The sequence below is a fragment of the Brassica napus genome, chromosome C8 (assembly GCF_020379485.1).
Source record: "Brassica napus cultivar Da-Ae chromosome C8, Da-Ae, whole genome shotgun sequence".
NCBI lineage: Eukaryota > Viridiplantae > Streptophyta > Magnoliopsida > Brassicales > Brassicaceae > Brassica > Brassica napus.
In genome coordinates this window covers 39,791,624-40,061,870 of record NC_063451.1, presented here as the reverse complement: position 1 = coordinate 40,061,870, position 270,247 = coordinate 39,791,624, and the positions used below count along the sequence as shown (strand labels likewise).

Sequence of the window (270,247 nt, the reverse complement as noted above, 5' to 3'; positions counted from 1 at the left end):
CTTCTCTATTATAAATCACACATTGGTTCAAAATGCATTTATATTTTAAAATTCTTCGTTTCTGAAAAATATATAAAAATAGATTTGAAATCATATCTAACAAAGTAAAGACACCAAACCATAATATATAGGGCTTTTTGCAAAAGTGACTCAAAACTTGGAGTCAAACAGAAAACTAACCTTTTCTTTTGACTCTTTTTTTTTTTGAGATTTTAACCCCACACCTGCAGTTTATCTACGAAAATGCCATTAACATTTTTTTTTTTTTTTTCGAAAATGGCTTCTTTACTGTCTCAACCTCATCTTCTTCAAGTATTTACAATATTGTCACTGCAATGAATAGTGGCAACAACCTTGTACGAACTGTTTGGAGCTTTTAATGCCCTTTAATGCACGTAAATCTCTTTACACTCTCTCTGTTTCAATTGTTATGAACTAAAAACAACATTTCTTTCACTTTCTCTCTATATTCATCCAAAAAACTCAAGCTTTTGACAGAGCCATATTTCTTTCGTTTTGACTTACGGTTGCTTTCGTTTGAGGTTCTGGGTGGTTGGAGAAGACCCTGTGTGCAAACGAAGTCATCTCACCTAGTTTAAGGTACGAATTTGAATTTTTTTCAAGATCTGTTCGCGTAGAAGACTTACTAGTAAGTCATCTGTATGTAGAAGACTTACTGATGAGTCTTCTGGTCAAACGGACGACTTAAATTAAGTCGTCCAGCTTTGTTTGTTAAAAAAAAACACTCCAGACGACTTATATATACGTCGTCTACGAGAAACGGGCTAGTTTTGCATTTGACCGAATCGTGTCAGATCTTTGACTATTTCTGGACGACTTATAATTCAGTCGTCTCTGGGAAAGTTAAAATTTCAATATTTTATGAAAACTTGACGATTTACGTGTAAGTCGTCCTAGGTTAGTTTTGTAATTGAAAAATAAAACTTCATAATTTAACTTTAACCAGACGACTTAATATAAAGTCGTCCCTCCAGAAGACTTAATTTAAAGTCGTCCGGTGAAAGCAAAGTCGTCCAGAATTTTTCCCAATTTTCTGGTCAAACCTTGCTTATCCCGGACGACCTTAAATTAAGTCGTTTAGCTGGACGACTTTCATATAAGTCGTCTGGAGAAAGTTAAATTTCAAGTTTTATTTTTCAATTACAAAACTAACCTAGGACGACTTACACGTAAGTCGTCAAGTTTTCATAAAATATTGAAATTTTAACTTTCCCAGAGACGACTGAATTATAAGTCGTCCAGAAATAGTCAAAGATCTGACACGATTCGATCAAATGCAAAACTAGCCCGTTTCTCGTAGACGACTTATATATAAGTCGTCTGAAGTTTTTTTTTTAACAAACAAAGCCGGACGACTTAGAATTAAGTCGTCCCTTTTAATTTTCAATTGCAAAAGTGACCTCTTTAGACGACTTACCTTTAAGTCTTCTGGACGACTTAATGCTAAGTCGTCTGCGGCAATGTTTATTGAACTTCTTCATTTTCTCTATGTTTACTAATGTGTTTTATTTTGAATATTTGCAGATGATTTTTCAGTTACATGCAGTGTATGGAGAATGGTTGTTGAGAGATTTCCGTTGGGATTTTGTGGTTGATGATCTCAAAGGAGCAAGATTGTTTTTATTGAATGAAGATTCAACACATGCTGAACTTGTTGCAATGGCTCAAGAAGATTATAACCTGGACATGAGAACAGTGAGTGTGGAGATTAGCTACTCATTACCAGCAGAAATGATGATGGCTCCAGGCAGTCTTCCCATTAATGTTACAAGTGATAGACAAGTTCGAAACTTGCTGGAGATACTCAAAACCCATAGAGTATGTCTTTGTGTATCAAGCCGCAGCAAGGTCGAAACGGTTTCAGAGAAAAGGGATATTGATGAAGCTGGTGAATGGGAAAAAGATGTTGGTGATAATGATGAAGCTGGTGAATGGGAAGAAGATGTTGGTGATGATGATGAAGCTGATGAATGTTTTGAAGATGTTGGTGATAATGAGTTTGTTGAAGATGAAAATCAAGATGGGGAGGAGGAAAATGGGGAGGAGGAAAATGGGGAGGAGGATGCTGATAATTCTATTGTTGGTGAAACGGATCAGAATGGTGGGGATTACAGTCTTTATGGAAAGGTTCCAGATGAGGACGAGGAAGATGATGATAATATTTGTTTTGAAGAAATCCAAAAGACATATGCTAAGACAAATGCTATTGAAGGAGGAAAATCGAATGGTACCAGTATCTATGTCAACCAGAGTTTTGTTAGCAAGGGTGCACTGCTTTCAGAGCTGCGGTTGGCAGCAGTGAGGGGTAAGTTTTCTTTCAGATTATACAAATCAACGAAAACTCTCGTTGTGGCAACATGTCCGGTTAGCTATTGTGGATGGAAGGTCAGAGCGAGTGTCAAACATGGGACAAACACGTTTTGGGTAACAAAGTATGTGGAAAAACATTTATGCTCAGCGGGAGACCGAATCGCTCAGCGGAGACACTGTACTCCGAAGTATGTAGGTAGTCTTTTCATTGATCGTGTTGGAATCATTGATGGGATAACTCCGCAGCATATCACTGATGCAATGAGGAACATGTTTGGCATGGCGCTTGATTACACCACTTCATACAGAGCACTGTTATATGCACAAAGATTGGTGAGAGGATCAGCAGAAGAAGGGTATTCGCGTCTGGCATCATATCTCGAGCAAATCTCCATTGCAAATCCTGATTCTATCACGGCGATAGAACTTGATTCTATGAAAAGATTTAAGTATCTATTTCTCTCTTTTGGAGCTTCTATCAAAGGTTTTAAGTATCAGAGAAGGGTCATTGTGGTGGATGGAACTCACCTAAGTGGAAAGTATGGAGGAACTATGTTAGTTGCAGCCGCACAAGATGGCAATTTTCAGATATTCCCATTGGCTTTTGGGATCGTGGATGAGGAAGATATACCTTCTTGGGAATGGTTTTTCACAAAATTGGCTAGTTGTATATCTCATGACAAGCCTCTGGTGATAGTCTCCGACCGGCACAAGGCCATTAAAAGTGCGTGTGATAAGGTGTTTCCTTGGGCAACCCGAGGAATATGTTATTATCACCTTCAAGATAACATTGTCAAAAAGTTTAAAGGGAAACATCTCATGTACTTGGTGAAAGGGGCTGCTTATGCTCACACGGTTTACGATTTTGACCGGTACATGGCTGAGATACGGAGTGCAAACCCGGAACTTGCAACGTATTTGGAGAAAGCCGACGTCAGGCTATGGTCAAGGGTTTATTGTAAGGGGAACAGGTTCAACATAAAAATAAGCAACATTGCTGAATCTATTAATTCCGCACTGAAGCGAGCAAGAGGATTTCCGATTACGTTCCTGCTGGAGTTCATAAGGCAGAAGTTAGGAAAATGGTATTGGAAAAGGAGACAAGATGCTTTGAGTCTCACAACTGAACATAGCGGGGGTGTTGAATACTTGCTTGCTGTTCGAGAAGAGATAGCGGGTACGATGACGGTCGAACCAATTGATGGATGACATTTCTTTGTCAAAGGTGGCAAAATGGACTGTGTGGTTGATTTGGAACATGCAAAGTGTGATTGTGGTGTATATGGAGTGGAGAAAATACCTTGCTCTCATGCTATAGCTGCTGGAATACATGCTGGTTTGCATATCTCCACACTTGTATGTCCACTGTACTCAAAGAATTATCTGTATGCAGGATACTCAGAGAATATATATCCTATCGTGTCACAACATATTGAGGAACGAGAATGCTTTCCTCCAGAACTAAAGTGTGGTCGAGGGAGACCGAAGAAATCAAGATGGCAATCTTGGTTGGAGCTATCTAGGATGAGAGGACACAAACCCAGGAAGAAACACAGGGCACGGAGATGCTCAAACTGCAAGGAAACTGGCCATACAAAACCACAATGTACACAACCAGTTGACTAGTTGTCCAGACGACCTAAATTTAAGTCGTCCAGTCTTGATTACCCGTCCAGACGACTAAAGTTTTAGTCGTCCAGTGTATTTTATTGTTAGACGACCTTCTACTAAGTCGTCCAGTGTATTTTATTTTTAAACGACCTTCTACTATCCCTTCAAGTGTATTTTATTTTTAGACTACCTTCTACTATCCCTTCAAGTCGTCCAAACCTTCTAGACGACTTATTTGTAAGTCGTCCAGTTGGAAAACCTTCCAGACGACTTATAATAAGTCGTCCAAACCTTCTAGACGACTTATTTGTAAGTCGTCCAGTTGGAAAACCTTCCAGACGACTTATAATAAGTCGTCCAAACCTTCTAGACGACTTATTTGTAAGTCGTCCAGTTGGAAAACCTTCCAGACGACTTATTTCTTCCAGACAACTTATATATTTACAAATCTATACAAAGACAAGCTGAAATACAAATACTTCGCTTGTTAAAAAATCATGTTCAAATGCTATACAAAGACAAGCTGAAATACAAATACTTCGCTTGTTAAAAAATCATGTTCAAATGCTATACAAAGACAAGCTGAAATACAAATACTTCGCTTGTTAAAAAATCATGTTCAAATGCTAATCATACATGCCCACGAACTTATCACCATCCACATTTTCTTTCAGATGCTGATCAACAAGCTCCTTCCATATATCCACCGCCATATTATCCCTCATTTTCTTCGCGTTGCACCTAGCAAAGTCTTTAGGGTCAAAGGGGACGCCAAGAGCATGACATTCAATGTACTTTACAGCGTACACGCCACAATCACCATTGTTGGCCGTGGGTACACCTTTCAGCGGTCTCTCATATGTGTATGGCTCCAACCCGTATTTGACCCGTATTTCGTCGGTGGCTGCGCACTCAACAAGCAGATAAGGGACCATCTGGAGAAAAGGCTCCATTATCGCATCCCATGCGTCTGGTACACTAGATGAAGGTATGCTGTCCCAGACGACTATGTGCCTCTTAGGGATCGATATCCAAATAGCAACCCAATGCTTGTCGTCCAAGTTCACTGGCGCATAGATATCATCAATGTCCTCCCCCCACTTCTTGTTTGATTGGCAAAATGAAGGTATTGATCCGTCATAAAAATTCAACGCCCCACCAGGTAGAAGTCTTCCTAAACCTTTGTGATCAGGTTCCGATGTTTTGAAGAGCTGATACTGCTCTCTCCAAGACTGGGAAAAGTTGTGATCCAGGAAGCACATTCGCTCGCTCCTGAAAGCTTGTGGGTTCTCCTGATACCTCTGCCTTAGCACATTAATCCAAGCATCTATATGCTGCATATTAAATATAACAAGTTAGAAGTTACCAGACGACTTAAATATAAGTCGTCTACGTGGTCGTCCAAGTAGACGACTTTCCAGACGATTTATCTTTAAGTCGTCTGGAAAGTAGTCTACTTGGACGACTTTGTAGACGACTTAAATCGTGTGCAGAAGACTTACGCAGTCTTCCAGCCATCCTCTGGCTGTCCGGAGGAAGTGGTACCACCTTGTTGGTGATGTACGTGGTTTGTCCTCGGTCTTAGTTAAATAATGACTGCAAACAAAAAAGCAATCAGTTTTGGACGACTAAATCAAGCTATTATGGGTAAAGCAATCACTTACGGATCAGTTTTCAACCAATCAGCGAGTTCCTTCAACTTATCTTTGTTTACTGGCGGAAATGGATTATAGGCTGCCACTTTATCTTTTTTTTTTCTCTGCCGTATAAGGAGATCTCACAGTGAGAGCAGGTTTCTTCGCTCGTTTACTCTTTGCACGCTTCTCCAATACAACCAGGCTCGGTTCTGAAACTGGATCGCTTGGCTCGGTGGAAGCTTTATCCTCCGGCAAGATCTTATTTACCGAGTTCGCCTCGGTTGCTGTATCCTCCGGCAACCATCTCTGCAATAAAAGTTGCACACAAGTTAACTCTGGACGACTTAAATAAAAGTTGTCTGGACGACTAGTTGACCCTGGACGACTTAAAATTAAGTCTTCCGTGGTCAACTACTAGTCCAGACAACTTACGTTTAAGTCGTCCAGGGTCAACTAGTCGTCCAGATAACTTTTACAGTCGTCTGGACAACTAGTTAACCCTGGATTTGATACTAACCTCTTTGATTTGAGGAGGCTGTTTCTTTTGAGGAGGAGGAGGCTGCTGCTGTTTCTTTTGTGGAGGAGGAGGCTGCTGTTTGGTTTGATGAGGAGGAGGCTGGTTACTAACCACAGTTTCATTGGCATGAGGGGTAGCCTGTTTGTTTCTACCCCCGGTTTCTTTGGCAAGAGGGGTAGGCTGTTTATCTTGAGGGGTAGCCTGATTGGTTAGAGGTGGAGGGGTAGCCTGATTGGTGACACCAACCTTCTTCTCCACAGCTTCCGTTCTAAATCCATCACTAGCCTTGCCAGAGTAGATCGTGTAGCGGTTGAAAACTTTCTCCCTTCAATGAATCCAGTGAAGATAGAGAGGTACGCGAGCCGCTTGCGATCTTCCCTGGACCAATCCCCGCATCTCTTCAGTGCTGCTATTATCTGATCAGTAGTTGGCCCAGCTTCCAGATGAACTCCCAGCATCCCCCAGAAAGAAACCATCTCTGGGGTAACGTCACATTTTGGTGTCTCAAGGTCCTCGATGTACTCGCAGTTTAGACCAGTGAGGTTTTCAAACTCTAACAGTGAAAACCTCAAAGGTTCTGGACCAACGAGAGACCACATCTCATACTTCTTCTTAATGTCCAGCTTGAAACTGAGCATGTAGTGAACCAGCCTTGAAGCCCAACCAAATCCCTGCTCCTTGAACTTGATGAAAACTCCCAAACTCGACTCCTTGAGCTCTTCAAATTCGTCATCAGTAAGAGCTTTCCTAAGAGCAGTATGCAACTTGCTGTTATCCGTATGATACGAAATGCTATTGTGGGCTTCTGGCTCTTCCCCTGATGTGTATAACCTACGGGGGAGTTCTGGAATATCCATCCTTTTTGTCTGCAAAATAATCAAAGACAACAATATAAGTCCAGACGACTTAGTAGACGACTTATCATTAAGTCGTCTGGAAAGTCTTCCAAATGGACGACTTATATTTAAGTCATCTACTAAGTCGTCCAGTTGGATGACTTTCCAGACGACTTAAATTACTTACAAGTCTTCCAGTCGCAGAAGAAGTTGGAGTACTCGTCATTGCGGTTATAGATCTGAAAAAATAAACGTGAAACGGTGAGAATGAGTAAATTGATAGAGACAACGTTTTATGTTCATCTTTTCCTCGAGATTGATGACTTAGCGGCGTTAGGGTTTACAGAGAAACGGCGCTAAGGTTTACAGAGAAGAAGCGGCGGCGCTAGGGTTTAGAAGAAGCGGCGGCGCTAGTGTTTAGAGGAAGCGGCGGTGAGAACGTTGGTGACCACGGTGGCGAGGGCGACGGTTTGTTCGGAAATAGTGGAAGCGGCGGCGCTAGGGTTTAGAGGAATCGGCGGCGCTAGGGTTTAGAGGAATCGGCGGCGCTAGGGTTAGAAGAAGCTGCGGCGACAACGGTGAGATAGATAGCCGACGTTGAGAACGATGGTTTGTTCGGAAATCGTGGGAATTCGAAATCGCCTTTGAGAGAGAACTGTTAGGGTTTCTGAATTTCGCGAAAAATGAAACAAAAAAAATAAAAATCACCTTATATATTGGGTAAATAATCCGGTTAGCTTTAAAAGTACATTGGTAAACTTTAAGGTTTGGTCCGGTTTAGACGACTTAATATTTAGTCGTCTGTTTTCAGACGACAAAATATTAAGTCGTCCTAGACCCTAAAATGAACCCCTAAACTAAAATGACTAGATTAACTAACTAACCACGTTATAAAATCAAATTATACTTAAATAGTGTTTACTATACACAGAAATGAACACGCATAAGTAATTTTAAAAATTTTCAAAAACGGTTTTAATGCTTTCCAAAATCTAACCCTAAGAACACATACAATACTACAACATATGTTGATGAAACATAAACTTAAGAATATCATGACTCACTACTTTCACTCATCTATGCTGAAAACAATTGAAATTTGTTATATCTTAATTTATACCTCCTAAGACATATGTTAATTACATAATTCCCATTTTTCACTTATCAAAATATTTTTTACAAAATTTTTAAATTATGTTTAAGACTAACTGTCCAGACGACTTTCAGTTAAGTCGTCTGGACGACTTATTTTCAAGTCGTCTAAACAGACGACTTGCGAGGGGTAGAAACGTAAAAAAAATTTTGTTTTATTGTTTGGTCACAAGGGGATAGTTGTAATTTCAATAGCCTTTTAGGTTACTTTTGCCTTTGACCCAAGTTGGGGTATTGTTTTGGGTTTGACTCCAAGTTTTGAGTCACAATTGGCAATTCTCCCTGTATATCTATATTTTAAACAAAAAACATCTACTTCTACAACTTGTTTGAAGCCAAAATGCAATATTTATAAGGTTATATACATCTTTAACTCCACTGCACACATCTTTTATCTTTCTACTTGATTCTGGCTTGTCTTTTCAAAGGGCGTATATATATTTTTGTTTTACATTTTTGAGAAATTTAATTTTTATATTTGTGTTATTTTTGCAATCATATTTGTGTTTAATATTAATTTAATACTATAATATTTGGTAACTCTATTAAATAAGTCAAGTTGAATAACTATACACTTGTGCCATATGCATATCAAAAATTATTTTTAAATTTTATTTCTAAAGTTTGCAACATATTATATTTTCTTATTAGTTACCTAATATAAGTAATCAAGAATATTTCGTACCAAAAAAAAATCCGACTCGGAATTGACTCGAAAATCAAAGTCTCATATTCTATTAGACATGACATATATATTCGAACGGTTCTTAAAGTGTTATATCCAAAAACCAATATCAAATTCAACCCGCACCAAAAACCGAAGATTTTTTTTGAATAAATGTTTGATAAAAATAAATTTTTATATATTCTGTTAATATATATATATATATATAGGTAAATATGTTCTTCACTAACTTTAAGTAAAATCACATTTAATAATTTTTTAATCGAATAACCTATTTAAAACTCGTCATTCTCACCGCTAGAGTAACAATTAAGCGAAGAACACCATGCATGGATGGATGGTGAGGTCCCATATTAACTATCATAAGATCTTTTCATGTAACTGGTTTCTTCGTAAGTATATTTTTTTTATAAACAATACTTCAATAATAATATCAACTTAAATAGTTTTAGTTATCTTAAATTTAGCCCTGGGACGGATCCGGATATCCGGGAAATTTAGGGTATCCGGATCCGTCGGATCCGTGGATTTAATATCCGGATCCGGATTCGTGGTTTCCGGGTATCCGGGTTTCGGATATCCGTCTCGATATTATATTATCCGCGGATATCCGGATCCGTCAAAATAATTAAAAATAATTTTTTTAACAAAAAATACTAATTTTTTTTAATATAATACATAAATTAAATATTTATAAATATATTTATATATGTTTATAATATTGTAAAAGCTAAATTATAATATTATAAGATTAATTCATGTATAAATATTAATATATCAAATATAAATATTAATAAAATTTAAAATTTTAATGTATTTTAAAAATACGGATCCGGATCCGGATATCCGGACCTAAAAATTAAGATATCCGGATCCGGATTCGGTTTGCACGGATCCAAGATTTTACTATCCGGATTCGGATCCGGGCATCCCGGATATCCTATTTTCGGAGCGGATCCGGAGCGGATCTCGGATCGAATCCGGATCTCGGATAATAAGTCCCAGGCCTACTTAAATTTACTTCCAAAAATATACTTGTAGATCATAAATTTAAATTTAGTATATTAGCCATATAATTAGGTACCAAATTGGAGTTTGATATTTGTTGTTTTTTGCCATATACGTAGCCCATAAAATATGAGTTTAAGTGGTTATGGAAAGTGGTTACATTCTTTTTTTTAGCAAGAAGGTGGTTATGTTTTTTTAGATGCAGTTATATTTTATGCTATGCGGTTATATTTTAGATGCATTTATATTTTTAAGTTGGAGTAAAACCTATATCAAATGGTAATATTCCTAATTTAATAGAATAGATAACAATAAATAAATTTGATTTGTGCTAATCTAGATCTTAAGGAAACTTTTACTATATCATTAGAGAGAATTATGATATAGAGAACCAAAATTATTTCATGTGGTTTAGATTAATATTAATTTATTTTCATTATTGATAATTTCATAAATTTGTTATGTACAATCTTAATATTTTGGTTTTAGTTTTACATTATAATAATTTTATTTAATTATTTATTATCTTAATTTTTAATTTTTTTTTTAAATTAGTCAGATAAGAAATTAAAATTGAAACTAAAATCTAAAATTAAATTATTTAATTACTTTTATGTGAATTAATATTCAGTGCACGTGTTTGGAATGAATAGATAGGGGCACCGGCCGCACGGCGATTAAAATCGTCTTCTCAACTGTCACCGTTTTGATCTGACGACAACTTCCAATTTCAACTTTCAATCACCTTCACAAAGCTTATAAACTTAAGCTTTCTCTGTTAAGATTCATACTTTTAACGGTTTAACCCTTTCTTCAACGAAACTCAACATCACCTTATCCCAAACTAATCCACTTCTTGTTAATCAAAACCAAATGAATCTCCCAATAAGAGTGTAAATGCTCCAAGTCCGATAATCTTAGATCACAAAGTCAAGGAAAAGGAACCAAAAATTTCTGATTTTGATTGGTAAAAGAAAAACTGATGAAAATCAGAACACTTTAGTATTTGAATCAAGATAGCATCATAGCAAAGAGTTACTACTAAAACAGAAACAAAAAGTAAAACTATAATTTACAGACGGATTGAAAGAGGAAGAAGCAACTTTCTCTCATATTTCAGAAAGAAGAAGTGGGTCCCGCGAATTTTGGGTTTAGTTAACGTAGAGGTTATAAAATATGTTGATTGGAGTATTTATTAAGATAATCATTTACATGCATTATAAAATATGTTGGACTAAACCTATATATATCAACTAGTTATGTTTCTAATTTAATAAAATATATATGAGTAACTAATGCCAGACCAAACTGAACATTAGATAATTTGTTTTGTATATATGAAAGTGGTTATGATATAGGTTGGATCTTGTTTTATATATATCCCACGCCACAGTGTCTACTGCTTGCAATGCAAGAGGTTGGATATTGCCATCCCGTCGTTCTGATATAAAGTTAGTTCTACACACTTTTTATCGACGATCCCCTTGCCAGGAAATCATTTGTATAGGATGCAACTCTGTAACCTTTCATGTTCATTTATGATATTAACATTTTTAGCCCAAAAAACAAGTGGTTATGATACATATATGATATATATATTAGACCTGCTCCGGGGTACCCATATGTTATCACGGACCAAAAATTTCAGCGTATTTTTTCTCATGCCGTTTAATATATCTCTAAGCATTCATGGAGATCAGAATTTGTGACTAACATCACCCGTTCTTCTTCATCATCCAAGTATATATTTCAACTGAAATGCACACTCTTGCAGCTTGAAACGTTTAGCAACTGTTTTTTGTAGAGCTGATAACACCCAACAACAACATATAGATCAAGCTTAAAACGTATAGTGTCGTCTATATAAGTGGCTTTTACAGTCAATTATAATGATCCGCCTCCGCTCTCGCCACTATTGCTATGAGTTCTGAACGTTTGGTTCGGATCTTGTTCCATGGAAGTAAATTTCCAACCACAGTCGCTCATGAACCATTTGATGAATCTGACATGCTGCTGGAAATTGATGGCTTCGGCCAGCAATAGCATTAATACATTCGGTTCTTGTATTTTTCCCATCATTTGCAAGTGCTAGAGAGCTCAAGAACCTACAGACACAAAGGTCTTTATCCTTCTTACCTTCAGGTCGTGCTTGGTTTGTTTCAATACCCTCCTCCAACTTGATCTGGCAACCTTCATAAGACTTAACTTTCAATGCATCTTCATCCATATTACACTGGCTTCTTACAAATGCATCTTCATGATATAAGAAGGCAGACTCTTTTGAGTACCAAACTGTTGTATAAAAGGACCAAACTGCTACGAACTCCCATGTACCGAGTCAAACAATTCAGTCCTCCTTCTACACCTTGAACAGAGTCCAGCGCCGTCTGTATTTTCTTAGTGACCTATTCACTTTAATTAATTTTGTGAGATGGCCACCTCGTGATTCCATGAAAAAAGAAAAAATTGCGACATAGCCACCTCGTGATTCCATGTTATCTGCATATCCGTTTTTTGTGTAGTCCGAAAAAAGCATCTAAAGTAATATATAGTTTGCAAGGGAAACAAGCAGTGAACACTAATTCTCACCACCAAGGCTCTTTGCAGTATCCTTTAAGCTCCCAGAGATGTATTGATGGAGAACATTTAAGCTTACATTCTTCTTCGTACCGCTTTTCTTCTTCTCTGATCTTCTTACTCCGCAAATTTCCTACAAAAGATGTAAGAGCACCGAGCCCGTGGGTTTATTCCATATTTTAGAGCGTAGTGTTTCACTTCTTCACGCATAGATGGTTGTTCGCATTAATATTTTCAACAATGGAAAAAGAACTCGAAATGTCAATCAAAATGTAGATATAGGGAAAATGAATGCATCTCTGCTTTGCAACCTCTAGACAAAAAAACATCACCAAATACATGGTAGATCAATGGTTCATGAAGTTGCTTGTTATTATTTGATATACCAAATACATATTTTTTTTTGTTTCAAATGTCAAATTTCATTTCAACAAAAAAATAATAATTGTTCACATTTGAAATACCACTCAGACGAAGAACTGAAATATTTTTTTCCAAAACAAAAGTCTACTGAATCTTACGCAGGCTAGACTTGCATTTGCATTTAGGGTTTTTGTTTTCTTTTTTTTTTGTAAAAGAAAAAAACCCCTAAAAGCAAATATCTTTTCTTTTCTTTTTTTTTGTTTTCTCATGCATGAAATATCTTTTGCACTAACTTTTTGTATTTTCATTATACAATCATATTTAATTTACTAGGTTTGTACCAAACTACCAACTGAGGAAAAGATTTAGGGTTCCACATTTCACTTGACAGCACTTGACAGCAAAAAGAAAATATATTTTCTAATGAGTTGTACGCATGCCTTTGTTTGTCAAATATACATCAACATTAATTAATATACACTTTGAAGGCTTAAACCAATACATACTCCTAAACACATAAAAAACATATGAAGAAAACAGACACACGCGAAACACAAAGTTGACAATATTATTATTTAAAAATAGGATCTGCTTAACAACTAAGACCATGTTTACAGGGGGAGTTTAGGAGTTTCTTAGAGGAGAGGGGGACCTACAAACACACACAAAAACCGGTGACAGAAGTCACCAAACAATAGTCTACTTTATTTGGGTTCTTGTAGTGTTCGCAGATTCCACTGACACGTGGCGTTCTGCGAATATTTTTTTTTTTAATCAGACAAAAAGAAAAAAAGATTAAGAAACCCAAAACCTAAATTACCGATAATCATACTCTAATGGTTGTACACATCTTGAATGTGTGTCCACGTTTCAGTTAGTGGCCATCATTTAGTATATCATCATCCATCAAACCTAATAAAAAGTAAGGCTTTTCAGTATAAATAGAACCTAGTATTGTCATGTAAATGTGGAGACTAAGTAGAAAATAAGTCAAATTTAAAGTAGCAGAACAAAAGAAAAGAGAAATTAAAGAAACAAGATGGCGATACTCTTTTGATGATCTTTCTATTGATCTCCACAGGTAATATAAAGGGAAATATGTCTGTATAACCAAGAAAAAAAAGCATAATTTATGAAGTAGCCAATTTCCCTAATATAACCATCCATAGTGTGTTTTTTCTATAATATTGTCATCCTACCCTTTCATTCAACCGGAAAAACCTGCAAAAAATTATAATCTAAATTAAGAACTAGTGATTCTAAAAAAAGACGTGATCTTTATTTACTCTCACATAGCTAACAAAGCAAATGGTAAAATATGGAAAGATCAATAGATTCATCTTCATATTTGAGCGATTAAGACGCCACCGATTACATTCTTGGTGAGTTTGTGGAGAAGAAGACCATTATCGAAGGCTCGGTAGGTGACAAAAAGCGTGAGTAAGACGGCACCGTAACGACGGTAAAACAAAATCACATTGCCTATTATGTAAGTTGTTTTACTACTCTTAAATTCTCTGAATTTCCATTCATTGTACGTCGGAATCTAATATTGTAAAGTAAAAAAACCTAAAGTTTGGGATTTTCTATTTATAAGAAAATGGTGTTTGTATTCCATTTGCATGACAATATAGTTGACTGTCTATATACATGGAATAGACCCGATGAAGATAACTATGTCAACCTCTATTACTTTGTTTGTGTGAATTTGTAAATAAAATATACTATATATAAGTAAATAAAGTATGTCTATTTCCATAATATATAAACTATATTGTAATGGGTGACTGTGTTGTATATAAATGGAGTAGTACATATATCTGCCTACATAGTATAGTAATTATTATGTTAATAGTATAGTATATGTTATAGAAGTGGTTTTCAGTTTAAAAATAATGTATGTTGACATCACCACATAATTAATAATCATAATTTAATGTGATGTTCTGTGATTTATGGAATTGTTGATGAAATTGTCTCTGTTGATGGTGAAAGATTGTGGCGAATAATAGAGTTTTGAAGACTCTTGTGGCGAATGACATGACTTTTTCAGTGGCGATCACCTCCATCTATGCAATTGAAACTACTGTATTCGTTTATACCGCAATTGTCCCTCTTCTCATAATTCTATGACCGTATGTTCTTCTCTTCTATCTAGTGAATCAACAACAAAATTATTTTCTCCGATGCGGTTGCATGTACTATCTCCACTGATGTCGTCATATACACTTATTTTTTATTTTTGTGAATGACAAACAATATTGAATGTATTGACCTTTCCATATTTTATATTGATGTGTATATGATTTTGTAAAGATAAAATAGTATATTAAACGCAAATGAAATAGAATTTATTATGGCATCAGATAAAACAGAATACAATGTGATATTGAGTCGAATGATATTCATATGATGTTTCTTTAATATTACATAAATAATTTAATATGACACAATTTTAAGTACTTTTTAAATTTTGATATTTGGGTGGTTTATCTTTGGATCAGGGTTTAGTGATTTAAGTTTATGGTTTACTATTTAGAAAGTGAGGGAGTATGGTTTTGGGTCGGCATTAACTTCTTCCTTGCAGTCATATATATTTCATAATCTCACCGATAGGTACTATGTTATTTATTTTATTCCATTCTATTTAGGTTAAATGATTTATATTTAGGTTTAGGGTTTATATTTGAGTTAGAGTTTAGGGTTTAGTATTTAGAAGGTGGAGAAGTATGGTTATGGTCGACGTTAACTTCTTTCATGCAATCATATACATTTCATAATTTTACCAATATGTACTATGCTATTTATTTTGTTCCATTCTATATGGGTTTTGGGTTTATATTTGAGTTTATGGTTTATATTTGTTTTTAGGGTTTACTGATTAGATTTTAGGGTTTAGTATTTAGGGGTTGGGTGAGATTGAGATAATGTTTAGTATCTAGGAATTGTGGTTAGGGTATGTTTAGTATTTAGGGATTATAAGTAGAGTTATAATCCTATACTACCTAGGTGATATGGAACAGAACACTCGTGCATATGTATGTAAGATATACGTGGATGGTTCCTCTTTTTTTTATTTGGAATAGTTTTCGGGTGTTCTTGACCTTTTATTTGGAATAGTTTAAATTGTATTAAGGTTTACATTTCTATGTATGATTTAGTTCTTATTTGATAGGGTTCAGTTTATTTCGTGATATATACTATTTTACCATATAGAATAGTAATTCATATAATTTCTTTGTCTGTTAAGTTAACAGAAGTTATGTAACGCGTACAGTTATTATCCACTCATGTCGCATCATATGCGTTAATTATGTACCACAAAAGACATCTACGTCGTTTACTTTAGAAATTGTAACTGACAACTTGTTACGTGAAGGGGTAGGACCGGAGAGAATATAACCAAAAAATCTTAACATTTAATTATGTCAAAATCAGTGTTACCCACTTAATTTTATACTGAAATATAGCTATTCAGCCGATAAGCCCTAATATAAACTAATAATTTTTACCAAAAAAAAATATAAACTAATAATATATGAAGCAAACAAAATAATTCAATTTTCAAAACTTTGCAAAATATGCTTTATCAATACATGATTTAAAAATATATTTAACTAACTAAAGATTGATTGAACTAACTAATTGTATAGTTGTAGCTATAGACGGGCTTCATTTCTTTTGTGCGAGTAGCAAGTAAGAACATAAAAATGATAAAATGATAGATGTGTTTGCTTCTATATTTCTCTCATCTATGACATCAGAAGACATAACCATCAACACAAAAAGAAGAGTTGGTACTTAGAAAAAGAAAGAAAGAAAGAAGAAAGAATGATCAACTAATAGTGGCAAGATCTACTTTCTTCAACTAAAAGTTGATCTAAAACTCTTTCATGACCGAGAATTCCAAGCTTTGCGCATTTTCTGTGAAAGATACACAGTTGCATTAATAGCACCAGCAGCCAAGAAGCCAGACACAGCCTGTCTTGCGCTTGAAACCATTACCCTTCGCTTCATTACCTTCTCCATACATTTCGCAGCTTCTTCTCTTGAACCTATACAAACTTCCCTTGAAACTCTACCTGTACCATTTCAACCATCAATTACTATCCCTCCATTTCGTTTTATATAACTAGAGAGAGCAGAGTTGATACCGGTCTCACTCAAGATTTTCTTTTCCCCAAGTAACTTCCTCATTTGGCTTCTTACTGATGCAGGAAGAGAAGAGACCAGTGAGCGTGATGATGAAAGGCTAGAGTCCTGTCCACAAGTTGGTATCAGAACAATGACTGACAGAATCTCAAGACTGAGCCAACCATATATGTATATAGCTCTGAACTGTGTGTACCTGAACTAAATTAGTTTCAGCAGATGAGAATCTCAGTAAGTTTTTGGTCTCGCACTCTTCAAGCAAAGGCTTATACATTGACTGGAAAAGATCAAACTGCCCCTTTACAATCTTGTTCACCTAAAAGACACGAGATTGATTGAACTAATGGATCAGAAATCTGTTCATCCGAACAAGTTATATTAACACATGTTATGACAAATGTGAACAGGACAAGGTTTTCTCTCACTTTATTAGTGTCCTCTGCAAAAAGCATTCGCAAGTCTCCCATGTAAGAAAGGCTGCATATTTTGGCGTATAGATCTTCCTGCATAAGAGTTGTGTTAGTGTAGAGCCTCATAAAACTTGATTTGAGCGCTGAACAAAAACTCTTTAACCTCGGTGAATTTTGAAGGCAAGAGAAGAAGGGCTGCAGATACTGCGGCTCTCTTATTAACAGAGTTCACGTCTTCTTGTATGTCCAGATTATCAACAAGCAAATGAACCTGCAACCAAGAGGCAATACTTGCCTATTACATACATCTCACAATCCTTGCACGGTGAGAAGACCAAGCAAATGACATACGGGTTTTTGTAAACGGCCACTCAAGTAGAATCTGTTCCAGTCCAGTATGTCCTGTACCAGGTCATTCATCCGAACAACCCCATACTTGAGCTTCTGCAAGTAAAAAAATGGCTTCAAATGAAATAGACAACAAAACTAGAATGCTACAGGAGGTTCTTTACCCTGTCGTTCCAACTGACAAAAGGGTTGAAGTGAACTCCAACACCTACTTTATCTGCAACTTGCGTAATCTGTGAAAAGAGTGTGTGTTCATTCATTGTTTACTTAAAAAGCAACGGAAGAGTATGTGTGAGAAAGCATACCAGCCTAGCTCCACCAAGGTGAACCATCCATGAAGCATAGTGATCTGAATTCATTTTCAGATTCTTGATTCACAAACAATAGTTAAAAATCCGCCAGCCTATAATCTATCTACTGAAAGTGTTTCTTGAGTAGAGAGAGAGAGACTCACTCACCTGAGAGTGCCATTGCATGGGATCAGAAACGCCAAGGATGTAGTCCACCATTTTAGACTGCATGTCAATCAATCAGAAAGTGGAAATGCTCACAGGATATGAAATAAAAATACCTTATCTTGGTTATTTGGGTGCAGCGTTGAACCGTAAACACAACAGAAATCCACAGGGGGAAGAACCGTTAAGAGGCTAGCTAGCTCTTCTCTTTCACTAGTTTCCATTTCCAAACTAAATTCACCACAGATGGTAAACTAATCTGTTTCGTTGACCAACCTTGGCGAACTGCAGGTCCACGCTCAAATAATCGGATTTAAAAAAAAAAAAAAAAAAAAACTAAATATTTTGCTTATTTCAATCCGTAAATCGAATAATCTACTTAAAGATCTATCAAGTTTGGGGCCAAAAAAACATCAAGAAAAACGAAGAAAATTGCTCTCAAGGCCATCAAAATCAGTCAGCTGTCGCGTATTATATATAGTTGCAGAGAAACCAAAAAACCAAAAAAAACCTAAGGAAGAAGAGGAACCGTAAATGACGATTCTACCCCCACATTAAGAAAATAACAAAATAAAGTTTAATAAAACAATCTGAGCTTCGAAGCCAGGTTCCTGAATTAGGTGAGAATCACTTTAACCACTAGACCAAGCCATCCTTCTTTTATCAATTTTCAAATATGTCACATATAACCAAACACAAATCGCCGATTAATCTAGTATAATCCCCGATTAATTGATTCGGCGCTAGGTCCTATCCGACCGCACGCGTTACGCCTAGCGAGTTTCCCAACAGGGATATATTCTTCCCAATTCGATGAACCGGTCATTACTTGTACAATCATTCTACAATTTTTAACTACTAATTTGGCTCACACAACAAACAAAAAAAGGGTAAGATGTGAGAAAGCAAATTAAGCTATTTTCACAAGTGGTTCTAGACATTCGAGATCATGATTTCAATTAAGCAAAGGTGGTTCTGTAGCATACGAAACTATAGGTTTATCAATAAATTGTGCTCTGAGATCAAAACCCTTAGGAAAAAGAGATATAAAATCAAACAAGAGGAAGACGAACGCGAAACTGATTGTTGATCTGAGACGACAAGTGAAGAAACTATACCTGCAAGCGACTGAAGGAAGGCGGCGTAGAGCGAATACGAACAACTAACTAACGCCATTCAAAGCTTGAAGCTCTCTTAAACCCAAAGACAAAAAAAGCTTTCTTCTTTGCCCCCAAGCGAAGTCTTTTTTTTCTTTAGTTCGGGCCCAAAAGATCGTTTTTTTTTAAATACAAAATGTGTATAATTCCTAATTTCTTTTGACAACTCAAATTAATTAATCTTTACAAGATTATTGGAAGATGAATTTGTGTAGAGTTTGTGAATTTTAAGAATTGATAGATTTTCAAAAGTTATGTAGATTGTGAAAATTTATATACATCGACTTATAAAATTTGATCATAATTTTTTTAAACTAGTATAAATTTTCATGATTCTGTATTACCTCTTTTCTATCATTCTTTTTGTAAACTAAATATTATAATTGATTTATTTTCTAAATCATATAGCATGATTATTTATTTTTCTTTTAAATTAAAATGAAAATAATAGTGATATATACAGTGATATATACAAAATTGGACAATTTTCTGAAATGTCAATTTTTAAGTTCTTGTCACAAAAAACATTGAAAGAGAAAAATGACCAAAAATGTTATTAAAAGGGCAAAAGACTATTTTATTCTTTTCTCTATAGATATATAAGTAAAAAAAAAATTCTTTATAATTTCGGATTATATGTTTTCAAATTCGAACTTTTTATATTAAAAACTGTTAATATTTATAGATGTAATTATTAATATTTATATTTAAAAATGATAATAATTATAAAAATAATTATATATTTAAAAATGTAAAAGTATATTAATGTAATGAATTATTGTTTTAGACATATAAGTTGGATTTAAAGTGCAATAGATATTTGGTAAGAATAATTATTTTATTTTCTAGTTTTTTTATCACATGGATTTTGAAAATCACATGCATACATATGATATTTTGAAAGTTGAGTCTTAAGAGTAAAAATAAATATAATTCATCTTTCAATAATAGTAGGTTTAGTTAGAATTAAAGAATCAATAATAACTAAAAAATTTGAATAACAAGAGGTTTGAATAGATTTTGAATATTCTTAAACCAATAACAATGGATTCTAAGACTTTTGAAATCCAAGAACAAATAACAATGGGATCTCAAAATTTTCAAAGTTCATGAGAATTCACTTACCAATAACCCCCTAAGGGCATATCCGATCTCACTCTATTTTCTACACTAAACTCTATTACAGAGTAAAATCTTCTCCAACCATACTCTATATTTTACTCTAAAATAGTGTAACTCTATTTCTTACTCTATATTTAGAGTAACTCTATTTTTTACTAGATTATAAAGTGAAACTTTTTTATTTATACTTTTATTCTTTAATCTTTAATCTTTTTATTTTGAAATTGTTAGTGTAATTTACTTATGCAAACAACACATTATGTTCAACACAATATATACACAGGTTTGGAACTTATTTTATTATCCAAAGAAAACAAGTACTATAATTAAAAATAAGCAGCATAACATAAAATTAAAATTATAGATAATAATGACTTTATGTTCTGGTAAATTTCTTCTAGATCCACCAAAATTGTTAAAATATTATCCAAATGATAATATTACGATTGGATAGTTTCTTGTTCGATTTATAAAAATTAAAGATAAAGAATCTCATTACGCATTCGAAATTTGTTAATTGATCATTTGTGGAAAATATACACTAATGGTGATGTTTAAGTTAAAATGTATTACGTTTTTAATATAAGTAATGTAAATTTTAATATAATAAATGTTTGATATAAATATATAATTTATTAAAACTTCATTAAAAACAAAATATATGAGATCAATTTGTAAATTTTGTAAGTAAAATGTATTAGTCATAAAATAAAATAAAGAATATATTTAATAATATTCTTTTTTAAAGTCAAATATAGAGTAAATCATTGGAGAGAAATTCTACTCTATTTTAGAGTTGATTTTAGAGTGAAAACTATTTTTTTTTAGAGTGAAAACTATTCTAAAATAGAATAAATCATCGGAGATGGTCTAAACAGAAACTTCAGTTTTCTTTAAGAAAGTAATTTGTCACTATAATTTATCTAAAAATGAACCCACATGAAGAATGCCACAAATTTTTCATTTTTGACGTATGAGCCACATCATGGAGCATGTCTATTCGTTATTTTTTAAGACCATGTGGCCGGGCTGAGAGTTGATTATATTGGCCTTTTATCATAAGGTTAGTTTTTTTTTTTGTCAACTGAATTTCTATTAAAGGAAACATGAGTCCAACAGGCTTGCAAGAGATAAAGGGCTAAGGGCTATTACAACAGTCGAAGTCCAAACAGAGATACAGATAATTAAAATTTTACAGCCCATATGAAAGCCGACTCAGATACCCTAACAAGACACATGTTTTTCATTAAGTTTATTGAAGAGACACGTATGTAGGACACGCGTGTATCATGCGGAGCACACCGGAGACGCCTCTCTGCCACCGCTCACGGTTGTCGGACTTCATCTCTTATCCTTCAGTCTAACCTCCTTCTGATGTGTACCCTTCACCAAGACCTCCTCCGCCTTTTGCCGTCGCATGTAGATTGGAATATCCTCCATCTCCAGATGTTAATCCGGGAAGTGCTCGATCAGACCAAAAGTAGACCCTATGTTGGACCGTTCAGTGACACCAACCTCTGCTGAATCACCTTTGAAGCGATCGAGATTAATCCATCATTCTTCTCATCCTTTCCGTAAAAAAAGCTTCACCCATTTCCGATTTCCGGCGAGCTTGAAGCCGATGAAGACTGATTTCTGCGGGAAAGAAATCAAAGCATAACCTTCGAGAGATAAATTCCATCACAAACAAACAGGATTTTGATTTAATAAATACGAAAGAGGAATAAGAAACCGGATTAGATCCGAAATTTATTTTTCAATCTCAATAAGACATGAGAATCCATAACCCGTTGATTGAAATTGAAAACCCACACCAAAAAACTCGCCAAGCGAAACAAAGATTATTCTAAAGGAAAACGTAAATCGCCAAAGCGAAGAACAAAATCCGATAATCGGAACTAAAGATTCGATCAAGATGATCGAAATATTTTACAAACCAAAAAATCTTTCATCCCTTCATCTCTCTGTGAAATATCCAGAGAGTGAGAACATAGAGAAGAGAGAGAAAGTTTTTTATTCCGATGTACTAAGAGCATCTTTATAGGTGAAACCCACTTAGGGTTGCTTAGTGATTTTTTAAATATTAAAGTGTAGTTAAAGGGTATTGTTAAGGGACCTTTAATTTAAGTGGTTTATTGGTAGTTGCTTAATTAGAGGTTGTTAAAAAAAAATATTGAACATGATTTTTTTTAAGATATTTTTTTTATTTTTAAACAAAGTTAAACATAACATTTTAAACATAGATTTGAAAATTAAAAAATAACAACAAAGATTACTAAAATAAACGTTAATAATTTCAAAGATGCATCGAAACTCAGTTGTTGTCTTGATCACGTCCAAATTTACGCCATATGTGTTCAACCAAATCACCTTTCAGTTGTTGATGCGCTTGTCTATCACGAATTCTTGTTCAAACACCCATCTGATTGGCGAGATTTGTAGGGATTTCTGTAGAATATGTGAAATCGACATGTGAGCTTTTGCTGCCTTCTCCTTGTTGGAAATTTGAAACATCATATTGAGTGTCTTCATCTCATTCGTTTTCCACTATCATATTATGGAGTATGATATATGCTCTCATAATCTTTCCAATCTTGACTTTATCCCAACAAAGTGCTGGATTTTTAACAATGGCAAATCGAGCTTGCAAGACTCCGAAAGCACGCTCGACATCTTTTCGGGCAGCTTCTTGACGCTGAGCAAATAACACTGCTTTCGGCTCTTGTGGAATTGGAATATCTTGGATAAAAGTTGCCCATTTCGGATAAATACCATCGGTGAGATAGTAAGCCATATCATACTCTCTTCCGTTGACGGAGAAATTCACTTGCGGAGCTCGACCATTTATTATGTCATCAAAAACATGTGAGCGATCAAGAACATTGATATAATTTAAAGTACCTGGAGGTCCAAAAAACGCATGCCATATTTAGAGATCATATGAAGCAACCGCCTCTAAAACGATTGTCGGTTTTCCCGAACCACGAGAATATTGTCCTTTCCAGGCGGTAGGACGCGGTAGGACAATTCTTCCACTCCCAATGCATACAATCGATGCTTCCTATCATCCAGGGAAATCCACGAAGCTCTCCAATATGAAGTAGATGTTGAAGATCATTCGGTGTTGGTCTTCTTAGGTACTCATCGCCGAACAAATATATTATTGCTTCCACGAAATTTTCCACACATAACCGAGTAGTGGTTGCACCGAGCCTGAGGTATTCGTCGACCGCATCTAGCGCAGAACCATATACCAACACACGAATAGCTGCTGTACACTTTTGAAGTGGGGAGAGACCAAGCCTTCCGGTAACGTCTTCCTTTTGATGAAAAAAACGAACTTCATTGGAGAGGCGATGAACAATATGCATGAACAATGACTTGTTCATTCTAAATCGTCGTCGGAATAGGTTTTCTGGATATGTAGGAGTGTCACTGAAATAATCATTCCATAACCAGAGATGGCCTTCTTCGTGATTTCGTTCGATATAAACTCTTGGTTTTCTTGTCTTCATTTCTTCTTCTTGATCACCATAAAAATTGCACAAATTCTCAAATGTTTGATCGAAAGTTTGATCTAAATATTGATCGAACGCTTCATCAAATGAATCATCGAAATTGTTATTTGAAGAAGAAGCCATGAGTGTGATTATGAGAGGTTTGATTTAAGAGAGAGAATGGTGTGTGAATGTGTTTGTGATCAATTTATTTTAGAAAGATAAAGGAGAGAAGAACATGAATATAGAGAAAGAGAATGGTGAGAAAGAGAATGGTGAGAATGAGAATGCTCGTTTGCCAATAATATAGAGAAAGAATATGGTGTGTGATTACTTTACACATTCATGTACACAATCAAACCCGTGATGAAAAAAAATACAAATCCGACACCACCTATCTCTACTCTCCTCAACCACAAACCCGTGATGCTAGAATACAAAACCTTTCATTTCCTTTTACAGTTGTGACAGCTACAAAACAAGTACAAGACAAGCACCTATCTCTACTCTAGTGACAAGTACAAGACAACCCACCAGCTATCTCTACATCTCGTGACAAGTAGAAGACAACCCACCAGCTAGCTCTACATCTCGTGACCTCTCTCAACAACTCTCACCTGCATTAATAAGAACAAGAAAAACATTTCTATCAGGACAAGAACATTTTTACAGGACAAGAACAACAACATTTATATCATCACAAGAAGAAGAACAAGTATATCATAACATCATTTCAGAAACAAGAACATTAAACAAGAACATTAACTTAGAACAAGAAACTGAACTACAAACACAAACAACAAACAGAACATGAAACATAACTTAACAACAACAAAAGTACTAGAAACAGAACTTCAAAACAAGAATAAGAACTCGAAACAGAACTACATAGACATCAAGTCATTTACTACCACAAATCATTTATCGGCTTCTTCTTGAGGGTTTCTTCATACTCGGGAAGGGGTTCTTTTTTCCCAATGAGACTGTTAAGCAGACTCAGCTGAGACAACCTTTCTTTCCTGTCCAAATATGCCTGTCTCATTGTCCACATACTCTGAAACTTTTTAAGATCACCATCCGAAACCACCGTCTTCTGACAAGCTTTCTTTGCGGCCTTCACACCAGGGGGACGCTTGTTCTCTGTTGCTTGAGAACTCTCTGAATCTCCCCCGTCCTCACACTTCCTCTTCTTCAAGATCCCATCATTTTTTGCAGTAGCCAACTCGCACCACTTCTGGTCGTGCCGCAGCTCCTTCCAAGCGTTTTCAAGATTAAACCTCGTCTTGTAGTTGTTGTAAAATATCTGATGAGCTAGCTTGAGGACATCATTTTCGTTCTGGCCACTTGTTTTTTTCCTAGTAGCTGCTTCATACGCTCCACAGAACTTGGAGACGAGGTCATTGATCCTATGCCATCGATGCTTGCAGTGATTATGGTCTCGTTCTTTGCAGCCAGCAAGCAGAGGACTTGCTGCAAAGTAAGCAGCAATCATTTTCCAAAAACCGTTGGATTTTTGCTCGTTGCCGACCACAGGATCCTTGCTCGTGTTTAACCACGAGCTAATCAAGACTACATCATCCGTTGGTGTCCACTTTCGACGTTCTTGGCGCTGAGGACCACTGTCTCCATCACAGTTTGGAGGATCAGTTCCTATACTACCAGGAAGTGGTTGTGATGAAGATAGATCACCACTATCTTCATTGTTACCAAAGGGAATTGTTTGTTGACTGAGTAGTTCAACAAAGTTTGAGTGAGCAGAAAATGGATAAGAATCCATTTCGGAAGAGAGGCAGAAGAGAATGCAAAAAGAAACTGAAGACAAAGGAGAGAGAAAGCTTTTTTTATAAACTGAAGACAGAGGAGAGGAAGTGAGAAGACAGAGGAGAGGGGAAGCTTTTTTATAAACTGAAGAACGAAGCATTGATCACAACCAAGCTGTCCGACTGGACATTTATCTAACACAATCAACACAACACACAATTGATTTCTATCTACCAAAACCAAAGCTATTTATTACCAAATCCAACCGTAATGTAACATCAACTGTGATCTAACATTAAGCAGTCATAATTGCTAAGCAGTCATAATTACCAAACCTAACCGTAATCTATTTATTACAAAACCTAATACTAACCACTAACTAGTACAATGCTTTAAACAGAGCAAGGAGATAGGTTTTACCTCTATGATGAATCGTTGGCCCTTTGTGTGAAGAACATGTGTGATGCGTCTTGAGCAAAACACCTAAACACAAAAAAAAAAAATTGAAGATTTATATACTAAAATTGACGAGGAACAAGCATCAAAGTATACCTTAACCCACAGAGACACAATCTCTCTCGGACAGCTTCTTGATCAATCCAGCTCAAGGCAAAACAGACACAAGCAAATCAAAACAAAAAATCAGAATTTTTTTCTTTCAATTTCACAATTCACAATTAACACAAAGACAAAATGTACCTGAATCATTCCTCTTGATCAATCCCACTAAAAAAAATATCAAAGCAAATCAGAGGATTTATTAACATTCACGATGAAGAATCTAAAGACATGCATGCATCTTTACCTTTCGATTCGGCTCAACCGCAACAGTATCCGGTATAGAACGTGTCAGAGAGCCGCCGATAGAGAGATATATCACCGTTTCTCGCCGTTTCTCGCCGTTTTTCGCTGTTTTCCAAGGTCGAGAAGAGCCACCGATAGAAAGGTCGTGGTTTTCTTTTGTCGCCGAGCTACACCAATAGAGCTCTCGCCGTTCCGTCGATAAAAGCCACAAAGAGGGAGAGAATCGCCATCGAATCGCCATGCCCCGAGAGAGAGAAGAGAAACGGAAAGAGAGAAAGCAGAAAAGAAAAGAAAAAAAAAATAACCAGGGTTGTCTTTCTCCTCGGCCCAGTAGCAACGCGACACCTGGCTCGAAGGCACGGTGCCTTCACGCCCTAAATTAAGGCACGCCCCATCCTTTAATCACCATTTTTTCTTTAATTTAATTACTTTTTTATGTTAACAACCCACTTTAGCAACACCTATAAACGTGCTCTAAAGCTTGTAAGGTTAGTTTTTAATTCACATCTTTATCACCTTAAATAGATGTCAATTTCTTTCTTTCTTTTAAAAATTTAACTATTTTTCTCGGGATTATAACGTGCCCATATGTACTAGTTTGTGGGAGCAACAACAGACTACGAGCATCATCAACCACTCTCGAACGACTCACCATTTCCATGCCTTTGTTATCCATCACATGGACCACACGGTCCCCCTGTGGTTAAAACTTAAAACCGTTTATAAATGATTTTTTTCTCACTAAGATAAACATTGCAAAAAAAAAATTGCAATGAAATATGTACTTAAACCAGTGTTTTGAAAACTGGACCAGCCCGACCGTAAATCATCGAAGAAGTCGAGTCTGATCGAGTTTAAAACATGGATCTGAGAAAAATTGGTAAAATTGAATAAAAACAGGTAAAACCGGTGATCTGGGTCAACTTCAAAACCTGATTCTAAAAAATCAACATATAATTAATATGTTTTCAGTTGTAATTAAAATTTCATATTTCATAATTGATGTTTTGAATATCATTATTTAATTTATTTTTATGTAGTTATTTTCTTAAGAAATAGTGTAAAAATATTCTCATAAACTATTATGGTTTTGTCATATTCACAAATTTAAAACTTTAGTTGAAAGAATAAATAAATATAGTAATTTAAAGGTCAATCATTTGATTTTTATCAATTTTAATTTACACAGTATTCTCTTGTTTAATGTATATATAGTTGGATTTATGTTTATTTATTGAAGAACAAACGACTTAGAATGAAAGAATAAACAATAAAAAAATGAGGATTAGGAAAGCTAACATCACAACTTCAGTTGCATTCACGTTATCATATTTTGGACACATCAATGAGGTCATCCCTCTGTTCAATTTAGGTTGGCAATCACTACATGCAATTTTATAACATCTAGAGTCCCACACAACGTTATCAATGGTGGCTATGCAGAGTTAAAAAGTCCGCCTACAATTAGAAAAGAGTAAGCATTGTACGTACTATGCCCTTTTTCTCCTCCTCTTGAATGTCCGAGGTACTATTTATATAGTCTTACAAAGTTGGTCATGTTGCCCTTTCCTCCGTAGATTCATATCTTCCTCTTCCATCCGATCTATCCTTATCTATTCAGATTCGAGTTTTTCTCTTTATCTAAAATCTCCCATTATCCTATTTTCTTCCTTATTCTTCCCCAAGTAAACATTCACCAAGATTGTGGCACTTTATGCTTTGCGTCATAGATGGGCTGCATCAGTATACATTGAAACAAAATCCTTCTATTTTTTCAGGTTTTATATCTTTAATATATATATATATATTAAAGTGAGTTTGAGATGGACTGAAAATAAACACACCAAACCATAATATATACTGATTAACCAAAAAATATCTATTTCTACAACTGTGTTTGAAGCCTAATGCAATCTTTGTGTCTTTCTGTCGTCATATACATATTCAACTCCACAACAATTACAAAGATCTTTTGTCTTTACGTGAGATATGTGGTTTATATATATGACTGTGGTTATAATACATATGCTATAAACCTGTATCAAGGTACCCGTTGCTGCCTCCGGAACTTCTCTAGTTATAATACATATGCTATAAACCTGTATCTTCTTACTCATCCTCAGTCAACCGGATGCTGCAGCTGAAGCCGGAATTGCACAAGCTAATGCGATGTATCATAGGTGATGGTAAGACAGTCAGCTTCTGGTATGACTGGTGGACTGAACTTGGGCCTCTAATCAATGTCTTCGGTTCTAGAGGCCCAAGGGATTTGCAAATTCCGATAGACTCTACTGTCTCCTCGGCTGCAGCCAATGGTTCATGGATTCTTCCCTCAGCTCGTTCCGAAGAAGCAGAAACTCTTCAAGTGGTTCTCACCACTATGCAGCCACCGTCTGACTCGCGCGGACAAGACATATTCTTATGGTGACTGGTCTTTCTCTAAAAAGTTCTCTTCAAAAGCTACTTGGAATCTCTTGAGGGAGAGATCCCCTGTTATTACATGGAGCAATCTCATTTGGTTCAAAGAAGCAGTTCCTAGATTCTCCTTTGTATCTTGGATGTCAATACTAGCAAGGTTGCCTACAAGGGACATGCTTATCTCATGGGGAATGACAGTTCCGGCATCTTGTCCCCTGTGTTCCACGGGTCTTGAATCACATGCTCACTTGTTCTTCAGTTGTAACTTCTCTTCAGCTGTCTGGTCTCACTTTTCTGGCTGGATGTTTTCGGCTCCACCGGTATCTTTCGACTCTGTTCGGGCCATCATTGACCAGCCTCAGGTTACCTCATGCTCTGGTGCAGCAGCTGTTATTAAGCTCTTGATGCAGGTCATTGTCTACAGCCTCTGGAGAGAAAGGAACCAACGTATCTTCCGGCAACCTTCCTCCACCGAAGCTGTGATCATCAGCAGAGTTGACCGGTTGATGAGGGATCGCCTCCTATCACTTCTGCCGCCTTGTGAGGGCTCTGTCTCCTATCTGCAGCTGTACTTATCTTCCCGCTCATTGTTCCCGCCGTAGCTCTCCTAGGTTTTCTTTCTTCTATTGTTTAGCTTCTGTTTTTAATTTTCTTGTATCTTCTTTCTCTGTTTCCTCTTTGTAATATGTTGATCAACAACAACAGTGTAACCTCCCTTCAGAAAGTGGTAATCTTAACATTTTACCAAAAAAAAACTTCTTTAGCTAGAGGACTGGAGCACACATTATAAGTGTATCCAAAAAGTTTGAGTTGAGTTTTCTACAACATTCCCAAACATATCCATTTAAGCCCAAATATGGAACATTTAGGCCCGTTATGTGTATCAACAAGTTTTTGCCCAACTAGAAGACAAAAGCACATATATCTCCTGAAAGATAAATTAAAGAAAAAATGCATTTAAGTGGAACACTTGCTCAGATCTAAAAGTAACATGCATGGCATATCCACCGGACCGGACCACAATTAATGTTAATTTTTGAGTAATAATAATAGTAGGGGCTCACATACTTTCTTTATGTTGTTGATCAGATTCATGTATCACTATCACACTTGAGTGGGAAATATTAGTATTAATTGTTTTGGCTTATTTTCATGGATCATCATGAGTGTAATTACATTTGACTAAATTGAATGTCAACATAAATAAAAAGAAAAAGGAGAAAGTTTTGCGAGAAAAGAGACGACAAAACAAAAGACAGGAGACAAGAGAGAGAAGAGACAAGAAACATAAACTTGTTTCATCAGAAAAACAAAAAGAAAGAAAGGGAGAGAGAGACGAGAGAAAACAGAGAGAGATAAATAAACGGAGAAAGGAATAATGGCGATCGGTGAAGAGCATCCTCCATAAAACATTTTAATTAACAGGTTCTCTCTCTCTCTCTCTGCATCGATGCATTCGCCATTTTTTGTTAATTGCATTGCTTATCTTAGGATGATAACTGCATCCAAAGGCACTAGATTTATTCTATTTCGATGAATGTTTCTGTTTTTTTTGCTTCTGTAACATCTAAGCTCTTCCACCTGTTTCTGTTCTTTTTTTTTTGTGTCTAGATCGAATGATCTCTCATTACTTCTCCTCTGATTCATGTTTGTGGATTGGTATGACCCAAAGTTTTCTCCTCTAATATCTGGAATCAACGAGAGTTAGATTCTGATTTTGTTTGGCTCCTTCTAGATTCGTGTTTGGTTGGTTGGTTCATATAGATTTGACGACATTCATCACTGCTTATATCACTCTTTTTGCTTGTCTATGACAGATAAAACAATATAATTCTTTCATTATTGGCTGTATTCATATGTTGATACTTTACTGTCTTGTTGCAGGTTTTTTTTATTTGGTGCTTTTGGGGTTGATTTGACTGGGTTCTAGCGGATGATTCCGTTTGATTACTGATGCTTTGTGGTGGAGAGGGAAAGAAATGGACTTGTGGGAAAGCTGGTGTGGTAAGTTTGCAAAAAGTGGCTTCTTTAGTCCGGGATCTAAGCCAGCCTTGTCTTTCACAACCAGGGATACAGCTTCTTTTATCTGTAAGAAGTATCCCTCTCCCTCTCACCCTTTTATGTGTTGCCTGCTTTCTCCGTTATTACTATTTTGGTTGATCACACATGCTGAAAGTATAATGTACTAATGTTGTAGTTTTGCTCCCACCTGCAGCAAGATGATTCAATGTGTTTAGTGTGTTGATTGTACAGATAGGCAAGATGCTTAAGCCAGAGAAGTGGAGGGCTTTTTTCGATTGTGATGGAAAGGTTTTTGGTTTCCAGAAGGCGCTCAAATTAATTATCTTGGGGGTAATGTTTCCTTTTTTTCAGATGCATTCATTCACACTTTGTTCTTTCGTTAGATGTTCCATCCCCCTTGTTTCTTGTTATTAGGGGATCGACCCATCAATAAGAGCTGAAGTTTGGGAGTTTCTCCTTGGCTGTTACGCATTGAGCAGCACCTCTGAGTACCGTAGTCAACTCAGGGAAGCTCGAAGGTTGGACAGTCTGTTTGTTTGCTTTTTTATGTTGTCATCAGAGAGACTTCTTAGTTTGATGCTCTCTTTTACCATTCATGCAGAGAACGATACAATGATCTGCTGAAGCAATGCCAGATGATGCATTCGAGCGTGGGAACTGGTTCGCTTGCCTATGTTGTAGGATCCAAAGTCATGGACATGCGAAAATCATACAAGAAGGAAGTTGTAAAGGAATCTACAGACGGAAGCACAGAAGCTTCTGTAAATGATAATGAGAAAACCGAAAATCAAAATGATTCGAGTAATAACGACACTGACACATCTCATGGCCATAGAAGAGGAAGTTCTAGTGAGTCAGTTGACATAGTAAGTGGAAGAGAAAGTCCTGAAAGCACTCCTTTTGTTGCGGATGGTGTTTTCGACTTCCCCTCTCTAGCAGTCACAGATTTGTTTGGGAGGAGTAGTTTAGATAAGAAAGGGGTTTCTACTCCAGATGAGGAAGCTTCAGTTCGGAGTGAGTTAAGATCTGAGGATGAGGGAATGCACAGTTTTAGAATTGATAAGAACGCAGATCTTGTTATAGAGTCTTCTTATAACAACAACAGATCTGCATCCATTCACTCAGAAATCGAAGTGGTGCATCCTGACTCTGTTGAACAGCTGTCTCATTCCGGCTCCACGGTGGAGATAGTTGATGGTTTGAGAATATCAGATGTCCCTGAAGTGCCATCAGCAAAGGAGAATCCTTCTCGTGGTGGAACTGTCACGGAAGATCGGATGTCTGAATGGCTCTGGACATTGCACCGAATAGGTACTAGTTGTGTAGAGTCTCTTATGTTTTTAATGGTCACTACTCTGAGGGATCAATGATATATTTTTTGTTTTCAAACAGTTGTGGATGTGGTAAGGACAGATACCCACCTTGAGTTCTACGAGGATCCAAGAAATCTAGGAAGGATGTCTGATATCCTTGCGGTCTATGCTTGGGTTGATCCTGCAACTGGTTATTGCCAAGGTTCCATATTCTCTTGAGTTAACTTGTTATTAGTTGACACTCTATGAGGTCATGCATACTGATGTAGGATACTAACTGATGACAGGTATGAGCGATTTGGTGTCTCCTTTTGTGGTTCTTTTTGAAGATAATGCTGACGCTTTTTGGTGCTTTGAGATGCTCATAAGAAGAACGGTATTATAATGATTCCTGATATGTAAAATATGTTTCGTAGCTGTAGCTTGATGTTGTTTCCTTGTGTGGTTATTACTGCAGCGTGCAAATTTCCAGATGGAGGGACCAACTGGAGTGATGGATCAGTTGCAAACACTGTGGCATATATTGCAACTCACAGATAAAGAAATGTTCTCTCACATATCTCGTATTGGTGCTGAAAGCCTTCACTTTGCGTTCCGGATGCTGTTGGTGTTGTTCCGAAGGGAATTATCTTTTGACGAGGCTCTACGGATGTGGGAGGTTGGTAATTGCTTTGTGTTGCTTGCTTCTTGCTTCTTGCTCACTCTTTGCTTCTTTAGTGTATAGTCCAAGGAAGCAATAGGTTCTTTAGTGTAACTGTAGAACAAGTTCATCTTCACATAACTGCATATATTGAATTTGGTTAAGCTGTTGAAACTATGATAATTATGTTCATGATAATAAGAGCTTGGTCAAAGAGAGAATCATGGATCTAATTGTCTTTACTTATAAGATTCAAAACTCTTGCAAATGTATTCTTCTGTTGTAGATGATGTGGGCTGCTGATTTTAATGCCTCTGTTGCTGAAACACTGGAGAATGATTGCTTGGAGCCGTTGGTGATTCAGCTTCCTAGACAATCAGAAGCTGAGATAGGGGACCCTAAGATAGATGATGGACAAAGGAACAGTACAACTAGTGAACCAACTTCGAGGAGCAGCGACAGAATGTCAAAGAGCGGACCATTGTCAAAGAGCAGTCTGTTGTACATAAGCAGTCTACTGCCAAGAAGTGGTCCATTGCCAAAGACTGGTCCTATGTCTGATGATAACGATACTGAGATGAAATCAGCATCATCTTCATATAACTTCTGTGGCTTGACAAGAAGCTTATGGTCTAGGAACGAAAGAACACATGTCTCTTCTGTAGTTTCATCCTTTGAAAAAGGAGATGACCCTCTTCCAGTCTTTTGTGTGGCAGCGATCCTAATCATGAATCGGCATAAGATCATGAAGGAAGCTCGGTCCATTGATGACATGATCAAGGTAGGATGTTTTTCACTGCATTTGTGGATATTTGAGCTTCGTTTCCTCTGTGGTAAGTGCAGTTGAGGACTTTGTACTGTTTCAAATTTTCTTATTGGTTTGAGATATTTGCAGATATTTAATGACAAGCTGCTTGCAATTCGAGTGAGAAGATGCATACGCACAGCCATGAAACTTCGTAAAAAATACATATACAAGGTTAGTTGCTTGACATGTTTACTGAAACTGAGTCTAACTTTGTTGCATTTTGGCAATCTTGCTTTTCCTCATATCTAACTGCATAGCTGCTTTTATCAGAATCAGGTAATCAAAATCAAGAACCACACAGTCCCAGATACCGAATCAAACCACGAACCAGATTCCGGAGGAGATTCAAAGTCATGATGAGAACTTTAGCCAAAAAAGTTCATGCCATGGTCCTGCCCATTAAAGAATGATTACTAAAGATAGATTCCACCAATAACCGTTAGTTTTCCTACAATAGTCATACTAAGAGATATATATATATATATATATATAAAAGAACAAGCTTAAAACAGGTAGGTCATCTTTGGATTTTGCTGGTTAAAGATTCATGAGTTTATGTATGCGTACAACGTTTTTGACAACTTTTCAAGGTAAATTTTGATCAATTCATCATCTAATATGTAGTGTGACCAATGATGGATTTTAGAAAAAAAGTTTTATTTAACTTTGGGGATCAACAAACTGAGGATGACCACTTCCTTGTCTAGAATCTAAGCTAATATTATACACATAAATAAAATCCAGTGAGCATTGTTTATTCATTCTGGAACCTTTGAAAAAAGGCCAGGCATCAACTTCAGAGTGATATCGCTGTAAGGTTGCTCCTGGTGCATATCAATAAGTCCTCTAGACTTCAACACCTATAATCCAAAAGCAAATCGTCTCAGTTAGAGGCAATGCTAACATTAAAAAGTAAGAAACCGTATTGAGAAACAGTTACCAGTGTCTCAAAGAACATTCGAGCAGCTAGCTTCCTTGTCTTTCCCTCCAAGATCTTTCCCAAACTTAGATCTCCTGAAGAAGTGCTTGAAGAGGGACTAACCGAAGAGCGTTCTTTAAGATACTGAGCCAAGGCTCTGCAATGTTCAACGAATGTGTTACATGTTAGTTGAGAAACAGTAAGATCTTCAAGCTACATGAACTTTGGGATCTTCATACCTTGTTCTCCCTGTCAAAGCATCAGAATCTTGACTAGCTGGTGATCTCACCGGAGTGTTACCACCTACATCCAGGAAATAAAGCTCCTGTAATGACACAGGCAAATTGTATTAGCAAAGAACCAAGAATGGTAAACACAAAACATGTAAAAAAAGTGAGACAAACCTCGTCTGCCATTTCAGGAATAGCTGAGATCCCTGAGGTCATTAGTCCAGGCATATCATCTCGATATGCGGAAGTTGAAGGCTCTGTTCTATAAGATTCCGTCTCCGAAGCTCTACTAGTCTGAGTGGTGAAGTCATCGGTTCCACTAGAAGGTGAAAACCTTGGAGGTGGAGACGGCATGAAGTCAATGTAACCACCATCCCTGAAGCGTTCGATTCCTGTGTCATCATCATTAAATGGCCGTGGAGATTGTGCTTCTCTTGGTACAGACTCTCCACGCGCGGATTGAGGACCTGCAGAGTCTTGGACATCTTCAGTTTGCCGAACCGGAGACCGCTGAAGTGTATCGTCTGGATGAGTAGAGTCAGGAACCGCAGATTGAGGAACTGAAGAGGTAGGGTGAACTCCTGCCTCAGCTTCACGAGTAGGAGATGATACAGGTGCAGGTTCTGGAATACTTTCACTGGGAACAGCAAGATATGGCTTCGAAGATACACAGTCCTTATCAAAGACACTGCGTAAAGCATCTGAAAAGCCTGCAGATAGCCATAGACAGTCAAAATAAGCTGACACCGTCGGAAAACAAAAGAAAGAATCATTGAAAATTTACCTGTAAGCAAGGGCTCACTGAAAATTTGATCCTTCTTGGACTGGTTATTCATTCTCCACATACTTAGTTTAGAGGAAGGCATCTTCTTTCTCTTACGAAGAGTATCACTAGGATCCTCAAGCCTCTCTCTCATGATCCTGTCAAAAGATTTTACTATCAGTATAATGAAATAATCAAAGTCACATGAAGCAGTAGAAAGGTTATTTATTACCTGTTAGTTAATACCGTGACTTTATCGAAGTGCTTCCTCTTCCTTGGCCTTGGTTGTTGTGCAGGAGGAGGAGGACTTGGCTGAAGAGCTAGTTGAGGTGATGGATGCACTTAACATCAAAACAAAATCATATATCAGATAAATGATAAGATAAGCAGAGAGTTATCAAACTATGATGTTCACTCACCAAAATTATCACGTTCTTCCTCAAAACCAGCAAAACCTGGAGATCCTGAGCGAAGCTCAAACGCCTGCCCTCTAGAACTCAACACTTCATCATCAATGTTAGGGATACTGGGTTCCTTCTCTTTCATAGTTTCATCTAAAGGTTCAGTGTGTTCTGTAGCGAATGGTAAATGGGACGCAGGGCTTAAACCGTGAGCAGCAGCAGCATCACGCCTTATCTCAACTTCAGGAACACTTCCAGGAGAATTGGCATTGCCTCTCTCTGGACTGAGATTAAGCGGTTCTGTCTCAAAAGCCATTTCAACATCAGTATCACCAGGGTGCGCACTCACAGGCTCTGTAGATTGGCTGGTTAAATCGCAAAGAAGAGGTAACCACATTAAAAAAGGCATATCCTTCAACATATGTGTAGTAGATGAAATCAAAACTCTGTAAAGAGACTCACTCGACATCCATTGGGCTAGGTCCTGAACTGATATCCTGTAAGAAAGGCATACAAAACTTTCTTTCAACAACCAGTAATCAAAATCAACTTCATAATCATAATAGGCAAGTAGGAAACTCACCTCATCGAATGTTATAGCAACATAAGGATCAACACCAGTGGGGATTTGATCTGCATAATCAGCGTCAACATCATAAACACAGTTGAATCACTCTTAAAACCAAATACATAAAGAAAGAGGCAAACAAAGGTACCTGTGAGAGTGATATCTTCTTGACTCCTAAGATGATTATCAAACTCCCTAGTTATCACAAGAAGATAATAAAAAAAGTGTTAACATCAAAGCCAAAGATGGGATCTTTATTACAGATGAAAGCTTCAATATAAAGTGAAAAGGAAGATGAGATACCCTTCATGCGTGTCATCATCCAATTGGAAGTCGTCCAAGTTAAGTGCTTGAGGCAAAGTAACAGACTCAACGGGAGCCTGCCTCGCATCCTCAGGCAAATCAACTTGAGTAGAAACAAAAGACTTAGATAACCAAGTGGTGACGAGAGCACAGTCACGGAAGAGATAATCAACTTGCTTTGAATAGATTCGGACAACACCAAGTAAAAGATGACCAGATAATCTCAACGCCAAAGGTGCCTCCGGGAACATTATAAGATCTGCAATAATTAAAAAAAAAAAATTAATCAAGAAATCCTCTGCTTTTATCGAAAAGTCTGAAACTTTTACAGAGAAGCAGTGAAGGGGATAATAAAAAGGAGCGAACTTTATGGTCAGAAACACGAACCAACAGTTTTGGGGATGTTGGTGGCGGTGTAGTGAGACTTCTTGAGGCGTTGTTGCAAGTGCGCGGCGGCCCAAACCGTTCCCAGAGGACCCTTCCGAGCCAAGTAAACATGCGAATAAAACATCTTCTTCTTTTTTTTTTAACTCTCCCTCGAAATCAAACTATGAGACGGAGACAATCAAGTAAGAGAGAAGCGATGTAAATGAACGAACAGAGAGAGGTTAGGGTTTTTATTTGATTTTTGGAGAAGAAGTTGTAGAGATTTCAGTGGCGCGGGAAAATATTATATTTAGTGGCGCGATGTTGAAAATAATATGGAAAAAAACACTTGGGGTTAAAAGAGTAATTAAACTATAATAAACGTATCTGAAAGGAAATAAGGATATTAATTGGGCCCAATAGCTAAATTTACGGATTAATGGGCTTAAGGGGTATATTTGGAAATTCGAATACGCGGCACATCTAGGGCTTCGCTTCTTAAAGAAAATATTTAGAGCGTACCGTGTGTTTGTTCCCCGACGCTTTTGTTAAAGTTGCAGCGACAACATCAGAAGCAGCGAGAATGGTACTTTCTCTTCTTATCGTTCTTACAGCAAGACTGTTGTACTAGCGTTTATACCGTCTCTGTTACTAGGTTGTCTTGTTATAATATTATTGTGCTGGTTTTATGTTTGGATTCTAGTAATTTATAGTTTGTACTGAATGAAAATGGTGTCGTTTTTGGATGTGATATGTGTGTAGCCTAAGCAAATCCATGAGATCAAGGACTTCCTTCTGACGGCGAGGAGGAAGGATGCGAGGTCAGTGAAGATCAAGAGAAGCAAGGACATTGTCAAGTTCAAGGTCAGGTGCTCGAGGTACCTCTACACGCTTTGCGTCTTCGACCAAGAGAAGGCCGATAAGCTTAAGCAGTCTCTTCCTCCAGGTTCATAATTAATCTCTTCCCTTTTTTTTTTACTTCTGCTATCAACCTCCCCCTCAACATTGGTAGAATTGGCATATGCGTCTTACTAAGTAATTTCATCATTTAACTGTGTTTGATTTTGATATCTTGATCCATATACAGGTTGTTAGATTTTGCTAAGTTAATCTCTTGAAATGATAACTGTACTAGACTTTGATATCTTAACCTTATATATAGGGGCACTAGTATAGTCTCCATTTTTGTAAGTTGTTGGGCTTTTATTTATTTATCGAGGTTTCTTCGTTTCAGGTTTGAGTGTTCAAGACCTTTGAACATCTGGGACGGGACATATGTCAGTACGACCGACCTATGTTGAAGTTTTAAGATACCTTTTTTATTTGGAGATTTTAGTTTTTGAATCAAGACTCTTCTCTTTTCTGGATTTGTATTTTGCCTAATGCTTGGTTAGTAACAAGAAGCATTCACATTAATTTTCTATATGGTTTTGATTTATTTCAAATGAATACTAAGCCTAAATAAATGGAATATGTTGATTAATAATTGATAGAAGCCAAGAATGAACTTAATTTAAACGTAATTAGATTCCCTCAAAACGCTGTCGTTTCATATTCATGTTCTTCAACCTTCCAACGCTTGTTTCCTCACTGGACCTTCGCGTGTAAAAAGCTTCTTCCCGTCTCGTGCTCAAAAACCGGCGATGGCACCAGTAATGAAGCCTTCAAGAGGCCGTGAACCAGACGGATCTGGATTCCAATCCACCAATCTCTGGGTCGGCAGTCTGACCCCCGATACTACCGAATCCGATCTCGCCGATCTGTTCGGAAGGTTCGGCGAAATCGACAGGCTCACCGCGTATTCTTCCCGCTGCTTCGCCTTTATCTACTACAGGCGCGTTGAGGAAGCCGTTGCGGCCAAGGAGGCTCTTCAAGGCGCCAATCTGAACGGGAGTCGCATTAAGATCGAATTCGCACGACCGGTTCGTTCTCATCTCTGGTAGTCTCTTGTTGATGGTTAGATCGGGAATTTCACAGATCATGATTGCCACGTATGCTTGATTTGTTCCCACAAATGATTGCTTCGACTCCACTTACTGTATGTGATTTGTTCCGGACAACAGTTTTGCTATAATGCTTAATCTCATAAAGATTGATTATGAACTTTAAATGCGTTCAAGTTTCTGAAACGTAATTAGTATCTTAATCCTTCGGATTAGACTTGGTGAATCCCAGAGTTTTCAGATTGTGCAAAATGTTTCTAGTTCCTCTAGCCATCAGAGATGTAACAGTAACGCTACCAACATGGTGGGAGTTTTTTTATTTGTTATCGTAGACTTGCCAGCATCTTTTGCTTTCTGCTCATCTTAGTGGGTCCAAGGGGTTGGTTTATTTTAGTAATGTGCCCAAATTTGAAATATGATCAGCACGAGGATTTTTTGTTTTTTTGTTGACTTTGGAGAGGACATAGTTCTCTTCTATTTATGGAAATGATTCTCCTCAAGTCATGCTGTGTGTTTATTATGGTAGCCATTAAATGTGAAATTTTATTACAATCTTTGAATTAGTAACTGATTTTGTTTTGTAGTGATTTATGTGTTTAAAAGGGTTCTCTTCATGACAACCAGGAAAGCCAATTCTGGATGTTGTTAAAGATGTATTTTATTGGCTTCTTATGGAAATTATTTGTGTGCAGGCAAAACCTTGTAAGAGTCTTTGGGTTGGTGGAATCAGCTCGAGTGTCCCGAAGGATGTACTCGAGGCAGAGTTCAGGAAATTTGGGGAAATCGAAAGTTTCAGGTTTCTTAAGGATCGCAAGACGGCTTTTATTGACTATTTTGACGTGGACGATGCTGTACAGGCAAAGACCATGAACGGGAAGCGACTAGGTGGTAGCTTTTTGCGAGTTGATTTTCTTCGGTCACAAGGGCCAAGAAAAGTAAGCGTCCTCTCGTCTTTCTTTTTTTCACATTAAAATAAGTTTCAGTAATCATTTTGTAAGAAGCTTCTACTGAGTGTGTTAGGTTTCATGATTTGTATAAGACTGCCATGGCTAGAAGCTTTCTATATCTACTTGTGTCACGTGTTTCCATTTTTATTTCTTCTGCGTTTACTTTTTCATATCTATGTTGTAGAATCTGCTAAATGACTCTGAAATTACATAACATTCTTATCTCTGTAGGAACCACGGCTTGGCTCCGAAGATGGCAGGGATGGCAGTTTGAGTGCTAAGCACCAGGTTAGCCTTTTACTGGTGATATGTGCAATCCTTTATCGGCTTTCATGTTTATAGTTTAGAAAGCTTTCGGCTTGCCAGGTTCCTGAGTTCAAATTTTTATATGCTTAACAACAGTATACTCACTCATCTGGAGATGGCCAAGCAAGCAACGTTCTGTGGATTGGGTACCCTCCTTCTGTTCAGATAGACGAACGACTGCTGCACAATTCCATGATTCTTTTTGGTGAGATTGAGAGATGTATTAGCTATCCATCAAGGCATTTCTCACTTGTGGAATTTAGAAGCATTGAGGAAGCTCGCTGTGCTAAGGAAGGACTACAGGGAAGGTTATTCAACGATCCAAGAATCACAATCATGTACCAAAACGATAACGCCCCCCCTGGACGGGGAGATGATACCGATGTTTACTCTGGTGTCAAACGACCAAGACCTGATATGTTCATCAATGATCATCCGTACATATCGTCACCACATTCCAGTGTGGTTCTTGACCCTGGGAGGCCCTTCCGAGGTAGCATGGAACGTTTTGGTCCAGAATATGGCGATGTGGTTGGCAACGAAGGAAGCTGGAGAAGGCCATCTCCTACTGGAGCTGGAATACTCCCGTCTCCCGCACCAAGTAGAATGCTACCCATTCGGTCAAACCGTGGTTCTTGGGAAGGATATGATGCTGCTCAGTTGGATAGAGAACCTAAAAGAAGTCGTAGAGATGGATCTGTAGATGCTTTTCCTCCGATGGGTGTAGAAGACCGTATCACTGGGTTGGATATGACATATCGACGTAGACCAGGCCGTGGTTTCCCTGATACTGATTTCATTTGGAGAGGAGTCATAGCCAAAGGTGGAACTCCTGTTTGTCATGCTCGTTGTGTACCTATTGGAAAGGGGATTGAATCTGAACTGTGAGTAAAAAATTTCATGCACTTTAGTCTTTTCTGCCTTCACTTATGTAGGATAAGTTTTAGTTCATAGATTAGAAGTTATCTTATCCGTTGATTCTTTTAGATGTTGTGATCTGAAAATGGATTCTGCATAGTGTTTGATTCGATTCATTGATAACAAGTACCGAATGGATTTACTGATTATCGGTTTTTGGAATGGTTAATAGCCCTGAGATGGTCAACTGTTCAGCACGAACGGGTTTGGATATGCTTGCCAAACACTATACCGAAGCAATTGGATTTGAAATCGTTTTCTTCTTACCAGACAGCGAAGACGACTTCGCGTCTTATACTGAATTTCTCCAATATCTTGGTTCAAACAATAGAGCAGGTGTTGCCAAATTAGATGATGGAACCACTTTATTCTTGGTTCCACCATCAGATTTCTTAACTGATGTGCTCAAAGTATCCGGTCGAGAAAGGCTATACGGTGTTGTCCTCAAATTGCCTCCACCACCTGTTCCTGCAGCTTTATCGTATAGACAAGAATCTCAGACCATTCCTCCACCCTATTTGGATCAATCTCGAGATTCGCCTGCCGATGCCAGTCACGGTTTGTACGCTGCTAGGGAAGATCAAGCCTGGGGTATGAAGGAAGCAATGAAGCCTCTTCCTTTTAGGGAGCCTGTTGCTGTACATAACACTGTAACGCCTCAAGCTGGGGTTAGTCTAACGCCTGAGCTAATAGCCACTCTTGCCTCCTTGCTCCCAACAAATTCTCAACCAGAAAGTCACCAAGCCGTTGGATTATCCAATGGAGAAGCTCCATCACAAGCCTGGAATAGAGATCAATCAACGGTTTCTGACCCATCAAATCTATCGTTTCAACAATTAGGCAATCAGTACAATCCGGTGGGGCAACTCCCTCCTCCTCCGGTGCATTATCCTCCAGTGTCAAGCACACCGAGCTACTCCGGTGGAATGGTACAAGGTGGTATGCAATACCAGGCGGCGTTACCTCCACCACCATCGGATAATTACTCCATGTACTCTCAAGGTTCACATCAAGCTCAGTATCAGCATGAAACTCCCATGCTTAACCAAAACTACGTATCGGTCCCTGGAGCTGCGAACCCTGGTTTGCTTGGTTATCAGCAAGGTAACTATCACGGTCTGACAAATAATCAAGCCTATAACGAAAATCCTTCCCATTCTCAAATTGCGATGCCACCACCGACACAACAGCACTCACAGCTTGCGGCTGGTCAAGGTACATCAGATGGTGAGGTCGACAAGAGCCAGCAATATCAGTCTACCCTACAGCTTGCGGCTAACCTTCTTCAACAGATTCAGCAACGGCAGCAACTGCCATCAAATGCTTCGACTGGACAAGGGCCTTGAGACTTAGCTCCACATTCGCTCATAATCTCAACTGGTAATAATCACTCTCCTCGCTCTTTTGGCATCTGATCAAATTGTAATCTGTCTTCTTCTACTCATTTGTAGATGCACCAACGTACTGAGTTTAGCTACTGTTATGTTACATATTGGCTGTAAGAGAAAGTGTTACCGAGTGATGATGTCGCAATGAGCTTCTTTGGTCCGGAACCAGACAACGACCCAAGGGACTTCTACCTGTGTCTCATGAACTAGGCTGTACAAATTATGTGACTTAGATATTATTATTTGTTAGTAATACATTTTCCATTTGTTATATCGACATCGTACTCTATCGACACTCTTCAATGACGAAACAAAGATAGTTTAGTTACAGGTAGATGGTTTAGTCTAATCATCATATTATATCTATGATTATCTTTATCCTTCCAGAAGCTAAGAACTACACATCAAAGTTACTTGTTCACTAATTCACTGCTAATGGATAAGGCAAAGTGGCAATATGGTTATGAGCCACTGTTCCAATCCAAAGCTTCCCTTGAACCTCCCTCACTTCACTAACAAGCTTCATTACCTTTCCTTGTCTATCCTCAAGAACCTCCAAGACCTTGCCGTCCTCATCGAATCTTGATATCACAGTGTACATTCTCATACCCATGGCTGTCGCCAGCAGCTTCATCGGTATAGGCAACCGAAAGTAGATGCTCTTTATCCAAGGATTGTTTGTAAGAACCTCTTGAACTGGTGTTCTGCAACAGTCTATTGCGACCCAAAACTCACCCTTCTCGTTCATTCTCACATTGTCTGGGAATCCCGGTAGATCTGCCACCACCTCAACTTCACCTCTCTTTGAACCCTCCAGCCAGTACTTCACTAACCTGCCAGATACATACAGAAACATTGAGTCTACATCCATGACTTTGTAACTTTTGCTTGAGTTTTAAGAGTTGTTTATATGGTTATACCTGCAATTAGTTGTTTCTGTGAAGAGAAGGAAAGATTGGTCTTTAGAGAGCTGAATGCCATTGGGAAAAGCCAAACCATCAAGCACAACGTGTGTTGTTTTGGTAGGTGGGTCATATCTTAAAAGCCTTCCTGTTGATTCTCCTTCAAGTAATATGAAGAAATGATTCCTACAAACACACAGTTTTTAACACTTTATATCAACCCAAACACACATGAAACAGATTTATTATGAAAACTTACGCTCTGTCATATCTTTTGCTTGTGTCGGTAAAGAAGATCGAGCCATTTCTATGGATGTCAAGATCGTTGGCAAAGAGTATAGGCTTGCCTTCCACATGAGTAGCTAAAGGCGTAGCCACTCCTCCTTCAGGACCAACCACAAGTAGACCATAGTAAGCGTCTGCAATGAACAAGTTTCCACTCTCTTTATCAAATCTCAGACCAAGAGGTCGCCCACACAGCTTCTCGTGCTTCCATTGCTTATTCGTTGTTGAATCCACACCTCTTGCGCATGTCTTCTCTGACCTAATTCTCATGAACACACAACATTAACACCTAGAAACTTATGAGTATATTATCATAAGCATTTACCATTTTGATGTTGCAACGGAAAATGTCTCCCATCCGATTGCTTCACCCATCCATCTAACCACCCTCCCATCAGCCAACCCTGTGTATGGACCACGGCCTAAACCATCAAACTCTAATGACTCTGGACCAAAGACTTCTTCCACAAACTCGAGCTTCCCATGATGGCCTAGTCGGCTAAGGTTGTCTCTTGGCCAGTTATCCATGACTTGCTTGTATGGAGCAACCTCATGCTTCACGGGTTTGAACTCACGACCACCAACTGGACTTATGTGAAAGGGGTCGATCGCTATGAAAATTACAGACAAGGCAATGATACAGAGAACTGGGTGGTGTGTCAGCAAGGAGTCATGTGTACTACGGTGGCCTTTCTTCTCCATTTGAAAGTTCTTAGAGATGGATAAAGATTATATTCACCTGATCAGTGTACAGCTTATATAATAAATATAGAGAAAATGTGGTTGTGTAGGAGTTAGGGGTAATAATGCAGAGATCATGTGAAGGAAAATTGGGTTGGAAGTAGGTTAAACGGTAATGAACAAAACTAGTCCAAAGTGGATCCAATTTAGATTACTCTCATAGACAAATGAAATTGCCATGACTATGTTTGACCTGTAAGCCATCCAACCTACAACTGTGAATCTCTAGTTGTTATTCTACCCTTTTCTTACCTTTTTTAAAAAAAGTAAAGGACAGAGGATTGAAATAATTTACAAGAGAAGACACTGGTCTAATCAAAGACACCTGCAGAAAGCTTCGTCTAATTACCTTGTTAAAATTGCAAGAATGCAAATGATAAAAACATATACAATATATCAAAGAAACAACAAGAATGTTTTGTAGCAATGCTTTCATAATTAAAATAAAATGTGAAAGGTCTAGTAGTGGATGTAATCTTAAGGTGAGACAGGGTACCCTTTTTGTGCAACTATACATCAAACATAAGACTGTCCTACTCATCTGTAATGATGCCTAAAACAACACTAAACTTGATTAACACAGGAAGCAGCTCACGCAAAGCCTTAAAGTATCTTTTAACTTGGTTACCAACTCTCAGTCCGTCTTCATCTAGCTCATAGAACTTCCACTCCACTAAGAGGAACTGCACTAGCTTGCAAGGTCCGTCCGTTTCCAACAAACCGCAGCGAAGGCAAAGAAGCATCACTAACCGACTCGATCTCAAGAAAACTGAAATCATAAGCACCAGACTTCTTCAAACTGAAAACAAACACCACAACGATCCAACCAAGCATGGTAACAGCCCAGTAGCTGTTCATCCCACCAATCAAACCCCACGAAACAGCGTAACCAACAAGAATCCCCGACAAATGTCCCAGAAAGCTAGCTTGCGGAACAATAATAGAAGTGAAAATAAGCGACTCAAAGGGCGCAAAGCTAATGGGAAGAGACAAGACCCCAAAAAGATCAAGCTTCGAAGAAGGCTGCTTCACAGACAAAATCGTCATCCAACCAAACACAACGCAAGAGTACCCCACGGCAGTAACCCTCCTGAAATACTCAATCTTGAACCTACCAATCAGCAAATGGTACATCCCAATCACCAAAGCACCGGAGAAGACTACAAGGACAAGAGTGTAGTGAAGATAGTAAGCAGTTCCGAGACTTAAATGCTTTAACTGTTCAACAACGCCGAGACTCCAGAGAGCACTCATGTTGAAGACGAGATGCAAGACGCTGATGTGAGAGAAAGCAGAGGTGATGATCCTCCAGTAATGCCCTTGGATCGCAGTCTCGTAGCTTAACCCAACTTGCGAGTAGCCAATACTCTTCTTCTGGATCAGGAACCAGATTAAGCTGCATAGGGTTACGATGCAGCTCGTTGCGGGCTTCTCGATGATGTCGTAAAGCAAGGGTCTTCCCATTGTAACCGACACTGCAAGATCTGAGAGAGGAGGAAAAAAACGGATTGAGACGAAAGGTGGGACCTTTTCAGCTAAACGTGCCGACCCAAGTGAGAATCTGCGAGTATTCTCCAGAAGGATAACGAAAGATCTCTTCTTTTGTCGATTCGATTCGATTCGATTCTTCGAGTTCGCGCTAACGAGTTCCTGATTTTCTCAGAAGGAAAGGTTTCTTCTTTCACCGAATCGAAAACCAGAACCCAGTTTTAAGTTAATGGGCCGATGTATGGGCCAGTTACCATCAATTTTTAAGTCCAGCTATAAATCTTATTAAGAACAAGCAAACAAGACCATAGACGAATCGAATGGAAAAGTCTCGTCCAGACGAAGTAGGGGAACAAGGAGTGTCCTTTTCGTGTTTGTGTTTTACATTTTCGTTCGAAAGTTATAAAATGGTTATTACTATGTAATGCAATGGTTGGTTTTAGGATGACCTAACTCTCACCACTAATCCATACTTATCAACCACTTAACCAATTGATAGCCAATAATAATATAAAACCAGTAATGAATTGAGGATTTTACTACCGATTCTTTCTTTAGAGCATCTCCAACGTAAAACTCTATTTTTTCTTCCAAAATAGAGTAAAAGTAAAAATAGAGTAAAATTGCTCCAAATCTGCTACATTTCTCATTCCATAATGGAGTGATAAACAACATTTATGGAGTAAATTTCATTATGAAGTGAGATATGGAGTTGGGTTGGAGCATTTCTTACTCCATATTCAATTTTACTTCATTTTAGAGGAAAAAATGGAGTACGGCTGGAGATGCCCTTAGAGCACTTCAGAAATATATTAGGGAGTTTTTCACTTTTAAAATAAAGAAATAAATTAAAAAAAATAGGAAAGAGAATGTAGTGAAGTTTTAAAATTAGAGTTTATAGGAAATTCATTAGAACTTTTAATGCCATATGTTTATTTATTGTCCACTTATTAATATTTTAATCTTTTTAGAAAATTAAATTGAATTATATAGATAAATTGTGTTAAAATAGTAATATTAATTTGTTTAGATACTTGTTTTTAGATACTAACCAAAATGTTGCTCTTAGCTCTATCTCTCTCTCTAAATTCATACTGAGAATATTTGAAAATAACTGTTGTAAACAACTAGGTGATCCTGATGATAAGTCGAATATTATTTCTTTAAACTATTGAATGCAAATTATCTAGTCGCACTCCTAAGTAATATTCTGACATGTACTCACTCTCTGTGGAATATACAAAATGAGTTTTCATTGACGTCACAAAATTCAAACGTACATGCATGCGGACTGCAGTAATCGCCAAATATCAAATCAACAGGATTCTTGACTTTTCCATCTTAATTTTTTGATCATCTTTACGTAACTTATGATATATTCATGCAGATTATCAGAGGGCAATTCTTTCTGATAACATTCTTTTTTAGTTTTTTCGTAAAAATAACCCTAAAAAAATAAAATGACCAAAATAATTTTTATTTTATTTTGAAAATTTTAATATTTTTTTTATTTTTAAAAATTTGAATTCATCCCAAAACCCAACCCTTTAACTTTAAACTCTAAGTCTTCGATTAGTTAAGTCTAAAGATATAAATGGATATTTACCCTTCAATCAATGAAATCTTTTTTGTTCATTTTCTTAGTTAGGATCTTCTTTTTTTTTGAGTAATCCTCTTTAGAAGTCTATTTTTGTAAAAATACCCTAAAAATGACACGTAGTGTATAACAAAGTCTATTTTTGTAAAAATACCCTAAAAATGACACGTAGTGTATAACAAGAAGAGAAGTAAGTTATCTATCACTCAAATTACAACGTAATAAGCCACAATCCCATAGCTAAATCTCACTTAATAATATTAATATAACAAGGATATTTTTATCCTCTGTTACAAACAAAAGAAAAAATAATGTGAACATTAATGTTGTCAATTTCTAGAGAGATCACAACACCAATCTCTGCCTATGAAATATGAAACTAGTACATTTCATTCACATACAAAATATTATTTTGTGAAACATTATTTATAAGTTATACATCCATAACTAAACAAATAAGAGGATGAAAATATTATATATATGAAGTAAATAAAAATTAGTTAAGCCATGCATGCTTTAAGCTCCACGTTGAAGGAACCATTTATTTTCTCATAAACTTTTGGAGCCATCGATTTAGAAAAAAAAAACAAAAAGACTATGATCACTTTGGAGGCGGCTTGATTGTGACATGGTTCCTGGCCTCGACTTGGTTCACGATCATCATTACCATCATCATAACGGTGATGAAGGAGGCGATCAGGGTTTTCTTTTCGATAGCCATTGTTTTATAAGCTCTTAAATGGTTCTTGTTTTTTTTCTTCTTTTTTTGTTAGTAATTTCAGATCAATAAACCAACGTATTTATAAGTAAAACCAAACTTTTATTAATAGTAACTTCCTAATTTTAAACTTTGATGAATGATTCAATTGTCTTTTATTAGATATTTTGGTCAAATGAAAATGATTATTGACATTTTAGATCGAAAAATCTAAAATGGTATTGGATAACTTCTTCCAAATTTGTCATGTAAATATTATACTTAGATGAAAAAATTGTGAAAAAAATAATAACCACTAATTGTTACTTCCCCATTTTCTTAGAAGTGTCATTTTTAGTTTAGACGCATCTAAAACAGATTGAGATACTGGAATAACACTAATGTAATCTAATCAGTTTAGTATGCTTTAGATGGTAATAACTTGCATTTCAAGATAGATTTGACTGAAGTGAAAATGATTTAAAACTAGTTTTTGAGGTCGGTCAATATTTGGTTTGATGTAACTTATCAACAACGCTACAAAGATGGGAAGCATATTAGATCCTAATTAGGTTCAACACGACGACCTTCTTCTTCTTTTTCTTTGTATAAGAATACTATCTTTAAAAGAAAGGGTTCCATGTCTTTCATTCAGGTTTAAAAGGAACCATCTGCCAAGGAGTATCACAATGCACCAATGCAATGCAAGAGGAGGGCTTGGAGTATAGATAATAATACTATATGACCAAAGTTCATGTCCTTGTTTGGTTTTAAATCATGTTGGAAATGTAGTCTATGCAAAAAAAATTGACATTAAAAAGAAGTTATGAAAAGAGAGAGGTGTACTACTTCATCAGGAGTATCGTACATCTCATAACATCATAAGTGTTCTTTTTATTCACAACTAATGAATCTCAAAAGAGCCAATCGACACTAATGTTACCAAGCCAGATCAAAAGAGGAAACTGTGCTAATGCTAAAAAATCAAGAGGTAATGATTTTCTGCTTGAGTCATAACTCCTAGCTTCTGCAAAGAGAACTCGCTTCATTGTCTTCACCAAGAGAACTCCGGTGCATAAGCAAGTCCACGGAATCAAAACATAGTAAGAATATCCCCAAATGATCTTGCCAAGAAGAGACCAGTGAAAGCATAGCCTGCATATGCCACAATGTCCAAGAGGGGTGATTCGCGGCTACCTAATGAAAGCAAGGTTATCTTCAGAAGCATGACTTGCAAAAACCAGCCAACCATTCATTTCACAAAAAGCCAATTCAGAGCTCCGGGAGAAAACCTAGCAAGGATCAAAAGGGTTGAAAATAAGAAGACACATATACACATGAAAATATACAAATCAATGTTTAAGAAATAGGTAGGCGTTAATTTGTAGAGGACTTAGCTACTGGTGGATTATACCGGACCTACGTGTTAACGAATTATTGATGTATATTATATATATTTTAAATCCATATAAGATATTTTAATTTTTGGAGTTAAATATAGAATTATTTTGATGATTATTAAAATTAGATATGCAAAACAAAAGAAATTAGATAAAATTGTAGATTTGCAATAGCATTATTCTTTTAACTTAATTGATTCAACGGGGAGGGGAGTTATTGGCAGATGAATTTTCATCAACTTTGGAAATTTTGAGATTTCATCGTTATTGATTCATTGATTTTAACAATCTTAATAAAATCCCTTGTATTGATTTAAGAATTTTCAAAATCCTTTAAAATTTCTTGTTATTCAAAAAGTTTAGTTATTATTGGTTGTCTAATTCTAGTTAAATCTAGTGTTATTGGAAGAATGATGCTCTCTATTTTTACTCATAAGACATAACTCTCAAAATATCGTGTGTATCCATGAAATTTATAAAATCCATATGATAGAAAAGTAAAATAAAATAATCATTATTGTCAAATATCTTTTGCACTTTCAACCCAAATTATATGTCCAAAATTATAATTCATTACATTTTTATATAATTACCTTTTTGAATTATAATTATATTTTCTTGTTTTATCATTAAATAAAAATAAAATAAAGAATTTTTTTTAGTTCTCGAATTATCTGTTTTTTAATTCAAACTTTTTTTATAATAAAAAAAATTGAAAATTTTTAGAACTTTTTGTTTTGAATATTTTTCAAATTTTTAATTTTATTTTGATGAAATTCGAAAAATTCTTTTTGAAATTATTTTATTTTAAATTTTAAGTATTTATTTATTTCAAAAGTCCTAGTAAATTTTCATCAATATATTTAGTTTACAAAATGAATGAGACTAAAAATAATATAAGTTCATGAAGTAGCAATCTAGAAAAGTTATGATTAAATTTTGTAAGTCAGTATATATATAATTTTTTTTAATCCACATAAATTTTAAAATTTATCAACTTTTAAAATTCACAAACTCTACACAAATTTATTTTCGAATAACCTCCTAGACTAATTTAGATTGATTTAAACAGATTTAAAATGCTTCAAGCCGATTTGGATCATATAAATCAGATGTTTTAAATCGTTTTGGCTACAACGGATTTGCGGACCGATTTTTAGAACCATGTATAAGATAAATAAAGAACTTACTTGCCATAGAGTCCTAGAGAAACCAGCAAGAAAGAGATAAGTGCCAAAGGCCATGAAGGGAATGTATAAGTCTGGTGCACTAAAATATCATGTATTGGAGGCTTGTATGAAAGTCTTCCCCCAACTGGTTCCGAGATTCTAGTCCAGAGTCCCCTGATAAGGTTACAGCAAGACTCAACAAAAAGCCCTCAAACACATAAAAGAGCAAAACAATCTTCAACTTGTTCCTCGCGTGTTGATCTGATCATTCACTCGAAAGTAGTATTGAAGATCAGAGAAGTCACGAGTTATCTCTTCATATCAACAACTTAGAGTTAAAAACAAATGAAACACCAAAGTTATGAACACAAGGAGGGTTTAACTTACGTTGCTCTGCACATACTCAGAGCTGGATCCCAATCCACTTCTGATAAGGCCAGAGAAGGCATTGCCAAATGGGTTAGGCTGAGGCATTGGCATCCAAGGGTGTGGTCCCATGTTGTTATTATACATCTCTGCCATTCAAACAAAACCAGACCAAAAGGAGGTTTAAATTTGAAAGCTAATAAGCCCAAAAAAAGAGCAAAATGATTCGCTCTCTTTAACACAAGGCAAATCGAACAAGGAATGATAAAGACAGACCTGGAAGAAGCTGGAGAAGGAGATGAGAGGTCTAGCTAGAGCTTTTGCTTTCACGGTTGATTTGATTAGTTCGCCGGCGGCGAAGTTCCGACAAGTAAAGCATCTCGTTTAGAACATGTAATAAAAAAAAGGCCACTTGTTTGTTCGCACGTGTGTTTGCTCTTCTTCATCACTGATCCAATACAAGTTTGACACGTCATAAAATATTTTCATTATTTTATTTAAAGAGAAATAAGTTTAGGGTTATTTATGAGAAAACTCGAAAGTTCGGGGTTTATATTGAAAATTTTCTAAATAAAAAATGTGTGCACCGTGCAAATCTGGGGAGAACGAAAGAAGAAGAGAAAGTTTGAGTCTTGTAAGTGCGAGATGGAGATACCAAGCTCTGAGGAGATACTTGAGTGTATGAGCTCTTGTCTCTCTCAGATCAAATGGCGACTCAAACCCACTTCCAAACGCCGCCTCGATATAGGTTTCCTTCTTCCCCTCTCTCTCTCTCTATTGATTCTTTCGAGTTTATTGTGTGTATCCTATCGAAGCTTGTTGATGATTTGATTGATTGCCTTCCTTGTCTGGTGGGTTTATCATTTTCCTTAAAAAGTTTGTAACTTTAGCAATTAGCATATCATATGGATCGTTCAACTATCAACACTTGACTCTCGTATGATTGAATTTGTAGATGTGCTGGCACTATGCACGGGAATGAGACCAGTTGTGATGATTGACTATGGAGGCAAGTTGCCTGAGCTTCAAGATCGCTTGCTTTCCCTTCTCGAGCTTATCCAAGAGGTTTAGTCTTTACATCTTTCTTCTTCAAGCACATTAGTACTTGAGTGTTGTCTGTCTGTATGTATGTAGCTGACTCTTTGTTTCTGCTTGTGTCCTCTTTAGGGTTTACCAGTCTTTAAAGATCTGAGGGTTATGGTTATAGAGGACATGATTTACCTGATAAATGTTAGAAGACTGCCCAAGTGGTTGAGTTCAGAACCTGAATTGTTCTTCGTCGACCTGGAACAAGATCCTCCAGAGGTTGTTACTTCTTTGTTTCAGTGGTTTCTCTTCTCATGCTCTATCTCTCCAATTGGATTTGATCTCAGTCTTGCTTTTTTGGTTTGTTAAAGATGGTAGAACAAAGCAAGGAAAGCAATCTAGGGATGCAGCTTAGGTCGATTCAGAAGCTATTCTCTTCCACATTTCCTTTAGATGGCGGCGATAATGACGACAAGTCTTCTCAGTCTTCTTTGTTGGTTGATCTTAGTTGTTGTTTACAAGACACTAAGGTTACAATCCCAACACTAAACGGGTAATTTTTTTTCAAATCCAACTCTTTAATTCATTTCATCATATGTCATCTTAGTTTATTAAGTGTTGATCTGTATAAGCAGGTGGCTCCTGGACTATCCGGTTGTGTATTTATTCGGCACAGATCACATAGAAGAAGCAATCTACAACCTCTCAACCAAGTCTCTCCGCATCTTCAAAGTTCTAGTACAAAGGTTAAGGCTATTATATATTTCTAAACTCTTAGCTTTCTGAACATTTTTGTGATGCCTAACACACATATCTTCCAGGAATGGTACCACTGAGAAAGACTCTCTCTTAGAAGAGCTGACAAGGTAAAACCGTCAAAACCAAGATGCTTACCTTGATGCATAAACAACAAAAATAATGCATCTGTTGAAAGTTGAAGCTCAGTTATGGAAATTGCCTTGCAGTTTTTCGGTGCCATATGATCTAAGCATGGGAGGTAGCAAGGAAGTGTGGGCTGAAGCATTTCTGGAGAGGATGAGTTCAAGGTGGGAAGAATGCAAACACATTTGGAGATCATTGGATCTGCAAGTTTCTGAATGTTATCCTCAAGCTATTGTTCTTTAACGCTTTCACTACTTCAAAACAATCCTTCTCTAACTTTGGTAATGACTTCTCTTATTCATTAAAGTAAAACCCTTAATACACAACACTTGAAGAAAGTGGAATACAAAAATATCCTAAAACCAGACATGTCTTTGATCAGTTTCCATTCAAGAGACTCTGAACCTCAGACTCTGTAGGAAGAGCTGCAATAGCTCCTTTTTTGGTAGTCGTAATGGCTCCACATGCATTAGCAAATCTAAGCACCTCTCTAAGACGAGCTTTATCCTGTAGTTAAAGACAGAACAACACGCTCAGCAACGATTCCAAAATCACCAAACCTTGAGAACAGTGCGGTCGTCAACAATGTTGCAAAGCACGGCACCAACATATGAATCACCAGCACCAGTTGTATCCACTGCCTTGACATGGAAGGGATCAACAGATCCACGGAAGCCCTGTAAATCATACAAGCGCAAGAACACAATCTAAGTCACACTATTAGTTAAGTCAACTCCGCAAGAAAGATAACTCTTCAAGAACCATTAATCTTGGTGTAATATTTACAACCCTTTTCGCCCAAAGTGACTAAGAGAAGTTTCAAGTTATCATGCCACAGAGACAAAGCAGTCTCATCATCAAAATTAAGTTTAAAGTATTATATTACACTACATTTAATATAATTAGTACAAAAAGCTATGGTTGTTTTGGGACGCAAAAGTTACTAATATGGATTCTTGGTTCTGGCGCAAATTGCTTAAGCTCAGACTGGTTTATGCGCTGTGAAGTTAAAAGTGGTAATTCGACTTTTTTCTGGTTTGACAATTGGTTAGGCACTGGAAGTATTATCAACATAACATGAGATTTGGGTTTGCTGTATCTGGGCATACCTCGTCAAGCTCGTGTTGCTGAAGTGTGTCCAAATAAGGTCTGGGGAATGCAGAGTCGAGGTCGGAGAGTATTTGGTGATGTGTATACCGCTATTGAGAATGTGCAGAAGCCAGATGCTTGGAAGAAAACGATGTTATTTTATGGAGGCACAATGAGGAGGACTACAAGGACTACTTCTCAACAGTGAGAACTTGAGATCAGATTAGAGATCGGGGGCCTGAAGTACCTTGGCACCATCTCGTTTGGTTTACACAAGGAGTACCACGCCATGCTTTCATTGTTTGGTTAACATTTAAGGATAGACTCTTCATAGGAGTCCGTATGCGGTAATGGGGGATCACACAAGGCTATATGTTTTGTGGAGAACATGAAGAAAGCAGGGATCATTTGTTTTTCGCATACCCCTTCACATTCACTGTCTGGACTACTCTAATTGCTATTCTACTCGACACTACTGCATCACCGGATTGGACAATTACAGCGACATCTCTGCTACAGCGTAATAGAAACAAGATGGATGCTATCCTTTTACAACTGGTTTTCCATACAACCGTTTACTTTATTTGGAAAGAGCACAACTCTCGTAGACATTTGGGTCCTTGGTTAACTACATAAGCGTTCACTAGGCAAATTGATAAAGCAATCCGCAATAGGATCTCTTCGCTAAAGTACACTGGGAATCACAAGTTGGAAGGACTGTCCCGTCAATGAGTGGAAATATTTGTTCGTCAATAGGAGCTAGAGGTTTTTAAAATGACTCCAAAAGAAACTTTATTTTAGAGTTTAGCTTACTCTCTTTTCATTTATAAATATTCATTCTGTGATTAATAAATATAAATTTAATATAAAAAAAGAATATTTGAAAACAAATTGATATTTTTTGCTAAATAAAAGGTTTTCCTCCAATGATCGTTCAAATCAATTTAAAAAATAAAAAGTTCGTTTCAGATTATGTTTGAAGAGTTTCAGTTTCGATTTTTTATCACATGAAATATTCCAATACTTTTTTTGAATGTTGGAGAGAAATAATTCACTTTTTGTTTTGTAACGTTTTGAAGAAAGGTGAGGTCAAATCTCCGTATAAAAATCATGAAACGCGTTTGTCATGCACCGTGTTGTTTTGTCAATTTGCGAAATGATGAGACAAGACGACATTTTCATTTTTCACCTGGTGCCCATGTGTGGTCCGACACGGCTCTTTTGTTCATATATTATCGCAGATATAGATTGTTATATAATTTTGTATTGTAATTTGTCTCAGTGTGAAGAGTGCAACGAAGGGAGGAGTACTTGAGCCTGAAGCTGTAAGCTACTCCACGGCATCGCCAAACGCGTTGCCAACTCTCCCTACCGTGTTTTCGGTTGGTGTTTTAGCTGCTGGGATGTGGGTATAAGAATATTTTATATTCTATATGACCTATATGTCTATTAGTCTAATATAAAGTTCAACTTTACGTTAATGTTTTTAGATTCTAACTAGATTAAGATCCGCGCGGGATAAACATTATATATAAAAATTATTTTATGTATTATATGTTTTTATATTATGAAATAATAAATATATATTGAATAATTAAAGTCAGTAACTATTACATATATAATTAAATTGGTGCGAACGTATAAATCAATTTTATTAATCCAAACAATTTTTTTTAAAAAAATTTGATAAGATATGTAATTAAATTTAAATGATATTAACATACATAGTATATTTTTATTTTTAATATCTATTAAATGATGCTTTCTACTCGTATGTTTTTTTGATCATGTGTATCTTTAGTAGCAAAAACTTTAAATTACTGATAACAAAATTTTCATTGTGGGATTAATAATTTTAGTAATTTATAATTTAAAAATTTTTATCAATGTTAGTTCAAAAATTTTATCAAAAAAAAATATTCAAAGTAAATTTTGAAATTAAAATATTTATGTATTCAATATGGTTTATAGTTTAATTTAGAATGATATATATACATATATATTTTAAATCTTAATGATTAATTAAATTAGACTTTTATTTATATGATTTTGTAATCATTTGTATTTTGTCATAACAAAAAATTTAAACCATGGATCGCAAAATTTGAATGTGAGACTTTTAACAGTTTTAGTAATTTATAGTCGTTTTTAAAAATTCAAAATATAACATATACAGAAAAATCTAAATTTTTATAATATGGTTATTGTGATTTTTTTAAATTATTTTAATAGTTTAAAATTAAACAAATTTGATAGAAGATACATTATTTTTTTATCAGATCTTTATTATTCAAAATCATTAATTGTATTATATACTTTAGCCACATTAGGCAATTTCATAATCTTTATTTAAGAAAATAATAAATGACATTAATAATAAATTTATGGTTAGTTTAATAAAAAACTTATTATATAATTAGATAGACCAACATATTTCTCTAATAATTCTAAGAATCATTCTAGCGATGACACGTGGCTACAAAAAGAAGTTGTAATATTTCACAAATAATATATAGGAGATATAAAAGACGACACCGTGATGGATCAATTTCGTTTAATGAATTAGAATTCAGATATATCGATAACTCTCATACTTTACCTTATATTTGTTAACGTCCTTAATCTTTTTATTATAGTAATAATAATAGAATATATTACTATAAGATTTAATATACATATGATGATACACTATAATGCACTTGTGCGGTTAAAATAGCGAAGTGTTGTGTGGAAGAGTTGCGTTGGTTAAGACACATCCTTTGATTAATATATAAAAATGACTGGTACATCATTTTGCTCGTACGTAAATGAGAATCTTTCTAAAACCATGAGCAATGAGCTTGTTGAATTGAAATACAACTGTTTAATTGAAGCAATTGACATGTTAAAAAATGTGAGAATCCAGGTGGATTATTTGCCTGCTGAAAGTTTTCAACGGGGTGAAAAACAATTGAATGGGCTCTACATCGTCTCTTTTGTATTCTTATTGGTTACTGATATTTCTGTACTTTTTTAATTCTTCCAAATTATTCAAATATAATTATTTTATAGTAAACTTATTTTAAAAAAAATAAAAATTATACCAAAATGCAGCATTTTTTATGATCTATAAATAAAGACTAGTCTCATTTCATTTGGATGATATAAAATAAAAATGTATACATTTTTTGTTAAATATATCCTAATAATAATTTTTTTAATATTCAAAATACTTCTAGTTTTTCTTTAAAATTAAAATAGAAAATGCTATTAACACATATTTGTCAGATTATATAAAACAAGAATATGAATTAAAATATATGACATAATGTTAAATTTTATTAAGTAAAACTATTGTATTGATTAAAAAAGTATTGAATAGTTATGTAGAAGAGAGAGAGAATAAGGAAAACCAATGTAAATTTTATTAAGTAAAACTATTGTATAAATGAGGTGGAATGTAAAAAAGAAAAAAGAGGGTATTGAATAAAGAAAATCATTGTAAATAGTCTAAGACACATAACAATAATATTTATTAAAAAGAAAGATTAAGGTAGGTTTGGGATTTCTTATCCATTAAAGAAATCACCAAAGAGAAGGTTAAAGAAGAAAAAATCAATCGGTGGAATTGCATCCAAGCATGGATCAAGGACAAAGTTAGTCCTTCTATCTTCTTTAGAAAGTATTAGGGTTGAATTAATCTAAACTAGAATATGGTCTTGGATATATTTGATTTCGTAATAGAAATTATTAAAGTTATTCTTACATTTGGTATCAGAACCAATCTAAATTTAATTAATTCACTGTAATTAATTTTTATGGGTTCATGAGCATATATGGTTTAATCCATTTTAAAGAGTGTCCATGATCCATGTAATAGTAAACGTAAACAACGGCATTGAAACGTCCGTGAAAAATACATTCGATCAAGTCTGAGAACGAGTGTTTGATTATATGCAGTGTTTTTAAAACCGAACCGACTCGGTGGTTGAACCGGGTTCGACCATGAACCAGTTACATAGTCGGGTTGGGTCTACTAATTGATTCGACCATGAACCGGATGAATAGATCTCCGAGTTATTAAACTGATAAAAACCATTAAAACTATCAGAAATCTCTAAATCATCCATGTAAACATAAAATTAGTTTATATTTATAATGTTTTATGTTTTAAATTCATTTATATTTTAATTATGTATCATATTTACAAACATTACTTTTAAATCTATACACTAAAAATATATTAAACCAGATTATTGAACCAGATTTGACCCGGTCGAACCATATTGAACCGTAATCTAAAAATTATTCGGTTCCGCTTCCGGTCCGATTTTAAAAACATTGATTATATGGATTAAAGCCACTGGCCTTTTCTAACTAAAAGACTTTCATGAAACATGATGGCAATGTGTTTACGTATCACTAAGAGAAGGCATAACGGAAATGAGTTGCTTGAAAAATATAATTAACTAAATCTACAATTCATAACCGTACGTTGGTAATGTATTAGCATGCACGTGCGGTTAGACATTTTTTTCGTTGAAAGTCACAATTAAAAGCTGTGATTTAACAAACGTCACATAAGGTGCTTGTCTGAAAAGAAATAAAAGTATATTTAACAATTAATGGGGGTGCATGTATGAAGTTTGTGTAAAGTTATTTGATTGAAAGGATGCTTAGCTAGTGAATGGTGAGGGAAAACGGCTTATTCGTGTCTGAACTAGGAGTCGTTGAGAAAATACATATCTCAATTTTTACTGCAAACCAAAATATACCTTAATTTAAAATTCATGTCTGAATTAGGAGTCGACAAAAAAATACATACTTTAACTCCTACTGCATGCCAAAACATACCTTAACTAATCAAAAATTTAAAATTTATGCCTAATCATTAGAAGTCAACGCTAATTCCAATTTTGACTTAAACTCTATTAATTAATTATTAACGACGATGACTAGGATACTTAGTTGGCTAATGAGTCATATTAATAATAACTAGGATAAGACCCGCGCCTTGCGCGGAATTAAGTTATTATTTTTATTATATTTTGGAGAATGAAACAATAGTTTGGCTTCATTTGGATTAGGGGTGTTCAATTCAGATATCGGGTTGGTTTCGATTCTGTTCGGTTTTTTCGGTATTTTGGTTAGTAAAATATAACTACTATTCTAAATCCATATTTACTTTGACTTTAGTCTTTCACATACTTTTGAAAGATTTCAACTGGACAACTAAATTGATCAGCCAATCTTGTTGCTTTAAATCATTAGTATATATATATATATAAATATATATATTATTTAGTTTGAATATTTATTAAATAAAAATTCATATGCGTTATATTTTATGATCATTTGTAACTTATTATAACAAAAAAAATAATCTATTGATCACAAAATTTTCAGAGTGAGAATTTTCAAATTTCTAATAATATATAGACGTTTTGAAAAATTCAAAATATAACATATAAGAAAAAATATAAATGTTTTTATTATATATTTAATGTGATTTTTTTAATATCTTTTAATAATATAAAATTAAAAAAAGAACTAAGATACCAAATTGTTATCAAATATTTATTATTCATAATAATTAATTTTCATATACACGTTAATCATATTAGGTAATTTCGTAGCTTCTAATTAAGGAAAGTGCAAAAACAATATTTGGTAGATTATTTATCAATTCGAATATTCGATAGTTAGTTTAATAAAAAATATAATGTAAGTTAAGATGGACCAACCTATTTTTTTAAGAATAGTATATTTTATATAGTCATTTATTAAATGAGAATTTATAATCATACACTTCTATGATCATTCATATCGTTTTATAACTGAATATTTAAATCATCGATAACAAAATTTTCAATGTGAAATCTTTAATAAGTTTATAATGTATAAATGTTTTTGAAAATTCATTGAAAGTTTTAATATTAAAATATTTATGTAATCTTATGGTATATAGTTTAATCTATATATATATATATATGTTTTATTATTAAATGATATTTTTTACTCATATGGTTTTAAAATCATGTGTATCTTCTTATAATATTAAATAAAAGTTCATATTAATACAATTTTATGATCATTTGTAACTTATTATGACAAAAAAATAATCTATTGATCACAAAATTTTAAGAGTGGTGATCTTCAAATTTCTAATAATTTATAGACGTTTTGAAAAATTCAAAATATAACATATAAAAAAATATAAATGTTTTTTATTATATATTTAATGTGATTTTTAATATCTTTTAATAATATAAAATTTTTAAAAAGAACTAAGATACAAAAATTGTTATCAAATATTTATTATTCATAATAATTAATTTTCACATATATGTTAATCATATTAGGTAATTTCGTAGCTTTTATTTAAGGAAAGTGCAAAACATTTTTTGGTACGTTATTTATCAATTCGATAGTTAGTTTAATAAAAAGTGTAATATAAGTTAAGATGGACCAACCTATTTTTCTAAGAATAGTATATTTTATATAATTATTTATTAAATAAGAATTTATAATCATACGGTTCTATGATCATTCATATCATTTTATAACAAAATATTTAAATCATCGATAACAAAATTTTCAATCTGAAATCTTTAATAAGTTTATAATTTATAAATGTTCTTGAAAATTCATTGAAACTTTTAATATTAAAATATTTATGTAATCCTATGGTATATAGTGTTTAATCTATATATATATATTTTTTTTTTATTATTAAATGATATTTTTTACTCATATGGTGTTAAAATCATGTGTATCTTCTTATAATAAAAATGTTAAACCATTGATCATTAATTTTTAACATAATAATTTAAATAGTTTTAGTCATTTATTGTCATTTTTAAAAATTCAAAATATAACATATACGAAAAAATCTAAATTTTACTTTTATAGCTAATTTGATTGTTTAATTTATTTTAATAATATAAAATTAAACAAAAAATGATGGAGGAGATATAAATTGTTATCAAATCTTTATTATTAAAATCATTAATTGTCATATATATATTAGTCATTTATGGTAATTCCGTAGGTTTGATTTAAGGAAAGAAAATAACATATCATATCATTATATCATATAGTTTGACCAACTTATGTATCTAACAACATATAAAAATCAAATGTGGACCTACTTATTTTTCAATTGAATGTAATTGACTACCTAATTGAGTGCCACCTATGCATTGGGGCCTATTTTAATTAATACAAAATTGAGGTTACATCTTTTCAAATGTTCCTCAATTAATATATAGGGGATTGGGCCTAATCGAAAATTAAATTGGAATGAGTCAAATCTGATAATAATTGGGCCGAAGCCCTAAAACAATGGGCCATTATCAATAAAATGTCGTCTGTTCTGTGTTTTTATCTCCTCTTCTTTCTTTCTTCCCCTGCGACAAAGTGAAAGATCCCGACAAGGCAGAGTGAAGAGACAAAACACAAAACAAACGATGTCGTAGAGATAATGGTCCATTGTTTTAGGGTTCCGGTCCAACTACTATCAGATGTGACCCATTCCAATTTGATTTTCGATTAGGCCCTAACTCATTAGCCAACTAAGTATCCTAATTAGTCATTAACAACTAATTAACATAGTTTAAGTCAAAATTGGAATTAGCGTTGACTTCTAAAGATTGAACATAAATTTCAAATTTTTGATTAGTTAATGTATGTTTTAGCATGCAATAGGAGTTGAGGTATGTATTTTTTCAACGATCTCTAGTTCAGGCATGAATTTCAAATTTTTGATTAATCAAGATATGTTTTGGCATGCAGTGAAAATTGAGATATGTATTTTCTCAGTGACTCCTAGTTCATGCGTAAATTTCAGGGGCCAATAAGCCGTTTTCTCTAATGGTCACAATATAAATGTGGATTTCAAAGTGCATATTGTCAAACCCGCTTTTGACCACCAATCAACAATCTTTGTTAAAAATGTGCGGTTTTAAACGACATCAAAAGTTAAAACGCGAATGCTCAAACTATCATTGGAATACTTAACACCAGTCCAAAACCGCACTTGACTTAAAAACCATGTAATAACCCAGCGTATTTGTTCAAATACGCACTCTATAACTAATGTCTTCTTCTTCTTTTTTAATTTAGATAACTTTTGTCTTTGAGAAATTGGTGTGGATACATCCAAAAACCATATAATTTGTCATATACCATTGTTTTTTTTTAATATTTTTTACGACTATAATACTCTTATCTCTAGATCTCTCTCTTCTCCATTTTCTAGTGTTCTAATCTCTTTATCTCTCGTACAGATTCTTCAAATCATCTTCTAATTCACCACAAATCTTTATTTTTTTATTCTGATTCTTTTGACACCCATAATGCTAATCTTATTATATCACCCCAATTCCAATGTTTCCAATTTCGAATCACAATCAACTTTTATAAGCTTTCAATCGCAAAATGTATGTGTTGTTGTCTTGAAGATTGTGGAAATTCGACGATTCTCTGTGCGATTATCGAATAATCTGTTATCTCTGTTGCAGATTCATGGAGAAAGGATCGGAAGATCTCGGGAAGAAGAAAGCTTGAAATCTACATTCTTTTATTTATATAATATATACGTTAGTAAGTATTTTATTACTTACCTGCTATTATTTAGATTTTAATGGATTCTTAATCGATATATGAAGTGTTAGTTGTTATAAATAGATTTGAGGCTATTTGATAGATAACTAATTAATTGTTAATAGTTTCATTAACTGATATATGATTTGTTAGCCGATACATTTGTTTGATACATAGATTGTTAGATTATACTGAAATTATTAGTTGATATGTTAGTTGGTATGTAGATTGTTACCTGCTATGTAAATATTTAACTGATAGATCTAGAGTTACATGTTTTCGATAAAGCATGAGGGCATTTTCGTCCGCACAGCGTCAAAAGGTTACTACTTTTTCGGTTATCCATAATCATGGGCATTCAACTAATTTAGACTTTAATTGGGTATATTCAACACATTGTCTCTTTGTCTTTTACATATTAATTTGTTACTTTTATTTTAAATCAATACTATTAAATTAGGAACATGCTCAATTGATAACATGCTCAATTGATAATAGTTGAGTCTGACTTAAAATTTTAATTATGCATACTTTTTAATATAACTGCATCAAAATTGAAATATAGAATGTGGAGGTAACCATCACTTATATTGCCTATTTATCGGCTGCTACTTTTTGTAACTGCATCCATAAATTTTATTTAATCAAACAAAAACAAAAATTAAATAATGATACAGGTTAACTAATAACGTAACCATCTTCTATGCAGTTTCCTAATAATATGGACCAAACATAATCATCTTCAATTTTTTCTAATAATTTTTGTTAAGACATATTATAATGTGTAATATTTTTTGTTTGCTGTAATATTATACATGAAATCAAATTAGGAAACTTTAATGAAAATATATAATTTTATCTATTTAATTACTATTTGATTAATAAAAAATTGTAACTATACTTTGTTATTTAAAAAAAAAAAATCTATTTACGATTAAAGTGCTAAATTAATGTGTGAAATGACTATTGAATTAGTGTATAGTTATGCAATATTACTAATTCAATACAATTATCAAAAATCTTAGTAATAATTAAAAAAAGAAGAAGATATTTTACACAAATATGTTACAAAGAAAAACACAAATATAAAAATATGCACTAAAAATATATAAAATAAAAAATATACCCGCAGAATCTAGTAAACTAATAAATTAACAACCATCCCATATTTAAACTAATTCTAAAGAGTTTTGAAGCTAACACGTTGTATCTCATTTGTAATATAACTTCAACTACAATTATCCAAATATTTATTTTCTGTTTATTAATTTGATAAGTACACATATAATTTTATTTATTTAATATATGACTATTGATTATTCAAACAGGTTTATATAGTTTTTATATTACTTTTAATGATTCATACTTTTTATTTTATTAAAACTGCACCTAGTTCACAAGCCGCACGAACTACCGCATCGTACTTTAAATTCGCACCGCTTATTATTATAACCGCGGTTACCATTCCGATCGTTAGATTATATGTTTCTAGAAATGATTATGGCTATCTATATCACCGCCTTCCAGATCCTGTAGAAGGTTAAGTTGAATAACTCGTTTACGTTGATTGGTGGGAATTAGGTTCATAGATAGAACCAAAAGGAAACAGTAATCTAGGTGTGAATGAATGATGTTCTTTTTATTAAGTGATGAATGTCATTCACGCATGCACAATATGTTGTTTTCTGGAATTTTTATTTGACATGTGCACGCATGTATCGTGTATGGTTTAGGTGACGGTTACTGCCGTAATATTGTGAAAAGTCACCATTAGGAGTTGTGACTATAAGGATTTTCACAGTAAGAAAGGAAATATAAATATGTGCATAACGAAGTATCCCTGTGTATTAAAAGAGAAGCATTTCAATAAATGTGTTTACACACACGTTAACACGTATCAGTTTCACAGTCATTTCCATTTTAGAATGCTTACATCTCAGCTTCAGAGAATTTTTGTCACTAATAGAACAATTTCATTTAAACACGTAAAATTATTATGGTTAATACGTAAAATAAATGACATCGAATTATTATGGTAATTACCATTAATGAAGTAGTTTGAAATAGTGAAATCAAAATGTAAAAGATATAATAAAACACTTAAATGAAAACAATAAATGAACTGGCTATAATTAGTTAAAAAAAAATGAAAATCTTAAAAAATCCACTTTAAAATAGTCAAGTATTATTCTGTACTTTAGTTTTAATAGAATAGATGATGATCTTGTTATTTAATAGATATCTTTTTATGATATGATGATTACGTAAAAATAGAAAAAAGTTGGGATTTTGTTTTGTTTCCGAAAACAAATATTTAGTTATGATCTACTGCGGTTAATAGTGATTGCGTGGAATTAGGGATCATTTTTAACTGGTAGTGAGTTGTGGAAGGAAAACAGCATATTTAGTTTAAATTTTGTACACAAAATAATCAAAAATACGCCAAATAATAAATTTGCTAAACTACAAATTAGCTAAGCTATATATTAAGAAAATATCATATTTAGTTTCGATTTTGTAGTCAGAAAAAAAGAAAAATTCACAAAACCATAAATTAGCTAAACCAAACCTTGATTGGACCTATATACAAAATGTTGGAATGCGTAATTAAAACAAATATAGACATAATATAAATTGGCCAAAATATAAAACCAGAAACTTAATATTGATTAGATTATGATTAAGAAATCGTGATGAATCGTTTGGTTTTGTTTCTAATGGGTTAGCTTATATAAAAAAAACTATTTTAAACCATAGATTTAATGGAGTACAGGATTGGAATAATATAATTGGAATAATATAAGGTATGTGTTGTTGATCAACTATTAAATCTTGAGTATTGGTTTCGAATAGTATATGGTATGTGCTGGTATAATTTAATTAATAAGATTGTGTACCAAACGAGATGAGTTAACGTTTTTGTAGTTTACAAAAATTTTGAGTTAGCAAATGTAAAACTACTGTGTTTTGATCAGTGACATTTCATTGTAATTATTGAGAAAAACTTAAGACTAAATATTATTTGTACTCATGTTTTAATAGTTTAGATGTATATTATTTTAATTTTAAAACTTCTTAGGTTTCGAGACATAATTAATTTAGTTTTAACTCCTTCAAGTTAAACTATTTAAACTTTTTTGTCTTAAAAAATGTGTTTTCACCTATTTTCCTTACACCTATGCATTATAAATAGTTCTTTCTAGTGTGATTCAAAAGTTCGGTTGGTCTAAAAGAAACAAAAGTAATGAAAGTTTGAATTTGTTAGAAATATGAGAGAAGTGTTGTTGTGAAAGTTGTGTCTTTTTCATTAGCTCTCACTATCAATATATAGTGGAGGTTCCAAGGGTTTACAACAAAGGAGAGAATCTACACATTTATTACATATTGACCACAAAGATATAATCTTGGTCAAAGCTCATAAATGCTCCGGTTGAATGAGTCTTCATCTTGACTAGTCTTGGACGGATGAGACGAACCGGAGACGGGTGTAGACGGACCGGATAGTCGGGTCAGATGTAAACCTCCCTGATGGTTAATGGCAATCCACATATCCATATCATGGATTTATAACACTCCCCCTTGGATGCCATAACCATATCGGGCTTGTAATGTGCAACGTTGCCTCATTAAAACCTCTCCCGGAAAACCCAAAACCCAATGTGGTAAAAAGGGAAACCAAGGACAGGAAAAAGAGTACAACACACATTACTCCCCCTGATTTGGACATCACTGAAGGTCCTTGAGTCTTCGCATGCCAATCTGCTGCGTAAGCTTCCTGAATGTGCTGGTGGGAAGTGACTTGGTGAAGAGGTCGGCTGAGTTCTCACTTGACCGGATTTGAGTGACGCTGACCTCCTTGGCTTTCTGCAACTCATGTGTGAAGAAGAACTTGGGTAGTATATGTTTGGTTCGGTCACCTTTGATATACCCATCTTTGAGTTGAGCAATGCAGGCTGCATTATCCTCATATATGATGGTCGGACCATTGTCCTCGACCATTCCACTATCTGATCGGATGTGTTGAGTCATAGACCTCAACCATACACACTCACGACTTGCCTCATGCATGGCTAAGATTTCTGAGTGATTAGATGATGTGGCTGCTATAGTTTGTTTCATGGAACGCCATGATATTGCAGTACCACCATGAGTGAACACATAACCGGTTTGGGACCGAGCATGGTGTGGATCAGATAAGTAGCCTGCATCAGCAAATCCTACTAAACCATCTTTGGTTTCATTGGTATAAAATAGACCCAAATCCTTAGTTCCTTGAAGGTAATGTAGGATATGTTTAATTCCATACCAGTGCCTCTGGGTCGGACATGAACTAAAACGGGCTAGGAGACTCACGGCAAAACATATATCTGGTCTAGTGTGGCTAGCCAAATACAGTAACGCTCCTATGGCACTGAGGTAAGGCACTTCAGGACCCAGGACATTCTCATCATCCTCCTTAGGACGGAATGGGTCAGTGTCCACTCCAAGGGACCTCACGACCATTGGGCTGGTCAATGGGTGAGCCTGGTCCATGTTAAATCTCTTGAGTACCTTTTCTGTATATGCCTTTTGATGCACAAGGATTCCTCCTTTTATGTACTCAAGTTGTAACCCCAAACAGACTTTAGTTTTACCTAGGTCTTTCATTTCAAACTCTTTCTTGAGATATTCAACTGTTTGGGCGATTTCCCCAGGGGTTCCAATGATGTTCAAATCATCAACATACACTGCTATGATAACAAATCCATTGTTTGCAAACTTCTTTATAAAGATACATGGACTGATAGGGTCGTTCTTATAGCCAACTTTGGCAAGGTATTCGCTTAAGCGATTATACCACATTCGACCACTTTGCTTAAGTCCATATAAGGATTTGTTCAGCCTTATGCAGTGTTCTTCTCGAGAACCTTTATTAGCTTTGAGCTCAACACCCTCTGGTAATCTCATATATATTTCGTTATCCAGTGGACCATAAAGGTATGCGGTTACAACATCCATTAACCGCATATCCAAATTTTCTTTGATGGCCAGACTTATTAAAAATCGAAATGTAGTTGCATCCACCACAGGGGAGTATGTCTCCTCATAATCGATGCCTGGTATTTGTGAGAATCCTTGTGCAACAAGCCGTGCTTTGTATCTTACAATTTCACCATATTCATTTCTCTTCCTCACAAATACCCACTTATATCCCACTGGTTTAACATTATAAGGTGTCCGGATAATCGATCCAAAGACATTCCTTTTCTTAAATGATTCTAACTCCACGTTTATGGCTTCTTTCCATTTGAGCCAATCTGATCTTTGAGTGCACTCTAGTATAGACGTGGGTTCATGATCCTCATCTAAGTCCATAACATCAAGGGCTACTTGGTATGCAAATATATCATTGATGTCGACATCATTCCGGTTCCATCTTGTCCCAGACATTAAATAATTAATTGAGATCTCATCATTAGCACCTTCAGTACCATGAGGCTCGGCGTCCCGAGTCTCATTGGTTGGTACCTTAGGCATGGCCATTTCGGCCTTGTCTGGACAATCTATGACCTCGGTTTCTTTTGCACCTTTCTTTAGTTTCCGAGGTCTTTTATCTTTGGAACCAATTGGTCTACCACGCTTAAGACGTGCTTTAGACTCTGTAGCCACTTGATTGTGTCCATCTTGGACATCAATACTTATTGGTGCATTACAAGCTGGTATATAGGACTTAGTCACTCTTTTCGGGTCAGCAAAGGAATCAGGCAATTGATTAGCTAGCTTTTGCATATGAATTATTTTCTGGACCTCTAAATCACATGATTGAGTCCGAGGATCTTGCCATGATAAGGATGTTTGATTCCATACAATTTCTTTGCCCAGCTTGTTATTTTCTCCCCCTAATGTTGGGTACTCTGATTCATCAAAATGACAATCAGCATATCTGGCCTTAAATAAATCTCCAGTAGTAGGCTCAAGATATTTAATAATGGTTGGAGAATCAAAACCAACATATATTCCCATCCTCCTTTGAGGTCCCATTTTTGTTCTCTGTGGTGGTGCAATAGGGACGTACACAGAACATCCAAATGTTTTGATATGGGATACGTCTGGCTCATGACCCGAGAGTAATTGGGATGGAGAATATTTATGTTCACTGGATGGCCTTATGCGTATTAATTCAGCAGCATGTAATACCGCATGTCCCCAAGCTGATACTGGTAGCTTCGACCTCATGAGTAATGGTCGAGCAATCAACTGGATTCTTTTAATGAAGGATTCGGCCAATCCATTCTGTGTATGTACATGTGCCACGGAGTGTTCCACACTTACCCCCATGGACATACAGTAATCATTAAAAGCTTGAGAACTGAATTCACTTGCATTGTCAAGACGTATAGTCTTTAGTGGAAAATCTGGAAAATGGGCTCGCAGTCTTATGATCTGTGCCAATAGTCTTGCCAATGCTAAGTTTCTAGATGATAATAGACAAACATGCGACCATCTGGTCGATGCGTCAATGAGGACCATAAAATATCGAAATGTCCCACAAGGTGGGTGTATTGGTCCACATATATCACCATGTATTCTTTCCAGAAAGTTTAATGTTTCCTTACTCACCTTTCCAGGTGATGGCCTTATTATTAATTTTCCTTGTGAGCATGGAATACATGTAATGCTCATAGGGATAGTTATCCTATCTTTCAAGGAATGGCCAGTTGAGCTCGAGATTATTTTGCGCATCATGGATCTGCCAGGATGGCCAAGCCTTTCATGCCATTGTTTAAAGGCTTCTCTGAACTCATTAGGAATTGAAGTGTTAGCCTCACTCGATTTTATATTGGCACAATAGAGGCCTATTGATATAGCAGGGATAGTCTCTAGGACTTTCTTATGGCCTTGGGCATTTTCATAAATCAAGAGGAATTCTTTCTTTCCCTCGCCCCTAGTTTCAACATGTAGATCATTCATGCGAATGTCTTTGAAACTTAACAGATTTCTCTTTGATTTTGGAGAATATAATGCATTAGAAATTTCTAAATGCGTGCCTTTAGGCATCACTAAGTGAGCCGGGCCATGGCCTTCAATAAGGCTGGCCGTGCCTGCTATAGTATTGATATTGGCACTCTTTAAAATGAGGTTAACAAAATATCTTTTGTCTTTTAATATAGTGTGACTTGATCCACTATCCACTACTAGCTGGTTCTTGTCTTCTTTCATTTCTGAAAAATAGACAAGAGTCAACACCTTAGATATTACATAAGGTTTAAAGTATGTTTTAATGGCTTTGTTTTATGTTCTTAATAATTTCGACTTTGTATAAGGCATATATATAAAGTAAAAACTTTATTTCATAAATAGAATTGCCAAAGTCATAGAACATAAAGCCAAATCAAGAATTCAAAATGCAAAGACAAAAGCAATATGATATCGAAATCTTCATATTCAGCCACTTGTAAGGAGGTCTGAAGTCTCAAAATCCTCATGACCATCTCTGCCATGGGCTTGATCATCCTCATGGTCCAGATCATTCTCATTATCATAATGGACGAAATTTGCCTCAGAGTTCTTGCCCTTTATGCTCTCCTGGTAGAGCTTAACAAGGTGTTGGGGAGTTTTGCATTTATTAGCCCAATGATTGGTCATCCCACAACGATAGCAAGCAGATTTGGTCGAGCTCGAGCCATGGGTTTTGAAGTCGGACTTATACCCACGGTTAGCTTGATGACCTCGGCTGTAGCCTCGGCCTCGGCTGCGACCAAGATGGTCTCGTGGTTGAAATCCACGGCCACGTGGTTGAAATCCACGGTTACGACCTTGCCATCTACCACGGCCTCTCATGCGACCATGGTATGACTCTCTTGGAGTCTCATCCTTTGGCTCTACGGCCGCATGTGCCTCAGGCAATGCTTTAGCACCAGGAGGCCTTAGCTCACTGTTCATCATGAGCAACTCATTGTTTTGCTCAGCTAGCAACAAACAAGAGATTAAGGCAGCATAAGTGGAGAAACCCTTCTCTCGGTACTGTTGCTGAAGCACAACATTGCTGGTGTGGAATGTGGAGAATGTTTTCTCCAACATATCAGCATCAGTAATAGTCTCACCACAAAGTTTCAACTTTGAGACTATTTTGAACAAAGCCGAGTTATACTCTTCCACAGACTTATAGTCTTGGATTCTCAGGTTTCTCCAATCATAAAGGGCTTTTGGCAATATCACAGTTTTCTGATGATTAAATCTGGTTTTCAACTCTGTCCAAAGTTCCAGAGGATTCTCAATTGTGAGATACTGGTCCTTGAGACCTTCAGCAAGGTGATGGCGAATGACAACAAGTGCCTTGTAATTATCCTTGTCTGATGGCTCAGTGCCTTCAGTGATAGTATCACCAAGGTTTCTGGACCTTAAGAGGATTTTGGTATCAAGCTCCCATTGGAGGTAATTATCTCCGGAGAGATTGAGGGAAGCATATTCAAGGTTGTTGATTTTCGACATCTGAATCAAATATCCATAAAGGAGTAAGGATTCATAATATAATTCAGGACTTGAATTTATATGCCAAGGAGATTGATGATTTATTATGCATTTTATTTTCAGAAAATATTTTATATGTATTAAGATAAAAATTTTGTCAATCAATGTGGATGGATTTAAAATGCATCATGGACAAGACAAATAACTTTTATAATGTTCAAGATATTTGTAAACCAAAGTAGATTTTCAAAATCGGTTAAAACTTGGTTTATAATTTTGAATAAAGCAAATGTACTAGATTTTAAATAGAAACCGATTTTGTCTAACTATATGCAAACAGTGTGAATCATTTAGATGCAAACAACATGAACCACTTCAGACGCACTAGTATCATCATTGCTAAAGCTATGCGAACATGTATGTTTGGTTTCAATTATGTGATACCTATGTCCAGTTTTAACAATATGATAGTTGGATGCATGCAAAGGTCAGTTCATGGATGATTCAAGTTCGATCTAATGATTTACTAAATGATACTATCAGGTATGCAAATGATCAGTTCATAATTTAATCATAGAATCAGGTTCAAGGATGAAACTAGATCAAGTTTTATTTTAACTAGCAAACTTATGTGATCAATATTCAGTATGATATAAAATCTGTTCATGGTTGGTTTAATTAACAATATGATCAAATGATTTCAACCAGATTTTATTCTACCTTATGACATATCAATTTTAAAACAAGACTATGGCTTATAAAACTTTTAGAAATAATTTTCAGTCAAAGATATGCTTTTTAATAAAATCAAACAAGCATTTATAAAATCGATTATGCATTTATAAAATCATAAAAGGTTTTTAAAACTTTGATAGTTACAAAATAAATATTAATAGTCAAGGATATGCAATGAATGATTTTAATTTCGATTTTATTGATGGGTTGACTGATTTTAGGAGTTCTGGCCGAAAATGGCACAACAAGGGATTGATGGAATTTTGTTTTGGCCAGATTATACACTTATGTTTATCACATCTGGTAAAATGGCCAAACAAAAGGATTGAATCAAAAAGGTTTAAGCTTTCTCTAATAATTTTATGATTCATAAGTTTTTATAAACAAGATTCATGTAGATCTTTAGGTATTTTGATAAGTTTATAAGTTTTTAGAGAAACATAGAACCTTTAGAGAATTTTAAGTTTTATGGATTCAAGATACTTTTAGAATCAAGTTTCATATGGATCATATGGATCATAGAAACAAGATCAATATTTTAAATCCATAGATTGTTTATAAGTTATGAATTCATATAGATCCTAGATTTGTTTCAGACATAATGGTGTTCTATAGATTTCAAGGTTTTGATTTGTTTACCTTTTTCACCACAAGAATCTGAGAGGACCACCGTGAGAGTTGGCCGGAATTTGAGAGAGAGAGGAGTTTTCCGGCGGAGAGAGAGAGGTGGCCTGGTGGAGAGGAGGCTGAGCGCCGGTGGAGCAAAGGCTGAGCACCGGAGGAGCTGGCCGGAAAGAGGATCGCCGGCTGAGAGAGATTTCTCAGGTGGAGAGCACAATCGTGCTGATAACGTGTTAGAAATATGAGAGAAGTGTTGTTGTGAAAGTTGTGTCTTTTTCATTAGCTCTCACTATCAATATATAGTGGAGGTTCCAAGGGTTTACAACAAAGGAGAGAATCTACACATTTATTACATATTGACCACAAAGATATAATCTTGGTCAAAGCTCATAAATGCTCCGGTTGAATGAGTCTTCATCTTGACTAGTCTTGGACGGATGAGACGAACCGGAGACGGGTGTAGACGGACCGGATAGTCGGGTCAGATGTAAACCTCCCTGATGGTTAATGGCAATCCACATATCCATATCATGGATTTATAACAGAATTGAATATTTTCTCGGAGCTTTTGAGAAACAATTTAAACACACCCACTCAGCTGGTAGCAAAAGTAGAAACAAATCATGACAAGCTCAAACTCATCAATGATGAGCATCTTTCTTCGTACCATTGTTCTTCTCTATTCAATTTCAAGAATTTTGAGCACTTTTGCTTCTTCTCCTGACCAAAGTGATATTCTTTTGGAGTTCAAGAACGAGTTTAAGATTCACAAGTCGTGTGAGTTTCTTGATCCGAAGACGAAATCATGGGCAAACAAGAGCGACTATTGCAACTGGCAAGGTGTAACGTGCGAAACCAAGTCGGACAAGGTGATCGGGCTAGAACTTAGCTGCAGCTGTCTTCATGGCCGGCTCAAACCAAACAGTAGTCTATTTAGACTGCAGCATCTCAGGAGTCTTAACCTTGCTTATAACAGCTTCCTTGATTCCACAATCCCAGCAAAGTTCAATAAACTCATGGGCTTGGAGAGGCTTAACCTGTCCGAGTCTTCATTTTCCGGTCAGATTCCAACAGAAATTGTTCAACTAACCAATTTGGTGTCTCTTGATCTGTCTTCTTATAGACCAAGTAATTTATCCATTGAGGAACCATCATTTATCCGTCTTCTTGCTCTAAACTTGAGGAACCTTAGAGAACTACATATGAGCTATGTGAACATCTCTTCAGAAATCCCAAAAGAGTTTTCAAACATGTCGTCTCTGAGATCGCTTACTCTTGAGAACTGCAACCTACTGGGAATATTTCCGAGCAATGTTTTTCTCATACCCAACTTACATCTCATTAACCTCAATGATAATCCCAAACTTAGAGGTCAACTTCCTGATTTTCATGTAAATAAGTCTCTGCAAAGGATAAGCATTGACATGACATCCTTTTCAGGTATCATTCCATCTTCACTTGGCAATCTAAAACAGTTGATATATTTTGATGTCTTTAGTAACAAACTCAGCGGGAACTTTCCATCTGCACTACTCAATTTGACCCAGCTGAGTACTCTCGATCTCTCTTATAACCAATTTTCAGGTTCCCTTCCACCTAATATAAGCCAACTCTCCAGATTAGATTCTTTTTCTGTGGGCGGAAATTCTTTTGTTGGAGTCATTCCTGCATCCCTATTCAAGATTTCCTCACTGACTCGCATCGATTTGGATATAAATAAATTCAGTGACCTCCTTGGCATTGAGAATATCTCTTTGTTGCCTAATTTAGAATATTTGTTTCTTGGCGGTAACAATTACTCGGTCAACGTCATCCCTGTTGACTTAAATCTCTTTCCGCCTCTCAAACACCTATCAGGATTATCTCTCTCGGGAATCCCTCTTTCAACTACAAACATCACTTCTGATTTTTCGTCAGATTTGGAGTTTTTGTACCTGTCAAAATGCAAAGTCTCTGAGTTCCCCGAGTTCATTAGAAACAATCCAAATCTACATGATCTTGTCCTTTCCAACAACAAAATGAAAGGTCAAGTACCAGACTGGCTGTGGAGGCTACCAGAGTTGGACTATTTGGATCTTTCTAGGAACTCTTTCAGTGGCTTCAACGGATCCTTGAATCTAAGTTCAAATGCTTTCCAAGGTCCACTATTCATCCCATCAAGTTCTATCGAATTTTTGTTTGCCTCTAAGAATAACTTCACCGGTGAGTTACCTTCTTCAATATGTGGATCAACCTCTCTATACATCCTAGATCTATCAAACAACAACTTCAGCGGCTCAATTCCTTGGTGCTTCATGACTTCTCTTGGTGATCTAAAGCTTCATAACAATAGCCTCAACGGAACTCTTCCTGACATATTTATCAACGCGACGAAGCTACTGTCACTTGACGTCAGTCACAACCTATTGGAAGGAAAGCTTCCTGCATCTCTCATCAATTGCTCTTCTCTGCAAGTTCTAAACTTGGAAAGCAACAAATTCAAGGATACCTTCCCATTCCAGTTGAGTTCTTTGCCGAATCTACAAGTTCTTGTCCTCCGCTCCAATAACTTCTATGGCAAGTTACATCACTCTGACGGTGTTTGGTCTGGATTTCCTCAGCTGAAAATCATCGATGTATCACATAATGACTTCCTCGGCACCTTACCGTCTGACTACTTCCTGAACTGGACTGGGATATCCTCCAAGACAGGCGACAACTCTACAGAGCCAGACTACATTGGGGCTTTTCTTGCCCACCGATACTACACTTCAATTGTGTTGATGGCTAAAGGTGTATCAATGGAGATGGAACGTATCCTCGAAATCTACACGGCCGTCGATTTTTCAGGAAACCAACTCCATGGACAAATTCCTGAATCTATTGGTCTACTAAAAGAACTTCGTATCCTGAACTTGTCCAGCAATGCTTTTACGGGCCACATCCCATCATCTTTGCCCAACCTCACTGTGTTGGAATCACTTGACCTATCCCAAAACAAGCTCTCTGGTGAGATTCCTCCAGAGCTTGGAAAGCTTTCTTCACTTGCGTGGATTAATGTTTCACATAATGAGCTTGTAGGCTCCGTACCACAAGGCACACAATTTCAGAGACAGAATTGCTCATCCTACGAGGGGAATCCTGGACTTCTTGGTCCTTCTCTTAAAGACGTTTGTGGAAGTCGTATTGAGCCAACATCACAACAATCTAAACGGCCGGAGTCATTACAAGAAGAGGAAGGATGGTTGAGTTGGATGGGAGCAGGGATAGGATTTGCACCTGGAGTTGTATTTGGAATCACCATCGGATACATAGTGACTTCATACAAGATTGAGTGGTTCATGAAGATTTTTGGCCGGACGAGAACTTGTTAGCTCATTGGTGTTCTTTTTCTAAATCTCTGTTGAATGAATGTATTGTTGTTTCTCATTAAAATCAAAAGTGGCTCTTAATAAACAATCGTTCACTAAACTTGGTAATGAGTTTTAATTTATGAAAGTCACTCAAAATAGAAAACACTTAACAGAATCAAACTGTTCTCTGAATACTGAACGAAAACAAAAGGGAGAAAAAAAAAAAACGTGAATTTCTAAGACCAGACATGTCCTAGACTCCTAGATTAGTTTCCATTCAGGAGACTCTGAACCTCGGATTCTGTAGGAAGAGCTGGAATAGCTCCTTTCTTTGTAGTCGTAATGGCTCCACATGCGTTCGCAAACCTAAGCACTTCTCTAAGACGAGCTTCGTCCTGTTGTTAAAGACACAAGAACACTGTCAATAACCGAAGCAACGATTCCAAATTAGCCAGAGACTAATCAGATGTTATGCTTACCTCCAGAACAGAGCGGTCGTCAACAATGTTACAAAGCAAGGCACCAACATATGAATCACCAGCACCGGTTGTATCCACCGCGTTCACATGGAAAGGATCAACAGATCCACGGAAGCTCTATAATCATACAAGCACAAATAAAAAAAAAACTTAAGTAACGTTTAATGGTGCAGTCAAAACTCCAGAAAAAAAAAACTATTTACCTTGGTGTAATAGTTACAACCCTTTTCACCCAAAGTGACCAAGAGAAGCTTCAAGTTAGAATGCCACAGAGACAAAGCAGTCTCATCATCAACGTTATCAGACCCAGTCAAGAACATAAGCTCTTCTTCGCTGACTTTGATCACTTCAGCTTTGTCCCAAATGCTAAGAATCTGCTTCTTAGCCTCCTCCTTCGAGGGCCACAATGGCAGCCTCAAGTTTGGGTCGTACGAGAGCAACGCACCGGATTCTTTAGCTACCTCCATGGCTTTCAGGTGTGCAGATCTACATGGCTCAACGATGAGGCTTATTGATCCATAGTGAAACACCTTAGCCTGTAACAAAGCAAAACAAAACAGATCACTTCGCAACCTAACCAAAAAAAGGGAGAGCACTTTGTAACCTAACTTGACCTTGACGTTATGTATGTTAATAAAACAAAACAGAGCACTTACAAATAAAAGAGTACTTTGTAAACTAACTTGACCTTTACGTTAGGTGTGTCAATAAAACAAAACACACCACTACGAAAAACAGAGCATTTTGTAACCTAACTTGGCCTCCACGTTAGGTGTGTCAACAACCGTTACATACAAAAAGTTAAGTAAATGTAAAAATAACGTACAGATTTGATGAGATCAAGATTGAGTTCATCAGGACGGAGGAGCATGTCGGCGCTAGGGTTCCGGTAAAACATGAACTCACGTTCTCCATCGGATCTAAGCGTCACGAACGCAAGCGCCGTCCTAGCTCCAGTATCGAAGTTGATACCTTCGGCAGAGACGCCGTTTTGTTTCAAGATTCCGGCGAGCATGTGACCAAACTCGTCGTCACCTAGCTTTCCGACAAAAGCAGCGCGACCGCCGAGACGGGAAACGGCGATGGCGACGTTGGCAGGTGCGCCACCGGGGGCCTTGATGAAGCCAGGAGCCTCGGCGAGGGAAACGCCGGAGACGGTGGGGACGAAGTCGATGAGCATCTCGCCGAAGGAAACGATCAAGCTTTTCTCGCCGTTGGAAGTAGTCATTTGTGGGATGAGTGTGTTAGCGAATTACAGAACCGAGGGAGAGATTAGGTTTTGGATATGAGATGGTGTATTAAGGAACGAAGGAGTGTTTATATAGAAGCGTTTAGGATCACTTTGTTTAGTCAAATCCACTTAGACGTTTTAATTAAAATCTATTAGATTTATTTCTTTAAAATCGTCATTATCGGATATGTCGGAAAATGTATTTGGTAACTAATTAAATTCGAAATATTCGATTGGTTCATCACTAATTATGTATAAGATCTTATGAGAACAGTGATTGCCTGATTGGTCCTTTGACAGGATTTTTTGCTTTTTAATGAGATCCATGTTACGTCTTTTGCAAGGTTTACCGGTTGGATAAACACATTCCCTATAATCAATCTTCTTTTATTTCCGATTATTTCTTTTGTTACACTAAGGATCACTTTCATTATCGATAATACACATTTAATATTGGATATTATTTCATGTATAATTATACTAAAATATTAATGTGTGATTTTTATTAGTTTTAGAAACTGGATTAGGTTTGACTTATATGATCCTTATCCTTTTTTTATTTATGAGATATCTGTTAGAACTATTTGATTGCCTATTCCCCAGTAATCAACGGATTTTTTTTTTTTTTTTTTTTTGTAACTTAATAATCAACGGATTTTCCTTCGATGCTTAGACGTTAAAAGAAATTAAATCTTTGGTAAATGCTAAGTAACGGATACGACCCCAAAGAAACGTACGTATTTAATCAATTCGTATTCCAGACTTGAATTCTCGTTTGACAAACGGGGTTAAATATAGTACTATTTATTTTTAAAGATACAAACTAGATGATAACCTGCGTGTTTGAGCGAGATGATTTTTTTATATGATGTTGACTTTCTAGTTTTGTGTGTTGTAGCTACTAAAGATGTGAAAGTTCACCCTAGTTTGGATTTATACACCAGCTCTCTGCCAAGATGGGTATATTTGATTGTATAAGTTTTGGGTACTAGTAAGCTATAACTATACTATCACACTGAATTTCAGGTTGATTAATATCAATGGTTAATACGTGTATGTATGCTCAACAAATGCCACTTAATGTAAGCATAGTCTACAATAGCTCTATTAGAATTTAGAGGTGTAGAGTTCAAGAATAGGCTCACTTCAATCGAAAACAAAGGAATGGTTCGAAACTTACCACAAAAGAAGATAACTAAAGGAAGTTTCAGAGCTAGGTTACTGATTCATAAGTAAGACGTAAGGGAGGAGATAAATTGAGCTTCAATCTTCATACAACTCCTCGTGTTTCTGAATCCAAAACAAAACGATATATATGAGTTTTATGATCTAAACAATTCATCATCATCATCAGATTCAGAGCAAGAGTAAAACGAGATAGATTCAGAGCAAGAGTAGAACGATTCATCACAAATTCACAAAACAGAACGAAGCTAAACTCGAGATGGATGAAGAGATAAACCGAGATGGATCGAAGCTAAAAGCCTAAAACCCACAACACAGAACGAGATGGATGATCGAATCATGAAGCATACCTGAAATCGCGAGAAGAATAAGTAGAAAATGGAGAAATCTGGTTCGGATTAAGAGAATCAAAGCTGGAGAAGACGAATCGAGAGGCAGAGATCGATTTTCATCGCGATTTTGCCAGATGAATCGAAAAGCAGAGACCGATCGAGAAGAAAAGAATCGCGGAATGATTTTTCCCCAAATTGACTAAACCCTAGAAATTAAGTGTTTTGGGCCAGCCCAACACCCATTTGGTTTGAACCAGTTAGCCCATGGACAAAGTGGGTCTTTAGCCCAGTTAGACCATAAGTTATTTGGGTATGACCATCACCCACCCATGTTTGTTTTGAATGGGTGAACCTATGGGTGGCCCAACCAATTGAAAATTGAAACCAATGACATTATGATTTGTTAATACATACAGGGTGATTCTATAAAATAAGGATACTAAAGGGATCGATTTGTAAGATTATCAAAATAAATGGACACACCGGTCGAACCGGTGGGTGGGTCGGCGAGAATTACGCTGTAAAAATCTTTTTAAAAGCAAAAAAATAAATAAACGCATAAACGAGGAGTTATCAGAGGAGGAGAAGTGCACAGTACAAACCATAGAGTCGATCCACCCCATGGCTTAGATGAACGGTGAGTTGACTTCTTTCCGATATTGATCCAATCATCTCTCGCCACGTCATAGGTTTACTGCGTCCCTTGTGATCCATACCCTGAACCGGCACCTTCTCTGTCTCTCCCCCCAATCGAAAAACCTAATTCCGCCGGCGGCGAATCCTCCCGGAAAAAAACTCTGACAGTAAGATTGCTTTAATCCTTCACCGTTATTTAGTTCCTCGAACATCTCAAGATCGATACTTTCTGATGGTTTAATGAACTCTCCTTTGCTTAAAGCTTGAATCTTTGAATAGATTCATCTCAAGACGTGCTTAGGCCTACTACCCTTAAAGAAAGGGAACTTTGTTTTTGTATTGTTGTGGAGTCTGTAGAGTTTTTAATCCATTTGTAGTTAAGCTTTTGTCTTGAAGGCTGTTTTGTTAGAAAAGATTAAGACTTGTACTTGTTTTTCTGATAGATACTGATGTTTACAAAATTGTGTGTTTGAAACCATTTGTAGTTAAGTTTTGTCTTAAAGGTTTCTTCTTGTAAGAGGATAAAAACTTGTACTTGTTCTTCTTTGGTTGATATCTAATGTGTGCTAAAACGTGTTTTTACCCACCTGTTGATTGATTGCTTCTCTGTGTGCAAATGGTTGTTTATTTGCAGTGGATTTCAGGATTGATAATGGTGATGCTGATGGGATGATGATGACGATTTCAGTCGAGAACCATAATGAAATGGGTGAAAGCTCTGGTCAAGCAATGATTGAGCAAGACGATGATGAAAACCGTAACGAGATAGGTGAAAATTCTAACCAAGAAATGCCTCTTGAGCAAGACGAGAAGGTGGATCCGGACTCTATCCCTCTAACTGTTTCTGATATGGCCGAGGAGGAGGTTCAAGGTGGTGATGAGCCTTACGTTGGGCAGGAGTTCGAATCAGAAGCAGCAGCACACGGGTTTTATAATGCTTACGCTACAAAAGTAGGGTTCGTCATCCGTGTTAGCAAGCTGTCACGGTCAAGGCATGATGGATCTCCCATAGGAAGGCAGCTTGTTTGCAACAAGGAAGGTTACAGGTTGCCTAGCAAGCGTGACAAGGTTATTAGACAAAGAGCGGAGACAAGGGTTGGGTGTAGAGCAATGATCTTGATTAGGAAAGAAAATTCTGGTAAATGGGTTATCACAAAGTTTGCCAAGGAGCATAACCATCCTTTGATGCCTGGAAGGGTTCGAAGGGGTTGCATCTATGATCAGTATCCGGTTAGTTGTTGCTCTTATCGGTTGTTATTTGGTATGTTTATGTGTGCTGGTTTGATTCTGATGTTGTTTGTTTCTCATTTGCAGAACGAGCATGATAAAATCCAGGAGCTGATGCAGCAGCTAGCTGCAGAGAAAAAGAGAGCTGCGACTTACAAGAGGCATCTGGAGATGCTCTTTGAACAGATTGAGCAGCACAATGAAAGCCTTACTAAGAGAATCCAACACATAGTAGACAATGTGAGGGATCTGGATCAGAGAGATCATCAACAGAACCAAGTATAGTCTTTTTTTCATCAGTTTGATTAGGAGATAGATATTCTCTTCTTTAATATCTGGAATCAAACCTCCAAAATATTTCAAATACTCAAAGATATCTGAATCACTATTATATACTTGAATATTTAGTTATTCTAGATCTAATATCTATAAAATATTTAAAATACATAAAATATCCAAAAATTTGTCAAACAGCAACAAGTAAAATATCCAAAAAGTATCAAAAAGTATCAAAAGATATCCAAATCAATCTATTGTTTTTTTTTTTATGAAATTTTCAATTTATTGATCAACGTTGGAAAAGTGCTTACATGACTGTATTTTCTTTAAAACTAATGTAATAAAAGGGTACGCTACGCTATCGCAGCTCTGTTGGCTTCCTATGCCATGTGAGCTTCAAACCAACGAACCATTAGTTCCCGCAACTTTGGGTTCAGATGATATTTTGTAGACATGATGCGATTCCTCACCGCTTTGTCGATCACTCGAGCCAGCTGTGCCACCGGCTTTGCTGTGATTTTGTGCTTCCTATCATTACGCTCCCGCCAGATGAAGTAAATAGAAACTTGCAGCACCAATCGAAGCAATATAAACGTTTGTCGGTCATGCGTTCCAGAGAGCATCTGTAGAATAGTTGTCTCCCAATCCGGGTTCGGTTCCACTCCTATCAACTTCCCCACAACCTGCAGCCATAGAGTGAACGTATACGGACACGCGAAGTAAAGATGATCGCGCGACTCCTCCGGTTCTCCACAGAATAGACACCCTTGAAGGCGGCCCCATTTACGGAGACGCTGACCAGTTGCGAGCCTGTCCTTGAACGCTAGCCAGGTGATGAACGCAAATCTGGGAACGCCTTGCGCGAACCAAACCAGTTTAGTCCATAGGACCTTATCATGTTGCTGTCTTATCTGCCACCATGTTGCGCTTGAGCTGAAACTATCTCCATAGTCATCTGGCCCGAGTTTCCATAGAACTCCATCATTTACACCCGCGGAGAGTGTCACCTGAGACCTACGCACCTCTTGCACTAGCGTTTGGATTTGTCTGTCTCTGCATCTTCTAAATCTCCATTCTCTGTCAACGAGTACCTCATTTATTGTTGCATTCCTAGGAATGCCCAGCTTTTGCGTGCCAATCTCTCCCGTAATCTCTATCAATCGACCCCTGTGATGCCATAGGTCTGTCCAAAACCTCACTGTCATACCACTTTTTATGTCCATACGGATAAAACTGCGTGCGTGATTTCTGAACCGTAACAGTTTCCTCCACACCCATGATCCAAGACCAGTATTCTTGACGTCCCATAGGGTCTCATCACGAAGTAGGTATTTATTTATCCAAGTGCCCCATAGAGATAGACCCTGAGACATTACCCGCCAGATTAGTTTCAAGATAAATACCTTATTCACATCGTTTAAACGCCTAAGGCCAAGTCCTCCTTCCTCAAACGGTTTACAAATCTCCACCCACGCTATCTTAGCCATGGACGTGTTATTTGGTGAACCACTCCAAAGAAACGCCGAGCACATACTTTCTATTTCGTCAATGCAAGCCTGTGGCAAGCAGAATGCCGCTGACCAGAAATTTGTGATGCTGGCAATGACAGACTTGATGAGCTGAAGTCTACCCAAGTGGACAATCTATTGTTACCTTTAATTCTATCTTGACTCATATTTTGCATGAGATAAAAACTCTAAAACACTTGGGAGTGTATACAACACATGCGTGTTCCAAGCTGGCGAAGTCACGTGGCATGCACCATTCATAGTTGTAAGAAAAAAAACCAAGATTGCTTAATTTTTTAACAATTCAGTTCAAGATTAATACAAAAACATAAAATGAAATTATTTACAGAGTAAGAAAAGGATCAAATCAGCTTTAATCTGAGGATGAGCTATTGCTAAATCCACCAGATTTCATCATCTGAAGAAACTCCTTGTAATTAACTCTACCATCACCATCTTCGTCCACTTGAGTAATCATCTCTTTACAACACTTTAGAGTTTTACCTTGCTTGAGTCCCAAGGAAGCCATCACGGACTTTAATTCTTCAACACTAATAAACCCATCACCGTCTTGATCAAACACATTGAACGCATCTCTCATATCCTCTTCCTCTTTCTCTTCAACTATCGAACCGTAAAGAGACTCAAACTCGTTTATGTCTACACAGCCATCTCCATTTGCATCCATCTTTTGGATCATCTGGATCAGATCTTTGTCTGGCATGAAGATTCCTAGATTCTCTAAAGAATCATTTAGCTCTTCCTTTGTTATGCGGCCGTCCCCGTTCTTGTCAAACATCTGAAACACTCTTTTTAGATCCACCGGGTCTGTTCTCAAAGAGCATTCCGATTCAGACGGTGGTGTGATCTTGTCGTCGGTGTACCAAGAAGGAGGGAAGAGAACTCTAAGCTTCTTGGGAACCAAACAGAGTAGAAATGAGTTTAAGAGATTGTATAGAAGAAAGACTCTCACCATAACTCTTGAACTTTAAGAACAGAGAACCAAATAAAATAAAGCTTTTAGCAAAAAAAATAAAATAATAAAGCTTTGATGTTCTGTTACACAATAGAGACTTGAAGGGAGCATTGTCTCAAAGATTGTTTTTTATAGAGGGAGAGTCGGAGAGAGAGAAGGGATGCAGTTAACATTAATTATTCGGGAAAAGATCTTTCTTAGCGTTACAATACTAAAAGCATCTTTCTTAGCGTTCCAATACTAAAAGCCAGTTCAAGCGATGCATATCAAACAGATCAAAAGGATCAAGTGAAGATCAAGTGCAGATCAAAGCAGATCAAGCGGATTAAGTGCAGATCAAGCAGATCAAACAGCTTATTACAGTTATTATAGTTGGGTCAATGATCAAACGGATCTAACCGGATTTATAATTTTAATTTAATTTTAAATTAAGTAACTATATATCCAAATATAACTATAATTATTTCGATACAATTTTATATCATTGTTAGAATCTAAATGATATGAAAATAGAAAAAATTAAATGATATAAAATATGACGAAAACTAATTTATTTAATGTATTAGAAAAATATGAAATTTTTATGATTTTTAAAGCACTGCAATTTTTTACTTGAATTTAAAATACATGATTTTGATATCGAATCAGGTTACAATTTTAACGCTGGATTACAGTTTATAATGAGAATATCAATTTAAAAATAGAGTATATATTTAAATAATAAAGTTACAATAAAATACATAATATATAAATAAAATACATAAATAACAATAAATATTGCATTAAAATTATGAAACTGTATTTTAAAATTTAAATATGAAAATGTTAGTAATTGACCAAATGTGTCTATCTTCCATTAATATTTATATATATGTGTATATATATATATATATATTTAAGTACAATATTATACATTTACATAATTAAAAAACACACACATCATATAAATAATTTAGATAAATGTTCTAACAAAAATAAAAAAAATAAGTAGACAATTAAAAAATTTTGTATTGTAAAAGTTGTAAGTTAAATAGAATGAAAATGTGTTTTTTATATAAGAATATTAAATATATTATTACTTTGTAATAAAATCATTTATTGGTCAAAAGAAAAAAAAATGAGTGAACCACCACCAAATGCTAGTAGACATAACTATACGTAGGAGATTTGTCTTTTTTTTAAAAAAAAAACAAAAATCTGATCTGCATGCAGATTTTCTGAAAAAAACAAAAAATCTGATCTGCATGCAGATTTACTGCAAAACAAGTTTTAAAACAAAAAAATAGTGAATGAGAGTTAAAATGCAGTCCTGCAACCCTTATGATCTCTGCCTCTCTCGTGGCCTCCCCCCCCCCCCCCCCCCCCCCCCCCCCCCCCCATTCATGATCTTATATAAAATCTTTTTTGATACAACCGTTCATTAACCTAGACGTTACCTCTTTGCTTTGTATTTTAACCTTTTGGATTTGGAGTCTAGAAAAAAAATCGAACGAGTATTCCAAAAATATTTTCATACATCTCCTCCGGGACAAAGTGTAATAATTTTTATATAATAAAAGTGTAATGTACTATGTTCACTCCGTTTCATATCAAGTGTTGTTTTACTTTTTCAAATTAGTTTCATTAAAAGTGCTGTTTTACATTTTAATGCATAACATTAAATGAATTTTTCAACTTTTACTTCTATTTCTAATTCATTAATTAATAAAAATAAAAATAAAACAGCGTATTAAATAAGGAAAAAACAGAAAAAATATTAATTTTTTAATTTGTATATAAAAACTTTAAACTATATTTATTTTGAAACAGAGATAAGATAGTATGTTAAACATTAATTAAAGAGTAAGACTCTATATAGTCACTAAACAAAATACAAACACTAGTTGACAATTTGGATATTATAGTGAACTATAATATACAATTTCACGTTATCTTTGTGTCAATATATATTTAAAACATTTTGCTATCTATGTAAAAGTTAAAAGTAGATTTAGGTGGAGTTTCTGTAGTCTATAAAGAATGATAAAAGAGTAAAAGAGACAAGGTTAGTAGTTGGACATATTAATTTAAAATTATAAAAGTTGGAGAATACGCGTGAAGAAGTTAGATAGTTTAAAAATGAAGGATTATTCAATTTTATTTTATAGAAATAAGCAAAATTAATAATTATTCGTTCCGTAAACGCGTTGTTATAATTGTTGATGTTTGGTTCTTGTCCCCATTTATTGCTTAATAAACATGAGTATTAGTGCAGCACATGTCACAATAGGAGAGGATGACGGCCGTTAGAGTATGACCATTAGTCAAGTCAAATATAAATATTGGAACAAGTAAAACATACTCTATACTGGAATCAAGCAATATTAACACTAAGTTATGAATATTTTCGAAAAGATATGTTGAGTACGTTTCATACACTTGTTTTTATCTGTAAAACTAGTATTACCAACTGATGTTTTGTTTAAGCATAACAAAAATAAAAACAAAAATTTCCGCATAATTCGTATCTAATATATAAAAACTCCGTAGATTCTGACGGGGTGTATAAACCTGTAAGGGTATCCAATCACACTTGTGAGACTACTCGTGTTATAGTTGTCTTCCAGCTCATCCAAAGCCACTACTACTCATGATCCTTGATTCTTACTTGTTATTTATTAATTTATAATTACGCAGCTAATTAAATATTGTAGTAATACTGTAATAGCATTGAGGAATAATGAAAATCGAACAATGCTAGTACTTTAACAAGTTTTACTTCGATATAGTACTTTAACAAGTTTTACTTCGATATCTTGTTCTGAAATTATAGTGGAGCGCTAATCTCTAAATTCACGAAATAAATCATTTTACTATTGTTCCAATATAAGCTGGTTATACTGAAAAGGGTTTTGGATTTTTGGTTAATTATATGAATAAATGCTGATAAACCATGTGATATAACCAAACATACCTAATACTTTACACCAAAAAAACATACCTAATACCAGAACCAGTTGAATTAAAATTAAAGCAAACGTAAATATACACATAATGTATATGTACAGAACCCGTATGTTGTCAATTGCATTTTGAAACTATATGCATAAGCGTAATAGTTTTGATGTAAAACCTAAATAAGCTTTTTTGAAACGAAAAATATAGTTAACCAACAAAAGATGGTGGGTGAACAAGTATAGGAGCAACTTGACCACTAGACTAATGTAACGTCTGCAACTTAAATATACTTGAAAGAATTCAGTTATAAAATTAAACCTGAGCATGTTTAGTGTCAGTTCAACTAATCTAGCATGATTATATATATGGAGACGATCATTTGGTTGCATGTACCGAAGGGGAGAGCATGCACGTGCTTCTCGTCAGAGACCGTTTTACACAGCCATGTTATATACTCTGGTTATGGATTGTTTATTTATTTCTCAAAAAGAAACTGATCTGTTTATAGTAGTATGGAAATGGTTCATATAGAAAATCTCTCACCATCGAAGTTAAAGGTTAATTTTTCATATTATTGTTAATAATCTGTCATTATTATGTATAGTTTTTAAATACTTATCAAACGGATTGTTAATCATACTTTTACAAGAAAATAAAATTCTAACATGGCTTCTCTAGTTCTCGTTGGAATTTGGAAAGTCACAGGAATAACTGAAAGTCCCATCCATTATACATTACTCGGATTAACCCATAACATAATCCGACTTTGATTCTCCGGATAATTTCTGTTTTATTTGCGTTCTCGGACCGAATGAAAATAAATGGGCTTTAAAACAGGCCCATATATCAAAGCCTCAAAAGGATTTGAGTTTTATCATTACACGACCACATTTGAAGACACAACAGCTTCTCATAAGTGGGCTCTTTCTGTCTATCCCTGCAGATTTCGAAATCGTACTTCTCTTTTTTCCCCAGAAATCTTCTCACACTTTCTCGGCAAATTTCCCGGAAAAAGCACCCCCATCACCAGGTATTGGCTTCTACCCCTCCCCCATTAAAGCTTCTCTCTTTACGAAAAAGTCGTATTCTTTCGATCTAATTGGGATTCAACTTTAGTCTTCCCTATGTTTTGATGTTCTGTTGTAAACAGTAAGCATTCTCTTTGCATAAAGTTTCTCTCTTTTTCCAGCTGAAAACTAGTTTCGTGTTGCTTCTAGATTTGTTAAATTGGGGAGAAATCGTTGTGACCGTTGGGCAAAGTCTTGAACTCTGTGTGTTGTAAATGTCATTACTTTGTTTTCCAAGGCTCCTAATAAAGTGTATTGCTTTTTTTTTTTTTTTTTGAAAAGGGTGTGTGTAACGGTAACAGATGGTCAGGAAAAAAGATGTGGATTTCTATTCCGGATTCTCAAGGAAAGAGCTTCAGAGTTTGTGCAAGAAGTATAATTTGCCAGCCAATAGATCAAGCTCAGATATGGCTGAATCATTAGCTTCTTATTTCGAGGTAGTTATTTTGTTCTTGTTGTTGTTGTTGGCTATTCAATTTCTTTACAGACAAAAGCTATATCTGGTTTGAAGATAATCTGGTATCATTAATGTGCATCTTTATGCCTTGTTGGTAGATAATTAATATGGTCTCACATCACATGAACTGTTGTTTTTGCTAATGATGTTACTTGTTTGGGCACCTAACCATGTGTTGTTGTATCTAATAATTTGCAGAGAAATAGTTTGAACTCAGTAGGCTTTGGGGTCGCTGGGATTCAAGGTAGTTCAGCTACAACTTCAAGAGGACCAATGAGTAGAACATGGGATGTGAAAAGAGGTTTGACGAATTTATCTTTGTTGCTTTAAGTTTTCTCTTGTAGCTATTATTGAAGACCGCGTAAAATGTTCTTGCAGATTCTTATGGTAACGAATTGAACATAACCAGAGAGGGTTGTTTTCAAAGTACAGTGGCTAGAGGACCAGGCTTTATCCTTGGGGATAGTACACAGTCTCAGGTTCGATTCAACGTAGTTTTCATTGGTTGGTTTTCTTCATAAGACTTTATAAATTGCGTACAGGAGGACTCATATCGTTAGAATGTAGCATAGTTTCTCAAATCAAAGAGATGTATTGATATAGTTGCTTAGATGTTTCTGGTCTTTCTACTTTCGACGCTGACTTCTGCATTCCTTTAACCCTCTGCCACTCTCTTGCTTGCCACAAGTTATAATGTTTCTTTGTGGGAATGCAGGAGCGAAATGGTGGTTTGAAATTGAATGAAAAGGGTCCAATGGATCCTCGGCTAGAGAATAGAATGAAAGAGGTAGACAGTGGTGATAGTCCTAGTTCGTCTTCGTTTGAGTTTCATGTCAGTATGGAAGAGGGTATTAGCCTTTCAGTTGATCTTAATTTCAATCCATCAGACTGGATTAGTAGCATGACAAGTGAGGTCAATGTATATGATAGCATCCGTCCAAGGAAACCCCCACATTCTGATCCTGGTACTGATAATGCTACAAAGTGTAAGAAACAGAAGAGTTCAGGACAAGACGAGGATGGGGATGTAAGGAGAGAATCATCTTTAAGCCCGGTAAAGAAAGACAATACTCAAGTAGCTTCTGATCATCATTCCAATGGCGAGCTGCATCTAGCACCATCTGATATACAACCGTGCAAGGAAACAAATGGGGTTAACTTGTCCATACCTGAATCTTCAGGACCTGGCCAGATTGTATCATCGTGTACCGAATCGTGTAGCAAAAGCTGCTGTGTAAATCCAGTTGACTTGGAATGTGTTGATCCACCAGGGAAGAAGTTGTCAAGTGACGCTGTCATGGTTGCTGCAGAACAGAATCATCCAGCTGGTGATGATCTCCTTGTTGAAACTCCCCAGAATCCATCCATGGAGAGTTTTCAAAAGGTGGGAGCTGGTTCTGAGTTATCATCATCAGAAGCAGTAGAGGCTTGTCCCTCAAACGCACTGTGTTCAGAGCTCATCATTGATAGAGAGGCCACTAGCTATTCTGAATCATTCAAGTTCCGGTACAATGGAGTCAAGAACTGTCTGCCACCAGATGGTGAAGAGCAGGTGAAACATCTTATTTCTAATATATTTGCTACGACCAATAAACTTAATAGTTGCGTTATGCCTTTGTGTTGTTTCTTCTTTCACAGGAAAAGAGCGAAGTTTTCAGTGAGCAGGCAAGGCTAGAGTGACTTGTTTGGATGGTGAAGCCATCCACTGTATTGTATAATACCTGATTGTAGAGATAGTCAAGATGGCCTTTTCCTCTGACCAAGTGGTTTTCTACTGCTGTTTTTTGAGGTATGATGGTGTGCTCTCTCTCTCTCTATATCATATGAATGAGAGAGCAAAAAAGTATGATGTTATATGAAGTATTTGTTTTTGGTTGTTGGCTTTACAATTAGGCCATCAAGTATATGGAGAGTTCCCTCGAGAGCATTGGGTCGAATATTACTGAAGGTTTTTTGCAATGACCTAGGGGAGATGTTAGTTTTAGGTCAGTATGCAATTCTCTTTTGGTTTCGTCCTTTTGAAAACACAATTCTATGTTTGTTATACACATCATTCACAGACCAATGTTGGAGTGGTTCGCTTACAAAACCAATGTTGAATACACCATGTTGTTGAATAGTAGCAAAGTTCTGAGTCTTCTGACTGTATGGGAATGAAACATGTTGAAGTAACCCCATGAGGATTATATAACCACAAAGTTCCAAAGAGCAAAGCCTCTGTTTACAGACCAGATGAAAGAGTATCATCTTCGATTGAATGTTGATAAGTTAGTTAAGGAGATGTTTTCAAGTAGAGTCTGTGAGATTCTGTGTCTACAATGTCTTTTTTATATGGCCTGTTTTGTTAGCGTGTGTGTGAGTAGCACGTGACTGGCCAGTGTCAAGTTCTCATCCATTGGATCTGAACCGAAAAGTTTGTTGAGTTTATGATCTTAGAATCAATGAAGGTACAACATCAACCTCAAAATTCAATGTTCAGAAACATATAGAAACTTAGGACACAGAGAGATGGTCTTATTGTGTGTGTTAGAAACTTTTGAGTCTGAAAGATGACAAACCATTTCTTTGGGGAGGCACAAGGAGATGAGAAGGAAGAAGACAAAAGAGGATGTCTGGGCCTCGCGTCTCGAGAGACCAGAGTTGAACATCTAAATACGTGCACGAAACCTCATTTACTATTTGTATATAATATAAAGTTTTAGAGACTTTCATCTATGTTTTGGTTTGCTCGAAACCAAACACCAACGGCAACGGCGCAAGTAAACAAACTCCTTGGTTGGTGTGTTAAACTCCAATGTGGCAATAGAGATGGAAACTTGTTACAGAACCTTTTGAGGGGGTTGATTGCACAAATTTGGGAAGAATATGGGAATTATTTAGAATAAAGAAAGAAAGACAGAGAAAGTTTGGTAACAATAACTCCATCATATTAAATAGCTTCACCTACATTTGCCAGTACTCAGAAGAAGCAGCTTTGGTCCGCATTAAATGCTGACCTTCTCAGTACTACAGGACACTATGATAGACCCCTCCATGACTCTCTCTCTCTCTCTCTCTCTCTCTCTTCCTATCTGGAGTTCTCAAGATTTCCATGAGCTAGTCCTGAGTGTATAACTCTAGCTCATACTTTCATCACCCACTCTCTCTTTCTCTCTCTACACTTATTTAGTCGGCAACAAATAAAAAAAAACAAGAAACCCAGTTCAAGAATCTTTACTTGGAGAGGTGCTTCTTTCTATTCTTGGAAATTTAGGAGTTTAAATGCTCTTTTAAGGATGCTATGATTGTTTTTACCTTGCGCTCTATGATCTGAAAGTGGTAAGTGATTTTGTTTTGTTTTTTTTGCTGCAGAGGAAAAAGAGAGACAAGAGGTTGTTGACATGGTTGTCTGAATTTCCCACTTCAAGATTGTTTCCTGAATCTTCGGAGACTTGTCTTCTTCTCATGGCTCCTTTGATTCTTTGACACTAGTTCATCTCTCATTGCTTGAAATTTCAATTCTCTTTGATGTTGCATGCTTCTTTGTATGAAGTAAAGAAAGGTCTCAGTTATGTGGAGGTTCTTGTGACTCTCAATCTATGGAATGTCTCAGAAAGGGAAGAGAGTAGCTAAGAAGCGTGTGGGTTGACTTTGAAAAGAAGTGTTTTGGTTCTGTGTGTAGGATGAGAATGTGTGAAAGGAGAGCATGGGAAGGTTGGAACCTCCTTGCAAAGCTTGTGCTTTTCACTAATCTATGGCATCTTGTTTCATCTCTTGGCTCAATGTCTTCAATTGCAATCTCCTATGGAGAAGGTGGTTCTGTGTTCTGTGGTCTGAAATCTGATGGGTCTCATCTTGTGGGTTGCTATGGTTCAAACGCAGCGATCCTCTATGGAACTCCTGCTCATTTCCAGTTCATTGGTTTAACTGGTGGAGATGGGTTCATGTGTGGCCTTTTGATGCAGTCTCATCAGCCTTATTGCTGGGGAAATAGTGGGTTTATTCAAATGGGAGTTCCTCAGCCAATGATCAAAGGTGCTGAGTACTTAGAACTTAGTGCTGGTGATTACCATCTCTGCGGTTTGAGGAAGAGTAGCAACATTGATTCTTCTTCTTCTTCGTCGCTAGTTGATTGCTGGGGATACAATATGACCAGAAACTTTGTCTTTGACAAACAGATTCATTCACTCTCTGCTGGCTCTGAGTTCAACTGTGGTCTCTCCTCTAAGGATAAGTCTGTTTTCTGTTGGGGAGACGAGAATAGCAGCCAAGTGATCAGTTTAATCCCAAAGGAAACAAAGTTTCAGAAGATTGCAGCTGGTGGATACCATGTCTGTGGCATTCTAGACGGGTTAAACTCAAGAGTGCTTTGTTGGGGAAAGAGCTTAGAGTTTGAAGAAGAGATCTCAGGGAACTCAACTGGATCAGACAAGATTCTTGACTTACCACCAAAAGAGCCACTCTCAACAGTTGTTGGTGGGAAGTTTTATGCTTGTGGGATCAAACGGTATGATCATAGTGCGGTTTGTTGGGGATTCTTTGTGAATAAGAGTACAACTCCTCCTAGAGGAATGGGCTTCTATGATCTTGCAGCAGGGAACTACTTCACTTGTGGAGTACCCACAGGGAATGGTATGCCGCCGGTTTGTTGGGGTCTTGGTTTCCCTGCTTCTATCCCTTTAGCTGTCTCACCAGGACTGTGCAGAGAAGCTCCTTGCCCTCCAGGAAGTCATATACTCGGTGGCCCTTGCAAATCTCCCGGCTCTCACATTTGCTTGCCGTGTAGTTCCACTTGCCCTCCTGATATGTATCAGAAGAGTGAATGCACAGAGAGGTCTGATCAGATTTGTGCTTACAACTGCTCCACTTGCGTCTCTCCTGACTGTTCCTCAAACTGTTCTTCTTCTACTTCATTGAGTGGTGACGGCAAGCCAAGAGGGAAGTTTTGGTCGATGCAGCTACCTATTGCAACTGCAGAGATTGGCTTTGCGCTTCTTTTAACCGCAGTTGTGTCGATATCAGCGGTTTTATACGTTCGGTACAGACTAAGGCATTGTAGGTGCTCAGAGAGTGATGCAAGGTCGTCCAAAGACTCAGCATTCACGAAGGATAACGGGCGTCCGGATCTTGATAAGTTGCAGAAGCGGAGAAGGGCTAGAGTGTTCACCTACGAGGAGCTGGAGAAAGCTGCAGAAGGGTTCAAAGAAGAGTCAATAGTAGGGAAAGGGAGCTTCTCATGTGTCTACAAAGGAGTTCTGAGAGATGGAACCACTGTCGCTGTGAAGAAGGCCATAATGTCATCAGACAAACAGAAGAACTCAAACGAGTTCCGCACCGAGCTTGATCTGTTGTCAAGACTCAACCATGCTCACCTCCTTAGCCTTCTTGGCTACTGCGAAGAAGGAGGAGAGAGGCTTCTTGTTTACGAGTTTATGGCGCATGGCTCGCTCTACAACCATCTTCACGGTAAGAACAAGGCCTTGAAAGAGCAGCTAGATTGGGTTAAACGAGTGACCATTGCTGTACAAGCAGCTAGAGGAATCGAGTACTTGCATGGCTACGCTTGTCCTCCTGTCATCCACCGTGATATAAAGTCATCAAACATTCTTATAGACGAAGAACACAATGCTAGAGTAGCTGACTTTGGTCTCTCCTTGCTTGGTCCTGTTGATAGCGGCTCTCCTTTAGCAGAACTGCCAGCGGGGACTCTCGGTTACCTTGACCCTGAGTACTATCGACTACACTATCTCACAACCAAGTCTGATGTCTACAGCTTCGGAGTCTTGCTTCTCGAGATCCTAAGTGGAAGAAAAGCTATTGACATGCACTATGAAGAAGGGAACATAGTGGAATGGGCGGTTCCTTTGATCAAAGCTGGAGATATTACATCAATCTTGGACCCGGTCTTGAAACAACCAACCGAGGTAGAAGCTCTGAGGAGGATAGTGAGCGTGGCTTGCAAATGCGTGAGGATGAGAGGCAAAGACAGACCGTCAATGGATAAAGTGACAACCTCACTGGAGAGAGCTCTCGCGCAGCTGATGGGGAACCCGAGCAGCGAGCAGCCGATATTACCGACAGAAGTGGTTCTTGGGAGCAGCAGGATGCACAAGAAGTCGTGGAGGATCGGTTCGGAGAACACTGAGTTTAGAGGCGGGTCGTGGATAACTTTCCCTAGCGTGACGTCATCACAGAGGAGGAAGTCTTCAGCTTCTGAAGGTGATGTGGCGGAGGAGGTGGAGGATGAAGGAAGGAAGCAACAAGAGGCGTTGAGGAGTCTTGAAGAGGAGATAGGACCAGCTTCTCCTGGACAGAGCTTGTTCTTGCATCATAATTTCTGAAAAAGAAAAGAAGTGTTCTCTCTTGACATATATAACTTAAATCACTCTGATGTATATTGTGTTTGCAAGACATGAATGTAACAATGAGAGAGACTCTTTAAGAAAGAATGTTTGAAGGTTTTTTCTTATTATATTTACCAAGTTCCTTTGTATATGGTCGTAATTGTTACACTTAAAGATTTGGTCATACTCAATTTGAGTTCTCATTCGTATACTTTCTTGAGACTCTGCAATGGCCTTAAGCGCCTGAGAGGGTAATGGGAGCAAACAATGAGAAAGAACACTAAACCAACACTAAACCCAATGGATTATGATAAAGAGTTAGAGCTCCGTTTTTGAGTGAACAACCAAACGTATACCTCAAGTAACTACAACCTCTCAGGTTATTCCCCTATTTTTACCTCTAAAATAGAGGAACTCTATAATATAAATGTGTTTTGCTCCAATGTATTTCTCTAAAATAGAGATCTCAAAATATAGAGCAAAATATAGAGGAATGCTATTTCTTCCTCTATAAATAGATGAGAAAATAGCAATCTCTATTTTAGAGGTAGAATTAGAGGTGGATTGAAGTGATTTTGTGTTTAAATGCTATTATAGAAGTAAAAATAGGGGAGGGTTGGAGATGCTCTTAGAGAGTTTTAGTTTATTTTAACGACATGCACGTCCGTGGAATTAATTTTATATCTTTTTATAAATTGTTTAGTAACGAACAAAATTTACTTTCAAACCCAAAAATCTGATTAAAAAAAATGATCTATATCCGAACGGATCGGTTAAATTCTTGTCATGAATAGTTTTGTGAAATTATTTTGGTTAACACGTAAAATAAATATTATCGAATTATCATGGTAAACATAATTAATGAAATAATTAGAAAATGTGAAAATAGAATGTAAAAGATGTAAGCCAAACACTTAAAAATACATAAATTCTATTTTGTACTATGTAATAAATGAAATCGAATTAATTAGAAAAATCAATAAATGAAGTGGTTATAATTATTGTAAAAAATGGTTATAATTAGTTAAGAAAAAAAAAGAAAATATATAAACAAACACTTAAAATTAGGAAAATATTATTTTGTCCTTCAATATTATAGCAAATTACTCTAATTCTTATTGAAAATATTGATATAAACACAGATTATTACAATATTAAAATTAAGATTAAAGGTAAAATATCACTGAAAATATGTCGTAAAATATATAAAAAAAATATATATTTAATATTAAACAATCAGATTCCTAACCATTTTCTTTAACTATTTTGCAAGAGAATCAAACAACTAACCGAGACCAATATATACAAGATGGTGAATGATAAAAAACTGTGATCTGAGTGTAAATAATTTTCATCAAGCAAAAGTGAAAACAAAAGTTAGATCTTTCTTTACTCTCTTTAGCTCCAAACGGAGGGGTTTCTAAACTGAACAGCCATTGCAGCCAGCAGGAATCTAACAAGTTCTTCTCTTTGTACCACTTTCTCCTTCTTCAACTCAAGGTGCCGAACCTGCAAAAGGCAAATGTCCAGAGTCGTTGTCACAAGTTTCTTCCAAGTCGGATGTTTACTAAGGCTTAATCACAGGTCGTGTTCTATTTTTATTTCTTACCTTTACAAACTCTATTTGATTTTGAGCCACACCAGGCTCTGTGATAATCACTAGACATTTGATTTCATGTTCGTTTGCATATTCATACTGCTCTGTAAGACTTGGATCAGGTGTTGGAAGAAACTCAGCCTGCCAAATATAACATACAGACACATTAGTAGATGTTAAAACAAACGTTATCACCAATCAGATATAATGAAAAGACAAAACATGCAAGCTTTTACCTTTATACTTTTTTCCCATAGCTCCGCAACTAGCTCCATGCGCTGGACCAGTAAACCGCCACCTCCTCTTGAACAAACAAGTACACTGGTGTTGACTTCATTTCTGCAGCTCAATACAGATTATGGATGAGTCAGATTCTTCCGTTTTAGATCATGAAAAGAGATGCAGAAAGTAACAACACACCTAACAGGCCTTAGATCCATAGGAAGATGCTGAAATATTGTCTCCAGTGCAAGACTGACGCCAACAGCACCAGGGAGATTCATTTTCTGGATGCCGTAACAGAGAAAATGTCAGTAATCAGTTTTACCATTTCATAGCGATACCATTTTGTAAGAGGTTAAAAGATTCATTCATTTTCTCGGTTTCAGCTATCTATTTGTTCAAAAACCTGAAGTATCTTATTTATATTAGTAATCATAATCAATGATAGATATCCTAATTTCTCTTCATGAAAGATGAACGTACTTAGAAAGAACTTACATATTCACGATCACACACTTGATGAACCAAATCATCATAACGACCACCAACACCAAGTAAAACGCCATCATTAGATGTCCCAGTGCTATTTTCTTTGGTTAAGAAAACCTGGCAAATTGTATTAGTTCGGGAGTTAGCAAAGTAGCTTTGATATTGATAAACAGAGATTTGTCTTATAAATATTAGACAAACATCCAAAAGCTACATTCTCTTGTACCTGAAAGAACAAATTCCGGTGATAACTTTCGGTAGGTGGCATCAGAGGATCAATATGAACATGCTCTTCTATTCTCCAGACTCTTAAGTAGGTTAAGAGGTTTGACAACTCATCAAGTGCCTTGCGTGTAGGTCTATCTGCAGCGAAGTGAAACCAATAATATAATCAGGTAGACAAATTTATAGAAAGTCAGAGGTTAGATTGTACCAGCACGCAGAGCTCCCCTTAAACGAGGAAGTGCTTGATCTGCAGCTCCACAAAATCTTGAAGCAACAGTCTGAAGCCTATTGACAACAGCTTCAGGTAACTTCAACTCCTGGCAAGCAGGAAATTTCGAGTAAGACACATAAAACTACAATTTTGATTTGTGATATGATTATCAAACCTGCAGAAGTTGACGCCTTATGAAAACCCATTTTAGCTTCCTCTCAGATGACTGAGGACGTAAGGATCCCATCATGGAAAGAAGCTTCAGAACAGGAAAAAGAAATGGTTAGGACACTGACAAAAAAAAGCCATTCAAACAATGAGCCTTATCCTTGAACTAACAATAACCATACCTCTGCAACCTTTCGCCTATGCTCTGCCTTAATCCCTGCCCAAGACCAAATCGCATCCAGCAAATCTCCATGATTCAAATGAATATCACAAGATCCACGATGAAAGATGTGGGTTGTGATGTCCACTATCACCTGCAAAGTTGGTAGATTAAAATGGAGACTGAAGCTATCTATATTTTTAATGTTTGATAAAGAACTTCGAACCTTGAGAATTTCTGCCTCTGTCAGAGATGTTGTACCTCCAACAATGTCAAAGTCCGCCTATTAACAATCAAACATCAAAACATTTGTAAGCACATGCTCCTTATCACAGAGAAAATAAAAAGGTAAAATGGGAGAAGGAGTGACCGAGCACAATACCTGAAGACAAGGATTTGGTGGAGAGTGGCCAATTGCTCTCCTGTAGACATGGGAGATCTCATATCGCTTGAATGAGGATTTCTGCATTCCAGAATTGAAGTATGTCAGTACGTGTATTAGCAAAAACAAAGTCTCTTGTAAACTAGCATTCAAGATTTAAACATCTTTACAATTTGGGATCATGCTGAGCACTAAAATCTTATAGAAAAACACACACAAGCAACACTAGAACCATATAGAGACCAAAACTGGACCTGATTTGCGCTAATCCAATGCACAAAAGGCAGTCGTAGCTCATAGCATAGTTCAAGCATATCTCCTCCATTACTCAAAAGTTTTACAGTTTTCCTTCACAGGTAAAAAAAGTAGATAAAAAATCTAATTTGGGTGACAAATAATGGAAAGTAGTAAGTAAGATGTATACCTGCTATATTGGGGGCAATCACTAAGCAAACGCATTGGGATGACCTCTAGATGTTTCGCACAATGCTGCCTAAAGACTTCCTTTGTGATTTCAACAACATAATCACGACGCTGGGTATCCATCTCAGTGTACTGAACATAACTATCATCTGCACAAACTCTTGATCCACTAGCCTGATGGCACTTCGTCTCCAATACTTCTTCATCAAATATCACATTTACTACTCTATCATAAACACTTGAATCTTCAGAAGTTTGCATTATTCTTAGGATATCTGAAATTCAGAAAAGAAAGGGTTACTTGATGTTGATGCCCACCCAAAAGAAGTCAAAGTAAGGGATACCACTTTGAGCTCATAAGAAACAGAAAACACACACACTACTAACATTGACTAGACCTAGGAAGATCAAGCCTATGGGTTAATAGAAAAATAACATATAAACTGGTGGCAGTAGAGAACTCACTGTCCAGTAACTCAGATTCCATTCTGGGAGGAAATGCATGCCGAAGAAGTTCTGTAGCAGAGGGGCGATTAGATGGACTTGGAGACAGCAAACGTCGCAGTAAAGAAGCCTGTTCGGGAAACTCATTTACCCATTTGAGAGGTAGTTCTCCTTTCAGCTTTAAATTAGTTAAAATAACGTGCCTCTCCATGGCGGTTCCAAAAGGGTGCCAAAGTTCGAAAAACACAACCCCTAAGCTATACATGTCAGCCTGTAATTCAAAAACATCATTTAGAAACAAAGAAGGAATAAAAATTCATTGAGTAGCAAAATAAAAAAAAAACATATTCAAACATTATGAAAGTCAGCTATAAAACCAACAACTACCAACCTTTTCATCGATCTTAGGCCAACTTTGTTCAATTTCAGGTGCTGTGTAAAAGTAAGTACCAGCTTGACCAGTACTATCAACTCCGCTTCCAGCCACATCCGTAGAGAAGCCCCCATCTTGATCCAACTGTTCGAGCTTCAAGAACTTTGCTGACAAGGTTAAAAATGCATGTATTATTTATGTTTTCCATATGAGAGTCAAATAATCTTAATATAATGAAATGACTAAGGTGATTCGTTTAATCCAAGACTTGAACAATATAGTTGGTAAAACTCATAAGTCTAATATGCTCACCACTTAAGATAATAGAACACAAAAAATCTAGCATGGCAGTGAACCTGCCTTTGTTACACTATTAGAGAGCTAAAACCTAACATAGAGACGCATATGACCACAAACATACAAAAAATTAAATCAAAGAAAAGCATTAAGCATGGAAGCATACCAAGACCAAAATCCCCAATTTTGACATCATTCCGGGCGTCAAAGAAAATGTTATTAGGTGTAAAATCTCGATGAATTATCCCTTGTCCATGGATATGAGCTAAGCCTTCGACAATTTGGCGAATTAAATGCCATGCAAAATCTTTGTCGAAGTGATTATATGATTCAAAAACCTGCCGCAGAGTCCTTGAACATAATATGAAACAAGAGAAGTAAGAAGGTAATACACAAACTCTGAACAAAAGTTATACTACAGAAAATAATAACACACATAAATCCTTGGTTCAAAATGGCGCATGGCGAGGTGAGGCGATGAGTGTCTCGCTTCTCGCCTTGCGCCATGGCGACACAAAGCGCTCGCTTTGTGTGTGAAGGCAAAAACTATAGTGCAAAAATATAGGTATAGATAGAATACAAGTTTAGAACCAAAGTGCAAAACAGAGTACTTATTAGTGAACAAAAAGATCAGGAGAAACATCAAACATCAAAGTCGTCAAATAGAGAGAAGAACAATAGCACATGGAACCCTAACTTTAAACTTAGGTTACGGTATATAAGACTAACTTAGGGTTTGAAAAGAGCTTTTATGTGACGCTAAAGATGTGTTACAAATCTAACTCGGTTTAGCAGTTTAAATTTGGCAAACCAATTCGGTTTGACTTAAAATCAATTAAGGCGTTGCTTTAGGAGCCTTAGGTTTAGTAAGAAAGCGTAGAAAGCGCTCGCTTTGTGTAAGTCGCCACGCCTTGAGGTGCTGAGGCGATGAAGACATCGCCAGACCTCGCCTAGCGCCATGGCGCCAAAAGCGAGCGCTTTTTTAAACCAAGCATAAATCTACTGATCCGCAAACTGATTTCATATAAGTATTATACATTTTAAACATTTTACTCTTCATAAATATGTAACTGAGTAGGCAAAGACAATAAGAAACTTAGAAATAACTTACATAAATCACAATGCCTAGGATATGGATGGGATGAAACCATAAGAGTTTAATTAAGATTTTAAACCATTTACCTGGGACAATACTCCATTTGGATATACAGATAAGTAGACTCAAGCTTATTGTTCTGCTCAGGAATTTCAGTTGACACCGCACCTGAGTAGCTGAACATTGAGCTCCCTACAGTTTTTGATCCCCAATTTGCGCCAGCATAAGGATCAGCAACCCCTGATTCGAACCAGGCCTATTTCCATGAAATATAGAATCAGTATCAAACAGAACATAGGCAATGAACATATCACAATGACAATTGACAGCAGCAGAAATTCCATAAGACAGATGATGAAACAATGAACATTATGGTGAAATACGGACAGATACAATATGTACTGCGTAGGTACACATGGCTGATGTCCAATATGCGCAAATCTCACTGAGTGTAGTCATTGATAAGTAGAAAGCAAGGATGAGCATAAAGGACCTTTACCTGATAGTAACGTACAACATGCTGATGCTGCAAGCGGGAAAGTGTTGCTACTTCTCTAAGTACCTCACAACAAGCAGATACAAAAAAAAATTACCATCATACTCTAAACCATCCAATAAAAGTGTAAAATGCTCAACAGATACAACGTCAATAACAGCCTATAGTAGAGTTTTAAAGCCAATGCCATAAAGCCTGGTTTGCAGCGTAGATAGTTGCAAGCAAACAAAGCTTGCAGCAAAAGAGAGATATTTTGATGAAGAACATGCTAATCCGCATATCTCCTACTCCTACAATTGCTAAAAGATTATAGAAAGCCTTTGCCATATGGCACAGTATTTAGCTGATGTAAACACAGAAATCACCCAAGATGGTACATAGATCTTCAAATTGCTTTATGTAAATATTTTCTTCGCGAAGGCTTTCACTATGAACAATTTTCCCTTACCGAACTATCCGGTTGTCGGCAGGTATTTCTTTGTCCTTCAGTCGAATTTTCTTTACTGCATATTGTCTTCCATCCAATTTATTTTTGCACAACACTACGTGACCAAACCCACCTTGACCTGCCAAGTGCCAACAAAGTGTTTTAGCATAGAGAAAGAAAAAAAAAACCTACAAAATTGGAGAACAAATAAAATTGTTCAGATGTGAGCATAACTTTAGCAATGGCTATGGTTAGTGTCTTATAAGCCCTTGTGCAAAGATGGTATCGAATTTGATCAAGTTCACATCATCTATATCCACATTTGAAACTAAAAGGAGAAAAAAAGCACAATGGAGAATATACCAAGGGGTTTCAACTCTTCAAAATCATTAAGATACCGCGAACTTGGAAGTGACGCATTTGCCTTGCCAAAATCAGAAGGTTGCTCCCAAAACTGAGGAACTCGGGTTGAGGCCTAAAAGATAACATCGATGGGATGCATTATTTGATATTAAAATAGATAAATAGTAACCACTAAGTGTGCCAAAGGATACGCACCATGTTTTGATTGAATACATCTTCAAAAGTTCTATTGAAGTCTGGAGATGGCTTGGAAGCTAAATCTAACACCCCTTCAGACAATATCTGATGTTGTTTAAGAAAACTATAACCATTTAACAGGAGTTGAGAAAAAATTCGTAACAAAATGAAGCCAATATTGAAACTGATAATTGAAAGTTCAAATTAATGTAACAGACTTACACCAAGCTGATGCAGTTCATCGGTTATCTGTGGCAATGCCTCAGCCAAAGGCCCTTTGGAAGAGCAAGCAACTCGGAGTAGATGGACCTGTAGTAATAAAAGAAAACGGTTAGATCAGAGATGCATTAATATTTAATAATGTAGAGAAAAAAACAATACCATTAATAGATCTTGCTTGCTAATTTGAGGAACTTGATCTTGAGTTGAGGAAGCAGAAGACCATGACTCCGACTCACTTTCGGATTGATTGTTGTCATCTTCACTTGTATCATCTTGGATATTTGATCTGAAAAACGATTTCTGAAAAAAATGAAATTTCCATTAGACTATTCTAAAGTAGTGTCTCATATGTATCTTTTTCTAAAAATCAAGGGATTAAGATGAAACAGATAGACATCCCCTCACCTTCTTCTGATTTTGGATAAATCCATCTTCAGTAGAGCTACTTGAGTCAAAAGAAGAAGTGCTTGTATCATCAACATTATCCCCTTCAAGAGTATTTGGTTTCGCAATAGGAGAAGGCAATGCAACTTCTTCTTTAGCGTGATCTTCAGATCGCTTCAGACTCTTGTCCGGCTTCTCATGCAAAATTCTTGAAGCTTCTAGTGGGTGTGGTTGTACTGTAGAAACGACTCCTCTATTTTCATCTAGATTCAGACTCCAATTCCTTGAATCTTCCAATCCACTAAACAAGTCTATAAAACCATATACAAAAGGTCCAGCAGAAGAGGGTTTTGCTTTAGGCACAGCTTCCTCAATGAACTGAGCGCCTGGCTGTGTAGTCGAGCATGGAACCTCCAGAAGAAATAATTACAATAAATTTACAAGAACAACCAATGCAAACAATGAAACCCTGAATCAATTACTGTGGCATATCAGCAATTTGGATGAACATACTTACAGATTCCTCATCGTGACTGTCAGGAATTATTTCGGATAAAAACTCTTGAGCAGCTTCCACCAAGTTGAATATCATAACCCGGCCTTCACGAGCATTGGAACTTGCCTAGATATAAAGTATATATTTTTTGAGTACCTTATGTCAGCAAAGAGCACGTCTGACTAAAAATCATTGCTCATAGACTTCATAGTCCAAATCTGAAACTTCTATACACAATAAAGAAAATGTCCTGATTTGCACAAATAACAAACCTGGTCCTGAAGAAGAGATAGAAGCTTCTCCGCATCAGCTGTTGTCAACCCTTGTTCCGGAGTAATCTGCAGCTTGGGGCACTTGTAAGGATACCCTGGTAAGCATCTACAAGGAAAATTTAGTCAGAACAACAACTTAACTAATGTCATAAGATTGAGAAAAAAGATACACACCTAACTAAAAGCGTAGCGGAGATGTCAGTGTCCTCATACCCCATATCTTTAGAGTAAGGCCTGCTCGGATTACAACGAATTAGAACACCAGAAGAAACATCACACAGCACTTAAAACACTTGGATGCGAACCTTAGTTTAATAACTATTTGAGGAGGCGACGTTGAGCTAGAAGAAGAGACGACTTTGCAGTCTTCCTGAAATATCGCAGAGCTGAGAAAAAAAAAAACAAAAATCAATGATCACATTGCCTTTGATAAATCTCAGTTCAGACGAAGCTAGAGAGATAAACTTTACAGAGCAGTGATCTCCTCGGAGAGAAGTTCGTTGTCTTCATCATCGTTAGATCCATGGTCCTTCAGCTGACCTCTTCTCCCGCTATGACCTCCTCGTTTCTTCTTCTTCTTCGTACTCCGACCCATTGGGAAACCCTAGATTCAATCGAAAACCCCTTCTCCTTCGATCACCACTACTAAAAACCCCAACTCCGTAAAACCTCTTCTTCGTCTCTAGCCTACCTCTCTCGCAACAATCTCGATCTAACAATTCAAAATTTAATCGCAGAGTTGCTGCCGATGGATCAGTTTATACAAGTCTGAATGATGAACAAAAGCATCACGGCTGCTCTTCAAAGATGGCGCCAGTGTACATCTCCTTCTTTCTCCAGCATAGACCCTCTAAACGGCGGCGAAAGTTCTGACTCAATAATGGGCCTCGTTATATCAAATAGCCTATAAGTTCATTTTAGGCCCATAAGCCGCCTTACAGCTAACTGTTATCTTTTTAATACAATTCTTTTGTTCAATGAACGAGGTGTTATTCATTATTTATCTTAATTAATTTGGAAATATATAAAAATTATAAATTTTAACAATTTTAGCTTTTATATCTAATATGTAAATTTAATTAGTACGTATAATTTTGGAAAAAAAAATTCTTCATTTTTGATTGTTTGTATATCTATACTATTATTTATTAAGTGATTTGACTTATTTGTCATCTTCTCCATAATTTTAGTCAAATTGCTTACTTATCATCTTTTCCATGATTTTAGGATAAATCTATACTATTATTTATGAACTGATTTAGATTATCTGTCATATTCTCTATTATTTTAGTTAATTTGCTTGTTTGTCATCTTTTCCATAATTTTATGATAAATCATTAGTTTAATTAATATTTTTTTTTTTTGATATCTATATATTTATCATGATATTTAAAATCATGATAGACATGAACCTATTTACTGATATATATACTAATATTTTTTAAAAATATATTTCAATATATAATAAACATGATATTTAGGACATTTAATTAATAAATAGATATTAGTAATATATACCGATAATATCATCATTACTTTTCTCTCATTTATAATTTTAATGACTAATATTATAGCTAATTTCTCTGATTTTTACTGAAAATATTGATCAAATATAGATTATTATAAAATTTATATATAAGTATACTAATATATCTGAATTAATCAGTTTCTTTAGTTAAGTTGCTTATTTTTCATCTTTTCCATAGTTATAGGATAAATCATTAGTTTAATTAATATTATTATTTAATTTATTTATTTTGATATCTATATATTTATCATGATATTTAAAATAATTAATAAACATTAACATATTTTATATATTTTCCATGATTTTAAGATCTATACTATTATTTATGAACTGATTTAGATTATTTGTCATATTCTCCTTGATTTTAGTTAATTTGCTTGCTTGTCATCTTTTCCATGATTTTAGGATAAATCATTAGTTTAATTAATATTTTTTTTTAATTTTGATATCTTTATATTTATCATGATATTTAAAATCATGATAGACATGGACCTATTTACCGATATATATACTAATATTTTTTTAAAAAATATATTTTAATATATAATAAACATAATATTTAGGATATTTAATTAATAAATAGATATTAATAATATATACCGATAATATCATCATTATTTTTCTCTCATTTATAATTTTAATGACTAATATTATAGCTAATTTCTCTTATTTTTACTGAAAAAATTGATCAAATATAGATTATTACAAAATTTATATATAAGTATACTAATATATATGAATTAATCAGTTTCTTTAGTTAAGTTGCTTATTTTTCATCTTTTCCATAGTTATAGGATAAATCATTAGTTTAATTAATATTATTATTTAATTTATTTATTTTGATATCAAAATATTTATCATGATATTTAAAATAATTAATAAACATTAACATATTTTACCTATATATACTAATATTTTTTAAAATATATTTTAATATATAATTATGATTTAGATTATTTGTCATCTTCTCCATGATTTTAGTTAATTTGCTTACTTGTCATATTTTCCGTAATTTTAGGATAAATCATTAGTTTAATTAATATTATTATTAATTTTATTTTATTTTGATATCTATATATTTATCATGATATTTAAAATCATGATAAACATGAACCTATTTCACCGAAATATATACTAATATGTTTTAAATATATATTTCAATAGATAATAAACATGATATTTAGGACATTTAACTAATAAATAGATATTAATAATATATACCGATAATATCATCATTACTTTTCTCTCAATTATAATTTTAGTGACTAATATTATAGCTAATTTCTCTGATTTTTACTGAAAATATTGATCAAATACAGATTATTATAAAATTTATATATAAGTATACTAATATATCTCAATTAATCCGTTTCTTTAGTTAATTTGCTTATTTTTCATCTTTTCCATAGTTATAGGATAAATCATTAGTTTAATTAATGTTATTATTTAATTTATTTATTTTGATATATATATATATATATATATATATATATATATATATATATTAATATTTTTTTAAAATATATTTTAAGATATAATTATCATGATATTTAGGAATTAATAAATAGATATTAACAATATCTACCGATAATATAATCATTACTTTTCTCTCATTTTATAATTTTAATAACTAATATTATAGCTCATTTCTCTGATTTTAACTGAAAATATTGATCAAATACAAATTATTATAAAATTTATATATAAGTATACTAATATATCTGAATTAATCGGTTTCTTTTGTTTATTCGGTTTGATCCCTTAATATATTGAACCATATTCATATACTGATGTTTTCTAAACATAACATCCTCAGTACTTCCAAATCCAGACTATTTTTTCTATTTTGGTTTGGTTCGGTTTTGAATAGTTTGGTTTTACCAGATTGAACACTCCTAAACTATTGTTATTTGTTAATGTTTTATATTTGTGATTTTTTTTATAATCCTTTTAGTACCACATGATTTCTTTTATGTCCAAATACAATATGTGTTAATTTCACATACAAAATTTCCTAATTCACTTATTACTATAAAAAATATTTTGATCTAAAATCTACATAACATAAATAAAAATATGAAACAAAATAATACAATTTAATACATTGATTATCAATATGAATATTGAAATTTTATAATCTATAATAATTTAAAATTTGTATCTAATTTAATTATTATTATTTTATAAAAAAATAGAATTAAAAATTGTTAGATGTATAGATATATTAATCCACACAATGTGCGGGACATCAACTAGTTTAACCAATTATTTACAAATATATAAATTTATTCTAAAATAAATTTCATTGCTAAATAATTGTATAACTTAAATTTAAAATTAGAAATTATAGAACCAATAAATCATAATTTAAAATATAATCAATATATACTATCCAATTTATTTTACATTTTTAAATCCATAAAAATAAACAACCAATAAATCCACTTATATTTATGAGATTATAAAACTTTTCATCTATATTATTAAAAGAGAAGTACCCATTTGAAAATGTTCTTACTTCATTAATTAAACTTCTTTTTTTCTTGTCATTTTCAGTTGCATTTATGAAATATCCTAAAACGAATAAAACTGCATAATTTATTACTTGTCTTTTCAGTTACATTAATGAAATATGCTTAAATGAATTTAAACTTCCTATTTTATTGTTTGTCTTTTTTAGTTACCTTAATGAAATATCCTTAAATAAATTTGGACATAATGTCATTTAATCAACAAAAAAAACTCATGAGTTATCCCTACGTGCATAATTTTAATAATGGATATTTTTAAAAACGTGCATCATTAAAATGTTACCTAAAACATGCATCACTAATATATAACATGCATCAATAAAACTAGAATTTGACTCACACAATTGTACGGATATTATTTTCAGTTGATTAAATTTAAAAATAATTATTTATTCAAAAAATATTTAAGAATGACTATGTTTTTAAAAATTATATGGTATTATTTGCTCATAACTCATTTGTCATTTGATAAATTGTTAGAAAGAAAATTTTAGCATAATATAACTCAGTTGTCATTTGCTAAATTTATGGTTTTTATTTATATTTTTTATTATTTAATTATAATATTTTCATTTTATATTTGAAAGATAAATGAATTTTCTTTCAAACAATATTTTTGTAAATGTATTTTTTAAAAAAATAATCAATTAAAATTGTTATTATCATTGAATATCATTATTTTTGACATAATTTGAGTTTTCGTTTACATCAAAACTTATCATATTTTAGGATAATTTTAATTTAAAATGTAATTTTCATATTTTTCAAACAAATTCTAAAAATATTTTTTAAATATTTTGTTATAAATGTTAAAAAATATTGAGTTGCATTTCAAATAAAAAGGTAAAGATATTAAAAATATTCTAATGAAAATATGTAAAATTTAATATAGTTTTAAGGAAATGGTCAAAATAAAAAAAATTACACATAAAATAATCATGATTTTTGTTAACTGGGCGGATCATTATTTATATGATATCGCACACGAAAGAAAAATTTCTGTTTTTAAAATTTTCTAATTAACTCTATACTTATTTTTTTATATTTTTTATATGATATCACACATTCGTAAAAAAATAGATAGTTTAAGATGGAAAAAAAATATTTACTTAATGAATATAATATGAACGAATATTACAAATATATCATTTAATAAAATAAATAATTAAAAACTGAAAATTCATATCCGCGCTGAGAAATGTGAAATGTGAGAAATGTGAAGTACAATAGACATCAAATCTACCATTGAAAAAAACAGTATATACATTACTATCCTTTAGAAACTAGTGGGGAGAAGACAAACATAATTCTATTTTTTTCTCACATTAAAATAAGTATGAGTGATTTTTACATTCAGAGGCAGATGAAAGTATTAGAAAAAGAGAATCAGACCTGACCCAAAAGTGACCAATCAGAATCGACCCCGCCTCGTCTTTCCTGATTTTCCACACCTTATCTTTCTCACTCTTCTTTAAACTCTCCACCTTCACTCTATACCTTCCTGAAGCGACTCCTCTCTCTCTCTCTCCCTCCATCAATGGCCACCACAAACTCTCTCCAACATCACCACCACCACTCCTCTTCTTACCACCGTCACAATCTCCATCCCCAATCTCACGTCGTACCATCTTCTCTCTCCCTCAAACACCCCACCTCCACCGCCCCATTCTCCTCACTCATCTGCTCCTCCTCCTCCTCTTCCTCCTCCGTCGTCTCCGCCGCTCTCACCACAAACGCCTCCTCCGTAACCGCAGAAACCTCCACAGAGTTCGACGTCCTAGCGACCCACCTCACCAACCAAGACTTCCGAAAAGCAGACGAAGAAACTCGTCGCCTTCTCATCCAGATAGCCGGAGAAGCCGCCGTGAAACGCGGCTACGTCTTCTTCTCCGAGGTGAAATCAATCTCCGTCGAGGATCTTCAAGCCATCGACAACCTCTGGACCAAACACAGCGACGGGAGGTTCGGATACAGCGTGCAGCGCAAAATCTGGTTGAAAGTCAAGAAAGACTTCACGAGATTCTTCATTAAAGTCGAGTGGATGAAGCTTCTCGATACGGAGGTCGTTCAGTACAACTACAGAGCTTTCCCCGACGAGTTCCAGTGGGAGCTTAACGACGAAACGCCTCTTGGACACTTGCCGCTCACAAACGCGTTGCGAGGAACGCAGCTTCTGAAATGCGTTTTGAGCCATCCTGCGTTTGAGATAGATGGTGATGACATTGAGGAAGCGGAAGAAGCAGAGAACAGAAGTGTGGGTGGTAAAGCAAAGACAAAAGACACGACAGTGTTTAAAACGGATTACAGCTTCTAATGTCTTTTGTTTTTAATTTATATTTGCTTCCCAGTGAGATTATGAATGTATGAACATGATCAAATCATTAGTTAATGAAAATAAACCTAAAGTCTTTATTGGTTTATCAATGTGAAATTTATAAGAACTGATAATATTAAGACCATGAAACTAATGTATTTTTTCTGAGACAGATGAAAATGAAACAGCTTCAAACTCTAGCTAAAGTCCCTCCTCTTGTTTGTGTACTCTTTACTGATTTGATGAATGAATACAAAAGGTGTGGGGTTTGGCTCTGTTCAAGTAAGCTGCACCTTAATGTGTGAAAGAGATTTAAAGTACGTTGCTGCTTCTGTAGCCTTAGTTAATTCTCCAGGTAGGCCACACAGGTTACAGTTGATGTGGATATATATGCTTTCTGTCACTGTGTGGTTTTAAATGAATAAATGTTTACTCAGAGATGCTATGTAGAATTGTGCATGTAAGAACATGGCATGATCATCAAAGAAGAGCAGATTTTCGAGTAGCATTCTAAAACCACAAGATAAAGTTCTAAACTCTAATTTCATTAATATATATTTCGGGATAATGCATGTGTATATAAAAGGGAGGATGTATTGGTGTCTAAACTCTAATTTCATTAACATATGTCTCAATTATAATGACTAGTTTCTAGGCACATGGGTAGAGTCGTCGGGTGTATTGGTGTGAACCGTCACAAGAAAGCTTTGATTGTGTCCTGCTACACAAGCATCCCGGCCCTAGATATTGAAAAGCCAAGAAAATAAACACATGCATATAGAATCACTCAGTTTATGATCAAGATCCAAAAGTTTAGCCAGGAAAAGAGATGTCAATTATGAGATGTTTCACTGAGGATTCAAGAATCAAAGCACGCCATAAGAGAATAAAAGATGGAATACCAAACAGGAGCCCTTTGCATGTCATGTGTCTTTGCATACTGAGCAAACAATAAAAATAGCTGAAAGCAAAAGTAGGCCATCAATACTACCCTGAAGCATTTGATGTCAGAAATAAACAATGGTGAAACTTGCTGTGGTAAGCATATTCATGAACCTGTTCCTGTGAGGTAAGCATATGTACTCAAATTTCTCTGCGCATTAGTAAACTTGACTTGGCCCTTGTCAGCTTCAACCACTTAAACAGAAACTAGAATAGAGGTTTCACAAAATCATACAATGTTACATAGAAAACAAAGCTAAGCTTCTCGATGTCTCAAATACACATAATGGCTAATTAATGATAATTGATAGATCCTGTTTATCTAACTGAGTTTACTGATTCAGAATCTACTTGAGAGAAGCCTGGTGGTCTGGGGTTGATGCCTGAAATCTTGAACATAAGCTGATCAGCGTTGAGATTATAGTTTAAATTAGTTAACTGTCTCTGGTAAAGATAGAATTGGCTCCGGCAAGGAAACACAAACTGCACCTCTAACTATAAGCACTGCATAAATGGGTATACTCCAAGGGTGAGAACTGAGAAGGAATAGTTGTAGGGTGTGCAATAAACCATCTGGTTAATGAAGCTGTGACATTTGTCACAAACCAACCAGAAATTCAAAGCTATATATAGCTTTGAACTACCCGATAATGAATTTTCAGTGGAAGTATAACGGTGCATTAGTATCCAATAACGTTGTTATGTTACTTTCAACATTTTTAATGTAAGAACCAAGAGTTTTCCAAATAATATTTCTGATAATTAAATTTTAAGCAATAATAAAAATTAGACTTTATTAGAATTTTCAATTTTTATTTTCCAGTTGAAAAACTTAAAAATTAAGATTATAATTAAACATATGATATTTAGTCTTTCCTTTCTAGCTTAAAAATTTTTCAGTATAATTTTTAGTTTTATTAAATTCATTTATGGTATATAACCAAATTTAATTATATTTTATTTAGAAGTATTTTTATAATTTAATATTTCATCATTAAATTATTTATGTGTTTTACAATAAATCAAAATTTCATATATAGCCAAAATTAGTTTTTTTTTTGATAATTTAAAATTTCAATAATTAAATCTATTTAAAAAATTTGCTATAAATGAAAAAAAATAATTATTAAGATTGTATATGTCAATAAGAAAAAAAAAAGCCATCTCACTTTTTTTTTTACTAAGCCATGTAATATTTTTAGAAAAAAATATAGTGATGACACATAAGTAATTTTGAAAATTTCACTTTTCATATAATGTTTAAGGATAACTAAAAATCCTAATAACAAAAGAAGTTGTGTTCATTATAATCAACCAAAACAATCTAAGCATTATTGCTAGATTTATATTTCAAGAATATGCTGTCATTGACATTGCAATTCAATTTTTTTTTTTTTACTTTCACATACAATGAAACTGTATTTTTGATAAAATAAGTAGAAAATTAGGAAAAAATATACTAACAATCACACATTCTAGATAGCTTTCCTTGTAGAACTTTTTTAAAAATAAATAAATTAGGCACATTCTTAAAAATCTTGTACCAATAAAAATAGTTTTAATAAAGGGATTAATGTTAGCTAATCTCTTTTTAATTACTGTGTTTAAATAGAAACGAATAGGTTTGTTGTGAAATCAAAGCAAAAAAGTCTTATAAGCAACAAACAGAGAGAGAGAGAGCATTTGTGAACAACGACCCACTCATTCAATCTTCCTCTCTTCCAATCTCCTTTTCTCCGGTACTGAAGCACTCAGAGAGTTCTAGATCTCGTTCAATTCCACAATTCAGAGCGAGGAGAGGATCACTGATTCAAGTCGAGCTGTGTGGATCGGTCTGGGAAGATCATACGCCCCGTGGCTGAGGGGAGACGTTTCGTTAAGCTGATCGGTTAGGTCAATTGAGGTTAGTCTGATCAATCTCGTCGCGAACATTTCGATACTCTGATAATAGCTGCTTAGATCCAAAGTTGTGATTTTTAATACAGATCTGATATTGGGTTTACGATTGATCGATTCCTTTTGCTTAAAGTTTGCATCTTGGTTATGATCATTGATTCCAGTTTCTGTTTTTATCAGGTTGGCTCAATCTCTACGAGAGATGGTTGAGTGCAGTGTGTGTCGTTCGAAGCTGGTTTCGAGGGCTTATGATGATCATAAGATTAGGGTGACCTCTAAACAGCGAGTCCTCAATGTGCTTTTGGTTGTTGGTGATTGCATGTTTGTTGGTCTACAGGTGAGAACCATCTCGCTTGCCATGACAATTTTTCATATCAGAATCACTTAAAAGTTGCATACTTTTCCTTTTTTTTTGCAGCCTATATTGGTGTACATGTCTAAGGTGGATGGGAAGTTTAACTTCAGTCCTATTAGTGTCAACTTCTTGACAGAGATTGCAAAAGTTGTTTTTGCGATTGTTATGCTTTTGATCCAGGTTTGTTTCTGAATTGACTTTAACGTATACTACACTCTAGTATCTAGAGCCTGTTGTGCTTGTATTAGAAGATGGAAAGTAGTAGAAGTTCATGAACTCTGGCCAAGTTTTTGCAAGTTTTGATGTTGTTTAACCGGTCATACGAATGTGAAAAAAAAGATTCCATTAAGTTCTGTTCATAAAGTTGGTTTCTTAGTTTACAAATTACTACTCTTTTCTCGAGTCTCTCGTGTTTCTGTAGACGATTCATTAATACTGGAGTGTCTGTGTTCAAACTGTAGGCCAAGCACCAAAAGGTTGGAGAGAAGCCTCTTCTATCTGTTTCAACATTTGTCCAGGTACTGCTTCTTTGTCAATTAAAGGGAGTCTAATCCATTGCATAGATTCTGTATCAGATCTCATATTTGAAAAGCTAGCTGCTTGACCTTTCGTTACATGATCGATTGGCATAACTCATACACGTATCTTTTCTCCGTATCACCTTCTTTTCTATTGTTCATTGGGTTTTGTTAGATTTTGAAATGTGGATGTTACTGGAGATATATGCCAATGAGTTCAAACTTTTAAGTTCATTTGGTTGACTATTTATAAGGCTATTCGTATTTACACGAGTCTATTTTGCAGGCAGCTCGAAATAATGTGCTTCTTGCGGTTCCAGCCCTGTTGTATGCAATTAATAACTACCTCAAGTTCACAATGCAGGTGCAGCGACTTGTCTTTTTCTCATTTTGGCATACGTAGGTCTATTGTCTGAGGTTTTGGCTTTATGAGAATATCATTTTTCTTACATTGTGCATTGCAGAGGGTTTATTTATCTGCCCTTCTAGGCTGATACTATTCGGTTCTATCTTTCTTTTGGTCATGTATTTTTAATTTCACAGAGTACTGAAAATTTCTACTGTTGCAGCTATATTTCAATCCTGCTACTGTGAAGATGCTTAGCAATCTAAAGGTTCTGGTCATTGCTCTTCTTCTGAAGATAGTAATGAAGCGGCGGTTTTCCGTCATTCAGGTGAGGTTCAGTTATTCTGATTTGTTCTATGCGTACTGGTTTTCAGTCTTAGACATTATTATAGTTACCTCTTACTCTCGATTGGATTTTGTATGTTTTCATAATCATACTGCTCAAATCCTACTTATCTTTAATTTTGGTAGTGGGAAGCACTTGCTCTGTTGCTGATAGGGATTAGTGTAAATCAGCTGCGTTCTCTTCCTGAAGGTGCTACTGCCATTGGAATTCCTCTTGCTACGGGTGCATACATCTGTACTGTTATCTTTGTAAGTTTCTTCGTCTCGTGCTTTTATTAAGTTGAAGTTATAAAGTGCACATAATTTACACTCTCATGCTTTGCTGTTGATGCATTTAGTTATAATACAAGAATAATGCGAGAGTCTAATTTAAATTCACATGCAGGTCACTGTCCCATCGATGGCATCTGTCTTCAACGAGTATGCTCTGAAGAGTCAGTATGACACAAGCATTTATCTACAGGTTAGAGAGTTCTGATGCATTTTTTTGGTCCTGCAACAGGGAATGATATGCTTGTGGTAATATGGAACATGCTTGGTTATTTGTAATGTTTTGGAAATTATGTGCTGTGTATTGTTGATGGAATAGAACTAGCCTTCTTTTTTCATGTATCTTGCTACATCACTTTAGAAACAAAGAACCTTGGGTTGTTGAACTTTGTGTTCTGTTTTCTGATCTAGTTATGGCAAAAGTTCCTCATCTTAGGGTACATAGCTCAGGTTCTTGGTAATGTCAAATTCTAGGATCATAGTCTTCTACATGTGTTGTCTTCTTCTTTGTTTATCTTTTTTGCATCATCTTATTGGACATTTTTTTTCTGTTGCAGAACTTATTTCTGTATGGCTATGGTGCGATATTCAACTTTCTTGGGATTCTTGCAACTGTTATATACAAAGGTATGTGCATTTATTTTAAAAGTGGTCGTGGAAGAAAATAATACGTTTTAAGCACCATAATAGCCTTTGAAAATCCTATGAGATAATCCTGAACACTTCAAGATGAATATGCATTGCTGAAAAAACTATCACTGACAACAGGTCCTGAAAGCTTTGACATCCTACAAGGACACTCTAGGGCAACCGTGTTTCTAATAATGAACAACGCAGCACAAGGGATTCTTTCCTCCTTTTTCTTCAAGTATGCAGGTAATACTGAGACTACGTTTGTTAGATTCACTAAATTTTATGAATTAGTTTGCTCGAGTGTATATACTTTTCTAACATATCTGGAGATTGTGAATTTTGTTATATATATATTCTCAAATCTCAAGGGTATTTGATCTTAAAAGCAGGATTCTTTTTAACATATCTTTGATGCTTTCAGATACAATCTTGAAGAAATATTCATCCACAGTTGCCACAATATTTACCGGGATAGCATCTGCAGCACTCTTTGGACATGTTATAACCATGAACTTCCTTCTTGGAATTTCTATCGTTTTCATTTCAATGCACCAGGTAAAACCCCCATATGAACCATAACATGGGTGATTAAAATCAACTTAATAATCTCTTTTCTGTAAAATTTGCTTATCGTCTCAATTGTGTTTAGTTCTTTTCACCCCTTGCCAAAGTGAAAGACGAGCAACAACAAAACGGGAGCATTGAATTAGGCAATGCAAAGGATGCTCACAGGTTAGTGTCCATATACATACTTTTTTTATCAAATTTTGGGCAGACATTTTTTGATAAGCAGAAAGTCATGTAACAGGTACATTCTTCGTATTTAAACCAATTAACTTCTTTTCCTTCTCTGTTATATCACTCAGGGCTAATGACTCATTCATCAACATGGCCGCAGGAGCAAATGAAGAGGTTAAGAATAAATTTGCAAAGCCAGTTCTTGTACTTGTCCCAAGTTAGATCGACGCTAATGTTTATTGTCTCTTTTTTTTTGTCATTGTATGTGTATTCAGGCTACTCACCGCGGTGTCACAGACGACAGAACCCCGCTTCTTCCCAGATGAAAAAGCTTATTAAAAGTAGGTCACAAACTCTCACCCAACTTGATCATATAGATTGCCTTTCAAAGTCTAATCATCCATCATCTAGATATATTCTTACCAAAGAAAACTCTAGAACCAATCTAGGTTGCAGAAAAAATTGATTTACTCTACCAAAACCTGAATGTTATGAATATGGAGAATCATCTACATTTTGCACCTCGTCTCTGCAGGATTTTGGTTCCGAGGAATTCTTTTTGGCCGAGAATATTCTAGAAATGGGTCGCATACTAGCATGATAGATGGAAGCAAACTTTGATGAGACCAACTCTTAATACTCTCAAGAGTCTGTTTAACTTCGTTGTAAGAACCTCTCATGTGATGTCTATAGCTTTTGTGTTGTCTTCAGATAGAGTGAGCAAACTTGGTTTAAGTGATATATGTATTTTTGATATAATAATATTTGTATTCTTTGGTTATACAACATATAGCATATTTTTCCGGCAGTGGGTTCTTAGTAAAGCTTCTTGGGTGATATAATGCTCTGCAATCTGATGAATACTAACATTGTATGAGGAAACTGAAAGGTATTGAACATTCTGGAAACAAGACGAACGAATAAAAAAAAGAACGTAAATGAATAAAATTGTTTTTTTTTAAATTTAACAAGAAATATTTTTGTTCTTTATTTTTCTACAAAAAAAAATGGTAGAGAATGAAAAAAAAAATTATTCTTTGTAAATGGTGATATTTTTTAGGAACATTAGAAAATGCATTATTCTCCGCCAACTAGTCATCACCCCATTCATACTTTGGTGAATTGTACGAGGAAACTGAAAAGTAAAGAAGAAAAAACTCAAAAAATAATCACAAATAAATAGAATTATAAGAATCAAATGACTCCACCACACAATTGTCAAGAGGCAGCAACACATATATTTGTTTGGTATGAATATATTTGCATGATATGGCAACACATAAAAACAAAACCAATCTCCCACTATTACATAGAAGGATTAAGTTTCCTGGGGTGGAGTAGCTGCTGGTGTTGATGACCTCAACAAAGGTTGTAGAGCTTTAACCACAATGCTCATGTTCGGCCTAAACTCTGATTCGTATTGTACACACAAGGCTGCAACAGCCGCAAGCTAAACACACAAGAAAAAGAAGAGAAGAAAACATTACATGACTAGCCTCAAAAGTTTTAGAGATGAAACCCATAACGAAACATGAAGGTTTTTTTTTTACCTTTGCAACTGCTTTAGGAGGATACTCTCCTTTGAGTTTCGGATCAACACATTGCTTCACTTTGTCTTCACTCAGCCTTGGAGTGGCCCAAGTGACAAGACTTTGTTGGCCACGAGGCATCGTATGATCAACAGGCTTTCTACCAGTCAAGAGCTCCAAAAGCACCACACCAAAACTATAAACATCACTCTTCTGCGTCAGTTGACCAGTCATCGCATACCTGCAACACCAAAACACTAAAAATTAACAATCTCTACTTCCTCAAGAACCGCTGTTGTTGATTCAGAAGCATTCATTACTCTGGTGCATGGTAACCAAACGTTCCCAAAACTCTAGTAGAATGAAGACGAGCAGCCATATCAGGAGACTGATTCGACAAATTAAAATCAGCAATCTTGGCTTTAAACTCTTCAAAGAGAAGCACATTGCTAGACCGAACATCTCTATGTATCACCGCAGGCTGAACCTTCTCATGTAAATACTCAAGTCCCTTAGCCGCATCAACTGCTATTCTCACCCGTTGGATCCAATCAAGAGCTGGACCTGGCTGCGCTCCTTGCACACCTTTCCTCCCGTGTAGAACATCATGTAAAGATCCCATCGTAGCAAACTCATAAGCAAGAACACGAAGGTTCCCTTCAACACAGTAACCAAACAGCTGAACGAAATTCTCATTCCGCAGCTTCGAGACCCTCGAGACCTGAGTCAAGAACTCGAAGTTCGATTCAGGCTCAGCTGCGTTATCAAGCTTCTTGACCGCCACGGCTTTCCCATCTTCCAAAGTTGCGTAGTAAGCTCTTCCGTATGATCCTTCACCGATCAACACCTTTGATCCAAAGTTAGCAGTCTTCTCTTTCAACTCATCCAATGACAACGCAGGGACATCAATAGCTGGAGGCTCCTTTAACACATCAGGCTTCACAGCAGCCTGTGGTTTCTTATCATTATAGCGCTTAGGACTACTCAGGTGTTCATTTTCAGGAGAATGGTAAGGCTCTTCGACGTGGCAAACGCAGCACAACCACCTACGCATCTTCCCTCTCTTACCTATGTAAAGATCGTCTACAGCTCTCGGTTTATCAAGCCGAACAAAGTTGCCTGGTGAAGTATCGTTCGCCTGAAAATGTCATATCATTACAGAGCCAAAAAAAAAGTTTCTTGAAACCGACAGAAACAATTTACGATCTAATATAGCGTATTGATTCGAGATTCATGATAAAGTTAAGACCTTTACACAAACCCACGAGCTGATTATATACTCTAGGAATACCAGTTTGGAAACTAGAGAGAGATTTTGGAGGAAAAAAATCGAAGCTTTTGGATATAAATCTTACCGCCAGACCACGGCGATGATAATCTGAATCCATGGACAGAGTTGCAAAGAGACAGACAGAACGAATCAATTTAGGATATTTCGGGTAGAAAAACAAGAAACAGATATTTAAAAAAAAAAACAGCTCAGAGAATGTGTAAAAAGCAAAGGAGAAACAGAGAGGAATGATTAAGAATAGACACACTTGTCGCCAAAAAGACAAAACAAAGTTACCTGTAAAGTATGTCTTTTCTCTTTACCTCTTGGTGTCGGGTAATGAGTATCTGTGTATGAAAATGTTGGGTTTTATTGTTGTGTTTTGTTAGTTAGAGAGAAGATTGACCAAAAAAAAATTAGAGATTAGAGAGAAGAAACAGACGCGAGGAATTGAATAAGTGGACAGAGGGATATATAACGAAGGAGGGGAGACAGAGAAGCAAAACGCGTTCTAAGGAAAATCTTCGACAAAGATATCATTTTTAAATTATTTTATATCAAAAGATATTTTTAGTGTCTTCTTCTTATTCTGTAGCTTTGCTTTCTGTCAACATCTTATTCTGGATGAACATTCTATAATCATGACTTTTTTTTCTGGCGCGTCTTTTGCGTTTTTTCAGCGTGTTGATGATCTGAAGAAATAGTTACAGTCTGGAGTTACTTTCTGTGGGATGAATAACACAAGTCTTCTCGGAAGAAAGCAACGATACAACTCCTGTCTGATGATCTCTCTATCCAACCACCATGATTTTGATTGTGTTTGTAATGTGTTTACATCTTCTAAGCTGGTCAAAAAAATGTTAAAGCTTCTTTATGGGTTTAGGTTTTAAAGGTTTATTTGTTACCATTACCCAGCAGCCTCATGATCATCTATCTGTCTGTAACTATATAAGATGATTAGTTTAGGGACTTTGATAAAGTGATCTTCATACAAATCTATTCAGAATAAACACAATTGTTCCTCACTTAAAAATGTTACTGGCGCAATCGTTCCCCACAGTTATGGTCAGTATTGAAATTTTTTTTTTTCCGATGAAATGTTAAATTTATTGATCATCGCAAAATAATAATATATGTACAACTATAATGAGTTTTCAGAAACTATATAAGTGAAACTAGCCAAAAGCCTAAACTGCACTAACATGTGCTTCAGACCAACGTATCATCTCCCTGTAGTTTGGGATTGAGTACGTAGTTAGTGGAGGAGATACGATTCCGCACGGACTTGTTAATTAACTTGGCTACCTGATCCACTGACTTGTTATTGGAGTTGTGCTTCCTCTCATTGCGTTCGCGCCAGATAAAGTATATGGTGGCTTGCAGGGCCAGTCTCAAAAGAATGAAAGTCAGGTGATCATACGAACCCGTAAGTAGCCTAGACAGCGCCGTCTCCCAATCCGGGTCAGGTTCCAATCCAAAAAGATTTCCTGCCAACTTCAACCAGACCATAAAAGTGTATGGCCAAGCAAAGAAAAGGTGATCCCTAGTTCACCACATAAAATGCAGCACTGCGGTTGGCCCCAACTACTCGTACGGTGTCCTGTGAGAACCCTTTGTGAGAACCACATCAACTCAAAAGTATTGAAAATTTCCTCTTTGGAAACATTATATTGGTCTATTTAAATTCTTGAAACTATTTCTTATTTGAATATTCGACTTTAAACAACTTTTATTGGTCATACTGAATCGTCTACACGTAAAAAATATAAAGAATGATCCAACACGAGTTGTCTAAGACAGTGACATTTATAGACAGTACATGGAAAAGGAATAAAACTAGACCACTTCAGTGGAAGCATATTGATTAGCTTCTAGGTCTTCCGGTGTCTTGTCACCCCATCTGTTCATAAACTTCAAAATCTCCTTCTTAAAAGCACTTTGATTAGCTTCTTGTAGGTCTTCCGATTTCTTCACAAACAAGCTACCCCATCTCTTCTTGAACTGCAAGATCTCCATCACAATTGCAAACGCTCCAATAGCACAGATGATGGCGGTGTATGCGATCTTCCATCCACTTCCAGGTTGCAATATAACAAACCCTTTGTATATGTTGTACACGCTCAGCACAACCACCACGTATCCCACCGTGTGATGATACCAGTTCCAGTATGTTCTGTATTTGTGGTCTTTACCCGGTCTTGCTTTGAGCGCAAGTATTTGCAAGAACCCTAAACAGAATATTAAAATCCCTATCACGGTATGCGCTGTGCTTCTCATCCCGGTATGCAATGCCATGTAGATCGCTGTTCCAAGGCCTCCGAGAAGACCGGCCAAGTATCCGGTGAGCTGACAAACGACGTGTACGTAGAACCATGTGGGATCTAATGTTTCGTAGGTCTTCATGTAACGTGCTGCCATAACTCCAATAGGCATGAGAATCCCCCAACTCACTGTGTTTACTAATCCATGGATTCGCTTGACCAACAATATGTTTCCATTAACTGATTTGGTTGCGGTGACTTGTCCGGAAAGCAAATCCAAAGTGGACATGGATTTGAGATGATCTCCACTCATTGCGTGCATCCCAAGTCTATCTCCTTCCTTCAACGGACCGTCTTGCCATAAGTGATTCACAACGGTTGTGTTAGGAGGCAGCACCATAGTTGCGAATATCGTCATCTCTCCATCAAGATACTCGGCGGATACTTGCGTTACACGAAAGCTAAGAGGAGACTCTTGAAGCATAGTAGCGTAGCTATTGATGTTTGAAGTATAAGCACGCATGACGCCAGATGTTGAGTTACGATAAGCCACGAGAGCTTGAGCGCCTAACATGCCTTTTTTGGTCGGGTTTATGGCCCAAGCGATCCAACTAGAAGACTCAAGATTGGCATGACGGTAAGCAACATCGAGAACTCCGGTTTCTCGAGCATAACTGAAGTGTAGGAACGAGTCTAACACGGGAAGATCCTTGCAAGAACGGTAATGTTTTCCGTTGTTGAAGATGTGAGATTCACATCGAGGCTGAAGTCCTTGAACTGTTGTTGTTGTTGCCGACGTAAAGAGTGGTGTACACGACAAGAACAGAAAGCACATAACGACGAGAACGGCTCTTGAAGACAAAGACATGATGTTGATGATTTGCTTGGTGAACACGAAGCTTAATGAATTTTCTGAAGGCAGAGTGAGTTGCCCAAAGTAATTAGAGGCTTTGTTTATTCGAGTAGTAGAAAGCTTTGTCCTATTGCTGCATATTTATAGTGCTATTGTTGTTGTAATTTCCTTTTTCCTGTTTTCCTTTTATCTTTGTTTCCATATTTTATGATCCTTTAATCAGCGGGTTGTTAATCAAAATAATATTTTCTACATCTTTATCTTATTCTTACTCGCTTTCTAATTTGGAATGAAGTTTGACCTTTTCCTTCTTTTAAAAATAAAAAAAATTATCTATTATATTTTTAATTTAATATATGCAGTAATTTTCAAATAAACTCTACAATTTAGAATGTCAGTATTGTGATATTTTCTACAATATTTATAAGATACAAATTCATGTATGATTATCAGTTTATCTCATCCAATACAATTAGACGAGAAACAAAATGGGTCCCTGCGGAAAGTGCTTCAGCAAAAAAGGACCCTAATCAACAAGGAGCTACAAACACCGGTAATAAAGAAGTAGGGCAAACTATTACGGTTGGCGCAAATATTGCATCTACGGATCTAAATAAGAATACAATTGCTGAGCAGAACCTCACTCCCTTGATTGTTCAACATTCTGCTCCGCCTTTTGAATTTACCAGTGCCCCTCCTCCTTGTTTTTCCTCATCTACCCTTCCCCCTCTCAAACCCACCATCCCCTTCCCCACCGTTGTGCAACCCTCTCCTTCTACCCCCTCACCCATCAACCCGTTTCCTATTGAAGAGGTGTTTGTCTCTGACTCAACTCTACCCCTTGCTCTCTCCACTGACCCTTATAAAGTATCTCTTGCTATTGCCCTTCCAGCCCAAAACCTCCCACGAAAACTCCTTTACCCATCAAAGCACAAACCAAATCTAAAGCGCCCTTTTATCTCAGCCAGCCACTCTTCCCTTCTCGCCCAAAACCCTTTTGCTATTTTGCTCTCCTCACCTAAAAAATCCCTAAAACTAGCTTCTGACTCCGATCAAAATCACCCACCCATTGACCTTGACCCTAACTCTCTCCCCAACCTTTTTGCAGCTACTCCTAGTGTAGGTCCTCTCCTTATCCAAGGAGTGCCTCCGGAGTTTTCTCTATGAGTACTAAGACCTTTTTTTGGAATGCTCGAGGACTTAATGAGCCGAGCAAGCACGACCCGTTACGCCAGTGGCTTTTGTTACATAAGCCTATTTTTGGAGATCTCTTAGAGACACACATAAAGGAACCGCAACTCAATCATGTAATGTCGAAAGCCTGTCAAGGTTGGAACTATACCAGCAACCACTCAGCTGACTCCGACGGCAGGATCATACTCATTTGGAAATCTCTTGTGGCTGTGAAAGTCATTTCTAGTTCCAGGCAGTCGATGACCTGTGAGATTGAATTTCCCCACTGCCACAAAATATACTTCACAGCAGTCTACGCCTCAAACTCCCATGACGAGAGACAAGACCTATGGGTGGACTTAATCAACACCCACCAGTCCGTTGACCTCTCCAATGCGCCATGGGTCATCGGAGGGGATTTCAACCAAATTACCCACCCTGCTGAGCACTCATCAATGGCGGTAAACTGCTTAACTGCGCCCATGATCTCACTCCGGAATGTGCTCAATCAGCTTGAAGTATTTGATCTGAGATACGCTGGCCCCTTGCATACTTGGACAAATAAGAGTCCCTCCAACCCTGTAGCGGAGAAACTTGATAGGCTTCTTGCCAACCATGAGTGGATCTCCCATTACCCTAACAGCCTAGCCTCCTTCCTTCCCCCCAACTTCTCTGATCACTCTCCTTGCTTGCTTGATCTTCATGTTCCCTTACCTCTAGCTGGTACCCGGCCTTTCAAGTTCTTTAACTACCTAACCAAACATTACAAATTTAACCAAACCGTTGTGGATGCTTGGAATCAGGCCGGTGGCATTGCGTCTAATCTCTCCACTCTCTGCTACAAATTCAGAAAAATAAAGGGAGCATTAAAATCACTAAATCGTTCCAATTTTTCAAATATTCAAGAGAGAGTGAGAGAAACTAACTGTTTGCTTCAAGTTGTGCAGGTACAAGCTCTAACCAATCCCACCCCAGACCTTTTCCAGCAAGAGAAAGAGTTGTATGACAAATGGTGTTTTCTGAGATTGATAGAGGAATCCTACTTCAAGCAAAAATCGAGAGTAAACTGGTTAAAAGAAGGGGATCTCAATACAACTTACTTCCACAGATTGGTCCAAGTGCGTGCGTCTTTCAACTCTATCCGGTTCTTCATGCTGCCTTCTGGCGTTATCCTCTCAGATCCTATCACCATGGGACAGCACGCCGTAAACTATTTCCAATCCATACTTGCCCCTGCGACAATGAATGTCTCTGTGTGCTCGCTAGACTGGTTCCAGCGTGTGCTCCACTACAGATGCTCTGCTGCGTTGATTCAGGCTATGATCAGAATCCCTGACCAGGAGGAGATTTGTAGAGTGATCATGAAACTTAACAGCAATAAGTCACCGGGACCAGACGGTTTTACCTCAGGATTCTTCAAGGCGACTTGGAGTGTATTAGGATCTGAAGTAACTAGTGCTATCCAGAATTTTTTCATCACTGCGTTTATGCCTGCAGCAACAAACGCAACCATATTAACACTAGTACCTAAGAGACCCGGGGCTTCAGTAATCAGTGACTTCCGCCCAATATCATGTTGCAACACAATATACAAGGCTATATCGAAGATGCTTGTTCAAAGACTAAAACCGATGCTCACTGACCTGATTCTCCCGAACCAAACGGCATTTGTCCAAGGCCGATTACTGGTTGAGAATACAGTATTAGCCGCTGAGGTAGTCAATGGTTATCACAGAAACAAGAGCGCCAAGCGGATTGCAATCAAGGTAGACATCGCCAAAGCCTTTGACACCATCAATTGGAACTTCATCTTCACTTGTCTTTACAGCATAGGCCTCCCGGGACTCTATATCAGATGGTTGCAAGCGTGTGTCTGCACACCAAGTTTCACTGTTGGATACAATGGTACTGTCCAAGGATATTTCAAAAGCAAAAGAGGGCTTCGACAGGGTGATCCTCTCTCGCCATACCTGTTTGTTATAGCAATGAATTGTTTATCAGTTCTCCTCAACAAAGGAGCTGAAGATGGAAAATATGGCTATCACCCGAACTGTCAAGATTCAAAGTTAACTCACCTCTGTTATGCCGATGACCTACTAATATTTGTCGAAGGCAGTGCTGGCTCTGTAAATGGGGTTTTGGATGTCCTCAGCGAGTTTGAGACACAATCGGGACTTGGCGTCAGCTTGACTAAAACATGTTTCTTCTCCTGCGGCTTGTCTCAACCTGAAATAGATCATATCAAGCAAACAAGTGGATTAACTCATGGAACTCTACCTATAAGATATCTGGGTGTACCTCTCTGCACCCGAAAGCTGTCAATGGCCAACTGCGAGCCCCTCATCTCCAGTGTTAAAGCAAAGCTAACCTCCTGGAGTGCCAAGACTCTATCCTTTGCCGGGAGACTGCTTCTCATTAACACTGTGATTTCAGGAATCACAAATTTCTGGTGCACCACTTTCACACTACCTAAGTTCTGTATCAAGACAATAAACTCTCTCTGTGGGGCTTATCTATGGAAAGGGACGATAGAGGGACACCATACGGCTAGAGTTTCATGGGACACGGTCACTCACTCGAAGGAAGAAGGTGGGCTTGGAATACGCGACTTGCTTTCCTGGAACACGGCTACTTCAATACGCTTAATATGGCTTCTGTTCTTTAAAAGTGGTTCAATATGGGTAGCATGGTTGGTGAAGGAGATTCTCAATGGAAACCTCTCTAATTTTTGGACTATAAAAGAACGAAACAACCACTCCTGGCTGGTGAAACGTTTGCTCCGTCTACGGCCACTGGTCTATACCTGGATTCGCATTGAAGTGGGGAATGGAAGGATGACCAGATTCTGGAATGACAATTGGAGTCCTTATGGGAAACTTTCCGAGTTTCTTAATCTCCCCCAACGGTCACGTCTTGGTATCCAAGAAACTGCAACTCTTGATGACCTCTACAGGGACGGTGTCTGGTCCCTTCCGGCGGCTCGATCAGAACAACAAGTTCTACTTCAGGTATACTTAACATCTCTCTCCCTGAACTCTCTTGATGATCGCTATATCTGGAGCCTAAACAGCTCTTCTCAAGAGTTCTCAACGGGTCTTGTCTACGGAGAACTGAAGCATCACAATCAACCAACCCAATGGCACAAGGCAGTTTGGTCACCAAGAGGCATCCCAAGACAGAACTTCCTCGCATGGCTCCTTGTCCAGAACCGGTGCCCCACGAGAGATCGGTTACTGGGTTGGGGACTACCAACAGACCCTCTCTCTGTTTGCTCTGCAACGTGGCACCTGAGAGTAGGGATCATATATACTATCAATGCCCTTATTCTTGGAGCGTTTGGACTAGAACTGCCAATAGAGCTGGTCATCGACCTGATCAAGATTGGAACCGTGAGATGATCAACATGCAGAACCTCCAAGGTCCCCGTCACTTGCAGATCATTCGACTCCTAGCTTGGCAATGCACGCTGTACTATATCTGGGCTGAAAGGAACTCGCGCCTACATCGACACATCTTCAAGCCTCCTGACTCAATTGTAAAGCAGATTGAAGCGACAATTCGATCAAAAATCTCCGCTCTCCGCGATCGATCTCCTCAACTCTCATCCTCTCTATTTGCTGTGTGGAACGTATAACTCAACTACTGGTCTCTTCAACTGCTTTGGGCTGGGCTTTATTACTTCTAGTCGGTTCTCCTTTATGTGTTATCATATGAAATATTACTAATGGGCTAAACCCCATAAACACTGCCTGGCTGGGTCTGTATCTTTTGAGTTTTCGTTTTTATGCTTAATAGAATGCCCTTTTTCAAAAAAAAAAAAAAAAAAAAAAATCAAATCATTATCTTTTTATTTGCAATCCATGATTACATAACAAATACGTTGGCAAAAAAAGAATTACATAACATATACATGTATACAGTACGAAGTTTCAAAATTAATAAATAAATATCTTGACTGGTCCATAGAAGCATATTTTTGAACGTGATGGCTCAATGCTATTCACTGATCAACTGGAGATGTAAGTTGCTAGCGATATCCATTCCCTTTGAATCTCTGTACGTAAACCAGAGACTCTCTTTTGGCAGTACGGTGCTGCCTCCTAACACAACCGTAGTGAATCACTTACATTGGAATTGCACTTGGTGTGTTTTCTTTTCTACTCGTTACTCACAGTCTTACTCAATATATGAGACAAAACTAAAACCATATAATGATCAGCTTCACTCTCTGTTATCATGTCAAAATGTCTATTTATTGCACATGCCTCTGAAACATGTAACATCTTTGGAAAATATGGTCTTCTCAGACCAATGTCTCAGCCATGTTTGATCCGCACGCTTACGATGAGAAGGTTAACTGCTCACATTGTATATTGAACATCAGTAGACACTTACATTTTTGTCTGTAAGAAACCAGCGTATGTGATCATGTGGCTATCTATATATGTTAGGAACTATTTTGTGGAGAAAAGTTAATATGAAATCTATAACACTTGTAAAAAGAGGAAAAAGGGTTTTTATTTGATCTTAAATTAGTTGTAAAAAGAGAACAACATTTTGGACTTATTATAGAAGTTACATCAAATGTATCAACTTCTATTTATTCTTATAATTTTTTTTTTATATATTTTATTTAAACTTACTAAGACAATGTTCTCCACACAGCCTAGTACGGTAACTTGGAAGCTCATCTTTATTATGTACAGAAACGTCAGAGCAAAGAACTCGTGTAAGCACCAGACATCCTGCTCTGTTAACTTTTGGACTGGTGATTTTGATAACGGTTTTTTTAACGGTATGCGTCCTTCAAACTCTCGTCGTTAGACTTCAACTTCCTTCTGCGTGAACGAGGGAACAGTAGCTGGTGCATCTTCTTCTCTGCTGCCATTTCTGTTGTAGCCTGTCACACAAACAAAAAATAAAGAAAGACAATAAGCATATAAATGTCCTCTATGATCAAAACATTGTATCTTTGTATAATGTTTTGTGTCTTAGCATTCTCTCACTCTGGTTTTGAAAGGGAAACGGTGAGTTTGGACATGTGCGCCTGCGAAAACTCTCACATCCATACCAAGGCTATCAACACTGATCAGGTTAGCTTCCTGCATATCATTATTACGATAAAGCAGCAAGATTGGTATACAAAATGTAAAACCAGAGTGGTAGTTATGTGTATTCCAAACTATATATAGAAACTTGGATACAATACCTCTGCATGAAGACCTTTCTTTTTGCAGAGAGCTTTCAGGGCAATGTCTGAACTAACCCCTCTGTTGTTGAACCGCTCAATGATTGCAGAAGTAGAGTGTACTAAGATGTCTGGTTCAGCATCTTGAAAATCTTGCAAGCTTATAGAAGACTGAAAACGTCAAAGAATCTTGACATCAACGCATAGTGTGAGACCAAAGAAACTAGATGGTTTGCAAAAAACATACCTCTGTACCGTAGAGGGAGAGAAGCTCTATTCCCACAATCTCTAATCTATATAGACTAGAACTCATATCGTTCTCGTCATCTCTGGAACTAGCGTTTGGATTCTCATCACCTGAAAACACACAACATGTCAACAGAAAAGTTTATAGTGTTACATTTAATCACATCTGAGAATAGGAAAGGACCTTGAACCTCCCAGCTATAGTCATCTCTATCTTCCGAGAGAAACAGTCTTCTTATATAGGATTCCTCGTCGAGGAAAGCTGGCCTAAGGCATGCCAGTATGGATACACCATTAGATGGATAGTCCATTTTCCTGTCATAGTTCATGCTGATAGCCTTTGACATGTGTTTGGCAAAGTAGATAGGATGAACACCGTTGGAAGTGTCAGGCATTCCCCAATCTACAGGGATGTCTCCAGCTTCAGAATCCATCATCTGCTCAGATTTCAAAGTAAATAAGACAAGACACATTGGCATGTTTTTTTGCAAGGAAACTAAGAGAGTAACAACAACAGAATCAACCTACCTCGAAATAATGGTCATCAAAGATGATTTGGTCAAGGTTACCAATATCCGAAATGTTATATTCCTCATGGAGCCTTGAGTTTTCGTAGCGTGGGACATCCATTCCAAAAAAGGCTTTCTACAAAAGTATGTTATGACAAGCTTATCAGTTATGTACATATATACATGATATTCTACTTGATCAATGACAGGCTTACCACTGGATTACTAGCTCCAGGATCTTCTAAGATGTTCACATCATCAGGAATGTCAAAGAAGATATCTAGATTAGACAAAAAAGAGCTGGTGAGAAAGAAAATGATCCATACATATACTACATTGATACATGAAGCAAACATAGATAAGAGACTAACCTCCATAATCATCGATGACATACTTAAACTCAGACCATGAATTATGGTCATGTGGTTCACAGTGAATAGCTCCAGGAAACACCAACACCGCACTGCTGTTTGCCTACGATGAAACAAGGGTCAACAAACAACACTATTATAGTTCATATGAAACTCAACAGTAGTAGTCTGTCGGGTACGAACCTCGACGGTAGTCCTTGCTACTTCAGCAGGAGAGAGTTTTGTCTCCTGGACTCTTTTGCCAGGCTTCAGATCTTCCAGAGGATGATAGCCGTAGAAAGAAGAATCAGGAACAGAGTCAGAGTAATCAGCAGCAACGGAAACTTTGGTGAGGCCAAGGTCATGTCCACCGGTTGGTACATGAAAGGCTGAACCAAAAGATGGAATCTTGCATCTGGAACTGAAACACAAACGTTTTCATCAAGAAACACTCCCAAAAGCAAAAAAAAACAATGGACTAATATTCATGGACATAGACACACTAGACACATAGGTCAAAGAATCAAGGAGGTGGCAAGATTTGTCATTGCACAAACACAGATTCGAATACATAGGTTTGATTGTTAATCAGGTACCTTAAAACAGAGAGATTAGCAGAGGCAGATCCATCAAAGGCACGGTTTCTTGCGCTGCCGTGTCTTTTGTAGGAAGGGAAGTCATCCGTGTAAGAGTGATGATGGCAATGAGATGGACCTGATGAGACATACATGCCAAACAATGTTCAAATGCCCCCAAATAACAGAAAAATAAATAAATAATTCAAAAATTTACAGGAAATATCAAAAATTTATAAACAGATTTACAAATCTCTAACAATGAGATAAACATATAACTCCACCCACATTCAAAAAAACAAAACTTTACTGGGAAAAATAATCTGAAGATTGAACAAACAGATTTAAAAAAGAGTTAAATCCAAATTTCAGAAATAACTGAAAAAACTACAGCAAAAGAAGAAAGATCAAGACTTTATAAACAGATTAACAAATCTCTAACATTGACATTAAGATATAACTCCTCCCACATTCAAAAAAATCAAAACTTTACTCAGGAAAATATCTGAAGACCGAACAAACAGAGTTAAAACAGAGTTAATCCAAATTTCAGAAATAACTGAAAAATTACAGAAAAAGAGGAAAGATAAAGACTTTATAAACAGATTCACAAATCTCTAACAGTGACATTAACATATAACTCTTCCCACATTAAATAAAAAAAAATCAAAACTTTACTCAGAAAATAATCTGAAGATTGAACAAAAAGATGAGTCAACGAGAAAGGAATCATAAAAATGCTTTCGCCATTAATAAAAAGAGTTGATGATGGTTGATTTAATTAAGCTCGTGTCACGCAGCCATCATGCAGAATCCATTACCAGCGTCGGATTAATCAATGAAGAGAGAGAGAGAGAGAGAGAGAGAGAGAGATCTTTAAAAGTAGGTGAGATACCGAGGGAAAAAGAAGAAGCAGCTGCGATCACCATGATCAGATCGGAGAAACTTCAGCCGCCGTGAAATGTCAAAGTAGGTGATCGTTGGGAATCTCCGCCGTATTCTTCGCCGTCGAGGCTGGATCACGTTTCTGTCTCTTTGTTCGTGTCCTTACTGTCGCGTCTAACATTAATTTGCCAGAAAACTTTTTCAGCTTTTTATATTCGTTATGTTGTTTTTTTCTTGCATTCGTGGAAATATTTGATTTTTTTTTTTAATTTATCTCTTTGGGTCATCAGATCATGGGAGTTTAGAGAAAATGAATAAAATGATAAATGGATATTCCTTTGATTCTTTATTTAATATACTCATCATGATGAAAACTCTTTGACTCGCACACGACCAACCAATTGTGACTTGTGACGTGCTGCTTGCTACAAAGTGGTACGGTTTAGCTGAACCTCGATGAATGGTTCAGTTTAGATTTCATAGGCGATGATACCAAGAACAATGCGCAAGTCTCTTTCTTTTTCAGACGTCGGTAGGTTAATGCTTTACGCATTTTTGAGTATCTATCTGGTTTGGTTCGGATCTTTTGAGTATCGGATAGTTTGAGTAAATGGCTAGAAAATTCATTTATTATTTGACATATTTTCGATTCGGGTTGGGTTTAGATAATTTCAAATTCGGTTCAAGTTGGATAGTAAAATTAGGAACCAAAAAATACTCGAGATATCAGTTTACATTTGGTTCCGCTTCTGATTCTATTATTTTGGATAGTCCAGTCATTCGGGTAAAAACAGGTATTTTGATAAAATATCAAAATAGTTAGAATGATTCGAATAAAAGTTTCGGATATTTTGGATTACGATATAAATATTCGGATATTTTTGGATAATTTTGGATGGTTCGAATACCTATGCATATATGATTAATATTTTAGTATATTCAGATATCTATTCGGTTTTCAGTTCAGTTATTTCGGATATAGAAATATATTCGATCCGGTTCCGGGTATTTCGGTTCCGGATCAGATTTTCGATTCCGTTCTTTTTGCTCATGACTATTTTAAAGCATTAACAAAACTGAATACATCAAAAACAAGGCTTCATAATTTTTCGGTGGTCAATATCGATCCACCCAATTAAAGATGGGCCTCATATGTCGACAGCCCAAGCCCAACACGTAACACTTGTTTGGTTGTTATTATTGGATACCATTAACAATTCCTTGTGCTTCTTCGTGCTGGTCATCGATCTTGGCCGTGTTTCTTCTTCTAACATTTTTTTATTACACGAACACGAACCAAAACAAAGAAACAAAAAACAAAAGAGAACCCTAGATTGTTCCATCGCCTTCCTGTCCAGGTTTATCTCTCTCCCCCCCCCCCCCCCCCCCCGCCCGCGAAAACGAATCCGAATCTCCTTAACGAAAGAAGCATCTTTCCGAAATCTCAATCGATCAATTAATCAGCTCCAATGGTGAGTTAGGTTTTCTCTCTATCATAAGCGTGATGTTCTTTTGATTAAAAGTCAATTCATTTTCGCTTCCTTTGGGATCGCTTGTTGTTGATTTGTGTGAAAATCCGATAGATTGATTGATTGATGCGTGTAGTGGCCTAAAAAGGCCTGTGCTTTAACAATTTACATATCTCATTTGGTTTCTATTTTACAGGCAGGGAGAATCATTGCGCAGCTCATTGTGATGGGTTCTGGTATATTGGGTCGTGCTTTCTTTCAAGCCTATCGTCAGGCTCTTGCTAGTGAGTTTCCAACACTTTTTTTATTTTCATCAAATGCTCTCTTAGAAAGATCTGTTTTTTTTTTTTTTCGATTGATAGATTGCATTTTCATAATGATTCTTTGATTTTTTTTGTACAACGGTTTATATGTTTCCTGAAACAGATTCCTCTGTTTTGATTGACTGACTACTATATCGAATCAGTGAATCCTCTGTTTTTTACATATGTTAGTTTTTTTTTGACATCGTGAATCCAATGATGGTTTACTCTCTCTTAGGGAGATCTGTGTTTTTTCAATTGATAGATTGGTTTACGAGTTTCGTTTTGATGGTGACTGCTGATTATGTGATTTGTTTTTCTTTATGACTATTAGAACGGTTTATGTAATGAAGACAAGAGGAGTCATGTATTTGTAATGGAAGAGGCCTATCTAACCCAAGCATCTTCTTTTTTTTTGCAGATGCGTCTAAAACCGGCGTTGCGCAGGAAGCGATGCAGAACGCAGTACGTAAAGCAGGAAAATCCATTACTGAGCAAGAGGCTAGGCAGATTCTCGGTGTAACCGAGCAGACCTCTTGGGAAGAGATAGTACAGGTAAGACCATTTCTCTTTCTTTCTTTCTCTGAAACTCTGGAGTGAATAACTAAAAAGGAGTTGGTTGGTTGGTCTGTAATGCAGAAATACGACAAGCTGTTTGAGAATAACGCCAAAGCTGGGAGCTTTTACCTTCAATCTAAAGTTCATCGAGCCAAAGAATGTCTTGAAGAGGTGTACAGGAGCAAAAGTACACCTAGTTAAGACTTGTATCTTTCTTGTTTTTGTCTTTACAGAGCTACATTTCTTGCTACAGTTCTTTCAGATGATGTGTAAAACTTTGAAAGACGGCCATAGTTTTCTTCACCCATTGTTTACTAATAACGAAGACTGCTTGCTCTGTTCAGTTAAATCAGTGTCGAAGAACCTCTTTAAATTAGATTTTGCGTGTATGTTGTTTCTTTCACTCTTGTTTCTGTTTCAGACTTGTAACTGAGATATTAATCTACAGTTTGTTTGTTATGTATATAACTACTTTATAAATTTAGTGGCTTTATGTAAATACTTGAAGGAAAATTAGAAACCTGACTTTATTGCAAATTTTATTTTGATAGAGGTGGACTTGTAAAAGATAAAATGCTATGTAACAACAATTAAATTACAATTCAATTTTTGGCAAATCTGAAATGAAGAAGCTAGAATGAAAACATGAAAGGTGATGAGTAGTCCTAATGAAGTGGAAGTGAAGTGGTTCGTCTTGAGATAATCATAGTCGCTGACTGAAATGTGACAATCCTTATTTGGTTCACTTCTTGATCTCCTCGTACACCTTTTCTTTATTACACATTTTAAAAGAAAACCTGTAAAACATAGAAGAAAAACTGCCTTAGATTTATGAATTCAAAATAAGAGTATAGATAAGAGGTTAAGTGTTGGCATTAAACTCACTTGAATATTGGGGAAATTTGGTTAAGCTTGGTGAGTTTAGTAGTGGATGGGAGGTGGTGGAGATGCGTAGATGTAGACTGGAGGAGGAGATTTTACGGGAGGCGGGGGAGAGTTGTAATGGTACGGTGGTGGTGGAGATTTGACTGGTGGAGGAGGTGAGTTGTAGTAGTATGGTGGTGGGGGAGATTTTACTGGAGGAGGTGGAGAATGATAATAATATGGTGGTGGTGGAGATTTGACTGGTGGAGGTGGTGAGTGGTAGTAATAAGGAGGAGGAGGTGATTTCACGGGAGGAGGGGGAGAATGATAATAGTATGGTGGTGGAGGAGATTTCACGGGAGGAGGTGGAGAATGGTAGTAATACGGTGGTGGAGGTGACTTCACTGGCGGGGGTGGTGAATGGTAGTAGTAAGGAGGAGGTGATTTCACTGGTGGAGGTGGAGAGTGGTAATAATATGGAGGCGGCGGTGATTTGACTGGTGGAGGAGGAGAGTGGTAATAATATGGAGGTGGTGGAGATTTCACCGGAGGAGGTGGAGAATGGTAATAATATGGTGGTGGAGGAGATTTCACTGGAGGGGGTGGGGAGTGGTAGTAATATGGTGGTGGTGGGGATTTGACTGGCGGAGGCGGTGAATGGTAATAGTATGGAGGAGGTGGTGATTTAACTGGTGGAGGAGGAGAGTGGTAGTAGTATGGCGGTGGAGGAGATTTGACCAGAGGAGGAGGAGAGTGGTAGTAGTAAGGTGGTGGAGGAGATTTGACCGGTGGTGGAGGAGACTTGTAGTAGTATGGAGGTGGGGGAGATTTCACTGGAGGTGGAGGAGATTGGTAGTAATAGGGTGGTGGTGGAGATTTCACCGGTGGAGGTGGCGAATGATAATAGTATGGTGGTGGTGGAGACTTAACCGGTGGTGGAGGTGAGTGATAGTAATACGGTGTAGGAGAATGAGTTGGAGGTGGTGGCGACTTATAGAGGTAAGTTGGGGCAGGTGGCGGCGGCGACTTGTAGTAGTAAACCGGAGTTGGGGGCGGCGGAGACTTGTAGTAATAAGGTGGGTGGTAAGGAGCTGGTTTATGGCATTCCTCATAAGGCTTCTCAGGTGCATAAGCAAAGGACTTGGCGTAAAGCACAACCTCGTACTTGGTCTTTGATTTCACATGAAGTTTACCTCCTTTGTTACCCATATTGTAACTTGTAGGAATATTACAAGGTGATCCCTTTGGTGGCGCGTGTAACTTGGCCGTGCATACCTCGCCGCCGTATTTGCGGTAGTTGTACCCTTCCACGGTGATTGCATATTTACCATTTATCTTTGTCTTACCGTACGCTTTGACCGTTTTGTCTCCTGCCTTGCATGTCACCTCCACGACAGCACCTACGTGACAAATATAAATTTATTTAAATATAGGAAAACTCAAACTTGCTAACTTCTTTCTATTATTGGATCTTGATCTCGCTTAAGTCAATAACAAGTTCTGTCTTTTAAATTTTTTTTATATAGTAGGTAATAACGGATTTGTAAATTTACCTTTGAGATGCTTTTTGTCGTGTGACTTTTTAGGGTAGGTCCAATCGTAGCATCTATAGCAGTAAACTTTACCAACAACTTTAAATACAAGTGGTTTTGGGTGTGGGTGAGGATGGGGGTGAAGATATGAGACCGGCGGTGGTGGAGATGTGTAGTAGTACGGTGGAGAGTATGATTTGACTGGTGGTGGTGGGGATGAGTAGTAGTAAGGTGGAGAGTAGGTTTTTGGTGGTGGTGGAGGTGATTGGTAGTAGTATGGGGGTGGTGGGGATTTCACTGGAGGAGGAGGAGACTTGGAGTAATAAGGAGGTGGTGGAGATTTCACCGGTGGTGGTGGGGAGTTGTTGTAGTAAGGAGGAGGGGGAGATTTCATGGGAGGAGGAGGAGAATGGTAGTAGTATGGTGGTGGTGGAGATTTCACTGGGGGAGGTGGTGAATGATAATAGTATGGTGGCGGAGGAGACTTCACCGGGGGAGGAGGTGAATGATAGTAGTATGGTGGAGGAGGAGACTTCACCGGAGGAGACGGAGAATGGTAGTAATATGGAGGTGGTGGAGACTTCATTGGAGGAGGAGGGGAATGGTAGTAGTATGGTGGAGGAGGTGATTTCACTGGGGGAGGCGGTGAATGATAATAGTAAGGTGGTGGTGGAGATTTCACCGGAGGAGGTGGAGAATGGTAATAGTACGGTGGTGGTGGATATTTAACCGGAGGAGGTGGAGAATGGTAGTAATAAGGTGGAGGAGGAGATTTTGCCGGAGGAGGAGGTGAATGGTAGTAATAAGGTGGAGGAGGAGATTTTACCGGAGGAGGGGGTGAATGGTAGTAATAAGGTGGAGGAGGAGACTTCACCGGAGGAGGTGGAGAATGGTAATAATACTGTGGTGGTGGAGATTTCACCGGTGGTGGCGGAGAGTGATAATAATACGGTGGTGGTGGAGATTTCACTGGAAGAGGAGGTGAATGGTAATAATAAGGTGGAGGAGGGGACTTCACCGGAGGAGGCGGTGAGTGATAAGAATATGGTGGTGGAGGAGGAGGGGATTTATATTCATACGGTGCGGGAGTAGATTTCACCGGAGGTGGTGCAGATTTGTATTCGTAGGGTGGTGGAGGAGAACTATAGTAATAAGGTTCCGTTGCCAAGGTCAAACCCACGAGCATTGCCAAAACAGCAACTACCAAATGAGTCTTGCCGGCAAGACTCCATGCCGGAGTTGCCATTGCTTTCACTGGAAAGTCTCACCGTCGGCAAGACAAGATGTTATTCTTGGTTAAGAAAAGAGAGAGAGAGATATAGAAGATGTTTTAGTAGATGGTTTGTACTTCTGCATGGACAATGGCCTATTTATATAATGAAAGTTAGTCATAGGAGGTGTGCTTCATTATTAAGAAGCCGATTCAATATTTTTGTACTCTTTTGATTGTTCCTATGTTTTCTTGTTAGCTGGCATTTGTTCATTTAAGAAAAAAACAATTACAGAGAACTTCTTTAGAAATTATTCAGCAGGTCGATCAGAAAACTAATCTTCAACTACCCAATTGAAAAATCCCACTAATTTCTGATTGATTGTTGATACATTTTTAGTTAATCTACCATATATAGTATAATAGTACTAGCTAGCTGCTTGTTAACCTATGTTAATCACAACGACATACACTTTGTTTCTGATATACAATATTGTCTAGTGTTACTGACACTATATAAGTTTAAGAGAAATTCCTAAGGATAGTCGTTTTAAAGTTTTTATCACAAAAATATCTTTCAACAAAGAAAATGACGAGAAAAAGTTTTATTAAATGATAAAAGTATATTTATACCCTAGGGCTAACTAATCTAGACTTATGATTTAGAGTTAATGGGTATAGTTTTGAGAATAAAGTTTCAAATTTAAAAAATAAAAAAATTAAAATTAAAATTTTCAAAATAAAAAGAGATTATTTTGGTCATTTTTTCATTGGAAGCTATTTTGTGACAAAAACTTAAAAATGCTATTTGAGAGAATTTCCCTAAGTTTAATGTAACGGTTTATATTATCCTAATAAATCTATATCAGAATAGACATGCATTAGATGAAAACGTGAATTTGATATAAGAATATGTGTTGGGAGATAACTTGTTTAGTTGTTTAATGGGGTTCAAGAAATTGTGTCGACTCGCTTTCAATAATTAGTGGTTTGTTTTACAAAACATAATTATTCTAAGTACTAACTAACTTAAGATGATCTCTTTTCTCTCTGAAAAAGGAATTATATTCGTTAAAATGTACGTGTATATGCATGTGTGAAAATGTTAGTGTCTAGATATTTATGTGTGGATATTTTAACAAATTAGTTTTTTTTCTACAAGGAAACCTTAATCAACTTGAATAGTTTTTCAAAAAAAAAGCAAATGTAACTACTTCAAATACTTAATCCAATTGTCATGGGGAATTTTTAAAAAACATTTATCCGTGTTTTCAAAAAACTAGTTCGCCCTAAAATCCTCTCAGACACGAGAATCGAGGTGTCCTTGAAACCACCATTTCTTGACGCCGGCGGGGTCTCAAACCGCCGGCGTCGAGCTCCTCGAGCTCCTCTCAATCTCTCTTGCTCCCGTCCTCGTCTCTCTTGCGTTTCCTCAGATTTTTTCGTCGTTTTAGTCACCGCCAAAGCTTTCGTCGACAGATCTCTCCGGAGAAGGCTTTCCGTCGAGAGTCAAAGCGGTTGGCCTTTCATTTACGGACCGGGCTTCACCGGATCCGGATCTTCTTGGGGGGCTCCCCTTTCCACTTCATCCGCCGTGTTTTTCACCAACTTCAAACGCTGTGCTTCATCATTGCCACTCCTCACCATCGCTGACTCTCAAATCTGTGAGTTTCTACCTCTAGCTCGGGTGAGCAGCGTTTGTTCCTACGGATATGGGCTTCTCAAGTCAGATCCGCCGCCGTACTCGCCGCTTGAAACCTCTGTTCTCTCGTCGCAGCTCCGCTTTTCTCACCGAGAAAGCCTTAGCGGCAGACGACCTCCTCCACATCGCTTTAGCTCGTATCCACCGAACTGGAGGATGGTATCAGCTTTGCTCCCCTCACTGGACTCAACCCGTCTTGCCGCCGGCTGTCGTGCTCATTCTGCTGCGTATCTTCTTCACCGGCGATGCCACTCTACTGTTGTCACTCTCGCGGAGTTGGGCCAAAACAATTTGCTAGTGGGCTTGATAAGCCTATCTACCTTTAACTTCAGCCCAGTTTCACATCCTAATAATCAATGGGGGATCTTGGTCTTTTTGGCTATTTTCCTAAAAAATTTTGATGGATTCATCAAGATTTTTACAGAAACTGAATTGCTTTCACGTGATTATCTCTCTTTGTCGAAGAGTCTATCTTTTGTTCATTTACCGGTGGATTCATCGGGCTCATCACCATCACCATTTGCCTCCTCTTTGAGGAGTGCTTTCCCTCCAATCTTTGAATGAAGGTGTCTTTCCATATCTATAGCCGTTTTGTTATCTTGTGTAGCGGTTCGTTCGGGGCCTGAAGATACAACGGATTTCGTCTCGACGATATTCCGAGGTGCGGATTGGATGTCAACGTCACGATATACAGTGACTATTTCTCAAGGTTTCGGCAATGTCGTAAACTTTGTATTGACGCATCCGAGCGTTGCTCTGGATTCGCTGTCCTACTATCTTAGAGCTTTTGCTATCTTTTATGTTGTATTGTCTTTTGTTTGGAGAGTTCTAAACAACTTTCCTTTTAATTGTAATTTGGATTTGGATGTTTAAGTATGAATGAAAGTGGTGTTTCAAAAAAAAAAAAAAACTACTTCAAATACTTATTTAGTTGGTTGTAAAACTATATTTTTAGTGTAGAAAAAACTATATATTTTTTTTTAACCTGGGGTATTCCGGACCTATGGAAGGAAAAAAAAAAAAACTATATTTTTAGTAATTCAGTCGATTAACCCAAGAGAACAACAAAGACAGCAAATATCCTTATACAAGAGATGAAATCTTCACCGTCACGTTTAATATATTATATATCTAAACTCAACATTCAGTAGGTAAACTGATAACCTCTATGTACATATATGTTCTTAGACTAAAAATATATCAAAATCAAGAGAAATAGACAGCTCGATCCACGTAGTTCTGCGGACGGCAAAACTTGCTACCTTTAACTTCAAGATCACGTTACAAAGCTGATTACAATTTATATTTTTATTTTCCGTTATAAAAGGAAGACCATCTATTTTTTTAAAAAATGTATCCCCGGACCCTTATTGTAGATATAAACGTGACGTGGTATTTACTCCAAAAGTTGTATGAAGATGTAGTATCTTAAATTTAAAAGATGGCTACAAACATGTCTCGACAAATTGATAAAGAAACGAATTGTTGAAATGATTGTTTGCAAACGATTACAAATTCCACTTTCACATGCTGCGAAGGTAACATCACATGGCCACGTATCGGTCAAATTCTCTTAGTTTGTCACTGGCTTAACCTGTTACTCCCTTTTGCTGAGTGTTGACTCTACTTTTGTTACCATAGGTGGAAAATGTCGAAATGTAACTTCTGTCATGAGTTTGTACTTTTATAGTGTTATGAACTTATGAACAAACGCGAACTCGAACTCAAGAGCAAAAACATATCGAAGCAGATACATGTTTAGTATTTGTATATTATTATGTGAATAGTTAATTTCACAATCCCTTAGACAAGTCCAACACCTAATAGTAATATAAAAACTAAACTAAGAATATGACACATTAACGGAGTCAAATTTAGTCCTTAACTAATCTCAATTAACAAATGACGCCGTACACTTGTCTAAATACTGAAGAAAACGTAACGCAAATCGCTAATTGTTCTGTTTTTAAAAATCTTTCACTCAATTCAAATATACATATATGTTACGTAAAACCGGTAAGAACGTTTCGGTGCATGTACTCTTCTTCCCTTGTGTACGTGTGTGTTTAGCTTTACTATGTCAAAAGATTGTGCTACACATTATATTTATACGGATTTACTTTTCCTGTAAGAATATCTTTTTGTTGCACTAATTAACAAAAAAAAGTGTAGATAAAAGCCTTACAAAAATCTAGGTCATGCATAGTATATGCGCCAAAAATTCACATAACGAAAGCTTATTACAATTATGAAAAAACTGGGGATTGGTAAGTAGTTGCTAGATGTAATATCAGACACTATTTATATATGCAGTCGTTGTATACTACTTTTTTGTATAATATAATATCAATATTAACATAAATTAGGTAAACCAACTCATATACTATATATTATATATACAAGGACATTCCGATATTTTATGTAGCTAGTTAGTGGTTATAGAAGCCATCACCAATAGGTCCCATGCATGCACACATATAAGCCCGGACCGTTCGGTCAGATCTTCGGTTAACCTTAACTAATTTTTACTAAGCATTTTTTTTTCTCTCTTTTTTTTTCCTGTTGAATAGTCTGTGAACACTTCGGTAGTTTCATCATCCAATATCTATTATCACATAACTTATTTAGTTATTTCCCAACTCCGAATTATCTTTCATCGTGTTGATCATTTTAGTTAATAATTCCTTGCTATCTCTTTTAACTTAAAGGAATTTTGATAACCTCAGCTTGTTATCTACTTAAACGTGTTTCATTTACATCACTATAATGGATTTGTCGTCATTTGAAAGAGTTTTCCTGGTTTCAAATTTCTTTTGGATTCATTCATGCCTCTTTTACCATCTCAAAGCCATGAGTGTGTCTCAACTTTGTGTTTATAACAGTATCATTCGACTTGTTTTATTAGCATCTTCTTTTGAGAAATATTTTATTATCATCTTCCGTTAACTACAAACAATCAACTTGATGTTCTGATTTTTCTTCTAATTTCTTCTGTATATGATTTGATGTAATAATTTTTTTGAAGAAAATAGGCTTTAATTCCAGGGATCAACAACAAATTTGGTTCACTTCGACTTCAAATTGTAAATATATTGCTAAAACTGAACTAGCTAGAAATGATTAACTTTCTGAAACGTAGGTTGTTCTTTATTGCATAATATTAGCAAATTTATTGCCTAAACATGTAAGACTAGAACCATTCGAAATATATAAAAAATAGTATACTAAAAAAAAAGCAGTCTATGTTATAGTTTCAGAATCGTTTCATTCTGACCTCCAGTACTTAATTAGCCATCTCAAAGCCATTCTGGCCATTGCGATAGTCCCATATGGTCCTATCAATCTCAGCTTGTGTGTTCATCACAAATGGCCCGTGTTGAACCACAGACTCCCCAATCGGTTCTCCTGCAATCAACAAGAACCTCAACGGCCTATAGTTTGACGTATTCCACACGCTAACTTCATCTCCTGTTCCAAACACCACAAGAGTGTGTGCTTGCACTGCATAAGAGTCTGAGGACCCAAACACGCCTTCATTGCCATCTAAAACGTATGCAAAGGCGGTCCACGTCTCCGGAATAGTCTGGTGAGTTTGAGACCTTGGCTGGAGAATTATGTCAAGGAACATGATTGGTGTCCTTGTGTAGAAAGGAGATTGGACTCCCATTGACACTCCTGCTATGACTTTGACCTCTACTCCTTCTTCATATGCTACTGGCATCTCAGAACTCGATATTTCTACGTTTGCTGGGTCGATCCTGAGCAGCATCAAAGAACATGAATCTTAAAAACATTGTAAAAGCTATGAAGAAAAGTGGTATCTTAATATATGAAGAATCTTGTTTTACATTTTGTCACTTGAAGGGAGGTTGACCCAAAGCTGTAAGCCAATGTTAGTGTGTTCTTTAGGCATTTCAGAATGAATGATTCCTCTTCCTGCTGTCGTCCACTGCAATATACAATATAAAACCATAAAGCTCAGAGGTTAATTTAGGGTTTATGTTTTAGGTTTTTTTTTTACCAGAACATCTCCTTCATGGACTCAGGGCCGGCCCTGGGCCAAGCCCAATGAAACATTTGCCTTGGGCCCCCAAAAATTTTGAATTTTTTTTATATGTAAATAGGCCCCCAATTTGTAAAAAAAAAATTTTTAGGCTCCCAAATTTTTGAAACCTTTACTAAATGGTCTTGGGCCTCCAAACTCTCAGGGCCGGCCCTGCATGGACTGTACCCTTGTTACCATTGAAGTCTTGGTGAATGAGGCCTCCCTGTACTAGTTAAAATGATTTGACTAAGCAACAAAAAAAAAGCTTTGATTATTGATTTAAATTATCGATGAAGACTTGTTTCTCACCTCTAACATGTATGTAACACTCTCAAAACCTACATGCACACAGATTATCAATTACATGAGACACATTATAGAACAAAGTAGGCTTTGTGTATGTGTATAATAAGAATGAAAAGATGACTTCACCTCTATGAGGATGATCTCGGAATCCACCTGGAGGTGAAACTGATCAAGAAACAGAACAAACAAACAATAAATGAATAAGTAAAAAATCAAAATCTCAAAATTTTAAATTACACATTCCAAAGTAATAAGAATTACCAGAAAATTCAGCAAGCGACACGAACGGGTCCAGTAACTCATGGTCACTCCTGAATTAATCCAAAAAAAAATATATGAAACTTGAAGGTGAAGGCATTCGATTTTCATAGGAAATTTGAGAAAGAAGCAAGAAACTCACTTGGTAATTCCTTGTCTAATGACACCATCGTTACTATTCTCAAAATTTGCAAATATCTTCTTCACGACCTGTCTGGATGACATGTTGATGATTATGACAAAGATCGATGTTAGAATTAGAGAATATGAATATATTACTGAGTTGTGTTTGATATGAAATAATGAGATACATAAATATATTGGTAACGTTAACATTATGCTAATATTCATACAATGTAAAATCTCTTTAAAACACATAAAGGAAACATGCTTAAAAATCATTTAAGATCTACTTATTTTAAAATCTTTCCATTTAATATTCATAACGTTTAAAATCTTTACAATTTTGATATATGCAAAATACACATATGCATATTCATTTTTTTTTGTCAACAATAAAAGCTTTCTAATGGAGGATGTGTTAGTTTGTGTTTCTTTTCTTTTTTGGCATGTGTACATATTTATGAGTACTCCATATTTATTACTCCATGCATCCAGATATAGCAAAACACTGAACCATACCTTGTCAGTTGTAAATCACTAAGACCCTCAACGGCTTTGAGGTTAACTTATTCCACACGATAATTAAATCCCTTGGTCAAAACACACAAAAAAAAAAAAAACTCATCAGAACTACTAAAAATCGTTGGTGTTAAATTAACACATTAGCCATTATCTTTTCTTTTTTGGAACTTTATTAGTCATTATCTTTGGGTTTGGTTGAAGTTAATTATCAGTATGATGGCTTTAATTTAGAATAATTACACATGAATTGGTTAAGAACACGAATTTGACTCTCTATCAGCAAAATCTTTATTTAAAATTATGAAGTTGAAGTCATATATGAACATTTCTTATTAACTTTCTGAAAAAGAGAATTGTTACTATTCCCCTAACATTGATCTCATCTTGAATGTGAAAAAAGAAAAAAAAAACCAAAAAAAATTCGTATGGTTTTTGTTTACAAACTATTTTCTATGTGACCTCTTAGCTACTCTTAGCCAGTTCAAACCCGTTCTTAGCATTCCGATAGTCCTCAAAAGCCATATCGATTTCATCCTGTGAACTCATCACAAACGGACCACACTGAACCAAAGGCTCACCGATCGGTTCCCCTGCAATCAACAGAAACCTCAATGCCCTAGAGGTTGACTTGTTCCACACGCTAACTAAATCCCCTGGTCCAAACACAACAACATAGTGCGCCTGAATAGCCAAAGAGTTCAAGGAACCGAACACACCCTCATCACCCTCTAGAATGTAGGCGAAAGCGGTCCAAGATTCTGGTACGGTCTGGTGGGTTTGAGATCCTGGCTTGAGGGTAAAGTCAAGGAACATGATTGGTGTTGTTGTGTAGTAAGGAGATTTGATTCCCAATGAATCTCCGGCTATGACTTTGACCTCTACTCCATCTTTCTCTGCTCTTGGAATCTCTAAGCTTGACAGTTCTAGGTTCTTTGGCTCGATCCTGTCCCAAGTCAAACAACAAAAAGATTCAAAAATGGAATCTTGATATGTAATATAGATGATAATGAAGGAACTTGTATCTTTTACATTCTGTGTATGGAAGGAAGGTTGATCCAAAGCTGTAAGCCATTGTTGACTTCTTCTTCTGGAAACTCGGAATGAATGATTCCTCTTCCTGCTGTCATCCACTATCAAAATCAAAAACCAAAACTGAGTGAATCAACAAAACTCCAAGAGGACTTATGTTTTTTTTTCTGTGTTTAGTATGCTTTTCACCTGAACATCTCCGGCTTTGATTGTACTTTCATTGCCTTTGAGATATTTGTGAATGATACCTCCCTGAATAAGTTTTGAAATATTTTGAAATTAGAATCTCAAACCAAGATTCAAGAATGTAATCAGTGAACATGATGAAAGAGTCTTTGGCTTACTTTTAGCATGTAAGTAACACTTTCAAAACCTGCATAGAGTTTATCCAATTACATTAGTCATTACAGAACATTATAGGCTTTGTGTAATGTGTATTATATATGCGTGTGCAAGATGTTATTGGTGATACTGACCTCGGTGGGGATGATCTGCGAATCCAGCTGTAAGCGAAACTGATAAAAACAGAGAAAAACAGAACACATAAGTGAATACTCTATATTCTTGTCTTATAAATATGTAAACATTTTGATGAAAAAATAAATAAATATGTAAACATGAGTCAGAAATTTACATGAAAAATCAACTAGCAGCACGAAGGGGTCCAATAACGCCTGGTGAATCCTGAATACAATCCCATAAGATAAGAATATGTATATGAAAGTTGAAGATGAAGACATTGGATTGTCATGAAAAAGATTTGTAGAAAAGGAAAAGAAAACTCACTCTGTGATGCCGTTCCTAACGAGAGCACCTTCGCCTTCTTTCTGAAGCTTTGCTAAAACATTCTTGATTACCTGTCTCGTTACTCTATCAGAGTCGCAAGAAGCAGACATCGTGATGATGATGGAGCTAGGAAGTAGTTCTTTGTATATTCTCTTCACCTTTCAACTTCCATTTCCAGTGTGTGTATATATTATATATAGTCATAGAGAGAGAGATGCACATGATCGAATAGAACTAGTAGTTGTAGGTGAAGGCGAATAGGTCCCATGGATATGTGGTGTGGACCAACTGTTTGTATTTGACTCTCTACTAATCATGTTCTATGATATTTTTTTTTAATATTAGAAATGGTCTATGATGATTAACCAGCGATAGTATAAAATATGGTTTGACACTTTGAATAATAAACGTAGGATTACGAATGCTAAAAAAGTTTTATATGTTTAGTGTAATCTGAAAAATAATCGAAAATATTGCGTTCACACATGCAAATCGTTGTAGGCGCCACGTGAACACGATACCCTGTGATACGTCGGAAAGAAAATCATTGCTACATGATTTTAAACTGACAAGTGAATGATATTGTTGGCGCTGCGCACGCATGCGATTTCATATTCACACTCACATGTGAATAATGTACATTATACGTCGGTTAACATTTTTAATAAGAAACATTGCATCCGTATTGCCAAAAAAAACATTGCATCTAGAAATCCTATAATACAATCAACACAATAAAATAAAATAAATTTCCAATCTCAAATTAGGCCAATATAAAATATTATATAAATCAATAAAATAATAGATTAGAGAACTCTTAACTAAATATATGATCTTATTAATTAAAATAATACACTGATAACTACTATATATAAAAAAATTATATACATTTTTTTTTATAACCGTGGTTTGATTCCAAAGACTTTCTAGGGTCAAAGACTAATCACTACGAAACCCACGGAATCACATTTTTTTATCACTTAAAGCGTTTCGGGTGACCAAACTCAAACCCAGGTGGCGGCACTCACAGCTGTGAGCATTTTACCACAAGAGCTGGAGACTCCTTTTTTTTAATACAAATCTAAAAATAAATAATAAAAAGAATATTATTTCATCTTTTAAATAAATAATTTAAAAATTATAAATCTAAAAAATATAATATTCTTTAAATTAATAAATTATCATAATCCTCATATTATTTATAGGTTCTTACTGTATACAGCAACATTCGCATATGACTCTTAGTGGTATTGAATTTTTCTCTAAGAAACTTAATTATTGATTATTCAGTTTAAAAAACAAAAGATTGAAATAAAATTCTTTTATCAAATATGCATGATACATATACATCCATTTGTAAAGAATAAGGGACTAAATTTTACAAGTCTTTTTATAATGAAGAAAAAAGAAGTGGACAGCCTTGTAAAGTGGTTGTTCTCTCTCCATCTATACATCATCTCCGAAAAATGATTCATTCACATCTGAGTTTTCTTACCAGTCTATGCAATCTGTGTGAAGTTAAGTTAGCTAGGTTTTATGATGGTCCCATTGAGAAAACGAAACATAATCATTTTAATGTAAAAATTGAATACTATCTAAAATTTTGCTGTATAGTTCATAACTAGTGATGGGTTAACTCTTAAAGAGCAGACATGGTTTGACCAGGAGAAAATGTTTTTTCATTGGGTGTTCACACTACGTCTTAGTTCATAGTCCCTAAAACAATGTAGTTCGAACAACTCAAACCTAACTTTCTTATTATTTGAAACAAAAATAATGATATTTTAAAAAGCTCTTCGTTGTCGTGTTACGTTGATTAATAACAGGCTGCTTAATATTCTTGATTGTCTCTTGTCAGGCTCTAAAATCTACAAAATAATAGTAAAAATATTATCAAACTATAATATCGATCACATGTTAGAGTTTTCCTATATAAAAGTTGACAAAAAGAAAAGTTGGTGGATGATTTGATGAACGTCCACATTTTATTCAAGGTAAATGACCACTATCGCAATATAAAAAGTTCTTAAAAAAATAATATATATATATATATATATATATATATAGTTCTTGTTTTTTTTTCCTATAAGAAAAAAATGTTTCGAAACTTCAAAAACAAGCAATGAGAACACTATAGCATTAAGCATTATCAAATTGGGTTATTCAGGTTGGGATGTTTTGAACTCATCTAAAAGCCAATATATTTTGGATCGGATTGGTTTGGATCTAACTGGATTTGGTCGGTGTTTTTTTTTTTATGAAACCGAACTAGGATCGAATTACAAACAGTTCAGATTTAGTTCCGATTTAAATCTAGAAACATACAAACCAAAAACCCGAATTAAATCTGAAAAAATAATAGTCACGATATGCTCTGATGGAGGCATATGTATATTCACACGCTAAAAATAGCACACAGCTTCTTTACTTAAGTACATAATGATAGTTATTGATTCTTGGTGTGTGAAAAGGTGAGGACAAAAGAAGATTTCACTTGTTAGGTGTAACTGAATCTAACTCTTTAGTTCGAAAGTCAAAAGACTTTATACACCACCAGTACTCTCTCAATCACACAAATCCATTTTCCAAGCACTACTCATATACACATATCTATTGAGAGAGAGAGAGAGTGAAACATGTGCCATGTGTGCAAGTATCTGCAGAGATACAGAAGATGTGAACATTTTATATTGATTTGACTTTTATTCAACAGCTTCTCCTAATCCAAATGGTCTAAATGGCCCACACTTTATAAATGTTTCTCTAGTTTTGGCCCAAGAACACCAACTCAATCGTTTGGTTTCTCACCAATCAGGTTCATCACCATTCAAAAAATACACCATTACAAGAAGAGAATAACAATGGCTTCTGCTGCAAGTTAGCTCTCAAATAATGAATTCAGAAAAACATTTGTGATTCAACACAAGACATAAACTTAGCATTCTCAATTTCAAAAAGTACAACAAAAGCATAACAAACCAGTCAGTAAACTAAGATACTGAGCAGTGTACAAAAGACAATAAGCAAAAGGAAACCTTGGTAGCTTCGAGTTTAGGTCACAGCCTTGAGAAACCAGGTATACTCTTTATTTGGAGGAGCAGACCATTTCTTCGTCAAGGCACAAGGCAAAGTAGAGGACAAGCTAAGTTTCTGTGAGATTACTTGGAGATTGCACTTTGGTGAAGCTATTGTAGGAACACTCTGAAGCTTCTTGGATAACTCAAACACGGAAGGCTCATATGATTCGTTGAAGTAAACTACCAACTGTTCAAGCCGCGGCATTTTCTCCAAGAAATGCTTTATCTTCTCTTCTTCCATCCCATCATCGTCAATGTGTACGGACAGAATGATCTTTAGCACCTTGACAGCAGGAGATGAAAGGCAAGAAGGATTCTTCAGAGGTTTACAAAGGCACATGTTCCCACATCCTTTAGTATTTTTGTAGAAAAGACCCTGAAAGAAAGCACTAAGAAAGGATCTCAAGGTATGTCATGTGACTCACTCTGTGATGCCGTTCCTAACGAGAGCACCTTCGCCTTCTTTCTGAAGCTTTGCTAAAACATTCTTGATTACCTGTCTCGTTACTCTATCAGAGTCGCAAGAAGCAGACATCGTGATGATGATGGAGCTAGGAAGTAGTTCTTTGTATATTCTCTTCACCTTTCAACTTCCATTTCCAGTGTGTGTATATATTATATATAGTCATAGAGAGAGAGATGCACATGATCGAATAGAACTAGTAGTTGTAGGTGAAGGCGAATAGGTCCCATGGATATGTGGTGTGGACCAACTGTTTGTATTTGACTCTCTACTAATCATGTTCTATGATATTTTTTTTTAATATTAGAAATGGTCTATGATGATTAACCAGCGATAGTATAAAATATGGTTTGACACTTTGAATAATAAACGTAGGATTACGAATGCTAAAAAAGTTTTATATGTTTAGTGTAATCTGAAAAATAATCGAAAATATTGCGTTCACACATGCAAATCGTTGTAGGCGCCACGTGAACACGATACTCTGTGATACGTCGGAAAGAAAATCATTGCTACATGATTTTAAACTGACAAGTGAATGATATTGTTGGCGCTGCGCACGCATGCGATTTCATATTCACACTCACATGTGAATAATGTACATTATACGTCGGTTAACATTTTTAATAAGAAACATTGCATCCGTATTGCCAAAAAAAACATTGCATCTAGAAATCCTATAATACAATCAACACAATAAAATAAAATAAATTTCCAATCTCAAATTAGGCCAATATAAAATATTATATAAATCAATAAAATAATAGATTAGAGAACTCTTAACTAAATATATGATCTTATTAATTAAAATAATACACTGATAACTACTATATATAAAAAAATTATATACATTTTTTTTTATAACCGTGGTTTGATTCCAAAGACTTTCTAGGGTCAAAGACTAATCACTACGAAACCCACGGAATCACATTTTTTTATCACTTAAAGCGTTTCGGGTGACCAAACTCAAACCCAGGTGGCGGCACTCACAGCTGTGAGCATTTTACCACAAGAGCTGGAGACTCCTTTTTTTTAATACAAATCTAAAAATAAATAATAAAAAGAATATTATTTCATCTTTTAAATAAATAATTTAAAAATTATAAATCTAAAAAATATAATATTCTTTAAATTAATAAATTATCATAATCCTCATATTATTTATAGGTTCTTACTGTATACAGCAACATTCGCATATGACTCTTAGTGGTATTGAATTTTTCTCTAAGAAACTTAATTATTGATTATTCAGTTTAAAAAACAAAAGATTGAAATAAAATTCTTTTATCAAATATGCATGATACATATACATCCATTTGTAAAGAATAAGGGACTAAATTTTACAAGTCTTTTTATAATGAAGAAAAAAGAAGTGGACAGCCTTGTAAAGTGGTTGTTCTCTCTCCATCTATACATCATCTCCGAAAAATGATTCATTCACATCTGAGTTTTCTTACCAGTCTATGCAATCTGTGTGAAGTTAAGTTAGCTAGGTTTTATGATGGTCCCATTGAGAAAACGAAACATAATCATTTTAATGTAAAAATTGAATACTATCTAAAATTTTGCTGTATAGTTCATAACTAGTGATGGGTTAACTCTTAAAGAGCAGACATGGTTTGACCAGGAGAAAATGTTTTTTCATTGGGTGTTCACACTACGTCTTAGTTCATAGTCCCTAAAACAATGTAGTTCGAACAACTCAAACCTAACTTTCTTATTATTTGAAACAAAAATAATGATATTTTAAAAAGCTCTTCGTTGTCGTGTTACGTTGATTAATAACAGGCTGCTTAATATTCTTGATTGTCTCTTGTCAGGCTCTAAAATCTACAAAATAATAGTAAAAATATTATCAAACTATAATATCGATCACATGTTAGAGTTTTCCTATATAAAAGTTGACAAAAAGAAAAGTTGGTGGATGATTTGATGAACGTCCACATTTTATTCAAGGTAAATGACCACTATCGCAATATAAAAAGTTCTTAAAAAAATAATATATATATATATATATATATATATATAGTTCTTGTTTTTTTTTCCTATAAGAAAAAAATGTTTCGAAACTTCAAAAACAAGCAATGAGAACACTATAGCATTAAGCATTATCAAATTGGGTTATTCAGGTTGGGATGTTTTGAACTCATCTAAAAGCCAATATATTTTGGATCGGATTGGTTTGGATCTAACTGGATTTGGTCGGTGTTTTTTTTTTATGAAACCGAACTAGGATCGAATTACAAACAGTTCAGATTTAGTTCCGATTTAAATCTAGAAACATACAAACCAAAAACCCGAATTAAATCTGAAAAAATAATAGTCACGATATGCTCTGATGGAGGCATATGTATATTCACACGCTAAAAATAGCACACAGCTTCTTTACTTAAGTACATAATGATAGTTATTGATTCTTGGTGTGTGAAAAGGTGAGGACAAAAGAAGATTTCACTTGTTAGGTGTAACTGAATCTAACTCTTTAGTTCGAAAGTCAAAAGACTTTATACACCACCAGTACTCTCTCAATCACACAAATCCATTTTCCAAGCACTACTCATATACACATATCTATTGAGAGAGAGAGAGAGTGAAACATGTGCCATGTGTGCAAGTATCTGCAGAGATACAGAAGATGTGAACATTTTATATTGATTTGACTTTTATTCAACAGCTTCTCCTAATCCAAATGGTCTAAATGGCCCACACTTTATAAATGTTTCTCTAGTTTTGGCCCAAGAACACCAACTCAATCGTTTGGTTTCTCACCAATCAGGTTCATCACCATTCAAAAAATACACCATTACAAGAAGAGAATAACAATGGCTTCTGCTGCAAGTTAGCTCTCAAATAATGAATTCAGAAAAACATTTGTGATTCAACACAAGACATAAACTTAGCATTCTCAATTTCAAAAAGTACAACAAAAGCATAACAAACCAGTCAGTAAACTAAGATACTGAGCAGTGTACAAAAGACAATAAGCAAAAGGAAACCTTGGTAGCTTCGAGTTTAGGTCACAGCCTTGAGAAACCAGGTATACTCTTTATTTGGAGGAGCAGACCATTTCTTCGTCAAGGCACAAGGCAAAGTAGAGGACAAGCTAAGTTTCTGTGAGATTACTTGGAGATTGCACTTTGGTGAAGCTATTGTAGGAACACTCTGAAGCTTCTTGGATAACTCAAACACGGAAGGCTCATATGATTCGTTGAAGTAAACTACCAACTGTTCAAGCCGCGGCATTTTCTCCAAGAAATGCTTTATCTTCTCTTCTTCCATCCCATCATCGTCAATGTGTACGGACAGAATGATCTTTAGCACCTTGACAGCAGGAGATGAAAGGCAAGAAGGATTCTTCAGAGGTTTACAAAGGCACATGTTCCCACATCCTTTAGTATTTTTGTAGAAAAGACCCTGAAAGAAAGCACTAAGAAAGGATCTCAAGGTATGTCATGTGACTCACTCTGTGATGCCGTTCCTAACGAGAGCACCTTCGCCTTCTTTCTGAAGCTTTGCTAAAACATTCTTGATTACCTGTCTCGTTACTCTATCAGAGTCGCAAGAAGCAGACATCGTGATGATGATGGAGCTAGGAAGTAGTTCTTTGTATATTCTCTTCACCTTTCAACTTCCATTTCCAGTGTGTGTATATATTATATATAGTCATAGAGAGAGAGATGCACATGATCGAATAGAACTAGTAGTTGTAGGTGAAGGCGAATAGGTCCCATGGATATGTGGTGTGGACCAACTGTTTGTATTTGACTCTCTACTAATCATGTTCTATGATATTTTTTTTTAATATTAGAAATGGTCTATGATGATTAACCAGCGATAGTATAAAATATGGTTTGACACTTTGAATAATAAACGTAGGATTACGAATGCTAAAAAAGTTTTATATGTTTAGTGTAATCTGAAAAATAATCGAAAATATTGCGTTCACACATGCAAATCGTTGTAGGCGCCACGTGAACACGATACCCTGTGATACGTCGGAAAGAAAATCATTGCTACATGATTTTAAACTGACAAGGGAATGATATTGTTGGCGCTGCGCAGGCATGCGATTTTATATTCACACTCACATGTGAATAATGTACATTATACGTCGGTTAACATTTTTATCCGTAATCCGTATTGCCAAAAAAAACATTGCATCTAGAAATCCTATAATACAATCAACACAATAAAATAAAATAAATTTCCAATCTCAAATTAGGCCAATATAAAATATTATATAAATCAATAAAATAATAGACTAGAAAACTCTTAACTAAATATATGATCTTATTAATTAAAATAATACACTAATAACTACTATATATAAAGAATTTATATACATTTTTCTAATAACAGTGGTGTGATTCCAAAGACTTCATAGAGCCAAAGACTAATCACAAAAAAACCCACAGAATCATATTTTTTTACCACTTAAAGCGTTCCGGTTGGCCAAACTCAAACCCAGGTGCCGGTACTCACAACTGTGAGTCTTTTACCACAAGAGCTGGAGGCTCCGTTTTTTTAATACAAATATAAACATAGCATTTTACTATTTATCCATTCTCATATATACTGAATTTCATCTCTAATTTTTATTTTCACTTCAATATTTTGGTATTACTTTATCAAATTACACATAAAAGCATTTACATTCTATTATATGTATTCAAAATACATCAAATATATCAAATAACTAATTAATATAGATGAAATTAAGACCTATAAAGTTTAAATGACATATAACATCGTATAAAAATATTATTTTCATCTTTTAAATAAATAATTTTAAAACTATAAATCTAAAATATAATGTTAATAACTCTATAAATTAATAAATTATCATATCTTCACATTATTTATAGTTTTTAACTGTATACAGCAACATTCGTATATGACTCTTAGTGGTATTAGATTTCTCTCTAAGAAACTTAACTATTCCCAATCATTATTCAATTTAAAAAACAAACGATTGAAATAAAATTATGTTATCAAATATGCATACATATACATCCTTTTGTAAAGAATAAGGGATCAAATTTTACAAGTCTTTCTATAATGAAAAGAAAGAAGTGGACAGCCTTGTAAAATGGTTGTTCTCTCCATACATCATCTGCGAATAATGATTCATTCACATCGATCTGAGTTTTCTTACCAGTCTATGCAATCTGTGTGAAGTTAGGTTTTATGATGGTTCCATTGAGAAAATGAAACATAATCATTTTAATGTAAAAATTGAATACTATCTAAAATTTTGCTATAAACTTCCTCTGTTTCAATATAGATGTTGTTTTAGGTGATTGTTTTTGTTTCACAATAGATGATGTTTTCACATATTTAGGTAACTTTAACATTATCAAAAACTGTGTAGTCAGTGGTGTTTTTATTATGTTTGGTTATAATTAAATAAATTAGTTTTAAATTATATTCTAATGATTTTTTGTTTAGAAAAGATAAATTTTAAATATGTGTGGAAAGAACCAAAACTTCGCGAAAGGGAGTACTTCATAACTAGTGATGGGTTAACTCTTAAAGAGCAGACATCGGTTGACCAGGAGCAAATGTTTTTTCATCGGGTGTTCACACTACGTCTTAATTCATACTCCATAAGTCCCTAAAACAAAGTAGTTCGAACAACTCAAACGTAACTTTCTGATTATTTGAAACAAAAATAATGATATTTTAAAAAGCTGTTCGTTGTCGTGCTACGTTGATTAATAACAGGCTGCTTAAACCGCTAATCAAGACAATGGTTTTATATTCTTGATAATCTCTTGTCAGGCGCTAAAATCTACAAAATAATAGTAAAAATACTATCAAACTATAATATCGACCACATGTTAGAGTTTTCTTATATAAAAGTTGACAAAAGAAGAAAGTTGGTGGATGATTTGATGAACGTCCACATTTTATTCAAGGTAAATGTAACACTATCGCAATAAAAAGTACTTGTCTTTTTCTTTTTCTTTTAAGAAAAAAATGGTCTCAAAACTTCAAAAACAAGCAATGAGAACACTATGGCATTAAGCATTATCAAACTGGGTTATTCAGGTTGGGATGTTTGAACTCATCTAAAAGCCAATATATTTTGGATCGGATTGGTTTGGATCTAACTGGATTTGGTCGGTGTTTTTTTTTTTATGAAACCGAACTAGGATCGAATTACAAACAGTTCAGATTTAGTTCCGATTTAAATCAAGAAACATACACACCAAAACCCCGAATTAAACCTGAAAAAATAATAGTCACGATATGCTCTGATGGAGGCCATATGTATATTCACACGCTAAAAATAGCACACAATTTATTTACTTAAGTACATAATTATAGTTGTTGATTCTTGGTGTGTGAAAAGATGAGGACAAAAGAAGATTTCACTTGTTAGGTGTAACTGAATCTAACTCTTTAGTTCGAAAGTCAAAAGACTTTATACACCACCAGTACTCTCTCAATCACACAAATCCATTTTCCAAGCACTACTCATATACACATATCTATAGAGAGACATGTGTCATGTGTCATTTGTGCAAGTATCTGCAGAGATACAGAAGATGTGAACTCCTAATCCAAATGGTCTAAATGGCCCACATTTTCTAAATGTTTCTCTAGTTTTGGCCCAAGAACACTAAATCGTTTGGTTTCTCACCAATTAGGTTCACCACCATTCAAAAAATGCACCATTACAAGTAGAGAATAACAATGGGTTCTGCTGCAAATTGGCTCGCTCTCAATAATGAATTCAGAAAATCATTTGTGATTCAACACAAGACATAAACTTAGCTTCCTCAATTTCAAAAAGTACAACAAAAGCATAACAAACCAGTCAGTAAACTAAGATACTGAGCAGTGTACAAAAGACAATAAGCAAAAGGAAACCTTGGTAGCTTCGAGTTTAGGTCACAGCCTTGAGAAACCAGGTATACTCTTTATTTGGAGGAGCAGACCATTTCTTCGTCAAGGCACAAGGCAAAGTAGAGGACAAGCTAAGTTTCTGTGAGATTACTTGGAGATTGCACTTTGGTGAAGCTATTGTAGGAACACTCTGAAGCTTCTTGGATAACTCAAACACGGAAGGCTCATATGATTCGTTGAAGTAAACTACCAACTGTTCAAGCCGCGGCATTTTCTCCAAGAAATGCTTTATCTGCTCTTCTTCCATCCCATCATCATCAATGTGTACGGACAGAATGATCTTAAGCACCTTGACAGCAGAAGATGAAAGGCAAGAAGGATTCTTCAGAGGTTTACAAAGGCACATGTTCCCACATCCTTTAGTACTTTTGTGGACAAGACCCTGAAAGAAAGCATTAAGAAAGGATGTCAAGGTATGTCATGTGACTGATAAACAAAGAAGCTGTAATGAGATTTTCTATATACCTTGAAAACAAGTGTCTCTAGGTTTGGACAATTCTTTAGCAGACCTGGCAATGAATCCCATCCAATTTCTTCATCACTCTCAACCGTTAACTGGATCAGGTTGTTAAACACAGGTGTTGCTTCACAGCAGAAAGCAAGTACCTGAAAGAAAGAAAACAAATCAACAATATTACACTAATAAAGACAAGGATGTTACACTTCCAAGTTGTTTGTTTGCTTAATCTTTCTAAGTATACATAAAATGATTATAGAATAACATACAAACCTCAAGTGTTTTGGCAGATAGATAGAGGATCTGAACATTGCATATCCCCTTGAAAAAGTTTGTCGCATTACCAACCATCTCTTTCTCCTCATCATCATCATCACTTTCAAATAAATATTCATCTTCTTCTGAAGAGCCTGCATCTGCACTCTGATCTTCAGTGAGTCTAAGGCTGATATGAGCTTCAACAAGAGACCTGAACTTAACTCTAGGATACTTTTTCGCAATGTTGTCAGAATACTCCAAGTATTCAAGGTTCGGAGTATCAAAAGAGACGCTCTTCGGATTCTCATCATTATCCTCGCAGAAAAACTTCAGCTTCCTGAGGGTTTTAGCTGACACAGAGCAAGACTTCCAATGTTCCCACCCTAGATTCATCAGAACCAACTCCTCAAGGACAGGACAGCCGGAGAGAAGCTTCGCAAACCCAACACCATCTTCTTCAAACACAACAGATTCAATCTCAAGTGTCTTGAGCTTCGGAAGAGACACCTTTTTAACATCAGTGCTGAAACTGAGACCATCTCCCCCTCCTAGCTTCAACTTCGCCAGCGTCTTGCTAACAAAGATCTCAGGAGGTAAAGGATAGTCAGAGACGCTTAGCTCAAGCTCCGAAACACCGCGTCTCAGCACATTCAATATCCAGGGAGTGACGGTATCTGGATCAGGATAGTCAGTAAAGATGAGAGAGAATCTGTTTATTGAATCATTCCCTCCCAAAGCCAACACTCTATTCACAAACTCAACAAAGCTTGGACTCTCTTCATCGCTTTCGAAATCAAGATTTGTCACGGAGGCAAACAAAAGACGCCACCTTTTGGAGAGAACCGATGTGGAAGCTGCTTCCTTTGTCGGGAGGAAAGAGAGTATGTGCGATATCAGAGGGTTTGGCAGACGGTTGAACATATCTTCCATCTCTTTTTCGGACAAAGAGATCAACAACACTTACAGCCTAAAACAATTACAAGAACCAATAGGGTTTTTTAGAAGGATCGACATAGTCTAATTGCAGAACAGTACAAAAGTCTTGTCCTTTTATTACATTCGTGAGAGGTTCCCTTTAAGATTCTTAGCCGGAGAAAACCAAAGAAAGCTAATTTAATTGCAGGAGAAGAAGAAACGTACATGTGGGTGGTGGTGGTGGTGGGAGGAACCTTGAGAATGAAAAGTAGGGTTTGCTTTTCTTCTATGGTTGCCGTCAGTGAGTGAGAGAGATCAATGTGGCGGGATGTGTATTCCAAAGGTAAACGACGTCGTATAAGCTGTGAGTAGTTAGCCCAAATCGCTTCTCAATTTTGGTTCTTCAATTCGATCTATCTTGTTAAGGAGGCATGGGCATTTCAAGTATTGGTTTGGTTCGGGTGTCTCAGTTTTTGGTTTTTTTGTTTTCAGTTTTATAGATATACAATTTGTTTCGATTTTGATTCGGTTCAGATTAATGGTTCAGATAACAAAATTAAGAATTGGCTAATATCCTAATTAATTTTATATCCAATTTGATCCCGGTTCGGTTCCATTAATTTGGTTAATTCAGTTCAAAAGATGGATATTTTGAATTTTTGGGATTGAATATCAAATTGTTTTGGAATTTTAGATAAAAACATCGGATAACTTTAAATATTTTGGATAAACGAATTCTAACAAGTCTTTTTGAGCTACGAACGATAAGATATCACCAAATAAATGACAAAAAAGTACATATCATGAAGCTGAGAGAGCAGAGACAAGTCACAAGACTAAAACTAACTAATCTTGTCTTCAACTAGGAAGGTGTTTTTAAAGAAAACAAGTCCAACCGTTGATGAAGTGGAGTATACAGTAGATGAGAAGCTAATTTCATCAAAGATTACTTGGATCTTGCATTTGGTTGAGGCTACTTTTTCAAGCTTCTGAAATCCTCTTGATACTATTTCCAGGTCACCATTAGTGGGAGAATCATAGTACAACATCACTTCTTCAACATCACTTCTTCCCAAGGATTGCATTTGCATCTATCTCCATCACCATCCCAACATTTGTTTGTTTCCTTGAAACCGTATCTATCATCTTAACATTGATTTGTATCTCCATAATGCATTCCCTGAAGACCTGATCAGGTCTCATTCTAATGAATCAAAGCTCACTTTGGGATACTTAACCGCAACAATATCACTAAATTCTAAAGAGATGAGATTGGGAGTGCTGAAAGAGACACACTCTTTGGATCCTCATCATCAATGTTCTCAGAATAGATTGTCACTCTCTTGAGACTTGAGTTGGAGTCAGAGCAAGAACCCCGAAAGTCCCACATTATTTTATCCATAACCAACTCCTCAAGCGCGTGACAAGAAGAAACTAGCTTGGCAAATGCAGCACCACTCTCATCAGCAAACCCAACATCATTCATATGCAAAGTCTTAAGCTTCGGAAGAGAAAGAGAAACTTCAACGACATCAATAATAGTGAACTCATCTGTACCAGATTCTCTCAGCCTAACCAAACTCTTGCTCGTCAAAATACGAAAGGAAGAAGATGGCGCCACCGTTTGGACAGAACTGAAGTTGAAGCAGCTTCTGTTGTGGAGAGGAAAGAGAAGATGTGGCAGATAAGTGAATCTGTTAGATTTCTGTTTAAGTCTTTGGAGCCAGTGTCCATCTTACTTTTTGGAGTTCATTTGAGACAAATCAAAATGAGTTAAGTCCGGGATCAAGATACGAGCTTTGTGTTAAGTAAAAAGATCATGTTTTTTTTTGCTCATTAAAAATAATTTGATTTTTTTTATCAAATTGTTGTCACATGAGTTTCACTTATTTTTTTTTATCTTTTCTTCATATAAAAAAGGAATTGTGAGGAAATATTTTTCCTTAAGTTCTGATGAAAGTTAAAACTAAACAAAAATTCCTATTTTTATTCAATTTCTCAAATGAAATTTTGTTTATTGATCTTATTTTTATATTTTTTGCTTATCAAATGTCACCCTCTTTGTACGTAATATGAGAAATTCCAATGAACAGTATTTTTTAAGTTTATTTTCACAAAATATCCATTAAGGAGAAAAATACCAAAGAAGTTTTATTAAATGGTAAATATATATTTATACGCTAGATTAACTAATCTAGACTTAGAGATTAGAGTTAATGGGTGGAGTTTCTAATTTAAAAAAGTAAAAAATTAATATTAAAATTTTCAAAACAAAAAAGAATTATTTTAATCATTTTCTTTTTTAAAAGCTAATTTAGTGACAAAAACATTAAAAAAAACTATTTGTGATAATTGCCTTTGTAATATTGTACTGCAAAATTACAATCATTCCATTTGCTTAAAAAGTAACTAATAATCACTCGAAAAAAAAACAAATTGCCATTAGTCTCAGTCAAAACTATTCTATAAATAAACTATCATTTAATCTCAAGAAAATATAATAGTTCTTCAATCGGGTTCTTAATCACAAATGTGTGGAATTGATGAGGAAAATTATAAAGAACCTCTTCTAAATACAACAATATTTCTAAATGACCATAAGAAACTAATTATTTTGTAGAAAAAACATCTGGTGTTTTTTTTCCTGGTCCAAGTACTTCCGTAGCAAGTTAGAGCATGATTATCCCTAGAACCTATTAGGATCTCTTAATGATATTTTTAGTAATAAATGTTAGTTAAGAACCTTAAGTTAAGAGGCACCTATTTTTTAACCTCCATTTCTAGTTTCTTAATTAAGGGTTAAGAAATTGTTTTCGATTGTTTAGAATAGAAAAATTGTTTTTGATTGTTTACAAGATAGAATAAGAATGAAGAACATGTGAAGTAGAATGAAGAACAAAGGCTATCTATACAAGTTTGTGAATTACCTTGAATATATACAAGTTTGTCTCTGCATCAAATCCTCCTGTGAACTAAACATACAACAAATAAACAGATTTATTAAGAGTTTGGCTTCAAGCTCTGCAGATACTCTCTTCATATACTTCATTGCTAGTTTCACAGACGCCAATTTTATCTGAAAATCACATTTGTAAACGCTACACACTTGAATACAAACTTCAATATTCCAAAATTTCTATTTGCACAAACTTTCACCATGTAAACACGCAAAACAGAAAACAAAATAATAGAGTGAAGACAAACCAATCTTCTTACATTGTCCTGCCTGTGCCAGCCAGCAACAATTCACTTTAATCAAAGAATGGGGACCATAACAATTGTTGTTTCTATTATCTTCTTCATTCATCACACTACTCCAATCCAATCAAATCGTAAGTAGTGACCACAAGTAACTAGCTAAATCAAACGATTACCGATTAGTACATATACTAAGCGTGACCAAAGAGCTACTACACTAAATGTGTTTCCTTGACAATGGTGCAAGTAACCATATGACAGGCAAGAGAGAGTTCTTCTCAAACCTAGATAAGAGCATCAAAGGCAAAGTCAAATTCAGTGACGGATCAAACGTCGAGATTGTTGGGAAAGGTTCGATCACGTTCATCGGAAAAACAGGGGAGAGAAGAGCACTCAAAGATATCTACTACATCCCAAGTCTTAAACACAATATCATAAGTCTTGGACAAGCAACCGAGATGGGTTGTGAGGTTAATATGAAAGAAGACTTACTGATGCTGAAAGATCCCCGTGGAAGGCTATTAGTACAAGTCGCAAGGCAACCAAACCGATTGTACAAGACGCCAATGGAGGTTGAATATCCGAAGTGTCTTCAAATACAAGAAACTGATGTTACATGGACGTGGCATGCACAGCTAGGACATGTGAACTTTGGAGTCATGAAGAATATGGTAGACAGGGAGATGGTAGTAGGGATGCCTCAGGTGATACACGAGAAAGATGTGTGCAGCACCTGCTTAGTTGGGAAGCAAACTCGGAAGTATTTCCCGCCTAAAGCAAAGTATCGAGCATCACACGCATTAGAGTTGGTACATGGTGACTTGTGCGGTCCGATATCACCATCAACACCAGCAAACAATAGATATGTATTTGTCTTAATTGATGATTACTCAAGATATATGTGGACGATGCTTCTAAGAGAGAAGAGTGAAGCGTTCGATCGGTTCAAAAAGTTCAAGGAGTACGTGGAGAATCAAACGATGCTACAACTCAAGACTTTTCGCTCCAATTAACTTGAGGAGCAAGTTAACTCATTAAAGTGAAGTTTGATGGGTTAAGGAAAAAGGAAAACAAATCGAGCTTAGGAATGTTTCCATATTATTATTAAGAAAAGATGTAGCTTCGCCTTTAGGAAAAGATGTAGCTTTGTCCTATATAAAGAGTTCTCATGGAGAGATGTTCCATCAAGAGAAACACATTGAGATATTTAGTTTTGAGAGAGTTTCTAAATCTAATAAGAAGTGCTAGTTCTTATAATCTTTGTGTTTGTGCAACTTTAACTTGCGGTGTTCATCGATAGTTCTCTTATCACCAACCACTAGTCTTTTGAGGGTGTTATGAGAAACGGAGAAAGACCCCCCAAACTCGAACACATTGTCCAGAACTAACTCCTCAAGCGCCTGACAACCCAAGAGAAGCTTAGAAAACACACTATATTTGACCATGACATGATCGAGACAGAGGAGGCTCTTAACCTTTGGAAAAAAAACATCGTTCACCTCATCAATGGTGAGAATATTTCTAACTTCTAGTTTCAGCCTAACCAAAGTCTCGCTCACAAACATCTCTGAAGGGAGCGGGTAACCTTGCACCGAGGAGATGTATAGATCAAGATCTAACACGCCATGTTCCAACACCTTGAGTAACCAACCAATGACAATAGCTGGATGAACAATATCTACACACTTGAGGGAGAATATGTTTAAAGGAACATGTTGGTGCAAAACCAACACTCTATCCACAAAATCCACAAAACTTCTTGGAGTTTTTCTTGGTATCCACGGGAAGGTGATCTCATTTTTGTCCGAAATGGGCAATACATAAACTCGTTTTTTTCCTTCTTTTCCTTTCTTCTTGTTGATCACCATGATGAATGAAAATATTCTCGAACGTTTGATCAAAATGTTCATCAAAATATTGATCAAAATGTTCATCAAAATTTTCATCGTTATGAGAAGAAGATGCCATTGTTTTTGATTACGTAGAAAGGAAGGAAGGATAGAATGAAGAAATAATGAAGTTCCTTTGTGCTGAAAATGATGAAATTGTTTTTGATTACTTTGTGAACGTGAATTTAAACGCAGAAAGGAAGGACGAAGGAAGCTTGATGAAAATGATAAAAAGACAATGTCCAATACAAGATTTAAATACAAAAGAGAATGAGACAAGATGAGAGTGTGAATAAAATGTTTGTGAAATACAAAATTTATATAGACAAAGGAGAGAAGGAGAGAAGATGAGATTGTAATGTTTGTGATATGCTCTGAAATTTATATATCACACGAGAAGGAGACAAGATGAGATTGTGACACAAACAGCTTGTCCTTTATATATCAATACAAAAATTCACAGTACTACTTTACACAAGACTAGACAATAATTACACAAGAAGACACAAGGAGACAGCTTGTCCTTGACACATATAGCTAGTCCGTGACACAAGCTTCAGGTCCGTGACCTGACAAAAGCAAAAACAGAGAAGAAGTTATGAGAGTTAAGTCTGTGACACAAGCTTCAGGCGAGAGTACACAAGATTACCTGATTACAAAAGACTACAGAAGTAAGTCCGTGACACAAGCTTCACCACTCTTTCGGTCCTTTTTAACCTGAGAGAAAGAACAAGAACGCATCCATAATCAATAACCAGAAGCATAAGCATTCATATCATCAATAGCGTCAACAAGAAAGACAAACACAAGCATCCATAACAAGAACAAGAAGCATAAGCATTCATATCATCATTAACGTCAATAAGAAAGACAAACACAAGCATCCATAACAAGAACAAGAAACATAGACTTAAAATACAACAAACAACAACGACTTAGACTTGATCTTAAACTAATTAGACTTGAACTTGAACAACATAGCCAACATCAACTTAAGAGCATCAGAGCTTAAGACAACAACTCGGTAATAAGCTTCTTCTTCAGCGCTACTTCATACTCTGCTAAAGGTTCTTGTTTTGCGATTAGACTATCCAGCAGCTTCATCTTCGACAGCCTCTCCTTCATAGCCAAATCCTCCTTATTGATGTTCCACATGGTCTGAAACTCAGACACCGACTTCGCTTTTGCCTTAGTCTTTTTCTTACCATGCCCCTTTGATGCCTTAACACCCGGGGGACGAGTGGTTGCTTGATCAGCTTCAGAGGTATTGGTTTCAGATGCGTAAGAGGTTGATGAATTTGCACCGTCATCAAGCTTCCTCCTTTTTACCGCTTCCTTCGGTTTTAGAAGAATTAAGCTCACACCATTTCTGGTCATTGCGTAGATCCATCCAAGCGTGTTCAAGATTGAATTTCTTTTTGTGATTGTTGAAGAAGATCTCATGCGCTAGTTTCAGAACATCACTCTCGTTTTGACCGATGCTTCTCTCCCTACTTGCAGCTTCATACGCCCCACAAAACTTGTTTACTTGGTCGTTGATCTTGTGCCACTGTTGCTTGCAGTGGGCCGCCTCTCTGTGTTCACAGCCTTGCACCTTAGGACTTGTGGCGACGTATGCTGCAATCCTCTTCCAGAAAGCTCCTGATTTTTGCTCATTCGATACTACAGGGTATTTTCTTGTGTTTAACCAGGAGCTGATGAGCACCACATCATCTATTGGCGTCCATTTCCTCTTTTCTCGACGCTATGCAGGAGTGTCTTCGCCGAAGTTGGAAACCAAAAATAGGGACTTGTGATGAAGATAGTTGAACAAACTTTGCCGTCTGCGTATATGGATGAGAATCCATACCCGAGTATGATTAAAATAAGGGAGTAAGAAAATAACTATGTTTATGATAGATGGAAGAGAAGAAGAGAAAAATGAACACTTTATAGAAGAGAGAAACAAAAGCATTGTGTTTAATAGATCGACCCAACCAAATCGAGTTGACATTTATCTAACACACATTCATAACGCTTCAACATTCATTTCTATCTAACCATTACATCTATTTATTAGCTAACACTAACCTAACCATTTATTAGCAAAGATTCAATTCAAACCAGATACACAATCGATTTTTTATCACACTTTCAATCAATTTAAAAGATGAAAGAGATATGAATTACCTCTGTTGCTATTGTAGTTCTTTTCTTTGACGAACCTTCATGTCGCTCCAACGATGCAACCATCTCCCAAAGACAGAAAAAAAAAACACAGAATCAGAGCTTGCATATTATATTCATCACGAACCCAAACCAACACACAAACAAATCAAAATAAAATAGAAAAGACACAATCAACTGATTCAAACCAACACAGCAAACAAATCAAAATAAAACAGCACAATCTAAGACATGCATAAAGGATTCAGACCTAAAAAGAAAGAAAAAGTTGTTTTACCTTTCGAATCGACCGAGATCAAACGGTTTACGAGAGAGTGATAGATGGTATTGGAATCGACGATCAAGATAGAGAGGCGGAGTCGTCGAGGAGAGCACGAGAGAGACGTTGAGTGATTTATCGTCGACGAGAGATCACGGAACGGCTTGCGGAGTCGTCGATGAGAGATCACGAAAGAGAGGCGAAGTCCTCGAGGAGAGCCACTGTAGAAACCCATTAAAAAAAAAAAAAAAAAAAAAAAATGGTCGAGTATCCTTTGGGTGATCGAGTCGTGGACGATCAGATTGTTTTTGTCTGAACCATGAGTCAAGTATCCCACTAGACAATGGTTAGACAATGTGGTATATTTACTCAAAGGACGTTTGAAGCATGACACTTTTGGAAGCACAACAGGAAGACCGGAAATTGGGCGAAAAACCCTAATTTCGGTATTATGGAATTTTTCGAAGAGGCCGGAAACTCGGGAAATATTTTCCATCAAGTCAGGATTCATTTGGAGCTTATTAAAAATAATCAGATCATCAGAACGGGCGTCGAAAAATATTGGGAGTGATCGCGGGACAAAAAAAAAATTCACTAGAAGGCCGATATCGGACAATTGACCGAGAAGCTCGAGGTGGCTAGATGTGTGTGTGTTCAGGACGTGGTGGCAAGCTCCTGTCAGTGTGTGTGTCAAGGGAAGCAGGAGGTGTAGCAGTACATGCAACATGTACATGCAAGTAGCCATGTGGAGCACGAGGTGGAACGGCCAAGCACGAGGTGTCGCGATGCATGCGACCGAAGCATGCGGCCAGCCATGTGTGAGATGGGGTGTCGACCTGCATGCACTTCAGTCATGCAGCAGGCCATCTGGACGTGGGGTGTGTCATCCTGCATGAGACTGAGGCATGCAGCCAGCCATGTGGAGCACGAGGTGGAACGGCCAAGCACGAGGTGTCGCGATGCATGCGATCGGGCCATGCGGCCAGACATGAGGAGGACGTGGTGTCAGCTTGCATGGGAGCAGGCCATGCATTCAGACAGGTAGAGGGCGTGGTGTCAGCTTGCATGTGAGCAGGCCATGCTGAAGGACATGTGGAGCACGAGGTGCCGCCGCGCATGCGTCCGGAGCCATGCGAAGCGACACACGGGCTGCCACACGGCTTGTTCCTGATTGGTTGCTGATTCCTATAAATAGGCCACGACCCCCTCTCATTTCAAACCATCCAGAACACATCAAACCTACTTCAAAACATAAAGAGAAAGCAAAGAAAGAAAGATCGAGTTTCGATAGTTTTCGAGCGATTTAGGCAGTTTTCGAGAACAGTTACTCTGCCGATTTTGAGTCAGCACTTGGAGAAGGTTCTTTTCAAGTGAAGAGAGATCAGTTATAGTGGAGACCAGTTCAAGTGGAGTTCAGTCAAGAAGAGGGTCTACTTGTGAAGGTCGAGAAAGGGTTCGGATCGCAGAAGTCGGGTTTGGGGTCAAGGCCACGGTCAACCAAAAACTGTGAGTTATAATCGATTGATTGCTGAGTTGTTTTCATGCAGGGTCCCGTTACTTGGAAGTTGGATCATGGCAGGAGGCCGGGTCTAACTGAGTAACGGTTTGAATAATTGAGGTTATGTTGATTGAGTTGATGGCATGCTTGTTATTGTTTAAGAACCGTAGTAGCATGCTAATGGTTAGGTTGATTGGTTAGTTAGCGAATGCAGAATGCTTAGATGATATCGCTAAGTTGTGGATAGTTAGGTATTCTGGAATTAGTCTTTATGCTAGATTCTGGAATGTGGTTGATTGTGTTGTGATTATTACTTGAAACCTTGTGTTATTTTTACCGGGTTTAGTATTAATCGTATATTGGCCGACAGCATTTGTGTAACCCACAATGCTAGGCATATTGGGGTGAGTTAGTGTTCCTTCAGACCTCGTACCCGGCGGGTTCAAGGAAACCCCTTATTCGCTGGATCGGGAAGACTCAGATAGACGGGGTCATGGCCTATGGCTGAGTGATTACACGACGGTGTAATGTGGCAGTGACCCGAAGGACTGTGGGCTGTCGCGCGGTGACCCGAAGGACTGTGGGCCGCGGTCGGTTGAAAGTTCCTTCTTTTGGCCTTCGTGGTAGGAAGATAGGATATTGCCGATAGTGAAGGAGGAACATAACGTCACCAGGGCCCGAGTTTGATATATATATATTATATCGTGTTTTGGGTTGTTAAACCCTGGTTTAAATCGAGTTTGAGTTTGGTGATGAGCTAGTAATTAGCATAATGCTAGTTATCTTGCTATCTTTTACCGCTGCATATTTCTGATATTGCTTATTGTTATTAAATTGTGTTGTTAGGTGAACCTCTCGCTTTAGATTGTTTGGGGTGGGATAGCGAGGGGTTGTATTTGTTAGTGGGGGATTGTAACTCGCTGAGTAATGCTAGATTACTCACTCCTCACTCGTTGTTGTTTTCAGGTGACCAGTAGTGAGCTTGTAGAAAGCGCGGGAGGCTAGGCTGGCTGGTGTAGATTTGCATCTTTTTGCTTAAGACGCTTTCAGACTATAAGTATGTACTTTCGCTTTCTTGGCATGCCACCACTTGTATAATATTTTGTGTATTATAAACCAGATATTATATAAGATAAATAAAGCGAATGTTTTATGAAACTACCTTGTTGTTCTGATATTAGCTTGTCCGAGCTAACACAACGTCAGATTGGAGTACGGGTTGAGAAGCCTTAGGCTTTGGTCTGACGGGACGTGTTAGTGGGCGGCCTGGCCTAGTTACGAATTGCACTTTTCGTGACTTTGGCCAGATCGGCCGTTAACCCGTCATGTAGCACTCCCGATCCTTGGTAGACGGTCGGCCGTCGGTCATGTTCTTGTTTGATTGTTGGCCGGTGGTTTGACCTATGCCTAGAACGGTTCGGGGGCGTTACAGCCACCGAGAAAAACGCCGATTGTGTCATCGTCGAAGAGAAATAAAGAAGGAGAGGCGGAATCAACGACTGATTCATCCGTCGAGGAGAGATCACAGAAGAAGTTTAGGAATCAAACCGACTGATTTCGTCCTTTCGGGAGAGAAAGAGAGATGAGAAAGACGTCGTCGTTATGACGTGTGTCCCGTAAGGGACGTCTCTTGTAGCGTTTAATTAAGCAACGTCTCTTGAATTATTAGTTAATTTTCTTTTATTTTTTCCATAATTAACCTAAGAAACGGGCCTAAGCACCCCTGATAATGATGGTCTTACGGTTGTGATGAATTTATTAACCTTTTTAATGGGCTACGATTTGTTGCAGACTATGGGCATGTGCTTGTGTCTTTCATTTGCGTTGGATGTTTGACCCACCATTATGGATCCCCCCAAATTTTCTTCTAAATTTGCAAAATAGTTAACTTAGCCAGGATAATTATTTCTAAAATTCTGATATGGTTTAAATTTGGCATAGTTAATTAATTTTAGTTATTGCTGTTAGTTATGATTGTAATATCATATTTTATTATTTTAGTTTAATATCTTAATTTCAATAAACTTGTTAAAATAATATTTAACAATTCATAAAGTAACAAAATATAATAACTGAGAAAAAAAATTTCGTTTAAGTCCATTATGAATGAAAGTTGCATAACGTAAAATGACAATAAAAACAAAATTACTGAGTGAAATTATCTCTTTTTTTTTAATCTAAGTTGTTAGTCTAAACACTCAAATGTTTCTTTAGTTAAAAAAACAAAAATCAATTTGATCTTCTTAATATTTTGGTAAACATTTTTATAAACAGCATCTTTTGTTGTCTTTTGTGGCTTGTTTTCTTCGTCAGTAAAAAATAAATATGTTATATTTTACTTATAGCAATTGACTAAAAATAGTTTTTAATTAGTATTATTGAAATGTTTTATTTATTTTTCATATATTTAGTTTGCTGTACCTTTCAATTACAGTAAAAAAATCTATAAATTATATTTTACTTATATAATATGATTTTTAAAATACAATTACACAAATTTTTTAAACTGCTTATTTTTAAGAGATATTAAAAAATAAAAATAACAACAAACATTTTTTTGATCAAATAATTACAAAATATTTTCAAATAACATAAAACTATATACTTTAACGAATTAGATATATTATATTTTATCATTATTAAAATTATTTATTTTCATAATATTAAATTTGTTTTTAAATTTTATGTTTTTATGTTTGTGGAACTTAATATGACTACAGCTAAAACACAAAAGCAAATCTGAATTTCATGTTAAGATTATTTAAAATAAATTTCAGTTTACCATTTAATAAATCTAAAGGATAAAATTATTTAGAATTTATAAAATATTTTTATTATTGTAAATATTGATATGTGTTCATGAGCTTCCAAAAATATATTAGTTACTTATGTATGTAACTTCATATTGATCATCGCTTTATTTTCTAATTTCTTTTTTTTAAAATTAACATATAATTTGATAAATATTATGAAACTACATGCACATTTAAACGATAAATAAAATTAATTTGATTTTACTTAATTATACTTCACTTTGAATTTGAAAGAATATATGTAACTCAATATACTCACAACATGAGTGACTTGACTAATCCAACTTATATCTAAAATCATAGATTTAAGTACAATAAGAATTTTATAATAATAATTTATTTTATAAATGTAAATCATAGGATGACTCAAAATATATTAACAAATGAAAATAAAATATTAACCAACTGTTACAATTTAGTTCTTTTGTAAAATTTTTAAATATGCATGAGACTGTAAAATATTATCGTTATATTAATTTACGTAATTTGTAATCAGACACTTTAGTTTATTTTATATTTCATTCTAATCACAATATATCTTAAGTTGTACATAATTTTCCTAAAATATATTTACATATCTAAGACAACGACCAACGTAAATGAAAATTATGATATATTCAAAATAAAAAAAAATATTATAGTTGAATTCTGAGAAATATATACAATCTAATATACCCAAATGACACCTAAATCGACTATAAAAACAACAAAACTGACTAGATATTATGCCCAATTAAAATAATATAATATTATTAATGTAAATTATGCATTAATTTAAAATCAAAAATAAATAACAATCAATTATTATAGTATATTTATTTTAAAAATATTTATATTGGTGGACGAGGTCTGCTCTGCTTTCATGAATTAGCATATAAGTTAGAATCAGCATCTGTGGAGTCGATTTTGGTTAGGTTGATAGATTCGAAATTAGGGTTTGAAATTAATATTTTTTTTTTCTGTTTTGATGTTGGATTTTCAATTGAATCTTCTAACACTCTGATTATAGGAGAATGGCCGACGTGGTGATGAGGAAAGAGGACAGCGACACATTGAGTGTTAAGGTAATTTGTCATGTTTTCTAGTTTGTGGTGGTCGTTTTTTTTAAACCTGGTGGTGCATGTCCTTCAGGAACTCGGTGCTTTTCTACCGCCACCGCCGCCGCCGCCGCCGCCGACCTACAAGCCGTCAGCACAAGGTTTTGTTGACTTTTATCCACCACCATATCAGCCTCCCAATGTTTGGGGACCTCCTCCCCCCGGCCCCAGCACTTGGAGTCCAGTGGTCATAAAATTGCCTTCTACTCCTCAAGACGAGCTGAAGCGAGAGTTACTCGATGCTATTCTTCTACCGGTACCCCCTCCCCGTTATTATTATTATTTTTAAAAAAAGTTTTGCTCTTTCCGGTATTATTTTGCATTAAATCGGTGTTGATGTTCATTCTCTGAAGGAACCCGTTGACGAAGAACCGGGCAAGCGGGCGGTATATTTACAGTCACCAACTCCATCTAACATGGAATATCGAAGAACCTTTTATCATCGGTACACTCCTTGTCCAACTTATAGTCCCACTGCCCCTGGCGGTTACCATTACTCTCAATCTCAGGATGCTATGCACGCCAAGCCACTGCTCTTTGCTAAAATCGGACTCCATTGCTACAATCTCGAAAAGGTATCTCTTTTTTTTACTTGCTTCTGCCTTAACCATATATTTAATATATATACATTGACGTTTTTTATTTTGTAGGGGACACACTTTGAACGTTTGGGTCTGCCTCGAGCTTATGACCAGACCTTAGAGGCAAGGGATCCAGCACGCAATTACACTTGCAGGTTTGAAACAAATGTTCGGCTTGCCACTGAGAATAAAGATTGCTTCCATGTTATCACAACCCGCTGCAGGCCCTTGCCCCCACCTCCTCCTTCAGGTAAAAAAAATGAATGCGAAAATGGTCTTATATCTTCAAAAAAAAAACCACCTTCTCTCTCTTATATTGTTTACTTGTGTTGGTCATGTCTACCACAGGGGAAGATGGATTCCAATGTGGATTTGACACACTCTCCGTGGATGAGCTTTTCAATGGCAACATGCCCGATTGGTTGCCTGATGACTATGCCACTAGTACGCTGCTGCTGCTGCAATACTACGAGGTCATGAGCCCCTCCCTCCTCTTTAATTCTTTTTTTCTTTTGCTGACATTGGTTATTTACTCTCAGATGAAAGAATCAGAGGTGGAACAAGCCAAAGAATGGCTTCATCTTTACGCTGAACTAGCCTTGTACACCAAGAAGCAGACGGACCCGGTGAGTACCCAAAACAAAAGACTTTTTTTTTTTTTGTGTGTGTATAATATGTTATTATAAGGAATCTCTTCTTGGTGTTGTGTTGCAGTTCATGTTTGAGCGTTCAAAGCCCCTGGAGCTCGGAAAGGTTGTTGTGCAAACTAGAGGAGTTGTCGACTCTCTGAAAGAGGTTGAGCTGTTGGATAATGCAGTCTTTTTCATAACATTCAAAACAAGTTGCGGTCGTGTCTGGAAAGGTATCATCAGGAGGACAAGGGATGGGATTCCAGAGCATCTATCCCTTGAAGCCAAGTGCTTCATGTGATGTGAAGAGTCTCTGAGGTTGACTATGAGCGAGAGAGAGAGTAATTTAAAAAAAAAACGGTCTGTAGCTCTCTCTACGCTATCAATTATCTTTTAAGTTGATTGTGCAATCGTAATGTTTGTCTTTTAAACTGAGTCTCTGAGGTTGATTATGTGAGTAATTAAAAATGGTCCGAGTAAACGTTTGTAGTTCTTCTATCTATGCTAGCAACTATCTCTTTTTAAGTTGATTGTGCAATCGTAATATTGTCTTTTAAACTTATATTATCTAGGCTGGGTACACGCTCTAATTAAAAAATCGCTTGTTTCACACGCCTTATATTCTTTCTTCCCACACTTGAAATGTCTGGATTTGTCTCTTTGGTGATCCAACATACAAACTAGGAGTAGGGGAATCACATACAAGGATATTTGAAATTCTGTTGATATAAGATTTCTGAATTTTTGAATAATACATTCCAGCTCAAATTATATTTTAGTTGGCTAAGAGAACCCAGTCCCCACTCATTTATTAAAATGGAGAGTCTGAATGCTCAAAAAGAGATGAGAGAGACGTCGTCGTTATGACGCGTGTCCCGTAAAGACCTCTCTTGTATCGTTTAATTAAGCAACTTCTCTTGAATTATTAGTTAATTTTCTTTTATTTTTTCCATAGTTAATCTAAGAAATGGGCCTAAGCATCCCTGATAATGATGGTCTTACGGTTGTGATGAATTTATTAACCTTTTTAATGGGCAACGATTTGTTGCAGACTATGGGCATGTGCTTGTGTCTTTCATTTGCGTTGGATGTTTGACCCACCATTATGGATCCCCCAAATTTGCTTCTAAATTTGCAAAATAGTTAACTTAGCCAGGATAATTATTTCTAAAATTTTGATATGGTTTAAATTTGGCATAGTTAATTAATTTTAGTTATTGCTTTTAGTTATGATTGTAATATCATATTTTATTATTTTAATTTAATATCTTAATTTCAATAAACTTGTTAAAATAATATTTAACCATTCATAAAGTAACAAAATATAATAACTGAGAAAAAGTTTCTCGTTTAAGTTCATTATGAATGAAAGTTGCATAACATAAAATGACAATAAAAACAAAATTACTGAGTGAAATTATCTTTTTTTTTTAATCTAAGTTGTTAGTCTAAACACTCAAATGTTTCTTTAGTTAAAAAACAAAAATCAATTTGACCTTCTTAATATTTTGGTAAACATTTCTATAAACAACATCTTTTGTTGTCTTTTGCGGCTTGTTTTCTTCGTCAGTAGAAAAAAAGATTTTCAGACCAACCTTTGATTTCATTCTGTAAATTGCTATAGATAGTTATCCGTGCGAAAATTATGTCTTGGTAGAAACAAAATATTTACCTAATGATTGATTTTGACTCTTGTCATATTGAAAAACAATAGAAGTAAAAATTGCATACATGGCATCCTAAATGGAAATCCTCATAGACTGTTAAAGTGCATTCAAAAATTGGAAATAAGAAAAATCTTTCATTTTAACAAATCTTCTATTTAATGTATTTTCCTTTTTATTAAGAAAATACCTAAAATAAGAAAATTATTTGGTCTGAGGAAATATGTAAACCTATAATTGTTTAGATCCTTTCTCATAAAAACATCCCTTACTTATTAACGAAGAAACATTTTGAAAAATAAACCTTGGAAAGGTAAAATATTTACAAGGATGCCATGCTTAGGTTGCAGTTCCACATTCTCTCTCAGCCAACATATTAAACTATCCATATTTCTCTAGAGTATTTACAAAGAATGCCATTCCCATCCAAATATATCGTGTTCTTAAACTTCCCACATTACCTTATAATAAAATTTCTAACCTTACGTTACTCTCTTCTCACTAAGACATAAACAATAGATTTAATAATATTTTATCTTCCCACATTACCTTATAATAAAATTATTTTAACTTGATTCACTCAATTCAAAACGTGAAGTGGTTGCCAACCAAGAAATTAATACATATGTTCGTAGCCAGAGAGTTTATTATATTTCATTTACCAAAACGTGAATTTCATGCCAACCAAGATATACATATGTTCGTAGCCAGAGAATTTCATGCCAACCAAGAATTATTATTATTTCAAACTCTCCTCACATAAGGGTCTTCGATGACACCACTTCCATGTGTATATGTGCTACTTTCATTTACAAAACAATTGTTTTTCAAAATTCGATCTTTCAACTTAAACTATCAAACAAATAGACATGATTTCTAAGGTGGCACAATTACTTCATAATTCGATGTAAGGTTAGACGGTTTAGATTGTTAGAATTAAAATCATGGCTATTTATTGCAAAAACTATTCAATTATTTCCGGTTATTCAATTTTATTGTTGAATGTATCTAGCCTAAAAACTTACCTTTGTACGTCCGTTTATTATGTACGATGTGGACTTTTTTATTTTAGGTTAATATATATATAGTATTGTCTAAATTAAGTAAATAAAACCCCTAAAATCCCATAGATATGGTAAACCATTATGATGATTCCGCAAGTTTATACCACATTTATAGAGAATATCAAATCAGTGACCTTCTATGGTAAACAGGGAATATATTATGCTATGATTTCAAAATGATTGACAATCTATTTCGGAATGGCATTTATTGCCTGTGAGTACGCATCAAGTCACGTTAATTCTGTGATTCCCTCCTATATAACTCAAGGAGGATGTAAGTCATTTCTACAATCAGATAAACATTTCTAAAGAGCAAAACACAAAAAAATGTCTACGATGAATAACATTTCTGAGTTGAAACCTTTCAAGTCAATGTGGAAGGTTAAGGTTAAAATCATTCGGCTATGGAAGCAATATTCAGCTGCCGGGGGCGAGACTATTGAAATGGTTTTCGTGGATTCTAGAGTAAGTCCCTATACCGGTTTTACATTGCTAAAAACTAATGTTTAGTGTCGTATAGATCTTGGTTTCTTACTATTTTATGTTCATTTTTAACTCTAGGGTGATAAGATTCATGGGACCGTGAAGAAGGATGAAGTGGGACAGTTCGCCCATGTGCTGCAGCAGGGACAAACGAAACTCCTAATTAATTTTACGGTTACCCATTCAAGTGGTTCTTATCGGACAACCAAACATCCATACAAGGTGGTTTTCCTTCCTACAACCCGTGTCAGGATATGTGAGGCGTTGCCTTACAACATGACTGGATTGGAGCCGGTTAATTACCGTGCTGTACTCAATGGGAAGCTCGATCCAGACTTCTTAGTTGGTAATTGATGTTATGTACTATAATGATATTAAACAAAAGTATTCTTTGAAATCTTTTATAATTCTATTTAGTTACTAATCTATATTCTATTCCTCTGAAATTGTTCTAGATGTTGTCGGCCAAGTTGTTGAAGTGTCCCACATTGAAGTTGTGTCTGTCAATGGTAAGGACACCCAGAAGATCTCTGTGGAACTGCGTGATACTGAGTAAGTGAAGAAATATAATTTAACTTTATATTATATATTATTCTGTGGCTTTATATCGATACCTTATATATTTTTGGTATTGTGTGTAGGGATGAACGTCTTCCCCTGGTGTTATGGGGGAAGTTTGCAGAGGATATCAGTGATGCAGTTCAGTTGCATTCTGAGAACACAGTTATTTGTGTTCTGAGGTTTGGCAAAATCAAAATTTGGAAAGGTAACTTTGTTAGGTTCTATGTGCTTACTAATGTGACATTGTTATATAGTATGGTTGTAACGTTCTAATAAGTAAAATATTCTTTTTTTCAGATGAGCGTAGTGTCTCCAATGCATACAACGTCTCAGATGTGTCAGTAAACCCAGAGAACATGGCTGAGGTCCAAGCTTTCATACGTTTGTAAGTATATATCAAATGTTTTTATCTGTAACCATTTCAAAGGACGTCTCAGATGGGGTTTTGTGTACATCAAATGATTATATATGCGACCATTTCGTTAAATGCAGGCTACCAAAAGATGATTTGAAATTGTCTATTGTTGACTCTAAGCCGCTTGCGTTGGCGAATGCTGTGTCTGAAAAGGATGACTTTTTTGTGCACACACCTAGGAAGACTATTGCTGAGGTGTTTGAATCGAGACAGGTGCTGATTTCTAAAACAATTTGATTTCGTGTCTATTATGTTTCCATAAAGTCTCACGTTTGTGTAATGTGACTCAGGTGGAGAAGTGTATTGTAATGGCCACAATTGCGGGTATCGACTCTGACATGGGTTGGTACTACCTGAGTTGCAAGGTCTGTGCCAAGAAGGTAATTACAGTGCCTAACGACAACTATGATGATGGAGACGAGCATGATGTTCTTGCATGCAATTACTATTGTCCCAAATGCAAGACTAACAGCCCCAAACTATTGCCAAGGTTTGTTGTTTTAAAATTTTATGCAATTATAACTATTATCTTTGGGACCATCGAGAGCTCCGTATACTTATTCTAAAATTATCTTTATCGTTAGGTACAAGTTGCATTTGGTTGTACCGTATCATCATTCCATCATCATTCACAGGTGGTCCAAGGTATATGCATCAAATGTATTTGGATGCCATGTCTATATGCAAATACTTTGGATTTCCAGATCTTTTTATAACCTTCACATGTAACCCTAAGTGGCCCGAGCTAACAAGGTATTTTAAGAAGTACAACCTCAAGTCTGAGGATCGACCAGATTTGTGTTGTAGACTTTTTAAAATTAAGCTTGACAGCATGATGGATGATCTTACAAAAAAGCAGCTTCTTGGAAAGACAGTCTCTGGTATGTCATTCATTAAATTTATTATTTTTTTCATTTCGAAAATTTATACACAGTTTTCTAAAGTACTTGCTGATTAAAGTTAAGTCCTATTTATGTACTTTTATTGTTCCTAACTTGATTAATATTTACTTGCAGCTATATATACAATAGAGTTTCAGAAAAGAGGACTCCCACATGCTCATATTCTATTGTTCATGGACTCTAAGCACAAACTTCCAAATGCTGAAGATATTGATCGCATCATAGCAGCTGAAATCCCTGATAAAGCCGAGGAACCAAGATTATATGACATTGTCAAGGACATGATGATTCATGGTCCATGTGGGAAGGTTAATAGAGATTCTCCATGTATGCAAGATGGGAAGTGTAGCAAATTTTTTCCTCGAAAACATGTTGAGAAGACAACTGTGGATGAACAAGGGTATCCTGTTTATAGGAGACGAGAAAATGGGTCCTCAGTTGAGAAGAAAGGAATTCCATGTGATAATCGGTTTGTGGTTCCCTACAACAAGGAGCTATTGCTTGCGTATAATGCTCATATTAATGTGGAATGGTGTAATCAGTCGCGGTCTATTAAGTACTTATTTAAGTACATTAACAAAGGCCAAGACCGTGTTACAGGAACGGTTACTCAGAAGTGTAATGTCGAGGCTACTTTGGCAGGAACATCAACTAACACGGAAGATGTAGTAGGTGATACCAGAGCCACAGAAGCTGATAGGACAGCTGCAGATGGAGGGGAACCAACTATTGACGAAATTAAAAACTATTTCGATGCAAGGTATATATTGTTTATGTTCTATGTGACTTCTATATTGTTTTATATATAATTTGCTTTAATTAAAGTAAATTCCATTTGTTTATTTATAAATAGATATCTATCTGCTTGCGAATCGACATGGAGGATTCTAGCATTCCCAACGCAGTACCGTTCTACACCTGTGGAGAAGCTTACGTTTCATCTTGAGGGAGAGCAACCAGTAGTCTACAAACATGGTGATACTGTCGAGAGTGTATTGGCTCGAGTGCAGCTTACAAAGACTATGTTTTTAGCTTGGTTTGATTGTTGTGAACTATACCCTGAAGCTAGAGAAATTACATATGTGGAAATGCCTACCCGATTTGTCTATGATGCTAAGCAAAAGGTTTGGAATCCAAGAAAGAAAGGTTTTGCTATTGGAAGGTTAACACCCGTTTCTCCAGGTTCTGGCCCACGTTATTTTCTGAGGGTTCTTCTTAACAAGGTAAAGGGTCCAAGGTGCTACAATGATATCAAGACGGTTAAAGGGATAATCCTTCCCACTTATGAGGATGCCTGTTACGAGCTTGGTTTGCTGGATGACGACAAAGAGTATATTGAAGGATTAAAAGAATGCAGTTTTTGGGCTTCCAGCGGGTACGTGCGCCACTTATTTGCAAAGATGTTGTTATCTGGGTCTCTATCTATGCCGAAATTAGTATGGGAATCATGCACTGATATATTATCAGAAGATGTCCTATACATTGAGAGGAAGAAGCATAAAAATCCTGGTGAGCTCAAGAAGTATTTTCTTTTAAATATTTCTGTGCATTTATTCTGTCTTCTAACAAACTATTTGTTATTGGTATATCAGGACTCATTTTGAGTGAGGAAGAAGTGCTGAATGAAACGTTAGTATTGATTGAAAAAATACTGCGTTCAAAAAATAGTTCACTGTCTAAGTGGGAGACAATGCCAAAACCTGTTTTTATTGATCATTCTGTTTATGACAACAATCTATTACAAGAGGAGCTAAACTACGCAAGAGAAGAATTGCGAGGGCAACATGACCAGTGGATTACACAGTTGACTGATGAGCAAAGGTCTGTTTATGATGCAATTCTAGGATCGGTTATGAGTGGTAAAGGTGGAGTCTTTTTTGTCTATGGGTTTGGAGGAACGGGAAAAACATTTTTATGGAATATTCTTTCAGCTGCAATAAGGTCAAAGGGTGATGTTGTTCTTAATGTTGCATCTAGCGGTATTGCTTCTTTATTGCTTCCAGGTGGGAGGACCGCTCATTCAAGGTTTGGTATTCATATAAGTCCAGATGAGTTCTCCACTTGCAATATAGAACCTGGAAGCAATCAGGCCGAATTGGTTGCGAAGGCTTCAATGATTATTTGGGACGAAGCCCCTATGATGAGCAAACATTGCTTTGAGGCCTTGGATCGTACTTTATGTGACATTATGAAGACTACTGATGGAAGGCCATTTGGTGGCAAAGTAGTTGTTTTTGGTGGTGATTTCCGGCAAATACTACCAGTTATTCCAAGGGGAAACCGAGCTGATATTGTCATGGCGGCGCTAAACTCTTCTTATCTATGGAAGCATTGCAAAGTGTTACAGCTGACAAAGAATATGAGGCTCTTTTCAGAAACAGATCCTCGAGAAGCTGAGGAGATTAAAAAATTTTCCGACTGGATTTTGGATGTAGGTGACGGAAAGATTAACGAGCCAAACAGTGGAGAAACTATGATTGATATTCCTAAAGATCTGCTGGTTATCAAGTGCACTGATCCTATTGAAGCTATCGTCTCTGAAGTATATGGCAACACTTTCAAAGATTCTAAGGATCCATTATTTTTCCAGGAAAGAGCAATATTGTGTCCTACGAACGAAGATGTTGATGTTATTAACAACTATATGCTTGATCGTCTAGCAGGTAATTTTTTAGACGCTGCAGTCTATTAAACGTATGTTACGAGTTTTGTTGCTACTATGTTCTTTTATACTGTGTATCATAGGATTCTTACGACACATTTTTGTCTATTAGGTGAGGAGAGGACTTATTTGAGTTCAGATAGTATTGATCCAGCTGATTTAAAATCCAAAGATGACTCTGTTTTCTCTCCAGAGTTTTTGAATAGTATCAAAACATCAGGATTACCTAATCATGCTCTAAGGCTTAGGATTGGTACACCAGTTATGCTGATTAGAAATTTGGATCCCACAGAAGGACAATGTAATGGGACAAGGTTGCAGATTACTGGGCTGGCTAAACATATTCTTCAAGCGAAAATCATCACTGGAACTCGAGTTGGGGAGACAGTTTTTTTACACCGAGTCTTGATAGAGCCCTCAGATTCAAAGCTTCCTTTCAAAATGAGACGTAGGCAATTTCCCCTGAAAGTGGCCTTTGCTATGACCATCAACAAGAGCCAGGGTCAAACACTATCTAATGTGGGTCTGTTTCTACCAAGACCTGTTTTTTCACATGGTCAATTGTACGTGGCTGTGTCTAGGGTAAAGTCAAGGAAGGGATTGAAAATTCTAATTACTGATAAAGACCAAAAACCTCAAGAATCAACCCTCAATGTTGTATTCAAGGAAGTTTTCCAGAATCTGTTTGAAAACTGCAATGCAGAATAGTTTTCGTGGGACTAAGCTAATGCTTCCAGGTCTGTTGTTTCATCTTTTTTATTTGCTATATTCTTAATGTTTTTTTAATATCACTTTCTCTAAAAACTTGACACAGGTTTTGAAGCAGAGAGTCATGAAATCAATCCGTACTAGAATGTAAGCCTTCCCTCGAAACAGTACAGATGAACCTTAATTCGCTATGTATATATGTATATTAATTGCCCTTAGTTTGCTTGATTTCTATTTTCTGGAAGGAAATGGCGAGAACGAGCATGCAGCAATACTTTTCAGAGAAGACAAAAGAAGTTTTATTGTTTCACATAGCCTACCAGTAAACCTAATCAAGACAATATTGTTTCACTATCAACGTGGTTCCATATTCATATATTCAACTCACCAGTCGTACTATAGTAGTTTTATCATATTTTCATGCTGCATCTACAATTTAAAATTTGGAAAACTTACATGTTTGGCTTATTTGACACCCTTGGAATTGTAGACGTTTCATGGTTCTTCTTTTTAATTAGTTCCTGTATAAGAAAATATAATGCATAGATAAGTTGGTATTTAATAGATTTTGTATCTAGCGGAGATGATGTCTGTTCAAACTTTGCTGGGTGACTTGAATCTTGACATCCGTGAGCCTGCAGTTTGTGTAACCCTCATAAGCAAATGGGTCACAATTACTGGTACAATGTTAAAGAAATCAGCCATGGTTTTGGTTGATCAGAAAGTAAGGGACGTTGTACTGATTTTTCTCTCACAATAACTATAATATTTAGCTGAATATATTTTTATTAAAAAGATTCTTTGTTTGATTTACTATTTTCTATTATCTTTTTACAGGGAACTACAATAGAAGGAACCCTATATGAAGATTTGGAAGCTTCAAATCAAATCACCATGGATGAAGGTGATTGGTTTGAAATTCGAAATTTCAAATTGATCCATGCTTCCGGTTTGATACGGTTGAGCACGAACCGATATCATATTGAAATGACAAATTCGTCGGTTATTTCAAAAATTCAACCAAAGATATTTGGGAACTACTATCGTTTTACCCACTTTCTCAACGTCTTACGTGGTCTTTCCCACCCAATGTACTCTATAGGTATACATGTGTTATTTTATATAATTTAAGATAGTTATTTTTAACATATAAGGTTTTGATACTTACTATGGTTATAAAACCAATGTTACCGTGTTAATGTTTTAGATCTTTATGGAGCTTTGGTCGGGGTAGGGGAACTCCAGGCATATGAAGATGACATTTATGGTGGAATAAGCCATAAAATTAATTTCTCTTTGATCAATATCGGGTGAGTACTTTCCCCTATATTTGTGTAAATATTTCATTTATTAAAGCAACTAGAGCAATATATTGCTTTGTGTTTAGACTATATATTTTTGTCGACATACAGGTTTGATGAAATAAAGTGTGTTGCATATGGAGATATGGCTATCGAGTTTTATCATTTATGGAAGTCCACTGTTTCGTCTGTAGTTCTATGTGTCTTGAACTTCTGGCAGATTGAACGGGCTGAAGGTAAATAATAAAATAGATTTTCAAGGATTAAGTTTGTTCCAAAACAATTACTGTTAGAGTGGCTAATAAAGGGATTTTATATATAGGTAGGTTCAAGCATATGAGAAACATTGAGGGGTTCTCAAAAATTTTGATTGAACCTGAAATTACAGAGATTCAAGCATTCCGAATGAGGTACTAACATCCACCATTCTTTTACACAATGGAAAATGTGATCGTGTATATAATGTATAGACTTATTATGCAAACCGGACGTTTTATATGTTACATTCAGGATTCCACCGACCCCATATTGAAGTCATAGCAGGTGATTTGAAGAAAGATTTCAGCTTCAGTGAAACGAGGCACCTTGAAGTTTTTTTTTGGCAATAATTTGTTTCAGTTTTGTTTATGATGCTTTTTGCAATGTTTTCATTCCATATTATTTAATATACTTCGTTTGGCTTTTATATTATGAGTTACTGGGAAGACGGACCTAAATACATTTTGAAAAAATCCCGTGTCCAACACAATAAATTACAAAGTACGAATTTTGGAACTAACCTGAACATTTGAGTTTAGTCGGAGATAGAGAGATTATCGAGGTCAAATATTATAACACCGATCTGTGACTCAGTATCTGTCGGAGAAGCTAATTAGCTATTCATCGTCTCGGGGATGTCGAAGACGGTTACCGGCGCAGAATGATTAACATCAAGGAGATCGGAGCAGACTTCGAAGATAACAATTTCATATACATGAACCGTTTGTGTAAGTTTTGCTACTGGAATTCTTTGATCGTCGATTAGAAATCAAACATGGTGAACCCTAACCCCCTTTTCGAAATCTCGATGGCAAGAGAAAAGAGTTCTAATGTTATGATTTTTATTATCGGTTTGTTAGGTTGTGTTTCAAAAAAAAAAGTAATTAGATTAAAATTGATAATTAATAATGGTCCATTAGCATATATGATTTAGATAAGCCCATCAATATAAGAATTAAAATGTCTCAACAAAATCCAAAAGAAGCCCATCGACAATGGAGTAATACTATTCTACCAAATATTTATGATCCGATCGGGCACTCTCTCTCTGCGCTGTAAGGTCCACATCATTTATATAAATACAATACACTTATTATTTTTTTACTATATTTTGGTTTTGTCGTATATCTTATGCATTCTAAGCAAAATTCTTAAAATATTTAAAAAACCTATGGAAAATAGCAATATTATCCAATATATATGTAATATTATAAAATTTAAAAATTAAAACTCATCCCGCGCAGGGCGCGGGTCTCATCCTAGTCTATTCTATTAAAAGAGAACTAGTCTTGAAAAATCTACTTATACAAATTTACTGTACCCTTTCATTTAACTAATAGCATATTGGTCTACCTATTATTTCGCTGTTACCATATATTACTCTAACCATAATTTATTCTCTTTTAGTCCATATAAGGTCGCATACGTGTTTTATAAACAAACCTATATATTAATGTTTCAAATTGGCTTATAGTTTTCAATTTCAAATTGGACCTATATTATTAATGTTTCAAACGGACCTATATAACAAACGGACCTTATACGTGTTTTATATATAAACACTTTCTTATATATTAATGTTTCATAATGCAGAATGCTGCCATGTGAAATAAAAAAAGAGAATATGTATATATGAAAATGCTGTAGTTGGTATAACTTATAGTACACGAAAAATAAAAATGCTTCTTCAATATATCGATCTCATTCATATTACAACCATGACAGTATTATTGAGTTAGAACACTAACCACCTTATTCATCTCAAAATCTAATATACAAGCTATCTATACCACCTTATTTATGCCACCTTATTCATCAAATCTAATATACAAGCTATCTATACCAAACCAAACCATTTTAGCGCATACTTGGTATGATTCAAACAGTCTTATAACGTTGGTATAGCGAAAAATTTGACAAAAATTCAAATTTTAAACTCTGCGATGTTATTGCCTTAATTGTTACCAACTATCTAAAAAAAATCAATTTAAATGTATTGTGCAAATCTTTTTGTTAACAATATATTGTAGATACAATATTTAAAAACAAAATCCGGAAATATTTATATTGCTTCGTCTACAAGTTTTATTTAATATCACAATTAGTTATATTTTCCTTATACTTACAAAATTTTCGCTAACCTACTTTAATTGGATTAGCATTAACTCTTACAAATTAAAAAAAAAAAATTCTAATTACAATATACTCGCATAATATTCCTTATTCCACAAAGTAACATATTTATCAAATCTTTAAAATATTGTGACCTACATTTGCGTAACCTAAATCCGCTGTACCACCTACCAATTATAAATGTAGCATCAGAATACCACGATATTCATCAAACCTAGGGATACAGAAAAAAAAATGGCGAACAATATGCAGCTAACTTTCTTAAACGATATCAAACCACGCAAGACTGCATGTTGCATCCAAGTGAAGATCATTCATACTTGGAGACATTTCATGAAAGACGTTGGAGAATCTATGGAACTAATCCTATGTGATGCAAATGTAAATTTAACGTTCTATATCGATTTGTGATTTCTATATATTGATTTTGTTAAGATACAAGCTAACGGATATAATTCTTTTTATCTTTTTAAAGGGAACAAAAATCCATGCCTCGTGTAATAAGACATACATTGCTGAATTTGCCACACATGTCTGTCTTGGAGTATAGATGTCTAAGTATATATTTAATCTTTTTAGTGGGCAAAGATTAGGGTGCTGCCTGTGGAGAAATTTTGCAGAGAATCTTCACACAGCTAGCCAGTAAACAGAAGGCATGGTAATATGTCTTCTACGATTTGCTAAGATTGGGCAATACAGAGGTATCTAATATTCAACTTATGTTTTGATCTACACATAATTTATATATTGCAATAATAGATATTAACCTAGAACACGGCATTTTGTTCAACTCAAAAGGTTCTTCATATTTTATTTATTAGGTGAAGTTCAAATCTCAAATGCTTATAATGCAAGTCAGATGTTTGTCAATCCTGAAATACCAGAAGCAGGTGAGTTTAAACAAAGGTCTTTAACAATCTTATAATAACAAATATATAGAAATCTACTAACATATTAAAAAAAACTAATATCTCTAATACCAATCCGGTTGCATGTTTTGTCGGAGAGTGCTTCAGATATTCTTCAAACACATCAATATCCTCAGCTTATATATGTCCAGATATGTTCTTAGTATGTGTCGGAAACAACAATCAAACTGTTCCTGTATTTTTTTTTGCAAAGGTTACCGGTTCATATCGGAGAGGAACGAGTCTGTGGTGTCCTCCTGCGGTCGCTGAATCGCCATCGATCGGAGAAGACTTTCGTTTTTATTTTTGCTTTGTTCGATATGTCCAGATGTTGTCGTAACATAGAAGATCACGCATGAGCTTGGGCCTCGATATAAGAATTGAATTTGTTAACATTTAAACTCCTTTTGCTAAAACCCAATATTTTTAAAAAAAAGTCATCAAAAACCCATTCTTTCAAAACCCATTTTAATAAATCATAAATTAAAAAGTTAGATTTTAATTTTCAAGTATAACTTAAATATTGACTATGTTTAGAAAAAAAAAGGTTTATAATAACTACATATTAAATCCCTTTTATATATTTGGTTTTCTATTTTGAATATGATATGATATATATATATATATATGTGTGCAACAATCTTTTCAATACCGACAGATATAATTACATTTCATAATTTCTATACTATTAAACAAACAAACATCATTTTAAAAAACATTTCAACCAAATTTCAAAAACGCAAACGCTTGATCACATCCATATAAATCATGATGACTTTAAACTTAAAAAAATCTATATAAACACAATAATAATCTACGTAAACTTTGGTTTTAGCCGAAAAAAACCCGCGCTTGCTAAGCGCGGGTCAAAATCTAGTATGTAAATTAAAAAAGTAAGCACATGCTTTATCAAAGTACATTAATAATTATGTAAATAAGCAACTGATAGTGGGTTTCAAATATATAAATTTATTGTATATTTTAATGTTATGCGTTCATGAGCTTCCAAAAATGTATCAGTTACTTATGCATGTAGTTTTCTATTGATCATCGCTTTATTTTTTAATATTTTTTAAAAAAAACATCATCATATAATTTGATAAATATTATGAAAATACATGCACATTTAAACAATAAAAAATTTGATTTGGCTTAATTATAATAAAAAAATAATTATACTTCATTTTGAATTTGAAAGAATATATGTAACTCAATATACTCACACATGAGTGACTCGAGTAATCCAACTTATATCTAAAATCATATATTTAACTACGAAGTCATTTATTTTATACATATAAATCATACGACAACTCAAAAATGAAAATAAAATATTAACCAACTGTTACAATTTAGTTCTTTTGTAAAATTTATATATATGCATGAGACTTCAGAATATTATCGTTATATTAATTTACATAATTTGAAATCAGACACTTTAATTTTTTTTTTTTCATTCTAAGCAAAATATATCTTAAGTTAAACATAATCTTCATAAAATATATTTACATATCTAAGACAACAACCACCTAAATGAAAATAAGAAACTAATCAAAATTTAATATATTTAGAACAAAAAATATTACAGTTGAATTTAGAGATGCAATCTAATTTACCAAATGATAACTAAATCGACTGTAAAAACAACAAAATCGATTAGATATAACATATACAAATTTTAAAATTGAAGATTATTTATATTTATTTCATTAGTTCAGATTTATCAATTCGGTTTTTTTACAGCTTTCATTAAATTCGAATCAGATTATATACGGTTAACAGAATTTACAGCTCAATTACGGACCTGGATCAGCTATGAAAACACAAAAATAAAACTACGGACACACATTATCTTCCACGAATCGTGATTTAATCAAAGTTCTTGTAGAAGAAAACATCTGGTGGTGTTTTTAGTTCAAGTACTTCTGTAGGAAGTTTTGGGTCTTAACAATTCTTTTCAAACCAGACACAAAATAGAATAAGCAAACAATGCGTGAAGTTACCACTTACCATTGCTGCGCGAAAAGACAAAACATAACAACACAAGTCTTTCCTAACCAAGAGAAGGAATAACCAAGATTCCTGATTAGAGTTTACATCCCTTAGCAAGCAGCCTTATAAAAATTCATTCATATTTGGCTCCGAAGATAACAAAAGAAAAAGGTCATGATTGGTCCAGAATAAAGCGCCAAATCCAGAAAGGTTCTTCTAAAGAAGACGACCCCATTTACTCACTACCGAACATGGCACAGTAGATGACAAGCAAAGGCTATCAGAGATCACTGAAATCTTGCACTTGGATGAAGCCACTCTTGGATGCCACTGAAGTTGTGCTGACACTTCATACACATCTTCGTCAAAAGATGTATCATAATACAATCTAAGCTGTTCAAGATTCGGCATCGTCTCTAAGAAGTGTTGCACCTGCTTTATCTGCTCCTCTATGTCCTCATCACCAAAGATTTCTCCAAATTTTAATATCTTTAGAACCTTGACTGGACTTGATGATAGGCAAGTAGGAATGTCCTCCCCCTCCCAAGGTTTGCACAAACACTTGTCCTCTTCCCCACAGTTTTTAAATTTGTGATGGAGTCCCTGCCAGAATAAATAACATAACTTCAATTTCTAAAGTGGTTTGACAAAAATGTGAGCATATGTATAAATAGTATGTGTTGGTACTTGGTACCTCAAAGACTAGGGTTTCAAGCTTTGGACAATTTTTAAGTAGAGCTGGTAGTGACTCCCAAGCTACTTCTGGGTCACTCTGAATGGTTAAGTGAATCAGGTTGTTGAATTGTGGTATTGGTTTGCAGCAGTAAGTAAGTACCTGAAACAAAAACAAAAAAACAAATCATGTACTACAAAAAAAAACAACAGCTAAACCATTTAAGATACAAAAGAGAGAGTATGAGACCAACCTGAAGAGTGTTATATGACAAGTGAAGGATCTTAACATTGCATATTCCCATAAGAAAATTTGTTGCATTACCAACCATCTCTTCTTGAGGTGATCTATCAATATCCTCAATTGAGATTGCGCTGACAATCTGATCGCTTGTCATTCGAAGATTGAGACTAGCTTCGACCAGCGAGTTAAACTCCACTTTTGGATACATGTTTGCAATAGTATCAGAATGCTCAAGGTAGACAAGATTTGGGGTGCTAAATGACACACTCTCGTGGTTCTCGTCAAAAGTTCTTGAACGGCTAACCACTAGTCTCTTGAGGGTGTTATGAAAAACAGAACAAGACCCCTTAACCTCGAACAAGTTGTTAAGAACTAACTCTTCAAGCGCATGACATCCAGACAGAAGCTTAGCAAACACACTGTTTTCTACCATGATATAGTCAAGACAGAGCGTCTTAACCTTTGGAAGAGAAACACTTTTCTCCGTAGTAATAGTGAGAACATCTCTTATTCCTAGTTTCAGCCTAACCAAAGTCTCGCTACAAAACATCTCTGAAGGTAGCCGGTAACCCATTTCAGACGAGATGTGTAGATCAAGATCTAACACACCACGGTCCATCACCTTGAGTAACCAACTAATGATAATAGCTGGATGAACAACATCTTCACACTTGAGAGAGAATCTGTTTAAAGGAACATTCTGGTGCAAAACCAACACTCTATCCACAAAATCCACAAAACTCCTAGGAGTTTTGCTCTTTTTTCTTGTTATCCACGGGAAAGTACTCTTCCTTTGATTAGCAATTTCAGAATTCAAATAGATAGAGTCATTGAACTCAAGATTAGGTGTAAGAGCAAACAGATATCTCCACCTTTTGGCAAGAACAGAAGTGGAAGCAGCTTCTTTAGTAGAAACGAAAGACAAGATGTGGCAGATAAGACAATCTGGTAAACTGCTGATGAAATCTTTGGAACCAAGATTCAACCTCTTTGAAGACATATCGACAGGATCAACCTGAACAAAAACAACACATGGAGTAAGAAATTTAGGACAAACACTTTGCATTTCATACTTTTTAAAATCAATAAGACTAGCACTTTCCTTGATTGTTAAAACGCAGAAGTGGCCGTGGAAGATGAAAAACTAGGGTTCTAACTTCTACCATAACATGTGTTTTTATGTTTTTATTAGATAGTGCGTGATGTTTGTCAAGTTGATTTTTATTATTATTTAATTTGGTTGATATCTTCTGAAACAATAGATTTGCTGAAGCTTCTAGGCAGTATAGATATATGACTTGAGTTCGGCGGAGATTTAATGCAGCTCTGTGTCTCTAATAAGTTCTTTTGACCTGATGTTAAGAGTTTTCAAGGCTCCTAAGACAAATGTTGTAGTATAGTGATTGTCGAACCAGTTCTGAGGGATATCAAAGCACTGAGAATGCAAGTACTCACTTAATCTAAGTGCAACCAATGATTTAGATGGGTTTTAAGCTATGACTAAAACTAGAAAGCAATAACAGAATGATACTTCTTGACTAAGGGAAAAGAGAACTCATGGGCATAGAGATTAGACCTTGGGTGATCAAGTATCGAATTAAGGATGGCAAATGATCAATCAAACTATCAACCTTAAGCCTAGACACAATTCTAAGCAAGCTCTATGTCTAGATGAATACTCATTTGCTAACATATCTCAAACATCAAATGTCTTTGGTTGAATAATATGAAAGCAATCATTACGAACAAGTCTATTAGCTATCTTAGCATCTTTAACAACAAATGTCTTTGGCAAAGTATACTAAAAGCCTAGGAGAGTTGTCTCAGGCATTTCATCAAACACCTTTTGGGTGGGAAATGCCTATTGATCAACTTTTGAGTGGCCAACTCAGAAGATGCATTATGAATACTCTACTAGCAAGGAACAAGAATGATCTACACTAAAACATCCTAGAACTAACCTAATCACCCTTGATCTCCCTAACCCATGAATTCAAAAGGTGATTACTCACTAATCTCCATGATTCCTCTTAAACCCATATTGGATTTCAGATTAATCATGTAGAGAAATAGATAAGAAATCAACAAGAACACAAGAACATAACAATCAAAATCCAAGAGATGAACTTCTCAAGAGAGTTTTTGTGTATTTCTCAATAGATCCAAAGATAATCTCTCTGGTGGCTACCAAAGATGTTTAAAACATAGGTTTTAGAAATGTAAAACGTCCAAAATAAATTGCAAAAAGGTCCTTGAGAAGTCATGATTTTCGGCAGCAAAATAACGCGGAGCGACTTGCAGGTGTCGCTCCGGAAGGTCGCTCCAGGGCCGATTTTTGGTGTCTCCGGGCGAGAGGTCCCGAGCGACTTTGGTGTGTCGCTCCAACGGGTCGCTCTGGATCGGGAGCGACCTTGATAGGTCGCTCTGAGAGGTCGCTCCAGGGTCATCTAAGACTGTTCGGAGTGACGAGAACGCGAGCGACTTCATGGCGTCGCTTTAGGAAGGTCGCTCTGAGAGGTGGGACACAGCGACTTCGTGATGTCGCTCCGGGAGGTCGCTCCCATGCTCTGCTCGTTTAATGATCACCTATTTCACCTCCTTCGAGCTCCAAATGCATCCAAATGTCCCTAAGAACTCCATGTGGCACTCCAGTACCTAATAGAGACTCATGTATGCAAAATGCAACCTAAACATGTCTAAATCCTAATCTCTATGATGAAAATGCACATGGATGAATAGATAAAACAATGCAAATATGCAAGATATCAACTCCCCCAAACTTGTTCTTTTACTTGTCCACAAGTGAACTTTCTAGAACTCATAGGGAGAGAGGTTTGAAGGTGAGAGCTCATAGCCAAAAGAAACACATAAAGCACTCAAATCAACATCTAAATTCAGCATTAGTACATCCTCTCTTATTATACTCTAGCTTCTCTAGGCCTATTCAACTCTTTTCATCCCTACACTCATCATCATGCATTCACACATGCAAATCAGCCAACTCTCAAGTTCATTAAGCATAGCATCAAGTGAATTCTTGCAAATGGTCAGTTGGTCCAAGTCATTTGGTTGGGTAAGGGAAGGCTTTTATTCAAGTGATTCAAGAGGTTCGAAACATAAAATCTTTAAGGTGGTTTACTCTCGAAACAAGTAGCCTTGACATTGCACATAATATATCTAAGAAAGGGATCAACTCATGCATACAATGCTCAATCTCCATTGTTCTACCCTTTTCCCAAACATACAATTACACAATCATTCTCAAATGTCAAACCCAACTCACATCTCTCACCAAAAGATCCTAAGAACATTAACTCCTTCTCTTTGAAATCTACAAGGGATTTTTCACAACCTCAAAACATTACTTAGCTCCTAACAACTTTGCTAGCCCCCTTTTTCTTTCTTTTTCTTTTTTTTTATTTTATTTTTTTTTTTTTTTTTTTTTTTTTTTTAAATGGGGGCCAAGACTTTTCATAACTTGAGCTAGAGGTTTTTCTACTTATCCCAGTAAGACAATTCACTTAAACACAAAGAGTCATTTCTTTTCCTTTTTCATTGCTCCCAAATCATAATCACAACTCTCACCCCCCACCTATAGCTAGACAATAGAGTGCCCAATCTAGCAAGAATGAAGATCAAGCATTGTCGTTCCCGATACTCTCAACATTATGCACATGTAAGACTTTCCGAAGAAGGCCTCACTCATCAAACAATGAAAGCTTAAAAGAAGGGAAAGGTTTTGGGAGTGGTCTACCACTAGAGTTTGTCAAAATAAGATTGGCATAAAGGATGTGACAACTCAAGTGTGTATAGCCATGACTCAGTACACAAGGGACCATGAGCAAGAAGCATTAAGTTCGTTCAGTTCAAATAAGGTTGTAGTTGGCTTCAAAGACTGAGTTTCAGCAATCAACAAGTTTCAGGAAGAGTCTTCAAGGCTCGAAGCATACAAGTGTTTTTGAGAGGTGCATAAGCTATTCAGGTGCAAAGTAATGTTCTTTACAAGGCATTTCAAATCATTGCTCCCAATGCAAGTAAATGCAACCTATATGCTCTAGACTCTCCTAGAAATGCCAATGATGCAAACTAAATGAATTTTTTTTTTTTATGCAAATATATATGTATAATGCAATGCATGAGACTCAAAATCATCAAAGCAAACGTGATCAAATACTTGGTACCTCCCCCAAACTTAAATGACACAGTCTCTGTGTTGTCAAGGAGAGAGAGATACCCAAAAAGAGAAAACTAATATGCAAAAACGAAATGGTATATACAAGGGAAAGTAGTGGGTTACCTTCTATGGAGAATGAGTAGAGGGAGATGCTCCCTCCTCGTCGTCCTCAGGTGGTAACTCTTCAAGGTGCTCATCAGCAAGAGTGCCCATCTCTTCAATGTAGAAGGCTTGCCCGAACACAGTTGGTTTCTTCATTTTCTCCTTGATGTCAAAGTGGAGAACATGCCCTTTACCCAAATGGAGATCAATCGTGCCCTCTTTCACCTTAACAATTGCTCCTGCTGTAGCTAAGAATGGCCTTCCAAGAATCAATGGGTCTTGAGCCTCCTCACCCATCTCAAGCACCACAAAATCTGTAGGTATCTCATATTTCCAATCTTCACAGGTAGGTCCTCTAAGATGCCCACAGGGTACTTCACTGAACGATCAGCTAACACCAGAGAGAGTTTACACTTCTTGTACTGAGTGAATCCAAGCTTCTTTGCAACAGACAAAGGCATCACGCTGACACTAGCTCCCAAATCGCAGAGACATTTCTCAAATACCATAGGTCCAAGAGCACAAGGTAGTGTGAAGCATCCTGGATCCTCTAACTTCTCTGGAACATCAAGCCTTTGGATGATGGCACTGCACTCATGGGTAAGAATCATCATGCTTTCCATTTCCTTCTTCTTTGCAGCTACAACATCTTTCAGGAACTTGTTGTATTGAGGAATCAACATGAAAGCATCGATGATGGGCATTGCAACCTGAGCTTCACTCATTTGCTTGTCAAACAAAGCCTTGTACTTCTCTAGCAGCTGCCTCTTGAATCTACCAGGGAATGGTAGTTTGGGTTCATAGGGAGGAGGAACAAAAGAATTCTCACTTGCTGGAGCAAGAACTTCACCATCTTTCACTGTTTTCTTCGCTTCCCCAACCTTTCCTTTACCCTTGGCTTCCACAATCTTCTCCAAGATTTCATCATTGATTTTCTCATCAACAATCACCACTTCATCATCTAAGTTGATGGCCACCTCTTCACCTAGTTTCTCAGCATCCCTGGTGAGGGTTGTAGGAGGTAACTGCTTACCACTCCTAAGGGTGATAGCTTTGGCCTCCTTGGGGTTTTGGTCAGATTTTCCAGGTAGAGATCCTTGCTGGCGAGTCTGGTGAGTGTTCATGGAAGCAAACTGATTCTCTAAATTCTTGACTGTAGAAGCAAGATGTGAGAACTTGTTGTTGAGCTCATTGTAGCTCCCATCAATCTTGGAATGAAGGTTCTTCAACTCATAACCAACATGCTTCTCACTTCTAGTCTGAGACTCCAAGATTTGTTTCAGCAGGGTGTCAGTGCTGCTCTCTTGAGGAGCAGAGGAACCAGATGAGGGGTTTTGATGAGGTTGATAGCTGCCTTGCTGGTTGTTTCGAGGCGGATAACCACTCTGTTGGTTGTTGGGATAGGATTTCTGTTGGTAGTTGTTGTACTGAAAGTTGGGCTCTTTTTTGTACCAGCTACCATTGTTGTTGATGAAACACAGCTCTTCCTGACCTTCCAAACCCTCAACCTCATGGACAACAGGTGGTGTATCTTGGCTTGGGTTACCAACAAAGTGCAGCTGCTCTTGTGTGGCTTTATCAGCAAGGAGGATGTCTATCTTATCCTGTAGAGCTTTCAACTCCTTCCTCGTCTGCTTATCATCTGTTCGACTGCTTCTGTCGTGGTCTCCACTGTAGACTGCATCACTCTTTACCATGTTGTCAACCAGCTCCTCTGCATCTTCCTCAGTTCTCCCCAAGAAGAACCCATTGCTAGCTGTATCCAGTCTGGCCCTGTACTTAGGAAGAGCACCACGGTAGAATGTGCTCAGCAAGCTCTCCTTAGAGAAACCATGGTGTGGGCATTGAGCTTGGTAGCCCTTGAATCTCTCCCAGGCTTCACTGAATCCTTCCAAGTTCTTCTGTTGGAAACTGGAGATCTCATTTCTCAGCTTAGCAGTTCTTGAGGATGAGAAGAATTTCTCCAAGAATGCTCTCTTGCACTCATCCCAAGTGGTGATAGAGTGGCTGGGTAGAGACTTCTCCCACTGACGTGCCTTATCCCCCAAAGAGAAAGGGAATAGCTTGAGCTTTAAGGCATCTTCGGACACACCATTGGTTTTTGACAACCCACAGTAGCTGTCGAACCTATCCAAGTGATCAAATGGGTCCTCCAGAGCCAAGCCATGATACTTGTTGTTCTCGATCACGTTGAGGAGTCCTGACTTGACCTCAAAGTTGTTGGCTGCCACAGCTGGTGCTCGGATTCCGAATCTGTGACCATGTATGTTGGGGCGGTCGTAAGTGCCAATGGGTCGAGCTGCCCGCGGTTGGTGTTCTGCCCCTTGCGGTGGATCTGCCATATCAATATCCAAGTGGGCCTGGTGTTCTTCTTCTCTTCTAGCTCTAGCACACTCCCTCTCAAAAGCTCTGATGTCTGCTACTATTGGAACTAGGTTTGATGGACCCCTGCTCCTCAAGTTCATACACCTGAAAGTGAAAGGTAGGTGAAGAAGAAGAATCAGTAACAAAACAAAATTAAAATGACTTAGTCTCAAGCAAGTGACTAAATCTCAATGTTTAAATCTACTCAGAATTTGGCAACGGCGCCAATTTGATGTTAGGAGTTTTCAAGGCTCCTAAGACAAATGTTGTAGTATAGTGATTGTCGAACCAGTTCTGAGGGATATCAAAGCACTGAGAATGCAAGTACTCACTTAATCTAAGTGCAACCAATGATTTAGATGGGTTTTAAGCTATGACTAAAACTAGAAAGCAATAACAGAATGATACTTCTTGACTAAGGGAAAAGAGAACTCATGGGCATAGGGATTAGACCTTGGGTGATCAAGTATCGAACTAAGGATGGCAAATGATCAATCAAACTATCAACCTTAAGCCTAGACACAATTCTAAGCAAGCTCTATGTCTAGATGAATGCTCATTTGCTAACATATCTCAAACATCAAATGTCTTTGGTTGAATAATATGAAAGCAATCATTACGAACAAGTCTATTAGCTATCTTAGCATCTTTAACAACAAATGTCTTTGGCAAAGTATACTAAAAGCCTAGGAGAGTTGTCTCAGGCATTTCATCAAACACCTTTTGGGTGGGAAATGCCTATTGATCAACTTTTGAGTGGCCAACTCAGAAGATGCATTATGAATACTCTACTAGCAAGGAACAAGAATGATCTACACTAAAACATCCTAGAACTAACCTAATCACCCTTGATCTCCCTAACCCATGAATTCAAAAGGTGATTACTCACTAATCTCCATGATTCCTCTTAAACCCATATTGGATTTCAGATTAATCATGTAGAGAAAATAGATAAGAAATCAACAAGAACACAAGAACATAACAATCAAAATCCAAGAGATGAACTTCTCAAGAGAGTTTTTGTGTATTTCTCAATAGATCCAAAGATAATCTCTCTGGTGGCTACCAAAGATGTTTAAAACATAGGTTTTAGAAATGTAAAACGTCCAAAATAAATTGCAAAAAGGTCCTTGAGAATTCATGATTTTCGGCAGCAAAATAACGCGGAGCGACTTGCAGGTGTCGCTCCGGAAGGTCGCTCCAGGGCCGATTTTTGGTGTCTCCGGGCGAGAGGTCCCGAGCGACTTTGGTGTGTCGCTCCAACGGGTCGCTCTGGATCGGGAGCGACCTTGATAGGTCGCTCTGAGAGGTCGCTCCAGGGTCATCTAAGACTGTTCGGAGTGACGAGAACGCGAGCGACTTCATGGCGTCGCTTTAGGAAGGTCGCTCTGAGAGGTGGGACACAGCGACTTCGTGATGTCGCTCCGGGAGGTCGCTCCCATGCTCTGCTCGTTTAATGATCACCTATTTCACCTCCTTCGAGCTCCAAATGCATCCAAATGTCCCTAAGAACTCCATGTGGCACTCCAGTACCTAATAGAGACTCATGTATGCAAAATGCAACCTAAACATGTCTAAATCCTAATCTCTATGATGAAAATGCACATGGATGAATAGATAAAACAATGCAAATATGCAAGATATCACGTGACAAATATACTATTTTATAGTGTATTGGTTCTTTAACCAATGTATCAAGATTAGTTCCTCCTAGTTGAGTAGACTATAGACTAAAAAGACACTAAACACATTATCTGACTAGCCAATAAGTCACTATTATAGTTCTTCATAGTAGTTGTTGGATCACAACTTTTGATGTACAATGAGTTTACTTAGTAATATAAGGTGTTGCTGCCAATGAATAATGTTTTTTTTTGTAACAACCGACGATGAATAAGGTTTTTTTCATTTTTTTGGTCAAATTCAATGAATAATGTTTCTATAGATAAATCTCAAGGTTACTAGGTTTATTTGGTTTAATAACCCGTATGATATCACCAGTTTGTATCTTACTAGTTGATATAACTCCTGAATTTTCTCCTTTTTTTTTGTAATTATCATAATCTTTGCTTTGTTAATGATTTGACTTTTTCAGGATTACGTGTTTGGTTGGACTAACTTTAATACGACCTGTGAAGCCTTACAAAAATATGTAAACGCTACGTGATTAAAGTAGATTGCAAATGGTACGACACCGAGGGAGGAAAACGAAGCATATATAAAAAAAACGAGAAGTCTTTTTGAACAAACAACATATGATACGCTTGCTTGGAGTTTTCTAGGCGTTTAGCAAACTTTTACAAAAACTTACGCACACCATCAACATCAATAACAAGAAAGAAGAGAGAGACAAGACTAAGACTAACAACCACGGCTTCGCTAATCTTCTTTTCAAACTGGGAAGGTGTTTCAAAGAAGTCCAGTTGTTGCTGAAGTAGAGCACACATTAGTAGATGATAAGGTGATCTTATCAGAAACTACTCGGATCTTGCACTTGGTTGAGGTTACTTTTTCAAGCATCTGAAAAGCTGATGTAATCTATGGAAGACATAGCGGCGGGATCAAGACTTTAAACGCCTGAACAAAAATCACATGAATTCAATGGAGTCAGAAAAAAGTTTGGAGCAGAGTTGTAAAAGTCACTAAACACTAGCAAAAGATTAAAAGTTTTATAACCTTGATATATTTTAAACGCAGAAGCGGCCGTGGAAGAAGATGGCAATTAGGGTTTTATAGAAAAAAACATGGACGAGTTCTAACTTCTAACATAACATTTGATTATGTATCTATTTGTTTGAGCGTAAAGTTGTCCCAGTTAATATTTTATTGTTTAACTTAACTTTTGTTCATATCCTCTTTGCGTTCAGACACAGAAGATTTGTTCATGCTTCCAGGCAGCAGTGTAGATGTAACGTTGGTCAAAACTCCATATCTAACAAGAGCCGCTCTCTCTCTCTCTTATCTCTTCAAAATCTTTTAGAGAGAGACGGTTCGTTATCAATCGTCGACTTCGGCCAGCGTTACGACTCCCGTGTGATCGGGCTTTGTCTCCGGCAACGATGGCTCCTCCAGCGTCGCTTGTCCGGCTTTGGTCTCCGGTGTCAGACCTTCTCTTTCGGGGTTGACGGCTGGCTTCTCGTTTCCGAGCTCTCTATTGGGCTTTCGTTTGGCGTTATGTTGGCCCTCTTATGTAATTATTATGTAGCCTTCGGGCTTTAAGTTTGGAGGGGCATGATGGACCTTGTCCCATATTGTAATCTTTGTTTAATAATATTACCAGCGAGAAAAAAAAAAGATGCAACGTTGGTCGGCGTACACTAATTAGTGCGTTAACTGTACTATTATTTGCAAATTCATTTTTCCGTTCTAGCTTTAGCGTTAAAAGTTAGAAGAGCTAAAATATAATATATTTAATGATTTTTACATATAATTTATTATATATAAAATAAATTTTATATTAATTATATTAGATTTTTAGAATAAAAAAATTCTTATATTTTGTGTTGTTATTTTGAAATAATATTTTTATTATAATATATAGAAACAAAATTTATATTAATAATACTAAATTAAAAAAATAAGATAATTTTTATATATTATGTTGTTTTCTTGAAATAATATTTTTATTATAAAAAATATTAAAAATTAAAAATAAACTAATATATAAATAATTTGACGTGATTTTAAAAATTTAAAAGCATAAATAATAATTTTATATGATTATTTTTAAATTAATAAAACATAAACTAATAAATATACATAAGAATAATATGTTCGCATATACGGGAAAACGCCTACTGGATACATTATTAAAGCGTTTTTAGATTATTATTTTTCCAAAAACGTCTTTGGCGATCAGAAATAATTTATAAGAAAAGAAAAGCCAATAAAAACATGTTGTTACTCCCAAGACCTTTTAATCACCTGGGCTTTCTAGAGAGGAACTTTCTCCCTCTACTTTACCTCGAGTGTGCTGAACTTTTCACTCAACATTACTCCTGAACTTTATTGCCTCGTCTTGTTAAATTATCCAGTAAAGCAACCCTTCAAGAAACTGACAATTGGATTCGAACTCGAAGTGTATGTTACACGAAATCTCCCAAACTCAACGGCTACGAGGAAAACTGGATGAGGAATATTTCATCATTAAATGAAATCAGATGGGCTTTATTAATATGTTGGGCCTTTGGACCTATAATGTAAAGATATTTAAAATACAATCAGAAAGTTGACCGACAAATATACTTTTTTGAACCGATGAGGGTTAGAGAAATGTTTCGTTAATTCGTCTTTTTTTTTCTTTTTGGGCAACAGGATTTAATTGTTTTCAACTTATTATTTATCTTGTGCTGATGTTTATATGTTTTTTTAATAATTAATGATGATGTTGACAACCTCAGAAAATTTTAGTTTTTAACATCATCTGCAAAGTTATACGTAACCTCATAAAAATAACATTTAAGTATGTTTACTTGTGGTTTGCAGTTATCTATTTTATTAAACTTGTATTTAATTTTGAAATTATCGTGTGCTCGTTTGAATGTCATAGTAATACATCACCAACAAAACATAAATGTAGAAAAAGCCAAACTCTAGCCTAGGCCCAATTTTTTAATTAATAATTTAGTACAAGGGAATGCACTTGTAAAGATTTCCAAAGAATTTTTCTTGGTTTGAAACCAAAACACAAAAAAAAAACTTAACCAGTTACACTACCACTCAACTATCCCCACTTTCGTTTACAACTTCTAAGTCTCCTATAGATTGAAAACATTCAGCAATAAACCGGGAAGACATATTCAAAGCGGTAGAAGATATTTTGCTACTTGACCAGCATTATCAACAAAAAAAAAATATCAATTTGATGAATAGCATAAAGATAGTAAAAGTAACTTTTGAATCAATTCTATAGTACCAGTTAAAAAAAAAAATCAATGCTATAGTAATTTGTATGTTGCTTTTTACATAAAGTACTTATATAAGTTTTTATCAGTTGAGCGAGTGTCATAAGCAATATTTGTTTTTTCAGCATAACTATAAATTCCATAAAGGCTTAATATGTATAATATTACATACTCATATATAGTGTGTAGTTTTGATAGAAAATGATCAAGCATGTGTTTTCCAATGCTATATATATGTAATAAATGTGCAGTGTGATTAGATTGCCAAGTGCCAACAATGAGACATGCCCAAACTTCTCCTGCGATTGAGAGACCTTTATGATACTCAAAATAAAATAACAATGAAATCAAAGGCAACACATGGACCTGAAAATAAAAGGCAACAAAACACCTACACACGAAAAGAAAAGAGAAAAGAAAGTTGTCTTCCAAAAAAGTAGGATTTTGACGTAGCAGATGACGTTGTAAAAGAAACAGCCAAACAATTTCACTTTTTTTTTAGTGGTAACCAGAAGTTTGTCGTCTATCTCAGAGAAAGCAGAGCGCTTGCTTCAGCTTTAAGCTTTAGCTTTCTTAGGAAAAAGGTCAAAACACTGTCGTCCGTTACTTTTTCGTTTCCCATCTTGTCATAATGTTCATATCATTCCATGTACTTATAACGAAAAACAATAATTATAAATTTATAATTAGTACTTCTAACTTCTAAGGTCGTAAAACGTAGACCTTTATATTTTAAATACATAGTTTCAATATGCATCGTAGTATTTCGTTTATAGAAATGATCTACTATGTATATCTTCATTTGTTAATACATGATTAGTAAAACCCAAACTTTTTGTTTTGTTTTGATAAAGATAAAGCCAATCGTTTTGAAGGTTCAGTTACTTTCTTACAAAACGTAAGTTGTAAATGTGGGCAGCTGCCAAGTATAGATCACAATTATTAGCCGCTCTATGTAACTCATGAAAGTTCGATTATTATTATTGTTTACTTTTTCGTGATTTTATTTCACTTTTGGTGTTTTATGTTAGTTTTATTTTGGCATTTCTAAAATCTGAAAGAAGCAATGCTGCTAGTAATATGAAACAAGAAAATACAAGAGAAATCTTTCTTTCTTTTTTTGTAAACTAAATACAAAGAAATCTAATTGGTTGTTTATATACATTACTAGTCAAAATGATATCGTAATGGAATAATTTACAGATGTTTTAGCAATTTAGCTAGCTAGTTGCATCACATCTCTTACCGTTTCTCTGCATGTGAAATAAGAAAAGGTAACATGTTTAGCTCTGGTGATATAGAAAACAGAAGATAATATAAATTTTGTGTGTTTTGTCTTGTTTCAAGGTTGATGTCAGGCTTGTGAATTTAAGTATTTAAACGTCTAATTTATGTATTGTTATGAATAACGAGATTGAGACAATTTACTAAAGATTTTACTGACCTTATACATCAATTAGTGCTTATGTTTTAAATGTATGCGACCTCAGCTCTATCGTCATAGCTTACCGATATCTACCATTAGTATCTGCATTAAGCCTGTATCAACATTGTAGAGACACACCATTAGCTAAGCAACCAACGACTCCCACTTGTAAATAAATAATTTAATTATTTCAATGTGTATTATATGCTTCCGGTTTCAACTTGATCTGACCTCAGATCGAGAAGACGTGCACATGCGAAGGTGCTACAAAAACACAAATGGTATGACTGAGAATTTTATAATTATTTGTCTTGCGTACCCCCTTCAGATTCTCGAAAGTGTCAACAAATTTTACAATCAGATTCTTGAAAGTGTCAACAAATTTTACAAAGCTTAGGTTAAGAGATACACACATACGATTTGGAGATATACACATACACCTTTAGCCATGGCGATACTCTATATATTATTCACGGAACTTGCCAACTGTCACATACTATTATTCATAACGTACGTACGTATACTATATAACTCTATAAATTATCGTTATTTTATGTGGAATTTAGTTATGAAAATAAATCAACTAGATTATATAGCTAAGCCTATTTGTTGAAAAGAGGGCGCTAGCTAGGCCTATGAAATGTTTCGTAATACTTGTCCAGTTGTCCCAGTTCTATAGAATGGAAAGCTATATTCAAGTTTATTTCTAATGTAACCTCCACATACTTGCGCAAAGGTGAAAGGTTAATTACCACCTGAGACGGATCCGAATATCCGGAAAATTTAGGATATCCGGATTTGGATCCGAATCCGTCGGATCCGTAGATTTAATATTCAGATCCGGATTCGTGGTTTTCGGATATCCGTCTCTATATTCTATTATCCGCAGATATCCGGATCCGGATCCAGATCCGTAAAATTAATTATTTTTTTATAAAAAAATACTACATTTTTAAAAATAACACATCAATTAAATATTTATACAATATTTATAAATACATATATGCCTATAATATTGTAAAAACTAAACATAATATTATAAAATTAATTTATATGTATAAATATTAATATATAAAATGTAAATATTAACGAAATTTAAAAATTTAATATGTTTTAAAAATACGGATCCGGGTCCGGATATCCGGACCTAAAAATTAAGATATCCGGATCCGGATTCGGTTTGGACGGATCCAAAATTTTACTATCCGGATTCGGATCCGGACACTCCAGATATCTTATTTTTGAAGCGAATCCAGAACGGATCTCGGATCGAATCCAAATCTTGGATAATATGTCTCGGACCTAGGACCAACACTGTATTAATTTGGTCAACAAAAAGTACCAACCTTGTAATGTTTATTAATAAAATGGCTTTCCTGGTTACTTTTAGGTCGAGCAGATGATTTCATAATTTATTACGAGTAAAACAGAACTATAGAAGGAATGTCTGGCTTTGAGTTTTTTTTCTTAAATTCGTTCACGTGATGTGATGACCCTCGAATTATTTTTATTTTTATTTTTTGTCATCTGATATTTTATTATTCAAACATAACTTAACATTTTAACAAAAGATTACAGACCTTGAACACACAAACTAAAACTAGAAAGTGAAAACACAAGCCGGCGATTAGAAGAAACACTAATCCCAGAGACATAAGCCGGCAACTGATAAATAATCAACCCCAGAGCCAAAATGATCATACGCAAAAGCCTTAACTACCTTAAATGAGATTCAGAACTAGTCAAAAAGAGACAACATCAGCCCGTTAGCTTATAATTAACCGTTGCTGTGTACAAGCTTTCTACGTGTTTATGTTTTATTGACATCCTTCAAAATCAAACCAACTTGCCATTGATCTTTGAAGGGGACCACCACGCGCCAATCCTCCACTGTCTCCTCTAGATCCAGCTATGACTCGCCACTGGACTCTGAAAAGGCTCACCTTGCACCTTCTACACGCTTCCACTCCATTGACTCCCTCCAGATCTAACCGAGACTTGCCATTAGACTCTGAACGAGCTCACCACGCTCTTCTACACGCCCCTACACCAGAGCAAACCAAAACAAGCAGCACCTAACACGATCGAACTCAACAGAGCCGGTCACTATAAACCAACCACCATATATCACAGATCTGATGAGATCAGGTTCTACGGTGTCCGATCTGAAACTTCCGGCTTCAATCCGACAAACTGAAAGCTAGGACCAAATTCGAATCCATCTACGCAAAAAAGAGACTAAAACAAGCAATAAAAGACATCCATCTTCTCACGGTAGCAGCGGCAAGCCGCCGCCAGCCGGAAAAGATGGATAGACGACAATGCCTTCTTCTTTTTTCCTCGCTCCCGACTTTTTTTTAAGTACTATTTTACCCTCGAATTATTAGTTTGGTATAAAATATTTCCGTAAAATTTACTGCGTCCACGTTAAGATTTCATAGATTTTTTTGATTTCACAGGTTTAGATAAAATATAAACTACATATGAACTGGCCAATGGATTAATTATGAAATTATATATAATGATTCATAGAAATTAGATTATAACCCATATTCGCTATACATATATTGTACTTAAAAATCACAAACAGTTAATTTGGAAGCAAAAGTGAGTTTGAGTGGCTTTCTATGCATGGTATTTCCACCAAACACAGAATATGAAGTGCAAGACCATTGGGTCACGTACGATAGAGAAGTTAAATGGGAGCTAGTAAATTAATGCTCCTGGAACATATAGTGCTACTAAATACATGTAACTGATCAACATTTCGAATCCATACTAAACCAGAGCTATGCCAAATTAATAAGTTACATGCATGTGTACTGATCAATATTGAAATCTATTTTGTTTTGGTTATTAACTGATACAATTAAAACAAACTAGTAACTAAAATCAGAATTGAACACTTCACCTAGCTAGTATCTATACTCGGAGTTGGCGTTATGTGGCCGTTTATATCACAACAAAGGCCCTGTTCGTTTGTAAATCTGGAAGATGCATCCAGATGGTCCATCTAGATGTCTTATCCAGATGCTCCATTTGGGTGTTGTTCGTTTCTTCATTTCGTCCATGCATCCAGATGAATCATCTAAATGCAACTATGTTTGTTTGCTTTTTATTTTATAACTTCCATCTACATCCAGGTCGACTTGTAAATAAAATGATTAAAATATAATTTTTTACGTTTTGGCGGAAAAATAGCATTTTTACGGTTTTGGCGGAAAATATTTTTGCGGTTTAGACGGGAAAAATGTGTTTTGCGGTTTTGGCGGGAAAAATGTTTTTGACGGGAAAAGTTTTTTTCCACGTTTTTGGTAGGAAAAGTTTTTTTTCGCGATTTTGGTGGGAAAAGCATTTTCGCGATTTTGGTGGGAAAAACATTTTTGCGGTTTCGACGAGAAAATACATTTTTCGGTTTTGGGTGGGAAAATACATTTTTCTGATTTTGGCGGGAAAATGCGTTTTTTTTTATTTTGGCGAGAAAATGTGTTTTCCAGTTTTGGCAAAAAAATGCGTTTTTTCGGTTTTGGCGGGAAAATTCCGTTTTCTGGTTTTGGCGGGAAAATTATGTTTTCCGGTTTTGGCGGGAAAATTGCATTTTTCTGGTTTTAGCGGGAAAATGCGTTTTGCCGGTTTTGGCGGGAAAATTTCATTTCCCGGTTTTGGCGGAAAAATTCGGTTTTTCGGTTTTGGCGAGAAAATGCATTTTCCGGTTTTGGCGGGAAAATTGCTTTTTTCCGGTTTTGGCAAGAAAATTGTGTTTTTCCAGTTTTGGCGAGAAAATGCTTTTTGCGGTTTTGGCCAGAAAATGTTTTTTGGAGTTTGGCGGGAAAATGTGTGTGTTTTGGGTTTTGGCGGGAAAATGCGTTTTTGAGGTTTTGGCGGGAAAATGCATTTTTGAGGTTTTGGCGGGAAAATGCGTTTTTTTTTGTTTTGACGGAAAATGCGATTTTTTCGGTTTTGGTCGAAAAGTGCGGTTTTACTGGTTTGGCCGAAAAATGTGTTTTTATGGAAATGTGTGTTTTACTTTTTTTTTGCGGAAAAACGCTTCTTGCGGTTTTGGCGGGAAAATGTGTTTTTTTTTGTTTTTGCGAGAAAATGCATTTTTTTTTGTTATAGGAGAAAAATGTATATGCAAAAAAAAAATAGAATTTAGGGTTTGAAAATAAAATTTTGATTTTAAAAGGTCATTTTTGTCATTTATTATTTTGGACTGAACTAGATGCATCTGCTTCCATGCACCATCTGCTTCCAGATGCACCATCAAGACTCACCTTCGTTTAGGTGAGAATTTGAGATGAGTTTTTAAAAATTCAACTGGATGATACTTCTGGATGTAGCAATGCACAAAACGAACATCGATTTGCATCTTCACCCAAATGATCTATCTGGGTGAGCAAACGAACAGGAGCAAAGACTTTTTTTCACTTATGTAATCTTTGTAGTTATTAGTCAACAAAGAAAAGTAATGGTTGCATAAGGAGGCAGGAGATAGATTCTTTACTAATAAGTTGAATACTATTTGATAACAAATTGTGAAGAGTTTTAGTTCGATTTGAATCTGACTTCCGTGAGCTTTGCTATCGTTACACCATCACGAGACATGTTTTCTTGTGGTGCATGCTTTCAGATTTCAATCTCATAATAATGCGATTGAGATCCCAAAAAAATACATAACGTGAATCTCAATTTATAAAATATTATTCCACTACATAATGTCTTGTTGCCGGTGTTCTAAAACTGAGCTAGGAGTTAGGTAAAACTGCACTGGGCGTTAGGTCACTGTATAGCACCTAGCTATATAGGTGGACGTCTAAACAAAATATATACAAATATATATTTACACGAAATATAAGTATAACTTTAATATATATATATATACAATATTTTTGAAAAAACTGAACATAAATATATTTTAAATTCAATTTTATATATAAGCATATAGTTTAACAAATATAAATAGTTTTAAATTATAAAAATTAAAGTCATTTTAAATATATAAAGATGATAAATTTAAAATGATTTTGCAACAATTATACTAATATCTACAATCATATAAATACATAAAATAAGTAAAATAATATAAATAATAACATTAATAATATAATAATAATATTAATAGTTTATTTTTTGAATATTAATACTTAAAATCTGCCTAGGCGTCCGTGTAGAGCGCATAATATCTGCCTAAACGCTGTTATTCGTCTGAATTATATAAATCCGCATAAAACACTGTATAACATAAAAATAATATATTTGGCTACCGTATAGCGCCTAAACGCCGCTTAGGCGTCTCGGTGACGGGGAATCGTTCCTTGATAGGATTCCATTCGTAGACATTTTATCGTGTTATATAGCAATTTATTGTGAACAGTAGACGAACTTTTTTTTGCTTTATGTATCTGGAACAACAGACGAACTTAACCGCTCACAAATGATAATATTTAGAACAAAAGCAAAATACAAAATTAAATTCATAATTTCCCATATATAAAGTTATTTTATTTTATATTTTATATATTTAAGTACAAAATATAACTATCAATAAATATTATCGGTTTAGTAACTAAATCACTTTAAATAGTTTGTTAATTATTTGTTAGCAATGTTTGTTGTATACTCTAATAATTAATTTACATCTTAAAAATAATAAAATTAGCTAAAAATAATTTTGTAAAATTGATATGAATACATTTGTGTAATCAGTTGTTATTATAAATCAGAAATTGTAAGACGTACACTTTTTCACGGTAAGAACTATATTCTCCATTTCAATAGTATAGATTCATGTAACCGAGAAAAGAGTGTCAAAGTGATAAGTAAAACAAAGTAAAATTTATATAAAATGACATATTAAATATATTATAGAAAAAATTTTCCTTGGATATATCTTTGAAACGTCAAATATTTTCCACAACCGAAAAACAAACTAACGAATATATTGGTTAAAATAAGGAAAAAATATTCCCTTTTGTTCCATTTAATAAATACATGTATTTCGAGTTCTGCAGTTTTAATCATTTTTTTTTTTTGTAAACTACTGCAGTTTTAATCATGAAACCTAGCAGAGAAAGAGAGTCCTATTTTCTTACGTATTCTCCATTCTCACAGACTTTTCAATAAATCTTCTTCATCTTCTCTCTTGTGATTTTTCTTGATTAGGGAGAAAAGAAACAATAAAACAGAAATGAGCGGAAAGTTCTGGACCTTGTTCTGCGGGGATCACCACACATCAAACTGCACTCTCCAGTTTCTGCAAACATGTTTCGGCATCACACTCTCATTCATAACTCTCTGTATTTGCTTGTTTCACAAGGAACCTCCCAAACATAACCACCGGTTCCATTGCCTTCGTCTCGTCTCTGCTTTTTTCAACGGTATCATCGGATCTCTAGATTTATTTTTAGGGGTATGTGATTTACTAGAGGACCCAAACAAGCCCTTAGTTCTCTGGCTAGTGATCTCTGTTCAAGGCTTTACATGGCTGTTCATCAACCTAGTTGTATGTCTTAAAGGAACAAGAATCAAGAAACCTTCGTTGAGATTGTTGTCTGTTTTCTCCTTCTTCTATGCTTTGGTCTCAAGCTGTTCATCTGTGAACAATGCTCTTTCTTGTAAAGAAATAGACTTTAAGACGGTTCTTGATGTTTTGTTACTACTACCTGGTTCAGTGTTGTTACTCTTAAGCGCATATAAAGGCAATAGATTTGAAGATTCTGTTGAGAGCAGCTTGTATGAGCCTCTTAACGTTGGTGGGTACAATGAAAAAACTGATTTTGATAAGGTCAGCGAGTTTGCAAGAGCTGGCTTGCTCAGCAAGTTATCGTTCTGGTGGTTGAATCCTCTGATAAAGAGAGGGAATGTTAAAGACTTGGAGGAAGAAGACATACCTAATCTGCGCGAGGAAGAGCGTGCGGAAACTTGTTACTCTTTGTTCGAGGAGAATCTCAACGACCAGAAGAGGAGAGTAGGCAACTCTTGTCGGCCTTCTATCTTGAAAGTGACTGTTCTTTGTGTCTGGAGAGAGATTGTGATCTCTGGCTGCTTTGCTTTCATGAAGATTGTTTCCGTCTCATCTGGTCCTTTGCTTCTCAACGCTTTCATTCTCGTTGCTGAAGGCAACGAGAGGTTTAGATACGAAGGTCTTGTGTTGGCTGTGTCGCTCTTCATAGCGAAGAGTGTTGAGTCTTTATCCCAGAGACAATGGTACTTCAGAAGCAGACTTGTCGGTTTACGCGTGAGGTCTCTCCTCACCGCAGCTATATACAAGAAACAGCTGAGACTAAACACCTCTTCGAGACTGATACATTCAGGGAGCGAGATCATGAACTACGCGACCGTCGATGCTTACAGAATCGGTGAGTTTCCGTATTGGTTTCACCAGCTTTGGACAACAAGCTTTCAGCTACTAATAGCGCTCGGGATTCTGTTTCACTCTGTTGGTGTTGCTACGTTTTCAGCACTAGCTGTGATAGTCCTTACTGTTCTTTGCAACGCTCCAATCGCCAAGCTTCAGAACAAGTTCCAAAGCGAGCTCATGACCGCTCAGGACGAGAGGCTCAAGGCGTGCAACGAGTCTCTCGTCAACATGAAGGTCTTGAAGCTATACGCGTGGGAATCACATTTCAAGAAAGTTATAGAGAAGCTTAGGAACACAGAGTTGAAGTCTTTGAAGGCTGTTCAGATGAGAAAGGCTTACAACGCGGTTCTCTTCTGGTCATCACCGGTCTTGGTCTCTGCTGCAACGTTTGCAACTTGTTACTTCTTAAACATTCCGTTGAGAGCAAGTAACGTTTTCACGTTTGTAGCGACGCTGCGTCTGGTGCAAGATCCAGTGAGAATGATCCCTGATGTGATTGGTGTGACGATTCAGGCTAAAGTTGCCTTTAGCCGTATAGCTACGTTTCTTGAAGCTCCTGAGCTTCAAGGTGGGGAGAGACGGAGGAAGAAGAGATCTGGAGGTGATCAAAGCGCTATTGTGATGAAGTCTGCTAGCTTTTCATGGGAGGAGAAAGGTTCAACAAAACCAAACTTGAGGAATGTGAGTCTTGAGGTTAAGTTTGGTGAGAAAGTGGCTGTTTGTGGTGAAGTCGGGTCAGGAAAGTCGACACTCTTAGCTGCAATTCTTGGTGAAACTCCATGTGTCTCAGGAACTGTAAGTCATTGTTTGATCTAGGCCCAGGATTTTGAACCGAACCGAAATTTCGGTTAGAAGTTTGGTTCGATTCCGTAGGTTTTCTAAAAAAATATGGTTTTCAGTTCAGTTTGGCAATCAATTACTTCGGTTTTCTTCTTTAAAAAAATATTCCCAAACCATACCAAAAACCCGAACCGAACAAACCGAATTTAACCGAAATTATCCAAAATTTTAACAAAATTAAACCACAATCTAACCGAAATCAAAATTTTTGGTAGGATTTTCAAAAACCGAACTAACCAAATACCGAACCTAAATTTATTTTGGTTAAGTTTGGTAAGATTTATGTTGAACCGAACTAACTGAAAACCAAACTACCCAAATGGAATAAACCCGAACTAAACCGAACCCGCATGCCTAGTTTGATCCCCTCTTAAGCTTTATAGATTCTAACATTGTTTGATATCATTCAACAGATAGATTTCTATGGTACCATAGCCTATGTTTCACAAACAGCATGGATTCAAACGGGGACAATACGAGAGAACATTCTCTTTGGTGGTGTAATGGATGAGCATCGTTACCGTGGGACAGTTAAAAAGTCTTGCCTAGACAAAGATCTTGAGCTTTTACCTGATGGAGACCAAACTGAGATAGGTGAGAGAGGTGTTAATCTAAGCGGAGGACAGAAACAGAGGATTCAACTCGCTCGTGCACTTTACCAAGATGCTGACATCTATCTCCTTGATGATCCGTTCAGTGCCGTTGATGCACACACTGCTACAAGTTTGTTCAAAGTAAACTTTTAAGACTTCACATTGTCACTTTCTTGGAGATTTTTTGAAGCTAATGAGATGTGATTGCAGGAATATGTTATGGATGCTCTTGCTGGAAAAGCTGTGTTACTTGTAACACATCAAGTGGATTTCTTGCCTGCTTTTGATTCAGTCTTGGTAACTTGACCTACAAGTTTTTTTTTTTTAAGTTTGTCTCGTTTGCTAACTGTACTTCTTTATCTAGTTGATGTCAGATGGAGAGGTCACTGAAGCTGATACTTACCAAGAACTCCTAGCAAGAAGCAAAGACTTTCAAGAACTTGTGAACGCTCACAGAGAAACTGCTGGTTCAGAAAGAGTGTTTGCGGTAGAGAACCCTAGCAAACCGGTTAAGGAGATCAAGAAAGTACCTTCTTCTTACACTCAATCCAACGTCTTGAAACCGAGTCGTTTAATCAAACAAGAAGTGAGAGAGAAGGGAGACACAGGGTTGAAACCTTACATACAGTACTTGAATCAGAACAAAGGCTACATATTCTTCCTCATAGCGAGCTTAGCTCAGGTCATGTTTGGACTTGGACAGATTCTACAAAACTCTTGGATGGCTGCAAACGTGGAGAACCCACAAGTTACTACTTTGAAGTTGATCTTGGTCTACTTGTTGATTGGACTGATCTCAGTTCTCTGCTTGCTGGTTCGATCTGTATGTGTTGTGGTTATGTGCATGCGGTCATCAACTTCTTTGTTCTCTCATCTTCTAAACTCTCTTTTTAGAGCGCCTATGTCGTTTTATGACTCCACGCCTCTTGGACGGATTCTTAGCAGGGTAAGTAAGTGGTGATAACTTGATGAACATTAAAGTTTGTTTTCTACTACTTTTAACTGTGTAGTTTTGTGTCTTTTTGCAGGTGTCATCTGACTTGAGCATTGTAGATCTTGACGTTCCTTTTGGTCTGATCTTTGTGGTTGCGTCTACAGTGAACACTGGTTTTAGTCTTGTAGTGTTAGCTGTTGTTACTTGGCAAGTCTTGTTCGTGTCTGTTCCAATGATTTATCTAGCACTTCGTTTACAGGTCAGTTCTTTCTTCCTTCTTAAGTTACTATTACGCATGCGCATGGACATATTTATCCGGAACCAAAAAACAAGTCAAACCGAATTGAAAACAAGGTCCGGGTTCGGACACTAGGAATTATCCGAGCAGATCCTTTTTTTTTAAATCGAAAACCAAAATCAAACCGAGAATTGAATGAGTATCCAAATATCTATAATGTAGTTTATATATCTATAAATATTAACTATATCTCGTTTTAAAATAGAGAAATATACTAAAATACTATTCATAAACTGAATTATCCAATAATAACCATAATACCCATATAGTTTATCTAATTTTTTTCTGTAATCCTGAGAAACCTTGATATTTAACCTACAAAATCCGGATTATGCATTTTTAACTTGAGTTATCAGAAAAACTGAACCGAATTAGCTTCGATTTTTGTTCTCAAACCTTGTTATCTAAACCGAACCAAAAACTGAAATAACCCTACCAAATTTCTTAAGTATCCAAACGGATGATTGATCCTATATCTCTAGAAGTGAAAAAAACCAAAAATCGGATACCAATACGGATACCCAAGCCTAGTTACTATTGACAAATCATGTTTTCTTGTAAGAACATCCCGGTTAAGAGTTTCTGTAATCTTATCTTTTAATCCGTCTGCAGAAGTACTACTTTCAAACAGCAAAGGAGCTAATGAGGATCAATGGCACAACAAAGTCCTTGGTGGCGAATCATTTAGCAGAATCAGTAGCAGGAGCAATAACAATAAGAGCATTTGATGAAGAAGAGAGGTTCTTCAAGAAAAGTCTCACACTCATCGACACAAACGCTAGTCCTTTCCTCCACAGCCTTGCAGCTAACGAATGGCTGATCCAGCGGCTTGAAACAGTCAGCGCCATTGTTCTAGCCTCCACTGCTTTCTGCATGGTTTTGCTCCCTACAGGCACATTTAGCTCCGGTGCGTGAATCATCATCAGAAAGAAACATAACTTCAGTACTGTCTTCTTAGTAATAGTATTGTGCCGTGTTGCGCAGGGTTCATCGGTATGGCGCTGTCTTACGGGTTATCTTTGAATATGGGACTTGTTTACTCTGTACAGAACCAGTGCTACTTGGCTAACTGGATCATCTCCGTTGAGAGGCTTAATCAGTACACTCATTTAACACCTGAGGCTCCTGAAGTAATAGAAGAGACGCGACCACCTGTTAACTGGCCGGTCACAGGCCGAGTTGAAATCTCTGATCTGCAGGCAAGTCAGAGTAAATACATTATTCATAAAAATGAGATTAATATTCATCTTATTATGTTAATATACAGATAAGATACAGACTAGAGGCCCCATTGGTTTTAAAAGGAATCAGCTGTGTTTTTGAAGGAGGACACAAGATTGGTATTGTTGGTAGGACTGGTAGTGGAAAGACAACTCTGATCAGTGCTCTGTTCAGACTTGTTGAGCCTGTTGGAGGAAAGATTGTTGTTGACGGTGTTGACATCTCCAAGATAGGAGTTCATGATCTGAGGTCAAGGTTTGGGATCATACCTCAGGATCCAACTATGTTCAATGGAACAGTGAGGTATAACTTGGATCCTTTGTGTCAGCATACAGATGCTGAGATTTGGGAGGTAAGCCAAACTAAAAACTATGTGAAACTATGAACTAAAGGGCTGAGAATGTTCAATTGGAATTTTGGTTCGTTTTTTTTTTGGTTTATAGAAATTAGCTACCATATTAATAACATATCTACTTGAGTTTTGTTTGGTTTATATACTATCGGTTGTTTGGTTTATTCGGTTTATATACCAAACAATATCCATATATTGTGGTTTCTTAAAAATATCTTTCCTTCGCTAAATCCAAACTACTTTCTCTATTTTGGTTGGTTCCGGTTGAACACTCTAGTTGAAATTAATGTTTTTATTACACGCAGGTTCTTGGGAAGTGTCAGCTGAAAGAGGTAGTTAAAGAAAAAGAGAACGGTTTAGATTCACTAGGTAACAACATAAACCTTTATTATTACTCAAAAGTTTCGATGTTTTTGGTGACAATGATGATGTATTTTTGGTTTAGTTGTGGAGGATGGATCGAACTGGAGCATGGGACAGAGACAGCTGTTCTGCTTAGGAAGAGCAGTTTTGAGAAGAAGTAGAGTATTGGTCTTAGACGAAGCAACTGCCTCTATAGACAACGCCACAGATTTGATACTTCAGAAAACAATAAGGCGAGAGTTTTCTGATTGCACTGTCATAACCGTTGCTCACCGTATCCCCACCGTTATGGATTGTACAATGGTTCTCTCCATAAGCGACGGTTTGTTGTTTGCATCACTTCAACTCCTTTCTTACATAGTTCTTTGTTCTGAATCTTGAATCTTGTCTAACTTATTAGGACGCATTGTGGAGTATGATGCGCCGATGAAGTTGATGGAGAATGAGAACTCATTGTTCGGTAAGCTTGTGAAAGAGTATTGGTCTCATTACCACTCGGCTGACTCACACTGAGTATGTGCTGCTGCTATGATGTCAGACATTGTTGTTGTACAACTCAAATCTCTTACTCGGTGGATGACTATATTAAAACAAGTAATTAACTCAAAACAATAATTGTATGATCAAATGTTTTCTCCTATTCATGAGTTTACTCAGGTTTTGTAGTATGGTTGTTCTCTGAGTGCTCAGGCCGTTTGCTTGATACCTCCATTGTCTCCACAATCTCCATACTCGCTGTTCTACTCTTTCTATTCCTCCTCTCCTACAGAAAGATAACACTCGTTTATAAGATTGCTCTAGATTAGGACCAGGTGTTATTATTAGATACATACCTCACGAAAAAGTTGGTCATCGGATTCAAGCATCCGCACAACCTGGCTCATTTTGGGTCGTTTCTCTGACTCAGGATCTAAACATCTCAGGGCAACAAGAAGTGCACGTTTCAGGGCACGTGTAGCTGGTTTTGGTTCAATCTTTGGATCAACAACCTCTTCAGCTCTTCTTGTTCCAACCATCATCTTTAACCACTCAACTAAATTCACCTGCCAATGACAAGCACATGTTTCAGCACCAAATTAACATTAAAAAAATTCAAACAAATTTATTCTACCTCATTAGCTGGACGTTCATAATCAACTGGATCTCTTCCAGTTACAGCTTCTAGAAGCAGGACACCGAAGCTGTATATGTCACTCTTCTCGTTTAATAGACCTGTATTAGCATATTCAGGTGCTACATACCTGACACACATACACATGACCATTCATAAGAATGAACACTGTTCTCATCATTACCAAAAAAGGTTTAGATTCTAGACTTACCCAAAAGTGCCCATGACTCTAGTGGTTATGTGACTCTCACCAGAGTCTAAGAGCTTGGCTAACCCAAAATCTGAAAGCTTTGCGTTGAACTCATCATCAATCAAGATGTTGCTTGCTTTTATGTCTCTGTGTACTACTTTTGGTTCTATAGCTTCATGTAAATAAGCAAGCCTGTAAAATTGTAATGCAGACCATGTTACTATCCCCTTTCAGAGTTACATCTAATATTTGAAGCAAAGAGCACATCTTAACAACTTACGCTTGTGCAGTACCAGTTAAGATCTTCATACGTGCCTCCCAAGTGAGAGTTCTATGTTCCCCTACGTCTCCATGTAACCATTGTTCTAAGTTACCACTATTCACATACTCATAAACAAGCATCCTGCATTACATCAATAGAAAATAAGTTCATGGGAGCATATTATGACTGATAAAGAGGCAAATGAGACTCACCGATGAACACCCTCTATACAATAACCTAGAAGCCTTACAAGATTCTTGTGCCGTACATGACCAATAGCCTCAACTTCAACTCGAAACTCCTTCTCAGCCTGTCCCCTGGAGACAAAATTATAATAAGATTACTACAGAGAGGTACAAAGGAAGCAAATAAACATTTGATAATCCCCAAACAAACACTTACAGATTGTTCAGAAGCTTCTTTACAGCGACATCATTACCATTGATGAGAGTACCTTTATAAACCACTCCATAACCACCCTCACCGATTACATTCTCAGGAGCAAAACGGTTGGTGGCTAGCTGAAGATCCCTAAGAGTAAACCAGTGTCCCCAACCAAGATGAGATATCTCCGGCAAACCAACCAAAGGAGATGCTGTTACAAGGGAACCCTGTCTCCAAGCCGTTCCAAAGCTTCCTTCTTCACCGGAGTGAGAACTGTAAGCTCTCTCGTGATGATGCACAGAGCTACACTGACTTATGCTATCATTATCGCTAGACTTGGTTCTCCCCAAGTAAGCCATCATCTTCCCTGAGCTTCTATCAGTCGGTTTATCAGCAATACATAAATTTTCACTGTGGTTTTGAAACCCAACTCTATCATCAACCCTTATATCTTTCGCCACGCGTGGTATTTGACTGAAAGGCAACAACTTTTGAGATGATTTGCGGCGGAATGCAATCCATACGTATAAGATGAAGAGAACCAAAGCCACGAATGTGCCAACCACAAAACAAACCAACACCCACAGTTTCACATCAGTCAAGCCAAACAAAGAGATCTTCTTTGACATTTCATTACTCAAAGGACTCTCAGATGACATCTTTTAGTCCCTTAACTCACACCTTTCACAAACTCCCACCTGCAAAACAAGAAAACACACTTAAATTAAAATATCTCTGACTTCCACAAATCTTACAAGTTATGTGGGAAAGTAACTTCTTTTTTTCAAGCTATTTCCTCAAAACTGGGATTCACTGACGAATGTAAGAATCTAAAATTGGCAAGTAAAGCTGTCAACCATAACAACCTTGACTAGAAACAAGACACATATGAGTCGAGACAAGAGCACGCGCAAAATCAGCAATTAATTGCGGGCATATCAACAAACAGGTTATGTGCATTAAATTTCTAACCTTTATCACCAAACTAAACTCCACGGCAATTAAAAAAGGAAACCCACTCACAGCTCTTTAACCCATTGGATAAAAGAATCACTTATGATTGAAGCAAAGAGACATTTATATACATTAAGAATCTTTTTTTTTTTACCTTAGAATGTAGCGACAAAGCTCTTGACTTTTCGATTAATCATCCGCTTAAAGAATAAAGGTTCCACCTTTCTTTGATTTTGTAGCAAACCCAAGTAGATATGTGAAGCTAATGGTGAATTGCAATTGAAGTTTGTCTCAAGATTTTAAGCTTTTGAGCCCACCAAATAAACCCAGAAAATGAACTTGATTTTAGGTAAATTACAACAAGGAAATGGAAGAAAGATGGAGTTTTTAGTAAAGTGTTTGAGTAATGGAAAGTATATAAGATACACAAAAGGGTGAATGTATGTAAATAGAGATATAGGGTTTGGAGATAAGTAGGAGTTAATGAGAGGTCAAAGAGAGGAAAAGAGTTGGGTGAGATTGTTGGTGAGTCTGTTCTGAAGCTGGAAAGAAAGCTTGATTTTTGCAATTTGAAGAAAACAAAACAATGAGAAAAGGAAAAGAGAGAGAGAGAGATCAGTGAAGGGAAAGCAAAGAAGGTGTATCTTTTGACAACTGTGGCATTTATAGCTGGATCAAGAAAAATATTTTTAATTTAAATTGCATTTATAAAAGTAACAAATGAAATAAAATATGGAGAAAAAAAACCCAAATGGATAGAGATGAAAGAGAACACAAGTACAGAAGGTATTCACTGTTCACTTATGCAGGCTTTGGAATTTTTTAGGTCCTTGTCTTCCTATGTATGCCTAATTGAATGACTTCTTGATTGACTTGAAATTCAAACAATATTGATTTTTAAATACATAATGTGAAGAATTTATCATAATTTTTATTAATATTTTTTACAACAATTCTACAACTACTATGATTTGATTTGAGATTTACAGATTTTCTGGATTCTAAGTTTGATTTTTTTTTTTAATATTTTTGTCAATATTTTTAACAAAGACTGAAAATTTTATATAGAGAAGGCTAGAAGCTAATTATTGTAATTTGTAAATTGTATTAATACCTTTTTTTATTAAAAATGCAGATCTGAAATTAATAGTTCTGTATTGAAAATATTTTCTACTATCAAGTTTGATTTTCCGTACTTTTTGGGTCAACATTTGCTGTACTTAATACTCTCAGTCAATAATATTTAAAAATGAAAGCAAGAAAAGAAAACTCTAAGAGCACATTCTAGTCTTTATGAATTTATGTATATGATTGCTTCTATGAATCACATTATTAGTATTTTGTTTTTATATGTTATACAATACAGTATTTGTCACATGCAAGAAAAAGCCAAATGATAAAGAAAATGAAGTTTCATCACATACCACTCGGACATTTAATTGGTGTTTCAAACAAAAACTAGAAATAAATATACTAGATATATTAATACTAATTTAATCATTCAAAACAAGTCAAAAGAATTATCGAGTTCTCATGATGTGCATCAAGAATTGAGGGTCAATACATATAAGTTCGCTGAAAACAGAAGGACAAAAAACAAGTAAAGAAATAAAATTGCAATAATGAAAATGAATGATTGTTCTTTTTCAAATTTAACAAAGAATATTTTTGTTCTTTATTTTTTTACAAAAGTGATCAATATTGTATATTATTAAAGACCATATGTCAAAATCATGGTGATCAGTACAACGCATGAGTGATCATGAGAGCGAGGTGTCCAAGTCCCATACCTTATAGGCAACTATTGAACTACCGTAACCGACACCGTTCAGAGGAAGCAACCAGAAAACATGTTTTTGGGTTACTTGTAAGAAGAAGCTGTTTTGTCTTGCAAGGCCTCTGCTAAAAGCTTGATTTAAGAGAAGCCGAGCTTGAAACTCAGAAACAATGAGGGGAGGAAGAAAGACAGAACAGCGATTGGTGAAAACATGACAACAAGTGCCATTATCTTCTCATACGCTCTGTGACCTCAGTACTTGCCCTATCTGATAAAAACAACAGCAACAATTGTTCTCATCAAGAACATGACGCTCCTTTACATAACCATGTACATATTTTAACATTTAACTTCTTTCGTGCCCACTTTATAGGAAACAAACAACACAAAAGAAAAGAGATCGACAAAGAAGCAAAAAAGGGTTTTCTTAGTGTAGCCTTTTCTCCGTCTTAGCTTCTTCTTTTTTGCTTTTCTCTTGGGGCATAGTACGAAGCTTTTTACATTCTTTTGCTTAGCGAGAAAGGCGACAGTGGAGAGAAGACGGAAACAGAGGATTCAAACTCTTATCACAACTATCCAAAAATGCACAAAGTATAGTTTCATTTGCTTTCACCTGATTTGTCAATCCCAGGGTCTAAAATAAACGTTTTTAATGAGAAAATTGATAGACACGTTAACCAAAAAGAAGTAATATATGTATCCACAACACATCATGCAAGTGCAACTAACACTAAAAGAAAAAACATGCAATCAAAGAATATTTACAGAGCATCCACAGATTCAACCTCCATTCTATCTTTATAAACAAACTGTTTTCTTCCAAGGCGACGCAGAGAGAGAGAGAGAGAGAGAGAGAAGAAAACGAGGTTGTTTCCACTTTCGTTTCCTTCTAGCACAACACACCTTGTTAGGCCTAAGAACCAGTAAGCAACTTCACGAGTTTTTTTTTTTTACCCCCGGTAACAACAAGGGAGGAACATTGGCGGATTTTCACTTTAGGCTAATCACTATGATATGTTTATTTGGGGTCGGCTCATATTGGACTTGCCTTTGAAACCTGCACCACCAAGTCCAAAACCAAACATATGTCAACTCTACTTTAAAAAGAGTGAATATTTGGTTGGTTATACTAGTTTTGGGTGTTGGTTATGTTTGAATGTTTCAGTTTGGTTCCTCTCTTTTAGTGGGCTTGAAATGACTTCTTAGTTTGGATGTTGATCAAGAGAGTTGCTGCTTTACCTGATTCTTAGAAACGGTTGTGGCAGTCCACTGCTGCTGAGGAGGGTGCCTTGGAACACTTTCATAGTTGACATAAGTGATTCTTCTTGGTTCTTCTCGTCTACTCACAATCTCTTGAGGAGGTAACTCCCTCAAAACCCATAAAACAAAAGCCAATGGTACTGTCGAACCTATCCAGAGAAAGAAAAAAAACCCGTTCTTACCAATAATACTACCATTGAGGTCTTTGAAAAAAAAAAAAGGATAATTAAATGATGTTAGACTTTACCTATGAAATAGTATATGATCAGAAGAACCAATGCCTTGACACCGTGCAATTTGCTTGGGTTCCAATGGTAGAAGAGCTGAGATCACAAGTATGTTTTTTTTTATTTATTAAAGCATATTGACACAATCTAAAATTTTGGTTTGCAAATATATAATTTTGGTCTTACAGGGATGTGTGTGAGAAGAGCGAGTAAAGAGCTCACGGTGAAGCATACAACTGAGACCCCTGCTAAACCTGATACCTTTCGCATCTCTGCTGATACTTGTTCAGACCGTACCTTCCTTAGGTTAAAGAGCAGACGCATGCCTAGAGAAACAAGAAAGAAAATAAACTAGTTTGTGAGCTTCTGCTACTAGATCACAAGCCTAATGGTCTCATTTTCCAAAACGCTACAAGAAAAGAACTGAAGTAATCACTCACCATAAAAGCATATTCCTCCTCCTGTGATCAAGATTATTGAAGCAAAAATATCTACATACACCTACACAAGAGGTGAACTTATAATAACAACAATTTAAAAAGAAAAAGAGGATATATCAAAGTGTGATATATATATAAGCACATACCTCAGCCAACAGTGAAGGGTCGGCAGAGTTATCACCGGAAGCAATCCAGATAAGGATTGCAAATGATATCATCAAGATGAACACAAGAACAACCGCCTAGCAAATAAACAGATAAACATCTGTAAGAAAAAAACACATAGGGATGATGACTTAATGCACATAACCGAAGGTAATATCTCATACCGCAACTACAAACTTCTGCCTTGTGCCGAGATGAATGCCATGGAAAGAGCAACACTTTCTGCGATCACTTGCACTCGAAGAGCCTGCTTTGCTCTTGCTTTTCTCGAGCAACCCTTGCTGGATGCTGTTTTCTTCATCATCCTCATCCTCCTCTTCTCCATTTCCCTGATGGCAAACATCTACCCTATAACATTAAAAAAGGTATCTATGTCTTATCTGTAAACAAGAACTAATCAAGCATTACATAATACGGTTAGACTGTACTTAAAGACAGTATTGACAATGTACGTACCAGAAAGAGAGAAGCAGGAGAAAAGTTGCAAGAAACAGAATCTTTGGAAACGCTGCAAGTAACAATTCGATCTTTAAGGATTTGTATCAATAAAAAATTCCAAAAAAAATACTATAAACACAAGAGAAGTTTTTACCCATAAGCAGAAAACCTAATGCGGTGGACCAATGATGCCACCTTGTGCAAGTTGCAATAACCGCAGCCACGAAATAGATGAGAGAACCTGCCAACAGAGATAAGAAGAGTAGAGAGATCTTAATTCACAGTCTCTCCATACTCAACAAAACTCTGTCAATGAATGTACTGAGGATTTATTTACCAGTGTTTGAGGAGCCAATCATAAGATGAAGCACCTGCAATAGTTGTGTTAGAATGTTAGATACATCATGACAAGTAACAGGAACTATAACATTACAACACTAAGGTAGACCAGAAGACTTTACTTTTTGCCGTGTCCATCCAACTCGTTTATCCCGCCGGTGAAATCGAGTTAACTGAAAGCAGATGAATCTTATAAGCCCAAACCAAACACAAAGAGAGAAAATAAGACTTTTTTTATCACTTTCAGTGTCACTACATTCTACACTCATGGCACTTTTGATAAGAAAGGTTTCTACTTTCAACTGAGGATGCGAATCTGATTCTGATACCCTAAATCAAATCTCTCATTGAACACAGAACACACACTACAAGTTATTCAAAGAGTTGACCTGAAACTTAAAGGTCAAACCACATCATCATCATCATCAGTAACAACAACAGACACAGCTACCAAAATTTAATACACATCTCAACGTGACTTAAAGATACGAAATTTATCACAATGCTTCACTTTCCGACCAGACCTAAACGGTTTCACACATTCCAACATTCAGAAACCAAATCCAGTTTCCAGGGAAAACAGCAAAAAGACAAAACCTTTGGAATCAAATTGACCTAGAATCAGAATCCTCGAGAAGAATTGAGAAAGAACCTGAAGGAATGCGATGAAAGCGAGAGAGCCATCGATAAGAGCAAGACAGAGATTGACGGTGATGAAGCTCGGAGCATAGCATTTAGCCGTATTCAATTCGAGAAGCGTCGATACGATCGTCATCGATAATCCTCTCTTTCTCGATCCTCCTCTGAGATCGAAAGTCCCCGAGATTTTAGGTTTGCGGAGAGAGAGAGGATCACAGAAACACACCGAGAGACAGATGGTCGTAGGAGATGGGTTGGGTCTGGTCTGGTCTGAAATATTTTAATTCGATAATAATTTATTTTTATTAATTTCGTGAAAACAAAAACTAAAGTGGTACGGCGCGTATGAGAGAGAGTCTACAATATACTTACCGCCTAAAAGAAATCAATTTATATTCGGCGACACTTTAGCTTATATTATAAGATTTTTAAAATTGTTATCACCTTGAAAAATATTGATATTTTATTTTATTTATATTCGAAATTTCAAATTAATGGAATAATTTCCAAAATTAATCCTTGTTTTTAATATTATTTTTTAACAAAAAGAAAACTAAGTATTGCTCAGTTATATGTTCAAATATAACTAATATTAAATGTTTTCAAAGAACAAGCATGTCTTTGTGGACATTTTCGTTTAAGAAAAACTAGATGGAGTTTCCCCTCAAAAAATATCTGTATTATATTAATTACATATTTTAACTAAAGCATTATTTAATAGGTATGATAAAATGAAAACATAATCGAAGAAACGTATTTTAGTTATGAAAGTAATCTTTTTTACAACATGAAAGTAGTCAATATCTAATAAAATTTTAGAATTTAGAGAAAAGTTAGAGGTTTTTTTTTTTTTGTAAAAAGAAAGTTAGAGGTTGAATGGAAAAGAGCTTGATGCTTTTCATTATGACACTATTCCAAGTCAATAAACAAAACAAAATGATTTCGTTTTGACTTTTGTTATCATCAAATTTTATTGGATGATATGAACATTATATTTTTTTGTGTATTTATACTATACGAGTATATATCTTGCTTATAAATAATTTATAATACCAGGATTCTGAAATTTGAATTTTATTTGAAAGCACCTTCATATTTAAAATTAGAATCAGGATTGGTAGAGTTCTAGGATCAAGATTGTTTTTCAGTTTCAATAATAAACTTTAGATGATTAAAAAGGGAATAGGGTAATATGGAAAGTTTTAATTTGATAACCAAAACGCTGATTAAAGGATCATAAACCTATGAACGTGTTATCCATCCAGAGAGATAAAGAAAAAAGAAAAAAGGAAAATTACAACAACAATATGGAAACTCAAGCCCTTTATCAAAAAAAAAAAAAAACAATGTGGAAACTCTAGTTCTATATATATGCGGCAATAGGGCAAAGCTTTCTACTACTCGGTAAAGAACAAAGCCTCTTATTACTTTGTGCAACTCACTCTGCCTTCAGAAGATTCATTAAGCTTCGTGTTCTCCAAGCAATCATCATCAACAATCATGTCTTTGTCTTCAAGAGCCATTCTAGTCGTTATGTGCTTTCTGTTCTTGTCGTGTACACCACTCTTTACGTCGGCAACAACAACAACAGTTCAAGGACTTCAGCCTCGATGTGAATCTCACATCTTCAACAACGGAAAACATTACCGTTCTTGCAAGGATCTTCCCGTGTTAGACTCGTTCCTACACTTCAGTTATGCTCGAGAAACCGGAGTTCTCGATGTTGCTTACCGTCATGCCAATCTTGAGTCTTCTAGTTGGATCGCTTGGGCCATAAACCCGACCAAAAAAGGCATGTTAGGCGCTCAAGCTCTCGTGGCTTATCGTAACTCAACATCTGGCGTCATGCGTGCTTATACTTCAAACATCAATAGCTACGCTACTATGCTTCAAGAGTCTCCTCTTAGCTTTCGTGTAACGCAAGTATCCGCCGAGTATCTTGATGGAGAGATGACGATATTCGCAACTATGGTGCTGCCTCCTAACACAACCGTTGTGAATCACTTATGGCAAGACGGTCCGTTGAAGGAAGGAGATAGACTTGGGATGCACGCAATGAGTGGAGATCATCTCAAATCCATGTCCACTTTGGATTTGCTTTCCGGACAAGTCACCGCAACCAAATCAGTTAATGGAAACATATTGTTGGTCAAGCGAATCCATGGATTAGTAAACACAGTGAGTTGGGGGATTCTCATGCCTATTGGAGTTATGGCAGCACGTTACATGAAGACCTACGAAACATTAGATCCCACATGGTTCTACGTACACGTCGTGTGTCAACTCACCGGATACTTGGCCGGTCTTCTCGGAGGCCTTGGAACAGCGATCTACATGGCATTGCATACCGGGATGAGAAGCACTGCGCATACCGTGATAGGGATTTTAATATTCTGTTTAGGGTTCTTGCAGATACTTGCGCTCAAAGCAAGACCGGGTAAAGACCACAAATACAGAACATACTGGAACTGGTATCATCACACGGTGGGATATGTGGTGGTTGTGCTAAGCGTGTACAACATATACAAAGGTTTTGTTATATTGCAACCTGGAAGTGGATGGAAGATCGCATACACTGCTATCATTTGTGCTATTGGAGCGTTTGCAATTGTGATGGAGATCTTGCAGTTCAAGAAGAGATGGGGTAGCTTGTTTGTGAAGAAATCGGAAGACCTACAAGAAGCTAATCAAAGTGCTTTTAAGAAGGAGATTTTGAAGTTTATGAACAGATGGGGTGACAAGACACCGGAAGACCTAGAAGCTAATCAAAGTGCTTCCACTGAAGTGGTCTAGTTTTATTCCTTTTCCATGTAGTGTCTATAAATGTTGCTGTCTCAGACAATTCGTGTTGGACCATTCTTTATATTTTTTTACGTGTAGACCATTCAGTTATAATCAATAAAAGTTGTTTTGGTTTAATAATCAAACAAGAATTTAAATGGACCATAACTGTGGGGAACGATTGCCAGTAACATTTAAGTGAGGAACGATTGTGTAGTTCGAGAATTGGTTCATAAATATATTTGTATAAAGACGATCACTTAATCAAAGTCCCTAAACTACCTAAACCCATAAAGAAGGCTTTAACCTTTTTTCTGGTCAGCTTAGAAGATGTAAAGTGTAAACGGGTTACAAGTACAGAGAAGCCAGACAATTTGTCCAAATCCAATCAAAAATAATGGTGGTTGGATAGAGAGATCACTTGCTGTATCGTTGCTTTCTCCACAGAAGACTAAAAGTTTTGGAAAGAAACCAGAAGACCTAAAAGTTGATCAAGCTGTTTGGTCTAAATTTTATTAAATTTTCTTTTACTTAGAGCATCTCCAAAAAGAAACTCTATTTTGAAGTTTCTAAAATTCTATATTTGAAGTTTAAAGATATTCTTCTCCAAAAGCAAAATTTCAAATTTAACTTCAAAAATATTTATATTTTATAATATGATCTTTATATTGGTCATAACTAATTTGAATTCATAAAACTTTTATAAATAACTAACACATATATAAACATATTACAGCAATATTAATTAATAAAATTTAAAATTTCAATAAAAATAAAAATAACGTAATTAATATTAACCTTCAGACAAAATACCGTATTATTCCATAAAATGATTTTCTATTAGTGCATTTCGAAATAAAAATGGCTTTCCTCATTTTTTATTTTGTAGATTACGAGTTAAAATATGTTGAAATCAAGTGATATTAATACGTGTAAATGCATTAGATCAGAACAAGAAAGTAAAAGAGAAACATAAAATATTGCTAAAAGACTAATTTCATTTCGAAGATATTAATACTCGTGAATATATTCGATATGAACGAAAAAAAATGTACGAAAAAACATCAAAACAACAACAACAACCATCTTCAGTTACAAAAAAAGTTAAACAATATTTGAAAATTTTGAAGGTTCTCGATCAAACTTATCTGACTATTAGTGTTGCTGTGATATTTAAATTTGTATAATAGTTATGTCTTCATGCAATTTTTTTTTTAAAAAATTTTGTTAAGTTTTTTTTTTGTATATTATTTTTAAAAAAAAAAAAATATTTTTAATCTTATTTTAAAGTTTTATTTAATTTTAGAGAAATTCTCTAGGATAGCTATTTTTAAGTTTTTGTCACAAAATAGCTCTCAATGAAGAAAATGACCAAAATAAGTTTTATTAAAGGTTAAAATGTATTTTTACCCTAGGGTAAACTAATCTAGACTTAGAGTTTAGAGTTAAGGGATGAGATTTTGGGGATAGGGTTTCAAATTAAAAAAAAATAAAAATAAATATTTAAATTTTGAAAATAAAAAGGGGCTATTTTGGTCATTTTTAGGGTTATTTTTGTGATAAAAATAATTTTATGTGTAAAGCTGTAAACAAAATCTAAAATATTTATGAGATATAATTTTTTAAGGATTAAAACAATAAACGAAAAAATATTTATGAATCATAAAGGTGATGTGTGATTGTAGGGACCAAAATGCAAATAAAATTATGAAACTTCAAATTTGAAATTTTGAGTGATAAAACTTCAAATATAGAGTTTCACTCCTCAAAATTTCAAATTTGAAGTTTTAAAGTTCTTTTTTTGGAGAGCAAAAAATTCATATTTAAAGTTATAAAGTCTCTTTTGGAATTTGGAACTATTAAATGAGGCTGTGGCATCGGAAGACATAAACAGAATCACATCGCTTCGTGTGAGTCGTACGGGTCGACAAGATAGCTACTGATGGGACTTCACAAAATCGAGTTTATATACGGTCAAGTCAGGATACACGGTCGCTCATGATATCCACTCTGAGGTCTTCCCCTCCGCTGCAACAAAACCAAGTGCAACATGGCTTAAGAAAGCAATATGGAAAATCAAGGCTCCAAGGAAACTTAAACACTTCCTATGGCAAGCGACGTCAGGGTATCTTGCGATGGCGAAACAATTAAAAGAGCGACACTGCGCGAGAGAAAGTACTTGTGCTCGATGTGGTGCAGACGAGGAATCAATCAATCACATGCTTTTTGAATGTCCACCAGCTCTCCAATGCTGGGCACTATCATCGATACCGTCCTCTTCGGGGTTATTCCCGTGAAGCTCGTTATACTCAAACATTGATTTCTTGTTATTGCACGTAAAAGACAGTGGAGTGAGCTCAGAAGTGCTGAGTGCATTCCCATGGATAGCATGGTATATCTGGAAAGCACGTAACGAGAAATTCTTTAAGGATAAGGACATCTTGCCATTGGATTCTCTCAACCTCGCCGTTAAGGAAGCAGAAAGCTGGACGTTAGCGCAGCGAATAATAGAGGAACTGGATGAAAACAAGGAAGAGCAACAAAGAGTAACGAACATCACATCTCGGGCGCCAATCTCAGCCCGGTGGAGATGTCAAACTGACGCATCTTGGCTAAACGGTAGCGATAGAGCAGGAATTGGATTCGTGTTACTCGATGCAGGTTCACCGACTTTGTTCGGAGCGCAAGGATAAAGCTCAGCTGCATCGCCTCTCCACGCCGAAGCTGAAAATTTGTTGTGGGTTATGCAGGAAATATTGAAGCTAGGAAACAGAGAGGTGCGCTTTGAGTCAGACTGTGCACAACTGATCAAGGTCGTAAACGAGGAAGAAGATTGGCCAGCAATGGCATCTGAATTGGATGAGATCAAAGCTTTATCTGCAGACTTTATTGACTTCTCTATAGCATACATTCCAAGATTATCGAACTTCCGTGCCGACTCTCTTGCTAAAGGAGGAAGATCACGCGTATTCGGCTCTTCTTTCGTCAACTGCTTTGCACCAAGTTGGCTAGCTCCTTACGCTGACCAAGAAGTTGCTAACTAGTTTTTGAAGTCTTTTAATTTCGATGTAAAAAAAAAAAATAAATAAATAAATTCTCTTTGGGAAATGCTCTTATATTAGCATTCGTGTTGGCCATTTTTTCTTTTTTACTTTGAACACGATTCAGTTCTGATCAATGAAATTTGTTGGAGTTGAATCATTTAAATGGATCAAACAGAGCATTTAAATTTATGCAAAGCTGAGCATATAATTAGCCATTATATTTGGGCTTTATAGTGTATTGTTTGAAGACTGCGATGAATAAGCTTCATGATCATACTCAACATTATGCAACTTTATTCAATTCTTTTCGGTAATCATGTTAAATATTCATTTAAATTTTTTTTCCTTACAAAATATGCAATATTTAAAATTTTGTTTTCAACCTCTATGAAAATTGCTGTGATAAAGATTTGAAATAAAAGGAGAAAAATCTAATAGACGTCAAAGGTTTGTAATTAGCTGAGGTGAATATGCTTAATCTTGTTGTATTTTTTTTGGGACCTTCAGATATGATCATCACAAGGTCGGTGGCGGAGAAGAACGGAAAAAAAAAGCGGTGGCAAGAAGCAAAGATAAATGGAGCGGCGGATATGAAATTCAGATTGAAAACTATATAAAATAAAGATGAACATCATGATCCCCTCAGGTTCATTTGTTTCTTATCCACATACTTCTCCGCCGCTTCTAACCTTTCAATCCTTTCCACCATGCCGCATCTTATCCCTGTTCCTGCACTGCCGCCACCGTTGCCTAGGGGTTTCAGAACGGTCTCTTATACAGTTAGAGTTATGATTAAGCCCAATAGGCAATAATGTATCTACAGTTTTCAAAAATCCGTTATGACTAAACTTTGAACCTTTGATTTACAACGAAATAAATTTGGGCCTTTGCTGATTGTTATGAAAATATAATTTTGCCAAATACAAATCAATTCACAGTCCAATGCGAAAAAAAATGATAAACATTAAAGATAAACATGTGATTCTAAATTCATCTCGCACGTTTTAATTTTACAAGTGGAGAAATTATAACCAATATTGATATCTGACTTAGATAATTCATATCTGACTTCATAGCAAAGGCAGTTTGAATAAGAACAGTTTATTTCCAACTTGATCAAATTGTTGATCAATTTGAACTAGGAAACTCCTCTTTGGTCTATATTATGAAGTGGGGATATGCATGCTTGAGCCATTTAACCACACCAAGTGCATACAGCTTGTTCATTAAAAATCAATTCGAGCACTTAAAGACTGTGTAACACATGCTATTGTCTGGTATGCAAATTGCAATGCAAACCAATTAATGTGAGTTTCTATTTTGCGTCTCCTGTGCAGACTGCAGTGTCTGTTTCTTTTTAAAAATCGATTCGAAGACTTAAAAACTATGTAAAGTATATTTTCTTCGTCTTCGGCAACTTCGTTAAGTAGATTCTCAAGGGAGCTGATGGGTATATCATTGAAAACCTTACCATTCATATATAAAATTTAAAACATACTGAATTATCCAAAAACACTACAAGTTACTCAACTTTGTTCTCCGGTTGATTATTGATTTTATTTTAATGTAATTATTATAAAGATAAACTTATCTAACAATGTGTATTAGACTATTCGCTTTAAGAGAGCACTATACTCGTATCTATAATTATTTAGTTATAAAAGATTATTGGCCGTCTTATATTTAGCCAAAATCTAGTATTCATCATAGCTTTCTTTCATTCACATATTGGTTAGAAGATGAAATTAAATGATCCACCGAGGCGACGACTTCTACCGACATGAGTTTGATCATGTGAATTCGAACATAGTTGAGTCAACCAACGGCTTTTAAAACATGGTATGGCTTTTTAGGGGTTTCATGAAATACGGTTTAAAGCCGTGCATGTACATCTACTCGATTATATTCAGAAAATAACATTTCATTTATCATCCATACGGAAAAATATCCAATATATAACTCACACGAACGAATCTACCTATCAACCTAGTCCACACAACTTGCATCATATAAATCTCTAAACAAAATTATAATAGCTTGTTGGGACCAAGTATTTTTATCCAGTGTTTGTTTGTTTATATATATATGGCTGCAAATAAAACTTACCTTTGCTTGGCTGATGGCTTTCTATAGCTTCGAATCGACGCCATTACAAACTTGTCTCTTTCTTAGATAAAAAGTAAATGAGGCCCAAAGACTTTAAGTAAAACGTCTTCTACTTTCGGTGGATGCTCTAGTCATAATCGCCCCCACAATATCTCAACTTGTAAGTTGCAATATGTTATAATGTTCAAAGTATCCATAATATCATCATAATATGTTCATTATCATTAGATCGGTAGGGATTTTATGCACTTTCAACGGACAAAATTATGCGAGATAAGGGTTTAAAACTGAGCTTACATGAAAACTAAAGTGATAAGGATTCAAAAATTAATGTGAGCAGAATTTGGGTGGACCATCGTTTGTGGTCCATGACAACGAGCCAAGACGGCCCCCCATGTACTACCACATCGTGAATGTAATTTTCTTTGGTTACAATTTTTTTTACGAAAAACATTTATATATCACCGTCGGTTACAAATTTATAGTATAACACAAGAACGTTCGTAGTCAACATGTGAATTAAATGTAATATGGAAAATGTTCCATCTTGGTTGTAACGAGACTCTGACAGAATTGAATTCAGATAATTAATAAACCCTTTCAATTTTCTAGTAGATGATGAATTTATAAAACCGTAGTTGAAAATATGCCGAACTCTAACTATGGAAATCAAATTATTACTATACTGTTTTCCAGTACGTATTATTGGCTATGGTGTAGGTAATTTGACAAAAACACCCTTAATCATTGGTCAAGAGTGTTTCAGATAAGGTACAGATCAGAATCCACCACTAGAAATCGAGCAATAGATCTCTCACCTCCACAGAGCATGATCCAAGAGGTTATGGGTCCCATTAACAATCAACTCGTTGTCTGAAAGCTCGTAACGTGTCGCTCATCCTGATTGGGTTTCAGTACTGTTGCGCCCACCGAATCATTATCTCTCCCTCACTCGCTCGCTAGGTAGCTGTATTCACTCTGCCTCTCTTGCCTCTCTTGTCGCTTTCTGTCTGAACCTGGCAAGAACCTTGGCCTTTCCTTTCTATCTCTATGCCCTCTTCTTCTGTTTCAACTTTCATTTCTCATTTTCTGAAAATTTGTGACTTATCTAGAGAGATAAAAACCTAGAGAGCTAGGAGAGAGGGTCTTCTCTTAGCTCTATTTCTTTACGTGTGAAACAGAAAGCATATATAGTTAAGACGATCTTCTCATCATTCAGGGGCTTCTAAATCTGGTAACTACTTTAAACGTTTTGGGTTTTGAGATGTACTATATATGGAAGTAGTTACTTTTTTATGCCCTATTAAATCATTATCTCCTGAATTGCTGGAGATGAGATTTTTTATTTATAACTCTTTTCCTAATCTTCTCTAATGATTAAACTGTTGGGATTTGGTATAAAATATTTCAATGTTTGGTGATTGCTTTCATCATCCTTTTATGCTCCTAATAGTCTAAAAGTTCATGTTAAACATTATCTTAATCAACTATATATCTAATCATTAGTTTTTTTATTCAGTTGTAAAAAGTAATTTAATATATTCTTATTTGGGAATCTTCTGTACAGATCTGACATGGAACAACTGTTTTCTGATTGGAATTTTGAAGATAATTTTCACATGTCCTCTAATAAAAGATCAGTCAGGTATGTATACCATCCACCCATATATTTACTAATTGTCAGTTTCACTTTTAAAATTTTGATCATAATTATAAGTTGTATTGTTTGTGTATATGTATGTGATTATTCATGTTTTTGGACAGACCAGAAGATGAACTAGTGGAGCTACTATGGAGAGATGGTCAAGTGGTTTTACAAAGCCAAGTCCGTAGAGAACCATCAGTCCAAGTCCAAACCCACAAACATAATCAAGCCCTACGAAAACCAAATAATACTTACCTTGAGAACCAAGAAACAATACGAAAACTTAATGAAAATGTTCAGGGAGATCAAGAAACTGTCTCATGGATCCAATACCCTCCTGAAGATGTAGTTGATCACCCCTTCGAATCCGAGTTCTCCTCCCACTTCTTCTCTTCAATCGATCATCTTGAAGGTCCAAATCATCCCAAGAAGCCACTGCCTATCAAAGAGGCGGCTAAACCGGAGGCTAAAGCCATGGCTCCTCCTAAGTTTAGGCCACCGGTTGTAAGCGTTGGACCGAGCCATTGTGGGAGCAACCAGTCTCTGAATGATAATCAGGTGACCCATCCTCCGGTTTCAGTGAGTGATAGAAGCAAGAACGTTGAAGAAAGACTTGACACTTCGTCTGGTGGCTCGTCCGGTTGCAGCAAAGAAACTGAAAGTGGGAGAAGTGTAACCATTAGCCGTAAAAGAAAACATGTAATGGATACTGATCAAGAATCCATGTCTCAGTCTGATGCACGTTTGATGTCAACCGATGATCAAGCCATGGGTAACAAATCTAGCCAACGGTCAGGATCTACCCGAAGAAGCCGCGCGGCTGAAGTTCATAATCTCTCAGAAAGGGTATGTATTTCTTACATTGCATATTCATTATTTTTTGTTATAGCAACATCAGTTAGTCTCGAGGTGAAATTCTTATTTAAAACATTCAAATGTTGTTATTTTTTGTGATCCTGGTTTATTATAGAGGAGGAGAGATCGGATCAATGAGAGAATGAAAGCTCTTCAAGAACTTATACCTCATTGCAGTAAAGTAAGTTCCCTTTAAGAAGATATAATTTACATTAACATAGGTCTCTAAATTATTTAGAAGAAGATTAAACTAAAATCTTTACTTAATTGTTTATAACTTCCAGAATCTCAAAACCAACCTTGATTGTATGTTATTAAATTTGTAGACAGATAAAGCGTCGATTTTGGATGAAGCCATTGATTACTTAAAAACACTTCAAATGCAACTCCAAGTGATGTGGATGGGAAGTGGAATGGCGGCAGCGGCAGCAGCAGCAGCGACTCCAATGATGTTTCCCGGTGTACAGTCATCTCAATATATAAATCAGATGGCTATGCAGAGTCAAATGCAAATGCCTCAATTTCCGGTTATGAACCGACCCGCTGCACATAACCATCCCGGTTTAGTATGTCAAAACCCGGCCGTACAGTTTCAAATGCAAGCACAGAACCAAATGTTGTCGGAGCAGCTTGCTAGGTATATGGGTGGGTTTCCACCGATGCCGGCAACCACTCAGGTTAGTGCAACGTTTTAAGGAGAAGAGTCTTGTTATTAATTATTTTTCAAAAAGCTTGTTGAATATCTGATGTGTAATGTTGAAACTACATGCAGACTCAAACAGTCCAACAACCAATGGACATGATGAGATTTGGGTCTCAGGTGGGACAACAAAGTCAACTGTCGACACCGGTTACCACCGACAGTCTTCGTATGGGTAAAACTGGCTGACGTGGAAAAATGTTGTTTCCCTGATATTATTCTTATTATCTATTTTAGAGGCATAAACATGAAACTTAAGAAATGTATTATACGGTTCTACTAAGGCAGTACAGTCAAATATTAATACTTTTATTGAGAACAACAAGATGTCTTGTATCATCTATTTTTATATTTGGATGAGTGATACGCAAATCAACATTGTTAAGTTGATAATGTGATTATTATTTCCTCTTATAGATATGAGCTCAAAGGCTTCAAAAACAGTTTAAATGGCTAAAATGGGCTTAGAAATACACTCTAACGGGCTTTTGTTTATATTCTACAACATTTAATAAAAACGTAGACGCAACAAAACAAAAGAAATCGGAAAACGCGAACGAGATATGAGTATATCACGATTTGTCCTTACGCAACTTGCTTAACGCCTCCATTTTTGTGTTTAAACCAATCTTTTTTAAAACCGGACCCATAATGAACCGGATTATTTTTAAATTATGATTTATGACAATTCAACCGTATTAAAATTGGATTTAATCACAAATTAAAAATTTAACTTAACTGATTTTTTTTTTTGTTAATTATATAGTAAATTTTACAAACATAACTGAATTTACTTACTAAAGTTTTCAATAGAAATGATTATAAATCAAATGTAGATACAAACTAAATAAAAATCAATTACAGAACTAATATTTTTGACTTAAATCTTAAACTAATTTTAAATTTCAAATATTTTCCATTGTGAGTTATGAAATTTTAAAAAATAAATATAAAAAAAAATAATGTTGTTAAAAAATAGAAAAAAAGTAAAAAAAAATATTTTTATGAGTTGAACAAAAATAATTAATAAGTTTACTTTTATGGCAAATTGCAAATAAACCTACTTTTATACATATGATTTGGACATTTTTTTGTAATTCACAATTTAATTTGGTTCGACCGCCTGTTTGGGTTAGGTTTAAAAACATTAGTGTTAAGTGTTAACTTAAAAATTGAGTAAACTTTTTAAAAGATTTTATAAAGATAAATATCCTAGTATAGCACTGAAAAAGTTTTGGTCACAAAAATAGATCATAAGGAGGAATATGACCAAAATATTTCATTAAAGAGGTAAATATACATTTATACCTCTAAGGTTAACTAATCCAAACATCAGGGATTAAAATTAAGGGGTGGAGATTTGAGATTGAGGTTTAAAATTTTATAAAATAAAAAATAAATATTAAAAATTTGAAAATAAAAATTTTAAAAATAGTTTCAAAAAGTATTTTCGAATTACAAAAGTAAAATTTCAAAAAAAAAAAATTTATAAAAAAGTTCGAATTTGAAAACATATAATCTAAAACTATAAAATATAAACTTTTTTATTTTTTTAATTTGTTATATCTAAGGTATTAGTGTTATTTTACCTATTAAATAAAATATTTTGGTCATTTTTCTGCTTGTGGTATTTTCGTAATCAAAATTTGAAAATGGTTTATTTAGGAGAATTATCATTTTATAAATGCTCAAGTAATACAAAAAGAAAGTAAAAGAAAAATAACAACTTCGAAATTTTAATTTGAAAGGATAAGAGAAAGAATAGCTAGCTCGCTTCTTCTTCTTCGTCCTCTTAAGCTGCTGCGACAGAGGAGAAAGCTACGAACTTTAGATGTCACAAACTGTAATTTTCAAGCCGTTCGTCTCAGTTCCATCAAGTAATCTCAGGTTTCCTCTTCTCTCTTTCATATCTACTTCCTTACCTTTTCTCGAACAACTCTCAGTTTGGTTAGGTTCTGGACATGCTCTGTTCTAGACTCTGTTTCGTCCTTCATTGAAAAAGGCACCGCCTTTACGAGTTTCTGTGAAAACCCGTGCTGGGCTTCGTTTAATTCAATCGATTGTGTAAGCTTAATCTGTAATCCTTATCGGGTTTATCGTTTACTGAAAGTCTCTCTGAGACAAAAACGTGATGTGGTTTCGTTCTGTATCCTTAAGCTGTTTTCATTTACTGAAGCTCTCTGTGTTTATCTCTGTGTCAGCCAGGGGAAACTACAGAACAATATCATCAATGTTGGTGTTAAAATCCAAAACCGGTTCAGAGTTGTGTGTATGGGGATGCTGGCCCCAAGGAAGTTCTTGCAAAAGAGGAGGAAGATGGAGGTCTTCAAAGATGCAGCAGACGAGGTTGATCAGAAGAGATGGAGAGGGCTAATGCTAGAGATCGAATCCACTGGCTCTGCAGTTTCAGTCCTTAGGCAGTACAGAACTGACGGTGACCAAGGTCTTCCCAGGGACCTTGTTTTGGGTACTTTGGTTAGGTTCAAGCAGCTAAAGAAATGGAACCTCGTCAGTGAGGTATGGAGAATGAAACTGTTTTTACAGTCTTGAACAAAGTTCATGAAGTTAGTAGAGAGATATTAGATGAACCATCTTTAGTCTACTGTTAATATTTTGTTCAATTTGTTTCATTTGATTTTGCAGATTCTTGAATGGCTTAGATACCAAAACTGGTGGAACTTCAGCGAAATGGACTTTCTGATGCTCATCACAGCTTATGGGAAGCTAGGAAACTTCAACGGAGCCGAGAGGGTTTTAAGCGTACTAAGCAAGATGGGCTCGAGTCCAAACGTGATCTCCTACACCGCTCTCATGGAGTCTTACGGAAGAGGAGGCAAATGCAACAACGCTGAAGCCATATTCCGGAGGATGCAGTCTTCAGGGCCAGAGCCTTCTGCTGTAACTTATCAGATCATACTCAAGACTTTCGTGGAAGGGAACAAGTTTAAAGAAGCTGAAGAGGTTTTCGAGACTCTTTTAGATGAGAAGATATCGCCATTGAAGCCGGATCAGAAGATGTATCACATGATGATTTACATGTACAAGAAGGCTGGAAACTATGAGAAGGCTAGAAAAGTGTTTGCTTCAATGGCTGAGAAAGGAGTTCCACAGTCTACTGTTACTTACAATAGTCTTATGTCCTTTGAAACTAACTATAAAGAAGTTTCTAAGATCTATGACCAGGTGATTCTGAATGATCCTTTCTTATAAGTATTGGCCTGTGATAGTAGTGATCTAATCCTTTTTTAACTTTGCAGATGCAAAGATCTGGTATTCAACCTGATGTTGTAAGTTATGCTTTGCTTATTAAAGCATATGGAAGAGCAAGGAGAGAGGAAGAAGCTTTATCTGTTTTTGAAGAGATGCTTGATGCTGGTGTAAGGTCAGTTTCCAACTAGTTATTGCTGAAGGTTCTACAGAATGGTCTCTCTTCTGGATATATTATTGTCTTTATTTATCATCAGGCCCACGCATAAAGCCTATAACATTTTGCTTGATGCATTTGCTATTTCTGGAATGGTGGAGCAAGCAAAGACCGTTTTTAAAAGCATGCGACGGGACAGGTAAAAAAGTAGTTATATCGTTATGTACTAGGCCTGCGGGTTCGGATAGTTTGGTTTTAAGTTAGTTCGGTTCATCATAAATCTTACCGAAATAACCCAAAATAAAGTTCAGTTCGGTATTCGGTTAGTTTGGTTTTTGAAAATCCTACAAATTTTTTGGGTAGGTTAAATTTTAGTTTAATTTTATTAAAATTTCGGATAAGTTCGGTTAAATTTGGTTAGTTCAGTTAGTTTGGTTCAAGTGTTGATATGGTTTGGTTATATATATATATATATATATATATATATTTTTTTTTAAGAAAACCGAAGTAACCGATTGCCGAACGAAAACAGAACTTTTCTAGAAAAACACCAACCGAACTCCTAACTGAAACATCCCAGCCCTAATATGAACTGTGTTGCTTCTACATTTTAGATTGGTAAAGGAACATATTTTTCTTGCAGATTTTATCCGGATCTATGCTCTTACACAACTATGCTATCAGCGTATGTAAATGCTTCAGACATGGAAGGTGCTGAGAAATTCTTCAAGAGGATAAAAGTAGATGGTTTTGAGCCGAATTTAGTAACCTATGGGACAATGATAAAAGGTTATGCCAAAGCAAACGATCTTGATAAGGTTATGGAGGTATATGAGAAAATGAGGTTAAGTGGCATCAAAGCGAACCAAACCATCTTAACAACGATCATGGATGCGTCTGGGAGGTGCAAGGATTTCGGGAGCGCTCTTAGTTGGTACAAGGAGATGGAGAGTTGTGGTGTTCCACCTGATCAGAAAGCTAAGAATGTGCTTTTATCATTGGCCTCAAGTCAAGATGAGCTAGAGGAAGCTAAGGAAGTTACTGGTCTTATAGATGAGAAGACAACGAGCCTTGCTGGAGTTGATGGAACTGATGATGATGATGATGATGATGAAGACAATTATATCACTAGTAGTGATGAGGATGAAGATGATCTGGAGGAAGCTAAGGAAGTTACTGGTCTTATAGATGAGAAGACAACCATCCTTGCTGGTGTTTACCGAACTGATGATGATGATGAAGACAATTATATCACTAGTAGTGATGAAGATGAAGATGAGGATGACTATGAAGAAGATGATGATGATGTTGATGGTGCAAAAGAAACTGTGTTGTATGATAAAGCACAGGAAGGGTCTTTGGCTTATGTTGGCTCACAGACGGAAGAACTTGTGGAGTTATGAAAACTACTATATGTTTTGTAATCATCAAATGAGATTTTGCAGAAGAGGACTTAATAGGTTGTCCATTATTTGTGTTTGTAGTTTACGAAATGAATTTGTTACTCAATCCTAAGAAACGCAAGGTTATCTTATACTCCTTTGGTAGCTACCATTCTCATTTGCATAAGTTTTTAACTAATGAGCTGCACTGTCCATCTGCAACATATATACATAGTACAGGTAAGAACTTTGGCCTGTAGAAATAGAGAGAGAGAGAGAGAGAGAGAGAGAGAGAGTTATGGTTTGAACTTTGAAGTGTGACTTCTGCAATCATCCATCCCCTGTAATAAAATATCTTCTAAATCTTATGATATGTATAAATATAAACAAAGAGAAAGAAAGAGTGAGCGAAGATCATAACGCATGTCCAAGACTGGTTTAGGTGAATAGAAGTGGTCTCGCTAACTTTTGTTTTCATTGGGTGTTATGATTAGATTAGGTGTATAGAATTCACTGTTAGCGAAACCGATGGTAGTTTAAGGAAGATAAACGAAGAAAAACATTAATTCATCATGTTCAAAACAAAAAAAATCGCATCAAATTTAAGCAAGAAGAAAAACATTAATCCATAAATATAGAAAATAACTTGGGGGCAAAAATTATGAGAGGCTAGGGGTATTAGCGCCGGGTCAGATATTTTATTTTTCATTGAGTTCAATTTGTTTATTTGTTCCATTTGTTAGTTGTTAGTCATGTATTCTAATCTCTTTTTATCGTTTGATTTAAATATAAGTAAGATAAGTATGTGATAATTGCACCATAGTTGATATACTTAAACTTTGAACATAATGTAAAGTTGATGTTCCAAAGGTAAAATAATGTAAATGCATGTGTTTATTTTGTGAGTATGTTGGCTTTGGACATCATTTTAATGCATTTTTGTCTCATGCGGAGCTATAATGGAAGAGGCTTTTAATAATGGAAGCGATGCAATGTTTTCTTTGTTTACTACTAATTGTTCAATACTTTGCCTTTTATAGTTTTATCTTAAATAGAGTAAACAATAAATAAACTTTTTTATTTTTTTCTTGATAGAAGTAATGCAATTTCCCTTTGGTCTTTAAAAAGTAAAGTTAACAATAACATAATTTTCTATCTATGAGAAATTTAATCGAAAAATTTCCCCACTCTTAGAAAGTAGTAACAATTCTTGCATAGATGATCCATGTTTTGGAGGTCGCAACTTCGTGGAGGTTTGAGTCTGGCCATGTTGTTTAGATATATGTCCTTCAGAGGAATACCGTAAACACCGAGTGTTTTTTTTTTATCTTTCTCCAGCAATGGTTGGATATAGATAGTGTGTTCCCAGTCAAAGGTATCTAGGATCTTTTTCCCCTCTTTGATTTTTCCTGTGTACAGAAGTAATAAACCACAAAGGTATGTTCCCTCATCGTATTTTCCATAAGTAGAATGGCGTAGGTGATTGAGTGCTTTGATTAATTTGTGATGGAAGAACAACTGATTTATTCCCTCAACATAGTGTGCTTCAGGGTTGTTGTTTTCTAAGCATAACTTCATTAAGTGTATGATGAAACACCATCCTCAGTAGTTCAGATGCAAAATATTCTACGTTCAGGTTGTGGAAACAGGATGTGGGCGCCATGACAGAAGTGTCTTCAACTGTCTTAAGATAAAAAGATCTTGTTGGGTTATTGGTTTGTGTATATTTGTGGATTGGTTTTAGGCATCGGTGTTCAGTTTTTTATTCATTTCTAGTTCTTTTTCTATTTCTAATTTTTCGGTTATAGAGATATATGAATCATTTAGATTCTGATGAAATTTCGTTTGGATATGGTTCAGTTATTTCATTTTTTTCGGTTTTGGATAACAAAGTCCGGCTTGGTATCTGATAAACATTCTAGTTCCTATTAATTCTGGTTCAAGTAAATTAGATAACAATGCTGTTTTATTTATTTATTTTCTAAATGACGATGTTCGTTATTATATTCGAGAGTTGGTTGTTGTGGTTACAGCTTGTGTTAATGGAAGGGGGTAAACAGTACATCTAACTATATATTTCATAGTTGAGTTTTTTATTTGTGTTATATTTGTAGTTTGTAGTTAGTTTTGGTAGAAGTGTATTTTCTTTTACGTATTTGTGGACTATAGTGTCCGAGGTTTTATTGGCTGGTGCTTTTGTTTAATGTTGCAATTTTTCATGAAAGTTATTTAGCCATGGTTGGCAATTTGACAATAATATTGATGTGAAGCCTGGATCGAAGTAGTCCAACACGTTGATGGAATTGATTTAAGAGAGAAGATAACAAAAGTTCCTCAACTGAACTATCGTGTAGGTACCATGAGAACATAGACTTATGTGCTATTGGCTCTATTTTTTTAAAAAATATTTAATTTAAGTAAATAATTATATTTTTTATTAAATATTATTATTTCTTATCTTAACCTCCTATCTTGGAGAGTTAAATGAAAAAAATCAGGAAAAGTCTGTTTTTTTATTCTTCAAATGTTGAACACAACCAAGGTTGTGCTTAGCATTGAGTTTTGACATTGCAGAAACTTTAGTAACTAAATGACTATTTTTATTAAATATTATTATTTCTTATCTTAACATCCTATTTTGGAGAGGAAAATGACAAAAGTCAGAAAAATTGTTATTTTTTTCTACAAATGCTGAACACAACCAAAATTATGCTTGGTTTTGAGTTTTGACATTATAGAAAGTTTAATGACTTTAAATAAAAATTGTAGTAACTTGAATGAATTTAGATGAAAATCAAATTTTATAGACGTCAGATAAAAACATCCTTTAGTGAATTAAAAAAAGGAAAAGTGGTTTTGAGTGTTGTTAGAAGTGAGAATCATTTGATTCCGGTTTTGAGTGTTCTTACAGTACATCATTAAAAGATTAAGAAACTGTTTCTTATATTACCCTATGAACTCTGCCCTAAAAAACTCTGGATAATGATGCTCTTAGAAGGGTTAAAGCCTTTTAAATTAATAAATCTGATTGGATTAAAAAAAATTCAATTTAAAGCCTTCAGACTTTTGAAGTAAATGCGTTTAATGGTGCTTGCAAACATATCTTGACGTTTCAATTTTCCGCCACTACAATCTTCTTCCTCTTCCACATTCACCATTTTCATCTCGCTTAGGCACCTCTTCTACTGATTCCTCTTTGGCAATGAATGACTCCGGCTACTCTATTTGATCCAATGATTAATATATGCCCGCCATCTCTTGAACATTATGGTTTATCAACAGAGCATAGAGATTCAAGGGGAAACTCTTATCAGGTGCAAAAAGACCGAAGAGGTTCCTCAGTTCTTAAAGTTTAATGCCACCTCAAGCTTCAGAGTGAGCTCTTTCTCTCTCTCTCTCTTGCTCTTACAAAATTCTAAAACATTGATTTCACTTGAGAGCATATGAAATTTTGTGCGAAGAGCAAAAAGATGGGAGGGTTTCTGGAATCAGGCTACACGCTCATTAAGGAACAAAAACGAATATTGGAAATAAAGCTTGCCAAGGAATACATGAAGAACATTGACAATTAATTCTAAACACAACGATTTTTTCTTGTTCTCATTTTTAAAGTCTACAGATAAGTTAAAACATGACTAACTCGCGCTATAGAGTTTACTTTTACCAAAACCATGAGCATTGGAATCTAAGAAGAGGAACTGCACAGTACAGAAGCAATTGAAAATAGGTATTTTGTTAATTTTGACTGCAGCGATCCAAAATTTGAAAAAACAATGTATACAACTTTTAATAAAAAGTTAACAAAGGCTCTTGTGAAACAGCTTGCAATCTATATTAGCAGAAGCTTCCCTAATTTAAATTGTATTTTTGACCATAAGAATACCAGTACATAATCTTTGAAGAACTCGTTGGAGTTCTTTACCTTCTTGCCATGCATGTCCTACACATACACCTACACCTATATGTTGTATGTATATCACGACTCTGTAGTTGAGTGGATAAGGATGCTTGGCTGCAAAATTAAGTGAAAGGAAAAATAAACATATGAGTTAAGAGACACTCTTCTCTATGCTATTCTCAAACCTATGATGTGAGCAAGTAATCAAACCATATATGATAACTGATATGTGTCGTGTAATGCAAGCGAACACTAAATTTTTTGTGTCTGCATGGAAAATGGAAACGCCTAATCTAAGCAATGAATCTTACCTGGTCGAGAGAACTCATGTGGGTAATCTTCAATCGCAAGCAGCCAATAACAAAATCTGCAGGCAATGTCGCATGATTCTTTTGTGCCATATCGTCCATAGCTTCTCTGACCTAGAAGTATAGCGAGCTGAAAGCAATGGCAAGGGTTGAGACTATCGGTCCACCTGCATGATGGCATTATAGAGATGTTAGTTAAACATATATAGCAACAGACAGTCATTCACTCCAAAAAGGCTTTGAAACAGATCAATATCGAAAATCATTTGTTCAGGATCAGTTTAAAAATCAAAACACAGAGACACTGTTTTGTTTCTAGACTACAAAAAAAAACAAAATGAGCTGAAAAGCGTGATACATAAAAACATAATTTGAGTTTATAACCCATTACGCAGATATTGTGGACATCTCTATCTACTACACATGACTTTAGTGTAAGAATCGCATTCCTTCTCCTTAATCTGACAGATCCCTTCTCTTACTTTCATTTCAACTAAGTTAGTACATAGCTCCTTCCTTGAGGATGTGTTCGAATGTGTAGAGGCTACGCACGGTGACGTAACTTTGGATGAGCGGTTTTTGTCATGAGGAAGATGAATCAAGAGGAGGGTGAAGCTAATAAGCTGCGGTTTTATCGACGTTAATGCTTGGATAAATGGCTCTACTTGCGGAAAGATGTAAAAGTCACAAAGACGTTTCTAGGATTCGAGATCCCAAGAATCGTCGCTTAAAGGCAGAAACTGTGGATGAAGATTGACCAAACCCTAAAAACAATTGGGCCTAAGAGAACAATAGTCCGGTTAACAAATTTCATTGTCTTATAATCGAAAAGGAGTTAAAAACATGATGCCAGCTGGCGCGAAATGCCCCTATCTCCTTGCTGATGTGGAGGCATGAGAAAGAAGGTAAGTCTACTTTATTATTATAGATAAATAGATAGATAGATTTGAGAGTAATATACGTATGAAATATTTTTGTTTAAAATTATTATTATGTTATAATTACATGATTGTTTTACTCCGAAATCATCATAAATTAATGGAACCGTTTAAAAAAAACATTTTTATATTTAGATGAATTTATTAGACCTTTAATTTTTACAATCTTTAGAATATATCAAGAGGAAAAATTGATGACTCTTAAGAATGCTATTTTCGATAGTTATCTCCATGATAGCATGAAATGCATTCTTTTTATTTTCCTCATTTGATTCAAGAAGTTCATTTTGCAATTGTAATGACTTCTAGAGGTCATATGGTGTATCGTCGCCTCTTTTCTTAATATGATTTACTAATAACCAGAAACTTTGAAGTTTTGAGTAGCTTTTCTGCCTTCTATTAATATTGAAATGTCAATAAAATTATGGAGTAATGAGTTTTCGTTTCTAACAAAAGCGTTATATAGGTGCCAATGACACACACTTCTATAACCTTCATTTTCGTGCTTTAACGAATCAAATCAATCAAATTTCAGTCACTGAATCGAATTCATTAGTTTATAAAGATTTTTCTAATTATATTTATTTGATAACCAAACTTCTACTTTACATGGGAAGGTAATTCGAAGATAGCCGACAGTCTTATATCACTATATATTACGACGTTAATAGATCAACGAATACCACCAGTTCCATGACAATGATTGTATCATTTGAAATTAACTTGATTGGCTTAGAGAAAAGATTAATCTATTAAGATTCGAGTGTAGATATGACCCTATGCTTGAGTTTAGGTGAAAATTAATGATTACCATACTGATTAACAAACATGCTTTCTAAACAAGTAACTAACCAACAATAAAAAAAACTAACCAATATGAAAAACCTAACAAAAAAATATGAATTTTTAATCCGAGCTAGGTATTTTTTCCTTACTTTCAAATTTCTACTTCTGTAAACAAGATCAAACTCAAGATACTAGTCTTTTTTCTCATGAATTTATGTAACTTCGAACCAAAAGCTGTCCAACCTTCCGGCCAAATCATATATACAATCCAAATCAATTGTGAATGTGATGAAATTAGAGCAACATGCATTGATTTGTTGCAACAAAAAGTGAAAAGACAAGATGAGGCACTGCATGCAGTTTTCAGTGAAGAGTTGATAATCCTCGCCTAGATTCATGGAAACCTAGTAAAATATTCAACATACGGCCTTAAAGCTCTAGATCCAAGTATTTTTTTTTGCTTGATACGAAATACTATTAAATGATCAATCCTACATATCAATATACAGCAACATCAAAACACGGTAATCACGGTTTTTATGTTTTTTCCTTATGATACATAACCCGTACAATAAACCAGGGTTGTTACAATAGGAACCACGTAAATATAAAACCACTTAAGCATTAAGACCATGATTATCGGTAAAACCCCAATGCGGTCCTTAATTTTTTTTTTTTTCCTTTTTGTTTTCTAAAAAAAATAATAATAATAATAAACCAATCGCGGACCGGGACCGCTACGTGTCGGTGGGATCCGCAAACAGTCCAAAAATTTCTCAAAGACCGATTCTTATTTCGTAATTTTAGAGACTGACTTTTAAAATTTTTGTGGGATCCACGCGTCAGTGGGATCCACAAACAATTCAAAAACCTCCATTAGAAACAGCGATATTTATGTTCTAATGAGTTTGGGCAAATTTTATAATTATATAAAAATGGATATAATATATATATATAGTTCAATGGTTGTTAATATTAAAGAAGGGTAAGGACTAAGTTGTAAATGACATTCCATCAAAATACTGATAGACTATCCCTTTCGATATCTTGCCTTTTTGGCGAAAAACTTATGGATTTTAAGTCTTTGATTGATTCGTCATAGACCCACGTTCGGAAATTCTAGAGTTAGTTCTTCTGATATACATATATACCCTATTCTCACCCTAATATTTTTGATTCGTATAATATTTAATTTGTTTTGATAACCGTGTATTATGTATTATACAGTGCATTGTCAATAATAATAGATCATAAACATACATTTTTACTTATGTACTGTATATATATCTTACAAAATCCTCATATTATAATAATGAATTCTTAATAAGAAAAAATTCTGTTGAATATCGATGCCGACACGTTATAACTATATCAGTGAGATTAACTATTAAACCCCAATTCAGGTGAAGATGATATACTGAACGTTGGGAAAAATCGAGGTATACTTGTGTGTGTGTTTTATAATTGTTGACTTAGAAATGATAAAGATTGGTAAATGTGATGTCAACAAATGCCTCCAAAATCAGTCAATTGCTCTGCTTCAGACTTATAAAACCATCGTGTTATATTGGCTCCATTTTAATTTGTTTAATGTAACTACGCTCACATCTAAACTAAAATAGTATATTGTTATTAAGATAATTAGTATAACTTAAGATAAGATGAACGACTCATGGATAAGATGTGTGTGCAGCAGTGCATGGTCCTAGGACTTATCTTCTTAATGATCAAATTTTCCATAACGATATTGAGATTAATCTCGACATTTATAGACTAAAGCTATATAACGCAAAAAAACGATCACTGATCTTGAATAATTTGATGACAATATATATACATATAGAGCATCGATGTGTTTAGTCTTTAGTGGCATGCATGTTTTCCAGCTCAGATTTCAACTCAGAGACAAAGACATCTTCAGTGCCCAAGTTGTAGACTTCTTGTTTAGCTTCATACGTAGAAAAAGATTTTGTATTTATGTATTTGTCTATATTTCTATCAAAATGAATATAGGAGAATATGTTTTCTGTGATGAAAGACAGCCAGCCGTAATGTTTGAAAATATAAAAAGATGTGAGACCCGCTGCACTATTTGTACAGTAAATTTCTTTATATATATACGAACGTTTTCGTTCATTGTAACGACACATCTCAATCTCTTCTCTCTCTATAATAAGAAATTCTCTCTCTCTATATCAGTGTTAAAATTTCTACGGGTATAAAATTTCGCCCTTATTAAAATTCTTGCGATACAATAAAATATCAGTTCTTTTTATAACACGTTATCAGCACGATCGTTCTCAATTTTGGTAAAATTTATTTGTATCTGCTATAATGGTCGGTATACCGCCTCTACTATTATTTATATCATGTTATAATAGCCGGAATACCGCATATATTATTTATTAGTAATTTAATTAATTTATTGGTCGGCCGAGCCGCCTTATATCCTGTTTATTATTTATTGGTCGGCCAAGCCGCCTTATATTCTGTTTATTATTAATTGGTCGGCCGAGCCGCCGTATAATTTATTTATTACTCTGCATTGATCAGCTGAGCCGTCGCATGATTTGTTGTCATAACATAAATATTTCATTGTCATAATTTTTTACTTTTATGAAATTTTATAGATTTGATTGACCGTTTAATACGATATTTTCAGACTAATTTTTGGTGCACTCGATTTAACCCCAACGGTCACAAAGAAAAATTTTCAAAAATTTCTCCTTTCTCCAACGGTCATGAACAGTGATTTTCATCTATAAATACAACTCATTTTCACTCTATTTCATCATCCAAAACATTTCATCTTCTCTCAAAAAAATTTCAAATCGCTCTCCTCCGATTTTTCATTTCAAGAAAGATGATTCGCACACTTTTGTTTTTATGTGCCATTTTTATTTGTGTTTCTATTTATGGTTTATTCGTTGGAGAATTTACTCCGAGTGAATTTAAGATGAATATCGGTTTAATTTTTTTTACATTCGCTTCTCCTTGTAATTACTTGCATGATTAATGTAAACGGTTCCTTTTAATATTAATAATATTCTAATAATTTTTATTTATGTACTTTAGAAATACAAATGGCAAAAATCGAGAAACTTCAGTTTCCGGCATTGGAAGTAACTGGGACAAACTACACGGCATGGGTTACAAACATGGAGCTTCATCTAGATTCCGAGGAAATACTCGGAACAATAAAAGACGACAATATATCAACCTCTCATGAAAAGGCTAAGGCCGTGATATTTCTGAGAAGGCATCTAGATGAAAATCTTACGCATGATTATGCGAGAACCAAAGATCCCTTAGATCTTTGGAAAGCTCTGAATGGGAGGTTTGATAACCAAAAAAAAATTACTCTCCCTCATGCACTTAATGAGTGGAAATATCTACGATTTCAAGATTTTGAAAAAGTGGAAACATACAATTTCGCTATATTGAGAATAGCGGCGCAATTAGATTATTGCGGTAAGCCTGTCTTGGAAGCAGAAATGCTCGAGAAAACTTACCAAACGTTCCACAAAAATCATTATGTTCTACAAGAACAATATATAAATTGTGGGTATACGAGGTTCTCTGAACTCGTTGTGGCGCTTATGATAGCGGAGAGAAATAATGAACTCCTCATTAAAAACCACAATGCCCGACCCACGGGAACCAAAGCATTTCCTGAGGTAAATGCAACGGATATAAAAAATCCGGAAAAAGGAAATTATTCCTATCGTGGGCGTGGTCGTGGCCGTGGTCACAATCGTGGTTTTGGTCGTGGTCGTGGTTATCGATTTAACCGCAACCATGAAAGGAGTAACAACCCAAGAGGAAGGGGATCCAACACATGGAATCGATCTGATCGGGTAAAAGGGAAAGAAACCCAAGAAAACCCTACTCATAAAAATGAGAACGTCTGTTACAGATGTGGATCGAAGGGACACTGGTCTCAAGTATGTCGAACTCCTCGGCATCTATGCCAATTGTACCAAGAATCTATTAAAGGCAAGGCAAAGGAAGTAAATCTCAATGAACACCTTGTGGGTACAACATCGACATACCTCGAATCCTCTGACTTTATGGGAGATTTCGACGAGGCCACTCATCAAAATAATTGAAGTGCTTGTACTGATCATGCTTAATAATGCCTAGTGATGCCATAAAATATTATGTATTTCACTTTCAAAATAATGTTGTATTTCAAAATATCTAATGTATAATTATTGTGTACTTGTTATTGATGCATAATATTTTTACTTATGAAAGTTTATTTTCTTTATTAATATTAACTGTGTGTTACAGAAATGGATAAGAAAGAAAATGGAACAACAACTAAACAAATTGATAGAGAAGTTTGCATACCAGATAGTGGCACAACGCACACTATACTGAAGGATAAGAGATAATTCTCTACTTTAAAGTCAGTAAAAATGATTGTAAACACAATATCAGGTCCTACAGACCTGATCGAAGGAACTGGCAAGGCAAACTTTATGTTGCCTAATGGAACAAAGTTTTCCATAGATAATGCCTTATATTCTCTAAATTCTAAGAGAAATTTGTTGAGTTTCAAAGATATATACCGTCAAGGGTATAACACTCAGTCTGCAACTGAGAATGGAAAGAAGTATTTGTATATAACTTCTGAAAAATCAGGCAAAGGCCTTGTACTGGAAAAATTTCCAGAATTTCCTTCTGGATTGCATCACACTTATATTGATGCTATAGAATCACATCTTGTGATCAAAAGAAATCCAGAAGATGTTACATTATGGCATGATCGTCTTGGTCACCCAGACACTACAATGATGCGAAAAATCATTGAAAGCTCACATGGTCATTCAATAAAAACCCAAGATATATACCAAAGTAATAAAATGACATGTGATGCGTGTGCTCTTGGGAAATTAATCATAAGACCATCACCAACCAAAATTGACAAAGAATCACCAAAGTTTTTGGAAAGAATCCAAGGTGATATTTGTGGACCAATACATCCACCGTGTGGACCATTCTACTACTTTATGGTATTAATCGATGCATCGAGTAGATGGTCACATGTTTGTTTGTTATCATCTCGAAATATGGCATTTGCGAGATTTCTAACTCAGATAATCAAATTAAGAGCACAGTTCTCAGATTATCCAATTAAAAGAGTTAGATTAGATAACGCTGGTGAATTCACATCCCAAGCTTTTAATGATTATTGTATGGTATCAGGGATTGAAGTAGAGCATTATGTTGCTCATGTTCATACACAAAATGGTTTGGCAGAATCATTAATTAAACGGCTGCAACTAATTGCAAGGCCATTGATCATGAGATCAAAACTCCCAACATCTGTATGGGGACATGCTATTTTGCATGCAGAAGCACTAATTCGGATAAGACCAAGTGCATACCATAGATATTCCCCATTACAGTTAGCATTTGGAAAAGAACCAAATATCTCTCATCTAAAAATCTTTGGTTGTGCGGTTTATATTCCAATAGCACCACCGCAACGTACAAAGATGGGACCGCAAAGACGGTTGGAAATATATATTGGCTATGATTCTCCATCAATAATAAGATACCTAGAACCACAAACTGGTGATGTGTTTACGGCACGATTTGCCGATTGTCATTTTAATGAGAAAGAATTCCCAACTCTAGGAGGAGACAATAAACAAGTAGGAAAAGAGATCAAATGGAGTGTACCATCATTATTACACCTTGATCCTCCTACGAAACAGTCAGAACTAGAAGTTCGACGTATCATGCATTTACAAAATATAGCAAATCAGCTACCTGATGCATTTGCTGATACCAAAATGGTAACTAAATCACATATACCCGCTGCAAATACTCCTGCTCGTATTGAAATACCACAAAATGGTGGAACGGCAGTTGATACACGTGAATCAGGAACACGTTTAAAGCGCGGTAGACCTATTGGTTCAAAGGATAAACTTCCTAGAAAACGTAAGGAATGTGAAAAGCATGATACTCCCAAAATAACAGAAAATATTTTGGACGAAGAAAATTGTGAATCTAACGACAATATAAAGCATCTTGAATCTGAAGGAAATCATGAGATTTCAATCAATTACATCCATAATGGAAAGATATGAAAACAAAATGAGATGGATGATATTGATGACGTTTTCTCATACCTTTTAGCAAAGGAAATAAATGAAGAAAACGAAGATCCAGAACCAAAGTCTGTATATGAATGTCAAAAGAGACATGACTGGATAAAATGGAAAGATGCAATTCAAGTCGAACTAGATTTGCTTAACAAACGAAACATATTCGGACCTATTGTGATCACACCCAAAGATATAAAACCTGTTGGGTACAAATGGGTGTTTGTCCGAAAAAGAAATGAGAAAAACGAGATTACAAGATACAAAGCTCGTCTTGTAGCCCAAGGTTTTTCTCAAAGGCCAGGAATTGATTATGAGGAAACTTATTCTCCTGTTATGGACGCAATAACATTTAGATTCCTGATGAGCCTAGCGGCCAATAAAATTTGGAAATGCGTCTCATGGATGTCGTTACGGCATATTTATATGGATCATTAGATACTGATATCTATATGAGAATCCCAGATGGATTTAAAATGCCAGAAACGTTAAGTTCCAAACCTAAAGAGTTATGTGCAATAAAATTGCAAAGACCATTATATGGGTTAAAACAATCTGGACGAATGTGGTATAATCGTCTCAGTGAACACTTAACAAAAGAAGGATACACGAATGATCCTATATGCCCTTGTGTTTTCATAAAGAAAACAACATCCGGATTTGTGATAATCGCGGTGTACGTTGATGATCTTAATATTATTGAAACTCAAAACAAAATCCAAAAGGCATCAAACTATCTGAAAGGAGAATTTGAGATGAAAGATCTCGGGCAGACAAAATATTGTCTAGGATTACAAATTGAGCATTCTCGAAAGGGTATATTTGTACACCAGTCTACATATACCAAACGAGTATTGAAACGCTTTAACATGGATAAAGCAACTCCTCTTAGTACCTCGATGGTCGTTAGATCACTTAAAGTTGAAAATGATCCGTTTCGACCATCTGAGGAAAATGAAGAAATACTTGGTCCTGAAACCCCATATTTAAGTGCAATTGGAGCTCTTATGTATCTTGCAAATTGTACTCGACCTGACATATCTTTTGCCATTAACCTTTTAGCGAGATTCAGTTCGTCTCCTACGCGAAGACATTGGAATGGAATTAAACATGTCTTTCGTTACCTTCAAGGAACAACTGATTTAGGCTTATTTTATCCTAAAAGTTCAAAAGGTCATATGATTGGTTTTGCAGATGCAGGTTATTTGTCAGATCCACACAAAGCTCGATCTGAGACAGGATATGTTTTTACAATTGGAGGCACCGCCATATCTTGGCGTTCTCAGAAGCAGACACTTGTTGCTACTTCTTCAAATCACGCTGAGATCATTGCACTCCATGAAGCAAGTAGAGAATGTGTATGGCTAAGATCAATAAGCCGACACATCTGTTCAAGCAGTGTGATTGACGAAAATACGGAGCCAACTATTCTATATGAAGATAACGCGACATGTGTTGCTCAAACGAAGGAAGGATATATCAAAAGCGATAGAACCAAACATATACCTCCGAAGTTCTTCTCATATACTCAAGAGCTCGAGAAGAATAAAGAGATTGAAGTAAGATATGTTCGATCATGCGATAATGCAGCCGACCTCTTCACAAAATCACTCCCTACCTCGGTATTCAGAAAACACATCCATAACATTGGAATGCGTCATCAGAAGGATCTATGACTGCTTATTCGAGGGGAAGCTTACGTGGTTGTACTCTTTTTACCTTACTATGGTTTTTCCCATTGGGTTTTCCTGGAAAGGTTTTTAACGAGGCAACAAAGACGTTAAGCGAAAGTGGATAGTGACACCGGTCCCCAAAGGGGAGTGTTATGAAAGACAGCCAGCCGTAATGTTTGAAAATATAAAAAGATATGGGGTCCGCTGCACTATTTGCACAGTAAATTTCTTTCTATATATACGAACGTTTTCGTTCATTGTAACGACACACCTCAATCTCTTCTCTCTCTATAATAAGAAATTCTCTCTCTATATCAGTGTTAAAATTTTTACGGGTATAAAATTTCGCCCTTATTAAAATTCCTGCGATACAATAAAATACCAGTTCTTTTATAGCATTTTCTTCGTTCTCCCATATAGGATAAAAAGAATATGTATCTTCCAGTATCTTGCAGTACTGACAATTTAATTGATACTAGGTCACCTTTGCAAACCTACCCACATGATATACTTTCGAATCACTTTAGGTTTTCATAGTTCTGTGGCTTCTGTCTACGAGCATATTGTTCAAGTTGTTTTATGTTTCTGGTCATACTTTCATTCTAAATTTACTGAATTTTTTATATATAAATGCAAATCCAAAAGTAAGCATTTCAAGCATAAAATTATTTCTGGATTGCATTTCAGGCTGATTGGAATATTATATGTATTTATATTTTTATTTCAGGTATTTCTCAAAAGTATTTTATGTATTTATATTTTTATTTCAGGTATTTCTCAAAAGTATTTTTATTTCAAGTATTTTCTCAAAAATATAAATACATATAATATTATAAAATACTTTTGAGAAATAGTTTGATTGCATTTCAGGCTGATTGGTTATGCTTGAAATGCTTACTTTTGGATTTGCATTTATATATAAAAAATTCAGTAAATTCAGTATTTCAGGCTGGCACTCCAAGTATTTCTCAAAAGTCAAAACCTTCCGGTCGATGCAACATGCAATCAGCCTATGTTACTTTTCACCTTAATTTACACAATTACATTCCATATAAGTATATAACTAAATTATAAATTGTATGTATCAAGTTCTTTGATACGAATCCTAAACTAATTCTGAATTAAAAAAAAATTATGTAAATTCTGAATTAACAAAATTATATACACTAAATATGGACGACAATTTCTCTTTGAATAATTGAATTCTAGTTGCGGCTTTAATTTGTATCCCGCGGATCCAAATCGGTGAATAGAGTGACGCGAGTCGCGCCATTAAGTCTCTCGGAGTATCTCCCACTCATAACACTATTTTAGTGTCAAAACCACACTATTTTAATACAAATTCAGCACTAAAAAAAAAATTCTTCTCTAACCACAACACTAAACTTCACACTAAAAACTATTTTATAATATTATATGTATTTATATTTTTATTTGTCATTTATTTAATTGTCTATTTTATTAAATAAATTAAGTGAATAGTGTTTTAGTTGGATAAATAGTGTTTCAGTGTGGTGAATAGTGTCACACCAATCACACCAAATTTGGGGTGAAATTATAGTGTTACACTAAAATATTGTGATTTTTAGTGTTGGGTTGGAGAAAGTTTTTGTGTCAAAATCACACTAAAATAGTGTTTTGGAGTTGGGTTAAAGAAGATTTCTGTGTCAAAATCACATTAAAATAGTGTTTTGGAGCTGGAACGGAGATGGCTTAGACCATCCGCAGCGGCGGATCTTGCGCGGTTCATGGGCTCGGGATCATAGGCCCGTTGTATTAAAATAAAAGAGAAAAATGGTTTAAACCCGTGAACCGGCTCTTCCGCGTGAGCCCGTATGATACGGGTTCATGACACGCGTCGACGAGGGAGAGGCTACGCGAGCTCGCGTGTTGAGTGAGAAAAAAGGGTTTCGCGTTGGATATCTCATTTTCCCTTCTCTCTTCGTTACCTAGGGTTTCTCCGTCTCTGAGGCGATTCTCTGTGCGACTCGATACCCGTCGATTTTGTCGATCAAATCACCGTCGGAATAGAAGATCTGAGGTGAGTCTCCACCACTCCGACGGTTTAATTCATTCGATCTGGGGTCGAGAGGTCGAGAGCTTTCTAGGTTAAGGGAAATCGATTTGGGGGTTTCGTCTTAGGGTTACAAATCGAAAAGGGGGTTTTGATTTCTTGGTTAAAATCGACATGGTTGTTCGTTTTAGGGTTCATTTATCTAGGATTTTAATTCGATTTGGGGGTTTCGTATTAGGGTTCCAAATCCAGAAGGGGGATTCGATTTCTTGGTTAAAATCGACAAGCTTGTTCGTTCTAGGGTTCAATTAACTACGATTTCAGTTCGATTTTGGGATTTCTAGTTAGGGTTAGAAATCGATATTCTGCTTTTGATATTCTGAGTCTTGTGTTCTAATAATTTTTTTTTTTGATTGTAGATGGATCCCGCAACAGAGATAAGAGAGACTAAGAGAAAAAAGGAGTACATCAATATGCTCGCAAACGTGGCTGATTCAGAAACATGGATTCCGACGAGGTGTCCCTGTGGTGGGAGAATAATTCACGAGGTTCGTGGGAAGGACGACTACGACACTCTTCCTGGGAAGAGGTTCTTCACCTGCAAGAACTACGAGGTAATACACCGCTTGTTTTCCTTATATTTTTTGTCATTTTGTTTCTTTGTTGATACGAGTATTAACCGAGAATGTGATTGTTTTTTTTGGTTGTTACCAAGGCTGATGGGTTGCATTATCGTCAACCTTGGGTCATTGGCATGGAGGAGCATATCGAACGCCTCACTAGGCGTGTGGAGGAGGTGGAGGTGCTGATCAAGTTTGTGCCGGAGGTGAATTATAAGATTCAGAGACTCGAGGTAACATGAGTTCTGGACTTTTGCTTTTCATTTAGTTATAATTTCCTAAAATTTTTTAACACTTACTAACACTATCTGATTGTCATTTCCTTGTACAGGGAGAGGTTCAAGCCCTCACTCGGGAGGTAGATAGCCTCACTGGGCAGTTTTATAACCTGTCTGTGCAGGTGGCGGACTTGGAGAAGCTCTGCTTCGACTGAGAGAAAAGGTAACGCTGAACCTCCTTAACCACACTTGAAGTAGAACTGAAGTAGGTTGAGTAATGAATGTTTTAGGTTGCTGTAGTAGGTTAGAGTAGCAGTTGCGTAATGAATGTTTTAATATGGTTGAGTTGAGTAATTAATAAATTTTAATAACTGATTTGATGTTTATTGAATGGTCTCTGTGAAGTAGTAGTTGTGTAGTTAAGTGTAATAAATTTTAGGTGTTTAATTCTTTGTACTTTCAAACCAAAAACTAGTTTAAAAACATAGGAAATCGACATCTGAAAAACACAAACCAAAAACTTAAAACTTAAAACTTAAAACCAAAATGGATCCTTTTCCCTTAAACTCTCCCGGGTTTGTGAACCTTCTTACTTCTCATAGCTGTCCCCCAATAGATTTAGGACGTTTTGAGGTTGCAAAAGCTCCGGAAAGGCGGAAGTGGAGCACGAAAGAAGACTTGGTGCTGATCAGTGCTTGGTTGAACACCAGCAAGGATCCAATCATTAGCAATGAGCAGAAGGTGGACCATTTTTGGAAGCGCATAGAGGAGTATGTGAACGCAAGCCCTCTGCTCGTTGGCTCCCTCCCTAGGGAGTGGAGTCAATGTAAGCAGAGGTGGGGAAGGGTAAACGAACAAGTCTGCAAGTTTGTGGGTTGTCATGAAGCTGCTTTGAAGCAGCATGCGAGTGGTGAAAATGAGAATGATGTCATGAAGGTGGCCCATGACATCTTTTCTAATGACTACAATGCAAAGTTCTCCCTTGAACATTGTTGGAGGGAGCTCCGTTTTGATCAAAAATGGAGATCACACTCTTCCTCGCGTGATGGTGCAAAGGAGAAAAGGAAGGAGCCAGGAGAGGAGGTAGCTGGCGAGGAAGAAGTCAGGCCTCCGGGTGTGAAGGCTAGCAAAGCAGCCAAACGGAAGAAGCACGTCAATGAAGCCGCCTTTGATCAGATTGAGAGCATTTTAGCGGAGAAAAAGAACATCTCCCGCCAGAAACTCCTTGATAGGTTACTAGCAAAGAATTCAGATACACTTTCTGATCAAGAAATGGCTCTAAAAAACAAACTCATATCTGAAATGCTTTAACTTGGTGAGTGGAATTAATTTTATGAGTTTAATCTTCTTAAAACTTTTTTTAATTAGTTAATGAGTTTGTCTTTCTAGAATTAGTTAATGACTTTGCCTTGCTTTCTTTTGTCTTGCTTTGTATATGCTTTCTTTTGTCTTGCTTTGTATATGTTTTAATAAAGTAAACTGATAAAGTGTGTATATGCTTTTCATTGCAGGTCATGGGTTCCTGGAGGAGGATGTGTGTGGACGTGGATGGTTGTAGGTCTCGCTTGCTTTATGTATGATGGTAATGTTGTTGCTTGTACTAGTAGGTTATGTCACGGGAGAGTGTAGTATTTTGTCAGTTTCTACACTCAGTTTAGGACCTTCGGATATTATGGGTGTATGTACCCTTCGGATATGTATGATAGTCACGGGTGTATGTACCCAAGACTTGTCTTTTCTACTCACGGGTGGTATGTACCCGAGCTACTTGCTTCATGTCTCTCAATATATAAAAACTATGTCTTTAAGTTGTTTCAAGCATTCTTCTTATCAGTTTCATTTGATAAAACTGTTGCCAATATCCATCTTCTTTCAATTACCACTAGAATCTTATTAGGATCACCACACATCACAAGAATCACCACGAGATTCACCACAACAATCACCAATCACCACGCCAATCACCACGAGAATCAGCACAACAATCACCAATCACCACGAGAATCACCACAACAATCACCAATCACCACGAGAATCACCACAACGACCAACACAGCTGGTTGATTGATCTCACCAGGATCACCACACTTGATTCATTCATCTTACCATCGAGCTCCACACTTGGTTCAATTCATCTCAACCTATACTTTTCATCAACCATAGAGGTAAGTAACAAACAAAATTATATGTTTAATAATAGATGAAAAAACTTAAGAAAAAGAGAATAATAAGTTTAAAAATACTTTAAAAATTATAAGATGATATAGATATCATCTTAGACGGAACAAAAAATAATCTTGTCAAATATGAAACCCTACTGCATAAAAAATATTGATAAGGATAAATTAGAAAAAATTTAAGAAAAAGAGAATAATAAGTTTAAAATTATTTTAAAAATTATAAAGATGATATACATATCAGCTTAGACGGAAAAAAAATAATCTTGTCAAATATGAAACCCTAATGAAGAAAAAAAAATTGATAAGGAAAAATTAAAGGAAATTAAGAAAAAAAGGATTGTAAGGTTAAAAATGATAGACATACCATATAGAAGAGAAAAAAAATGAAATTATAAGTTTAATGAAAATAAAAACGGATTTATAACCCCCTCCCTATTGCTTTTTGTAGGAATAAAAAAATCAAAAAATATCATCAACAAAGTCTTCATCATCAAGTGATGAAGCAGATGAAGTTTTTGATGAATTCATCGACACAGTAATTGATGGTCACCCCAACAAGTCCAAAAGACGGGCTTATATCGAAAGAGCTCGGGAACAAGGACACAATCAGCTGTGGAACGATTATTTCAATGATAATCCTACATACCCACCGGAAATGTTTAGGAGGCGTTTTCCAATGAACAAATCATTGTTCCTTCGCATTGTGGAACGTATAAGTAATGAAGTTCCATACTTTCAGCAAAGAAGAGATGCTGCCGGAAGGAACGGGCTATCTCCACTTCAAAAGTGTACGGCAGCGATACGTATGCTCGCATATGGTCAGTCAGGAGATACATATGACGAATATCTCCGACTTGGTGACAGTACAGCACGTTTATGTTTGGCAAATTTCACTGATGCAATAATACTATTGTTTGGATATGAATATCTACGAAGCCCTACAGACGAGGATCTTCAACGATTACTCGATGTTGGAGAGGTACGGGGGTTTCCGGGAATAATAGGCAGCATCGACTGTATGCATTGGGAGTGGAAAAACTGTCCAACGGCTTGGAAAGGTCAGTTCACACGGGGTTCAGGAAAGCCGACAATTGTCTTAGAAGCCGTGGCATCACAAGATCTTTGGATATGTCACGCATTTTTTAGCTTACCAGGTACACTCAACGATATCAATGTTCTTGATCGGTCACCTGTTTTTGATGACATCTTACATGGTCGAGCGCCTAAAGTTAAGTTCAAGGTCAACAACCACACTTATCGTATGGCCTACTATCTTACTGACGGAATTTATCCAAACTGGTCAACATTTATCCAATCCATCCCACTTCCTCAAGGTCCTAAAGCCGAGAAATTTGCACAAAAGCAAGAATCCGCCAGAAAAGATGTCGAACGGACTTTTGGAGTATTACAGTCGAGGTTTGCAATTGTTAAAAACCCAGCTCTACAATGGGACAAGGAAAAAATAGGTAAGATAATGAGAACTTGTGTCATATTGCACAATATGATAGTAGAGAACGAACGACACGGATACGCTCAAATAAATATTTCTGAGTTCGAATCAGAAGAGTCAAGCAGAAGTTCAAAGGTGACAAGCAGAGAAAGTATTCAAGCTGGTGATATGTTAGGCATGCGCAGAGAAGTTCGAGATCAAGAGAAGCATGCTCGTTTGAAAGCTGATTTAATGGAAAATATTTGGCAAAAGTTTGGTGATGAAGATGAATAAGCTTTGTATATTTTTCAATTTCTCAATTTATGTAATCTACTCTTTTAATGTATTGAATAAATAGTTTTCACAAATTTAATAATATTTTTAATATTTTATTCATGTATTCTGAATAATTTGAATTTTAAAAAAAAAATATTATTATTTTAGTCTTATGAACTCTTTCTTCAGGTTCACCAATGCAGAAAAAGACAAATACATGTTCATTATTATTTATGAACCCACAAAAAAATATTAAAAAAATCATGTGAACCCCAATGGTCATGCTCTTAGGGGCTTGGAGAAAATGATATCCGTCTCATTAATTCTAATTAATTTTTCCATGTGCGTTAGGTGGAATCGTTTAGCCATGCAGATGTCATGCAATGTAATGGTTGTTTTATATTCTTTTCAATAATGCTTAGGTTATTTTGATTACGAACAACAAGCGCATAAACTCAATGAAGACTACTATGTATTTTTAAATGGGCATTTATTTGGTATGAAAAAATGGTCCCTTTAAGGTTATACTGAAATATTAGCTAGACTAGCTTGTGTATATCATAGTTATGGAGATATTGTAATTTATTCGTAACTAATACATCCAATTGTACATCAATATATACGTGCTTTACTGTTTGATTCTGAGTTCTGGCTCATTGAGTGAACTTATGAGTATTGCTATGAGCAAACGATTAGGTTTGCGTGAGTAAACGATTTAGATTTACATGTCAAATAAGCAACCATTTGTAATTTATTACTGAATAACAGATTGAGTTAATAAATCAACGTAAGCCATTAAATATTAAGAAACAAAAAAAAATCGACCTTTCGAAAAGTCATCAATTATTACCAGACAGGAAGGGATGGTGGTGGGCTGCCTTGTATGCAAAAAAAAAGGGTTTACAACACAACTTTCATAACCATAAACTTAAATTCCATTGTTCAGAAGAACTATAACAATAGATTCATTCCACAGGACTTGCTTTGCCAAAGAATCCGCATCTCTCTTTTTGCCAAGATGAATCCACGAGAGAGATAAAATCAAATGCTGATGACAAACGAATTATTTCAGCAACAATCCCATAAATTTCTGCAATCGGAGGCCCTGTAGTGAGGGCTTTAACCAGCTTAAGCAAATCAGATTCAATTGATGGATCCCTTTGTCAATGCAGGTTGAGAGGGCTTCACAAACGGCCAAACTCTCTATTATGGATCTTAAATCTATTTGATATGCGTTTCTGTCTATAAGTATGGAATATAACTTACCTTATTATGAATCTTAAATCTATTTGATTTGCGTTTTCTTTGACAAGTTAATCAATCCTGCGAAATATATTTCGTCGTATCAAAACTATCATTAAATAACGAGAAAAGGATTCTATGAAAATATTAAGTCATGCAGTATGGTTGAAAGTTAAGACTTACTTTTCCAGTATCAAATCAACTGAAGAGGATCTTGCAGCGATATGGTTGAAACTTAAAAGTATCATTTTAAGAAATGTTGTCACAATACTATTGCTTAATATTTTGTTTTATCAAATAGCTTCCATAATTTTATTGAAACAGAACAGAACTTGTTTTCTTTACAGACAAGTAAAAACTTTAGGCAACGCAACGTACCAAAGAGGAGGAAGCCGATCCATCTAACGGGATAAATACAATTAAAAAGTCTCCCTACCAATTACGAAATTGGTCCACCTCCTCTTCAAAAGGATATTAGTACACCTAGTACTAGTTGATCATGAAAAATATCTATATATACAGATTATTGGGAAGCACATAACACTACTTTTCTACTGAAACACAAACCATCAAAAGTTGCACGTAAATAATCACAACATGGCAACTACGTCATCCGCGTTTTCAAATCATAAGTTCCAGATCAAACTATTGTTCATTCTGACGTTAAACCTCTTTTTTCTTCATACTTCAGTGTTTGCAAATTCATCAAAATTCTCCAAATTCTCAAGACACCCTAATTCCGAGTCATCATCAAGAAGAACCAAACATTCAACTTCTGACGATGGGTTTCTACACTCAGTCCAACTCAGCTTGGACCACGCTCTCTTAGCTCACTCCCTCGCCTTAAGCCTCACGCTCTCGCACCGTACAGCTCAACCAGTCATACTCGATCCGGTCAACGACTGTCTTGAGCTGCTAGACGACACAATCGACATGTTGTCTCGCATCGTCACCAAGCCTAAAGATCACGTCAATGATGATGATGTCCATACTTGGCTAAGCGCAGCGTTGACTAATCAAGAGACTTGTAAACAAAGCCTCAGTGAGAAAACAAGCCTCAACAGAGACGGAATCACGATAGATTCCGTCGCAAGAAACCTCACCGGTTTACTCACCAAATCGCTAGACATGTTCGTTTCCACGTCTAGACCTGAAACTGGTGGCCGGAAACTACTGTCCCGTCAGGATTTTCCCACGTGGGTTTCATCTTCGGACCGGAGGCTTTTAGAAGCTTCGGTGGAAGAGCTGAGACCGCACGCGGTGGTGGCCGCCGACGGGAGCGGGACACACATGAGCATAGGGGAAGCGTTGGCGTCTTTGGAGAAGGGGAGTGGCAGAAGCGTAATTCACTTAACCGCTGGAACGTATAAAGAGAATCTCAATATTCCGAGCAAACAGAAGAACGTCATGCTTGTTGGTGACGGAAAGGGCAAGACAGTCATTGTCGGTAGCAGAAGTAACAGAGGCGGGTATGATACTTACAAAAGCGCTACTGTCGGTGAGATTTTCCTAAACATTTAATCATATCAATTGGATAATTAATAGTAGTATTTATTTGTCTATTAAATCTAGTGCACTATTTATTTGTCTATTTTATTTATAAAATTGATAAAGACTTCTATAAAAAAATTTTAGTAGTTTTTATCATATTAGGTCATTTTGAGTTATGTTCTCATTATACTATTTAGTAATCTTTAAATGATATGTTTAGAAAATTGTTTCAAATTAGTTGATGTTTTCAATTTTTTGATATAACATTTATTAATATTTTATATTATTGTAATAATTTGAATATTCTGTTTATTTTATTATATTGGTTGAATTATATAATTAAGTGCTAATCTTGATAGTGGAATTATTTAGAAATCTTATATATTAAATCAGAAGTCACAACCTTGATTCATGTGTGATTTTTTTAAAAAATGGACATAATGAACTTATTCCTAGAAAGACATGTTACATTTAATATTTAATCTTATCATTTAAATTTTGGGCTTACTATAAATTTTTATTGAGCTATCAATAATTGGATTTAAACAATAGATGATCCATTGGATTTATAGATAGTATAAATTAAATATATATAATTTAATGTTGTAATACTATACCTCTATATGCTAAATATTTAAATATTTGTCGATGTTAACTTTTAAAATTATAAAGATTATTTTTTAAATAACAAAAATATATTATCTAACAGATTAATCTTTACTATTTTAAACTAATGAAAACAAATTTTAAACTATATAGTTTATTTTAAAAATTAAAAAAAAAACTAAATATTTAATTATTTATTCGATAATATAAATCTATGAAGTAAAAAGTTTAATTTTTTAAAAAACTTTCTAAATTTGTGAAATATTACAATATCTTTGAATATGACAATAAAACAATATTTTACTAATCTTTGTATATATAGTTACAATTTTAATAATGAAATAATAATCCAAAAAATATATATAGAAAAAGATACAGATACATGTGAAAGTTTGAAATAATCTATTCAATGAAAAAAATATACAGTAAACTTATTATGTTTTAAAAATTGATAGACACATATATATCATAATATATATCAATTTAGAATTGAAAACAAAATATTTATATAAAAATAAATGAAAACAAAAATCTGCGCGGTTGCGCGGGTCGAGATCTAGTTAATTTTTACTCCCTCTGTTTCTAAATGTAAGTAGTTTTAGCTAAAAGAGTTTGTTTCACAATATAAGTAGTTTACATATTTCAATGCATCTTTTTCATTTATTGGATATTGTGTGACCAATGAAAAAATGTTAGGTTTTTAATAATTAGTTGAATTAATTGGTTAAATGATATGTTCTTTTAAATAATTTTCAAAATATTAGTGTTTTTAAGCAAAATTAGTTATAATAAAAAAAAGGAGGGAGTATAATTTATGAACATAATCTTGTAACGTATATAAAAAAAGGAGGGAAAATTACTAATTATTAGTTTACAAAAAAAATTACTAATTATTATTTACTTTGGAAAGCCGCCATGGGTGACGGATTCATAGCTCGGGACATAACAATCGTGAACAGCGCCGGACCAAACGCGGAGCAAGCGGTAGCATTACGGGTCGGGTCTGACAGGTCCGTTGTATACCGATGCTCCATCGACGGGTACCAAGACACACTCTACACTCTCTCCAAACGACAATTCTATCGAGAAACCGACATCTACGGCACCGTCGACTTCATCTTCGGAAACTCCGCCGTCCTGCTCCAAAGCTGCAACATCGTATCCCGAAAAGGCTCCTCCGATGAGAACTACGTCACGGCCCAAGGACGGTCCGACCCGAATCAGAATACCGGAATTTCGATTCATAATTGCAGAATTACCGGTTCGACCGGGACTTATTTGGGTCGACCGTGGAAGCAGTACTCGAGGACAGTTGTGATGCAATCATTTTTGGATGGTTCGATTCATCCTTCGGGTTGGTCTCCTTGGCCGAGTAGTAATTCTCTGAAGAGTCTGTTTTACGGAGAGTTTGGTAATTCGGGTCCTGGGTCTTCGGTTTCGGGTCGGGTTGATTGGCCTGGCTACCACCCTGCGTTGACGTTGACTGAAGCTCAAGGGTTTACTGTTTCTGGTTTCATTGACGGAAGTTCATGGTTGCCGTCAACCGGTGTTGTCTTCGACTCTGGGCTTTTATAATTCAAAGTGATTTTATTTAATTTTATTCTCATATGTTACCCTTATACTGATTACTAATTAATCAGCAATGATATAGTACCAAAAAAATTGTGATTTATCAAATGTTTTGTGTTTGGATTTATACTATTGTATTTGTAATTTATCTTGCCGTGAATAAAGTTTTGAAAATGGCATTGTAATATAATGTTGACTATTTACATATAATATAGACAATCATATATAATCTATTCGACGCATGACCATAAATGGCAAACGACGTTGCCTACAAGACTACTACTACACAGAAGTTTCGGAAACCTTTGGAATCATATATATTTTGAGGTGCGAACACGTACACTATACCGAGTAAATGCATGTAAGTGTTTATCTATAAATCACCACATGGAATCCGTATGGTTTCATAAGCAGATGCATTACTCAATCACACGAACAACTATGGTCGGGATTTTAAAGAATATAAAATATTAAATAATTAAAATAGAGTTTTAGAAAATATTTTAAAATTATTTCAAATGTTAACAGGAATACTAGTATTTTCAAATATCCTAAAATTTCTCCAAAACCATACTTAAATTTATAACATTAATTTCGCAAAATTAACTCAATTATCAAATTTCATGGAATTTGTTATATAATCAAATTTCAAACTTCCTCCTCATATCTCTATAGATTGTGATCGGGGATTTGACTTTGAAGGCTTTAAAGACTTTACAATTATCTAAGATCTCTAAAATCAATAATTTTACCAATCACAATTTGGCTTTTCTAAAATCTCTCAAATCCCCTAAAAATACTCAAAGCCTCAACTTCCATTTTTCATTCATGTTTCTTTAATTTTTCTAAAAGCTAGAATTTGTGACTTTTAATTTTTTTCTAAAGCCACAGGCCCACGGCCATAAAAGCCACAACCAAAAAAAAAAAAAAAAAAAAACCACAACCAATATTTTTGTAAAGTCTTTAGTTTAAAAGCCATAGCAGTCAAAGTCCTAAACAATCAAAGCCCTAGTCCTTTTCTTTTTGGTTTTGAGTACAATCAGCGATTCTGACATAAATTGGTTAAGTGAATATCAAAATAAGTCTGTATGTTGTTGCATGCATTCTGTTTTCATAGACAATATGGTTTCATAAACAGATGCATGACTCAATCACACGAACAACAACTCTCTGTATTTAAGGAATATAAAATATTAGTAGTAAATAATAAATAAATTATTATTTTAAATGTTAAAAGGGAATATTTTCAAATATCCTAAAATTTCTCCAAATCATCCTTAAATAACTTCGCAAACCGCTTAGTTTATGCAGAACGAGATACAGCAAGAGTAAGAATTCTTTTTCTGGCTGTCTTCCTCCTTTTCTACGTTTGGCTTGTAAACGAGGTACATGTCGAACTTTATTCATCTCTTTGCTACTACTGAATAGTGAATACTAATTCATGTTTTCATCAACTGTTTTTTATATATCATGCTCATGCACAATGGTACTTTTTGATCATCATGTATCGATGATAAAGACACTTTGAGATTTGTCTACTTAAATATACTTTGTTGTTTCGTGCACAGAAGATGGATCGTATTAGTAGTCTACCTCTACCAAAGGATCTTGTTTGTCATCTACTGTCCTTCCTTACGACAAAGCAGGCTGCTCGGACATCGGCTGTGTGGCCAAGAGGTGGCGCGAACTGATTGCTTTTGTCCCTGATCTTACTCTTGACGACTCTGAGTTTCTGCATCACGAAAAAGGTAAACAGGACAGGGCGAAGGCAGGCTCATAGAGGTGGGGGCAAGTGCACCCATAATAATTTTACTATTTATGAATTTCTATACAAAATCATTAAAACTTTGTTGTAAGAGATGGCAAAAATCAACCTGTGCACCCCTAATCATTTAAGTTTTATGTCTTTTATATCTTAGTGTTCTCATCTTTGTTGCCAGAGACTATCCAGTAGTTAAAATGGATAACTTGGTCGAGGCTCAAGTCCATCTTTTGGTAACTGAAGATGAGATCAACCGAGTTCGAGCGCCACATGATGATGAGTTCTTTGGGTTGGATGAAGGCTTAGACGATCCGATTCTACTGTTTCCAAATGTGGGGAAACTCATGAACGGCATAAGAAATGTTAAGTATCTCGACTTGGAACCAGATACCCTAAGAGGTAAGTATTTTTCTTTATTTTTTTACTTGTTACACGTAGTTTGCAAAATGTATGTTTGATTTTTTTTGTGTGACTATGTCTTGTTTTCAGGTGCTTTCTCTATGCTGTGAATCGATGCCGGTCTTCAACAATCTCAAGTCTTTTTTACGTATTAAGAGTGACAAGAAACGTGGATGGCAAGCGATGCCGGTTCTTCTAAGGAGCTGCCCACGTTTAGAAACTCTAGTCCTTGAGGTATGTATAATGTCAAAACATGTACAAAGATTGTAGTGTTCATATTCTGAATCCCTTATTGTTTCTTCCGTGATTCCAGGGTCTCTTGCACCATGAGAAAGATAAATGTGGGGATGCTTGTGACTGCATTATTCGGGAAGACAAAGGTCTTTCTCTCGCATCTTGGCCCGTGACAATGTTGGAGATCCAAGGGTTTCTTGGAACAATGAAAGAGATGGCATTGATAAAGCATTTCTTGGACAACTTTCAGTGTTTGAAAGAGATGGAGATCTTCGTTGAAGAGGATGAACCTACAGAGCTCAGAGTGCCTGAAGTGGCTATGCTTATCCCGCAGATGATAGAAGTGCACAACAGCTTATCAAGCTGCAATGTCCAGCTCCTGGTCAGTGATTACTTGTCTAAGAAGTGGGCTGCAAAAGGAAGCCTCTGAAGAGCAAAACTTGTTTATAGTTTTGCTAAAGTCACTGTCTGTTATTTTGCTTCCTTTCAAACCAAACCAATCGTAAAAACCTGTTACCTTGGTCCCTCTTCAAAGCAAGAGTTTGTTTGTAAATAATACACAAGTATTTTTGGGTAGATAAGTCTACCTCTTTTTGGATTTTCTCATTGATTAAATAGACAAAACAATAAGGGAAATGGAGATCAACTCCTACAAAGCTGGAAATGGGAAAGTGGAAGAAGTGGTTTCCTTATCTCAAGGAAGACCAAGCCATCTTCTTATTAACTAACGTGAAACACAAGAAATAACTAAAACTTAGGAATAGAGTTTTAATGAAAATACTTTCGGTTTGGAACTCGAATCCGGTTTGATGATCTTCGGTCTGGTACAGGTGCATCATTACTCCCCTCCCCAAAATGAATCTTGTCCTCAAGATTCAATGTCGGAAAACTCTTACGTAACTGTTCCACGTGCTCCCATGTTGCATCTGCTCGAGTTAGACCTTGCCACTGCACTAATGCTTCCTTGACATGCACACCATCCTGTTCTCTGGTGCGTAGATCCAACACGGCCTCGGGAGAGAGCTTGAGTAAACCGGTAGACCGTATTGGCGGTAGAGCTCCGGATGTGGGAGTGCCGTTGCCAATACGTTTCTTTAGGAGAGATACGTGAAAGACAGGGTGCACACGCGTACCGTCGGGAAGTTTTAGGCGGTATGCAACTGGGCCAATGCGAGCCGTTATCTCAAAAGGCCCGTAGTATCTTGTGGCAAGCTTCTGTGATGTCCGACGAAAGATGGTGTGTTGTCGATATGGTTGTAGTCGCAAGAATACCCAATCTCCTTCTGTGAAAGTGACATCCATGCGATTAGCGTCAGCCACCTGTTTCATGCGATTATTAGCTTTATCCAAGTTGGTCTTGAGATCATGGAGAACTCGGTCGCGCTCACGCAGCAAATCATCCAATTCTCGAAGGGGTGTTGAGTTGCCTTCATAGCCAACCAAGGTGGGAGGATCTCTGCCATACAGAGCTTTGAACGGGGACATTCCTGTTGAGGCGTGGTAAGTCGTGTTGTACCAATACTCCGCCCACGGAAGAAGAAAGCTCCACTGTTTCGGTTGATTGTGTACAAAGCAACGGAGGTACTGCTCAATACACCGGTTCACCACCTCCGTTTGACCGTCGGTTTGGGGATGGTAGGCAGAAAACATTCGGAGCTTTGTCTTGGATAGGCGCCACAGTTCCTGCCAAAAAGAACTTACAAAGATGGGGTCACGGTCACTTAGTATGGTTTTAGGGATTCCATGAAGCTTGACGATGGCGTTGAGGAAGTGCGCTGCCACTGACTTGGCCGTATATGGGTGTGTCAAGGGAACCAGATGTGCTGTCTTAGATAGCCTGTCGACCACCACCATTATGGATGTGTGATTATCGGATCTTGGTAATCCATCGACGAAGTCCATGGAGACATCATCCCAGACTTGTTGCGGGACTGGCAAAGGTTGGAGTAACCCTTTAGGTGATAGGTTTTCAGACTTGACCCTCTGGCAGATATCGCATTCGGCTACGTACTCCTTAACGGAGTTATGCATAGATGGCCAGTAGAATTGTTGAGCGAGGCGTTTGAAAGTCCTCAGTACCCCTGAGTGGCCGCCGAGTGGTGAGTCATGGAATTCCTGTAGCAACGTCGTGACAAAAGATGAGTCAGGTGGAATGACTAACCGATTGTTGAAGTAGATCAAACCGTTTCGCCATAGGTAGGGTTTGCCAGGATTATCCTCTGCTGACTTGCCGATCTTCAAAAAGTAAGGATCGGATTTGGTGATATTGCGAAGGTTACTCCAAAGGTCAGTTTGCGGAGCATACAAAGCATTGAGGCTAGGGCTGTTGAGGCGGCGAGAGAGAGCATCAGCCGCTGCGTTTGCTGTCCCGGGCTTGTACGTGATTTCATAATCATACCCTACTAACTTGCCCATCCATTTCTGCTGTTCTGGTGTTAAGATGCGCTGCTCCAGTAAAAACCGTAAGCTCCGCTGGTCCGTTTGAATCGTGAAACGACGACCAAGCAGGTAAGGACGCCAAGTCCGTACGGCGATCACAATGGCCAACATTTCGCGAGCATAAGTTGACCACGTCTGTTTGGTTACTCCCAACGATCTACTCATATACGCAATTGGCTGTCCGTTTTGAGTTAAGACCGCGCCAATTCCATAGCCGGAAGCGTCAGTTTGGATGATGAATGGCAAGGAAAAATCCGGAAGAGCCAAAGTTGGAGTGGTCGTCATTGCAGTTTGAAGTTGCTTGAAAGCTTCGCCGGCTTCCGGAGACCATTCGAACCTTCCCTTCTTCAGCAGGTTCGTAAGTGGTCGTGCAATCACACCGTAGTTGTGCACAAATTTGCGGTAGTAGCCGGTCAAGCCAAGAAACCCTCGCAGCTCTGTGACAGTTGTTGGAGCTGGCCAGTCCAGCATTGCTTGAATCTTGTTCTGGTCCACCTTGACACCAGCCCTTGAAATAATATGCCCCAAGTATTCCAACTCTTCCTTACCAAATTCACACTTCTTGCGTTTGACGAAGAGTCGTTGTGCTCGTAAGATCTCAAAGACTCGTGCAACATGTCTGATGTGCTCCTCCTCTGATCGACTATACACCAAGATATCGTCAAAGAAAACGAGAACAAATTTGCGCAAGTATTGACGAAATACCGAGTTCATGAGCGCCTGAAATGTTGATGGAGCGTTGCATATTCCGAAGGGCATGACTAGGTATTCGTAATGACCGTTGTGTGTGCGGAAGGCAGTCTTATGGACGTCTGAAGAATGCATTCGAACCTGATGGTACCCGGCGGTCAAGTCGAGCTTTGTAAAGATAGTGGCGCCGTGTAATTCATCTAACATGTCATCGACCGTAGGTATAGGAAACCGATCTTTGACGGTTACCGCGTTCAAGGCACGATAGTCGGTGCAGAAGCGCCAAGATCCATCTTTCTTCTTTACTAGTAGGACAGGAGAAGAGAACGGACTCGAGCTGTTTTGAATCGCACCTGAATTCAGCATGTCCTGTACCTGCCTTTCGATTTCCTCCTTTTGAAAGTGTGCGTAACGATAGGGTCGCACATTGATCGGGTCGCATCCTTCTTTTAACACAATCCGATGCTCAATCTCGCGTTGCGGTGGAAGCTCCGTTGGTGTGTTGAACAGATCGTCATACTGATCGAGCAGTCGTTGCATCTCCTCTGATGCCGGAGGGGTTTCGTCGGTGGACTGTTGGATGCTCAAAGTGAAACAAGCGTGGCCCAACTGGATTTCCTTGATAATTGCTTCTGGTTGGGCCTCACTCATTGTCTTGTTTTGCAGCCCACAGATTTTCTGTTTTTCACCAGCCCACGTAAAGTCCATGGTTTGGGCTTCCCAATCACACAATGTTGGCCCAAGAAGAGTCAGCCATGTCATCCCCAAAACCATGTCTAAACCGGTGAGAGGAAGCGTAAAGAGATCGATGCAGAAATTGACACCGCCGACGACAGTTGAGATTCGTTTGTACACGCCGGTACAGCGGAGGGGTCGTCCATCAGCAACTCGGACCCGGAAAGGTTGTGTCGGGACCATCGTTAACCCAAGGCGTTTAGCGATCTTCTCGTTGATGAAACTATGAGTGGCCCCACTATCAATCAACGCTATCATCTCCTGGTTTTGAATTCGAGCTTGAGTACGAATGGTCTTTGGTGAATCCCAGCCAGTGAGAGCCTGAATGGTGATTTCGGCCTCCGCCGCGTCTCCCCCTGCTTCGTCGTCACCCTCATCCTCTTCGTCTCCCTCAATGAGTAACAGTTGCGATTTCTGACAGCGGTGGTCTGGAGTATACTTTTCGTCACAGCTGAAACAAAGTCCAAGACTTCTTTTTCTCCGTAGCTCTTCCCAACTCAATCGTTTCGGTTGTCCCGTAGGTGGAGTTTTGGCTGGCGACGTCTGATCCGGCAGCGGTCCGCGGTTGTTGCGACTGGAGAAAGAACGTCTGTTTCGTTGTAACTGCTCGTCTCTCATTCGCGCCAGCTCAATTGTCCCTTTGAGGGTTTTCGGTTGGAACATGCGGATGTTATCCGAAATGTTATCGTTGAGGCCTCCGATGTAAGTTCCAATGAGCGCCTTCTGAGTCCAGCCCGAGACCTTATTCTGTAGTCGTTCAAACTCTCGTTGGAATTCTCGTAAGGTTCCTGTCTGACGGATCTTAGATAGAGCTTCGTCGAAGTCCTCTGCTGCAGTCGGTCCAAACCGAGCCCACAGTTCTTCTTCGAACACATCCCAGGTGATTGGAACATGCTCCTCGTGGAGGGTTTTGGAGGTGGCTTGCCACCACTCGTTGGCCTCGTCCTCCAGATGGTAAGAAGAGAAGTTAACCTTCTGATCTTGTGGTAATTCCTGGTAAGCAAAGTATTGTTTTGCTTTACTTAGCCATGCTGTTGGGTCTCCTCCTTGGAGTTTTGGAAACACCAGTTTCACATGGCGGTTGTTGGTGGTAAGCGTGAATGGGTTGTTGGTGACGGTGTGCTCGCGCTGAACGGAGGCGGATGGTTGGGTTCCTTCTGGCTGATGGCTTCCGATCGGTGTGCTCGAACCCCCTTCTCGGATGCTAATCACGGCCGCATTAAGCATTTGTCGAAAGGAGTCTTCCATACTTCGGAATCTAGTATTGATCCCGTCGTTGATCTTCGAAACCTCATCCTGGACCATACCAAGCCCAGTTTCCAGATCGGATAATCGTTCTTTGTTGCTTGCCATAACTCTAATAGACTTCAAGTTACGGCAAAGGTGCTCTGATACCAAATGTTACCTTGGTCCCTCTTCAAAGCAAGAGTTTGTTTGTAAATAATACACAAGTATTTTTGGGTAGATAAGTCTACCTCTTTTTGGATTTTCTCATTGATTAAATAGACAAAACAATAAGGGAAATGGAGATCAACTCCTACAAAGCTGGAAATGGGAAAGTGGAAGAAGTGGTTTCCTTATCTCAAGGAAGACCAAGCCATCTTCTTATTAACTAACGTGAAACACCAGAAATAACTAAAACTTAGGAATAGAGTTTTAATGAAAATACTTTCGGTTTGGAACTCGAATCCGGTTTGATGATCTTCGGTCTGGTACAGGTGCATCAAAACCTTTGTTCTGTTTCATCTCTTATTTCTTGCTGAATAATCAATGTTTTGTTTTCTTCCTTTTATTCCAATTTTTTCTGTGATTTACTATCTGTTAAGCTTAATGTAGGTTTTCAGGAATCACATTAATGCTTTATTCCATACTGTGTGAAGTGTGGT

General features: G+C 36.0%; 40 protein-coding genes, 1 long non-coding RNA gene, 1 other non-coding gene and 1 pseudogene across 66 annotated transcripts; 23 read left to right on the top strand and 20 right to left on the bottom strand.

The window, feature by feature from the left end:
• Nucleotides 1-16,414: 16,414 nt before the first annotated feature.
• Nucleotides 16,415-18,546, bottom strand: LOC125574879 (phosphatidate cytidylyltransferase, mitochondrial-like). Of its 11 annotated transcripts, none has more exons than XM_048764820.1 (10): nucleotides 18,199-18,546; nucleotides 18,086-18,142; nucleotides 17,933-17,995; nucleotides 17,792-17,860; nucleotides 17,631-17,720; nucleotides 17,443-17,550; nucleotides 17,295-17,372; nucleotides 17,066-17,185; nucleotides 16,872-16,977; nucleotides 16,415-16,799 (listed from the first exon to the last, which is right to left on the bottom strand). In XM_048764820.1, the coding sequence occupies exons 1-10, from the start codon at nucleotides 18,304-18,306 to the stop codon at nucleotides 16,609-16,611; spliced, it is 990 nt and encodes a 329-aa protein (XP_048620777.1). In that variant the 5' UTR covers nucleotides 18,307-18,546; the 3' UTR covers nucleotides 16,415-16,608. The 11 variants fall into 11 exon arrangements, with proteins under 11 accessions (XP_048620777.1, XP_048620778.1, XP_048620776.1 ...); XM_048764821.1 differs by having other exon boundaries at nucleotides 17,631-17,723; nucleotides 17,933-17,976; nucleotides 18,082-18,142; nucleotides 18,199-18,545; XM_048764819.1 differs by having other exon boundaries at nucleotides 17,631-17,723; nucleotides 18,199-18,544.
• A 904-nt stretch (nucleotides 18,547-19,450) lies between these two features.
• Nucleotides 19,451-26,816, bottom strand: LOC111204049. Its single transcript, XR_007327156.1, has 4 exons — nucleotides 26,425-26,816; nucleotides 26,172-26,345; nucleotides 26,040-26,102; nucleotides 19,451-24,475 (listed from the first exon to the last, which is right to left on the bottom strand). It is a non-coding gene; the product is annotated as an uncharacterized LOC111204049 (long non-coding RNA).
• Nucleotides 26,817-28,735: 1,919 nt separating this feature from the next.
• On the top strand, nucleotides 28,736-29,443 carry LOC125592018. Its single transcript, XM_048766993.1, has one exon. The coding sequence runs from the start codon at nucleotides 28,736-28,738 to the stop codon at nucleotides 29,441-29,443; it is 708 nt and encodes a 235-aa protein (XP_048622950.1).
• A 621-nt stretch (nucleotides 29,444-30,064) lies between these two features.
• LOC106368448 (small G protein signaling modulator 1) lies at nucleotides 30,065-34,229 on the top strand. 2 transcript variants are annotated; one of them, XM_048764814.1, is made up of 11 exons: nucleotides 30,065-30,266; nucleotides 30,726-30,929; nucleotides 31,095-31,193; nucleotides 31,278-31,381; nucleotides 31,465-32,174; nucleotides 32,256-32,378; nucleotides 32,464-32,552; nucleotides 32,634-32,834; nucleotides 33,103-33,597; nucleotides 33,712-33,795; nucleotides 33,895-34,229. In XM_048764814.1, exons 2-11 carry the CDS (start codon nucleotides 30,795-30,797, stop codon nucleotides 33,979-33,981), a joined length of 2,127 nt encoding a protein of 708 aa, XP_048620771.1. In that variant the 5' UTR covers nucleotides 30,065-30,266; nucleotides 30,726-30,794; the 3' UTR covers nucleotides 33,982-34,229. The 2 variants fall into 2 exon arrangements, with proteins under 2 accessions (XP_048620771.1, XP_048620772.1); XM_048764815.1 differs by lacking the exon at nucleotides 30,065-30,266 and having other exon boundaries at nucleotides 30,725-30,929; nucleotides 31,079-31,193.
• Nucleotides 34,230-34,243: 14 nt separating this feature from the next.
• On the bottom strand, nucleotides 34,244-37,547 carry LOC106368449 (sister chromatid cohesion 1 protein 3). Its single transcript, XM_013808411.3, has 12 exons — nucleotides 37,196-37,547; nucleotides 36,809-37,067; nucleotides 36,654-36,700; nucleotides 36,521-36,570; nucleotides 36,400-36,434; nucleotides 35,956-36,302; nucleotides 35,769-35,877; nucleotides 35,558-35,694; nucleotides 34,948-35,483; nucleotides 34,783-34,868; nucleotides 34,565-34,700; nucleotides 34,244-34,484 (listed from the first exon to the last, which is right to left on the bottom strand). The coding sequence occupies exons 1-12, from the start codon at nucleotides 37,317-37,319 to the stop codon at nucleotides 34,383-34,385; spliced, it is 1,968 nt and encodes a 655-aa protein (XP_013663865.2). The 5' UTR covers nucleotides 37,320-37,547; the 3' UTR covers nucleotides 34,244-34,382.
• Nucleotides 37,548-37,612: 65 nt separating this feature from the next.
• On the top strand, nucleotides 37,613-38,623 carry LOC106368453 (60S ribosomal protein L38). Its single transcript, XM_013808414.3, has 3 exons — nucleotides 37,613-37,760; nucleotides 37,937-38,120; nucleotides 38,409-38,623. Exons 1-3 carry the CDS (start codon nucleotides 37,758-37,760, stop codon nucleotides 38,429-38,431), a joined length of 210 nt encoding a protein of 69 aa, XP_013663868.1. The 5' UTR covers nucleotides 37,613-37,757; the 3' UTR covers nucleotides 38,432-38,623.
• A 113-nt stretch (nucleotides 38,624-38,736) lies between these two features.
• LOC106368450 (flowering time control protein FPA-like) lies at nucleotides 38,737-43,004 on the top strand. Its single transcript, XM_048764812.1, has 6 exons — nucleotides 38,737-39,096; nucleotides 39,810-40,052; nucleotides 40,296-40,352; nucleotides 40,467-41,254; nucleotides 41,461-42,668; nucleotides 42,740-43,004. Exons 1-5 carry the CDS (start codon nucleotides 38,818-38,820, stop codon nucleotides 42,632-42,634), a joined length of 2,541 nt encoding a protein of 846 aa, XP_048620769.1. The 5' UTR covers nucleotides 38,737-38,817; the 3' UTR covers nucleotides 42,635-42,668; nucleotides 42,740-43,004.
• On the bottom strand, nucleotides 42,897-44,595 carry LOC106412498 (protein STRICTOSIDINE SYNTHASE-LIKE 13). Its single transcript, XM_048764816.1, has 4 exons — nucleotides 44,189-44,595; nucleotides 43,838-44,122; nucleotides 43,597-43,764; nucleotides 42,897-43,509 (listed from the first exon to the last, which is right to left on the bottom strand). Exons 1-4 carry the CDS (start codon nucleotides 44,563-44,565, stop codon nucleotides 43,098-43,100), a joined length of 1,242 nt encoding a protein of 413 aa, XP_048620773.1. The 5' UTR covers nucleotides 44,566-44,595; the 3' UTR covers nucleotides 42,897-43,097.
• Nucleotides 44,596-44,978: 383 nt separating this feature from the next.
• Nucleotides 44,979-46,297, bottom strand: LOC106412281 (RHOMBOID-like protein 13). Its single transcript, XM_013853192.3, has one exon. It carries the CDS (start codon nucleotides 46,066-46,068, stop codon nucleotides 45,259-45,261), a length of 810 nt encoding a protein of 269 aa, XP_013708646.2. The 5' UTR covers nucleotides 46,069-46,297; the 3' UTR covers nucleotides 44,979-45,258.
• A 1,629-nt stretch (nucleotides 46,298-47,926) lies between these two features.
• On the bottom strand, nucleotides 47,927-51,468 carry LOC111209048 (annotated as a pseudogene). The gene is made up of 3 exons (XR_007327901.1): nucleotides 51,343-51,468; nucleotides 50,977-51,149; nucleotides 47,927-49,678 (listed from the first exon to the last, which is right to left on the bottom strand). The product of XR_007327901.1 is annotated as a protein YIF1B-B-like (transcript).
• A 410-nt stretch (nucleotides 51,469-51,878) lies between these two features.
• BNAA09G37840D lies at nucleotides 51,879-53,594 on the top strand. Of its 2 annotated transcripts, none has more exons than XM_048764817.1 (7): nucleotides 51,879-52,069; nucleotides 52,277-52,386; nucleotides 52,489-52,626; nucleotides 52,719-52,900; nucleotides 52,983-53,093; nucleotides 53,169-53,213; nucleotides 53,313-53,594. In XM_048764817.1, the coding sequence occupies exons 1-7, from the start codon at nucleotides 51,967-51,969 to the stop codon at nucleotides 53,470-53,472; spliced, it is 849 nt and encodes a 282-aa protein (XP_048620774.1). In that variant the 5' UTR covers nucleotides 51,879-51,966; the 3' UTR covers nucleotides 53,473-53,594. The 2 variants fall into 2 exon arrangements, with proteins under 2 accessions (XP_048620774.1, XP_048620775.1); XM_048764818.1 differs by having other exon boundaries at nucleotides 51,890-52,069; nucleotides 53,293-53,594.
• Nucleotides 53,595-72,992: 19,398 nt separating this feature from the next.
• On the top strand, nucleotides 72,993-76,296 carry LOC111208645 (receptor-like protein 6). The gene has a single exon (XM_048764811.1). The coding sequence runs from the start codon at nucleotides 73,332-73,334 to the stop codon at nucleotides 76,059-76,061; it is 2,730 nt and encodes a 909-aa protein (XP_048620768.1). The 5' UTR covers nucleotides 72,993-73,331; the 3' UTR covers nucleotides 76,062-76,296.
• LOC106368336 (probable fructokinase-4) lies at nucleotides 76,147-78,053 on the bottom strand. Its single transcript, XM_013808264.3, has 4 exons — nucleotides 77,346-78,053; nucleotides 76,723-77,055; nucleotides 76,520-76,636; nucleotides 76,147-76,435 (listed from the first exon to the last, which is right to left on the bottom strand). The coding sequence occupies exons 1-4, from the start codon at nucleotides 77,745-77,747 to the stop codon at nucleotides 76,307-76,309; spliced, it is 981 nt and encodes a 326-aa protein (XP_013663718.3). The 5' UTR covers nucleotides 77,748-78,053; the 3' UTR covers nucleotides 76,147-76,306.
• A 1,758-nt stretch (nucleotides 78,054-79,811) lies between these two features.
• On the top strand, nucleotides 79,812-81,541 carry LOC111208488 (protein FAR1-RELATED SEQUENCE 6-like). 2 transcript variants are annotated; one of them, XM_022707523.2, is made up of 3 exons: nucleotides 79,812-80,070; nucleotides 80,538-81,133; nucleotides 81,218-81,541. In XM_022707523.2, coding segments are annotated over exons 1-3 (795 nt in total). In that variant the 5' UTR covers nucleotides 79,812-80,069; the 3' UTR covers nucleotides 81,416-81,541. The 2 variants fall into 2 exon arrangements, with proteins under 2 accessions (XP_022563244.1, XP_022563243.1); XM_022707522.2 differs by having other exon boundaries at nucleotides 79,835-79,904.
• A 1,642-nt stretch (nucleotides 81,542-83,183) lies between these two features.
• Nucleotides 83,184-84,289, bottom strand: LOC106368341 (calmodulin-like protein 4). Its single transcript, XM_013808276.3, has one exon. The coding sequence runs from the start codon at nucleotides 83,891-83,893 to the stop codon at nucleotides 83,291-83,293; it is 603 nt and encodes a 200-aa protein (XP_013663730.2). The 5' UTR covers nucleotides 83,894-84,289; the 3' UTR covers nucleotides 83,184-83,290.
• A 3,420-nt stretch (nucleotides 84,290-87,709) lies between these two features.
• Nucleotides 87,710-90,531, top strand: LOC125591181. Of its 2 annotated transcripts, none has more exons than XM_048764809.1 (7): nucleotides 87,710-87,860; nucleotides 88,180-88,334; nucleotides 88,553-88,655; nucleotides 88,733-88,833; nucleotides 89,070-89,906; nucleotides 89,993-90,143; nucleotides 90,248-90,491. In XM_048764809.1, the coding sequence occupies exons 2-6, from the start codon at nucleotides 88,200-88,202 to the stop codon at nucleotides 90,032-90,034; spliced, it is 1,218 nt and encodes a 405-aa protein (XP_048620766.1). In that variant the 5' UTR covers nucleotides 87,710-87,860; nucleotides 88,180-88,199; the 3' UTR covers nucleotides 90,035-90,143; nucleotides 90,248-90,491. The 2 variants fall into 2 exon arrangements, with proteins under 2 accessions (XP_048620766.1, XP_048620767.1); XM_048764810.1 differs by lacking the exon at nucleotides 87,710-87,860 and adding an exon at nucleotides 87,868-87,979 and having other exon boundaries at nucleotides 90,248-90,531.
• Nucleotides 90,532-91,307: 776 nt separating this feature from the next.
• Nucleotides 91,308-94,828, top strand: LOC125575227 (serine/threonine-protein kinase-like protein ACR4). Its single transcript, XM_048764808.1, has 2 exons — nucleotides 91,308-91,579; nucleotides 91,706-94,828. The coding sequence occupies exon 2, from the start codon at nucleotides 92,017-92,019 to the stop codon at nucleotides 94,672-94,674; it is 2,658 nt and encodes an 885-aa protein (XP_048620765.1). The 5' UTR covers nucleotides 91,308-91,579; nucleotides 91,706-92,016; the 3' UTR covers nucleotides 94,675-94,828.
• A 1,051-nt stretch (nucleotides 94,829-95,879) lies between these two features.
• On the bottom strand, nucleotides 95,880-104,453 carry LOC106368346 (eIF-2-alpha kinase GCN2). 2 transcript variants are annotated; one of them, XM_048764807.1, is made up of 29 exons: nucleotides 104,072-104,451; nucleotides 103,907-103,987; nucleotides 103,776-103,835; nucleotides 103,602-103,707; nucleotides 103,351-103,455; nucleotides 102,855-103,244; nucleotides 102,609-102,749; nucleotides 102,450-102,536; nucleotides 102,246-102,332; nucleotides 102,051-102,162; nucleotides 101,709-101,826; nucleotides 101,264-101,318; nucleotides 100,851-101,020; nucleotides 99,835-100,019; nucleotides 99,390-99,538; nucleotides 99,020-99,269; nucleotides 98,556-98,829; nucleotides 98,386-98,479; nucleotides 98,132-98,212; nucleotides 97,976-98,032; nucleotides 97,772-97,903; nucleotides 97,597-97,680; nucleotides 97,419-97,527; nucleotides 97,212-97,348; nucleotides 96,995-97,102; nucleotides 96,695-96,780; nucleotides 96,511-96,613; nucleotides 96,287-96,415; nucleotides 95,880-96,186 (listed from the first exon to the last, which is right to left on the bottom strand). In XM_048764807.1, exons 1-29 carry the CDS (start codon nucleotides 104,194-104,196, stop codon nucleotides 96,076-96,078), a joined length of 3,726 nt encoding a protein of 1,241 aa, XP_048620764.1. In that variant the 5' UTR covers nucleotides 104,197-104,451; the 3' UTR covers nucleotides 95,880-96,075. The 2 variants fall into 2 exon arrangements, 1 of the variants encoding a protein (XP_048620764.1); XR_007327155.1 differs by lacking the exons at nucleotides 95,880-96,186; nucleotides 96,287-96,415 and having other exon boundaries at nucleotides 96,565-96,613; nucleotides 97,212-97,344; nucleotides 104,072-104,453.
• A 4,500-nt stretch (nucleotides 104,454-108,953) lies between these two features.
• Nucleotides 108,954-110,080, top strand: LOC125591180 (tetrapyrrole-binding protein, chloroplastic-like). Its single transcript, XM_048764806.1, has one exon. The coding sequence runs from the start codon at nucleotides 109,198-109,200 to the stop codon at nucleotides 109,972-109,974; it is 777 nt and encodes a 258-aa protein (XP_048620763.1). The 5' UTR covers nucleotides 108,954-109,197; the 3' UTR covers nucleotides 109,975-110,080.
• Nucleotides 110,081-112,545: 2,465 nt separating this feature from the next.
• On the top strand, nucleotides 112,546-116,825 carry LOC125591179 (CMP-sialic acid transporter 3-like). The gene is made up of 15 exons (XM_048764805.1): nucleotides 112,546-112,819; nucleotides 112,993-113,149; nucleotides 113,231-113,347; nucleotides 113,629-113,685; nucleotides 113,972-114,049; nucleotides 114,255-114,359; nucleotides 114,503-114,625; nucleotides 114,762-114,839; nucleotides 115,204-115,273; nucleotides 115,415-115,522; nucleotides 115,701-115,834; nucleotides 115,929-116,011; nucleotides 116,146-116,191; nucleotides 116,293-116,358; nucleotides 116,553-116,825. Exons 2-14 carry the CDS (start codon nucleotides 113,015-113,017, stop codon nucleotides 116,341-116,343), a joined length of 1,185 nt encoding a protein of 394 aa, XP_048620762.1. The 5' UTR covers nucleotides 112,546-112,819; nucleotides 112,993-113,014; the 3' UTR covers nucleotides 116,344-116,358; nucleotides 116,553-116,825.
• Nucleotides 116,826-117,183: 358 nt separating this feature from the next.
• Nucleotides 117,184-119,367, bottom strand: LOC125574935 (PTI1-like tyrosine-protein kinase 3). 6 transcript variants are annotated; one of them, XM_048764802.1, is made up of 5 exons: nucleotides 119,114-119,335; nucleotides 118,902-118,924; nucleotides 117,867-118,684; nucleotides 117,568-117,787; nucleotides 117,184-117,467 (listed from the first exon to the last, which is right to left on the bottom strand). In XM_048764802.1, the coding sequence occupies exons 3-5, from the start codon at nucleotides 118,598-118,600 to the stop codon at nucleotides 117,336-117,338; spliced, it is 1,086 nt and encodes a 361-aa protein (XP_048620759.1). In that variant the 5' UTR covers nucleotides 118,601-118,684; nucleotides 118,902-118,924; nucleotides 119,114-119,335; the 3' UTR covers nucleotides 117,184-117,335. The 6 variants fall into 6 exon arrangements, with proteins under 6 accessions (XP_048620759.1, XP_048620758.1, XP_048620760.1 ...); XM_048764801.1 differs by lacking the exon at nucleotides 118,902-118,924 and having other exon boundaries at nucleotides 119,114-119,367; XM_048764803.1 differs by having other exon boundaries at nucleotides 117,867-118,924; nucleotides 119,114-119,297.
• A 331-nt stretch (nucleotides 119,368-119,698) lies between these two features.
• LOC106363618 (cytochrome b561 and DOMON domain-containing protein At5g48750-like) lies at nucleotides 119,699-122,245 on the bottom strand. The gene has a single exon (XM_013803335.3). It carries the CDS (start codon nucleotides 121,943-121,945, stop codon nucleotides 120,653-120,655), a length of 1,293 nt encoding a protein of 430 aa, XP_013658789.2. The 5' UTR covers nucleotides 121,946-122,245; the 3' UTR covers nucleotides 119,699-120,652.
• Nucleotides 122,246-127,604: 5,359 nt separating this feature from the next.
• LOC125591178 (uncharacterized protein At3g49140-like) lies at nucleotides 127,605-131,141 on the bottom strand. Its single transcript, XM_048764798.1, has 11 exons — nucleotides 130,867-131,141; nucleotides 129,993-130,110; nucleotides 129,601-129,817; nucleotides 129,418-129,520; nucleotides 129,262-129,326; nucleotides 129,066-129,182; nucleotides 128,722-128,974; nucleotides 128,539-128,648; nucleotides 128,313-128,462; nucleotides 128,110-128,205; nucleotides 127,605-128,003 (listed from the first exon to the last, which is right to left on the bottom strand). The coding sequence occupies exons 1-11, from the start codon at nucleotides 130,898-130,900 to the stop codon at nucleotides 127,893-127,895; spliced, it is 1,374 nt and encodes a 457-aa protein (XP_048620755.1). The 5' UTR covers nucleotides 130,901-131,141; the 3' UTR covers nucleotides 127,605-127,892.
• Nucleotides 131,142-132,084: 943 nt separating this feature from the next.
• Nucleotides 132,085-133,665, top strand: LOC106368354 (mitochondrial import inner membrane translocase subunit PAM16 like 2). Its single transcript, XM_013808296.3, has 4 exons — nucleotides 132,085-132,328; nucleotides 132,522-132,609; nucleotides 133,049-133,182; nucleotides 133,267-133,665. The coding sequence occupies exons 1-4, from the start codon at nucleotides 132,326-132,328 to the stop codon at nucleotides 133,384-133,386; spliced, it is 345 nt and encodes a 114-aa protein (XP_013663750.1). The 5' UTR covers nucleotides 132,085-132,325; the 3' UTR covers nucleotides 133,387-133,665.
• A 31-nt stretch (nucleotides 133,666-133,696) lies between these two features.
• LOC106368352 (extensin-2-like) lies at nucleotides 133,697-136,955 on the bottom strand. The gene is made up of 3 exons (XM_048764797.1): nucleotides 135,603-136,955; nucleotides 134,071-135,449; nucleotides 133,697-133,982 (listed from the first exon to the last, which is right to left on the bottom strand). The coding sequence occupies exons 1-2, from the start codon at nucleotides 136,825-136,827 to the stop codon at nucleotides 134,107-134,109; spliced, it is 2,568 nt and encodes an 855-aa protein (XP_048620754.1). The 5' UTR covers nucleotides 136,828-136,955; the 3' UTR covers nucleotides 133,697-133,982; nucleotides 134,071-134,106.
• A 4,748-nt stretch (nucleotides 136,956-141,703) lies between these two features.
• LOC125591177 (putative pirin-like protein At3g59260) lies at nucleotides 141,704-143,861 on the bottom strand. The gene has a single exon (XM_048764796.1). It carries the CDS (start codon nucleotides 142,260-142,262, stop codon nucleotides 141,777-141,779), a length of 486 nt encoding a protein of 161 aa, XP_048620753.1. The 5' UTR covers nucleotides 142,263-143,861; the 3' UTR covers nucleotides 141,704-141,776.
• Nucleotides 143,862-144,053: 192 nt separating this feature from the next.
• LOC125591176 (pirin-1-like) lies at nucleotides 144,054-146,012 on the bottom strand. The gene is made up of 7 exons (XM_048764795.1): nucleotides 145,563-146,012; nucleotides 145,411-145,460; nucleotides 145,253-145,291; nucleotides 145,121-145,149; nucleotides 144,966-145,028; nucleotides 144,777-144,877; nucleotides 144,054-144,690 (listed from the first exon to the last, which is right to left on the bottom strand). Exons 1-7 carry the CDS (start codon nucleotides 145,670-145,672, stop codon nucleotides 144,210-144,212), a joined length of 873 nt encoding a protein of 290 aa, XP_048620752.1. The 5' UTR covers nucleotides 145,673-146,012; the 3' UTR covers nucleotides 144,054-144,209.
• Nucleotides 146,013-155,862: 9,850 nt separating this feature from the next.
• Nucleotides 155,863-158,267, bottom strand: LOC125591175 (F-box/LRR-repeat protein At3g59200-like). Of its 2 annotated transcripts, XM_048764793.1 has the most exons (4): nucleotides 157,870-158,266; nucleotides 156,745-157,696; nucleotides 156,480-156,620; nucleotides 155,863-156,396 (listed from the first exon to the last, which is right to left on the bottom strand). In XM_048764793.1, the coding sequence occupies exons 2-4, from the start codon at nucleotides 157,657-157,659 to the stop codon at nucleotides 155,995-155,997; spliced, it is 1,458 nt and encodes a 485-aa protein (XP_048620750.1). In that variant the 5' UTR covers nucleotides 157,660-157,696; nucleotides 157,870-158,266; the 3' UTR covers nucleotides 155,863-155,994. The 2 variants fall into 2 exon arrangements, with proteins under 2 accessions (XP_048620750.1, XP_048620751.1); XM_048764794.1 differs by having other exon boundaries at nucleotides 156,745-158,267.
• Nucleotides 158,268-158,902: 635 nt separating this feature from the next.
• Nucleotides 158,903-162,710, bottom strand: LOC106363619 (F-box/LRR-repeat protein At3g59190-like). The gene is made up of 3 exons (XM_048766992.1): nucleotides 162,342-162,710; nucleotides 162,124-162,242; nucleotides 158,903-159,296 (listed from the first exon to the last, which is right to left on the bottom strand). The coding sequence occupies exons 1-3, from the start codon at nucleotides 162,708-162,710 to the stop codon at nucleotides 158,903-158,905; spliced, it is 882 nt and encodes a 293-aa protein (XP_048622949.1).
• A 7,600-nt stretch (nucleotides 162,711-170,310) lies between these two features.
• Nucleotides 170,311-172,299, top strand: LOC106381405 (UPF0725 protein At2g20620-like). Its single transcript, XM_048764792.1, has 8 exons — nucleotides 170,311-170,402; nucleotides 170,477-170,531; nucleotides 170,599-170,820; nucleotides 170,918-171,139; nucleotides 171,215-171,395; nucleotides 171,494-171,618; nucleotides 171,685-171,771; nucleotides 171,860-172,299. The coding sequence occupies exons 2-8, from the start codon at nucleotides 170,481-170,483 to the stop codon at nucleotides 172,073-172,075; spliced, it is 1,104 nt and encodes a 367-aa protein (XP_048620749.1). The 5' UTR covers nucleotides 170,311-170,402; nucleotides 170,477-170,480; the 3' UTR covers nucleotides 172,076-172,299.
• A 7,195-nt stretch (nucleotides 172,300-179,494) lies between these two features.
• Nucleotides 179,495-180,233, top strand: LOC111215614 (ATP-dependent DNA helicase PIF1-like). Its single transcript, XM_048766991.1, has one exon. The coding sequence runs from the start codon at nucleotides 179,583-179,585 to the stop codon at nucleotides 180,231-180,233; it is 651 nt and encodes a 216-aa protein (XP_048622948.1). The 5' UTR covers nucleotides 179,495-179,582.
• Nucleotides 180,234-186,372: 6,139 nt separating this feature from the next.
• Nucleotides 186,373-189,056, bottom strand: LOC125591174 (F-box/LRR-repeat protein At3g59210-like). Its single transcript, XM_048764791.1, has 3 exons — nucleotides 187,752-189,056; nucleotides 187,520-187,660; nucleotides 186,373-187,428 (listed from the first exon to the last, which is right to left on the bottom strand). The coding sequence occupies exons 1-3, from the start codon at nucleotides 188,805-188,807 to the stop codon at nucleotides 187,042-187,044; spliced, it is 1,584 nt and encodes a 527-aa protein (XP_048620748.1). The 5' UTR covers nucleotides 188,808-189,056; the 3' UTR covers nucleotides 186,373-187,041.
• A 4,788-nt stretch (nucleotides 189,057-193,844) lies between these two features.
• Nucleotides 193,845-193,951, top strand: LOC125592085. Its single transcript, XR_007327935.1, has one exon. It is a non-coding gene; the product is annotated as a small nucleolar RNA R71 (small nucleolar RNA).
• Nucleotides 193,952-206,751: 12,800 nt separating this feature from the next.
• Nucleotides 206,752-213,340, top strand: LOC106368317 (ABC transporter C family member 10). The gene is made up of 11 exons (XM_013808240.3): nucleotides 206,752-208,866; nucleotides 209,325-209,645; nucleotides 209,715-209,801; nucleotides 209,869-210,450; nucleotides 210,533-210,697; nucleotides 211,349-211,643; nucleotides 211,721-211,935; nucleotides 212,004-212,309; nucleotides 212,615-212,678; nucleotides 212,755-212,994; nucleotides 213,073-213,340. The coding sequence occupies exons 1-11, from the start codon at nucleotides 206,899-206,901 to the stop codon at nucleotides 213,183-213,185; spliced, it is 4,356 nt and encodes a 1,451-aa protein (XP_013663694.2). The 5' UTR covers nucleotides 206,752-206,898; the 3' UTR covers nucleotides 213,186-213,340.
• LOC111198255 (probable receptor-like protein kinase At2g42960) lies at nucleotides 213,220-216,211 on the bottom strand. Its single transcript, XM_022708380.2, has 8 exons — nucleotides 215,728-216,211; nucleotides 214,638-215,317; nucleotides 214,448-214,552; nucleotides 214,254-214,376; nucleotides 213,995-214,165; nucleotides 213,784-213,913; nucleotides 213,506-213,715; nucleotides 213,220-213,435 (listed from the first exon to the last, which is right to left on the bottom strand). The coding sequence occupies exons 2-8, from the start codon at nucleotides 215,276-215,278 to the stop codon at nucleotides 213,322-213,324; spliced, it is 1,494 nt and encodes a 497-aa protein (XP_022564101.2). The 5' UTR covers nucleotides 215,279-215,317; nucleotides 215,728-216,211; the 3' UTR covers nucleotides 213,220-213,321.
• Nucleotides 216,212-217,985: 1,774 nt separating this feature from the next.
• Nucleotides 217,986-221,157, bottom strand: LOC106368316 (tobamovirus multiplication protein 1). Of its 2 annotated transcripts, none has more exons than XM_013808238.3 (12): nucleotides 220,872-221,157; nucleotides 220,342-220,392; nucleotides 220,218-220,251; nucleotides 220,035-220,121; nucleotides 219,899-219,950; nucleotides 219,607-219,790; nucleotides 219,424-219,519; nucleotides 219,278-219,338; nucleotides 219,024-219,163; nucleotides 218,858-218,933; nucleotides 218,590-218,759; nucleotides 217,986-218,407 (listed from the first exon to the last, which is right to left on the bottom strand). In XM_013808238.3, the coding sequence occupies exons 1-12, from the start codon at nucleotides 220,992-220,994 to the stop codon at nucleotides 218,384-218,386; spliced, it is 1,098 nt and encodes a 365-aa protein (XP_013663692.1). In that variant the 5' UTR covers nucleotides 220,995-221,157; the 3' UTR covers nucleotides 217,986-218,383. The 2 variants fall into 2 exon arrangements, with proteins under 2 accessions (XP_013663692.1, XP_013663693.1); XM_013808239.2 differs by having other exon boundaries at nucleotides 220,342-220,408; nucleotides 220,872-220,948.
• Nucleotides 221,158-222,229: 1,072 nt separating this feature from the next.
• Nucleotides 222,230-224,368, top strand: LOC106363608 (cytochrome b561 and DOMON domain-containing protein At5g48750). The gene has a single exon (XM_013803325.3). It carries the CDS (start codon nucleotides 222,359-222,361, stop codon nucleotides 223,649-223,651), a length of 1,293 nt encoding a protein of 430 aa, XP_013658779.2. The 5' UTR covers nucleotides 222,230-222,358; the 3' UTR covers nucleotides 223,652-224,368.
• Nucleotides 224,369-225,774: 1,406 nt separating this feature from the next.
• Nucleotides 225,775-226,683, top strand: LOC106363607. Its single transcript, XM_013803324.1, has 3 exons — nucleotides 225,775-225,814; nucleotides 225,983-226,185; nucleotides 226,390-226,683. Exons 1-3 carry the CDS (start codon nucleotides 225,775-225,777, stop codon nucleotides 226,681-226,683), a joined length of 537 nt encoding a protein of 178 aa, XP_013658778.1.
• A 2,546-nt stretch (nucleotides 226,684-229,229) lies between these two features.
• On the top strand, nucleotides 229,230-232,403 carry LOC106368315 (transcription factor PIF5). 2 transcript variants are annotated; one of them, XM_013808237.3, is made up of 6 exons: nucleotides 229,230-230,023; nucleotides 230,357-230,434; nucleotides 230,554-231,280; nucleotides 231,405-231,470; nucleotides 231,616-231,966; nucleotides 232,062-232,403. In XM_013808237.3, exons 2-6 carry the CDS (start codon nucleotides 230,364-230,366, stop codon nucleotides 232,176-232,178), a joined length of 1,332 nt encoding a protein of 443 aa, XP_013663691.1. In that variant the 5' UTR covers nucleotides 229,230-230,023; nucleotides 230,357-230,363; the 3' UTR covers nucleotides 232,179-232,403. The 2 variants fall into 2 exon arrangements, with proteins under 2 accessions (XP_013663691.1, XP_048620747.1); XM_048764790.1 differs by lacking the exon at nucleotides 229,230-230,023 and adding an exon at nucleotides 230,100-230,184.
• Nucleotides 232,404-233,661: 1,258 nt separating this feature from the next.
• On the top strand, nucleotides 233,662-236,907 carry LOC111197864 (pentatricopeptide repeat-containing protein At3g59040). Its single transcript, XM_022708291.2, has 6 exons — nucleotides 233,662-233,876; nucleotides 234,191-234,506; nucleotides 234,633-235,172; nucleotides 235,247-235,371; nucleotides 235,454-235,552; nucleotides 235,997-236,907. Exons 1-6 carry the CDS (start codon nucleotides 233,821-233,823, stop codon nucleotides 236,754-236,756), a joined length of 1,896 nt encoding a protein of 631 aa, XP_022564012.1. The 5' UTR covers nucleotides 233,662-233,820; the 3' UTR covers nucleotides 236,757-236,907.
• A 16,948-nt stretch (nucleotides 236,908-253,855) lies between these two features.
• Nucleotides 253,856-254,938, top strand: LOC106363606 (glutathione S-transferase T3-like). Its single transcript, XM_013803323.1, has 2 exons — nucleotides 253,856-254,541; nucleotides 254,821-254,938. Exons 1-2 carry the CDS (start codon nucleotides 253,856-253,858, stop codon nucleotides 254,936-254,938), a joined length of 804 nt encoding a protein of 267 aa, XP_013658777.1.
• Nucleotides 254,939-258,949: 4,011 nt separating this feature from the next.
• Nucleotides 258,950-262,289, top strand: LOC106368312 (probable pectinesterase/pectinesterase inhibitor 35). The gene is made up of 2 exons (XM_013808234.3): nucleotides 258,950-259,934; nucleotides 261,444-262,289. The coding sequence occupies exons 1-2, from the start codon at nucleotides 259,034-259,036 to the stop codon at nucleotides 262,106-262,108; spliced, it is 1,566 nt and encodes a 521-aa protein (XP_013663688.1). The 5' UTR covers nucleotides 258,950-259,033; the 3' UTR covers nucleotides 262,109-262,289.
• Nucleotides 262,290-264,377: 2,088 nt separating this feature from the next.
• Nucleotides 264,378-264,927, top strand: LOC106363605 (putative F-box protein At3g58820). The gene is made up of 2 exons (XM_022707900.2): nucleotides 264,378-264,497; nucleotides 264,577-264,927. Exons 1-2 carry the CDS (start codon nucleotides 264,378-264,380, stop codon nucleotides 264,925-264,927), a joined length of 471 nt encoding a protein of 156 aa, XP_022563621.2.
• Nucleotides 264,928-270,247: the final 5,320 nt, after the last annotated feature.

Excerpts from the sequence above, each read along its gene's own strand:
- LOC125574879 (XM_048764819.1), bottom strand. The coding sequence starts at position 18,306 with ATGGAAACTAGTGAAAGAGAAGAGCTAGCTAGCCTCTTAACGGTTCTT. Across the intron at positions 17,861-17,932 it reads ACCTTGGTGGAGCTAGGCTG|ATTACGCAAGTTGCAGATAA; the intron begins GTATGCTTTCTC and ends CTCTTTTCACAG. Across the intron at positions 17,551-17,630 it reads GTGGCCGTTTACAAAAACCC|GTTCATTTGCTTGTTGATAA; the intron begins GTATGTCATTTG and ends TCTTGGTTGCAG.
- LOC125592018 (XM_048766993.1), top strand. The coding sequence starts at position 28,736 with ATGGTTCATGGATTCTTCCCTCAGCTCGTTCCGAAGAAGCAGAAACTC.
- LOC106368448 (XM_048764814.1), top strand. The coding sequence starts at position 30,795 with ATGCTTTGTGGTGGAGAGGGAAAGAAATGGACTTGTGGGAAAGCTGGT. Across the intron at positions 30,930-31,094 it reads GGATACAGCTTCTTTTATCT|ATAGGCAAGATGCTTAAGCC; the intron begins GTAAGAAGTATC and ends TTGATTGTACAG. Across the intron at positions 31,382-31,464 it reads CAACTCAGGGAAGCTCGAAG|AGAACGATACAATGATCTGC; the intron begins GTTGGACAGTCT and ends CCATTCATGCAG.
- LOC106368449 (XM_013808411.3), bottom strand. The coding sequence starts at position 37,319 with ATGTTTTATTCGCATGTTTACTTGGCTCGGAAGGGTCCTCTGGGAACG. Across the intron at positions 36,303-36,399 it reads CCTAGCCCAATGGATGTCGA|CCAATCTACAGAGCCTGTGA; the intron begins GTGAGTCTCTTT and ends CGATTTAACCAG. Across the intron at positions 35,484-35,557 it reads CAGTGAGCCCTTGCTTACAG|GCTTTTCAGATGCTTTACGC; the intron begins GTAAATTTTCAA and ends GGCTATCTGCAG.
- LOC106368453 (XM_013808414.3), top strand. Across the intron at positions 38,121-38,408 it reads TAAGCAGTCTCTTCCTCCAG|GTTTGAGTGTTCAAGACCTT; the intron begins GTTCATAATTAA and ends TCTTCGTTTCAG.
- LOC106368450 (XM_048764812.1), top strand. The coding sequence starts at position 38,818 with ATGGCACCAGTAATGAAGCCTTCAAGAGGCCGTGAACCAGACGGATCT. Across the intron at positions 39,097-39,809 it reads AGATCGAATTCGCACGACCG|GCAAAACCTTGTAAGAGTCT; the intron begins GTTCGTTCTCAT and ends ATTTGTGTGCAG. Across the intron at positions 40,353-40,466 it reads GTTTGAGTGCTAAGCACCAG|TATACTCACTCATCTGGAGA; the intron begins GTTAGCCTTTTA and ends GCTTAACAACAG.
- LOC106412498 (XM_048764816.1), bottom strand. The coding sequence starts at position 44,565 with ATGGAGAAGAAAGGCCACCGTAGTACACATGACTCCTTGCTGACACAC. Across the intron at positions 43,765-43,837 it reads AGCAAAAGATATGACAGAGC|GAATCATTTCTTCATATTAC; the intron begins GTAAGTTTTCAT and ends GTGTGTTTGTAG. Across the intron at positions 43,510-43,596 it reads ACAGAAACAACTAATTGCAG|GTTAGTGAAGTACTGGCTGG; the intron begins GTATAACCATAT and ends TGTATCTGGCAG.
- LOC106412281 (XM_013853192.3), bottom strand. The coding sequence starts at position 46,068 with ATGGGAAGACCCTTGCTTTACGACATCATCGAGAAGCCCGCAACGAGC.
- BNAA09G37840D (XM_048764817.1), top strand. The coding sequence starts at position 51,967 with ATGGAGATACCAAGCTCTGAGGAGATACTTGAGTGTATGAGCTCTTGT. Across the intron at positions 52,387-52,488 it reads TTCTCGAGCTTATCCAAGAG|GGTTTACCAGTCTTTAAAGA; the intron begins GTTTAGTCTTTA and ends TGTCCTCTTTAG. Across the intron at positions 52,627-52,718 it reads TGGAACAAGATCCTCCAGAG|ATGGTAGAACAAAGCAAGGA; the intron begins GTTGTTACTTCT and ends GGTTTGTTAAAG.
- LOC111208645 (XM_048764811.1), top strand. The coding sequence starts at position 73,332 with ATGACAAGCTCAAACTCATCAATGATGAGCATCTTTCTTCGTACCATT.
- LOC106368336 (XM_013808264.3), bottom strand. The coding sequence starts at position 77,747 with ATGACTACTTCCAACGGCGAGAAAAGCTTGATCGTTTCCTTCGGCGAG. Across the intron at positions 76,637-76,722 it reads GTTGTAACTATTACACCAAG|AGCTTCCGTGGATCTGTTGA; the intron begins GTAAATAGTTTT and ends GTATGATTATAG. Across the intron at positions 76,436-76,519 it reads ACGACCGCTCTGTTCTGGAG|GACGAAGCTCGTCTTAGAGA; the intron begins GTAAGCATAACA and ends CTTTAACAACAG.
- LOC111208488 (XM_022707522.2), top strand. Across the intron at positions 81,134-81,217 it reads GCATCTATGATCAGTATCCG|AACGAGCATGATAAAATCCA; the intron begins GTTAGTTGTTGC and ends TCTCATTTGCAG.
- LOC106368341 (XM_013808276.3), bottom strand. The coding sequence starts at position 83,893 with ATGGTGAGAGTCTTTCTTCTATACAATCTCTTAAACTCATTTCTACTC.
- LOC125591181 (XM_048764810.1), top strand. The coding sequence starts at position 88,200 with ATGGTCAGGAAAAAAGATGTGGATTTCTATTCCGGATTCTCAAGGAAA. Across the intron at positions 88,335-88,552 it reads CATTAGCTTCTTATTTCGAG|AGAAATAGTTTGAACTCAGT; the intron begins GTAGTTATTTTG and ends AATAATTTGCAG. Across the intron at positions 89,907-89,992 it reads CACCAGATGGTGAAGAGCAG|GAAAAGAGCGAAGTTTTCAG; the intron begins GTGAAACATCTT and ends CTTCTTTCACAG.
- LOC125575227 (XM_048764808.1), top strand. The coding sequence starts at position 92,017 with ATGAGAATGTGTGAAAGGAGAGCATGGGAAGGTTGGAACCTCCTTGCA.
- LOC106368346 (XM_048764807.1), bottom strand. The coding sequence starts at position 104,196 with ATGGGTCGGAGTACGAAGAAGAAGAAGAAACGAGGAGGTCATAGCGGG. Across the intron at positions 102,163-102,245 it reads ATGTATTCAATCAAAACATG|GCCTCAACCCGAGTTCCTCA; the intron begins GTGCGTATCCTT and ends GTTATCTTTTAG. Across the intron at positions 98,480-98,555 it reads GATTGCCCCCAATATAGCAG|GAAAACTGTAAAACTTTTGA; the intron begins GTATACATCTTA and ends TTACCTGTGAAG.
- LOC125591180 (XM_048764806.1), top strand. The coding sequence starts at position 109,198 with ATGGCCACCACAAACTCTCTCCAACATCACCACCACCACTCCTCTTCT.
- LOC125591179 (XM_048764805.1), top strand. The coding sequence starts at position 113,015 with ATGGTTGAGTGCAGTGTGTGTCGTTCGAAGCTGGTTTCGAGGGCTTAT. Across the intron at positions 115,523-115,700 it reads CTTTTTCTTCAAGTATGCAG|ATACAATCTTGAAGAAATAT; the intron begins GTAATACTGAGA and ends TGATGCTTTCAG. Across the intron at positions 116,192-116,292 it reads CCGCAGGAGCAAATGAAGAG|GCTACTCACCGCGGTGTCAC; the intron begins GTTAAGAATAAA and ends ATGTGTATTCAG.
- LOC125574935 (XM_048764799.1), bottom strand. The coding sequence starts at position 118,934 with ATGGATTCAGATTATCATCGCCGTGGTCTGGCG. Across the intron at positions 118,685-118,901 it reads ATCATCGCCGTGGTCTGGCG|GCGAACGATACTTCACCAGG; the intron begins GTAAGATTTATA and ends TGACATTTTCAG. Across the intron at positions 117,788-117,866 it reads TTTGGTTACCATGCACCAGA|GTATGCGATGACTGGTCAAC; the intron begins GTAATGAATGCT and ends TTGGTGTTGCAG.
- LOC106363618 (XM_013803335.3), bottom strand. The coding sequence starts at position 121,945 with ATGTCTTTGTCTTCAAGAGCCGTTCTCGTCGTTATGTGCTTTCTGTTC.
- LOC125591178 (XM_048764798.1), bottom strand. The coding sequence starts at position 130,900 with ATGGTGATCGCAGCTGCTTCTTCTTTTTCCCTCG. Across the intron at positions 129,521-129,600 it reads TAGCAAGGACTACCGTCGAG|GCAAACAGCAGTGCGGTGTT; the intron begins GTTCGTACCCGA and ends GTTTCATCGTAG. Across the intron at positions 128,206-128,312 it reads AGAAAGGTCTTCATGCAGAG|GAAGCTAACCTGATCAGTGT; the intron begins GTATTGTATCCA and ends AATGATATGCAG.
- LOC106368354 (XM_013808296.3), top strand. Across the intron at positions 132,610-133,048 it reads CTATCGTCAGGCTCTTGCTA|ATGCGTCTAAAACCGGCGTT; the intron begins GTGAGTTTCCAA and ends TTTTTTTTGCAG. Across the intron at positions 133,183-133,266 it reads CTTGGGAAGAGATAGTACAG|AAATACGACAAGCTGTTTGA; the intron begins GTAAGACCATTT and ends TCTGTAATGCAG.
- LOC106368352 (XM_048764797.1), bottom strand. The coding sequence starts at position 136,827 with ATGGCAACTCCGGCATGGAGTCTTGCCGGCAAGACTCATTTGGTAGTT. Across the intron at positions 135,450-135,602 it reads CGACAAAAAGCATCTCAAAG|GTGCTGTCGTGGAGGTGACA; the intron begins GTAAATTTACAA and ends TTTGTCACGTAG.
- LOC125591177 (XM_048764796.1), bottom strand. The coding sequence starts at position 142,262 with ATGCTGCTCAGGATCGACCCAGCAAACGTAGAAATATCGAGTTCTGAG.
- LOC125591176 (XM_048764795.1), bottom strand. The coding sequence starts at position 145,672 with ATGTCTGCTTCTTGCGACTCTGATAGAGTAACGAGACAGGTAATCAAG. Across the intron at positions 145,461-145,562 it reads GTTAGGAACGGCATCACAGA|GATTCACCAGGCGTTATTGG; the intron begins GTGAGTTTTCTT and ends GATTGTATTCAG. Across the intron at positions 144,878-144,965 it reads TCAAAGCCGGAGATGTTCAG|TGGATGACAGCAGGAAGAGG; the intron begins GTGAAAAGCATA and ends TGATTTTGATAG.
- LOC125591175 (XM_048764794.1), bottom strand. The coding sequence starts at position 157,659 with ATGGAAGATATGTTCAACCGTCTGCCAAACCCTCTGATATCGCACATA. Across the intron at positions 156,621-156,744 it reads TATCTGCCAAAACACTTGAG|GTACTTGCTTTCTGCTGTGA; the intron begins GTTTGTATGTTA and ends TCTTTCTTTCAG. Across the intron at positions 156,397-156,479 it reads TAGAGACACTTGTTTTCAAG|GGTCTTGTCCACAAAAGTAC; the intron begins GTATATAGAAAA and ends GCTTTCTTTCAG.
- LOC106363619 (XM_048766992.1), bottom strand. The coding sequence starts at position 162,710 with ATGGTGATCAACAAGAAGAAAGGAAAAGAAGGAAAAAAACGAGTTTAT. Across the intron at positions 162,243-162,341 it reads ATATTCTCACCATTGATGAG|GCGCTTGAGGAGTTAGTTCT; the intron begins GTGAACGATGTT and ends TTGGGTTGTCAG. Across the intron at positions 159,297-162,123 it reads ACTATCGATGAACACCGCAA|AAGCTGCTTCAACTTCAGTT; the intron begins GTTAAAGTTGCA and ends TCTCCACAACAG.
- LOC106381405 (XM_048764792.1), top strand. The coding sequence starts at position 170,481 with ATGGCCGACGTGGTGATGAGGAAAGAGGACAGCGACACATTGAGTGTT. Across the intron at positions 170,821-170,917 it reads TCGATGCTATTCTTCTACCG|GAACCCGTTGACGAAGAACC; the intron begins GTACCCCCTCCC and ends CATTCTCTGAAG. Across the intron at positions 171,772-171,859 it reads CCAAGAAGCAGACGGACCCG|TTCATGTTTGAGCGTTCAAA; the intron begins GTGAGTACCCAA and ends GTTGTGTTGCAG.
- LOC111215614 (XM_048766991.1), top strand. The coding sequence starts at position 179,583 with ATGTTCTTTTATACTGTGTATCATAGGATTCTTACGACACATTTTTGT.
- LOC125591174 (XM_048764791.1), bottom strand. The coding sequence starts at position 188,807 with ATGCAAAGTGTTTGTCCTAAATTTCTTACTCCATGTGTTGTTTTTGTT. Across the intron at positions 187,661-187,751 it reads TGTCATATAACACTCTTCAG|GTACTTACTTACTGCTGCAA; the intron begins GTTGGTCTCATA and ends TTTTTGTTTCAG. Across the intron at positions 187,429-187,519 it reads TTGAAACCCTAGTCTTTGAG|GGACTCCATCACAAATTTAA; the intron begins GTACCAAGTACC and ends TTATTCTGGCAG.
- LOC106368317 (XM_013808240.3), top strand. The coding sequence starts at position 206,899 with ATGAGCGGAAAGTTCTGGACCTTGTTCTGCGGGGATCACCACACATCA. Across the intron at positions 209,802-209,868 it reads CTGCTTTTGATTCAGTCTTG|TTGATGTCAGATGGAGAGGT; the intron begins GTAACTTGACCT and ends TTCTTTATCTAG. Across the intron at positions 212,995-213,072 it reads GGTTCTCTCCATAAGCGACG|GACGCATTGTGGAGTATGAT; the intron begins GTTTGTTGTTTG and ends CTAACTTATTAG.
- LOC111198255 (XM_022708380.2), bottom strand. The coding sequence starts at position 215,278 with ATGTCATCTGAGAGTCCTTTGAGTAATGAAATGTCAAAGAAGATCTCT. Across the intron at positions 214,166-214,253 it reads TTAACTGGTACTGCACAAGC|GCTTGCTTATTTACATGAAG; the intron begins GTAAGTTGTTAA and ends ACAATTTTACAG. Across the intron at positions 213,914-213,994 it reads AGAGTCATGGGCACTTTTGG|GTATGTAGCACCTGAATATG; the intron begins GTAAGTCTAGAA and ends TATGTGTGTCAG.
- LOC106368316 (XM_013808238.3), bottom strand. The coding sequence starts at position 220,994 with ATGACGATCGTATCGACGCTTCTCGAATTGAATACGGCTAAATGCTAT. Across the intron at positions 220,252-220,341 it reads TTGGATGGACACGGCAAAAA|GTGCTTCATCTTATGATTGG; the intron begins GTAAAGTCTTCT and ends CAACTATTGCAG. Across the intron at positions 219,951-220,034 it reads ATTAGGTTTTCTGCTTATGG|CGTTTCCAAAGATTCTGTTT; the intron begins GTAAAAACTTCT and ends TGTTACTTGCAG.
- LOC106363608 (XM_013803325.3), top strand. The coding sequence starts at position 222,359 with ATGTCTTTGTCTTCAAGAGCCATTCTAGTCGTTATGTGCTTTCTGTTC.
- LOC106363607 (XM_013803324.1), top strand. The coding sequence starts at position 225,775 with ATGGCGAAACAATTAAAAGAGCGACACTGCGCGAGAGAAA. Across the intron at positions 225,815-225,982 it reads GCGACACTGCGCGAGAGAAA|ACAGTGGAGTGAGCTCAGAA; the intron begins GTACTTGTGCTC and ends TGCACGTAAAAG. Across the intron at positions 226,186-226,389 it reads ACAAGGAAGAGCAACAAAGA|GAAATATTGAAGCTAGGAAA; the intron begins GTAACGAACATC and ends TGGGTTATGCAG.
- LOC106368315 (XM_013808237.3), top strand. The coding sequence starts at position 230,364 with ATGGAACAACTGTTTTCTGATTGGAATTTTGAAGATAATTTTCACATG. Across the intron at positions 231,471-231,615 it reads TTATACCTCATTGCAGTAAA|ACAGATAAAGCGTCGATTTT; the intron begins GTAAGTTCCCTT and ends TTAAATTTGTAG. Across the intron at positions 231,967-232,061 it reads CGATGCCGGCAACCACTCAG|ACTCAAACAGTCCAACAACC; the intron begins GTTAGTGCAACG and ends AACTACATGCAG.
- LOC111197864 (XM_022708291.2), top strand. The coding sequence starts at position 233,821 with ATGTCACAAACTGTAATTTTCAAGCCGTTCGTCTCAGTTCCATCAAGT. Across the intron at positions 235,173-235,246 it reads TTTCTAAGATCTATGACCAG|ATGCAAAGATCTGGTATTCA; the intron begins GTGATTCTGAAT and ends TTAACTTTGCAG. Across the intron at positions 235,372-235,453 it reads ATGCTTGATGCTGGTGTAAG|GCCCACGCATAAAGCCTATA; the intron begins GTCAGTTTCCAA and ends ATTTATCATCAG.
- LOC106363606 (XM_013803323.1), top strand. The coding sequence starts at position 253,856 with ATGGATCCTTTTCCCTTAAACTCTCCCGGGTTTGTGAACCTTCTTACT. Across the intron at positions 254,542-254,820 it reads CGCCAGAAACTCCTTGATAG|GTCATGGGTTCCTGGAGGAG; the intron begins GTTACTAGCAAA and ends TTTTCATTGCAG.
- LOC106368312 (XM_013808234.3), top strand. The coding sequence starts at position 259,034 with ATGGCAACTACGTCATCCGCGTTTTCAAATCATAAGTTCCAGATCAAA. Across the intron at positions 259,935-261,443 it reads TTACAAAAGCGCTACTGTCG|CCGCCATGGGTGACGGATTC; the intron begins GTGAGATTTTCC and ends TACTTTGGAAAG.
- LOC106363605 (XM_022707900.2), top strand. The coding sequence starts at position 264,378 with ATGCCGGTCTTCAACAATCTCAAGTCTTTTTTACGTATTAAGAGTGAC. Across the intron at positions 264,498-264,576 it reads TAGAAACTCTAGTCCTTGAG|GGTCTCTTGCACCATGAGAA; the intron begins GTATGTATAATG and ends CCGTGATTCCAG.